This window comes from Panthera leo, chromosome B1, assembly GCF_018350215.1.
Source record: "Panthera leo isolate Ple1 chromosome B1, P.leo_Ple1_pat1.1, whole genome shotgun sequence".
NCBI classification, from domain to species: Eukaryota; Metazoa; Chordata; class Mammalia; order Carnivora; family Felidae; genus Panthera; species Panthera leo.
In genome coordinates, this window is record NC_056682.1 from 204,376,684 (window position 1) to 204,620,476 (window position 243,793).

The 243,793-nt window shown below is 58.9% G+C and overlaps 8 protein-coding genes across 25 annotated transcripts; 5 read left to right on the forward strand and 3 right to left on the reverse strand.

Moving 5' to 3' along the window:
* The first annotated feature begins 2,962 nt into the window (after nt 1-2,962).
* On the forward strand, nt 2,963-26,242 carry LOC122218700 (transmembrane emp24 domain-containing protein 11). 3 transcript variants are annotated; one of them, XM_042937144.1, is made up of 5 exons: nt 2,963-3,171; nt 16,500-16,600; nt 24,236-24,361; nt 25,084-25,230; nt 26,024-26,242. In XM_042937144.1, the coding sequence occupies exons 1-5, from the start codon at nt 2,979-2,981 to the stop codon at nt 26,171-26,173; spliced, it is 717 nt and encodes a 238-aa protein (XP_042793078.1). In that variant the 5' UTR covers nt 2,963-2,978; the 3' UTR covers nt 26,174-26,242. The 3 variants fall into 3 exon arrangements, with proteins under 3 accessions (XP_042793078.1, XP_042793080.1, XP_042793079.1); XM_042937145.1 differs by lacking the exon at nt 2,963-3,171 and adding an exon at nt 10,727-11,024; XM_042937146.1 differs by lacking the exon at nt 24,236-24,361.
* A 1,677-nt stretch (nt 26,243-27,919) lies between these two features.
* Nucleotides 27,920-65,356, forward strand: RNF212 (ring finger protein 212). Of its 4 annotated transcripts, XM_042937147.1 has the most exons (13): nt 27,920-28,112; nt 32,672-32,733; nt 40,913-40,972; nt 41,619-41,693; nt 45,213-45,269; nt 46,257-46,315; nt 48,101-48,153; nt 48,241-48,298; nt 49,271-49,316; nt 53,065-53,128; nt 64,438-64,510; nt 64,771-64,934; nt 65,114-65,356. In XM_042937147.1, the coding sequence occupies exons 1-13, from the start codon at nt 28,004-28,006 to the stop codon at nt 65,149-65,151; spliced, it is 918 nt and encodes a 305-aa protein (XP_042793081.1). In that variant the 5' UTR covers nt 27,920-28,003; the 3' UTR covers nt 65,152-65,356. The 4 variants fall into 4 exon arrangements, with proteins under 4 accessions (XP_042793081.1, XP_042793082.1, XP_042793083.1 ...); XM_042937148.1 differs by lacking the exon at nt 40,913-40,972; XM_042937149.1 differs by lacking the exons at nt 48,101-48,153; nt 48,241-48,298.
* An 18,002-nt stretch (nt 65,357-83,358) lies between these two features.
* On the reverse strand, nt 83,359-99,157 carry FGFRL1 (fibroblast growth factor receptor like 1). The gene is made up of 7 exons (XM_042937151.1): nt 99,101-99,157; nt 98,427-98,521; nt 86,843-87,115; nt 85,616-85,696; nt 85,238-85,519; nt 84,810-85,163; nt 83,359-84,695 (listed from the first exon to the last, which is right to left on the reverse strand). Exons 2-7 carry the CDS (start codon nt 98,503-98,505, stop codon nt 84,253-84,255), a joined length of 1,512 nt encoding a protein of 503 aa, XP_042793085.1. The 5' UTR covers nt 98,506-98,521; nt 99,101-99,157; the 3' UTR covers nt 83,359-84,252.
* Nucleotides 99,158-116,147: 16,990 nt separating this feature from the next.
* On the reverse strand, nt 116,148-131,122 carry IDUA (alpha-L-iduronidase). 4 transcript variants are annotated; one of them, XM_042937153.1, is made up of 14 exons: nt 130,968-131,122; nt 130,056-130,196; nt 119,718-119,803; nt 119,444-119,551; nt 119,076-119,171; nt 118,777-118,979; nt 118,493-118,672; nt 118,175-118,391; nt 117,620-117,832; nt 117,418-117,539; nt 117,216-117,341; nt 117,054-117,130; nt 116,546-116,646; nt 116,148-116,397 (listed from the first exon to the last, which is right to left on the reverse strand). In XM_042937153.1, exons 1-14 carry the CDS (start codon nt 131,120-131,122, stop codon nt 116,291-116,293), a joined length of 1,932 nt encoding a protein of 643 aa, XP_042793087.1. In that variant the 3' UTR covers nt 116,148-116,290. The 4 variants fall into 4 exon arrangements, with proteins under 4 accessions (XP_042793087.1, XP_042793088.1, XP_042793089.1 ...); XM_042937154.1 differs by having other exon boundaries at nt 118,493-118,639; nt 130,968-131,049; XM_042937155.1 differs by having other exon boundaries at nt 118,175-118,277; nt 130,968-131,049.
* SLC26A1 (solute carrier family 26 member 1) lies at nt 126,263-129,234 on the forward strand. Its single transcript, XM_042937152.1, has 2 exons — nt 126,263-127,039; nt 127,659-129,234. The coding sequence occupies exons 1-2, from the start codon at nt 126,422-126,424 to the stop codon at nt 129,189-129,191; spliced, it is 2,151 nt and encodes a 716-aa protein (XP_042793086.1). The 5' UTR covers nt 126,263-126,421; the 3' UTR covers nt 129,192-129,234.
* A 9,706-nt stretch (nt 131,123-140,828) lies between the features above and the next one.
* On the forward strand, nt 140,829-153,587 carry DGKQ (diacylglycerol kinase theta). Its single transcript, XM_042937158.1, has 22 exons — nt 140,829-141,102; nt 143,593-143,672; nt 144,384-144,483; nt 144,885-144,970; nt 145,062-145,187; nt 145,397-145,622; nt 145,769-145,869; nt 145,980-146,218; nt 146,312-146,402; nt 146,527-146,581; nt 146,701-146,762; nt 147,166-147,316; nt 147,777-147,815; nt 148,440-148,555; nt 150,135-150,286; nt 150,530-150,678; nt 150,777-150,955; nt 151,327-151,427; nt 151,610-151,756; nt 151,848-151,959; nt 152,037-152,189; nt 152,423-153,587. Exons 1-22 carry the CDS (start codon nt 140,829-140,831, stop codon nt 152,522-152,524), a joined length of 2,841 nt encoding a protein of 946 aa, XP_042793092.1. The 3' UTR covers nt 152,525-153,587.
* Nucleotides 153,207-181,240, reverse strand: TMEM175 (transmembrane protein 175). Of its 4 annotated transcripts, none has more exons than XM_042937159.1 (11): nt 181,131-181,240; nt 167,394-167,554; nt 167,075-167,113; nt 165,173-165,267; nt 163,111-163,162; nt 162,708-162,743; nt 161,951-162,034; nt 161,329-161,493; nt 156,597-156,675; nt 156,312-156,447; nt 153,207-154,819 (listed from the first exon to the last, which is right to left on the reverse strand). In XM_042937159.1, exons 2-11 carry the CDS (start codon nt 167,544-167,546, stop codon nt 154,165-154,167), a joined length of 1,494 nt encoding a protein of 497 aa, XP_042793093.1. In that variant the 5' UTR covers nt 167,547-167,554; nt 181,131-181,240; the 3' UTR covers nt 153,207-154,164. The 4 variants fall into 4 exon arrangements, with proteins under 4 accessions (XP_042793093.1, XP_042793096.1, XP_042793095.1 ...); XM_042937162.1 differs by lacking the exon at nt 181,131-181,240 and adding an exon at nt 181,041-181,093; XM_042937161.1 differs by lacking the exon at nt 181,131-181,240 and adding an exon at nt 180,838-180,985.
* A 98-nt stretch (nt 181,241-181,338) lies between these two features.
* GAK (cyclin G associated kinase) lies at nt 181,339-234,984 on the forward strand. Of its 7 annotated transcripts, none has more exons than XM_042937168.1 (29): nt 181,517-181,599; nt 182,365-182,441; nt 190,072-190,133; nt 190,776-190,835; nt 191,740-191,854; nt 195,585-195,727; nt 199,779-199,904; nt 203,150-203,239; nt 204,710-204,845; nt 205,161-205,273; nt 207,147-207,237; nt 209,163-209,286; nt 216,394-216,443; nt 217,016-217,164; nt 217,734-217,856; nt 218,918-219,051; nt 221,254-221,448; nt 221,727-221,844; nt 222,203-222,282; nt 224,831-225,024; nt 225,665-225,811; nt 225,988-226,458; nt 226,898-227,068; nt 227,586-227,696; nt 228,560-228,676; nt 232,430-232,657; nt 233,222-233,370; nt 234,190-234,366; nt 234,463-234,984. In XM_042937168.1, the coding sequence occupies exons 4-29, from the start codon at nt 190,833-190,835 to the stop codon at nt 234,562-234,564; spliced, it is 3,657 nt and encodes a 1,218-aa protein (XP_042793102.1). In that variant the 5' UTR covers nt 181,517-181,599; nt 182,365-182,441; nt 190,072-190,133; nt 190,776-190,832; the 3' UTR covers nt 234,565-234,984. The 7 variants fall into 7 exon arrangements, with proteins under 7 accessions (XP_042793099.1, XP_042793097.1, XP_042793102.1 ...); XM_042937164.1 differs by lacking the exon at nt 181,517-181,599 and adding an exon at nt 181,729-181,798; XM_042937165.1 differs by lacking the exon at nt 182,365-182,441 and having other exon boundaries at nt 181,339-181,599; nt 232,490-232,657.
* The last annotated feature ends 8,809 nt before the right edge of the window (nt 234,985-243,793 follow it).

Here is a 243,793-nt window from a genome sequence, read left to right on the forward strand (position 1 = left end):
ATGCAAAATCCTCAACAAAATACAAGCAAACAGAATTCAGCAATATATTGAAAGGACTTCACACCATGACCAAGTGGGATTTATTCCTGGGATGGAAGGAGGGTCAACATGTGAAAATTGATCAGTGTAATACGTTACCTCCACAGAGTGGACGGGGTAACCACGTGATCATCTCAGCTGATGTAGACAAAGCATTTGACAAAAGTTCATGATAAAAACACTCAGAAAACTAGGAATAGAAGTAAACTGTCCCACATAATTGGAGCCATGTATCAAAACCCACAGGAAGCATCCTACTCATGGTGAGAGTTAAAGCTTTTCCTCTAAGATCAGGAATAAGGTAGGGATGCCTGCTTTCACCGCTTCTGTTCAACACGGTCCTGGGAGCTCTGGTCAGAGCAGTTAGGCAAGAAAAAAGCCGTCATCCACACTGGGAAGGCAGAAGTGAAGTCATCTCTCATATAATTTTATATGTGTGAGTCCCAAAGATTACACACACGCACGACGTTCAGGACTAAGTATGACTGCAGCAAACGGGCGGGACGCAGAGTCGACACGCAAAAATCAGCTGCATTTCTGCACATGAACAATGGACGATCAGAAAGGAAATCACAGAAGCATCAAAGAGAAGAACGTGCCTGGGAATTACCTCAGCCCCGGCAGTGAAGCACTCACACGGTGAAGGCTACGAAGGGTGCGGCGAGAGGATTCAAGAAGACAAGTGAGGGGGCGCCTGGGTGGCTCCGTCGGTTAAGCGTCCGACTTCGGCTCAGGTCATGATCTCACGGTCCGTGAGTTCGAGCCCGGCGTTGGGCTCTGTGCTGACAGCTCGGAGCCTGGAGGCTGCTTCGGATTCTGTGTCTCCCTCTCTCTGCCCCTTCCCTGCTCATGCTCTGTCTCTCAAAGATGAATAAACATTTAAAAAAAAAAAAAAGCCTCACCATGCAGACGAGGCCCCACAGCGGCAGTGTGGGGCCCAGAATCCAGAACCCAGAGGCGCCCGTCCCAGCGGCCCTGGGAGATTCATGTGCGTGTGGGGTGTGTGCTGTGCCGAGTCAGTCCTACACCTGGCATGTAGGTCGCTCTGAGCCATGCAACCTTGTTTCTAGTGAATTATTGGGAGAAAAATGGCTGGCTGAGAGGAAGGGGGACCCAAGAGAACAAAAGATTTAAGAGACATGATCAAGTACGATGTGTGGATCCTGTTTAGACACTGGTTCAAACAAATCAACGGCAAAGAGACCCTCCCAATCAGGGGAACGGACTATGATCTGGGTGTTGGATGGCAGGAAGGACTCGTATTAATTTTGTTAGGTCATCACAACTGTGCTCACAACAGCGTGGCGCTTTATGGCTTGTTTTTCAGTCTTTACAGGTCAGAGGTGCATCGAAGTCCTGATGGGTAAAAATGACGTCTGGTCAGGAATGTGCTTTAAAATAGCCAGGAAATGGGGCGCCCAGGTGGCTCAGTCGGTTAAGCATCCAACTCTCGACTTTGGCTCAGGTCCTGATCTCACAGTTCGTGGGCTTGAGCCCCGCATCGGGCTCTGCGCCCCTGCAATGCCATGTGGAGCCTGCCTGGGAGTCTCCCTTTCTCTCTGTTCCTCCCCCACTTGTGCTGTCTCTCTGTCAAAATAAATAGATAAGCTTAAAAAGAAAAAGTTCAGGGACGACTGGGTGGCTCAGTCGGTTACGTGTCTGACTTCGGCTCAGGTCACGATCTCGCAGTTTGTGAGTTCAGGCCCCGCGTCGGGCTCTGTGCTGACAGCTCGGAGCCTGGAGCCTGTTTCGGGTTCTGTGTCTCCCTCTCTCTGCCCCTCCCCCGCACACACTTGTTATTGTTATTTTTTTAACTTCTTTTCTTTAAAAAATTTTTTTAAATGTTTATTTTTGAAAGAGAGAGAGAGACAGAGTGTGAGCAGGGCAGGGGCAGAGAGAGAGGGAGGCACAGAAATGGAAGCAGCCTCCAGCATCTGAACTGTCTGCACAGACCCCAACGCGGGTCTTGAACTCATGAACCGTGAGATCACGACCTAAGCCGAAGCCGGCTGCTTAACCAACTGAGCCACCCAGGCACCCAACTTTTTTTCTTTTAATATTTACTTATTTTTAAGAGAGAGAGACAGAGTGCGAGCAGGGGAGGGGCAGAGAGAGAGGGAGACACAGAATCCGAAGCAGGCTCCAGGCTCCGAGCTGTCGGCACAGAGCCCGACGTGGGGCTCGAACCCACGAACCGCGAGGTCGTGACCTGAGCCGAAGTCAGACGTCTAACCGACCGAGCCACCCAGGTACCCCTGCTTTTTTTTCAAAGAGGGTGTACAAAACCCGTGAAACCCCCGTCAGCTCTGTGGGCCAGTCACCTGTCCCCCCACGGTGTCAAATTGCCGGTGTCCATAGCGGCTCCGAGCTCCCTGAGCTCCACAGAGTGTCACCACTGGGGGGAGCTGGGTGACGGGGACAGATTTTATTTCAAAATAAAAGGTTTAAGAAGAAATCATTGTTTACCAGAGCTGGAAGGACCTGAGGGGCCACACTGGGTGATCGCAGCTCAGACTCACAGCCAGGCCTCAGTTAAACCGGGCTCTCGCCTCCTCCTCGTCCACACCCACCGCCCCTCCCCTGCACCCCTGCCCTCGGTTCTCACCCCCTGGCACAAAGCTCACATCCCCCTCCCCCCCTCCTGCCAAACCTCGGGACCACCAGGGACCGGGGACAGGACCTCGAGGGCGGGGCTGTTGCTGGTGGTGCTTCAGGGTTTCGACCGTGCTGGTCCCTTGGCCCTGCGTTGTCTTTTGTCCCCTCGTCACATTTCAAAGTCCTTAAAAAGAGATCAGAAGGAGTTGTGAGGCCACCGTGCCTGGAGAGGCCCCAGGTTCAGACATCATTTTATCTTGTTCCCTGGGAATTGCTGCCGTCACCCGCCCAAGGGCGGCCGCCACATGTTACTTCTCACAGAAATCAATCGACAGAACTGTCCAATGGAAGACGAGCGCCCACTGAGCAGCGCACTTGTGATCGAGCCGTTTCAAGGAGAGCGCTACCCAGAGATGCCGACGTTAACATTTATTTTCGGTTTGTACTTTTCACTCTCGGCGGCTTTTTATTTCCACGCGGGGGAACGAGAGGAGAAGTGCATAATAGAAGACATTCCCAGTGACACCCTGCTGACAGGTGGGTAGCTCCACTCGGCGTGTCGCCTTACGGGACCGTGCTGGTTTCTTGCTGCGTGAGCTGTCTGGCGGGGAGCGGCACGCTGTGTGGTTTCCTCTTGAGAGAGTGTATCGAGGTTTGCGAACCTGACCCGAAAGTAGCCTTGGGAGTGAACCGCATAATCCATAGACCGGGAAACAAAGACACAGCACCACAGAGTCCAAGCCTGATTGGTCTTTCCGGTCGTCGGGTTTCGTGAAGGAAAAGAATTTCTGGTCCCATTAATCATGCTAACCGTGGCCGAATTCTCAAAGGTAAGTGATGTCTCCGGCTTGGTGCAGCGAAATAGCATGAATCAGCACACGTTAAGGTGTCTCTGAGCCTCAGCCCCCGGAGGCTCACGGTGTCCCGTGGGGAGTGGTGCTGGAGGGGGGGGCAGGGGGACGCAGATCTGAGACGCTTTCCAAGCAAAGCGTCCATAAAGCCGGCCATGGGCACGGAGATTTCTGCACGTTCCCCACACCGCCTCCAAGCTCGTCTCCGTTCAGCTGAGCTGCCCTGGCCTGCTGAGAAAGAAACAGGTGCCCAGGGCCGCAGAATCGCATGGTAAATACAGTACCTCCAACGTTCAGGTAAAATTGGCAACAGGTTCCCTGATTTTCATGCCAAAAGGGAGAACACAGCAGAATCCGTAAGTGCAGATCATGATTCCCATCTCACGCTGAATAGTGTCAAATGCTCCTCTCCACTCACCCTGACGTGGGAGCCCCCGCTGCTGTGGCAACTCCGAGTGGTGTTTGGGACCGTGTGGCGTGAGCAGGGCCGCCCAGATCCAAGGCCGTGTGCCCTTGGCCAAGCTACGGAAGCTGTCTGCTTCCTTTGTCAAAGGGGATAAAAATAATAATGACACCTGTTTCTTCCTGTGATGGCGACTGAATTAATATTTGTACAGCTCTTAGAATGCAGCCAGGCACACAGAACACACCCCCGACCCCGGCTCGCCTCCCAGGGGACACGTGACTCGGGTGACGAGCTCCGTGGCCGGCGGCCATTTTCCTAGTAATCTGTGAATTTCAACCTGCATTTGAAGGGGGCAGAGGAGGAGTAAGAGGGACGGGAGCAGCCCGCCCACCCTGCCTGCTACCTTGCGGCCCACCAGCTGGATGGACGTGTCCCGGGCACACCCGGGAGCCTGAGAATCCCGGGAGCCTGAGAATCACCTGACCGGCCGGAGGGGTCGGAGGCGGGAAGGCGAATGCAGCCAGAGGGTGGTGTATACGTGGAGGTCTCGTGCCGGCCCCCCGGAGGCCTGAGTCAGGAGCCTCTTTGGCTCCCCGTCCAAACTGTCCTGCTCTGGTTCTTTCCAATTCTGACTGCCCCTCGCCCTGCCTCCTCAAGCCTCCATCTGTGTTCTGCCTCCTCTGTGGTCTTCTTAGCCGTCGCCCCCGTGCAGTTATTTAGGGCCAGAGCTCAGCCACCTACAGTCTGCTTTAACTACAGGGAAATTGTGGAAACGCGTCAGGACACATGTTTTTAAATATTTTTAAAAAGAGGATATGGCCTTGAGGAGCCTGGCTGGCTCAGTTGGTAGAGTGTGCGAATCTTGATCTTGGGGTCGTGAGTTCATGCCCCATGTGGGGGGTGTAGATTACTTAAATAAATTAAAAAATTAAAAAAATTTTAAATGCCACCAATTATAAAACACCATTATTAAAAAAGAGAGAGGGGCGCCTGGGTGGCTCATCAGTTAAGCGTCAGACTTCGGCTCAGGTCACGATCTCACAGTTTGTGGGTTCGAGCCCTGTGTTGGGCTCTGTGCTGACAGCTCAGAACCTGGATCCTGCTTTGGATTCTGTGTCTCCCTCTCTCTCTCTCTCTCTCTCTGCCCCTCCCCCACTCACACTCTGTGTCTCGCTCTCAAAAAATAAATAAAACATAAAAAAAAAGAGAGACAGAGAGAGAGAGAGAGAGAGAGAGAATGTAGTCCTCAAGTCCCATAATATGCTAATGGACAAAAAAAATACTTGATTAATCCCCCACCTCAAAAAAGGCAAGAAAGAAAGGATGAGGAACAAGGAACAAACAGGATAAATGGAAAACAATTAGCAATATAGTAGACGTAAACCCAACTACATTTTACATTACATTAAGTGCAAACGGACAAAACTCTCCACCTAAAAGACAAAGGTCATCAGGCTGGATTTAAAAACAAAACAAAACAACTATATACTGTTCCCAAATGAAACACTTTAATTTTTTTCTTTTTTCTTTTTTTTTAAGTGTATGTATTTATTTTGAGAGAGAGGGAGAGAGAGAGAGAGAGCCAGCATGAAAAGGGCAGAGAGAGAGGGAGAGAGAGAGAATCCCAAGCAGGCTCCACACTGTCAGGGCAAGCCCGATACGGGGCTCTAACTCACAAACCGTGAGATCGTGACCTAAGCTGAAATCAAGAGTCAGACACTCAACCGACTGAGCCACGCAGGCTCCCCCAAAATGAAATACTTTAAGTATAAGGAGAGCTTGAAAGTAAAAGAATGGAAAAAGACATACATGTAAGTATGAACCAAAAGAAAGTGCAAAGTAGACTTTAAGAAACCAAGTATTACTGGAGTCAAAGAGACATACAAATCAACAATATTGGGTTTGATAACAGAAAGATATTTTGCAGGTTTCCTACTTGACTGTTCTGAGTTTCTTCTAAAAGAATTTTGAGCATGATGAGCCATCAGTTACGTCTCTATTCTTGTCATTGTTTTTCCTTTATTTTAAAAAAATTTTCCTTTAACTATGATTGTATCTGTAATCATCAGCCCATTACTTTGATGTGCCAAATAATGTAATAGCATATCCCAAAATACAATTCCTAAACATTTCATTAAAAATTCCTTTTTATGGGGAGCGCCTGGGTGACTCAGTCGGTTGAGCATCTGACTTCTGCCCAGGTCACGATCCTGTGCTTCATGGGTTCGAGCCCCGCATTGGGCTCTACGCTGACAGCTCAGAGCCTGGAGCCTGCTTCGGATTCTGTGTCTCCCTCTCTCTCTGCTCCTCCCCCACTCTGCCTCTCTGTCTCCCCAAAATAAATAAACATTAAAAAACATTTTTAATTCCTTTTTATGGGGCACCTGGGTGGCTCCGTCAGTTAAGCATATGACTCTTGATTTTGGCTCAGGTCAGGATCTCGGTTTGTGAGATCGAGCCCTGCATTGGGCCCATGCTGTCAGTGCAGAGCCTGCTTGGGTCTCTCCCTCTCTCTCTGCCCCTCTTCCCTGCTCATGCGTGCACTCTCTCTCTCTCAAAATAAAGAAATAAACTTCCAAAAATCCCTTTTATGAGGACATTTCATTGCACCCTCTGTGCTTTCTTGTTCATTGTGTGTTGCAGCCCCTGTATCTACAGCCAGGACCTTGGCTCAGGTCACCTGCTTACAGCGTGAATCCCTTCCTGACCGCTGTGGGCCGGGTTCTCTGAGCTCTGGGTGCCTGTGCTGCCTGAGCCAGAAAACGACTCTGTTTCCACTGCCTGCCTCACTGAACTGCTACCAAGTCTCCAGTGTCCACGAAGTGAGTCCCTGACGCTCCCTCAGGGCGCCCATGGTTGTGAGTGCACGTGCCAAACGCTGCTTGGTTAAGAGGTGCCAACCCAGAATGTGCTCATATTTAATTTTTAGGCGACCATTAAAATGAAAACAAACATGTTAAGGTTTTCCAGGGTCTGTGGGGCTCTGAGGCCACGTCTGAGATCCCCGGTCCAGGAGAGCACACAGTGACGTCTCCTTCTGCCTTCACCTCTGAGGTACGATGGGATCCAACGAAACACACCCATCTAGAAAGTCTGAGAGAGATGACCTCGGGGCCGGTCATCCAAATCCACCGGAAGGAGTGTTTTTGCTTGTCGGGACTACAAATAAATAGCCTGCAGTGGGTCTGAGGAATCGACCTTCCCCGGGTGGAGGCAGCTCGGGGCGCCTCGTCAGGCAGAGCCCGGCCTCTGGTGTCAAAGAGGTATGCTTTGCAACGACCTTCGTTGCCCAATAGCTTGGTGACTTGGGGCTCTGTGTCCTTATCTGTAAACCAGAGCTCACACCTGCCCTGGAGCAGCGAAGCACCCGGCGTGGCCCGTGACCAGACGCAGGTGTTCAGCAGTGTTAGCCCCCACCCTTCCGGGCTCTGGCTCTGGCCTTATCAACTTGGCCTCCCAGGCTCTGTCCTAAACTGCCAGAACAGGTGCGGCCCGGCCCCCGCCCCCGAAAGGAAGGACACTGCCTGAGAAGCAGAGGAGAGGGAGGGAGCTCTGGCAGAGGCAGGGGCTGAGGGGGGCGGGGGGGAAGCTGTGTGTTACCACTGCTGACCTGATGAGTTTTACTTGCTGGTCCTTGGAGACATTTTTCAAACAAGGCTGTTAGTCCCTCGTGAAAAGCAGGCACTGAGAGAGAGAGACATGCACCTTGGAGCACAGTGATCATAGTGTGGGAGGCCGTTCTTTTTTCTTTTCTTTTTTTTAAGAGAGACAGGGATGGGCTGAGAGAGGGAGAGAGAAAATCTGAAGCAGGCTCCAGGCTCCACACCGTCAGCACAGAGCGTGGCATGGGGCTCGAGTTCACAAACCGTGAGATCATGACCTGGGCTGAAATTAAGAGTCAGACACTCAACCGACAGAGCCAGCCAGGCGCCCCAGAGACTGTTCCCTAAAAAGAAAACAATTAGAATTCAGAACCAATAGAAATTTTGCTCCTGGTCGCTCCCGTTCAAAAGGTCCCTAGAGCTTGGGGCGCCTGGGTGGCGCAGTCGGTTAAGCGTCCGACTTCAGCCAGGTCACGATCTCACGGTCCGTGAGTTCGAGCCCCGCGTCAGGCTCTGGGCTGATGGCTCGGAGCCTGGAGCCTGTTTCCGATTCTGTGTCTCCCTCTCTCTCTGTCCCTCCCCCGTTCATGCTGTCTCTCTCTGTCCCAAAAATAAATAAACGTTGAAAAAAAAAATTAAAAAAAAAAAAAACAAAAAAAAACAAAAGGTCCCTAGATGGGGCATCTGGCTGGCTGAGGTCCTGGTCTCATAGTTTGTGAGACGGAGCCCCCCTGCGGGCTTGCACTGACCGTGCAGGGCCTGCTTGCGATTCTCCTCTCTCTCTGCCCCTCCCCTGCTTGGGCACACTCGTATTCTCTCTCTAAAAAAAAGGTCCCTGGATAGGATTCACTTTGCCCAAATACCCAGGGTTTTTGCATTTTCTTCGGGGCGTTAGAGATGGGACGCAGGACAAGTGGCCAAGTTCCGCGAGTGCTTTTGTTCGCCCTCCCCTGGGGCAGCTGCGTTCGCGTCTTCGTGGAGGCCGCGCCCACGGCAGGGCTGGGTCAGGTCAGGTCCCCCCTGAAGCTGGCCCGAGCCGGGAGAGGGGGGTGAGGGGGCCGGAGCGGCCCCAACGGGTGGTCCACGTGCGCCTGCGAGTCATGGCAGCTGTCCCCCCTCCCCCCCACCGGCGAGGACCCGCGCTTCTGGCCCCAGATGTCACTAATGCCACCTGACACCGTGCCGCAAGCCCTTTGCGAACCCGCCGCCGGTTTGGGAGAAACGTCTGTGCTTCCAGTCACTTCTCCGTAGTGAAAACACGCCGATTCCCGAGGATAAACGTGGAGGAGGAGGTGTCCACCACCTGGCAAACCGCCGTGGACGACAGGCTCACGTTAGCGGGACAGAGAAACGGGCGAGAGCCCAGCAGACACTTCGTGACAGGGGAGACCCAAAGAGCCGGCAAGTGGCGGACAGGCGCTCGCCCTGCTCGTCGGTGGGAAACACAGAGCCCAGCGAGATGCCACCACCCCCAGCAAGCGGCCGAGCGTTCACGTGTACGGCAGGCGCAGAGCCTCACACACGGGGCACGAGCTTCGCCACCGCCGAGGCCACGGGACGCTCCCCACAGAGCCGCACATCCGTGTCCACGTGCCGCCAAACTTATGCGGCACCGCTCGTAAGGGCCCCAAGCCGGACCCTGCTCACGTGGCCGCCGACAGACAGGTGCCACGTAGCCGCTTCGCGGGGCAGCAACGCCGGACGGTCCGTCCTGCCCGTGACGGCGCAGACGGACCCGCTGACGCGTGTGGACACCAGAGCGCGTCCACAGCCCGTGCGTCTGTACAAGTCAGAATGGCGGTCGCCCTTAGGAGTTAGGTAGTGAGCGGGGGCGTTTGGGAAGCGGACGGTTTCCGTCCAGGGTGATGCAGGTGTGAGCTACACGCTGACGGTGTGCGTGTCACGAGGACCTCCGTCGGCCGCACCCACCTCACCGTGCTCCCCCTACACGGAGTCTGCATGCGGCTGACCGGTGTGTAGGAAGACAGAGAGTCCTCGGGGAACCCGGAACGTTCTGGAAGACATCGCTCCATGTTCAAAGCTACTCCTGAGGGCGCTGGCTCTCTGTGCCAGGTCGCACCAGGGGTCGACCAGACGACCGGGCCGTCGACCACCACGCTGCAGGGCCTCCCGTGCCTCCATTCTTCCGCTCATGCTCAGCACTGACAAACAACACTGGGCCTTTCTTCAGCTCTCTGTGTAGACTTCACTTTAGGTAACAGCAGAATAGTTAGGTCTACCGGAAGACGGTCACATAACTGGGTGGGAAAATCAGGTCACAGGTAGTATCTACAGGTTGCCTTCACTTCTTACAAAATATGCAACACACATTTACAGGAGAGAGACCAGAAGGGCAATACTGATCACCAAAACCTTCTCGAGGGGACTTTTGCTTTTTAAACTTCCTACGGTGAATGCACCTGACCAGTCTAGTACCAATCCAATGGCCCCCGGTCGCAGCAGGGGAAGACTCACAGTCTGGGGTGGAAGGCACAGCCACATCAGGGGTCACAGGGCGGGGCCGAGTGCCTGGACAGGGTGTGCACGGGGTCCCCGGGGGACTGGAGAGCTGCGTGTACACGGCCCGGGAAGGGACTCTGCCTGCCGGGCACCCAGCGGCTCCCAACCAGGGCTCCCTGGAGGGAACACCCTGGAAGGGCGCCTAGGAAGCGAGGTCGGCCGGGAGCTCTGTGTGAACCACACCTGAGCTTTAACACGCACGCACGTGCACACGCACACGCACGCACACACGCCACACTTGCCACGCACACACGTGCACACACACCACACGCACGCACACAGAGACCGAGGCCGCGGAGTGAGTGGTGTGGTTTGAAGCGAGGGGGCCAAGGCCCTCGATTTGGAACTCAAGCTGAGTTTTAATCCTGGCTTGGCCTGTTATCATCTGGATGGTTTCAGATGAGCCATTCGCCTCTTCAGCCTCAGGCTCCACACCTGTGCAAGTGGGTGTCATTACCAACACTGCAGGGTCGGAGGGTTCAGCGGGAGGCAGGAGAAGTCAGTGCCCACGAAGCCCAATAACAACGGCAGAAATAAGTCATCAAGTGCTTACACAGCGCTCACGCGGGCTAAATTCTGCACCGAGCAACTTGCAAATGCCAACTCACTTAACTCGTCACCCCCTTCGGGATACACCCGTTATTATGCGGTTTTACTCAAGGGGAGACTGAGGCATAGAGCAGGGCAGTGCCCTGCCCGTGTCCCAGCTCCTAGCCAGGACTCCCCGCCGCTCAATCGATGTGCGGTGAGAAGCGTGACGGGGCAGCCTGTCCCCGCCTTTGTGCCATGTTCCATCCCGCGGTGGTGACCTCCCTCCACCTCCGCCGGCCCCTGAACAATGCTTCTCCACTGCCATCTGGTGGCCTCCCAGGGGCATGACACCCCCCCGCCTGCCCTCCTCCCACCTTGGGGGCCGCAGATCGAGGCGAAGCCAACGGAAACCACTCCCACTCATTCGGACAACTCAGGCGGCCGCCAGGATCACTGGCGTCGTGACGCTGAGCCCCACTGGTACTCATTCGTTCAAAATCTTCATTGAACGTGTCACAGAACCTCATGGAGCCTCTACCATAGAGCCGAACACTGCTCTCGGCTAATGGCCGGGCCCAAGAGGCCCACGCAAGACGAACACAGCATGTTCCCCGATCTAGCACCTTACAGAACGTACGCCTGACCGCTAGACCAGTTGGCAGGCTGACCGGAATGGCCCAGTATGGGCAAGGGTGGGAATGGCGACAGGAGCAAACTCCCAGAGAAAGTGGGGGGGGGGGGGGGGCTTGACTAAGCGGGGACACCCTAACCGCTCGGAGACACAGGCAGCAAGGGTGAGTTCCGGAGGGGTTAAGACACTTGGTGGTGGCCAGACGGAGACGCTGACTATTCCCATCCGAGAGGCGGGGGCGGGCGTGCCGGAAGTGGGCCGGGAGGAAGACGGGGCTCATCTCACAGAATGGGAAGCTCGTGAAACAGATTTCCAGGTGGTCACACTTTGGAAAGTGGTCCGTCTGCCTGGCCGTGTGCTCCCCCCACCCCCCAACCCCAACACTCAGCTGCTTCCGCAGAGGTGCCTGCCTGATCGGGCTCTGGGCTTTCTTGCTCCAGTTGGTGAAAGTTCCGTAAGTACTCGAAGAGAAGGGCCTACTGTGCTCTTGCCGGGGGGCGTGCACTGGGTGTCCGGCGGGTCCTGGCGGCTGGCGGTCCTTCCCGCTTCCACCTCCTTGCAGGTTTCTCTCCATTACTGACCAGCGTGGTCCGACTCCAGCAGTGCCTGTGTGGTCTCCTTTCCGTTGTTTTACTTCGTGGGCGCTCACACTCCGCTTATGCCTTAAGGGTGACGTCTTCTGAGTGACTTGACCCCTTCTCATTATGTAATGTCCCTCTTTGCCCGTGGTAATTTTCATTGCTCTGAAGTCCACTTTACTGGATACTTACAGAGCCACCCAAGCTTTTTTATTAACATCGGAATGATTTACCCTTTTTATCCGTTTACCTTTAACCTACATACAGCGTTATATCAAAGTGATTTCCTCATACGCTGCATAGTAGTTGGGTCATTAAAGAAAACCCATTCTGACAATCTTGGTCTAATCTGTTTAGACCATCTACCTCTAACGTAATTATTATATGCAATGTATACTGTCTGGATTCCGGTCTGCTATTTTATTGCTTTCTGTTTGCTCCCTTTGCTTTTTGTTCCTGTTTTCCATTTCCTACCTTTCTGTGGGTCACTTCAGTGTTTATAATAACCCGTTTTTGCTTTATCTATAGTATTTTTCACTATACCTCTTTGTATAGTTTTAGTAGTGTTTGCTCTAGGGATTGCAATGCACATACTTATCACAGTCCATGAGGATCGATATTTTGCATTTTTTCAAGAGGAACGTACAAACCTTATGACCATGGAAGTGCCTTTGCCCTCCCCACCCTTTATAATATAGTTGTCTTAAATGTAACCTCTACATACTTTGAGAATCACATCAGACAATATTATGTATACTGTTTGCTTTCAACTGTCAAACAATTTTAAAAATAGAGAATGCTCTGTCATCATTTCCCTAGTTACTCTGTCATTCTCTCTTCCCTCCTGGTGTTCCAAATTTCCTTATTATTCTCCTTCTGTTTGAAGAACTTCCTTTAGCGAGTTTTTTTTTTTTTTTTTAACTTTTTAATGTCTATTTATTTTGAGAGAGAGAAAGAGACAGAGAGCAAACAGAGGAAAGGCAGAGAGAGAGGGAGACCCAGAATCTGAAGCAGGCTCCAGGCTCTGAGCTGTCAGCACAGAGCCCGATGCGGGGCTCAAACCCACGAACTGTGAGATCATGACCTGAGCCGAAGTTGGACGCTTAACCAACTGAACCACCCAGGCGCCCCTAGAAATTATTTTAAGGCAGGTTTTCTGGTGAAAAAGTTCTCTTAGTTTTCCTTGACCTAAAAATGTTTCGCCTTCATTCTGAAGGGTATTTCCGCTGGATATAGAGTGTGGTTTGACAATTGTTTTCTTTCAACGCTTGAAAATGTGCTACTTCCTTCCGGCCTCCATGTTTCTGATGTGAAGTATACTGTCATTCAAACTGTTGTTCCGTTATCAGTCATGCATGGTTTCTATTTTCCATATATATATTTGTCTTGTGAAAATGAGTAAAAGGAAGCCTCATTTACAATGGAGTCGGGTGGCCCCAGGGGAGCTCTCAGCCCTACCACTCCTGGTCAATTGCAGACCCAACAGGAACGGACGCACCTTGCGGGTAGATTCCACTGTAGCTACTACTTGCCCAGCCCACCGGAAGGAAGGAAGGTTTCCTCCTCCCCCAGCAACAGTTCCGGCCAATGAGAGACTCCACAGCCCAACCAATGAGAGACAATTACAGCCCAGCCAATGAGAGACTGCCAGGGGTCAGCCAATGAAAAGCACTACACTTCCAGCTCCCATTTTCCTCCAATGGACTTTCTGTTTACAACAGCCCTCCTACCCCCTTTCCTCTATAGGAGAGCGTCCTCTGCTTTGTTCTCCCACTGCGCCTTTTGCCGCGTTAATTCTGTTATGTGCCCCGCGGAACCTCATAGGCAGATGAAAAGATCCGTCTGTGCATCTCACGCCTCCCTGCAGCCCTCAGACAGGGTGGGCATCTCCCCAGGACCCCACCCCAGCCCTCGCGTGAAGCATCCAGTGGGGAGGGGTGCAGCTTCCTTCATGGTACTCATCTGGGGCAGGGCAGGTGTACCCAAAGGGGCTCCATCCTGCAGGCCCTTCCAGATCCTCTGGCTAAAGAAACCAGGTTTTTCTTGAGCAAGCTTTCTCTTTCCCCTCTCTCTCTTTCCCTCCCTTTGAGTTTGGTCTGCAGTTGCAGATTGCTGTAGCACCCAGGCCAGGGCAGGTCAGCTGGAGGACACTCACTGCCGAGTTGCGCTTTGAGTCTTGAGGCTCTCAACCAATCACCTTTTTCCTACCTTTCAGAGTCTTCTGATTGTTGTTTTACACATTTTGCCCAACGTTTTTCGTTGTCATTAGCAGAAGGAATAGGGTGGAATGGGCTTACTCCATCTTTTCTAGAATCATCAGTGATCCTTAAAAACTTTTTTTTAATGTTTATTTATTTTTGAGAGAGAGAGAAAGAGACACAGCATGATCAGGGAGGGGCAGAGAGAGAGGCAGACAGATTCCGAAGCAGGCTCCAGGCTCTGAGCTGTCCGCACAGAGCCTGATGCAGGGCTCCAACCCATGGACCATGAGATCATGACCTGAGCTGAAGTCAGCTGCTTAACTGACTGAGCCACCCAGGCGTCCCCATCAATGATACTTTTAAAAAGATCTCCTGGAGATGGACCCTTGAAACAGCATACAATGTGCATTTGATACAGTTTTTTAAATGTCTGGAGGGACAAAGGACCAGGACAGTTAAAAGGTGCCTAGGACCAAGTGCAGGCAGGGCTTGAGATTTTGCTGTGGATCTTCCCATGCCAGGAGGTGGTCTCTTCCGGTGTTCCCCCCAGAGTGCCCCACTTTGCAGGGGCTGCTCCCTACAGTCGACGTTCCCGTCAGGCGACGTTCCTGTCAGGGACCTGTCTCCTCACCATCCAGGGAGGCCATGTGGCCCTGCGCCTGTAGTTCTGGGCTTTGGAATCGCACTACCTTGACTCGAATTCTGCCTCTACAACTCACTAGCTATACGACCTTCTCTCTTGGAGATTCAGTTTCCAACTTGTAGACTAGGGAACAGTATGCAGAATCCACCACTCACACCTGGTCCAAGTCACCCCGATTCCCTGCTTCCACTCTGGACCCTTCAGTCTTTTCTCCACATGACAAATATTTTAAGTTTTTTTAATGTTTATTTTTGAGAGAGACAGAGAGAGACTGAGTGTGAGCAGGGGAGGGGCAGAGAGAGAGGCAGGCACAGAGTCTGAAGCAGGCTCCAGGCTCCGAGCTGTCAGCACACAGCCCGACGCGGGACTCGAACCCACGAATCGGGAGATCATGACCTGAGCCGAAGTCGGATGCTTAACTGACTGAGCCACCCAGGCGCCCCCACGCGAAAAATAGTTTAAAGTGAAAGCCACTTGATTTCACTCCTCCAAATAACTACTTCCCCGATCCCAACAACGGATGTGCAGGCTCTCTGTGATCCTGCCCCTGCCATACTCTCAACCTCATCTCCTAGCGTTCTCTGCCCGCTGTCCTCACCCCAGCAGCCCTGCTGTTCCTTGGTACCCCAGGCATGCTCCCACCCCAGGACCTCTGCATACACTCCTGCAAGGAACAGTCTTTCCCCCAGATGGAGGCAGCATCGTGTGGCAGTAGGGGAGAGACACTGCATGGCCTGGGTTTCAGTCCTGACTCTGCCACTTGCTAGGTGTGTGGCCTTAGGCAAATTACTTTTTCTGTTTTGGTTTCATCATATGTAAACTTGTCATAAAAATAGTATCGCCTGTTGTCATGAAAATTCAGACGACATGTGTAAATTCTCTAGAATGCTTGGCAAATACTTAGAACTGAATGTGATGTAGAGACAGAAACATGTCTATAAGGATACTCAGTACGAAATTATATACATCGTTTACTCCCCTAGTCCTTTGGTTCTTCACTCAAACTTCAGGGGGCACCCCGACTGCCCTGTCGAATTCTCCAAGTCCCCTATCCCTGTCACCTGCTTTTTCTTACAGCGTCCTTGAATATTGTATACTTATTTCCCTGTTGTCTGTTTCTCTCTGTACGAGAGCTCCGTGGAAACAAAGATAGTGTCTATTTTGTTCACGTCTGTCCTCACTCCCGGAACGGTGCTGTCACTGGGGAAGGGGCTCCTTGTATACTTATCAGTTGACTTGGTGAAGGAATAGAAATGCCTCCTCGAAGCACATTTCAAGAATCGATGGGGCGGCACATTAAGTGCTCAGCACAGTGCCTGGCACACACAAGGACTGTTAGCTATTTTTCAATGTCTTTCAATAAACGTGAACTCCTTTCATTGACATTGTACCTGGCAAGGGCTGAAGGGGAAAGGTAAGCCACACGACGCTTTTGTGCCCCAAAGGAGAAAGTGGGAGGCTCTCTCAGGGACGCAGACCCGAGCAGGAGCCTTGACAGCAGGGGAAGGAAGGACTCGACAGGACACGCCTAGGCCTCAGCAAAGGAATTGTGCTGGGTGACAGACACAGCTAGTGGGACTCGAGGCAGAAATTTGTCACGGCTCTTTATTTTTTCAACAGCCCTCGCAGCTCTGAGACTTAGGAGGGACTTAGCTTATCCCCTTTTTCCGAGGGAGCTGAGTGCAGAGCGGTGAAGTCACGTGTGAACACGAGCCCACGCCTTCCTCTCTCCTCCGGGGCCGTCCCGCTCGGCCACGGGACCTAATCACCAGGACCTAAGCTCTGTACGCTAACGGTGTTTTCTATTCAGATCAACTGAAAAGAAAATTCATTCATCAGTTAACGTTACGTAAATATTTCTTACCCCTATCTTGTAATAAACATCTCGCGTTTGTGCAACAGGGACTTTCAGGATCCAGCAATGGGACACACGCAGACACGACTTCCTCGAGTCGGCTCCGGGTCTGGGAATGTTTGTGACTGTTACAACCTACAATGATGAGGTAAAGCATTCTTTTATGTTTCGTCACTAAAAGTTTTCATTTGCTAAAAACTCTTATGCCATGTATCCCCACAAACTTTAAACGCGTCCGCATGGGCACTCATCAACCAGAGTTTGCAGTTTTTCCTGTGTACAGCCCCGAATAGAGGCGCTGCACAAAGACGTGGCAAGTGCCCGCCTCCGGGGAGCCTGTAGTCTGGCTGAAGAGCGGAGACCTTAACGCGGAACATTTTAAAATAATAGAAATGCTAGGCCTCGTACGCATCATCTTGAAGTCTGCTGGTCGTGCTGGGAAGATGGGACCCCCGGGGCCGAGGCATCCCTGTGGTTTTGTCAGGACCACAGCCTCACCCGCGCAGGAGGGCCACAGGGGCGCCTCCGCCCTCCTCCCTGGCAGGCACTTTCTTTAGTCACGTGGCAGCCTCTGGTCTGTTTGGTCCCCTTGGGGTTAACAGGAGTAGAAAAGGCAGCATGGTCGAGTGGGAAGAAGGCGAATTTTGGAGTCAGAGCCAAGTTCAAGTATAGACCGTCAAGCTGAATCTTCAGCAGGTTGACTGCTCCAATCCTGTCTTGTCATCTGTACATTGGATGTAACGGAGACCTCCAGTCCCCACCACACCGGCTCAAGACACTGACTTGCTCAGTCCACGAATTCAAACGCAGTTGCAAGAACTACTTCCCTTTGGACGTGGAGCTGCCCTGGGGATGTGCTCGTGGTGGAGCAAAGCCTCTCAGAGCAGAACAGGCATTTCCTCTGGGGAGGAGGGGACAGAAAGTTCCTGTTCTCATTACACTGGATGGTTGCCTGGTCCCAGCGTAGGAGATATTTTGACATCCCTGCTCCTGTGGAGACCCCACTCCAGCTGGACTGTTGGCACACTTGAACCTGGCCTGGTACAGCACCTTCCCCTGGTGCGCCTGGCACCGGCCTGATGGTGGTTCTGCCGGGGTCACTTTCCTGACTCCTGTCTGCATAGCTACCTCCCCTCCCTACCCTTATGCTGAGACCCAATTCTTCTTTGTCCTTTTATGAACTATCTGGAAATGTCTCTATGGCTTATTAAGTGTGGAACTGAAATTTTAGTTGAGCTAAAAATTGTCACAGAAATCCCAATTACTGTTTCTAAGACAGAGAAGATTCATTCCTCAAAAACATAGTTGCCTGAAACAATACCCCCTTCTAAATTTTTTAAATTTTATTTATTTTGAGAGAGACAGTGTGAGTGGGGAGGGGCAGATAGAGGGAGAGAGAGAATCCCAAGCAGGCTCCACACTGTCAGCACAGAGCCCAACTTGGGGCTTGAACCCACGAACCACAAGGTCATGACCTGAGCAGAAACTAAGAGTCAGTGACTTAACTGACTGAGCCACCCAGGCACCCCCTGAAACAATACATCCTTCTAGAAGGGATGAAAAATATTTTGATTCATTCTGCATTCGACAAATATTTATCATGGTCCTAATACATACCCCGCCCTCTTCTTGGCCTAAAAGAGACCAAGTTCTCACCCCATAGGCCTGATTTTCAAGAAAACTCTATTTGAAGGAAGAAGAAACAGCCCTAGTTTCAACATTTCTTACAAGATCCCCTTTTAAGGTCCTTATCAGCACCTTCACAGAGCTTCTGGCCATTGTTACCTGATCAGTGTGTCTAGGACACAGGGCACTCTAAGTTGCCCCGCTTGGTCATCTCCCCGTTCCTACGGCATGTGATTGACAGCCCAAGGGAATAACACGGCTGGTAGGGCAGGCAGTAACAACATCTGTGTCCCATACAAACACATGCATTTTGTATCCCATTGTCCATTATTTCCCAACAGTCGGTGATGTTGAGCATCTTTTCATGCGCTTTTTGGACTTTTTTTCTTTTAGCACTTTGAGTTTATCAATCCACTGCCTTCTGGTCTCCAAAGTTTCTGATGAGAAGTCTGCCGATAATCTTATTGAAGATCCCTTCAATGACCATTATGCAGATCCCTGATCTTGGGAGGACAAGGTCATTCGGCCACCCTGGCTTCCTTCCACACGCTACGAGCACGCTGTTCTAGCAACACCTGCGCCGCTGCCTGCCATGTGGCTGGGCTACAGATGCGGATGAGGGCGCGCACGGGGATGGGATGGGTAGCTACTACTGTGCTAAGAGCTGACACTGACCAAAATTAACCACAGTCTACCACCCAAGGCTTCCCCTGGAAGCTGCAAGCTTTCCATAGACTCCATAGTTCCAAAATAGTTACATCAGGCAGATTCTAACAGTGTAATTGTTGTCTAGATGGCAAGACAGACTCCTGGTGCTGCCTACTCCACCATCTTCCCACAATCCTCTTCTGGTTCAAAATATTTTGAAATTTCTTTTAGGATTTCTTCCTTGCCCCATTTGTTAATTTAAAATGTACTTAATCTCTAAATGTGTGTTTAATTTCTGAATATTTTGGCATCTTCCAACTATCTTTGTTACTGATTTCTACTTTAACTCCATTGTGTTTTGAGGGTAGACTTTGTATGGTTTCTATTACCATTATTATGTATTGAAATGTAGTTGATGATCTCTATTTTAAATGGATTCAGGTGTGCTTTGTGGCCCAGAATGTGGGCTGTCTTGGTGAGTGTGGCCTTGAGAATTTGCATATTCTGCAGTTGGTGGATGAAGTCGGCTACAGACATCCGTTAGGTGCCGTTGACTGATGGTGCTGTTGAGTCCAGCGATGTCCTTCCTGACCTGCTGCTGGAGCTGTCCGCTCCTGACAGAGGGGTGGGTGTCAGAGCCTCCCGACTACGGGCGGGGTCTCCCCTTCCTCCTGCAGTCCTGTCGGTTTTTGTCTCGCGTAGCCGGGCGCTGTGTTGTTAGGTGCTCACCCGTTAAGGATTGTTTTGTCTTCTTGGATAATTGACCTCTTTGTCATTATGTAAAGCTCTGTTATGTAATTATCCCCGATAACCTTCCTTGATCTGAAGTCTGCTGTATCCAAATAGGAGTACTCCAGCTTTTTTGTAAGGTTAGCTTAGTTAGCATATACATCTTTCTCCATCCCTTAACCTTTTTTAAACGTTATTTATTTTGAGAGAGAGAGACAGAGAGAACAAGTGGGGAAGGGGCGGAGAGAGATGAAGAGAGAATCCCAAGCAGGCTCCACACCATCGCCACACAGCCGGATATGGGACTCAAACTCACAAACCATGAGATCATGACCTGAGCTGAAACCAAGAGTCGGACACTTAACTGACTGAGCCACCCAGGTGCCCCCTCCATCCTGTAACTTTTAATCTACATGTGTCTTTATATTTAAAGGTTTCTTATACACAACATACAGTTTTGGTTTTGATCCACTCTGACAATCCCTGTCTTTGAATTGGTACATGTAGACCACTGACATTCAAAGTGATTACTGGTATCACTGGATGAACGTTCACCATGTTTGTTCCCATTTCCTATTCACTGCCCTGTTCTTTGTTCCTATTTTTGTCTCCCACTTTTTCTATCTTTTGTGGGTTTTATTTGAGAGAAAGAGAGAGAGAACACAGGGCAGAGGGACAGAGGGGGAGAGAGAGAATCTCAAGCAGGCTCCTCGCTCAGCATAGAGACCTCCATGGGGCTCTATCCCAGGACCCTGGGATCATGACCTGAGCTGAAATCGAGAGTCAGATGCTCAAGTGACTGAACTACCCAGGAGCTCCAATCTTTCACGACTTTGAGTATTTTAGGTGACTCCATTTTGTCTCTTTTCTTAGCATATCAGTTATACTTTTTGAACTTTTTTTTTAAATGGTTGCCCTAGAATTTGCAATATATATTTGCAACCAACACAAGTCCACTTTCAAGTACCGCCATACTTCTTCATGGGGGGTGCACATGCCTTAGAGTAATCAAGCATTCCGGATTCCTCCCTCCTGTCCCTTTCCGTGAACTATAACCAAATGCATTGTTGTCATTATTTGAACAAACTAGTATCTACTAGATCAGTTAAGGAAAATAAGTTTTTACTTTACCTTAACTTAGCCCTTCTCTGATCTCTTCCTTTATGGAGATCTGAGTTTCTGAACCATATCATTTTCCTTCTTCTTTGGGAACTTACCAGTTCTTGCAAGGTAGGTCTAGCAATGACAAACTCCCTCAGATTTTCTTTGAGGAAATCTTTATTTCTACTTCACTGTTGAAAGGGAATTGTGCAGGATACAGAATTCTAGGCTGGTGGGTTTCTTCGCTCAATGCGTTAAACATTTCATTCCATGCTGTTCTTGCTTGTGTGGTTTCTGGAGACGTCGGATGTAACTCTTACCATTGCTCCTTTACAGTGAAGGTGTTTTTCTCCTCTGGCTTCAAGATGTTTTTATCATTGATATCGGCAGTTTTACCATATGCCTGGGTGTAGGGTCTTTCTCTGGTTTGGTTTGTTTGGCATTGGTCCTGTTTGGTGTTCTCCGAGTTTTCTGGCTCTGTGGTTTGGTGTCCAACACTAACCAGGGGGAAATTCTGTCATTATTGTTTTAGGGATTTCTTCCATTTCCTCCTCTTTCTTCTCCTTCCAGTATGGCCATTATGTGAATGTTACACCTTTAACAATCGTCCCACAGTTCTGGGATATTATGTTCCGGTTTTTTTTCAGTCTTTTTTTCTCTTTGCTTTTTCAGTTTTAGAAATTCCCATGGACATATCCTTATGCTGGGAGGTTCTTTCCTCAGCCGTGTCCAGTCTAATAAGGCCATCAAAAGCATCCTTACTTTCTGTTACAGCATCTAAAAAGTTTCTTAGAACTTCCACCTCTCTGCTTACATTGCCCTTTTGTTCTTGGCATACTGCCTGCTCCCTCCGTGAGAGCCCTTTGCATATTAACCACAGTTTTTCCAAATGCCTGGTGTCTACTCATTCCAGTATCCCTGAAATGTCTGAGTCTGGTTCAGATGCCTGCTCTGTCTCTTCAAACTATGTTTTTGGCCATCTAGTAGTAGTCCTTGAAATTTGTGGTTGATGAAAACTGGACATCATGTACCAGGTAAAAGGAACCCAGTACTGGTGCCCACAGTTTCTGCTCTGGTAAGTTGTGATTCTTTGTATTTACTGGTCTCTCCAGTGTTGGGGGCAGTGGTTTACCCCGTGACCTCAATTCTCTGACAGATCTAAAAAGAACTGCTTTTCTTTTTGTTCATCTTTTTACTTGTTAGGACAGAGTGGCAACTTCCAAACTCCTTGATGACAGACTAGAAGTCCTACACCTGTTCTTATAAAATGGCAAACAATATAGAAATTAGCTAAACAGTAAATCAAATTTGCCCAACAAAAATAACCAACTAACAGGTTGGTGTGTATTCTTCTAAGAATACAGTCTTCTTCTAAGCTTCTGGAAACATACATACATGCGTTTTGCAAATGCTCTTTTTAAAAAATATATTGTCAAGTTGGCTTACATACAACACCCAGTGCTCATCCCAACAAGTGCCCTCCTCCGTGCCCATCACCCACTTTCCCCCTTCCCCTTCCCTCACCCACCATCAACCCTCAGTTTGTTCTCTGTAGTTAAGAGTCTCTTATGGTTTGCTTCCCTCCCTCTCTGTTTGTAACTATTTTTTCCCCTTCCCTTCCCCCATGGTCTTCTGTTAAGTTTCTCAGGATCCACATATGAGTGAAAACATATGGTATCTGTCTTTCTCTGACTTATTTCACTGAGCATAATATCCTCCAGTTCCATCCATGTTGCCGCAAATGGCAGGATTCCATTCTTTCTCATTGCCAAGTAGTATTCCATTGTATATATAAACCACATCTTCTTTATCCATTTGTCAGTTTATGTACATTTATGCTCCTTCCATAATTTGGCTATTGTTGAAAGTGCTGCTATAAACATTGGGGTACAAGTGCCCCTATGCATCAGCACTCCTATATCCTTGGGTAAATTCCTAGCAGTACTATTGCTGGATCATAGGGTAGTCCTATTTTTAATTTTTTGAGGAACCTCCACACTGTTTTCCAGAGTGGCTGCACCAGTTTGCATTCCTACCAACAGTACAAGAAGGTTCCCATTTCTCCATGTCCTTGCCCGCATCTATAGTCTCCTGATTCGTTCATTTTAGTCACTCTGACCAGTGTGAGGTGGTATCTCAGTGTGGCTTTGACTTGTATTTCCCTGATGATGAGTGACGTTGAGCATTGTTTCATGTGTCTGTTGGCCATCTGGATGTCTTCTCTGGAAAGGTGTCTATTCATGTCTTCTGCCCATTTCTTCACTGGATTATTTGTTTTTCGGGTGTGGAGTTTGGTGAGTTCTTTATGGATTTTGGATACTAGTCCGATATGTCATTTGCAAATATCTTTTCCCATTCCATCGGTTGCCTTTTAGTTTTGTTGATTGTTTCCTTTGCAGTGCAGAAGCTTTTTATCTTCATGAGGTCCCAATAGTTCACTTTTGCTTTTAATTTCCTTGCCTTTGGAGATGTGTCGAATAAGAAATTGCTGTGGCTGAGGTCAGAGAGGTTGTTGCCTATTTTCTTCTCTGGGGTTTTGATGGTTTTTCTGTCTCACATTCAGGTCTTTCATCCATTTTGAGTTTATTTCTGTGTACGGTGTAAGAAAGTGGTCAAGTTTCATTCTCCTACATGTTGCTGTCCAGTTCTCCCAGTACCATTTGCTAAAGAGACTTTTCTCCATTGGATACTCTTGCCTGTTTTGTCAAAGATTAGTTGGCCATACATTTGTGGGTCCATTGCTGGGTTCTCATATTCTATTCCATTGGTCTGTGTGTCTTTGTGCCAATACCATACTGTCTTGATGATTACAGCTTACAAATGCTTTTTAAATTAATTTACTGATTTTGACAGAGAAAGAGTGAGATAGAGTGCGAGTCGGGGAGGGGCAGAGACAGAGGGAGACAGGGAATCTCAGGCAGGCTCCGTGCTGTCAGCACAGAGCCTGATGCAGGACTTTAACCAACGAACCGTGAGATCATAACCTGAGCCAAAATCAAGAGTTGGACACTTAACTGACTGAGCCACCCAGGGGCCCCTACAAATGATTTTTTAAACAAAAAATAGGATCCTATACAGACTGCTCTACCACAGGATATCATGGACACCTTTAGTACAGGTATGGGTATAGTACTCTCTTTTTTGGCCACGTAATATGCCTTTATTTGGCTTTGTCTGAATTTAATCAATCCCCTACTAAAAAGTATTAAAGTAATTTTAAGAAAGCAAGGTTACCATTGCAAATAACACCACACGGAATATCCTTTTACATATAATTTTTTCCACTTGTTCATTTCCATAGAATAAGTTTCCATAGGTAAAACCACTGAGTTGATGGTTATATACATTTTAAGTTTTAATACATATTGCTGACCTGCTCTACAAAATGGCTGTTCAACTTACATTCCCAAATCAGTGTTTAGAGACAGTATTTCTCAATACTATCCCTGGATACTTTTATTTAAATCTTTGACAATCGGATAGCGAATAAGGGATATCTTACTGTGTGTTTGTGTGTGTTGTTTTTACCAACAAGGCTAAATAATTTTCACATTCATCAACCACTTCATTTCTTCTTTAGGAATAGCACAATTCTTACTACATGACATAGGGGAGATTTATTTTTAAGAAGGGAAAGTAGAGAATAATAAACTTAAACTATGGATATCCTCAATCCTAGGTGTTATTGTCCAAGTTATATGGCCCACAGGGAACATTCTATTTTACTTCACATTCACCTGGCGAACACATCATTTGCTTGGAATCTAACTCTACAAGGCTTGTGTCATTTGGAGGGAGTAAGCTGGTGAGTACATGCCTCCCGTGTCCGTGCTGATGAACAGGCGTCAGTGCTACTCAGGCGTGACGCTGGTATGCAGAACCATCACTCCCGACTGGCTAGAGCCTTATGAAAGTCCTGGGACCGCATCTCAGTGCAGCAACCACAGAAGGGGCTGCACAGCTTGGAAGGGGTTCAAAGGAGAGCCACGGTGTTGATTAAAGGGCTGGAAAAACAAGAACTGTGAGGGACCGTTAAAAGAACTGTGATCATTCAGGCCTGAAAACAAGCGAAGGCTGGACGGTAAATTAACAACGCAATTGCAATAAATACAACTCTTACATGGCAGATGGTGACTGGTTATTTTCTAAAGGTGCTGAGTGCAGATGAAGAGAATCTGTATGTTAGCATCAGAAATTAAGCTTCACGTAAAGAAAAATTTCCTGAAAGTCATCAAATTCCCTCGGCACCAAAGGCATTTGCCTAATGGTAAATCTGACGTTCAGGAGGGTGTGAGTACTCTCTCTGGGTCGTGGGTCACCATCTAATGCGTTAATATCACCAAGAAAGACTACTGAGTACGGCAGGGGATTGAGAGCCAGTGAGAGACTAGAAAGAAGCGGGGCCTGCTCTAGAAGGGGCAGGGGGGTGGGGGGTGGAGAGAGCTAGGAGAGGAGTCGGGGAGACACAAGGCAGACGTGGAGGGGAGCTGTTTTAAGCATGTTTCTTCCTTGTCACTGTTTGTACAGCGGATTCACTTAGAGATCCGAGTTGGACAACACGACCTTGATGCAGCCGCTGCTCAAGCGAAGGACAAAGTTAATGAAGTTAGCTTCAAGCTGGAACGTCTAATTGAGCAAATTGAGCAAATAGTCAAAGAACAAAACTATCAAAGGGTCAGTCTGCCCATTCGACTTACTCTCTCTCTTCCTGCCAGGAACGCAGCTCTGGAGACAAAGCCCCCAAACTGCAGAGAGAATAGACTGCCTGCTCCCCGTCTCTCTCTCCGAGCTAGCACGGTGGGGACACTCAGGGTGAAGGGCAAGAGTGAGCTGTCACTACCTTGTCACTGTCTGCTGGACTGTGAGCTCCTCTCGGAAGGGGGACTGCGGCCCATCCGCTCTCGGGGTGTGAGCCGACAGAGCGAATAAATAAATGCTCCCCAACATCCCCCACGTACATGGAGAGGCTCGGTGTGCCTGCTCTGCAAATGACAGTTCTGTTCTTGTGACACTGTGTGTTTCCGGGTCACTGTGCTCAGCGGACTCTGCTCACACATGGGGCCAGATCTGCCCCTGTGCTCACCTCGTGTCGTCTCCAGACACCAGTTTCCTTGCCTGGAAAATAAGAGGAGGACAGGTGTGCTTGACAGAGTGCCCAGCCTAACGTGAAGCAAGGACGCGGATGATGAAAATCTGTCACTTTGCTCAATGCTGGGAAATAAATGTAAAAGATAATGGATCAAATAGCAGACATTCTACATCAAAATACAAAAACATGCTTTATAAGGTTGATTCTTAGTCCTGGTGTTAAGCTAACAACATGCCCCAGCTTAATCAGATACTGCACTCTGGTATGAGATACTAACTGGGAAATATTAAACATCTTCAAAGCATATACCACCTTCCCCTCAAATTCATACATTAAATACTTTAAGAAACTAAACCTGCCTATTTCTCTTCTACATAGGACCGTGAAGAAAATTTTCGAATGACCAGCGAAGATACAAACAGCAATGTGTTATGGTGGGCTTTTGCACAAACATTAATCTTCATCGCAATTGGAATTTTCCAAATGAAACACCTTAAAGACTTCTTTATAGCTAAGAAACTTGTTTAAGATGTTAACAAAGAAAACTACTTGCTAATTTGCATAATGTTTGGTTAATAAATCAATATGTATTCATAACCAAGTATTGCCTTTATGATTTCAAAGATTATCAGACTGAAATTCATGTTACGGCATTGTAGCAATGATAAAATATTACTTTGACAATGTAGCTTCTGAGTTTGATAGAATAAGCACACCACCCAGTTCTTATTTTAACTTGGTACACATCAGCACTGTCCAATAGAAAGAAAATGTGAGCTACATATGTAAATTTGAAGTCTTCTGGTTCCCACATTAAAAAAAAATGGGGTTTTTTTGAAAGGTAACATTAACCCGTGATATATATTTAACCCAAAACATCAAAAATGTTACCATTTTAATAGGTAAACAGTACAAAATTATTGAGGTAGTTCACGTTTCTTTTTTTTAATGTATTTTTAAATTTATTTTAATTTTTTTAACATTTATTTAAGGGAGACAGAGACAGAGCGTGAGCAGGGGAGGGACAGAGAGAGGAGACACAGAATCTGAAGCAGGTTCCAGGCTCTGAGCTGTCAGCACAGAACCCGATTGGGGGGGGGGGGGGTTTGAACTCACCGACAACGAGATCACGACCTGAGATGAAGCTGGACGCTCAACCACGGGCGCCCCATGTTCCTTTTTTGAAATGAACTCTTGGCGACCCAAGGGTATTTTACACTCAAAGCACGTCTCAATCTGGACCACTCACTTTCAGGGGCTCAAGGGTCACATGACATTCATAGCTACAGTGCTGGACAAGGGAGTCCATCCTTCCCCGATTACTGCATTCCACTCCGAAAGTCACCCTGAACCTCTGCTTTTTTCTAGTTCCCTGAAAGATGGCAACTTCCCTCCACACAAGTAAATGGCCCAGAGTTCTCTGAACCGAGTTCTCGTCCCTGGTCCCCAGACGGTCCACCTCCACACGTGGATGGAAGCTCTGCTCTTCCGAGCCGTGGAGGAGATGCGGCATCATCCGGGGAGTTCAGCCGTGATACAGAACTATTTTCTTTAGCTTTTAACTCTGAAATAATCATAAGCTCACCGGAAGCTGCAAAAATAGTACAAGGAGCCCCTTCCCCCAGCTCCACCATCTATGCTCTTTCAAAAGGAATAACCTGCCCCAGGAGGGCAGCAGCGGCCGCGACGCCAACCCCACCAAATGGTCCCAACCTGGGCCCCGGCCGCAGTCACACCCCGTCCTGGTCCACTCGGTCTGCCTGTGGCCCCGCACCTCCGTCTGCCCAGGACCCCTGGTCCCTCTGGTCAGCCCGGTGTCCCTAACCCGCCCACCCTCCGCCTCCGGCCCCCTCCCCGCACCAGGCAGGGTGCCGCGTGGGCACACGGTCTCCCAGCCATCACTGCGGTTCCCGCTCCCCCCACCGCCTTGGCCTCCCCTGCCCGCGCTCTGCGCCTGCGCCTTCCCGGCACGCCCATGTGGGCGCCAACCGGGGACACCAGCACCGTCTCCGGGCCTGGACTAGGACACGCGGCTCCACAGAAGACTTGGCAAGGAGTGCAGTGACGGAATGAGGGAGGCCAGGCCCCGGTGTGCACGTTCCTCCTCTCCACGTCCAGCCAAGACAGCCTGCGAGGAGAAGAATCTATCTAACCCCACCTCCCTCCCTTCCCCGGGTTGGTATGTTCCAGCACGGGTTTTGGCGGGAGCGACACCGCTCTCTGGTGCGCAGGCGCCGGGTTACAAGTTCGCGTTTGCGCAGGTGCAGAGTCGCCACCCTCTGCCTGCGGCGGGAGGCGGCGTGTGGGCCTCTTGGGCCTGGGCTTCTGCGCGGCGGCGGCGCGGACGCCGGGTTCGACATGGCCAGCTGGGTGTTCTGTAATCGCTGCTTCCAGCCGCCGAACCGGACGTCGTGCTTCAGCCTGACCAACTGCGGCCACGTGTACTGCGACGTCTGCCTGGACAAAGGTGAGGCGGGCGGGCCCTGGGGTCGGGCAGTACCCGGGCGGCGGGGCGGGGCCGAGGGCGCCGGGTTCCTTCCCGAACCTCGGGTGCAGAGGCAGCAGGACGTCCTGCTGGGTGGGCGGCCGGAGGGATGGCGGAAAACGTGCTGGCCGAGATTGCAGGTGTCAGCCCCAGGAGTATGGCTCTCCCTGCCCTTTCGGAAGGCGGGTTAAACTAGGCCCTGTGTCCAGGATGCCTTTAAACACCAGCGCAGGGCCCCAGAAGGCGCGTCCTCACCTGGCATCAAGCGAGGGTGGAGCCAGAGCCTGCGGGGCAGGGGGCGGGAAGGTGAGAGTCAGCCCGGACGCTTGGGAGCTCCCAGGCAGAGGGGACGCCGAGTGCAGAGATCCTAGGGTAGAAGGAAGTGTGGACGGGCTGGAGGAGCTGAGGGTGCTGGTGAAGTCGGCTGAAGCATGCTGCAGGGGATCCCCCCTGTTCTCCGGGCAGTAGGAAACCACTGGTTTTAAGCAGGGTGGTGACGTGATCAGAGGTATCTTTCTTTTTATGAGATTTTTTTAAGTTTATGTATTTTGAGATAGAAAGCAAGCGGGTCAGGGACAGAGGGGACAGGGAGAGAGGGAGAGAGAGAATCCCAAGCAGGCTCCGTGCTGTCTGCACAGAGCCAAGAGATCATGACCTGAGCCGACTTCAAGGGTCCGACGCTCAACCGACTGAACCACCCGGGTGTCTCTTTCTATGAAAATTTTAAGTTGAAGACAAAGAGTGGCGCCTGGGTGGTTCAGTCGGTTAAGCGTCCGACTTTGGCTCAGGTCATGATCTCGCAGTCTGTGGGTTCAAGCCCCGCATCAGGCTCTGTGCTGACAGCTCGGAGCCTGGAGCCCGCTTCGGATTCAGTGTCTCCCTCGTTCTCTGCCCCTCCCCCACTCGGTCTGTCTCTCTCAAAAATAAAAATTTTTTTAAGTTAAAAAATAAACATTAAAATAAAGAGAAGAAATCAAAAGGAAAAGATAGATTTGACCTAAAAGAAAAAAAAATATGAAACCTCTGTATGCCCTACATGCCAAAGTTAAAGGGCAAATTGCACACTCATGAAAATAACTATCTTATTAATGACCAAGTTAATTGTCTCCCTATGTAAAGAGCTCAATATAAATGATTAAGAAAAATATCGTCCCAATAAAAAAGTTAGCCAGGAATATAAACTGATAATTCACAGGAGAGAAAGACAAACAGGGGCGCCTGGGTGGCTCAGTCGGTTGACCGTCCGACTTCGGCTCAGGTCATGATCTTGCGGTTTGTGGGTTCGAGCCCCGCGTCAGGCTCTGTGCTGACAGCTCAGAGCCTGGAGCCCGCTTCCGATTCTGTGTCTCCCTTGTTCTCTGTTCCTCCTCCACTCGCGCACTTTGTCTCTCAAAAATAAATAAACATTAAAAATATTTAAATTGAAGTACAAAGAAAAAGTCATGAATGCAAAGCACAAGAATTTTTACAGGGTGAATTTGCCTGTGAAACCAGCTCCCAGATTGAGAGAACATCACCACCCTCTCAGAAGCCACATCAGAGAGAACCACTAACCCGATGTCTATCTTGTGGACCGCCTTGGGTATATATCTGCACTGGGGTTGCTGAGTCTCACGTGTGTGTTTGAAAGTCTCTGGCAGCTGGGTGACAAGTAATTTGGTGGGAGACAGGAACTGGGCAAGAGGCTGTGCGGTTGAGCACGGGAGCGATGATGGGGCCGTGGGCCTAGAGAGGTGCAGTACACTGGAGTCTGGGGAGTGGCCTGGCCTCTGACTGGAGGATTGGGGGTTGGGTTAGCAGCACCAAGCACAGAGAGGAAACAGCAGCTCCCGGGGTGAGGTTCAGGGGCTCACGTTGGTCGCTGAGATTCCGGTGAGAGCCACCCGAGGGGGGGAGACTGGGAGGGATTGAGTATTTGGGGCTCGGGGTCAGGACAGCCAGGAACACGTCGGGGAATTAGCATGTATATAGTCATCGGAGATACTGGAGTGAGGAGAGTGTGGAGGGCGGAGGGAACCAGGGCACGGTGTCGCCTGGGAGGAGCATTTCTTGAAGAAGACGGGTGAAGGTAGGAGGAGGCTGTGGAAGAAAAGAAAGCAGAGTATTTGGGACCTGGCGTCCCAGGGCAGAGTGGAACCTCCCCCTGGATTTAGTGGCGTGGGTGAACTTGGGTGAAAACAGTGGAGACCAGTGCATGCTCTCAGCCCTGGGGGACTGGTTCAGGCAGGGCGATTCCCAGCGGACCTCTGGCTCTTGAAGCCTAAGGCCAGAGCACATTCCAGTAGCCCTAGGTCATTCCTCCAAAAAGCCACAGGTGCTGGGCCATAGAACAAAACAAAAAAGACAGCAGAAAGGCTTGAGGGCTCTGGGTGGAGCACCGACCATAGCTTCCCAGCTGTTTGGTTACTCAGAGATGAGCCCTCCTTAAGCTTGGGCATATATCCTTCCAGACTCTTTCCTATGGATACAGGTTTTTAACACAAAAACGGGAGGTGCCTGAGTGGTTCGGTGGGTTAAGCGTCAGACTTCGGCCTGGAGCCCGCTGCGGATTCTCTTCTCTGTCCCCCCACCTCTCAAAAATAAGCATTAAAAAAATGTTAATGGTATTGTGTGTATACCGTTTAGTTACCTGCATTTATGAACAGCACGTGGATATTTTTTCACGTTCGACTAAGTCTGTATCATCCTTGTTAAGGTGGCATAGTATATCTTTTAGTTGCCATACCGAGACCTATTTAACCGATTCCCTGGTAAAAGACGTGTGTTTTTCTGATGTTTTGCTGGTAAGCAGCACTCGTTCGCTTGTGTGGTTTTCTCCTTTGCGTGTGTGTAAGCGTGGAAGTGCTTCACTGGGCCGTGCCCGTCCCAGCCGACACCTAGGGCCAAGCCGCCCAGAAGGCGTGGCTGCGCCACGTCCCCAGCACCGATGGCCTGGATTTTCCTTTCATACATTACTGGTGGTCTGTGCTTTGGCCAGCGGCCCTCGCACCTTTTACTGGAGTGCTTAATGGGTCAGTGAGCTCTGTTTGCATATTAAGTACGAATGTCGGTTTTCCTGTCCATTGGCTGCAGACAAGTTCCTCTCTGTGTCCGGTCTCTTACTGCCCCCGCCCTCAACACAACTCGCAGAGCTTTCGGAGTCGGCTCCGTTCATCTTTGACTCCACGGCTTCAGGCTGCAGCGATGCTCAAGGGGAAGTTCTGTGCTCCAGAATCTGCAGTAGAGACCTGGGGGGGGGGGGCGGGAACGTACCGCCAGGCCTGGATGTTTTCAGGAGAGGGCGACTTGAATGTGTTTGTAGGGATAGAGGAAGGGGGTAGCTCTGGAGGCCGCTGGAAGGGAGCCGGCTCTTTCTGTACCAGGACCGTCGTCCCACGTGCCGGGGGTGGGACGGGACAGACGAAGAAGGCAGAGTGAGCTGGGTTGTTCTGTGGTGGGTAACTGGAGAGGAGGCAGGGGATTGAGGGAGGTCAGCACGCAGTCTGGGGCTGGTCTGAACACCCCCCCGCAGGGAGTTGGGGGGACACTCAAGAAAAACGGATGGGGGCCGCCAGTGTTGCGGGTTCATCCACGTCGGAATCCACGTCTCTGAATCCGCTTCCCAGTTTAGTGATTTTTTTGCCCGGTTCTTAGCTACACTGGACCAGAAGCGGGGGAGAAAGAGAGCCCGGGTTTGGGCTGGGTGTGCTGCTTGGAAGGGCGAGGAGCGCAGTACCGACTGGCCGGCTCCGGGCTCCAGGCCGCTCTGGGGGAAAGTGAGACTCTGACGTGTGGGGTTGGGGCCGAGCCCGGGACGAGGGGCCCCGCTGCCGCCAGTGACGCGGGTACAGGCGTAGGAAGGGGTCTGAGTTTGCCCACGACAGCGGCCGCTCGGGGGGCCCAGGGCGGGGTCACGGGAGAAGGGGCCCCTGCGGGGGCAGGCCAGGAAGCGCGGGACTTAGCGCGGGCTTCCCGGTGAGGGCGAGTGTGGCGGAAACCAGCATGCTGCGGCAGGTGCGGGTCGCTGGGGGCCCCCCCCCCCCCCCACCCCGGGCAGGAGCAGGTGAGTCAGCCGACGCCAGCAGGTGGGAAGTACGGGGCCTCCGTCCAGGCGCCGCCGTGCAGGTGGCAGGAGCCCAGCAAACGCAGAGTCCTCTCCCGGTGAGCGGTCCCTGGTGTCGCAGAGGTGAGGTTGCGGGAGCAGAGCAAAGCTCTGACTTCATGTGTTGCGTGGGGTGCAGGGAGCTGCTTTCATTTTGAGTACTGACCATGGTTAATTAAGACATCGCTACAAAACCTGACTGTGAGAGAGTTGTGAGGCACATTTGGTTTCAGTATTGTTGATCTTCACAGTCACCAATTTGGGGCAGCTCCACGAGGCAGGAAGAGGTGGATCGTTCGCTGCAAAAACGGTGTCCCAAGTCTGGCCACGTGCAGTGTCATGATGGAGCGTGGAAGTGTGGATGCCACGTTGTGAAGAAAACTGTGATTTGAATCTGCGTCTGCACACGTTCAGAAGCAATACTCACTGTGATATAGTAAAGTTTGCTTTTCTTTTACAGGTAGAAAGGGCGAGTGCTTGATTTGTAAAGTGCCTTGTCGCACACTTTTACTTTCAGAACACGTAAGTTCAAATATGTATTACCTGAATGTTGATCAGTATTTTTTTTTAGAGTATTATGCTATTATTTTTTTTTTTAACGTTTATTTACTTTTGAGACAGAGACAGAGCATGAACGGGGGAGGGTCAGAGAGAGGGAGACACAGAATCCGAAACAGGCTCCAGGCTCTGAGCCGTCAGCACAGAGCCCGACGCGGGGCTCGAACTCACGGACTGCGAGATCATGACCTGAGCCGAAGTCGGCCGCTTAACCGACTGAGCCACCCAGGCGCCCCGATCAGTATTTTTTTTTTAATATTGAGATTCAATATTTAGTCATTTGGGGTGTCTGAAAAATTTTTTCATTTTGCTAGGTTAAGTAGAAGATCTTCCAGGATTTCTGAGTAAAGTACAATCAGGGTTTGGTTTTGAATGCCTCAGATACCTTCTTTTGTAGACTGGCCCTGTTTGTAGTTTGCGGTGCCGTGTTCCGGGAGGAGAAGATGAGGTGAATAGGGTCTCCGGTACAGTACAGACCCCTGAAGAAGGTGACAGAGTCTGGCTTTCCCTGGGGCTCATAGCTAATGAAGAGGGTTGGAGGAACGTCAGTTCAGAGTTGATGACTGTCACAGTAGGCTTGAAACAATGACTTTTGTTTTCTCTTGAAAATACATCAGTTTAACTTGTTTGGTTTAAACTTAGTTGTAAATAATTATTTTCTTTATACTTAGGTTCTAAGATATGTGTGTGATCGGATGTTTTAATCTATAACAAAATTGTTTTTTTTCTGGTTATAAATACCATACGATGTCACAAAAAACTGAAATGATACAGTAGATCATAATGGAGAAGTACAAGTCCCCCAAATCCCATTTCCCACAGATGTCAACAAGTGGGAACATAGTTCCTGCTGTGTGTTACTGGGATTTATCTTCTTACATAACGGTGTCTGCTCAGTTGACTTTACACTTCTGGCACACCCACCCTCTCCAAAAACACTGCATACTGTTTCAGTATTTTCCTATTGGCAAAACTATTTCAGCAGTTTCCTAGTGGGGGGTTTTAGTTTTTCGCTGTTGCAGTCTTACAGCCAACATTTTTTACCATGTCTCTGCATATCTGTAGGAATATTTCTGTAGCATAAATTCCTAGAAGTGGAAAAATAAGGTCAAAGATTTAAGTGTTTGGTAGAAAGTGCCTTATTTCCTTTAAGAAATGTTACCTCAACGTGGTTTTGATACGTGTTTCCCTGATGCCAAGTGATGTTGAACATCTTTTCATGTGTCTGTTGGCCATCTGGATGTCTTCTTTGGAGAAGTGTCTGTTCATGTCTTTGGCCCGTTTCTTCAGTGGATTATTTGTTTTTCGGGTGTTGAGCTTGATAAGTTCTTTATAGATTTTGGACCCTAACCCTTTATCTGATATGTTGTTTGCAAATATCTTCTCCCATTCTGTCAGTTGCCTTTTAGTTTTGCTGATTGTTTCCTTCGCTGTGCAGAAGCTTTTTATCTTGATGAGGTCCCAGTAGTTCATTTTTGCTTCTGTTTCCCTTGCCTCCGGAGATGTGTTGAGTGAGAAGTTGCTGCAGCTGAGGTCGAAGAGGTTGCCTGCTTTCTCCTCGAGGATTGTGATGGCCTCCTGTCTTACATTTAGGTCTCTCATCCGTTTCGAGTTTCTTTTTGTGTCTGGTGTAAGAAAGTGGTCCAGGTTCATTGTTCTGCATGTCGCTGTCCAGTTCTACCAGTAACATTTGCTGAAGACGCTGTCTTTTTTCCATTGGGTAATTTTTTCTGCTCTGTCAAAGATAAGTTGGCCACACATTTGTGGGTCCAGTTCTGGGTTTTTTAACATCGGTCAGAGTGGCTAAAATTAACAACTCAGGCAACAACAGATGTTGGTGAGGATGTGGAGAAAGAGGGTCTCTTTTGTGCTGCTGGTGGGAATGCAAACCGGTGCAGCCGCTCTGGAAAACAGTATGGAGGTTCCTCAAAAATTTAAAAATAGAACTACCCTACGACCCAGCAATTGCACTACTAGGAATTTATCCAGAGGATGCAAGAGTGCTGGTTCATAGGGGCACATGTACCCCAATGTTTATAGCAGCCCTTTCAACAATAGCCAAATTTTGGAAAGAGCCCAAATGTCCCTCGGATGAATAGATAAAGAAGATGTGCCTGAAATCATTGTTGCACCATTTGCTAACTAACTTGGATGTAAAATAAAAAAATAAAGAAAAAAAAATAATTACATATATATATAATATATTTTTATTATATGTTTATTATATTAACATATTAGTATATATATTATATAACATATATATTATATATAAATAGCTACAGACAGAGAGGGATGCAAACTGTAACAGACTCTTAAATACAGAGAACAAACTGAGGGTTGATGAGGGGCGGAGGAGAGGGGAAAATGATGATGGGCACTGAGGAGGGCACCTGTTGGGATGAGCACTGGGTGTTGTATGGAAGCGATGAATCACGGGAATCCACTCCTGAAGCCAAGAGCACTCTGTATACGCTGTATGTTAGCTAACGTGACAATAAGTTGTATCTTTTAAAAAAAGGGAAAAAAAAGACAGAAGAGGCTTTCAAGGAACTTTGAAAAGGAGATAAGCATATAAACAAATGATTATTAAAATGAACAATTGAAAGTAAGAACACGAAGGGGCGCCTGGTGGCTCAGTCAGTTAAATATCTGACTTCGGCTTGGGTCACCATCTGGCGGTCCTTCGGTTCGAGCCCCGCGTCGGGTTCTGTGCCGACAGCTCGACGCCTGGAGCCTGCTTCGGATTCTGTGTCTCCCTCTCTCTGCCCCTCCCCCGCTCATTCTCTCTCTCTCTCTCTCTCTCTCAAAAATAAACAAACATTTAAAAAATGTTTTTGAAGTAAGAACATGGGGGGAGGGGGAAAGACATGTACGGCTTTAGGCCCTCAGCTGTGCTGCCAGGCTCTGCTGACTTGTGCAGCTGGTCGGGCCTGCGGCCGAGGGAGGGACGCCCCCGCCTTTCTCTGCCTTCTTGGTTTGCACTTTCAGTTTATGTGTGCTCTGTCTTGTTTTCTAATAAATGTATTTCAGACTGTCCATTTCCTTCTGTTGACTGCTGTTCTGCATCACTTTGAGCATTGGTTTTATCATTTCTAAATAGTCTTCTATTTCTCTTAACTTCTTTTCCAACTCAAGAATTACTTGGGAGAATATTCCTTAATTTCTGAGAGATTAGATCTTATTTCCTCTATCGTTTTTGTAGAAAACTTTTAATTTTATGCCTTTGTGATCAGAGAATATGGCCATGTGGTTTCTTTTTTTAATTGTCAAGATTTTCACTGTGTCTTCGTACATGGTAATTGTTAATGTTCTACAGATGCTCGAAGATGTATGTATTTGTTCATTCTCTGTGCACGTGCGTGAGTGAAGTTGTTCGCGGCACCGGTGCTGCTCCTGGCCGCTCTCTCCCGCACGCCCGCGTTGCATTCTGGGGCCGCTTCCAGCAGTCTCTCGGGCCCTCCTTTCTCCTCTGCCACCATGACGCCTAAGAGCCATTCTTCCTGCCCTCCCTCCTGCTTCCTGGAATCTTTTCTCCCCCCACAGCCAGAGGGGTCTGCGCACATGGGTCGTGTGTCCCGGCTTTCTCGGAGTGAAACGCAAGTCCCCTCGTGCCCGTGGCTCTGGGACCTGACCTCTGGTGGACACCTGGTCCCCTGGCCGGTGACTCCAACCTGCCACTGTTCCTGGGGCCAGGCTGCTTCCACCTCCTCCTTCCCCCACTGCCTTTAGGTCTCTGCCTGTGGTTCTGTGTGACTGTGGTTTCTTTGACCTGTGGCAGGAAGGACACTTACAATCATGGCACAGTGTATGTGCATTTGGGTGCACATGAATCCATGTGTGTGCACATACGTGAACGACGTTTCACAGGACGACACGAACCCTTGTGAACGCAGTGCCCCTAGTGGTTTCTGCTCCGACTGGCTTTCATTTGTCAGAGCCAGACACAGTGCATGGACCAGGCCAAGCTGATCTTCCGCGACCTGCTGTGTGCAAGCTGCCCGCGCCTCTTACTCTGCCCGCACCTGCTCCTTTGGCTTCACACACAGGACACCACCTGCTTTGTATTTGTTGACTTGTTTGTCACCGGAAAGGGCCTTATCTGTCAGGGGGTGGGGAGACTGAAGCTGGGGAGCCCACGGGGATCTGGGAGAGGCAGCCGGGCCCGCAGGACAGAGCCTGTGACGAACGCACAGCAGAAGGATATATGGACCGGAAGGGGTTGCACTTGGGCTGGAATTGGCTGGTTCTCCAGTGGAGATGGAAAGGAGCCCCTGTAGTGGGGAGGCCCCGAGCCCTGGAGAAGCCAGCGGCGTCTGGACTCCCAAGTGTGAGGACGTGGGACCTGGGGCCATGAGTGTGCGGGGCACTCTTCCACATGCCCACTTAAGGCGCTGGGGAGAAGTGGGCAGAGTCGGGGGCTGGAGGTGGCTAGACCGGAGGCTCCCCTAGACAGCAGAGGCCTGGCTAAGGAAGATGCATGTGTGGCCCCAGGGCAGGAACCCCAGGACACCCACCCACAGGGTCTCCGTGATGGCTGTGCCCTCTTGCCTTCCCCTGACCTCTGAGGGGTGGATTCAGCCGTCCTGCCCCGGGCCCCAGGTTGGAGGCTGCTCGTGGTGAGGATGAGCCTGGTTCCTGGGCCGCAGCCCAGATCGGGACTTGGAGGACATGACCACGTGCCAGCAAGGACCTGGGTTTAGGGCATTTGGGGGGTGTCCCACAGGGTTTCGGGGGATGACCTTTCCGTATGGCGGAAGAGAGAAGTGGACAGCAGCCACTGGAGCAGCACACTGGCCTGGCTGGGGGCTGTCTCTGGCCCTGCTCTCCTTGCTGGGCCCCCAGCTAGACTCAGTCTCCCCGCCTGCCTCCCGTGAACAATGCCTCCCCAGGCCTGGCCCCCAAAGCAGTCTCTTGGACAGCACCCCCCCCCCCCCCCCCACACACACACTCTGCTAAGTGGATGCTGGTGACCCAGCAGAGGAGGGCTGCTGGTTTCCGAGCGGAAGGCCATCCACTGAGCACAGGCCTCCACTAATGCGCAGGCAAGAGTTAGGTGTCCCTCTTAAGTTAGCGCCTTCATGTAATTTTGGAATCAGCTTGTTAATTTCCACACAAAGCCCTGTTGGGTTTGCACTTCACTGATGACACAGGTAAACTGACATCCCTACAGTGGGGCCTCTAGGCCACAAGTGTGTGGCACACCTCCATTTGTTTAGATGCGCTCCGGCTTCAGTGGCGGTTTTCTGTACAGAGGCTGGTGCCGCCGTTAGCGTCACCCAGGTATTGGTGATTTGGGATAATTTCATCTCCTAAGTGCTTCTTGTTGGTGTGTAAAAATGGGTTGGTTTTGTTTATTAACCTTTATCTGGTGACCGTGCTAAATTCACTTGATAATCCTGTTGGCCGATGTGAAGATCCGTCTAGACTGTCTCTGTGCACGGTCGTGTCATCTCCAAATGTTTAATTTCTGTGTCATTCCCCCCTTTCTTTCCTTGTACCTTCTTCTCACTGTGTAAGCAACAAGGGGACACAGGGGTGATGGCAGGCGTCCTTTGTCTCTTTCTGATTTCAGGGTCAAGCTTCCAGTGGGTCACCATGGAGTATTCATGTGAGCTCTGGGTTTCTTACTAAGGGGTTATCATTTTATTTTTCTTCTTTATTTTGTGGATGTGGTGAATTGCATTTATTTTTAGAATTTTAAACTCACAGTAGAATTTCAAATACTGCAACTTGGTTGTGATGCAGTATAGCTTGTATGTGTAGGTGAATTTGGGTTTTGTGCACCTGCGTTCATGTGAGAACTGACCTGTGATTTTCCTTTCTTACATGCCCTTTTCAAGTTTGGGTGAATCAGGGTTTTGCTGGCTTCATAAAAGGAGTTGGATATTCTTTCATTTCCTCTTTTCTGGAAGATTTTTTTTTTCAAGATTGGGGTTATTCAGAGAATGGTAAAATTCATGTGTGACACTCTCTGATTCGAGAAGGCTGAGGAGGTTTTTAACTAGGGTTTAATTTTTTTATTTAATGCTTGTTTATTTGTTAGAGACAGAGCACGTGCGGGGAAGGGGTAGAGAGAGACAGAGGGAGACAGAGAATCCAAAGCAGGCTTCTCGCTGACAGCAGTAAGCCCGACGTGGGGCTCAAACTCATGAACCATGAGATCATGACCTGAGCCAAAGTTGGACACTCAGCTAACTGAGCTACCCAGGTGCCCCACTAGGGTTTAATTTTTTAATTAGACATGGAACTTTTCAGAGTTCCTAATTCTTGGGTCAGCTTAAGTAAGTCTTTTTCTAGGAATTTGTGCACTTCCTCTGAATTTTGAAATTTCTCATCATCCGCATGTCTGTAGCCATCTGTGTTTTCAGTGTCTGTGAGATCTGTAGTGATGTCCTTTTTTGTTGCCTTGTCTCTTTTTTTTCTTCCAACAGTCTTACCTGGTTTTATTGTTAGTAAGTTAGTGTTCTCAGGTGTTTTGGCTCTGTTTGTCGTCACTTTGCATTTCTCAACTTTTGTTTTCTGTAACATTTCCTTTTTCTTTTTTCTTTGGATTAAATTTGTTCTTTAAGATAATTGCTTACAGGAACCTCTAGCCTCCCCCTTCTGATATCTACATTGCAGGGTTGTGGCACCCTTCTGTTCATCCTTGCCTGTGTTTCTGCAATTGGCTGTGTTACATTTTTGTTATCTTTCACTTCACAATACTTTGAAATTTTTTCTGATTACTCCTGTGACCTGTGTGTTTTCTGAAACTGTATTGATTAATTTAGAAATATTTGGGGATTTTTAGTTGTTATTTTTACTTTTATTCAAGTTTAATACAGAAGAATGCACAAGTATGGGTACATGGCTGTGGGAATTGTTTGTGACCTGTACGTCAGACCAAGACAGCATTTGTTTCCATGACCCCGGAGACTACAGTATGCCCTTGAGCTTCTGCAGTCTAACGTGAAGTAGTCTTCCTGCCAATGCAAGGGTCTCAGACACTTCTGTCACCTTTGTGCCACCTTCCCCTCATGCTGTCGGTGTGTGGTTCAGTTCTGTCTGCACAGAGCCCCATGGGATGATGAGTGTGCGGTCACCATTCTGATCTTGGGTCACCCCACAGTCCCCTTCCCTCGTGCTCCTCACTTGTTCCCACCGAGGGACCCTTTCCTACCTGAAGGCCGTGGCTTCTGTTGGTGGCAAATTCTCTGTTTTTTGTTTGTCTGAAAAGGACCTCTGTTTTTGTCTCCAGTTTGAAGCATATTTTCACTGGGCTTAGAATTCTTTAACGGAAATCAATGTTTTTTGGCGCTTTGACCGTACTCCTCCATTTTTGTCTTTTTCCGCACCCGGCTCTCCTGCGTGTGATGCGGTTGTCTGCGTAGTTGTCCTGCTTGTCTTCGCAGAGTTTCCACAGCCTGTGCAGTGAGGTCATTCCTTAGCCTGGAGAGCCCTCGGCTGCTCTGTCTCCACACCCTCCCCTGCCCCTCGGGGCCTCTGTCACGTGTAGAATGATTGACTCCCGTCACAGAAGGTAGTAGACCCTGACAGATGACTGACAGCCTTTCCAGGTGCTTTCACTTCTGGCCCACGGAGCCGTTCGTCGTGTTCTGGGTCGTCTGTGTATGTGTCTTTACATAACAGGCGTGCTCCCCACTTGCCGAGCACCAGGCCCGGCCACGCCCTGTTGGGGGCACCTCTCCCCTTTTGTTTGCCCGCGCTCGCTCCACGTGACCTTCGGGAGGGCACCATTTCTGCTCACCTCGCTCGGGAGACGGAAGCTCGGACATGCTGGGCCGTGTGCCAGGGCGGCGGGTCCAGCTGGTGCAGAGCAGGATTCGCACGTACCTGAAGGCCCCGGCCCCTCCCCGTGGGCCGCGCTGCCCCGCCTTGCGGTGGTCCGTCCAGGCAGCACTGTGCGGGGGCCCCCCCGCTGTCGCCCTGACTGACGCCCAGGAGTGGATCCCAGGGCTGCTTCACCACACCGGCCCCCTGACCTTCCAAAGCCAGACCTGCTCCCACCCCGCCGCTGGCTCCCCCAGAAGGCCCTGGCCCTTTGGGGAGCATTTCCCCGTTTCTGCTGCTCATCTGAGTTCAGCTTCACTGTCGTCTCGCTGGGGCTCGGGGGCACATCCTGAAGCTTGTGACTCGCCCACAGCCCAGACCAAAGACCAGACGGGGAGGACGCACGAGGCCTCTCCTGCACCTCTTCGCTCTGGTGCGTGTGTGTCCTTATCCGGGTGCTCCTGCACGCTTCGTGCTGTCCTGTCCGTTTAGCGGCGGCCGCTCTCTGAGTCCTGTCGCAGGACGGCCGATGCTGATGGGGGGGGGGGGGGGGGGACAGGGCACGTCTGCACTAGCGTCGTAAGTCGGCAGAGACGGTTTCTTCAGCCCCCGCTCTCCTGAGTCTCTCGAGCTTGCTTTCTCGGTAACTCGGCACGTACTCGTGCCCACTCGGCCGTGATCGTCGGCTTTCCCCTTCTTCCGAGCTCCACGCGTTTCCTCCGCTTGGCTTTCACCCCTGCCTCCTTCAACCTTTGGGGGAACCCGTCCAAGTAGGGGTGTCTCCCGCCTCACAGAGGAGGACGTGCGGCCCGGGGGCTCAGCCGGCCGCTGGCCACTCTGCCCCCCGGTGGGTGCCCGGAGCCCCTTGGCGCTGGAGGCGTGGCGCTGCCCCTCGTCTGCCACGGCCACCAGCAGCTGGGACGTGGGTGTCCCTCCCGGGGCCCCTGGAGACGGCCTGTGAGGTGTCGATCGATTGTGTCACGTGGGCTGACTCCAGACCCGGAGGTGCGGTTTTCTCACCGGTGCCGCGCGCCCGTGTCAGAGGCGGTAACAGGGACCCTGCTTTCCTTGTCTTTCAGACGGACGCGGATATCCGGGCGCTGTTCATGGGTATAGACGACCTGTGCAGGAAGTACTCAAAGGAGACCTTCCAGGTGAGTCCCGCACGGGGTACCTCTTGCTCAGCATAAGCCCGTCAGGCTGCGGCTGCCTCGTGAGGCTGTCCTTTCTGAGGGTCACGGCGCACTCGGCCACACTGTGCTGTCCTCCTCCCGCCCCCCCACCACCACGTGGGCCTCATACCTCCCTCCAGGGTCGTGAACCCCTGCTCACCCCACGTCCCACCCCAGAGGTCTGACTTCCCAGACATCACTGGACCATGTGTGGGCCACCGTCCTGTCCGGGAAGCTGCCTGAGAAGGGAGCCCCCCAGCCCCCAGCCATCCCGCTTCTCCCCCTTCTGTCAGTGTGTAGCCCCTGCGGTGGGCCACCTCCCACCCACCCTCTGGGGAAAGGGGCCAAGTGGGACAGCAGCCGGGAGCCGCCTCTAGCCAAGACCTTTCCCGTGGGGCAGCGGGCCAAGGGAGAGCGGTCCCACCCTGACCTTCTGGGCCCGTTGCACGTCTGGAGGCTGTGGTCCAGCAGCCCCACCGAGACCTCCTCTTCTCTGCAAGGCCCTTTCTAGCTATGACACGGCCTGAAGCCACCACGGTATCATGGCCGTCCCATCTACATTTAGCGCTGAAGGCCTGGGTGGCGCCCCAGGACACAACAGCGGCACAAGGCGGGGGCCAAGCGGGGGCCCGGATGTCTCCATCGCCACGTCCACAGTGGGAGCTTTCGTGGGCCAGGTCCCCCGAGGCCCGGAAACTGTCCACGTTCTCAAGCTTGGCGACCCTTCCACCCATGACGTTCAGAACCACTGGCAGTCCCGTGCCCTGACGTGGTGTTCCCAGACAGCTCTGCAGAGACGTACGCTGTCCCAGACCGTGCGCCCGCACAGGGGTGGGGCCACAGGCTGTGGAGACAGCTGCCAAGTGACATCCTTTTCGCCTCTGGGTCTTCTCTCCCACGGTCACGAGCCCATCTGTCATGGCGCAGAGTGGAGTTTCCAGAGGCCACACGACGGGATGTCGCGTTGTTACCCATGTTAACAAACTGGGTTTATTCTGAAATGAATTGCTATGTGTCGTACGTTTCTCTCAGTATCAGTTTCTAGTAGGGTCAGCACTGACAGATAAAACCCACGTAGACAGAACCCTCAGGGTCTCCAGTAAGTTGAAGAATGTAAAGCCAGCCCTCGGGCCCTGGCACGTGTGAGACTGTCAGAATCACGGCAGGTCCTTCCACTGAAGCCATCGGGAGGTCACCCTTCCTGATCCAGTTGGGAAGACATAGAAAGATCTTTCTTTTCCTGTCCCCTCCCCGGGACCCCTTCTCATCTCCCCTCCTGTCCCCTGAGCCAGGGCTGGTCCGTGCTGGCCGGAGTGTGGACATCCGGCTGCTCCTCTGGGAGGGGGACAGAAATGAGCCAGCAGACCTGATCCCCCCGCACAGAGGCTGGGGCTCTACCCGAGGGGACCGCCCCCCAAATGGGCCATCCCACACCTCCCGCCAGTCAAGGAACAGCAAAGGAGAGGCGTGCGTGGTCAGCTCCCAGCCTGGCCTTCCTCAGCCTGGGCGCGTCACAAACTGAAGAGGCCGTGCCCTCTCCGTCCAGGAGGGCGTTCTCTACTGGATGAGGGCTCACGGCCCTTTTAGATCTTGCCTCGTTGGTGTCGCCTACCCCCATCAAGTCCACAGCGGCTCAGCCTGAGGGGCCCAGCACGCGGTCACTCGGGCCGACGCCCTGGGGACCTGGAGGCTGGCCCCTGCCTGGTACAGGTGGGTGGCACACAGACGGGGGTCTGTGTGGCCGTGGACTCGCACCAGGCCCCTCGGGGCTCAGCGTTCTGTCCACAAGCCCGTCTCCCAGGCTCAGCCCTGCCCGTGGCCCCGTCCTTGGCGTGTGCTGCCACAGAGGCCTGTGTGCGTGTGCCCTCCCCCTTCTGGTTTGAGAACAGCCTGCCGGAGTGAAGATAGCGTGGGCCCGCCCACAGGCCCTGCCGAGCCCGGTACCTCCGGGGAGAAGGCCCCGCGTGCCAGCGTCCCCGCAGTCCTGCTCCCGGACACGCCACGTGGCCGTCCTGTGGTCGTGCTCAGGCGCTCCTGCTCTCTGTTTCTCGGGGTCTACACCAAGACACGAGGTCTAGGGGTCAGGGTGTGACGTTCTCTTCCTGCCACACGCGTAGAACCCGTTGAGGAATGAGACCAAGCAAACAGACGGGGAGTCTTGTCTTGCTGAAGACGACTGGAGGGTGGCTTCAGATCCGCCAAAACCGCTCCCCGCTGTGCACGGGCCCTCACCTCACATCTAGCCCCGGGCCGGCCCTGCTTCGCCGCCCATGCTGCCTTGCCCGGAAGTGAGGCCCGCCTCCTGGAAGCCAGACCTGAGGAGCCATGAGGCCTGAGAGCTGTCATCAAGGAGGTTTCTGGGACGGGCCCCTGGTGGCGCCCCCACCGCAGACGAGTGCTTCCGGCAGAGCCCGTGTCTGTCAGCCCTCGTCCTGCGGAGCGACGGCCCCGGCAGTGCGTTCTCTGGACCCCGAGGGCGCGGAACCCTTCGGAAGATGCGGGGGCTTGGCAGAAGAATAGGAGGGTGTCTGTCACTCCTGACTGTGGTCCCGTCTTCTGGAGGTGGCCTGGCCCGCAGACGAGGTCTTTGGACCAGCTGTGGGCTGGCCGTCCCTTCCTGTCCGTGCACTTGGCAGAGTCCCGGGAAGGACCTAGGGGATGCTGACCTCGCGTCCCACCTGGCCCTGCGCCCGGCCCTGCACGAGCCACGCGGAGGCCTTGCCCCGGGGCAGCAGAATTGGGTTTTAGCAGTCACGGCATAGTGTTTCAAGAGGGAAGGCATCACGTCTGGAGACCTCTCTCGTGGGCTGGCTCTTTTCTCCCCTGAGTAAATCACAGGTCACGGTTTCTGATTTACGCTGGTGCCCTCGGGAGCCCGCTACAGACGTGGACGTCGGGGCTCCCACAAATGGAAGACCAGAGATGGTGCCGGACCAGGTGCGGTGGGCCCTGGGGGACCGGACAGGGTCCGTGGGCTCTCACGCTCTCTCCGCTCCGCTGGGCACCGTTGCCTGCATTGGCTCCTCCCTCCCAGGCTGGCCGCGGCCACCTAGCGCTTCCAGGGTCACCCCAACCCCGTTGGTGCTGTTGGGTCAGGAGGCCATCCTGTGACCCGGCTGCTGCTCCCGAAGGGGCGGAACGCTGTGATTGGCCCGCTGGTCGTGTCCCATCCCGCGGCCAGGCCCTCAACGCCGTTGAAGCCGCTAGCGAGGGAGGCAGCGCGAGCTTCCCGCGGAGCACGTGGCCTCGGCTCGCGTTTGCGCTGGGCACACGCCACTGCTCACGCGTCCTGCGCGGCAGCCCTGAGCTCTGCTTTGGGCGCAGGGTGGCAGCCAGCGGAGCCCACGCCTGGGCCAGCGGGCAGGCGGGGGGACGGGGCGCAGGGGGACGGGCACGCCGGTGCTCGCGCTGACGCTTCCTCCCAACCTCTGGCCGCCGGGACAGCGTGCGCGGTGGTGGCCCTGTGCCAGCGCCAGCAGCTGACACGTACTGTCTTCTCAGGTTTCAGAATTTCAAGAAAAGCACAGAAGGAGACTGTTGGCCTTCTATAGAGAAAAGGTAAGCCCGGTGACGTGCCGCCTCGTTCCGAGGCTGCGTCTCAAGGCGGCGGGCCGCTGGGCTGGCACCTGTCCTGCCCACCCTCAACCTGGTGTGGGGATCCCGCCTGTGGACAGCATGTGGCTGCCTGGGGGCCCCAGCCTGGTGACCAGGACAGTTTCAACTTGGAATGCCAACACTGACCCGCTGACATCCCCCAACTCGGGAGGCACCTCTCTGTCGACAGCAACCGTGAAGTTGCACTGGCCAGTCCTTGTAAAGGACATTCGAGGGGCTTGTTTGTTTGGCCTGCAAGCAACTCCTCTAGCCCTGTGAGCACTCCCGTCTATCCCTGTGAGCACTCCCCTCTAGCCCTGTGAGCACTCCCCTCTAGCCCTGTGAGCACTCCCCTCTGGCCCTGTGAGCACTCCCGTCTGGCCCCGTGAGCACTCCCCTCTGGCCCCGTGAGCACTCCCGTCTAGCTCTGTGAGCACTCCTGTCTGGCCCTGTGAACACTCCCCTCTAGCCCCGTGAGCGCTCGCGTCTAGCCCTGTGAGCACTCCCGTCTAGCTCTGTGAGCACTCCTGTCTGGCCCTGTGAACACTCCCCTCTAGCCCCGTGAACACTCCCCTCTAGCCCCGTGAGCACTCCCCTCTAGCCCTGTGAACACTCTTCTCTAGCCTTGTAAGTACTCGTCTTTAATGAAAGGAAAGCAAAGCTTTAGTGAAAGCAGCATTAATCGAGCTTCTGACTCAGAGCAGTGCCTTCTCGAGTGTAGACAGAGGGTCCGGGAGCACCTGGGTGAGGCTGCCTCGTGCTGGCGTCCCAGTGCTGGTCCCCGGGGCCCCTGGTGGCCTGCTCTCAGTGCACATTCACTCAAGCAGCAAGAGGACAGCTCCCATGCCCCCCACCTTCTGATTTGTGGTTTAAGACGTTCAGAGAGTCAGCACGTGCTCTCAACGCTGTCGGCCTACACTGCCTGGTGACCAGAACTCTGGTTGTGTTTAGATCTCAAAGCTGGAAGAATCCCTTCGGAAGTCAGTGCTGCGGTTGGAACAGCTGCAGGGGTGAGTTCTCTCCGGAGTGCGAACAGGGCAGCCGACCGTGCCGTGCCCTCGGCCGTCTGTCCGAGACCTTGTTGTAACGAAGGGGGCCGGAGAAAGAGCGCTTGCCTTTACTACAAGCTTCTGTCAGAGCAGCAGTTCAGTAGGAGGTGAAGGGAGGCCAAGGGAGACAGAAGGGAAAATGTGAAAACCCCCCAGGGGCTCCCCGAGGTCCCTGAGGCAGAGGCGCCCCACAGCCGGGCCCTGTCAGGGCCCCGTGCGCATCTGCCAGGAACCGTGGCGTCCGTGACAGGTGAACACGGGCAGCGTGTGTGCCCCACGTGCGGAGGCCGTGGCATGCCCTGGGGCAGCGGCCACGGGGGGCTCCCGCTGTCCACAGTGCCTTCTGTTCTGAGACGGGGCGAGGTCTCGCGAGTTGTGCTAATGTGGTGGCTCTTCCCAGCTTGGTAGGCCGAACGTCAGGGTAAAGGTTGCAGAGCCAGCGGCCCTGGGGACTGGCGTCCATCCGGCTGGTCACGTGTGCGGGCATGACCCACGCGCTGCAAGCGGGCACTTGCTGCCCTGTCGCGTCGGGCCTCTGGAAGTCGCTCCGCCACCTTGGGGCCCCGTCTGGGGTGAAGGGGCCCCCAAGCCGACACCAGTGTGAGGGTGTGCTCAGGGGGCCTGCCCCATTCCCAAGAGATCACAGCAGGAGACTCCGAGAGCCTGAGGGACGTGGGAGTGCGCGGCCCTGCTCAGTTCGGGGAGGTGAGGGGAGGGGAGGGGAGCTGCACGGCGGAGAGTGCCAGGCGCCTGCGCGGGGTCTCCGATCCATCCCTCTGGGTGAATAGTTTGCTTTCTTTCTGGGGAATCGCGTCTTCCGTGAGTTCTGGCCGCTCACAGCCGCTAGCTTTCCCCATCCTGCTCTTTTCCCGTGTCCTCGTGCCCTGTCGTTCTGAGCCTGGCAGGCCTGTGCACAGAGCTGCTCCCAGGTAGCTTCTGTCCCTGCAGCCTCCCTGTGCTTTCCTCGGCCCCCAGTCCCGATGCTCTGCTCAGCTGCCTGCGGCACACCTTTTCCATCTCGGGTCCATTTTGGCTGTTCAGCTTTCCATTTCTAGAACGTTCCTGGTCATCTTTACCGCCGTAGTGTTAGCTTATCTTTGTCGCCACCTTCTGTTTAGGCGCGTCCCAGGCGGTGTTTCTCCCGCACCTGACTCCTCCAAGTCCAGATCTGCCTGTTCCGCTCGGCCTGGGCCAGGGGGGTTCGTCCCGTCCCGCGGGCTGGCTCCGCACACGTTCCCCGGGGAGGGCGCCCCTCCCAGACGGCATCTGCCAGTCCCCCCCCACCCCGCCCCCCACCAGAGCACGAGGAGCACATTCACCCGCGGGGGGGGGGGGGCACTGGTGGCTCTGTTACCGTCATGTCCTGGGGGGGCGGGGGCGCGGCACAGAGCACACTGGTTTCACGGAGGCCGCGGGCAGGAGCGAGGGCCTCAGAGGTTCGAGGTCCCCACACCGCAGAGGCAGATGGCTGCCTGCCCCCCGACCCGTAGCCGAGCACCTGCTTGTTCGCAGCACCGGGCGCAGCCAATAGAGCAAGCCACAGGCCACTTGCCTGTCCTCGGGGGGTCTCCTCAGGGCTGTGTGTGTGTGTGTGTGTGTGTGTGTGTGTGGGAAGCTGGCGAGGGTTGGGGGCCGGGGCACCTGTGGGGCATCTGGCTGTGTTTGTCGGCTTACGATTGTAACCGGGATGGGTTACGTGGAAGTAAACGTTTGCGGCTGATTAGCACCCCCTCTCTATCTGTGTAGTATGAGATTGTCACAGCAGACAGCTTTCAGCACAATAAAAACTCCGGTTTCGAGTAAGTGACACGGGGCCTGAGCTGGGAGGGATGTGAAGAGGCAGCCGGGCCGGCGAACGCGGCCTGACGCTCAGACCCCTGCTGCAGCTCCTTCGGCACGGCCAGGCGGACACCTCCGGCCCCCTGACTCGTCAGCCTCCAACAGGTGCGTGTGCGGCGGGGCGGCCCCAGTGTCCCTGACCGTCACTGGCCGGCCCCGGCGGGTCGCGCAGCCCGTCCTCTGACGCGCCTCCGGTCCTCCCCTCCTCCCTCCACCCTGCACGTCTCCTCACCGCCACCCCAACCCCGCCAGTCAGCAGTGGACAGGCAGGGTCCCTGAGCTGAGTGCAGGACATGGCACCTCGCCCCTCCCTCCGGCTCCTGCCTGCCCCGCGGGACGCAGCCTCACAATCAGGTGTGTGGTCCTGGCTGGCCGGTCACAACTCTGTCCCCACAGTCCTAGCGATTGGTCGGGGGGCATCCTGCGACCACACCGCGCCAACGGGTGTCAACCCTGGGACTGACCTGTGACCGGGATGGCCAGGCCAGGGGAGGCGGCTCGGAGACTAATCCAGCACAGACAAAACTAGGACGAGAGACCGCAGCTGGGCGGGTGGCTGCCCCCGGAACCCCGACCCACCCTGGCTGAGGGGAGCTGCGCCCCTCACCTTGGCTTTGTCCGGCAGGCCCGCCCTGCAGGAGCTCAGTAGCTCACTTTCCCGTCCTTTCATGTCCTCTCTCTTCTGCTCTTTCTCCTACGAGGCTGCCTGAGTGGTGCTTCCCTGTCAGACTCGGGCTCAGTCAGAACGAACACTTGTTGAGTGTTCATTGCGTGAAGCGTGTGGGTCGGGCAGTAAGCGCTAAGGAAAGGAAAAAGGATGTTTACTCCTGTCGCCGCCTTGCAGGAGCTCAGGCCCGATTAGAGGAGCGAGGACGAGGGCCGGGAGGGGGCTATGGAGTGGGCGGGCCGGGGCCCAGGCGACAAGGCTTCCTTGGGCGCTGGCCAGCGAGGCAGGCGGGCCGACAGCGCGGGGGCCTGGAGGTGAGCGTAGGTCCCGTGGCACGAGTCTCGGTTGGTGGTGTTGCATCGCTGACGAGCCCCTGGCCCCTGAACACGTGTCCCCTTGTCATTTAACAGGGTGGAGTCCATGCAGGTCGACCTCACTCCTTCCCCAGCGAGAAAAGTAAGTACACCCACTCCCTGGGTCCCACCTCGTCCCGCATACGGTGTCTGTGGTTTTCGCAGCACCAGGAAGCACAAGCGTTCAAGGCCCCAGGGACGGATCACAGCAGGGTCTCTTCATCCTGTGCTGGGCGGAGATGTGGTTCGCGAAGCAGGTCCTGGGTGACGATTTTGAGCACACTCCCTTCTGTGAGCGGCAGGTGGGGAAGAAGGAAGGGAGGCTGAGTGAAGTCAGGATAAACCCGGTCCGGCCAAGAAAGAGGCTTGGAGACCCCGAGGCCCCTGAATAGAGGCAGGGCTCCCACTTGGAGAGAGGGGCGAGGCCAGAGGAGACACGGCCGGAAGTTCGGGCCATCGGTGCCTGGCCCGGATGGAGCGCGGCCTGGGACTCCCCCACCCCCCACCCAAGGCCAGACGCCGGAGGCTCAGGATAGAGGATGGGGAAGCGGGTCCCCAGAGGGAGCGACCTGGTGCACACGGACTCGGTGTTGGTGACTCATACACTGCCTGGTGCTGCTTGTCCGCGAACACCCGGTACGTGGGAGCTCGGTCTCCCGGTCGCCCCGTGACGTGCACGCGGGTGTTCAGGCTGGTTAGTGAGGAGTAGTGCTCATTTCCACGGGGGCCGTCCTGCAGGCAGATTAAGGAGGAATCTGGATTCCAGGATAAGCAGGTAGGAACGCGAAGCCGTTCAGAGCTGGGGTGGAGGGGACGCCCTAGTCCCTGGTGGCTGTGCCGGTGTGCGCCTCCCCTCTGTGCCCGGTTCTCTGCCCCACCCCCCTGTCTCACTGTCCCCCGTCACATCTGGGAGGGAGCCTGTGGGTGCACCTCCTCCCTGCCCTGTGGATCCCAGCCCCCACGCACCACCTGCTGGCCTTGGCGCCCCGGAGGCTGGACTCAGCCTCGCCCACGTGTGGCCTTGTTTTGGAGATTAGAGACTGACATCCTGAGTTGATCCCCCATGTCCCGGCTGTTACAGTTGAGGGACCAGAACACAGCCCACAGTCTCGAAACTGCAGTGAGGTGCTGGACCGGGGGTAGCGCCTGCTGCCATCCAGGGCAGGTTGAGAGTAGTTGAGGCTCTGCCCCAAGGCCTCTGGGAGGTGAGGCTTCCAGGATGGAGGCGAACGGGCACGGCTGCCTGGCAGTAAGACTTTATCAACAGAATCGGGCTCCGGGCCATGGTTTGCCCGCCTTGGACCAGAGCAGGACACAAGTTTGCCCCCGGAAACTTGTCCACCCCCTTGCCCGGCCCCCGGACGCCATCAGCCCTGGAGTGGGGGCAGGGTGACGGCTGTGTCCTGGGAACCCCACCCCGGGCCCAGAGACCCTGGGTGGCACAGCCGGCCCGGGGCAGGGCGCGGAGGGGAGCACAGGACTCCGGCCCCGGTGTGGGGCTGCCCTGAGGGGTGTTGTCTGGTGGTTTAGGAGAGGTCCCCGCCCCTGCGGGCTCATCCAGGGTGAGTGGCCACGGCTGCAGGGGAAGCAGGGTGAGGGCACTGCGGCCGCCTGGTCGAGAAGGTGCCACGCCCACCACAGGACACCTGGCACAAGCAGCCTGGGGTCAGCTGCCTGGGGTGTAGAGGGCCTTGTCCCCCTCCCACCTGCTGCCCTGGCCAACCCCGGGGTCCTGGGAGAGCAGGTGAGAGAGACACAGCCTGCAGGTGCGCAGGGTGCCGATGGCGTGTCAGACGTGGACACCGGCCAGCAGCTTCCTACCCGGGACGGTCGGCCGGTGTGAACAGGGAAATGACAACTCACAGGGATCCAGTGAAGGCCTGCTCTACGGCACGCGTTAACGAGGGGGCCGGTAAAGCGCGAGAACCGACTTGAGGGAGAGCCCAAAGAGAAACACGTCAGCCATCGGGAAGGCAGAAACACCGTGCTGACAGACGCAGGACCGGCAGCCTCCACGCGGCATCCCGGGATGCGCCGAAACCAGCAGGACGCGGGGCTGCTCTACGGGGGCCGCCTCAGGACACGGACCGCAGACACCCTGGAGGGAGGTTTGGACTCAGAGTTTTCCATACTCTCCTGACACCCGGGAAGTGCTAGATCTGTCTAGAGTATTTGCTCTCTGGCAGGAAGAACTCTCCGTGAGCAAGTTGTGAATAGAGGGAGAGCCTTGAAGCTGCACGTACGGGAACCCCCGTGGGAGCCCCCGTGGGAGCGCTCATGGAAGTGCCCGTGGGAGCCCCCGTGGGAGCGCCTGCAGCACGTGGAGCACACCCCTCCTCGCAGACATCTGCCACTTGGGGTCTCTGTGGTCCACACCGCAAAGTGCAGCCTGGCGTGGTCCGCCTCCATGGGGCGTCTCCGCTTCCTTGTGCCGCCTGGGGTGGGTCTGCCCTGCTCTGCTCAGCGGGACCCTCGCGAGCATCCGTCCTAGGCCGAGGCTCCCGGTCGTGCTCCGGAGCACGGGTCCTCACCGGGACCCGGGGCGCCAGCCGCAGCCCGTGCTCAGCCCTGTGCCTGCACAGCCCGGCCGGCCGGCCGTGTGTCCGGGTCCTTTTTCTTCACCTGTTACTGGATCCTCCCTGACCCAGGAGCCTCGAGAGCTGACCCAGCAAATAGAAACCCTTGCTGGTAGAAGCCAAGGTGAGAAGAGACCAGTTACCGATTCTAACTCAGCGGAGTGACTCTCGCCGTCGCGCTGTGACGAGTTCTCCTGTTGGAGTTGCGAACGCTCTGCCCGCTGTTGAGAGCTGGCGTGCAGGGGGCACATGTGGCAACGATGTGCAGAGCAGGCCGGACGGAGGTGCGGGTCGGGACCGTGAGAGGAGCAGGTGCAGAGGGCCGGCGGCAGGGGTGCACGGGACATCTGCGCACCCCCGACTCGACCCGTGGCTGTGGAGGGGGCGCCCCGGGGTGGGGGAGGGGGGGACGGGCCGATGGGAAGGACCAAGTGTGGTGGGACCAGAGCTCTAGCCCCTGGGAGGACAGCTGCCGAGCCCACCACTGTCACGCGTGGCCAGGAGGGACGCTTCACCCAGAAGCTGTCGGGGGCGTGAGCAGGCAGTTGATGGACACGCCCTCCAGGCGGGGCAGCGTCTCCACCTAAGCGCGCTGGTCCTTCCGTGGTTGAGGCTTGCTGGTGGGCGTGAGCCAGGGGCTGGGGTCGCAGAGGGGACCCTGCAGGGGGCCGCAGGGGTGGGTGTGCCGGGGTGGGAACTGGGAAGATGGGCACAGGGGATGGTGGCCGGGTCTGGAGACAGACCGGCGGGAGCCGGGCTTGTCGGGGGCCACGGGAGTGAGACCCGGACGGCCATGGCAGCGAAGGGAGCGCTTGGCCTGCACGCCTGGCATCGCCTCTGTGGTCGGAGGAGGCCCCCCATCACTAGTGACAGTGCCAGCGTGCCATCCTCAGGGGATCGGGAGGGGGGCCGCCCCTGGGGAACACAACCGGGGCGGCCAGAGCTGGCTCCCTGCGAGCGAGAACACCCCGTCCACACCGGAGCGCAGCGTGACGAGATCATGAGCCCAAAATGAGGATCTGTGTGGGATTTCAACATTTCTGACCTCAGCCAAGGACTTGACGTTTCTTCTCTTCTGAGATTCTTGGAAGCACTTGGTGCAGCAACCCCCCCCCCCCGCCCCCGCTGCTGCGAGCCCCTTGGGGCCGGGGAGCGGAGGGCGGGGGCGCCCTGCCCTTGTGGGCCTGGAGCCGGTGGTTCGCGGTAAATGGGGTGGGTCTGGCCCTCGGAACGGGCAGCTCCAGGAACTGACTTGTTTTCTTTCTACACGCTTAGTCTGAGGTCACGGCTGGCCCGGCAAGAATCTCTCTGATCAGCCCGCCTCATGATGGACGCATGGGTAAGCGGGGGTCCCTGTCCCCTGCCCCAAATGGATGGGGGTCCCTGTCCCCTGCCCCAAACGGACATGCCACGGAACTGTCTGCCACAGAAGGGAACCCAGTGGAACCCACCCAGGGCAGCGCTGTCCTGCCACGAAGTCAGCGTGGGCAGTGACCTGTTCCCCAAAACGGTGTGGCTGCTGGGCCCGTTGGGGACCCTTCACGAGTACTCTTGTCCCAGCAAGATGTCTCCGTCTCGGCGAGATGGTCCCTTCCTGGTGGGTGTGGAAGTCACGAGTGGGTTTCCGGAGCAAGTGCCCGTGCCCACCGCAGGCTCAGGCCCCTTCCCAGCGGGAGCAGCGGGAGCCCCCCCCCCCCCCCCCCGCCCCGGCCCCTCTGCCGTCGCCTTCATGCCCTCAGCAAGCCCCTGAGCTTAGGCCCGTGAGGGAGACCCTCACATCCGTGATGTGTGACCCCGTTTGCTTCTCTGCTCTCCGCCTCACCTTTGCTTCTTGCTGGAGGGGATATTCTAGCAACTGCCTCGGAGGAGGGCCCACAGGCAGGCTTCGTGGTCGCATCTGGCTGCCTCCCACGCAGCCGAGTGGCCTTGGGGCCCCAGCACCCGCTCCGGGGGCCTCTCCGCGGCACTTTCGCGCCTGAGCGGCACCCCATCCTGGGGGTCCAGCCTGCTCACAGCCTCTTGTCCCCCTTCCCTGCCCTTAGCCCCCACACTGCCCCCCTCAGGCCTGTTGTGCCAGCTTCTAGAGAATCCAGCTCGCGGTGCGGCTCCCCTCCCCCTCCCCCCTCCCCCCTCCCCCCTCCCCCCCTCCCCCCACCGCCATGGATGGAGTTTCCCAGTTGAGCCAGTTGAGCTCGCGGTGCGGCTCCCCTCCCCCTCCCCCTCCCCCCTCCCCCCTCCCCCCCTCCCCCCACCGCCATGGATGGAGTTTCCCAGTTGAGCCAGTTGAGCTCGCGGTGCGGCTCCCCTACCCCTACCCCTACCCCTCCCCCCTCCCCCCTCCCCCCTCCCCCCTCCCCCCACCGCCATGGATGGAGTTTCCCAGTTGAGCTCGCGGTGCGGCTCCCCTCCCCCTCCCCCCTCCCCCCTCCCCCTCCCCCCCACCGCCATGGATGGAGTTTCCCAGTTGAGCCAGTTCCCCTGGATGGAGCTCCTTGTCACACCCCAGTGAGAACTCGTGACACACGTCGATGCCGTGTTTCCGTGGTGTCCGAGGTCGCGGTCCCCGTAGGTGCCGGCTCTTGCCTCGCCACTCACCTTTGTGGGGAGCAGGGCAGGGCCTGGAGGCCCTGGCATGTGCGCTGTTCCCACGTGGTTGTGGGGGTCACATCTGCCTTCGCAGGACTCAGGCGTGGAGGCCGCACGAATGGGAGCTCCCTGCCCTGCTTCCCTTCCGTACAGAAGCCTGGGGTCTGCCCGCCCAGCCTGGCCGCGCCCTTCCCTCCTCTTGCCCCTCACTGTCCGGGCGGGGGCTTGTGGGACCCCGGACCTCACTGGGTCCTCTCCCTGGCGCATGCTTCCAGAAGGGAACACAGTGAACATCCTAAATGCGTCCAGATGTATCGGTCAGAATCGAGGAGTGACACGGGGGAGGGGGGCCTGCCTCGTGCGTGTCCTGCCCCGTGCGCCTGGAAGGGACAGGTCCTCATGCTGTGACTGATCCCGAGTGTCCTCATTTTAGTCATTTCTTGTTTTTGACTGTGAATTCTTTTTCCCTTTTGTCCTTCACGTGTATGAAACCCTCCAGATGAAGGATATCCATCTTCTATCCAATTTGCTGTTTAATTTTATATTTGATTTTTTTTAATTTTAGATGGTTAACATTTTTTAATTATTTTTTAAAATTTACATCCAAGTTAGTTAGCATACAGTGCAATAATGAATTCAGTAGATTCCGCTGATTCATCCCCTACATATGACACCCAGTGCTCATCCCAGCAGGTGTCCTCTTAATGCCCTTGCCCAGTTAGCCCATCTCCCCTCCCACAACCCCTCCAGCAACTCTGTTCTCTAAGTCTCTTATGTTTTGTCCCCATCCCTGTTTTTATATTATTTTTGCTTCCCTTCCCTTATGTTCATCTGTTCTGTATCTTAAATTCCTCACGAGTGAAGTCCTAGGATATTTGTCTTTCTCTGACTAATTTCACTTAGCATAATACCCTCCAGTTCCATCCACGTAGTTGCAAATGGCAAGATTTTTGATTGCCAAGTAATACTCCATTGTGTGTGTGTGTGTGTGTGTGTGTGTGTGTGTGTGTGTGTGTGTGTGTGTATACCACATCTTCTTTATTCATTCATCCATCGACGGACATTTGGGCTCTTTCCATACTTTGGCTGTTGTCGATAGTGCTGCTATAAAAATGGGGGTGCATGTGTCCCTTCAAAACACACACCTGTATCCCTTGGATAAGTGCCTAGTAGTGCAATTTCTGGGTCGTAGGGTAGTTGTATTTCTAATTTTCTAAGGAACCTCCGTGCCGTTTTCCAGAGTGGCTGCACCAGTTTGCATTCCCACCAACAGTGCAAAAGAGATCCTCTCTCTCCGCATCCTCACAACATGTGTTGTTGCCTGAGTTGTTAATGTGAGCCATTCTGACGGGTGTGAGGTGGTATCTCATTGTGGTTTCGATTTGTATTTCCCTGATGATGAGTGATGTTGAGCATCTTTTCATGTGTCTGTTGGCCATCTGGATGTCTTCTTTGGAGAAGTGTCTGTTCATGTCTTTGGCCCATTTCTTCACTGGGTTATTTGGTTTTGGGGTGTTGAGTTTGATAAGTTCTTTGTAGATTTTGGATCCTAACCATTTATCTGATATGTTGTTTGCAAATATCTTTTCCCATTCTGTCAGTTGCCTTTTAGTTTTGCTGATTGTTTCCTTCGCTGTGCAGAAGCTTTTTATTTTGATGAGGTCCCAGTAGTTCATTTTTGCTTTTGTTTCCCTTGCCTCTGGAGACGTGTTGAGTAAGAAGTTGATGCAGCCAAGATCAAAGAGGCTTTTGCCTGCTTTCTCCTCAAGGATTTTGATGGCTTCCTGTCCTACTTTGAGGTCTTTCATCCATTTTGAGTTTCTTTTTGTGTCTGGTGTAAGAAAGTGGTCCAGGTTCATTCTTCTGCATGTTGCTGTCCAGTTTTCCCAGCACCACTTGCTGAAGACACTGTCTTTATTCCATTGGATAGTCTTTCCTGCTTCGTCCAAGATTAGCTTGCCATACGTTTGTGGGTCCATTTCTGGGTTCTCTGTTCTGTTCCATTGATCTGTCTGTTTTTGTGCCATAAATGCTTAACATTTTTATGTTCTCAAATCTGTTAATTTTTGTTTGTTTCCAGATTTCTGTTTGGACAGATTTTTTCCAAACCTATATCATTTTATTCTAGTTCTTAATATTTATCTTTCTCCAAAATCCTTACAGTGTATTTTGAGATATATTGTAATATGAGTGTCCCAACCTGGTATTTTTATAATTTGTCTTGAAAATATTTCTGAAATAACACACAGAAAAATGGTAAGAAAAGTATGAGAAACTCCCTGTTCCCCTTACCCAGATTCCCCGACTGTTAAGATTTTGCCACATTTGCTGCCTACCCTTTATAGTCCGTGTTTCTTTGAACCACTGAGAGCATGTTGCAGGCATGGCGCCCCAGCCCCCCCACAAAGGACAGGGGTGCTCACAGCACCAGCACAGCCTGCAGGCAGCTCAGCGTCAGGATGGTTCTGCCCCTTGACCGTTGAGAAGCCTTGTTTGCTCTCGGGCTCAGAGTCCCCTGTGAGGATACCCCGCATCTCATACGGCCGCTGTGTCTCAGTCACTTTCCTTGTCTTTGCTGTCTTCAGCAGTTTTAAGAGTTCTAGACCTTCAATTCTAACAGAGGCTGAGAGACCCCCCAGGCCTGGGTCAGCCAAGAATTCTGTATCTAATAGAATTCTCCTTTAAAAGTTTAGACAAAACAGAGGTGCCTGGTGGCCCAGTTGGTGAAGCTTCTGACTGTTGATTTTGGCTCAGGTCATGATCTCACGGTTCCTGAGATTGAGGCCCACATCGGGCTCTGCACTGACAGCTTGAAGCCTGCTTGGGATTCTCTCTCTCTCTCTGTGCCCCTCCCCCACGCTCACTCTCTCTCAAATAAACATTAAAAATATCGAGTTGAGACAAAATAAACACATTACAGAGTAACTCAAACAAGGGTCACTAGCAGGCCTGCCCTACAGGAAATCCAGTGGGAGGCACCGAGCGGAGGATACACACTGACGGGACTGGAGGGAACAGGGTCTCATTCTCTGGTACTTTGCAGACCTGAGATGGTGGAAGTGGCAAGTGTAACACAGCAAACCAGCACCTGGGGCGGTACGCACAGAGCGGGGGACGGGGCCGCGTCGGAGCAGAGGTGACACAGCCCAGCAGAATGAAGTCAGCCTCACCTGGAAGTCGACTTGTTTCAAGTAAACACAGACAAACATAACTTCAAAGATACAGTTAAGTCGAGAGGAATTCAAATATCGCATTAAAAGGCATTTGTTTGCCACAAAAGAAGGCAAGGCAGACTAGAAGGGAAAAGACACATGAGACCGTAGACGATAAATAGCAGAATAGGTACAAACCAGATCCTATCAATGCTTCCCTTCATCACGAACACTAAAGACTGATGAAAAGGCAGAGCTTGTCAGACCGGGTGGAGAAGCTGTAGCCACGCGCTGTCCGCCGGAGGCCTGTAATCCAGCAGCACAAGGAAGCAGAGGACAGGGTGGAAACCGCACCGTGTGGACAGTAAGCAGATGAGCTGGAGCTGTGGTGTGAATAAGGAACAAAGTGGTTTTGGACAAAGGACGTTTCTGGAGACGAGCAACGTCTCAGCGGTACGCACGCAACAACAGAGGCGATTAACGAAGCAAAAGCAGACGAGAGGGAAAGGAATAGACTCGGTCTTCGAGATCTCAGTGCTCTCTTCTCAGAGGTTGATGGGGCAGCTAGAGCAGGAAGGTAAAAGGAAACAAATAGCATCGTGGCCACACACAGGTCTGATCCATCGGGGCCGACATTAAATGTGAACGCACTAAACACCCCAGTGGAAGAGCAGAGATTGTCAGACGGCACGAGAGCTACCCTGACAGAAGGCACACTTGTAGATTCAAGGAGACAGAAAAATTATGGGAAAAGGTATAGCAAGTGCAGAGCTAGGGAGGCTATTTTCACATCAGACAAAGCAGGTTTTTTAAGATAAATATTACCAGAGACCAGGAAGGGCATTTCATGATGATTAAAGGGTCAACACACCAGGAAGACGTAATAATTCTTAGTGTAGACACACCAAAATGGAAAGTACATAAGGTGAAAGCTGACAAAAGCGGAGATGGTTAATTCAACAATTGAGATTGGGGTATTTCAGTTCCCCGTTCCAGTAACGTGAACGGCACTGTCCCCCACCTGACGACAGCACGGCGTGCGTTCCTTGCCAGGGCAGAGGGGGGACTCTGCAGGGTAGGCCACGTACCAGGATACAAAACAAGTCCCAACACCTTTAAAGGGATCATGATCACGTGAAGTGTATTTTCAGACTACAGTGGAATTAAATTGGAAGTCAGCAGAAGGAAAATCTGATAATAAAACAAGTATTAACACAATTATAGCTTTAATGGATCAGGGAGAAAAAAATCGCTAGTAACACCAGAAAATGAATGAAAGAAAATACAACATATCAAAATATACAAGATGCAGGTGAAGCAGTGCTTAGAGGGAAATGTATAGCTTTAAATGCTTGTGTGAGAGGGACGCCTGGGTGGCTCAGTCAGTTGAGCGTCTGACTTCGGCTTGGGTCATGATCTCACGGTTCGTGAGTTCAAGTCCCATGTCAGGCTCTGTGCTGACAGCTCAGAGCCTGGAGTCTGTTTCAGATTGTGTGTCTCCCTCTCTCTCTCTGCCCCTCTCCCACTTGCTCTGTCTGTCTCAAAAATAAGTTTAAAAAAAAAAAAAACATTAAAAAAAATAAATGCATGAGAAAGGAAGGAGGCCTAAAACCAGTGAGCTTCCACCTTAGGGAGCTAACTACAACGAAATAAATTTGAAATGTATAAAATGGAAAACTCTCAGAGAAAAGTCAGTGGAGCTTAAAGCTTGTCCTTTGAAAAGATGATGAAAATTGGTAAACTTTTTACCTACAGTGACCAAGAAAGCACAAATTACCAGTGTCAGGAGTACCACTATACACCCTACAGATATTAAAAGAGTTATAAGAATATTGTGAATACTTCTATACTACCAAAGTAGGTGACTTATGTGAAATGAATAGATTCCTATCAAGACATTATCAAAACTACCTCAAGAAGAAATAGTAAATCTGGATAGACCTCCATCAAGAAGTTGAATTAGTAATTTTAATATCTTTCCATAAAGAAAAGCCCTTTTCCCAATAGCTTTATGGGTGAATTTTATGTGACATTTAATGGGCTAATGTCCTATATGAGTTCTTTTAGAAAATAGGAGGGGACTGAACACTGTCCAGTTTTCATAAGGTCAGCAATATCTTAAAGTCAATGACAGCACAAGAAAAATAATTGAGCAGTATTCCTTATGAATATGGATACAAAATTCTTCAAAAACATATGAGACAATCAAATCTAGCAAGCTAGGAAAAGGATTGTATGCCATCACCAAGTGGGATTTATCCTATGAATTCAAGGTTATTTGACATCTGAAGATCGACTAATTAGTATACTAGTAGAAATAAAGGACCTAAAAAACATTAGAGCTTTTCAACAGATAATTTGACAAAATTCTACAACCATTCACTCTCAAGAAACGTAATAAAAGGCAACCTCTTTGCCAGGTAAAGGGCATCTGCAGAAAGCCCAGAGCTGACCAGGTACTGTTGAGAGGGATCATGCTGTACTCTGAGACCGGGGACATGGTGAGATGCCCCCAGTCCACAGCCCCTCTCCTGTCTGACATCCACTGAGGGCTCCAGCCAGTGCAGGGAAGCCAGAGAAGGAAGTGAAAGGCACATCGATTGGGTGAGAATGAGTAGAGTGTCTTTATTGTAGACGGTGTGCCCTTGTGTGCAGAAAATCATGAGGGATCTTTAAGAATACTAGGAATCATAAACAAGGTTGGTAAGATTGTAGGATACAAGATCCATACATAAAAGTCAGTTGTAATTCTGCATATAAAAAGTCCAAAATTGAAGTTAATTGGTTGGTCCTGTCAAAGTCTTCTGCACTTTGTATTCTCTTCCACTAAGAGATGTTCCTCTGTTCCTGGAGATGCCTGGTTGGCTTAGTTGGTGGAGCATGTGACTCATGATCTCACGGTCATGAGTTTGACCCCACGTTGGGTATAGGGTATAGAGATTACTTAAATAAAAATTTCAAAAATACCATCTTTTTTAAAAGTTTTTTTTAATGTTTATTTTTGAGAGCGTGAACGGAGGAGGGGCAGAGAGAGGGAGACACAGGATCTGAAACAGGCTCCAGTCTCCCAGCTGTCAGCACAGAGCCCGACGCGGGGCTCAAACTCATGGACCACAAGATCATGACCCGAGCCAAAGTCGGATGCTCAACTGACTCAGCCACCCAGGCGCCCCCAAAATACCATCTTCTTACTCTTGCTTTACCGTAAATTTTGAAATCAGTGGGAGCCGTCTGACTTTGTTCTTAATTTACCCAAATAATCTTGGCTGTTCTAGGTCCTTTGCGTTTTTACATTAATCGTAAGATCCATTTGTCAAATTCTACCAAAAAATCCTGCTAAGATTTTGATAGCAATTACATTGCATCTGCAAATCAGTTTGGGGGAGAACTGATATCTTAAGAGTTTTGAGTCTCGGGATCCATTGGTGACGTCTCCTCGCTTCTTGGATCTCTGATTTACCCAAGGGATCTTTTGTGGTTTTCAGTGTACAGGTCTCATTTCTACTGATACGTTCCTGCCTCAGTAATTATGTTTGATGGTGGGATTTTCTTCATTTAATTTTTAGGTTGGTGACGGTTTGCATAGTGTATCTTTTCCGATTTTAAAACATTCAGCCTATTTGTGTCTGAATGCAAAGTGTGCCTGTTGCAGACAGTATGAGATGTTTTCCTTCTTGCCTGGTTTCATTCTTAAAATCCCTGCCTCTTGACTGCTTGGTCCACTGATAGCTAACACAGTTGTTAGTATGTTTGGATATATGTCTGCCATTTTGCTATTATTTTATGTATGTCTTGGGACTTGTTGTCTGTATCTCCTTAACTGCCTTTTTCGCATTAAATATTTTTAGTGTATGATTTTGCTATGGGCTGGATCGTTTCCCCTCAAAACTCACGTTAAAGCCCTAACCCCCTGCCACATGACTGTATTTGGAGACTGAGCCTCTAAGAGGTAAATGAGGTCCTTGGGTGGGACCCCAGTCTGATATAGTTGGTGTCTTTATAAGAAGAGACACCAGAAGAAGGGGGAAAAAGCACGTTGTATTTATGTCAACAAAACTGTAAAACCGCAACAAAGAAAGGAGACACCGGGGAGCTCACTGGCTCCGCGCCCCAGAGGTCGGTGAGGGCACACAGAGAAGGTGCCAGCGGGGAACCGGGGACAGGCCCTCCTGGATGCCAGCCAGCCTCCAGGACCGTGTCCGCTGGTAAAGCCCGGCCCTGGCCTGGGGTGCTGTGTCAGGGTGGCCGAGCCCACTGAATCGACACACGTTCGATTCTGCGGCTGATATTCCGGCAACGTGTTGTTATTTTCTGTGATTGCCTAGGAATTAGGCCGCGCACCCATCGTAACGTACTTGACGTGAAAGCTGACTTAACTGTGGTGAGATTCAGCAACACTGTCCCCCGACACCCCTCCCCCACTGCGTGCCGTCTCGTTGACGTATAACCACGTGTGCTGTGTGGACGCATACGGCATCCACAGGTGTTACCCAGGAACGCGGCATGCGAATGATTTTAAACTCCCATATCTTGAAGGTCTTGAGACAAAGGCACACATACACACCCTTTACTTGACCACCTCCGGGGCTTCGTTACTGGCTGCTCTCCTTTCCCTTCGGCCTGAAGCGCGCTGTCGTCGTAGGGCAGGGCAGCTGGCGGTGGGTTCTCCTGGTCTCTGTCCACATCTGAGTGGCTTCACTTCGTGTGCATCTCGAAGGCTCGCTTCCCTGGACGTGGCTCCGTGGGCCACCGCTTCCAGCCCGTGGAGGTTCCTGCTGCCGCCTGGCGAGAAGTCGGCCGTGAGTCATGCTGCCCTGGGCCGCCCTGGTTTCCTCCTCGAGTGGGGAGCCCTCCGGCCTTGTCTCCTTAAGACGATCTTGTCTCTCGTGCGGGAGCCGCCTCGGCACCGCCCGCCCTCGGCTGTCCCTACCTCGCTGTGCCACCACCCGGTCCACGTGTGGGTGCCGGCTGCCCCCGTGGGCTGGCCGTGCCGGGGTTCACGTCTGTGTCCAGCTGGTCCCGGCTCCTGCGCGGCCTGGGCCCCTTTCCCACGAGCACGCCTGATGGAGTGGGGAGCTCCCCCCTACCCCGGGCACAGCCGCCCTGCTCCCTGCCGCCCGGGACCCCTCCCCCTCAGCGACCGCCCGCCAACACCTGCCTCGGTGGCACGTTGGTGCCTCGTTCAGGAAACAGCGCGGGCTCGTCCGTCTGCCGCCACAGGCCGATGAGGTTTTCCGTATTCTGGATAAGGGAACTTGTCCTCTCTAAACAGCAAATTTCTCGTTTGCCAACGGAAATCTTTCTAACCTCATTGAACGGCATGGCTTTCTGGAACAGGAGCTACGGGCCTTGACTTGCTGCCCGTCTTGTCGGTCGGGGAGCCTCGGTCTGAGCGCCCGGTCCCAGCGGGGCTGAAGCAGGGGATACGCCCCAGCGCCCGAGTGCTCGGTCGTGCCCTGCTCTGGAGTTCCCGCGTGGCCGGGGTTCCCGCTCAGACCCCGTGTGTCACGAGGTTCCCACCTGCCGCGTGCGGGGTGTCAACCCCAAACCCCTGTGAGTTCACCTCCGGGGGCCTCGGTTCCCTCATCTCTGTTGATAACCGTCATCGCCACCGAGTCCCGCAAAGAGTAACTAAGACTCCGTCTCCGTGGGCTGTAGCGCGTTGAGCACGTAACCTGCCATTACCGTTTGTGTTGCGCCGGGGTTAAAATGTCCCGGGACTTGTCTGATGAGATGTGTGGCCAGCCCACCAGGAGACAAGGTTTTCCTCACAGCCCCGGCAGCAGGAGGCGGGCACGCCCCACAGGGGCCCACGGGCAGAGGGAGCAGGGAGGCTGCTCTTCACGGGAAGGAGTGGTGGGCAGTGAGGACGGCTTGGGATTGGCTCCTTGGGATCATTTCAGCAGTTTTGGGGGTGGGGGGTAGGGCAGAGCGGGGAGGTGATGGGGAGCACCTCTGGGCACTCAGATTTCATGTCAAAGGCCAGCTCACAGACGAATCGTTACTCTTTGGGAGTCAGCTAGCCCTGGGAGGGGTGGTCTTCCCAGAATAAGCAAGGCCCCGTGGTGCCAAACCATCATAAAATACAGGAGATAAGTAACGAGTCATTTTGCATCTCTGGTCTCAGCCATTGTGCTGCGGCACGGCCGGTGGGCAGAGACACAAGGTCCCTGTTGGCCGCTGGGTGCCTTGCGGCCCTGGGAAAGCCGCTGCCCCTCTCTGATCCAGGTTCTTCAGTGTGAAAGGGAACACGGGGAGCCTAAATGCTGTCTTCCCTGCTCTCCCTGCCATTCTTCTGTTAAAATTCTCCAAGATTTGGATGCAAAGGAATTCGGGTATTAAACAATAGTAGTCTTCAGATTTGCTCTCTGCTGTGACTAATGCGTGCCAGGGGCTGTTTGCGTCTTTCAAAGAAGCTTCTTATTAGCACGGAGGATGTCAGCAGAAATTCGGGAGCCTGGCGGTGTGGGCGGAGACCAGAGCCGGTCCTGGGGCTAAGGGACTCAGAGCCAGAAGCTGGTGAAAGTGCCTTTCCCTGCCAGTGGTTCTGAGTGACAGGAGCAGGGACAGAGTAGGGCAGAGAGCAGGTCTCCGCACATTTCTTGAGCCATCTGCATCCCAGGTGCCCTCCCCAGCCCAGCCTGCGGCCCAGAGCTCGGTGTCGGGCTGAGGCCCTGCGGGCCTGGCGGTCCGGTCCGGGTGTGCCCTGGGCAGCTGCCGGGCACGAGGGCCACAGCACTGGATCCCAGGAGTTCCGTTCCAGTCCTGTGGGTGCGTCCGCCCGGTCGGGAAGGGTGTGGGTGCGGGATGGCGGGGACGTGGCAGGGGACAGCCGAGGGCAGAGGGACGTGCCTCTGTGTTTGTCTTCCCTGAGCCGTGCGTGTTCACCTTTTGCTCCTGTCCACCGCAGGCAGCGTCGCCCGCCGCGGCCCTCAGCCCTTCGGCCCGACGCCAAGTCACAGGGACCTGCCCCAGGCCCTCAGGTAGTGTCCCCGCCCCAGGCGTCCACCACCTGACTCACTGCAGTTCATGCCGCTAACCTTGGTGTACTGCTTCTTAAACCCCTCTGCGTGTGTTCTGAGCAGGGTTATGTCGTGTAGACCGCTTCATGCTTTGCTTTTTAAAACCGAAGAACTGGAAAGCTCCGAGGGGGCGTGGCCGATGCGGTGGGGGAGGGGGGTCGGGGGGGGGGGCCGGGGGGCCCTGTCGCTGAGGATTCTGTGTCTGTTGGGTTTACTCCTAGGGTCCCACCGCTGCCTGTCCCCGGCAAGGGGCTGTCCCAGGCGCCCGCGCCCCAGGCCCCAGGCCGAGCAGGAAGAGGGGGCTCGCCCAGCCTGGGGGCCCCCCGGGCAGCGGCCCCCAGGCAGCCCATCAGCATCTCCGCGCTGCTGCAGAGACAGCACGCAGGCAAGTGTGCCCTGCTCTGAGAGCAGCTGCTTCTCCCGCACGCGTGCATGTGGCAGAAGCAGACGCGACGCGTTGCGCGTCCCTGACGGTCGTGCCGCGTCGCTTTGGTGAGTGGCTGAGACGTGAGTGGCGGTCCCGGGCGTGTCCACCTTGGGTCACGGCTGTCCATGCTCCCGCAGGGTCTGCTGGCCTCGAGGGAGTCCCGCACGGAAGGTGAACGAGCTCCCGTCCCCGGCCTGGCCCTCCGGGCCCCCTCGGCGCTGGCGTGTGTGCGTTAGGCAGCAAACGTGCTCGTGCGTGCGTCTGCGTGGAATGAAGTAATGCCGTTGAATAAAGCATTTTTCTGATGACCTGGGATGGCATCGTGTGATGTGTTTAGAACTTCCGGGGCACATCGGTGGCTCGATCGGTTGAGCGTCCGCCTCGGCTCGGGTCGTGATCTCACGGTCCGGGTTCGAGCCCCGCGTCGGGCTCTGGGCTGACAGCTCAGAGCCTGGAGCCTGCTTCGCATTCTGTGTGTCCCTCTCTCTCTGCCCCTCCCCTGCTCACGCTCTGTCTCTCTCTCTCTCAAAAATAAATAAACCTTAATAATAAAAAAAATTGTTCAATAATTTTCACTGGAAAGGCAAAACTAAATGAGATATCTGAATAATAGTGCCATCCGTGCCGCGAACCAAGACGGCAGCCGTGCCCCGCACACACGGCCTGGGGAGCAGCGCCGGGCGCCTCCAGTGTGCGACCATCTGCCCCACGGGGCTCTGTCATGCGGGACGGCAGTGCGGAGCGGCCCCCTCACGGCCACCGGAGGCCTGGTCACCTGTCTGAGGAGACACCACCCAGGATGTGCTGTGGGGAGGGGGCGAGGGGGGGCTGGCACTCGGCCCCCAGGGAAGGTCCTTGAGCACCAGTGGTAGTAAGGTGCCCAGAAACCCGCGTATTTGCAAGTGCAGACCGGAACTCAGGCCCATCTCTGGAGTGAGCTCTTACCTCTACAGGTGGGACAAACCTCTTCAATGCACTTCAGGGCTTCCGTGCAGGGGTGGGTGTGAAACCGTGAGAGCAGGCCTCTCAGGTGGCAGCACCGGCCCCGCTTTTACAATATATTCTGTTCAAATGTGCCTGTGAAGGCTATTTGCGTGTTATTCCCAACCCCCTCGACCCGGCGCGCCCAGTAGGGTCGCGTGTTATTCCCAACCTCCTCGACTGGCGCGCCCAGTAGGGTCGCGTGTTATTCCCAACCCCCTCGACCCGGTGCGCCCAGTAGGGTTGCCAACCCCCTCGACCCGGCGCGCCCAGTAGGGTCGCGTGTTATTCCCGACCCCCTCGACCGGCGCGCCCAGTAGGGTTGCCAACCCCCTCGACCCGGCGCGCCCAGTAGGGTCGCGTGTTATTCCCAACCCCCTCGACCCGGCGCGTCCAGTAGGGTCGCGTGTTATTCCCAACCCCCTCGACCGGCGCGCCCAGTAGGGTCGCGTGTTATTCCCAACCCCCTCGACCGGCGCGCCCGATACGTGCGGAGTAGATATTTGACAGCTTATCTACCATGTGTTTAGTTTGCTCCTCGTCTTGTCTTAATTGCAAGATGACACTTACGCCTGGAAATAGCCTGGCTTTGGGGCAGAGTCCCCCGTCCACCCTGGCCCCAATCCCCTTCCCTCTCCGTCCCCCAGTCCCACCCCCAATCCCTGCCCCCCTCCCGCACCCTCCTCCCCACCCCCCCCAGCCCCCAATCCCCCTCCCTCCTTGCCTGCCCCCTCCCCAAGGGCTCAGTCTGCCATTTGGCCAGAAAGTATCTTCCAGACTGTCAGCTTTCGGAGGACGCCGGGCTTGTGGGACCGTTTGTTCCGGTTTTAGCCAAACTGGACCCCGGAGCAGCTTCTGTAACAGGCACGTTGAGGGGAGTGCACTCACCCCACCCTGCTCGCCCTCCCCCTCCCACGTAGGCCTGGAAGCCTTGCTCCTCTCGGGTGCTGGGAAAGGACAGGAGGGAGGCCTGGTGGGGAGGGACAGCAGGTCGTGAGTCACGGGCACCCCAAAGCCCCCAGAGCCCCTGGCCCGGGAAAGCCTGGTGAAGGGCTAGGGTGCCTGTTGGAGCTTGGAGGGGAGGGGAGGGGAGGGGAGGGCAGGTGGCAGGGGTGGGAATCCCCGGCTGGGTGTTGCAGAAGCTCCCTCACCTGCGCCTTGAGGCCAGCCCTGGAGCCCCTGGGCTGCGTGGGGACACAGGTGACCGGGACCATCCGGGGATCCCCGCCTGCAGCTGGTGCAGTGTCTCCAAACCCCTCATTTTTAGGGATTGTTTTCCATCGAATCCTCTATCATGGCAGCACACGTTTGCCTGGTTCTAAAGTCCAACATACCCAAAAGGAGGGCCTTTAAAGAAGACCACCTGGCCCCGGGCTCCCCGCTCCCCTGGACAGCCCTAGTCCTGTGGTTCCTTTTTGCATGTAAGCAAGGACAAATTCTGGTCCCTTTTCCCTGGATAAGAAGGTTTCCCCAGCTTGCGTTCTCACGTCCTGCGTCTGGGACCAGTGCTCACAAGCTCACAGACACGGTGGCCCCATGCACCCGGCACGACCTCGCCCTTGCGGACAGGTCACTGAGCGCTCACCGTCCTCCCCCGCCCCCCACCCCCTTCGGAGGCCAGCAGCCTGCAGAAGGCCGCGCCCCCGTCCTCTTCCAGGCTCCGACCTCTAGGACCGAGCTGACGCCGTCTGTCAGAAACTTTGGTTTTAGCTGTAAAATGTCCACGGATGAAGTGTCAAATTGGGTATTAGTTTACAAAGTGAAAGAAAGGGTGTCCGACCGGCACTATTTCCCAACTACAGCCACCGGGAGCAGCGGGGGCCGGGCCGCCGTGGACCCCCGCCCGGGGCCGGCAGTGAGTTTTCTGGGGACAGGGATGCAGAACTGGGACTGCCAGGAAGACAGGACGACCTGAGCCCGGGAAGGGCGAGCGTGGAGGGAGCGGGTCTGGGCTCTGCCGCCACCAGGCCCCCGGCCCAGCCCGGACGCCCTGGTGCTCTGGACCTTAAACTGTGCAGCCAGAGGCTCAAAGCGCACCCCCAGGGGCACAGAGGCCTTCCACGCCCCCGCAGGAGTGACATGGAGGGAGTTTTCTTCGCAGACGGGAGGAAATTCCTAAAATTCTTCGGTGGTAAATCCAAGTCTGCACCGATTTTGCCTTGTGCTTAAGGGACCCGTGGAGCCGGGACTCACACGGCAGGAGGAGGGGCGGGCGTCCCTGACTCCCTGTTTGCGCCCCATCTCGGACCCTCGATCCTCCCGCTGTCAGGGCAGGGAGAGGCCCCGGGAGGGACGGCCACACAGCCTTGAACTCTGTGTCACGGGAGGCACCCCGCTGCCTGGTGAGAAGGATGATGTTGCCACACCCCGGGGCAGGTGCTCGGTGCTCCGATGTCAGGCCACGTCCCCCCCGGGGGGCCTCCTCGGGCTCCCCTTGCCGAGCTGAGCCCTTCGCCTCAACTTTCACACACACAGAAAAGTCACACAGCCGCGCTTCCTTGATGGTGCCACGTAGGCTGGCACACGCACACGCGGCGTGCTCACACCGACACGTGCCTCCCTGAGCCACGACCGTGGGCACGTTCTAAGCACACGGGCCAATCCCGCAAGCGGAAGGATCCTCATCCGGCTTCAGCCGACGTTTCCTCGTGGCCAAAGCAGGCGTTGCAGACGAAAACCTCCATTCGGGCGGCCGTCCGGGCACTGCCGTGTACATACTTGCTTCAGAAAGTCCGAGTGACCAACTCGCATCCGGGCCCGGCGAAGGGCGGAGGGAGCCCGTGTGGTTGAGGCGCCCAAGGGCCTGTTGTCCTGCCGGCTGCGGAGACACCGGGGCCGCCGTGAGCCCCGGCCAAGGACGCCCTGGGATCTCTGTGGCAGAGGACTTTCACTCTCAAATTTCCAACCTGTCACGGAGCGATTAGAAGTCCGGGCGAAGCTGCCTGTGTCCTTGGAGGCGATCTGGGGAGGGGGCCGCAGGGCCTGGGTCTCTGGCGGTCACTGCGCTGCCTGCTGGGCTCGCGGACGCGTGCCGGCTGCGCCCACAGCCCAGGAAGCGGATGTTGACGGGCTCAGACGCACACAGCCGCCTCCTGGAGCCTGGCGGGAGGGTGGCTGCAGGTCCAGCGTGCTCAGGGTGTGCACAGAGTGGGCAGAAGCTTCTGGACAGGACTGGCGGATCCCAGGTGCGGTAGGAGATTCCTGCAAGAGCGGGAGGGGGCCGGGGTGGGGGCTTCCACATCTCTCCAGCAAGTAATTGTGTGTCACAGTCAGCACCCACGTTACTTGGAAAATTGCCTCTAGAAGAGCCAGCCTGACCCCAGGGACACCGAACACACTCAGTGACACTGTGGTCTGTGCGGCGGGTGTGCCCGGCGGCCACACCAGGGCTCACGGCGCAGGACGGTGGCCACATCCTGAGCGGAGGACCTGGGACCCATCGGCTGGTGGTCTCAGATGCCCCTCCTCAGGCTTCATGGCCTCACGTGCGGCTGGAAAGCAGGGCCTCCTGCCTCCCGGGACTGCGGGGAGAGCTCTGCACCTGACCCCGGGCCCCTCACTTGTCACTGTGGCCACTGCGGCCGGGCTGTGTCCTCTGGCGGCAGGTGTGGGGCCTCACGTGCACAGCTGGGGGGTGGGGGGGGGGGGACGGGGAGGAGGAGCGTTTTCCCCGAGGAAGGGAAATCGCCAGCTGCAGAAGCGCGGGAGGGAGGAAAGAATTCGGAAACTAGAGTTACAGACCTTCAGGAACCTCATAAATTCATCTTCAGGAAATGTTAGTTCACCGTTGTAGAGACACTGAGATGCAGCCTGGACCCCGCAGACAGCAAGCCCCTTGCCCTTCGGGCTGGGGCCACGTGTAGGGGCGGTGGCGGGGGGTGGGGGGCTCAGAACACAGGGCGGGAGCCAGGGGACAGCACGAAGCCAGGCTGGGAGGGAGTGGACACAGGGTCCCCGTCCAGCGACCCCCTGCTCTCCCCGGCAGGCACCGGGCAGGGGGCGGCCCAAGCAGGTATTGCGTCATGGGGGTGACCGGAGCCCCTGCTGGGGGGTAGGGGCTGACCCAGGGGTGAGGAGTGATATGACGTCGTGGACGCCAGTGTCCTTGAAGGGTCCGGACACGACCAAGGGCATCGGAGTCCGCAGAGTGCGGGGATTGTGAGTGCAATCTCGTGGCTGCAGAACTGGGGAAACTGAGGCACAAAGCCGCTCCGAGCCTCACCACGTGTTCAGTGAGGGCAGAGCCCCTGCCCCCTGCCTGGCCTGCCCTCCCGGGTGAGGCTGTCCATTGCCGTCGTGTGCGGACGTGGCACGGGCCTCCAGGACGCGGGCCGGCCACACCACACGTACGGCTGGCACCCTCAGGACCCTCTCGGCAAACCCCTTCCCGCTCTTGGACACGGGACACCGCCCTGGGGCCGGGCCCGGAGGGCCATGGCCTTCGTGGGCTGCTGGCTGTGTCCCCGGCCCTGGGTGACTGGCCCTAATGTGGAGCCTCGGCCCTGGTGGGCGTGAGCAGGATGTGCCGGGCAAGGCCCTCCTGACCCCACTTTGTGTCCCCCAGGCAGGCGGCCAGCTCCCGCGCCCCTTCCAGACCTTTCTCCTCTGAGGAAAGCCTCCTTTCTTTCTGTTTTCCCGTTTACTGCTTCTGGCTTCTGCCTTTCTACATCTCACACTGAAATTTGGCAGAAAAACGATTTGCCTCAGGACTTTTCAGAGCCAGGACCCAGGGCGGGCGGTTTGGGAGCACGGTCGGAGCGCGGAGGTGGCGGGGAGGAGGGGCGGGCGGTTGGGAGCACAGACAGGGCGTGGAGGGGGGGGGGGCTCCTAGCCGCTGAGACTTGTTTTCTTCCTGCCGTGTGCGCTTCCTGGGCATAAACCAACAAGGGGTGTGTCCCCCATGAGGAAAAGCACGGAAGTCTCTGGGCACACCACCCCAGGGCCAGGGTCACCACAAGGCCCTGCTGGTGGCCCCCACCCTTGGGGAGGAACTGGGGTCACCAGCGCTTCTAGAACCCTCCGAGGGATCCCCACCTTCAGAGGAGACATTTGACGGAACCTAGGTTTAAAAGGAAAAAACATCAGCTCCCCTCAGGACTAATGAGCGGGGCCGCTGTCCTATCTGTGAGATGGGTCAGCACCTTCCTGAACCGTGTCCAGCCCCGGCCGCCTCCCCCAGGAGCTGAGGTGTCTTGTGTGGGCAGTGCAGGCAGCAGGGACAGGGCCCGGGCTCCAAGCTGCCTGCACCCCCCCTTCCTACTCTGGGCTGCCCGACTCCCACCCGCAAAGAGCTCGAATCTGGTCCTCGGAAGAGTCTCCACGTGTTTCTGGCATCAGAAAGAGACTTCTCTGAAGCTGGGGACGCAGCTGGGGTGGGGGTCCGGGTTCACCGGGTGGGCACTGTTGCCCTCTGGTGTCTCAGCCACACTGCACAGGAGAATGTTCCCCGCCTTCCAAGGAAAACAGGCCATCCAGAGGGAGGCATGGGGCTTTCACTCCTGACCTGGGGTGCCTGGTGCGGGGACACACAGGGACCAAGCCAGCAGACTTCTGCCCCCCACGGTCCACTCCCCAGGGGTGCCAAGGTCAACAAAGGGCCTGCCCCCCCGGGGCCCACCGTGGCCCGCCTGCCCCCAGGGCCGGGACCTCCCTGGGGACCTGGTCTCCCCGATGTCCTAGGGGTGCTGGGGGCCTGAGCCCTGCCCTGATCCCTGAGCGTGAGGGAGGCGCGGGACACCCATACACACACACACGCACACCGCACACTCACGTGTGCACACCAAGCCCCCTCCACACACGCAACTGCAGGTGACAGCTAGGGAGGGCCCCGGAGTCAGCCGCCACCTCGTGGCCCCGACACCCCAGAAGCCTGGGTTTGCTCTGTCTCCAGCCGCACGTGAGTGTGTGGCACGCACAGGGCTCAGTAGCACGTGGCAGTCGGTGGCCACACACCTTGGCCCCAGGGTGCGGCCTGACACAGCCCTGCATGGTGGGGAGGTGGCCACTCCCTGAACCTCGGCCTGTGCCCTGTGTCCCTCTGGGTGCCAGGGGCCCGGTAGCCCTGGGCCAGGCCAGCCGAGGCGCCCCCCGGGAGCTGCGGGCCGGCCCCGCCCACCTGGCCCCAGCCTGTGGCTGCGACTGGGCCAGGCGCCCCCCCTCGGTGGGCCCAGCAGAAACAGCCAAGTTCACTTGGTGAGCGCTCGTCTGGAAACTGGATATATTCGCAATTTTTTAAAAGCTCGGAGCCAATGTTCAGAATGGGGCTGTTTTCCAGTGGAAACTGTAACGTGAGCCCAGAACCGCTCCCGCCCGCTCGCCGCACACAGACGCCCCGACGCCCCTGCACGCGAGACTGGCGCCCGGCTCTGCCACCGTGCCCGGCCGGTTCCCGCACCCCGCCAAGGGTGGCCCCCGCTGCGGCACCCGCCCGGCCCTGCACACGCCCAGAGCCCCCTCCTGCCCATGGACGCGCCAGGCCAGCCGGGGGATGGAGGGTGAGGGCTGGGAAGACTCCGAAGACGCCCCGGCAGAGTCTGTGCTCCCTGCCCGAGTGAGCCCCCCTCATGCGCCCCCAGCCCTCTGCCAGGCCAGGCTGGTCCCTCAGCGCCCTGGCCGGCCGGCGGGGGACGCGAGAAGAGGAACCCAGCCACAGGGGCTCTGGCTTCAGGCAGCTCCTGACAGATGCCTGTTCCTCCGAGGACACCCTCGAGGCCGTGACCCCAGACCACCGGGTAGTGGGCGTCTGAGCCGTGAGCCTGGGGCGGGGGGGGGTGGTCAGGCTCCCCAGGGGCCGAGGGCCCTGAGGCTGCCAGGCTGGGCTCACCTGCAGCCTCGTCCTCCCTGCAGAAGCTGCAGGTGACCGACAACAGACAACAGACAGACAACAGTTACCGGCTTTGCGGCCCGGAGACCTTCCGGGAGGCAGGGGCCCGCGGTGTTTTGTCCATGTCGGTGGATCAAGCAGATAAGTGGTGGCCCTTTGGAACCTCAGTTGCAGCACTGCAGCCTCTGGAAGAGGAAGCTTCCCCGGCACTCGCCAGCAGGGTCTGCCTTGCTCCCACCCTTCCTGATCCCCGGCAGGGCTGTCCTCACCAACGTTCCCTTTGGGAACCTCGGTCCCAAGGGAGGACTGAGAGCCCCGGCCCGCTGCCCTGACACCCCGCTGGGGGGCGTCTGTTCCCACCCACCTGGACGCGGAGCCCCAGGCCCCGGTGCAAACGTGTCTAGAAGACAGAACCCCCCCCCCCCACCAGCTGTGGACGGAGCACCCCTGAGCATGCGTGCAGGCCACTGGGGCCCCTGGTGCTGCGGCTGCAGGGGTGCAGAGGTGGGTCCCTGCCTCACGGACCGCATCCCCAGGCTGCTGCCCCGCCCACCTCCCAGAAGGACACGAACAAACCACCGTTGGTTGGCCTCTGGAGGTGAGCACTGGGGGAGGCGTGTGACCTTTGGACACCCCACCTGCGCTGAGGACTCCTTGCCAGACCCAGCGGCGGCCCCCCTCCGGGCCCAGAGGGTCCTGGGGCTACACGCCAGCACACCTGACTCCAGGTGACCCCGGGGACAGCATCTCTGCAGAGGCAGCCTGTCACCTGCTCACCATCACGGCTTCCTTGGTACACGTCTTCTTGGCAATATTTTTTTACGGATTTTATTATTTTTTTTAAGTAACCTCTACGCTCAACGTGGGGTTCGACCCCAAGATCAAAAGTCGCTTGCTTCACCAACGCCAAGGCCACCCCTTGGCAAAATTGTTCACCTGTCACATGAAAGTGTAGTCCTGTACACAGTGCGGCCCCACCAGAGGGACATGTGCCACTCCCCTGCCTCACCGAGTCCGTGGGGAGAGAACAGAGCCAGACCTGCTGTGGGACGATCGGCAGCGGGGGGGGGAGGGTCACCCGAATTGGAGGACGTGCTCCTGGGTCCTGAGTCTGCAGTCCGCCTGACCTTCCAGGCCCAGCAGCGGAAGGGGACATTGCCAGGGGAGACCTCATCGGGTTAGGGGGTCGGGCTGGCATTCGACTCAGCTCTGACAGACTCCTGGACAAGCACTGGGCACCAGGGGCTCGACGGGGCCTGAAGGCCACAGTAGGTCAGCCTCGCCTCGGGAGCACTTGGTGCCATAGCTCTAGCTGCCATGTCGCAGCTCGGGCTGCCCCCCCCCCCCGCCCCCCGGCCTCAAGATGGAAGCGTCTGCCGTGGGCCAGGACCCCAGCCCTGGGACCCCCCCTCCATCTGGGCGAGCTCCCCGTGACCAGCAGGAGGCTGGGGGAAAGTCTGGGGGACCCAGCAGTTGGGAGAGCCAGGGTGAGGCCAGACTGACCCGGCCACCCTGAAACCAGAGGCAGGGCCCCTTCTCAGGCGTGGGGAAGGCAGGACACGTTGTTTGAGGCCCCAGCCTTCCAAGCAGCGGTCGCCACCTCAGCCCAAGGCCACGGGGCTGTTTGGGTGGGTGTGCTCAGACCCTGGTGCGTGGCAGTTGGCAGGGTCCTGACACACACGCGTGTCCACGCACGTCGACAGGTGGCCACAGGAGTGGGCTCGGGTCTGCTATTGGGTGAGAACTGCAGGCCGGTTGCCACCCGCCCTCCCCGAGGTGGGCGTCCAGGCACCCCTGACGGCGGTGCCACCCAGTTAGGGAGCCAGCTCGTCCGGGACCCCCTGGCTGAGCCTGGACCTTGGGGATACGGCGATCGCCCCTGCTCTGCCCTGGGACGGGCCCTCTTGCCCCCCGGAGCCTTGCCACTTCTGGGCGGGCTTCAGACCCCAGGCCTCCCGGAGGGCCCGCACCCAGACCCTGAGGGTGGGCACGGTGGCCGTGGGGTTTGCCCCCAGGACCCGCTCCCCGGTGACCCGAACGCTGCCGTGCCCCCGGTGAGGGGCCCCAGGCCAGGGCTCGGGTTCCCGGTGGCACCTGATAAGGCCCCCTCGGGGCCAGCTTGCTGGGCTGCCCAGCCCTGATGGGGACTGCGACCCATGAAGATCAAAGCTGGGCCCGGCTGGGCAGAGTCAGCTCTTCCCAGGGGAGAGAAGGATCATGCTGCCACAAAGGGGCGTGGGGGTCACTTTCAGCCTCTACACAGGTTCAGGCAAAGGCTGCCACGCACCCCGAGACAGATCAGGCGGCCTCGGGCCTCCTCACGGCTCCACTGAGACCCCAAGGGAGACCCCACCAGCAGCCTCCTGAACGAGGCCCCAGCAGGGGTGCATGCAGTTTGAGGAGGGGAAGGGATGCAAGGGGTCTCGAGCCCCACACACCCGCCCCCCACACTAGTACACAGGCCCACGTGTGCACACACACACACACACACACACACAGCCACGCATCACACGTGTGCACACGCTCCCATCCGAGGCCTCGTACTGTCCCTCGGTGGGACGGGGCAGGGCGCTGGCCCTCCCGGGTGCCCCCTCCCCAGGGGCAAGGCAGCAAGCCCAGCCTGCCACAGGACGGACGGCGGACCCCTTCGCTCGCGTCCGAGGGCACGCTGCCTCCGCCACCCTCAGCCAGCCCGGCCGCCAGTGCCTGGGAGCGGAGGGGGCGGCCAGGGGAGAGGGCTGGGGTGCACAGAGCCGGCTGCCCAGTCGGGGCACAGGAGGCCGCGGCCCGGGACTCCCAGGCCCCTCGCAGACGCCCCTCTGTGCTGGGCCGGAGGGTGGCGAGGCGGGCAGCCGGCCCCTCCCTGGAGCAGCCCCTCCAACCCTCCGCTGGGCCCTGCCCTGGCGTCCGCCAGCCTCTGGCCGCCGGGCCTGCCGGGCGGGTGAGGGCTGCTGGCTGGCTCTCCCTCATTTCCTCTTGGCCCGCAGGCTCCAGCAGCCACAGGAACAAAGGGTGGATTGTGCCTCGTTCTGGGCCCGCTCCCTGGCCGGGCCACTGCCCTTGCCGGGCCCCGTAGGCAGTGCTCATGTCTGTAGCTACGGCTCCTCCAGCCTGCGAGGGCCCAGTGAGCAGAGGGCCGTGGGCACCAGCTACAGGCCCGGGAGCCTGGGAGTCTGTCCCGGGCCATCCTCTCCAGTGGCCACCGCACGGCCACCGCACATCCAGGGACATCAGCAGGGATGTTCTCGGCCGTGCCCTCCCCACGCCTTTCCCTATGCAGACCCTTCCGGTCGCCAGGCCGTGGCTCATGGCTGTCCAGCCTCGCCCCCCGCCCCCAGCCTGGGTTCCCCGTGGCCTGTGACGGCTGCTGGGCCAGGAGGAAAGCCCCTGTTGTCTGTCTACGGCCAGGTCTCCTGGGTCACTGGAGGAGAGGAGGGAGGCAGACACACTCTGGTGCCACACACCACGACATCCTGGGCCCGATCGCTGCTTCTCCCACCAGCATTTAATGAGTGCCACTGTGTGCAGTTGTGGGCACCAGAACCACAGCCTTCCTGAGCCCGAGGTTGGGGGACATCTGGCAGGGGACAGACAACCTAAGGCAGCCAGCACCCCTTCTCCCAGGCGGTTCCAGGGTCCTGGGGCTGCGCGCTGCCTCGACAGGCAGTCCGGCCCTGCTGGCCAGACACCCGCGCTCGGGACACCGGCGGGGCCGGGGACGCGCTCCAAGGCCTCCCCCAGAACACCCGGGGCCAGCGCTGACCGTGTCTGAGCCCCAACCAGAGGAGCCGGAGGGGAGGGGAGGCGGGGAGCCTGGCCACAGCCAGCTCGTCCGGCAGAGCCCGGGGCCCCGGGCACAGCACCACCCCGCCGGGCCGCACAGCCTCCGCGAGGCCTCGGGCGCCCTGCCACCAGCCCCCGCCCCACTGTTGGTTTAGCGCCACCACACCACCACCGTCAAAGGAGCTCTGTGGCTGCCCCGCGGAGCCGGGTGCCGATGGTCTTGGAGGGGCTCCAGGAACGAACAGTGGAGAACGGCTTTTAGAAGAGAGTGGAAACAAAATAGAGGAAAAAGCTGTGAAGGAATAAGGAATTCGCCTCTGCGGAGCCCTGCCCATCCCGCCCCCCTCCGTGCCCAAGGCTGAGTCAGAGCCCTGGGGTAGCGGCCAGGCCGGGGTGGTGGGCGGTGCTTCCCCGGGGGCCAGGCGGGGGTGGGGTTGGGACCCGGGACTCCCACCTTCCTGCCCACTCGTCAGAGGGTCAGAGCCAGACACCGGCTCACAGAGAGGCTCCGAGAGGGCAGGGGCTCACGACCCCCAGAGCCCGTTGCCCCTTGCCTCCGGGGGCCTGCCCAAAGCTAGGTGGTCCCCAAGTTCTGGGGTGACCCCCCCCCCAAACCAGGGCCCCGGGGCATGGCCCAGAGGAGGGTCCGGGCCAGGCAGTCGCAGCAGCCCTGGTGCCGCCCCAGTTGGGGGTCTTCTGGGAGGCTGCTGGGTTGATGCTGGGAAGGGTCTGGGGGGACAGGGACAGTCATCCCAGGGAAGAGTCACACGGGTCTCCAGGAACCCGCAGAGGCTCATGGTTTTCCAGGAAGGTCGAGAATCTGGGTAGGACCCGCTGCCCCCACCCCCTTATCTCAAGCTTGGGGAGTTGGGCGCCCAGAGCCAGAGTCGGGCTTCCTCTCTCGCCAGGGCCTCCCCCTCCCCCCAGTAGCTCACCTGCTCTGTCCCCCTCCGGGGGCGGGGGGTGGGTGGGGGGGCACTGACTTCCAGCAAAGACATCTGCCCACTGCCCAGCCTCCTCCATTCCCTCACCTCCCCTGCTCTGCCACCCTTGCCCCTCCCTTCAGGAAGCCCCCAGACCCTGTGCCCCCGCAAGAGGCAGATGGAACCTCCTGGAGTCCTCAGCCCATGCGCACGGGCCGAGACACCCCTTCCGGCTCCCCTTCCGGAGCCCAGGGCCCGGCGAGGCGGGAGCACAGCAGCTCGGCCTTCTCTAGGACCGCGCAACCCCCTTCCACGGCAACACGGCCCGGCTCCCTGACGGCCCAGCAAAACCCACCACCCACCCCACCCCCACCCTGCGATTCAGGAAAAGGCCGGCACCCGCCCCTCCGGCCAGCTGTTGGCAGCTGTCACCACCTGCCGGCCGAGGGCCAGATGCCCCCCGCTCCCGGCTGTCGCAGGCAGCGGGAGTGGGCACACAGCTGTCTGGGGGTGTGGGAGCCTCAGGCCCCACCACTCCCTTACCTGGGGTTAGTGCAGACCCTTCGGGGGTCCCCGAGCCCCGCCTGGGATTGTGTGTTTCAGCTCAGCCACTGTGGGGGATAGACATCTGGCCCGGTCCGGTCCCCTCCCTGCAGTCACTCCCCACCCCCCACCCCCCACCCCCGCCCAGATCCCTCCACAGCACACTGCTCCCCCTTTGAGAGGCCCGCCAGGCCAGTGCACTCCTCCCCGGGGCTTGGCTCTCCCCTCGGCCTTCCCGGAACCCCAAAGGTACGCTGCGGGCAGGGGTCACTGCAGCCTCTGGGGGTGAGCCCTCCCCGGCCAGAGGAGGGAGCAAGTCTCCAGCCAGCAGGCACGGCCAGCTGGACCCAGCCCGAGTGGGAGAGAGAGGTGATGCGTGTGCCCGGCGCAGAACCTCGGCTTCGGGGTTCCAGCTCCCAGGAAGCCTCGGGCCCCTGTGCGGGCCACAGGGCCCGACCCAAACATGCTGCCTTGTCCTCCCAGACGAACGGCAGACTCAAGACCCCCCCGAGAGGAAGCAGGCGGCACCCTGAGAGGCAGACGTGTGCGGAGGGGCCCCTGACCCCAGAGCCTTGCCCTGTCCCAAGCTGATGCTGAATTTGTGCTCGGTCCCCACCCACCCACACCCTGAGCTGACCGAGATTCCCAGGGTGGGGGCACAGGAAGCCTGGCTGGCAGGGGCCACATGGTACACGGGCGGGGGCTAGCGCACGTCCTGGCTCATCGGCTCCCGCCCGCAAAGCAGCGGGGCTAGGACACGAGCAGCCGGCCAGGCCTCCGTGGCCACAGCATCTGGGCCAGGCTGCTGCCCTGCAGAGGCAGTTTTGGGGGTGAGCTCCTGAGCCCACCGGGCGGGACCCCAGGCCGACCCCGGCCCCGGGAAGTGCAGAGGACTGGGTCTCTGAGGCCGGAACAAGCCATCAGGAGTGGCTCCATGGGGGCTGCCCCTGGGTGGTCTCCACAGGAGGAGCCCAGGTGGGAGGCAGGTTCAGTACTCTAGACCCCCTTGGGCCCAGGGGTGGGCACCAGCTGCTCCCCAGGGTCCCAAAGCACATGGGCCTGTGCAGGGTGGGGGTGCCGAGTCTCATGTGCAGGCAGCCGTGTTCGGGGGTCAGAGAGGTGGGGCTGTGCGGCCGCAGTGGATCTGGAGAGCTCAGCAGGGCAGACATGGGGCGGGGGGCGGGGTGTGCCCTGGGTGGGGCCTCAGGAAGGACAGCACAGACCTTCACAAGGTCCAACAGGCAGAGCTGGGCCATCAGTGCGGGAGGCTGGGGCTGCCCATGGGTCAGGCCCAGGCTGGCGAGCGGACACCTGAGGGACTGCACCAGGGGCCACGGTGAGGGGCTGGCCGAGAAGCCCCCACCGGGCCTCGTGAGCGTCGTCCGTGTCATGGTGACCACGCCTACCTGCGAGGGAGCCAGACAGCACGAGGGTTCGGTGCGGAGCCTGTGGCCCGGAGGCCTTGCACATGCACGGCAGTCCTGCTAGGCCCCCAGACGCCCAGGGGGACGGGCCTGTCCCCCGGGGGGGGGGGGGGCCTGCCTCCACCAGGTGGGGGGGGGGGTGCGGCCGCCAGCCTGCAGACGAGGTCTGTCCCTCCTTCACTTCTGTGGCAAACCGGCCCTGCTCCACCCCAGGGAGCACTCGGACCCGCCCCCTGTTCCAGAGGCCACGCCCACCGGGAGCCCAGGGTGGGGGTTGGAGGTCCGGCAGCGAGCGAGGTCCTCCCTGGATCCTTCCTGCCCACCAGGGCTGGCCACGGGCGACAGTGGGGATAGGGCCCCCCATCAGCACCCCAGACACCACCCTGGGCAGGACCAGTACCCCTGAAGCAAATATTTCCTCAGAGACACCTCATGAGGCTTAAAAATAAACCTTGGACCCGAGGACCCTACATCACCCAGGTCCCCCCAGGAGAGTTTCTAGGCCCCGGGTTCCCCCAGGCCTGGGTGGCCGTGTCCAGCTGGGCACATGCTGAGGTCAGCACAGGGCACAGAGGGCGCCCCTGCCCAACAGGTCCCACCCCCGTCCCACCCCCAGGGCCAGCTCCCCCACATGATGAGCAGCCTGCTCCCCCCCCCCCCCCCGCCCCCGCCCTGGTCTCCTAGGACTCCCAGGAGGTTCTCACGCCCTGTGCTGGTGCCGGGTGTGGGGCAGGGTCTGCTCCCCTCCCCCCAGCCCAGCTGGGGGACCCAGCTCCCTGAACAGCCTTGGCCCTGTCTGTACCTCACCTCACCTCACAGCCACCCCTGCCCCACAGGCTGGCCTGTCCCTGGGTGGCCTGGCCTTGTGCCCTGGGCCTGGGCCTACATGCAGCCCCTGGTGAGGCCGGCCCCTGCAGCGGGTCTGTGACCTCAGAAGCCCTACACAGCTCAGCCTCAGAGGCCGGCAGCCTGGCCGTCACCTGTGGGCCCCTAACCCTGAGCCCTGAGTCCCAGGCCAAGGCTGATCTGTCCCCATCCCGTGTCCTGACTGTATATCCCCATGTTCCCGACGCCTCTCCTGTGTCCCGGATCCTGCATTCCTGTCCCCGGTCCCCTGGCCTGACCCCAGGACAGGGCTCTGATCTCCTGCCAGGCCCTCCCGACCCATCCTTGTCAGCCTGAGGCCCCCACTCTGGACAGCTGTGGGATGAGACTCCCCTTTGAAGCCAGGATGGCGGGAAGCATGCGGGGGGGGGGGGGGGTCACACCCAAAGTGTTAGAGCGTGAGCTGCCCTTTCAAGGTCTCTGGCTTCACGGGAACCGGCTTATCGCCACACAGGAACGGATCAGAGGGAAGGGTGCTGGCCCGGCTCAGTACTCAGGTCCCGCCTACCCAGTACACCAGCTCCCCCACCCAGGATGCCGGGAGCATCCTCCCAAAATGGCCCGTCAGAAGTCCTCATCCAGCCTGGTTCGGCCGGGGGTCACTCTGAGGGTGCACCTGCCTGCAGACGGGGCCCCGGAGAGCCCCACAGAGCTGGGGGCACCAGGCGTTGTGTTCTTGTAGTGGTCCCATGGCTTTGGCAGTCGCCCACTGCCTTTCTGGCCATGCAGGGTGGGCAGAAGGGGCAGGGGAAGCCCGCTTCCGCACCCACCCCTTCTCTCTGTTCCCAGGGCCCTATCCTGGGTGGGGGACCCCATCCTTAGCACCAACCGAGTCTCCTCCGTCTGCATCAGGCTTGGGAGTCCCCAAAGGGACGTAGGACACCTGCAGAGACACAGGTGTGGGCTCGGCTGTAAGGGGACGGGGGCGGAACGGCCAGGCTCCCAGAGAAGCCCACTGCTGGCCAGTCAGCAAACGTCTGCTTGATGAGGCCCGGCCCTGCGACCCCCGGGCTCGTGAGGCTGCGCCCCGTCTTTCACATGCTCTGCAAGCCACAGCCCCCGCACCCGGGACCAGTGCCTACTATCCCCGGCCCCCCCCACCCACCCTAGACCTACCAGTCTATCCCCACTGCTGTCCCATTGGCTGTCCCTGCATGGGAGAGGACGCCAAATGGAGGGGACAGTAGCCGGGGTCAAGGGGCATCCAAGTGGGCACTGATGTCCTCCCGGGAGTGGTGCAACGTAGAGCTGGAGGCAGCCCCGGGGCAGGGGAGGGGCGCCCACGGCGGGGGCTGGGGGTGGGCGAGGTGGCCCCCGAGAAAGGCACGGAGGGGGGGTCTGGAGCCACACGGTTGCCTCAAGGGCAGGCAGCTGAAAGGCTCCAGGTCATGGCGCACAGATGTGGACATGGGCTTTGGGTTGACAGGGCGGGATCCCCTGCTCAGCCCAGCTTCCCCACGTGTCACAGAGCGAGCGGCCCATCAGTGCCTGCCTGGCCTCGGAAGCCCCGAAAGGGCCCTTGGGGTTGGGGAGCCCAGGGCTGCTGGTCCCCGTGAGAGGGGACAGCAGGGTCAGGCAGGTAGTTAGCCCCCAGAACTCCCTGGAGCAGATGACAAGGGCAGTTCCTTTGGGAGCCCCAGGCTGGGAATCGCATGGACACTTTTGGCGGTCCTGGGGGTTGCAGGGGTTGCACCCTCACTGGTGCCGGGGTGGGACTACTCACCCCCAGGGCCTGTGTGTGTCCCGTAGCCTGAGTTCTCCCCACCGCCCAGGGTCCACTCTTTGCATGCCTCCCCTGCCCCCCCCCGAAACCCACCCAGGTGACGGCCCCCCACTGCCCCCCCATCAGGGGAACATCTGTTGTCACCAGCTGTGGTTGTCTGAAGCCCCCACGGTTCCCCCCTGGTTGTTACAGCTGGGCTCCCACGGCTGGCTTCCCTCGGTCACCCAGAGGCCACTAGTCCTGCCCCAGGCTCCATCACTGCCTGGGAATCAGGATCAGCCCAGTGGGCCTTCCTTCAGGCTAGGCCCCCTTGGGGACAGAAGGAGTGGGGTCCATCCTCGGGAGGCCAAGGGACTGGGTGACATCGAGGGCAGGAGGCCCCATCCTGCACTGTTGGGGTCCCAGTGGAGAAGGGCCAGAGGATGGGGCCTAGCCCTGGGATGCTAGAGAAGAAGGGCCCCAGAACCGCCTTTGGCTGGGGAAGGGGGAGGGGAGATGGGGCAGGCTTGGCCCTGACTTCGGGGGGCCCAGCCGCAGGGAGCCGGCGGTACCTGGGCGGGGAGGCAGGTGCCCGGCCCGCAGGGCAGGGCAGAGTTTGCTCTTTGCTCTCTGTAGCACCTTGGACACCGGCGAGGCCTCGTTCCTCCTGCCACACCTTCCAAGGAGAACAAAGCACCTGACACGGGTGCCTTTTCCTAAGAAGGTACAGAAGCCCTGGGCCAGAGGCAGCAAATCCCAGCCTCAGTTTCCCCATCTGGAGAACGAGACCATTGTTCACAACCTGGCGGTGGCTGGCGGACTCGGGACCGTGCCCGATAGGCAGCGGGCACCCAGACGGAGGTGACGAGGCCCCAGCCCCCCAAGGCCACCAGCTGAACCCCCAGAGCGTAAGCCAGAGGGCCACAGGGGCCACACTGGCAGAGGGGATACTCCCCGGGCCAGGAATGCAGGACTCCAGCTCCCCAAGGAGGCACCTGCAGGCGTGAGGCAGTCAACGCTGCAGACACAGCAGCCAGAGTTCCGGTCGGGGGAGCTGGTGAGAGGCCCCAGGGACCCCACAGTGTCGGCCCCAGAGCCTCAGGCCAACTCGGGGACTCCCGAGAACCTTCTTTGCTCCTGCTTCTGGGGCCCAAGCCTGGTGCACAGACACACGTGCGTGAACACGGACACACGTGCACAGAGACGCAGACCTACACACGCCTGCACACAGGCACACACGCACTCGGACACACACCTGCACACGTGCTCAGGCCCACAGACGTGCAGACACACAAATGCCAAAGACAGAAACACCAGCTTAGGGGAAAGGATGCACCTTTTCTTGTTTAACAAAATAAATTAAATATACGAAGCTTCAGCTCAAAATCTATATAAAATTACAGAGGTCTGGGGCTGCCACCGGCAGTGGGACATGGGTGTGTGGCCCCCCGAGGTCGGGCCATTCGGTTGGCCATCAGGCCAGGTGCATCCCGGCCCAGGGACAGGCCGGGTCTGTGGCGCCACCTTCCTTCCAGCATTAATATTATTATCTTAATTTCTTAAATATAAATATCGAGGGCCCTTATCTCTGGCAGTGTGAGGCCGGGCGGAGCAGGGTCACCCCGGGGCCGGGCTCCGGCCTCTCGGGACGCGGCGGGGACCGCTGTGCCTGACCCCCTGGCCCAGGGTCCCCGGGGCGGGGGGGTGGGGAGGGGGACTCCCGGACACCCAGACGCGTGGTGGCAAACACAGCCGCCCCCCCTGCGGAGGCCTGGGCAGGGACGCAGGCGGCAGGCACAGGGCAGGGGGCGGGAAGTCTCGGTTCGCGAAGCCAGGGTGCCTCTCAGATCTCCTGCCAGGCGCGGGGAGGGGTGGCTTGACCGTGGTCCCTGTGAAATCCTCACAGGAGCCAAGGGATTCCTTCATCGACTAGCACGCTGCTACATGCACACTGCAAAGTTACAAACACAGGCCTTCCCCAAAGCGTCTTAGTCTGAGGGTGTGTGTGTGTGTGTGTGTGTGTGTCCAGAGCCAGGTCATACGTGTGTGTGTGTCGTACACACCGGGCACCCGGGGTGCTGGCCGCGCCTCCTGCCCGTGGTCCGTCTCCCTCGGTGGCCCTCCCCCCCCAGCCTGCCCCCCTTGACCTCCACGTGCCCACCCCCACGGCACCTAGAGCTGCAGCGGGCCGGTGCCCCAGAGGCGTCGCCGTCTAGCACTGGTAGTGGATGTGCTGGTGCTGGTGAACCTTGCCCTCCACGTGAGAGTGCGTGTGCGTGTGCGTGTGCGTGTGCACGTCCGCGTAGAGCTTGGGGTAGAGTCTGGGACCGGCAGACGGGCCGGGGCCCAGCAGGTGTTGGGGCCCTGCCGGAGGCCCCAGCTCCTCACACAGCCCCACGCCGGGGGCGGTGCCGAGGGCGGAGGGCACAGGAAGGTCCTTGTCCCCACCACGGTCGCGGGCAGTCACGGGCAGACGGTGCGCAGGCAGAGGAGGGGCAGGCCCGGGCGCACACGGCTTCTTCTTGGCCTGGCAGAGCCACAGCAGCACGGTGCCCAGGATGAAGACGGCACCGGCTGGGATGCCGATAACCACGGGCCACGGCAGGCTAGCGGTCGAGGACGAGGGGGCCACGGGCGGCCCTGGCGGCTTGGGGTCTGCAAGGGAGACCAAGGAGGGGGGCGGGGAGGGGAGCGTCGCCGTGGGTCCCGGCGACAAGAGGCCGGCCCGCGGCACGGAGGGGCCCCGGGGCCGGGAGCGGGCGCACGCACCTGGCAGCACGGTGAGGAAGGCGCTGCGGAAGCTGTAGCCCATGGTGTTGGCGCCCAGGCAGATGTACATGCCCGCGTCGTCCTGGCGGGCGCGGGTGATGAGCAGCTTGTTGAGGTAGGAGCCATCGGGCCGCGACCACACGTCGCCCGTGGGCAGCACCACGAACTTCTGGCCGCCCACATCGATGGTGGAGTTGTAGCGGCCCTCGGTGCCGTACTCCACGCGCTTCAGCCACTGGATCACCGGCTTCACGTCACTGCGCACTTTGCACTGGAAGGACGTGGTGCCCCCGAAGTCCACCGTCGTGTTCACGGGGTGCGTGCCCGTGAGGACAGGCTTGGAGCGCGTCCGCTCTGCGCGAGGACACAGCGCGTCGGCACACGCCCCGGGCACCGCCAGCTCCCCGCCCCCCAGGCCCGGCACTCACGGATCACGTCCACCTTGTAGGTTGCATTGATGGCGCCCGCCCGGTTCGACACACGACACGTGTACTTGCCGCTGTCCTCGGGACGCAGGTTTTTCAGGCTCAGCGTCCACTTCTTCCTGTGCTCGCCGGCCTCCAAGCCCGTCAAGGCCTGGTCATCCTTCATCCACATGATGTCGGGCCGTGGGTGCCCGCTGGCCACGCACTTGAGCCGCACGGAGCTGCCCACCGGCCGCGCGATCACCCGGCGCCTCATCTTGGAGGGCTGTGTGAAGCGGGGCCGTGCTGCGGGACGGGGCGGCACCGAGGTCAGCAAGGCACCGGGCAGGCCAGCCCCCCCACCTGCGCCCGAGGGGAAGGGAGACGCCGGCCCCATCTCACCCCACTGCTTGCCGGCTGGGTCCTCCTGGCCCCCAGAAGGGCCGTCGTGCCCCAGACGCTCCCTTCCCGGGCCAGTGTCATCTGCAGAGACGAGGGCACGTGAGAAGGGCCCCAGCGGTCCCCACCCAGACCCCAGCCTTGGGCCCAGCTGGGAAAGCTCTAGAAACACAACTGGGAGCCCTTGGGAGCACACCCACATCTCAGAATCCCAGAGACAGCTGGGAAGAGCGGCCCGCCCAGCCTACTCCCTGGGTGCAGGTGACCCCAACAGAGCTGGCCGCCCGCCCCCCCTCCGGCTCCGGGGGGTCTGCAAGGCCCGTGGGAGGAGGGGGCCAGCCCCGCCGGCAGCTGCAGTAACCCTAGCCCACATCAAGGCGCCGAGGCCTTGGTGAGCTGACATGGCTCACATACCACCTAGTCGTCCTCCCCTTTCAGAGGACAGTGGGGGGGACACGCACAGGGTTCCCATTCCACAGTCCGGAGCAGGGGCCCCGCGGGGGTGGGGCAGGCTGAGGAATGCCCCTCCCGTGACAGCCGCCTCCACCCAGCCGGGGACCCAGTGAGGGGGTGGCACAGGTCAGGCTCCCCCTTTGTGAGACGGCCGCCACGGCTCGGAGGGAGCCTGCCCCGGGGAGCCCCAGCCCCGGGGAGCCCCAGCCCCGGGGAGCCCCAGCCCCGGGGCCCGTGGGGGGAGGGCCAGCCATGCGCCTGGTACATGTGTACCAGAGGGTGTGTCGCCGGGGACCCCGCCAGTCCCCAAGCCCGGGCCCCAGAGGCAAAAGAGAACAGAAGGCCCTCGGCGGCCCCTCTGAACTCTGAAATCTGAGCCTCAAAGTGAGAGCCGACACCCAGGGCCGTCAGCCCGCCCAGCCCGCCCTTCAGTGGGACCACCACCCTGGGGGCTCCCCCACGCCCACTCCTGCCGCCCCCTAGCCAGCCTCAGTCTCCCGGTCAGCAGAACCTTTGGGAGGAGGGGCCCCCCGAGATACAGGCCTGAGAAGGAGCAGGGGCCCCGGGGCCGGGGGTGACGACAGAGATCAAGCCCCTGTCCTGGGCCCGGAGGAGGCAGGCAGGGACGGGTCTCATCCTGGGAGGCAGGGGGGTGAGCTCAGGCAGGGATGGGGCGGGGGGGTGGGGGGGGGGGCCGGGGTGGTGCTGACTCAGGGCTCACACGGCGCAGCCCCGCCCCGCCCCGCCCCCACGCGCCCTGGCACGGCCACCACTGACCCATCACGATGAGGGTATAGTTGACGCTGAGGCTGCCGAAGCCGTTGGTGGCCTTGCACACGTAGGCGCCAGCGTCGTCTCGCTCTACCTCCTTCACCTTCAGGCCCTGGGGCAGCACGCGGAAGCGACTCCAGCCGCCGTGGATTGTGCGGCCATCCTTGGTCCACATGGTGAGCGGTGGCGGGTCCCCCTCCACGGGGCACTGCAGCCTCACGGTGCGGCCCAGACGGGCCACCTGCCTCGAAACCACCTTGTCCGCCATCCTCGGGGGGCCTGCGGGCGGGCCAGAGGGCTCAGTCAGAGAGGAGGGGGCTGGCAGTAGTCAGGGGTCCAGGCGGGCAGGGCTGCTGGGAGCCAGGGGGCCGTCCCTGTCGGGTCCCCACCCATGACTCACACAGATACACCTGCCGGGCACAGACAGGGGCGGGGGGGGGGGGGGGGGTGGCCTGAAGCCCGGGGCCCTGCTCCCAGGCCACAGCAGCTGCCGTTCACCCTGGACCCACCGCACACCAAGCCCACGCCCACGGAGCCCCCACGGCGAGCCAGGCTCTGGCTCACGCCCCCCCCCCGCCCCCCAGCACCCGTCACGTACGTTGTAGTCAAGATACAGGTTGGCTGGAGCGGGTCACCCAGGGTGCATGCCCACAGGCGAGCCAGAGCGGCCCCTCACTGCCTCCCATATACAGCGAGCGTCCACGCGTGCGGCCTGCCTGTGAGCGAGTCCGTGCGGCACGAACAGGCGTGGCCGGTGGCCCACGTTTGCGCCCGTGTGTGCGTGGGCCCCATCTGCCCGGGTCTGTCTGCAGGGCCGAAGGCTCTGCTGGTTCCCAGCCACACCACACCGGGTGGCTCATCCCTGGGCGGGGGCGGGGGCGGGGGGAGGGGAGCAGGACCCCAAGGCCCTGGGGTCAGAGGGCGAGGGGCAAGGTGCCAGGCCCAAGTGCAAGGTTCCCGTCTGGTGGCAGCCACTGCCCACTGCGCCCCAACGGGAGAAGCCTGAGCTGTGGGCTGAGGCCATGGGGCCCCTGAGCAACGAGAAGGCCACCCTCACCCGTGAGTCTCGGGCCGGCTTCAGCACCTCTGTGCCCGAGTGCAGGGATGGTGGGGGTGACCAGGACGCGGGGAAGGACGCTGCAGGTGTCCGAAAGAGGCAGGGCCGTCTCCTGGCCAACCCTCAGGTCCCCTGTCCCATGCCTGTGCCTCGAGCCTGGGCCAGTCTGCAGCCACAGGGGTGCCGGGCTCCGACAGTCACCCCACCCACTGTACCCGCCCCCCCCCCCCCCCCCAGACCAGGAGAGGCAGCCACAGGCACCCAGCTGCCCTTCCCAGCTCCGGAGACCCCACCCTCCAGCTGTGGGCAAGGGGCATTCACCCCACACTGTGGCCACTCGGGCCGGCATCCCATCCCGGCCTCACGGAGGTGCCAGGAGGCGGCCGCTGCTCCGAGAGGCTATCGCCACGGGGCCTGAGGGCAGCATGTGTTTTTAATAAGCAGCTGGTATTCCTTCAACATGCAATTACCAGCTGGCTACCTTAGCGGCCTTTGCGTCCAGGACCCAAAGTGCTTCCGCGGGCTCTTTGGAGGCTCAAGCGGCGGCTTCCTGTCTGTCACCTCCCACCCCCAGGGGACCCTTGCAGAGCACAGCCCCTCACCGCTGGTCTGCAGGTGCTGGGGGGCGGTAGGGGCTGGTCCCATGTGGATAGACCGGGGTCCGGGCAGGGAGGGGTCCTGAGCTCCGACTCCAGCTTTGCTGGGGGGACGGGAAAGTGGGGGACACAGCAACACTGGGCCATTCCCTCTACGACTCCAGACAGAAAGGGGGCTAGAGGTTGTGGGCACCGGCCTACCCAGCCCCCACCCACAATCTCGCCCACGCCTGCTGCCACACCCCACCCACCAAGCCCACACCCAGGCTTGCAGCAACGCTTCTTCCCTGCACCCATATTCTGCCTCCACTGGGGTTCCCCTGCTCCTGCCGTGGGGCCCCTAACCGTGCACCGTGGGCCCCAGGCCATCTCAGCACTCCCAGCCAGCCCCCTCCTCACCAGAACCCCAGTATGCCTGGAAAGGGCAGGAAGAACAGGGAGGGCCGCTGAGACCTGCCGCCCCCTAATTTCTCAACTGTCTGTGGGGCCCCCCAACCGCCCAGGGTCCCGGCCTCGTTCCCAGGCAGGCCCTGTCCGACACCTGTCACTATTCAAAGGGGCCTCCCAGGCCGCAGGACAAAGAGGGCACCCCCCCCCCCCCCCCCAAGCCCGCCCTGTGCCCTGGGCCTCCCAAGCTGACACCTGGGCACACAGACGTGTGCACACACAGACGCACGAACTGCCTGGAAAATGCAGGGGAACAGAACACTGCCTGGCCTGAGGGGCAGTGTCCCTCTCCACCTCTGCCTGTCCAAACCCATCCTGGGGGCACGACATGGGGCTGGCCCGACACCTCCCGCCCTGGGAGGAACCTGCCTCAGTGACAGAGAAAGGACCCATCTGACAGTGGTTGAGGGGGTTGGGGGGGGGGGGGGGTCCACCTCCAGCCCAGCCCCCTCTGCACCAGGCAGGAGTTTGACGAGTTGAGGGACCAGGCATCTACTGGGCCTCAGAGGCCATGGGCCCCCTTGGAAACTGTGGAGAGGAGGAGGACAGAGCCAACTGCCAGACGGACCGGAAGTGTGGCCCCGAGGGCCGGCCCGCAAGCAGGACAGGGGACAGGCAGGCCGGCAGCCAGAGGCCCCAGCTGGAGCCAGCCTTATCCTAAAGCAAACAGCCCCCTTCCCCTCCCCCGGGCCAGCCCTGCCCCACCCCCACCTGAGCTCCACTGGACCCCAGGCCAGGCCTGCCCTGCCCCCTCCAAGCCCTGCCTTTGCAGAGACCCCAGCAGGCTCACAGGAGGGAGGCCCGCCCCCCCCCCCCCCCCCCAGATTCCTGGGAATTTTGGCCGCCAGCACCACGGCCACAGCTCTATATTTAGCCTGGGAAACACAAGCCCCCATTGTTCCACCTGGTCAGGGTGTCCAACCCACTCAGCCAGGGGGAAACTGAGGCAAGAGCTGAGAGAGATGGGCGCCTGGAGGGCATGTGGGTGGGGGAGGCAGCCGGTTTCCCGTCCCCTCCCAGGAGGAAAGCCTGACAGCTCCAGGGCAGCCTGGGGGCCCTGGCACCGAGGCCCTGGTCTCCTCTGGGGTCCTTCCAGCCAGCGTCAGCCCCTCCTCCCATGAGCACCACCGCCAGAAGGCCCATCCCTGCACACGGCCCAAGCCACAGCCCTGGGAAGTTTGGAGCATGGGGGGGATGTAGACGGTCACACGGGGCGGGCAGACACGGGGGTAAGAAGAGGCTGGGGCTGGGTCTCACCCCTCAAGGGGGCTGAACATCAAGGTGGTGGACAGGGTCACCACATCCCTCTTCCTCCCTCTATCCTCCCTGCCCTCCTCCCCGACAGCCGTGAAAACATGGCCAGGAACAGGGGTGCCCGGAGAGGCCAGGGTGCAGCAACCTGGAAGGCCCCACACATCCAGGCTTCCTGGCTGCCGTCCAGAACTCAGGTGTCAGGGGCACACCCCATCACACCATCTCCCCGACACGCCATCCCTCAAGACGCACAGGCTGTCCCCAGACGCACAGGCTGTCCCCCGGACACTGTCCCCCAGACACACAGGCTGTCCCCAGATGCACAGGCTGTCCCCAGACGCACAGACTGTCTCCAGATGCACAGGCTGTCCCCAGACGCACAGGCTGTCCCCAGACGCACAGGCTATCCCTAGACGCACAGGCTGTCCCCCAGACGCACAGGCTGTCCCCCAGACGCACAGGCTGTCCCCAGATGCACAGGCTGTCCCCAGATGTATAGGCTGTCCCCAGATGTATAGGCTGTCCCCCAGACACTGTCCCCCAGACGCACAGGCTGTCCCCCAGACGCACAGGCTGTCCCCCAGACGCACAGGCTGTCCCCAGATGCACAGGCTGTCCCCAGATGTATAGGCTGTCCCCAGATGTATAGGCTGTCCCCCAGACACTGTCCCCCAGACGCACAGGCTGTCCCCCAGACGCACAGGCTGTCCCCCAGACGCACAGGCTGTCCCCAGATGCACAGGCTGTCCCCAGATGTATAGGCTGTCCCCAGATGTATAGGCTGTCCCCCAGACACTGTCCCCCAGACACACAGGCTGTCCCCCAGATGCACAGGCTGTCCCCCAGACACACAGGCTGTCCCCAGATGCACAGGCTGTCCCCCAGACGCACAGGCTGTCCCCCAGATGCACAGGCTGTCCCCCAGACGCACAGGCTGTCCCCCAGACGCACAGGCTGTCCCCCAGATGCACAGGCTGTCCCCCAGACGCACAGGCTGTCCCTAGACGCACAGGCTGTCCCCCAGACACACAGGCTGTCCCCAGATGCACAGGCTGTCCCCCAGACACTGTCCCCCAGACACACAGGCTGTCCCCCAGACGCACAGGCTGTCCCCCAGACGCACAGGCTGTCCCCAGATGCACAGGCTGTCCCCAGATGTATAGGCTGTCCCCAGATGTATAGGCTGTCCCCCAGACACTGTCCCCCAGACACACAGGCTGTCCCCCAGACGCACAGGCTGTCCCCCAGATGCACAGGCTGTCCCCCAGACGCACGGGCTGTCCCCAGATGCACAGGCTGTCCCCAGATGTATAGGCTGTCCCCAGATGTATAGGCTGTCCCCCAGACACTGTCCCCCAGACGCACAGGCTGTCCCCCAGATGCACAGGCTGTCCCCCAGACGCACAGGCTGTCCCCAGGTGCACAGGCTGTCCCCCAGACGCACAGGCTGTCCCCCAGATGCACAGGCTGTCCCCAAGACACACAGCCTGTCTCCAGATGCACAGACTGTCCCCCAGACGCTGTCCCCCAGACGCACAGGCTGTCCCTCCAGATGCTATCTCCCAGACGCAAAAGCTGTCCCCAGATGCACAGGCTGCCCCCAAATGCTGTCCCCCAGACACACAGGCTGTCCCCCAGACGCACAGGCTGTCCCCCAGACACTGTCCCCCAGATGCACAGGCTGTCCCCCAGACGCACAGGCTGTCCCCCAGATGCACAGGCTGTCCCCCAGACGCACAGGCTGTCCCCCAGACACACAGGCTGTCCCCCAGACACTGTCCCCAAGACACACAGGCTGTCCCCCAGACGCACAGGCTGTCCCCCAGACACTGTCCCCCAGATACACAGGCTGTCCCCCAGATGCACAGGCTGTCCCCCAGACGCACAGGCTGTCCCCCAGACACTGTACCCCAGATACACAGGCTGTCCCTCCAGATGCTATCTCCCAGACGCAAAAGCTGTCCCCAGATGCACAGGCTGCCCCCAAATGCTGTCCCCCAGACACACAGGCTGTCCCCCAGACATTGTCCCCCAGACGCACAGGCTGTCAATGTCTCCCAGACACACAGGCTGTCCCCCAGACGCCGTCCCCCCACACATGCCGTCCCCCAGAAGCAACATCCCTCAGGTGCTGCCCCCTAAGATGCACACTCTCCCCGCAGACAGTCCCCCAAGTACACACACACACAACCAGACACACTCCTACAGTGGACACAGACCCCTCACCCCGGGATGCAGCACACCTTGGAGCACTGCACACACACCCCGAAGCCCACACCCCCTTGCCCCATCCGGCTAGGAGCACCGCTCCCCCAGCTATAGCACAAGAAGGTCCCGCTATCACCCCAGACGATGCCTCTCCCATCCCGTGGGTCCCAGCAGGGCCAAAGGGGTAGGGGCGCTGGGAGGAACCGAGAGACAGGGACAGACCCCGACCGTTTTCACAGGCCCTCGGGGGCCACTTGAAACTCAGCACGCACACCCCACTAACCCCCACGGCCTGTGTGCTGCCTGCCCTCCTGTTACACCTTCCCAATCGAGCCCCAGAATGTCAAATACCGTCGTAGGGCAGTTAGTGTTCTGAAAAAGCACACGCGTGCAGAAGATTCTACGAGCCGATACACCTTCCCAACATCCCCCCTCCCTGCCTTCCCGCGGGGCCTGCCACGCCCCTTGCGGGGTGGCCCGCCCTGGCCACTCCACCTGCACCACCCCCAAGCCCCCTGCTCTGTTCACGTCCGTCTAGGGCCTCTAGAGCCTCTGCCTCTCCCCGCTGCCCACGGCGCTTGTGATCTGCTGACCCCGAGCCCCCTCCGTGAGGAGCCGGGCCAGACGCCGCCCCTCCCAGGGCCCACATGCCAGGGAGCCTCACATCATCGCAGCCCCCAACCCTGTGGCCACGGACGCAGTGGCAGTGAGGGTGTGCCAGAACCACTTGGCCGGCACGCCACGGCCAGCTCCACTCCTGGTAGCCCCTGAGAAGCCCCAGGAATTTCCAGCCGGCAGGTAATTCTCTGGCTGGGGGGTAGGTGGTCGTCAGGCTGACCACACTGGCACTGGCTGCGAAGTGACTTCGGCCCCCGGAGGCCTCCCTCCTGGAGAGGTCAAGCAGCCCCAGAGGGAGGGCAGGGAAGGGAGGCAGGTCCTGCCCAGCCTGTCTGGACACCCGACACCAGGCAGGCCAGGTGGGCACTCTCTGCGAGACAGGGGCACCTGTGCCGTTCTCCCATGGGGAGCAAGCACCGGCAGGGGGGTGGCTGGGAGGGCCCGGACACGGTGGCCCTGGGGCCAGTGCCCTCCCCAAGGAGGATACCAACAGGAGGGGCCACAGGTGAGGACCACCACACAGAGGACATGAGAGGCAGGGGCCAGCCTCTGCCCTGGCTCCGAGCCACTCGGGCACACACACACACACACACACACACACACACACACGTGCACACGCACACACAGGCCCCAGGGCGGCCCCTGGGGGCTGGACCCACAGGGTCTGTGCTGGAACCGGTAGGACCCGAAGGACAGGTGGTTGCCCCAGAAACCAGGCCATTCTGGGTGCGGCAAAGGGACAGACTGACCCACCGAGCAAGGAAGATGGCGGGGGTGCCCAGTCCATCCCACCAGGAGCACGAACTAAGGTGACAGGCTGGATGGGGCCCACCGGGTCCGTTCCCTTCCCTGGAATCCCCCCGGGGGGGCCTCCGGCAGACCCCCGGTTCCAGGGCTCATCCTCTTTGCCACTCCCGGGGCACACACGGGGGCCACAGAGCATCACCCTGACAGTCCTGCTGCCCCGGGGGAACCCCGCGTAAACCTCCAACAGCTGGCGGCGACCGATCCGTGCCCAGACCCGCTGCCACAGAGCCCACCGCGGGGGCCCAGCCGGACACCCCGGTGGCCGTGTCCAGATCTCACCAAGCCCGCCCAGACTCCAAGCCGACCCCTGCCCGCACCCGCCACCCATCCCCTCTCACAAAAACATCACTCGCCGAGAACCCGTACGGCATCACCACCTCCCCAGAGGGGCCTGGCCCCACCCCCAGCTGCCAAGGAACCAAGAAGGACCTTGTCCGCTGTGCCTCCCTCACATGCTGGCACTGGACCCACAGGACAGGGTGACAGGACCAGAGGCCCAGACCACCCAAGGGGCCCTGCCCTGTGGGCTCCGACCTGCACGGCCTCGGAAGAGTGACAGGATGTCTCCCGTGGGCCAGAGGTTGGCCTTTGGGCAGAAGCAACGCTCCACCTACTGTGAGGGCTCAGGCATTAGAGAGCCCCACCCACCCGACAGCAAGCCCCAGCCAGAGAGCCCCACGCTGCCCTCCACACCCGCACTGCCCCCTCCCCCTGCCCACAGCCCGCAGCCCTCTTCTTGAGGACAGGCCAGAGGGCATGAAGCTTGGGCACGGTGGGACCCCTAGAGTCCCTGCAGGCCGCAGGGTGGGCCACCCACCTCTCAAGGAGCACACAGCACCCGGCGCCGGGTCCCAGAGCAAACCCCAAAGTCCCTGTGGGAGCGGGCGGGCCACTGCAGCAGCACAGAGGGGGGCCCAAAGTCCCTGGCCGGTGGCCCCCCTCTCCTGGGGCTCAGCCCTGTGGGGGCCAGAGGGCATCACTGCCCCGTGGGGTCCCAGGCCACAGTGCAGCACAGCTCTGTCCCCACTGCCTGCTGCCCCAGGCACCATTATTTTTTCACAGTGTGGGGCTTGTGTGAATCTCTAACAAACTGGGGCAGGAAGAGAGCGATTGTTTCCTGCCGAGATGGCAAGCCCTGGGTGTCAGAGGCCTGAGGATGAGGCGCCCTCCTCGTCACAGCTGCCTCTGACATTGCAGGGACAGCTCCCAGAAGCCCCTACCCCATGCGGGTTCTCCCCAAGGGGGCCGGTCCTTGTGGGGCAAAGGCCTGCCAGCCCCCAGGCCTGCCCCCCAGCCACTCAGTGGAGACACAGAGTGTGGAGACCCCAGGACTCCCCACTGGGAGCAGGAAGGCCAGCGCCCTGCCCAGGTGGGAGAGCCCCCAGGCCACCCCCAGCTGCTCCCCCGGTCCTGGCCTATCCCGACAGATGCCCCCAACCCAGCTGCGCCAACGCACCCGCGGCCCCAAGACGTCCACCCCAGCCCACGTGACCTGCCCACCTCTGCCCACACCACACCCCTGCAGGCCTTCCCCCTCCTCACCCGGCCAGTGCCCACCTCTCTTTCCAGGCCGTGGTGCCTGTGCTTCACCCCATCCCCCTCCCCCAACCTCCTCCTGCCTTTCCTGGACTGTGGACTCCCGGCTGCCCAGGACAGTGGCCCCTGCTCTCTTGGGCCCCAGGAGGAGCCCTGCTGGACACCTGTGGGGCTTGTGCAGGAGCACCCAGTGACCACCACGAGGAAAAGCAGAGGGCAGGCAGGGTGGGCCGGCAGCACCGGATGGGGCATCTCTGGGGTCTGGGCACACCCTGCTCTCCACGTGCTGGCCCTGCCAGGGCTGTAGTCACTGGGAAGGCATAGAAGGCCAGCAGGTCAGCAGCAAGGGTCCGGGCCTGCAGGGCCACTGCCTGCCTCCCCCTCGCACCGTAAGCAGTGCCGGAACCCCAAGCCAGAGGCTGAGGCCACTGCCGGGAAAAACCAACATTTCCCCATGGCACTGGGCGGGGGCTGAAGGCCCATTGATTCCCGCACAATGAAGAAGGAGCCCGCGGTAGGAGTTTCCAGGCCCAGCTAAAGGCGACTTTGTTCGCAGCTCCCTCCTCCCCCCAGAGGGGACAGTGATTTATTTTCTCTTCCAGGAGTGGGGCCCGAGACATAAATGGGGCGGCTGGCCGACATCCCCCCTCACAGAGCCTGGGCCCCGCTCCCGTACATCTACCTCAGCTGGGGCTGCACACTGGCCAGCCGCTGCCTGGAGGGGCGGGGGGGGGGGGGGGTGAGGCCCCCTGCGGCCTGGCCGGAGGCCAAGGTCAGCCGGTGCACACGCACGCCACCACAGCCATCCCGAGGCCCGCACGCCATCCCGCTGAACCACACACTGGCGGACCCTTCCCCAAACAGCCCTGAGGGTAAGAGGGCACTGTCCTCGTGGAGAGCAGCACCGGCCGGCAGGCACCCAGGCCCTGGGGTCAGCACTCAGCTCACCCAGGGCACAGCAGCAAGGTCCAGAGGATGGGGAGTGACCTCAAGGGCTGGCTGCCTCATCCTTGGAAAAGCTCAAACGTGGCCACCCTTGAACGGTTTCTTCCAGCGCTGTTTGTGAAAAGGCACTTGGTTCTGAGCCTCTCAAGGTCCCGCTGTGAGAAACCCAAATCCTATCTTTCCTTGCATTTGGAAAAAGCTGTTTGAGACAGACCCACCAGGATTGTGAAACTCTCAGAAAAGGAAACTTTAAAAACACGAGCTGAGTCTAGAGACACAGTGACTCCAGAAAGCGTGACGCACGGGGAGAACGGCTTTCAGGAGCGGCCGGGCTCCCTCTGTGCTGGTCGGCCGGCCTGAAGGTCCGCCGCGTGGCCTGCTTAACCGCAAAGGAGGAAGCGCCCGGGGTGACCTTGCCCCTCAAGTCCAGGTCTGGAGGAGAGGCCAGCACAGTTCGGGGAAAGGGGCTCTCCCCAGCACCCTGCCCCCGATGCCACAGAGGACCCTGCCCTTGGAGAGTGGCTCTCAGCCCCTGCTGCTGCCTGGGCCCCCGCCGCTCCCAGACAGGGCTAGGGCCAGAGCTGGATCCCAGGCGCAGCCCCAAGGCCAAGGCTCAGGGGAACAGAGCCGGGTGTGGCCCCTCCAAGGGCCCCTTGGCACTGAGGCAGGCCCCGCTGCCCACTGCTGCCCACCATCCACCACTCCGCCTCGGGCTCCGGCCAATGGCCAGCCCAGGCCAGCGGGCTCCAGGGCTCCCCGGCTCTGTAGCCAGGGGACAGGCAGGTGTGGGAACGAGGGGAGGCCACGTAGATAAAAGAGGAATCACAGTCCAGGCCGCCGGCCACCGTGGGGGGTGGGGGGGCCTTGCCGGGCATGACCCGAGTGCCCGCGGTGGCCAGGACACTGGCAGGCCCAGCCACGCCTGAGCAGCCCCCACCCTCAAGCCAGCCGGCCAGTCCCCGGCCGGGCAGGCGGGGGGGTGCTGTGGCATTAGGCCCACCTGGGCTGCCGCCTGCCACCCAACACCCAAACGTGCCCATATAAGGCCGGGTTGGGCTCGGTGTACCCGCTGGGTGGCGGGGGGAGGGGTGCGAAGCCTCAGAGGACTGGTGGACAGGGCAGGGACAATCCTGAGTGGTCAACACACCCAAAGGGCTGGCCTGGCCCAAGGTCCCGCCTAGCTGAGGGGAGGCCGGTGCGGAACATGGCGGGCAGGAGTCCGTGAACACGTATCTCCCATCATCCAACAGCCAAGGATGTCCCTTGCTGAGAGGTTGGGTGCGGGGGCAAAGGTCCCTCGGGAGACATTCCAGGCCTGCCTTCTTGGACGTCAGGTGTGTGAGTGCGCATCTAAGTCCTGGCACAGCACACGCCGAAAGACACTGTGCGGCCTGAAGCAGCGGGTCCTCCGGGCCTGCCTTGAGACAAGCCCCCACCCCCCACACCATGTCGCACCTCCAAGCTCCAGAGACTCAGCGCCCCCCGGCCGGCCCCACACCCCGCACATTCCTGGGGTGGGCAAGCTCAGGGCACAGGGCTGGGTCACAAGTCCCAGACACCAACAAGGTCGCCTCTGCCCCCAAACTGCACCCTGGCCACTACGGGGGTCTCTGCAGATTCCGCTGTGGCCAAAGAGCCTGCTCCACAAAAGTCCCCAGAGTAACCAGCTGCCCTCAACTTCAGGGACACAGATGGGTGTGTGTGTGTGCCCTGAGGGGGACTGAGGCCAGAGCCTACTCAGCCAATCGGTGTGGGGCCCCACAGGTGAGCTGGGGGTGCCCCCACAGGTGAGCTGGGGGTGCCGTGTGGGTTAGCATGCAGCCCCAAGGGTGAGCAGGGGCGGGATCTGAGGGGGAACTGGGGGATCCTACAGATGAGATGCGGGGGGGGGGGGGGGGGGCGGCATGGTGAGCCGGGGATGCCCTGTGGGTGAGCTGGGGGCCCCCCATGGGCAGTGTTGGGTGGGGGACCCTGTGGGTCAGGAGACCCGCCAAGCTCTGGGCCAGTAGGGGCGGGGCGCAGGCACGCGCGCCAGCCGGGCACTGTGGCAGGGTTCAGGGCCGGGAGGGAAAGGGGCGGCGCTGGCGCAGGCCGGGGCGCCGGGCTGGGCGCCAGGACTCACCTCGGGCGGCGGCGGCCGGCGGGAGGGCCCCCAGCAGCAGCGGCGGCAGCAGGAGCAACAACGTGGGGCTGGGCGTCATCTTGGCCTGTGCGGACCTGGGGGTGTTGGGGGTCAGTCACTGGCAGGCGGGGTAGGGGTCGCCCCCCTCTAGACTAGGGCCCCGGGGCCGCCGGCACCCCGGTCCTGGGCCGCGGGTTCGGGGTGCGGGCCGCCCCGCCCTCCCTGCCAGCGCCCCGGGCGGAGGAAGCAGCGGCGGGGAGCTCCGTGGGTATCAAAGGCAGACAAAGGGTTTACACTAATTACCGGCCTCCCCCGCCGCCCCCCGTCTCCAAACACCGTCTGGATTCCTGGCGCTTGTAACTCGGGCCCTGCCCGCGGGACACACAACACCGGCGGCCGCGCAGATAATCGCCTGCGCCATTAGCGGACAAATTTGCGCTGGGGGTGGGGGGGGCCCACGTGGGGTGCAGGGGCGGGGGCGGGGCGCGGACAGGACCACTGGCCCCGCAGGGGCGGCGGCGGCGCGTGCCGGTGCCCCGCGGCCTCGCACCCGGGCGTCCGGCACTCCCCCACCCCCCAGCCCCGGGCCGGATCGGGGACCCCGGACCCCAGTGCTCCCCAGTCGGCCCTCCCAGTCGGCCCCCCGGGGGTCACGGGCGCGCGCAGAGGCTCACCTCGGCGGGGGCGGGCGGGCAGCGGGGCTCAGGGCCGGGCCCGCGGGACGCGCTGCGCGGTCATCGCCGCCCCGGGCGCCGCACCCCCGGCGCCCCGCGCCCCCCGGGCCCGGCCTCGGGACGGGGCGGCGCTACCTGGGCGCGGGGCGGCTCGGGCCGGGGCCGGGGCCGGGGGCCGGGGGCCGGGGACCGGGGACAGCGCGGGCGCGGGGGTGGGGTCCAGGGGCCGGAGGCCGGGGCCGGGGTCCCGGGGCGGCGGGGCGAGGGGCCCGGGGCGCCGCGCCGCGAGGCGTCCTTCCCTGCGGGGCTTTGTCAACTCTCCCGGAGCGAGCGCCGAGCCCGCCGCGCGCCCCGCCCCGACACAACTTCCGTCCAATCGGCGCGCCCCGGCTCGCCCCGCGCCCGCCCCGCTCCCGCCCCGCGCCCAAACTTTCCCCCAATCCGCGCGCGCGCGCCCCGCCCGCCGGGCTCGCGACCTTAACCCTCGCGGTGCGGGAGGCCTGCGGGCGGGGCGGGCTCCCCGGGGCGCGGCCCCGCCCCCAGCCCGAGCCCTCCGCCCGCCCCCTGCCGGCCCGACTCCGCCCAGCCCCCCCCACCCCGCCATCGTCCCGCCCCCGGCCCAGCCACGCCACGCCCCCCCACGCCCCGCGCGTCTCCGCCGCCCGGGCCTGGCCCCTGCCACCCCGCCCCGCCCCGGCCGGCAGCTCCCCGCCCTGTCCCGCCGCGGCGCCCACCCCTTACCTGCACCCAACCGTGCCTGCGTCAGACGCCCACTGCCGGTGCCCTGGTGGGGCCCACGGCCAACCCTGACCCCAGGAGGCACGAACCGGACGGCCGCGGGGCTCTCTGAGAGATCCGAGACCCGGCTCTGACCCCACGCGGCTCTGGGAGGGGGGCACAGGTCTGGGGGATGTGGAGCTTCGAGGTTCAGCTTACCCAGCGGCCGTGAGCGAAGGCAGGTATGTTCCTGCCACCCACCTGGGGGCTTCAGGCCTGTCACCCACTGTGATGGCAACAAGGACATTAACAATAATGATAGAGAACAACACACAACCCCCAGACCAGGCAGGGGTCTGCTGTCACCTGCAGTAGAGGAAGAGACGCCCGCACAGAGAAGGCAGGTAATTTATCCGAGATTTCCCAACCAGCAGTTGGCGCGTCCAGGACCGGAACCATGTGCTGTGGAGTCCAGCTTCCCTGGGGTTCTTTCCGCACACTTTCCCCCGCCCCTGCCTGGCCCTACGCTGCACCCTGGGCGCTCTGACCGCCACGCCTCCCCTGCCTGCACCCAGCACGTCTCTCTGACCCTTCCGCACACCGTCCCTGGCCTGTGACTGAGCCTCTGCCCCACTGTCACTTCGCTTGAATGGAGAAATCACCATTTTTCTATAAATTTTTTAAAATTTATTCGTTTATTTCTGAGTGAGAGAGAGAGAGAGCACGAGCGAGTGAGGGGTACAGAGACAGGGAGAGAGAATGCCGAGCCTGGAGTGGACTCGAGCTCACCCAACACAGGGCTCGAACTCATGAGCAGTGAGATCACAGCCTGAGCCGAAGGCAGATGCTCAGCCAACTGAGCCACCCAGGCGCCCTGAAAAATCACGGTCACGGTGGTGCTCCACAGCAGCCTCTTGGTCTCCTCTGGACTTCCGTCCATGCTGTTGCATCAGGAACCCTGACTAAAGCAACCTCTATACTCGAAGGAGTCCCCTCTTCCAGGAAGCCTTCCAGAAAAGATTGCAACTGCAGAGGGCTTGGAAACCAACATCCCAAGGCAGAGGAGAGCCGGGTGAGGGAGTGCCAGCAGCCAGGGTTTGGAGCTATCAAGGCCCACACTGCCCAGCCTTCCCAAGCAAGTGAGAAGGCAGGTTCCCCAATCCTGTCTCCAGACCAGGTAGGCACTTCGTGGGTGGGTGGAGGTGAGCCCAGCCCAACCCTGTCCCGCGTGCGCCCTGAGGGAAGGCCTCAAGGGCAGACCTGAGTAGGCTTCCGGCACTTGGACTCAGGCCCCGCAGGTGGGGAGGGAGCACGGAGAGCTGGTTCCAGCCCGCCTGAGAAGGAGGGATTGGGCGGGGGGCTGGCACTGGGGTACAGACAGGCGTTCCGGACAAGATGGGCAGGCGGGCGGAGGGGTTCTCGGCTACTGCAAAGGCTGCCCTGGACTTCAGGAACGGGTCTGTGAGGAGACACAACCAGAGCATGAAAGCTCCGACAGGCGTGGAGGCCACCGAAGGCAGGTGTGTGGAAAGTTGGCCGTGAAGTCGGGGGAGGTCACAAACAAGGAAGTAGGCTGAATGCGCCGCAGTCAGTGCGGGTGTGAGGGCCAAGGTGGATGCTGGGAGGGGTTACAGGTCGATGAGCAGCCCCGGGTGGGGCGGCAGTCCAGGCAGGTGGGCGAGGAGGTGTGGCCCCCCAGTGGGTACTGGTAGGGCCCCAGAGAGCTGCTCTGGGGCTCGTCCCACGGCCCTGTGCAGGGACACGCTGCCCCCTGGCGGAGGCGCGGAACATGGTGGCCCCCACTAAAGAGTACCCAGCTCTCCTTCCCAGCCTCGCCACTTCCGCACCCCCAGGCCCACCTTTCGGGGCTCCCCAGGCAGGAGCCAGGGCTGCCTGAATGCCCAGCCCAGGCCGCTTCCTCCAGGAAGCCCTCCCACCGCCAAGCTCCCACTGCCCCTTCCTGGCAGCTGCCCTGAAACACCAAACCCGTTTAAATCGTCCCCTTTAAAACTGAGACTTAGGGCGATGGGCTAATCTCTCTGTGTCAGTCCCCCCATCTACCATCTGGTCACACAGAGTTGCGGGGTTTCTGTCTCTCACCTGCCTGGCGCAGGTGAACCCCCCAAAATATGTTGTTCTTCGTATTATCGTTCAAGCATGCCACAACGAGCCCTGGCCCTGTGCCAGGTTCTGTCAGGGGGCTAGAGATGTGGGGTTTTGCCAGGAGGATGAGGCCTCAGCCCTCACACACATGGCATCGTAACAGCAGGTGTAAGGACTGAGAAATGCGTCAGATGGTGGAAAGCGCTTGGCAGGGAATTGAAACCAGCTGATGTGCAGGCTTCTGCTTCTGCTCCAGATGAAGTAACAGGGACCAGATTCACATGCTCTTGCCCAAAACAGCAAAAAAAAAAAAAAAAAAAAAAAAAAAAAAAGACAGAAATAAATATATGTGAAAAATAGCACCCAAAACAGAGAGCATCACACAGCAAAGGATAATGATCCTTGAGAGATGGGAAACAAGTGAGAAAGACTACAACCATCCCTGCTCCCCTGCTTGAAGAGGGTTTCCAGGGTTCAGTGTAGGCAGTGGGGACCCAGGCAGAGCCCCGAGGTCTCCCTCAGTTGAGGGGATGGAGTGGGGAGTCCCGGGAGGACAAGACGACCAGAGTTCACAGGGCAGAGTCCTGGAGAGGAAATAGCTGTGCAGAGAGGGAGAGATCCCCCAGAGATGCACAGAGGGTCAGCCTCCTGGCTTCAGCTGGCTGCAGGCTGGTACAAGGATTAGAAGGAAAAAACCCACCCAACTTAGAGGAAGAATCATCCAGAAGGAGGCAAGCCCATAGATGGTGGGAATAGTGTCTGTGTCTGACAGCCAGAGTTGGGAACCTCCTAATTTAAGGGGCATCAGTTAAAGTAGAAAGAAGGGTTTTGCTTCAGTAGCAGAGAAAAATCAACCTTAGACTACATATAGTTCTGGTCCTGCCCAACAAAGCTTAAAGACAAAACCCAAAAGGGTCACACAAGTTCCAAGTAACTTAACTGCATCCCAGAAACAAATACAAGGACATTTACAGAAATATAAAACTATCCAGCACCCGAAAAGGTAGAATACACACTGTTTGACATGCAACCAAAAATAATTAGGCATGAAAAGAGGCAAGAAATTATAACCCATAACGAGGGAGAAAATCAACCAAAACTAACTCAGATGTGACGAAGATGATAGAATTGGTAAGGCGAGAACATCCTTTACACTCACCGTGACCATATTCCACGTGTTCAAGATGCTGGAGGGAAGCCTGAATATGTTAAGTACAGATATGGACGATTTTTTTAAAGCCTCAAATTGAACTTCTGGAAATGAAAATTACAGTGTCTGAGATAAAGAATACGTTGAATGGGATTAATAGAATATTGCACAAGAAAAAAATTGTGAGCTTGAAGTCATAGCAATAAAGACCATCCACATGAAACACCAAGAGAAAAGTGACTGAAAAGGAAAATGAACTAATTGTCAGGGAGCCACTGGGCAACTCCACAAAGGTGAGCTACCGGTGGAGTTGGAGTCTCAGAAGACAGGAGGTGGAAACAGGAAAGAAAAGGCATTTTAAGAAAATGGCCAGGTTTGTTTTTGTTTGTTTGTTTTTTTTTACAAATGTAATGAAAAACATAAGCCCACAGTTCCCAAAGCTCAACAAAACTTAAACACAAGAAAGATGAAGAAAACTACATTAAAGCTGGTACATCATTCTCAAAATGCTAAAGAACAGTTAAAAAGAGACTAGCGTAAAAGTATCCAGGGGAGCCAAAACAATCTTGGAAAAGAAAACCAAAGCTGGAGGCATCACAATCCCAGACTTCAAGCTATACCACAAAGCTGTCATCATCAAGACAGCATGGTACTGGCACAAAAAAAGATTAATGGAACAGAAGAGAGAGCCCAGAAATGGACCCACAAACGTATGGCCAAGTAATCTTTGACAAAGCAGGAAAGAAGAGCCAACGGAATCAAGACAGTCTCTTCGGCAAGTGGGTGCTGGGAAAACTGGACAGCGACATGCAGAAGAATGAACCTGGACCACTTTCTTACACCAGACACAAAAATAAACTCAAAATGGATGAAAGACCTAAATGTAAGACAGGAGGCCATCACAATCCTCGAGGAGAAAGCAGGCAACAACCTCTTCGACCTCAGCTGCAGCAACTTCTCACTCAACACATCTCCGGAGGCAAGGGAAACAGAAGCAAAAATGAACTATTGGGACCTCCTCCAAATAAAAAGCTTCTGCACAGCGAAGGAAACAATCAGCAAAACTAAAATGCAACTGACAGAATGGGAGAAGATATTTGCAAATGGCATATCAGATAAATGGTTAGGATCCAAAATCTACAAAGAACTTATCAAACCCAACACCCAAAAAACAAATAACCCAGTGAAGAAATGGGCAGAAGACACGAACACACTTCTCCAGAAGACATCCAGATGGCCAACAGACACATGAAAAGATGCTCAACATCACTCATCATCAGGGAAATACAAATTGAAACCACAATGAGATACCACCTCACACCTGTCAGAATGGCTCACATTCACAACTCAGGCAACAACAGATGTTGGGGAGGATGCGGAGAGAGAGGATCTCTTTTGCATTGTTGGTGGAAATGCAAGCTGGTGCAGCCACTCTGGAAAACAGTATGGAGGGTCCTCAAAAAACTAAAAATAGAACTACCCTACGACCCAGCAATTGCACTACTAGGCATTTACCCAAGGGATACAGGTGTGCCGTTTCGAAGGGACACAGGCACCCCCATGTTTATAGCAGCACTATCGACAATAGCCAAAGTATGGAAAGAGCCCAAATGTCCATCGATGGATGAATGGATAAAGAAGATGTGGTGTGTATATATATATATATATATATATATATATATATATATATATGTATGTATGTATGTATACACAACGGAGTATTACTCAGCAATCAAAAAGAATGAAATCTTGCCGTTTGCAACTATGTGGATGGAACTGGAGGGTATTATGCTAGTGAAATTAGTCAGAGAAAGACAAAAATCATATGACTTCACTCACATGAGGACTTTAAGAGACAAAACAGATGAACATAAGGGAAGGGGAACAAAAATAAAAACAGGGAGGGGGACAAAACAGAAGAGACTCCTAAATATGGAGAACAAACTGAGGGTTACTGGAGGTGTTGTGGGTGGGGGATGGGCCAAACGGGTAAGGGGCATTAAGGAGGGCACTTGTTGGGATGAGCACTGGGTGTTATACATAGGGCATGAATTTCTGGAATCTACTCTTGAAAGCATTGTTGCACTACATGCTAACTTGGATGTAAATAAATAAATAAATAAATAAATCTTATTTAAAGAAAGGTATCCAGGGGAAATTTTTTATATACAGGAGCAAAGAAAAGGGTGTTTTGTTGATGTCCTGTTGGGTGAACACAGTGCATGCAGGAAGACAGTGGCGCAAGATCTTTACAATACTGAAAAAAAAACCTGCCAACCTTCATTCTTTACTGTCGATAATGTCATTTGGGAACAAAGATGAAATGAGGACTTTTTCAGACATAAGGAGCTGGAAGAATTACTTACCAGCAAATCTATACTAGAAGAACCGTTAAAGGACATCCTCTGAGCAGCAGGAAGGTGGCACCGGATGGAAACCTGAACACACACACGCACACATGCACGCACATGCACACAGACACACACGCGTGTGCACACACACACACTATTAATAATAATAAAGAGCACCAGAGATGATAGCTTCATGAGTAATAATAAGAAATGTTCTTCTTCTTATTTAAGTCTCTTTAAAAGACAATTAGCTATTTATTTTTTTTGTAGGCTCCACATCCAATGTGGGGCTTGAACTCAAGACCCTGATACGAACAGTCACGTGCTCTACTGACTGAGCCAACCAGACACCGTGAGAATCAGCTGTTTAAAGCAAAAACAACAGCAGTGTATTGTGGGGCTTGTATCATATGACAAAGTAAAATATACGACCACAAAAGCACAAAGTCTGGGAGGAAAAAGTGAAAATACAGTGTAACAGGGCTCTTTTACTACGTAGAGATGGTACCATATCTTGCCAGGAGACATTGCCAAGTCAAAAACATGCGGTATAAATCCCAAAGCGGTCACTAAAATAGTTGCACCTAATAAAGCAACAAAGGAGGGGCGCCTGGGTGGCTCAGTTGGTTAAGCGTGCGACTTCCGCTTGGGTCATGATCTTGCGGTTCGTGGGTTTGGGCCTCGCAGCGGGCTCTGTGCTGACAGCTCAGAGCCTGGAGCCTGCTTTGGATTCTGTGTCTCCCTCTCTCTGCCCCTTCGCCGCTCATGCTCTGTCTCTGTCTTTCTCTCAAAAATAAACAAACATTAAAAAAAAATTTAAAGCAACAAAGGAGACAGATTGAATCAGGGTTTTTTTGTTTGTTTGTTTGTTTACTTTTGAGAGAGAGGTTGTGACCTGAGCTGAAGTCAAACATTTAACCGACTGAGCTACCCAGGCTCCCCGGAATGAGTTTTTTGTTTGTTTTTTTTTTTAAAGGCAGAAAGTAGGAAAAGTGGGGGAAACAATAGACAAGGCAAATAAAAGATAAATAGCATGATGATAGATTAAACCCAACCACATCAATAATCACACTAAATGTAAATGGCCTAAACATCCCAATTAAAAAGCAGAGGTTGCCAGATTGGGTAAAATAGCAAGATTCAACTCTGTGCTACCTATGTAAACACACTTCACAGACACAAATAGGGGAAAGTAGAAGGATGGGGAAAGTTATCCTATGCTGATGCTCATCAAAAGAAAGAAAACCCACAGTGAGAGTATCACCAGGAATAAATAAGTTCATTTTGTGATAACAAACTGATAACATCATCAAAAGGACATAACAACCCTAAATGTGCATGAACCTAATGACAGATGATAAAAGTCCATGAAGCAAAAACTGATGGGGGAAGTGGGCAAATCCACAATTATACACAGAGTTCCACTCTCTTCTCCCAATATTAGATTCCACAAGTGGGCACAAAATAATTAGGGACATAGAAGACTTGAAAAACACTGCCACCTAACTTGGCCTAATTAATATTTATAGGAGAGTCTTTCATTTTCTGGGCCCAGGTCTCAACATATACAAAATAATTCAAGTCATTAAAAGAATGCTCTCTGACCACACTACAATTATATTAGAAATCGCTAACAGAAAGCTATCTGGAAAATTCTCAAATATTTGCAAACCAAATAATCTGCTTCTTAATTTCCCATGTATTGAAGAAAAAACAAAATGAAAATTAAAAATTATTTTAAACTATGGGGCACCTGGGTGGCTCAGTCAGTTGGGCAACCGACTCTTGATTTTGGCTCAGGTCATGATCCCAGGGTCATGGGATCAAGCCCCACATTGGGCTCCATGCTGAGCATGGATCCTGCATGGAATTCTCTTTTCCTCTGACCCTTCACCCAGCTTGTGCTCGCTCTCTTTCTCTCAAAATAAGTAAGTAAACTTAAAAAGTTATTTTGAACAAAATGGAAATGAAAAGACAACATGTAAAAAAAAAACCTGTGGAATGCAGTTAAGGCAGTACTTAGAGAAATGTATACCACTACACATGTATTTTAGAGAAGACATGATTCATTGACCTTAGCTTCCATCATGAGAACAGATGAAACCCAAAGTAGACAGAAAAAGAAATAATAAAGGTCACATTAGAAATCAATAAAATAGAAAAATAGAGAAAAATAGTGAAACCAAAAGCTGTTTCTTTAAGAAAATCAGTAAAATCAATAACTCTCTTACAGATGGATCTGGAGTTAAAGAGAAATGAAACAGGAATTGATATCAGGAATGAGAGAGGCTACACCACTATGGGTCTAACACATGTTAATATAAAAACAGGAAATATTATTAATAACTTCACACCAACAAATTTGACACATTAGATGAAATGGAAAAATTCACTGAATATTAAAAACTGCTAGAGCTCATTCTACAAGAGATAGGGAGCCTGAATATATCTATTAAATAATTTGAACTTATAGTTAAAAACCTTCCCACAAAGAAAACACCACACTCAGAGGACTTCACTGAGAAATTCTAGAAAACATTTAGGGAGGGGGGAGCCTTGCTGGCTCAGTCAGTGGAGCATGTGACTCCTGATCTCAGGGTGGTGAGTTCGAGCCCCACATTGGGTGTAGAGATTCCTAAAAACAAACAAACAAACAAACAAACAAAAAGAAAAACAAACAAACATTTGGGGAGGAAACAAAACCCATTTTACAAAAATGCTACCAGAAAAGGGAAGAGAAGGAAACACTTCCCAACTCATTCCATGAAACCAGCAAGTATGAAAAGGGATAACATATAGTGATCAGGTGGGGTTGAGCCCAGGGATGCAAATTAACATTGGAAAATCCGTTAGTGTAATTTACCATATTAACTGAAAGAAAAGCCATAAGATTATCCTGATAGATACAGAAAAAGCAATGGACAGAATCTAATACCTGTTCCCGATGGAAAAAAACTCTCAGCAAACTAACCCTGGAAAAGGCTTCTCCGGTCTGAAGAAACATTACTGTTGACATCACACTTAATTATTAAAGACTAACGCTAAAGCTCACTCTAAAATCGGAACAAGGCGGTGGGTTTGCTCTTTCCACTCTGCTATTCTACGTTGTACCTGGAGGTTCAAGCCGGTACGGATTGGAAAGAAATAAGTAAAATGGCCTTGATTTGTAAATGACATGATCAGCTATGTAGAAAATTCTACGTAATCTGCAAGAAAAAGGCCCCTAGAACTAATATTAGCGCACTTTCCGAGACGCAAGATCGACGTAGGCGCGCGCTGAACAGAGCTCCCCACACGGGTGACACGACCACTGTGGAAAAGAGTTTAGCAAGCGTTTTCAGAGGTAAGCACACATCACGTCTAGTCTTATGATCTGGTCATTCCACTCCCAGGTGTTCACCCGACAGAGAAGAAGGCGCGTGTCCGTACAAAGACCGGTGCACGGATGTGATAGCCCCAAACCGGAAACCACACAGATGTCCCACAAGTGAGTGGGCACCCGGACTGCCCCACACCCATAGGACGGGACCTAGTCAACAGTAGAACGAAGCAGGTGTCTCAAGGGAAAGAAACGCTAAAAGTAAAGAAAGAGTGCACATTGCATGATGGCATGTGTGTAACATTCTAGAACAGCCAGTGGCTCTGCAGGGACAGGGCAGGACCCGGGGACGGGGGAGGCGTGGGGACGTCTGGGGGTGATTGATGATGCTGTCTGGACTGTGGTCTTGGATGTAAATGTGCCGAAACGTATCCAATTGTACACTTTCAACAGTGCACATTATTGCTTCCGTTATGCTTCAGCAAAGGCGTTGTTTCAAAAGACAACCCAGGTTGACGTGCTGGAAGGACAGAGGAGAGCCCTCCACGGAGCGGTCGGGTCAGGACACGGCTGAGGGGACAGGCCTGCGGCACACGGACGCCGCATCAGTGTTTGTTGAGTGAGTACATGAATGCCCGACTCGGGGATGTAAATCGTGTTAGACGTCTTAACACACGCACAACCTCTTTGGTTACGCTTTCCCTCCTGTCACTGCTCTCTCAACTTGAGAACCTCACTGGAGCTTTCCCTCAACAGAGCACGGGGCTGGCCTCCTTCCTGCATCTGTTCTGGAACCACTGTTTGGCCAGACCGGGACCCACTCACTCCTTCCTCTTCGAGGGACACCGGGGGTGCTACCTGCGACTCTCAGCCACAGACAGCGTACGGGGGGCGGCCCCACGCACATCCCTCTGAGAGGTGAGCTCAGAGGAGCAGCCCCTGGTCTAAGCCTTGACCTGGGAGCCCCTTCCCGGGGTTGGCTGTCCCCACAGAAGGGTCACCGGGTGTGGGTGTGTGACACCAGTCCTGCTTCACGGCGGGCTCTCCCAGGACAGGGCGAGAACTCCTGGGGCTGACCAACACTCCTGCCGAGAACCAGCCTCAGGCCCCTGCATGTGTGCACCCCTGGTCCCTGAGGGGATCCCCCGCCCCTGCCCCCGGCCTGGGCGGGCCAGGCCATCCTGAGCAGGGCCGACCGGTGGACAAGCCTCCCTGGTGGCGAAGCCCAGCTCACACTGTCATTGGCCCGGGGTGTTCCTTACCAGGCTTCTCTGTAGTTCTCCCCAAGGGTCGTGGTCTGGAGTGGGAGGCAGGAGCTGGGGACGGTGCTGGCATTCACGGCCCCCTCCCGCCTACCACACACGACGTCCCCCGGAGGGACGGCCATCGTGCCAGCCCGCCCGGGGCCCCTGTGTGGCCGGTGGGCGACGGGGCTCTGGCCACCTCTGGCTGCTGAGTGGAGGTATCCACAGCCCAACTTGGCTCGGGCGGGGAGGGGCCGCTTGCAGAGGCCTTCTCCTCTGCCAACCCAGGTGGAGACCCTCGACCAGAAGGGTGTCGGGGAGACTTCTGGCCTGGTGTCAGGGTGCCTGGGCTGCGCTCCAGTGGGCATGGCAGATGGTAACGTCTCAGTGCTGGGCCGGACAGTGGCACGCATGAACCCCGGCAGCCACACCCCGCACTCACCCAGCCTGGGAGGGGTGTGCATCCGTGCCGTCCCATCAGGCCAGGGGCCAGGTTCCATCCACACCCTCCCACTGCCCAAGCTGCCCCAGCGCCCTCTTTGGGCTGTGGGCGAGGGCACCAGGCTCAGGGTGGCCCTCCTCTGCAGCCGCGCCACCCCTCCTGCGGCCCTCAACGGGGCCCCCCTCCCCTCCCCTCCCCTCCCCTCCCCCAGCAGGCCCACTGCCGGCCCCTCCCTGTGCTGGACTCCAAGTCATGCCTGGTTTGGTCTATGCACAAGCTGGGAGGAGTCCAAGGGCAAGGTTAGAGGCCTCGGGCCTGTGGGGCACCCCTCTCTTCCTCCCTCGCACCTGGAAGGGTAACACCCCTGCCTGGGGCTCCCTTGGGCTTTCTGCTTCCCGACCCGCCTCTGCAGCCGGTCCCTGCGTCGAAGCCGGAGTGCGCACGTCCTCCCTGCCGGGGCCCTGACCCACGGGGCCATCAGCACTGGCAGTGGCCCCAGGACACGGACCTTCTACACGGGCTCCTGGCACGAGGCGGCTCAGCTCTGAGGAGTTGGGGGTTGACCTTGTGGCTGGGAAGTGGCGTCACGGGCACTCAGGCTCCCCGGGCACAGCGCAGGTGGAAGCAGAAAGGGAAGAAGGGAAACTGAGCGGGGCCACGTGGGGCCGGGTCTCTGTGGCCACTGGGTGGCGCAAGGCTGGACTCGCGGAGGTCCCCGTTTGCTGAGGAGTAGCGTTTACAACTTGTAAACTGCTTGCAAACTGTCCCTCAGGAGGGACACCCGAGACTTGAGAAGGACACGGGGCCAAGGCCGCTCGGTCCTCTAGCCCAGGGCCATCAAGCCCTTGCCCGTCACATCCGTGCCCGGTCATCCCTCCACCTCCAGAACCACGGGAGGTGCGACCCTAACACGGCCCCCCACCCCCCCGGGGCGAGGAAGCCCGGGTCTCCGCAGCTGCCCTGACAGGAGCCCGAGAAGCCTCATGGCAGCGAATCTCGATCGGCACACAGGTGCGTGACGGTGCGGCCACGGGGACCGGGTGTGCGGAGCCGGCCCGAGCGCCTGGAGTGGAGGAGGCTGGCTGCGCACCGGCAACTACAGCGCCACCCGCCTCGGGACCTGCCGCTCGGGACCTGGGGTCCTGGCCGTGCCCGAGACAGGCCGGTGAGTCGGATCAAGTCCTGAAGGGCCCCGGGCGGCCCATACGAGGGGGTCTCTGAAGTGGCGGAGGCGCAGGCGTCTTCTGCAAACAAGAAGCGACCGGTTACGTGCAGGGCGCCAAGAGACGAAGCAGACGGCAGCTTCCAAAGCACCTGCTCGGGGCATCTGCAGGCAGATGGTGTCTGGGTGGCCGTTCTCAGACACGACCAGTCACAGTGACGCTCCAGAGCCCTTGATGGAGGGGCAGGTTGGGTCCCCTAAAGGAAGAGCTCATAACGCAGTTGCTGGCACGTGTCCCCACGTGCATACGGGGCACTGTGACTGCTCTCAGACCTCTGGGGGTTACTGGATAACGGCCCTGAGATGATGCCAATACCATCACCTGAAAGCCATTACAGTGGTGGTGGGGGGGGGGGGACAGTAGAGGTGGCACTGGCCGAGTCCGTGAGCCCGAGGGCTCTGCAGCCTCCGCCTTGAGGGCCTTCTGTAGTCCCTGGAAGTAGGGAGGGGGCGTTTCTATGTAACCAGTGGCCCGGCCATTGCGGAAGCCCCCAGGCCGGCCCCTCCCTGCCCAGCCCAGCCCAGCCCAGTTGTGCGGCACCCACAGAGATCGGTTCCAGCGTCAGACCCTTGGGAGCTGCCGGGGGGCGGATCCCTTCTGTGTTCACACAGCTTGCCGGATGCTGCCGGGACAGGTGACCACCACGTATCCTGTGGCGAGGCCGATCGTAGCTGAGAGTACGGAGAAAACCACATGCGGTTCCGTCACCTGGTCCACGGCTAACCTGCATATGCTTTTTCTATCCTCAGCGAAGAAGAAAATCGGAACAGCCAGTTTTTGCACAACGCAGAGGCCAGCACGCTCCCACGGTGAACCTTGATGGCACCACCCCCGTCTTAGTCTGGCCCTTCAGGGATCTTGGTTTTCTCGAGGACACTGCCCGGCCGGCCGGCCGGCTGAACTTGGGCAAGTACCCTGCATGCCCTGTTAAGACCCGTGGTGACCACAGGGTGGGAAAGGCCAGGAGCTTCTAGGAAAACCTTCGGGATCCGATGGTCTAGGAGATGCCGGCACGTCCTGTCTGAAGTAAGGTAATTCACTGCACCCGACAGCACCTGCTTCTGCGAGGCCCAGTGCTCGGTGACACTCTAGACTTGGGGCGCGGCGTGCACCAGCACACGCACTCTTCTCTAGCCGCTTTCCTGGGCATCGGGCAGTGTCGGCAAGAGAAGTCCCTGCAGCTCATCCAGGCAGGACACAGGCCACTCGCCACTTGGGTGGATGGCCCGTCGGGCCCACATTGCCGGTGGCAGGTGCCCACAGGAGAAAGCCCTCCAGCCCAGACTCCTAGCGCCCTAGGGCAAGGCCACTTCCTCCTGATCAAAATCAGTTATGCACTCGAGGGGGCGCCTGGGGGGCTCAGCCGGTGGAGCGTCCGCCTTCGGCTCAGGTCATGATCTCGTGGTTTGTGAGTTCCAGCCCCGCGTCGGGCTCTGTGCTGACCGCTCGGGGCCTGGAGCCTGCCTCGGAGTCTGTGTCTCCCTCTCTCTCGGCCCCTCCCCAACTCACTCTGTCTCTCAAAAATAAACATTGAAAAAAATTAATTATCCACTTGAAAAGCGGCCCTGAGCTGGGGCCGAAGTCTGACCCCATCTCCCCGGTGGCCGTGTAACCCAAGTGCCCCCTGAGGACCAAGTGCATGCAGTGTTCCGTCCCGAAGGGAAAGTAGTAGGGACGGGCCCAGGAACAGCTGGAAGTCAGTGGTACAGACAGGAAGTGCCGGCCCCCCCTTGCTCTCAGCCCACCGGGGGCTTTACCGGGGAGGGGGGCGGGGGGGAGGTTCCTGCTGGCTGCTGGGATACGAGAACGTGCAGACACGGTTGTGGGCAAAGGCATACACGTACGGTGCCTCAGTGGGCCGAACCCAGCCCACGCACCTGGCCCGGCCCGGCTTCGCACAAGGTATCGTCCAGGGGGGCGGGCGGCCGGCCAGACTCCTGAAGCCCAAGACGGGAAACTTGAGGACGAGGTCCGGGGAGAAGCACGGAGGGAGGGTGTTGTGTCCCACGGACACACCTGCCTGGATCTGGGGGTGTCCCCGCACCTGGGACTCAGGCCTCCCTGCCACCCCAGTGCTATCCCCCCCGAGCCCAGGCAGAGAGACTGCGTGTGGGCCAGTCACGAGGACGCCCCACCTCTCGGGAAGCCCAAGCACAAATCCGCAAGGACCAAAGCTACCCGTCAGCGGGTCAGAGAACGGGGATGCGTCAGCAACCTGGTGGCAGCCTGACAACACGGAAGTTGCAGTCACGGTGGGGACACCACGACCGGCAGAGGGTACGGTGGTGCGGTCCTGACTGCCCCGGAGCCACAGCCACCTCCGAAGGAAGGACTCCTCGGACCTCCGGCTTGAGCCAGGAGCTCAGGGCTGAGTGCAAACTCTGTCCGTGTGCTGCCGTTCCACCAAAAGCCAGAACCCAGGGCTGGGGGGCGGGGGCAGCCTCACTGCCCAGGGAATCTCAGCTCTCCAGCTTGAAGGTCCTGGCAGCCAAGGAAGGGCCCGGCCCACCGGGCGACTCAGTCCCCCTCCTGTAGGCCGGGAGCCCAGGGGCTCCGTCGGGTCCTCAGACCACTGAACCAGCAGGCAGAGAAGACACTGTTTTACTAGTGGGGGATGGGTGCCAACCACCAGGGGAAAATGGGGTAGGTGCTCATTGGGAGTTGAACCGTATGCCCCCCCCCAACTTTTTTCCCCTTTACTTTTTATTTTTTTTTAATTTTTTTTCAACTTTTTTTTTTTTTTTTTTTTTTTTTTTTGGGACAGAGAGAGACAGAGCATGAACGGGGGAGGGGCAGAGAGAGAGGGAGACACAGAATCGGAAACAGGCTCCAGGCTCCGAGCCGTCGGCCCAGAGCCCGATGCGGGGCTCGAACTCACGGACCGCGAGATCATGACCTGTCTGAAGTCGGACGCTTAACCGACTGCGCCACCCAGGCGCCCCTACTTTTTATTTTTGAGAGAGAGAGAGAGAGAGGGAGGGAGAGAACACACGCAAGCACGGGTGGAGGAGGGGCAGAGAGGGAGACACAGCCTCCAAAGCAGGCTCCAGGTCCCGAGCTGTCAGCACAGAGCCCGACGCGGGGCTTGAACCCACGAACTGCGAGATCATGACCTGAGTCGAAGTCGGACGCTCCACCGACTGAGCCACCCAGGCCCCACTATCCCCCACAAATTCTTATGTTGAAGTTCTAACCCCAGGGTCTCAGAACAGAATTCTATCTGCAGGTGGGGCCTTTACAGAGGAGACAGAGATGAGGTCAATGCATGTGACTTATATCCTTCCAGGCAGGGAACACAAGGACACAGACACGTGCAGGAAGGAGGCAGCTGTGCACGAGCCCAGGAAAGAGGCCTCAAAGGAAGCAACCCTGCCCACACCTCGATGTCAGACTGGCCTCTGGGGCTGGGAGAGAACTCGTTTCTGCAGTGGGAGCCATGCGGGACTTTGTCACGCTCTGTCGTGACTACTGAGCTGGCTGAGACAGGTTTCGTGAAAGGACGGGAAAACCATGCCTAGAACCCGGGGACTGCGCCTTTGGGTGACAATAGCAGTCAGTGGGTAACGGTGCCCCACAGAGACACACGGACCGGGCCCCCCAGGCACTGAGGCACCCACGTGGGGCAAGAGGAACAGGTAAGGACTTTGGGGTTCAGAGGGATGGACAGTCTGGTCTTCCTCTGCCCTTCAGACCTCCCCCCGTCCTGAGCCCAACGTAGCCCCGGAGGGCAGCAGAGGAAGAGAGATCAGAGCCACCACACCCGCACTCCTGCTCACAGGGCCCCCTCCCCGGCTGGCTGAGACCCCGGGCTGAAGGTCTCTGCTCCTCGCCGGGTGGCCTCTCCACACCTTTCTGTCTCTGGACCGGTAAGGGTGCCCCCACCCGCTCCATCTGCCTGGGGCGGAGTATGGGTGTGGAAAGGGGTCCCGGGGTCCTGTACAACCTGTGCAGCTTCCCTGCCCACGCCGCACCCCTGCAAACGGTCCCGGGTCATCCTGGTCTCAGCGTGCTGTTTCCTTCTGGGCTCAGGTATAGAACTGGGATGATCATGCCGGCACGCGCAGCCTACAGGTGGCGCTGCAGACCCTTTTGGCCGCTGGCCCCGGTTTGGGCCAGAAAGCTTGGAAGCCCCACCCGACCTCCCACCTGGGGGTACCGGGGACAGCCTGTCCGGGCTCAGGAAGGGGGTCCCCTCCTGGGCTCCAACCTGACCCAGGCAGGACCCCTCCAAGCACAGCCTCAGCCCCTGTTCTGCAGAACGGGCCGGGGACAGCAATGGGGCCACCACACCCAGCAGTGATGCCAGAGACCCCAGGCAGGCAGGGCAGCTGTCCTAATGGCAGCCGGACCTCGGTCCCCCTGTGCTCCGCGTGCTCCCCGTCCTGGCTCCCGCGGTGGGGGAAAGCATTCTGGAAGGGGGGGGGGAGGCGGGGAAGGCCTTGCTGGAGCCAGGCCCCGACTTGGCTGCACGCCCATCCACAAAGGCCAACCCCAAGACTGATGAGTGGAGAGGCACTTTAAGGAGGCGAGCAAGTCACAGGACAAGGTGAACAGAGCCAAGTGACGGCCGGCGGTGGCCCAGCTCCTGGCCGCCCGGGGTCACCGGTCAGCTCCAGCTCAGTCACTGGGCAGCGGCAGCCCTCACGGGGCAGGGACCTCCACGTACTGCACAGGGTTCGAGAAGGGGCCTGGTCGGGCCCAGTAGTCCACCGCTCGAACCCGGTAGGAGCCAGATGTGACAGCTGTGTCTGAGGCAAACAAACACGCGTGTTGTCGAGTGGGCGGCTCCTTGAACCCGCCCCAGGTTCCTGGAGCCCCCTAACCCTGCCCTTCACGAAGCCCTGGACCCCACCCCAGGGAACACCGTGCCGAGGCCAGGGCGACGGGTGAACATACCCGGGCTGAACACAAAGAGGTTAAAGGTCGACGGCTTCCTGCTGACGGGAGCGTACCCCTCACCACCTGCAGAGAACTGGACCTCATACGTCCACAGGCACCTGGGAAGGTCAGTCAGGACCGGGGCTGGTGTCCAGGTGGGGCGAGTGTAGACACCGTAGAGTTACAGCCCTGTTGCCTACAGCCCCTTTTCTGACTCCTCCCGGGTCCCCGTACTCTTCCTGCGATGATGACGGGCCAGCTCGATGAAGAGAGGGGACAGGAGCCCGACTGCCACCTGTAAATGTCCCCTGTGGGCACCCTGCTCCCCCATCAACAGGTGTGGCGTCTTGAGCCATTTGTGTGGTTGTGCAAACAGCGGTGGCCAGGGTGTGAGGGGCAGAGGGCTTGGAGGACCACAGCTGAGTGACCATGTGGGCACTGCAGCCTCTGGGGACCAGAGTGGAGGGCAGGGGGAGGATGAACAGAACGGGGATTAGGGGTACCGGGAATGAACCCACTCACGCACTTGGAGACCACATGCTCATCTGACCAGACCAAGAGCACCTGCCCACTGGTCAGGGGCAGAGCCCGGAGCTGGGTCACCTGCAGGGAGAGAGGTGTCGTGACTGGGGGGTGGGGGGGGGGTGCTGGAGGGACCCGGGCAGTGGGGGAAGGGGCCGCCACTTGCCTGGCCTGGCGGCTTCCCTGGGCGTGCGCACACGTGCACCAGCAGGAGTGAGGGCAGTGGGAGCTCCGGGCGAAGCGTCAGGCGGCCGCTGGCAGGGAAGGGGCGAGGCGCCGCGGCCACCGGGTCCTAGGGGCAGGGACTGGTACTCGGGGCCTTGGGACCTTGGGAGCCTCCCCGCCCCGTTCCCACCCTGCCCTCGGACCTCGGCTGCGCGCATGTGCCGGAACTCCTCTGCCGAGGGGAAGACCGGCCGGCCGAGGCGCTGCCACTCGCCGTGAGGGCTGCAGAACCGGTTGTCCAGGTAGAGTGTGACGTAGACGAGGCCTGCGGAGCCAGACGCTGGGGCCACGCCTCGCCGGGCCCGCCCCCTCCAGAGCCACCCCTTCCCCCGGACCCCAGCTCACCAGGCCCCGGGGGCACCCCGTGCAGGCGCAGGGTCAAGGCGACGCTGCGGTTGGGGTGGGTGCGCGTGTCGTCGCTCGCGTAGACCAGCACCGTGGCGCGCCAGGCGTCAGCGGGGCCGGCCGGGCGGTGCGCGCTGGCCAGGACGCCCACCGTGTGGTTGCTGTCCAGCAGCGTCCCGCCCTGCCACACCTCGGCCCAGAGCTGCTCGCCGTCTAGGAGGCGGGGAGCGGGGCTGTCGCTAGGCGGCCGTCGCAGCCCCTCTGCCCTCCCGGGGCCTCGCTTCCTGCCACTCAGCCCCGCCCCCCACGCCACTAGGGGTCCCCCACCGGGAGGCGCCCCGCCCCGCCCGTCACAGCCGCTGCGGCCCAGCGTGCTGGGGCGGGGGGGGGGGGGGGGGGGGGGGGGAGCTGGACCGCTTGGGGCAAGAGCCGCCCCCACCCCCGGTAGGACACGGTCACCACTAGGGGCCTGGAACGACCCCCTGCCTAACCGAGCCCCGGCCCGGGTGCACCGGCAGCCCCGTGGGCGCGGGGAAGGCGGGGCGGGGGGGGTACCCAGCAGGGCCAGCAGCGCCATGGCGGTGAGCACCGGCTTGCGCAGCAGCTGCACGTGCGGCGGGCGGGTGTTGTTGACCTGGAAGCGCGCCGTGAGCGTGCGCTGCGTGAAGGGGTGCGGGTGGTAACTCAGGAAGGCGTTGTCGTTGCTCAGGAGCGCGTAGCGCACGGGGGAGCTGGTGTTGGCCACCAGCAGGTTCTGGTGCTGCGCAATGACCTGAGGGGGTCCAGGGGGTCGGGATGTCCCAGGCCGCCCCCCTGGAACCCGCCCTCCCAGTAAGGAACGCCGCCCCGGGGGAGGTCCTCGGACGGGCCTACCTTCACCACCAGGGCCGCGTAGGTCACGTCGGCCCTCCAAGGCTGCGGCACGGACCAGCCCACTAGCGGGTCAGCTTCGTCGTTGTAAATGGGGGTGTCTGCGAACTTGGGGAAGAGCCGCTGGATCTGTTGCACGGCCGCCTGCTCCTGCTCCAGGATGTAGATGGAACTGCCCGCGCCCTGGGGAGGCGGGCTTCAGGACCTCTGGGGCCAGCTCACGTGACTGCCGCTTAAGCGCGGGTAGGGCTGCGGCTGGGGGGGGGGGGGGTGCCCGGCGCTTGTACCTTCTTGTGGAGGGAGATGTAGTCCAGCCGCACGCCCAACTCTCCCGTGAAGAAGTTGGTGCCGTTGTGACAGTGGCCCAGGAGGCCCCAGCACAGCGGGGAGCGCGGCCAGGGGTGGAAGGAGTCCCCAGGGCCGCCCAGGCGCAGAGCGGGGCTGACGGCTCGCAGGCCTTCGGAGCAGGCGTCGTAGTAGTTCAGGAAGCCTGGGTGGGGGAGGGACCTCGGAATCCACACGCCAGCGCCTGAGGTGATGCCCCCGCCCCTTCTCAGCCCACAGGACCCCGGGAGGTGCCCCCCACCTTGCAAGGTCATGGACACGTTGTCAAAGTCGTGGTGGTCCGGCTCGTTCCACGTCTCGAAGTTCCACTTGGAAACGTGGGAGAGTCCGTACCTGTCTGCAGAGTGTCCCCACTGGCACACGTGCCCCCCAGGGGCAAGGCCAAGCCTATCCCAACTCCCAGGGAGACGGGCCCCCGGTTGGAGGCTCGGAGGTGCTGACGACATCTCATTCCACGTGGGCCCACTGCACCCTGCCCGGCCTGCCGTCCCCATCCGGAGGCCCTGGCCCAGGGTTCGTGACAGAGGCCAACAAGGTGGCCGGGGGGATGCGGGAGGAGCCTCCCCAGGAGCACCCCCCCTTTCCCGCTCAGGCCTGTGCCCTGCCCACCAACGTATCTCCTGGCCAGGAGGGAGACCAGCTCCTTCCACTCAAACACCTGCTGCTTGTCCTCAAAGTCGGTGAAGCGTTTGGAGGGGCTGCCCATCAGCTCAAAGCCTGCGACACAAGAAGGTGGCTGTCCTGCCGCCCGCCTGCCACACGGCCCCCGTGCTCCACCCAGCCGGGGCCAGACTCCCTGGTGCCTCACCAGTGCGGACGCAGAGGAGCCGGGTGGTGGGGAGGGGGCAGGACTGGCAGACAGAGGGTGGGGCTGGCTGCTCACCTGGGAGGAGCTGGTTCTCTCGGAGAAGATCCAGGAACCCATCCAGATGGGTGAAGTTGTAGCTCAGGCCTTGCTCCGCTGACCCCCTATACAAGGACACTCGATGTCAGCGCGGAGAGAAGTGGGCCCCAGGCTGGAACTGAAGCGACGTGCATGCAGGCAGGGAGCCTGCAAGGTGCCACACAGGGTTCAGATCCAGACTCCTCAAGGGTCCCTGTCTTTGGAAAACGCCAATGACGGAAGCCTACCGGTCATTCACGGCCTAGTATGAACTGGTGTGCCTGTGCCTGAATCCCATGCCCGAGCCTTTGGGCTCAGGCATGGCACGAGGCAGGCAGGTCTTTTGGAAAAGATACAACGGGACGGAGTAGGGGAGGACAAAGCACACTGAAGACCGCTGGCCGTGGACTGGGGAGCCATGGGAGAAGAGCCTGGTAGGACCTGGTGGGTGCCATGCCTGTGTCTTGCATCACCTGGAGGTCAGGGCTCCAGAGTTGTCTCAACAGTACTCCTCTCCCCTCCCCACACTCCGAGAGGCAACATGGGCAGTCAGAAAACCCCTTTTCTGAAGGGCAGCCTCCCCCACCCCCCCCACACCCACCCCAGACCGGGGCCCAATTTCCTCCGGGTTCACATTCTGACAGGGGACAGAAATCATCAGGCAACTATTTGAATCTTTAAGGACACATCAGATGTACCACGAGGGAGAAGTGACAGGGAGCCAAGGGTCAGGCAGGGAGGGCCTCTCTGAAGTAACAACCAAGTAATGAGGCGGGCCAGCAAGAATGCCTCGGGGAACAGATAGGCAGCACGTGCAAAGGTCTTGGCGTAGGAATAAAGTTGTGGTTGTCAAGCAGCAGAAAGCATCAAGTGTGCCTGGGGCAGAACAGGGTGCGGGCTGTGACAGGTCACTGGAGGCCTTGTGCCCATGGTGAGGACGGGACCGACTCACAAGGAAATGGGGCCCCTTTCAGAGGTCCAAGTGGAGCACTGCCACGACTTTAAGACTTTTTTTTTTAAGAGCAGTTTTTAATAAAATTTTTTTTAATGTTTATTCAGTTTTGAGAGAGACACAGTTTGAGCAGGGGAGGGGCAGACACAGAATCCAAAGCAGGCTCCAGGCTCTGAACTGTCAGCACAGAGCGCGACGCGGGGCTCGAATTCGGGAATCACGAGATCATGACCTGAGCGAAGTCGGACGCTTAACCTACTGAGCCACCCAGGCGCCCCTTAAGAGATCTAGGCTCACAGCAAAACTGAGGGAGGCACGGGGATGTCCCACGCCCCCTGCCCCCCCCCCCCAGCCTCCCCCGCGATCCACATCCCCACCGGGTGGTGCGCCTGCCGGAGCCGAGGCGTCGCCATCACCCCGAGTCCACAGCAGGGTCACCCTCGGTGGTGCACGTCCCGTGGGTCTGGACGAGCGCGTGATGGCAGGCGCCCACCACCCTGGCGCCACACGGAGCTGCTTCGCTGCCCTAAAGCTGCCCCGGGCTCCGGCTGTTCACCCTCCCCGCCTCCCCCTGACAATCGATGACCCTTTTACTGTCCCCGTAGCTCTACCTTGGTTTTGAAAGGGCCCCAGGCAGAGGTGTAGGGCCAGGACTGGGTGGTGGCCACAAAGGCAGCGGGAAGGACCTACAGCAGAGGGACGTCTGCTGATGAACAGGGGACATCTTACACAACGCTTCGGACTTCGCTTGAGCAGCTAGGTGGGCAGGGGTGCAGGTGGCAGAGGCAGGCAGGGGTGAGCCCACATGGAGGCGGACATCCAGGGGTAGAGCTGGCACTGGGGGCTGGCGGTGGAAGCCGGCGGCCTTTCGATCAGGCGCAGTGGGGGTGGGGCAGCGCAGGAGCAAGCGCTGAGCCCGGGGTGGGCCCGGGCAGGGGAGGGGTGTGGCCTAGTGAGGAGCACAGGCAGGTGGGTGGCAGGGGCTCAGGTGTGAGAACACACCTGCTCTGTGGCTCCATCTGCGGGAGGGAGGTGCCAAATGTCAGGAGGGCCTGCACTGCGCCCTCTTGTGGCGGCCGGGCTTCTCCTGAGCTGTCGGCAGTCCGGCCAGGTGGGGGGGTCACGACGCGATCCGGCCCTCGACAGCTTTTCATCTGTCAACCTCCCATCCCACGCCCCAGCCTGGCCGGCCCAGCGTCGTCTTCCCGGACACAGCGAGGACATGGACGAGTCAACGCCCCCCCCCCCACGTCCTTCCCTCCCCCACCCCTCACTTCCTACGAGGTCAAGGCCGACCCCGGGTCTGGCTTCCGAAGCCCACCTGAGGGACCAAGTCCAGCCAACCACGCGCCAGTGCCCCCTGCCCGTCCTGGGCCCCGCACCCTGCCTCCCCTTGCCGGCTGGCCCCTCTGTGTAGGGGTGCGTCTTCCCACCAGGGGCTCAGCAGGATGAGCTTGTGGGCAGCGGGGATCACCTCCCTCACCCGTTTCTCCCGCATCCAAAGGTCACAGCCGGTAGCAAAGAAAACTAACAAGCAGTTGGGTAAAAATTAAATGCACACAGCAGACCGTTCCAAAGTCCCACTACTGTGGGGGAGGGGGCGTGGGCCACGGGTGGTGGGGTGACCCGGTGGAAAGTGAAGGCATATGCAGGGGCTCCGGGCTTTCTCTGCACACCCTAGCAGCGGTAATCCCGGCCTGCTGAGCTTACACTGGGTAGGGGGCACCGCGGGGCTCAGATCAATGCTCCTGCACTTGCTGTCCTGGGCTGGGGGGTGGTATCCCGGGGGGAGCCCCAGCGGCAGAGGCATCGCCAGCCTGTCACCCTGAGTAGATATGAGTGTCCCCTTCTCCAGCCAGCCTCGGCAGCCAAGGATAATCTGGGGGCTAATACACCTGCCCCAGGGGCCAGAAGACCCGACCTCAGAGGCGACCCCTGGCCAACGAACCCCGGGGAACGGTCCTTAGGCCCCGCCGTCCGCACCTTGGTCTCCCTCTTCCCGGCCCCGTTCAGAGAGAGGTTTGAGAAACCTAATTTAGGGAGGGGGCTGAGCAGCGAGGTGAAGCGTGCAGCCCACCCCAGCACTCCGCCCGCAGCGAGGCGCGGCTCTCGGAGGGCCCGGCCCCCACTCCGCGGCCCCCCGCAAGGGTCCGAACGTGGGCACGAGGGCCGGGGCTGCGGCGGCGGCACAAAGGCCTCATTCACGCACGCGGCGGCGGGCGGCGGCTCCGGGGGCCCCCGCGGCAGGGCCTGAGCGCGTGCGCCGGAGGCAGAGCTGCGCCGGGGCCGGTGAGTGCGCGGGGGGGAGGGGAGGGGGGGCGCGGGGGGGGGGCACGAGCGCGTGAGCGCGGGGCCGCGGCCGCGCGTGCTCGGCGGCGGGGGCGCGCGCTCCCGGCGCACACGGACAGGAGGGGAGGGGAGCGAAGCGCACGGCCGGCCCGGGCGGCTCGGAGGGGGAGATGCAGCGCGGATCCCCCGGCGCACCTGCAGCCTCGGTCCGGGGACGGGGGTAGGGGGGTGTCAGGCTCCAGGCCAGCGCGGCAGAGGCCGCTCACTCTCCACCTTGCCACCTAGAACCTCGGGGCTCGCGGTAGGCGTGTCTTTAGGGAGAAGCTCGCGTCCGGTCTCCAGGGCCCCGGAGGTGGTCGGCCCCGCCTCTTCGCACTTAGGGTCAGGATGCAATGTTTCCTTTCCAAAGGAGTGTGTTTGATCTCTTGAAACGGTGATTTACGGGCAAATATTAAGGGAACAACCATGTGGCACAGAGCTGGGCAGCGGTCCCCCGAGGGAGGTTCCTGCCGATCTGTACTAGACCCCACGGCGCCCGTCCCAGTGAGGTCTGCAGCTCCCTCCCGGCGCCCACCTTAGCGCCAGTGTGGGCGTCAGCAGCCCCTCTGGCAGGCAGGGGCCCAGAACCACAGGTCCCTCTGTGCCCCACCAGACCCCAGGTGAAGGTCGCCGGCCTCAATGCACAAAGAAACAGGCAGAGGGACGCGGTGGGGGCAGGGTTGGGGGTGGTGTCCTGAAATTCTCTCAAAGGTCACATGTGACCTCACTGTTACCTCCTCGCCTGATTTAGGCAGGCAGCCTGGGCAGGGGCTGCAGGGTTATGAGGTCCGATCCCTGCCACCAAGGCCAGCCCAAGGCCAGCCTCCATGCTGCATCTGACTGGACAGGGGCTCTGATGGGCCAAAAGAGCCCCTCCCTGAAATATCTCCACCTGCCACGAATCTCACCCCAGAACCTCCAGAGACCCCTGCCCCCCCTTCCTAAGACAGAGGAACGGCTCCTCCCTACATTAGGTCCCCACCCCAGGTACCCCCTTTCTTCCACCAGCACCCAGGCCCCATCCCCCACCCCAGCATGCACACACGCGTATCTGCCCTGGCCTCCGCTGCTCTGTGCCCGAGTCCTCTGTGTCACACAGCCTGTGCTCTGTACCCCATCTAGGGAGACCCCCAAGGGCGATGAGGCTCCCGCCTGGCAGGCCACCCAAGGAATTCTCTCTCTGCCCCCTTGCCAGTAGCTGGGACAGGAGATAAAGTTTATATGACCCCCTCAATAGCTACCCTCCTCTCTGCACCCTGAGGTGAACGTCATCTGCCCCAGGGAGGGGTCCGAAGCCCGGAACTGCTCTAGCTTGTCCCCCCAGCCCAAAACACGGTTTCTGGTCTGGGCAAACAGCTCCCCACCAGGGGCCAAGCGGGTCCTGGGCTGGACTCTGGGGGGGTAGGTGGAGGGAAGACCCTCAGCTCTGTCCCGGGTAGACGGGAAAGCCCCCTGGGATGGGCCCTTCCCACGTAGCCCTTCAACATGGCGGGAGAGGGGCTCCCCTTCACTGGGTGTAAAGGTGGGGGACCTGAGACTCAGAATCGTGTTAAAAACAGCCGTCCACCCTTCGTGGGGCATGAGAGTAATCATTTAAAGGGATCGCCTTCACTCCGGCTCTCCCAGGCAGACCCCACCTGCCTCAGAGAGACCGGAGACGCGGCAAGGCCGGGCACTTGCCAGTCACCGGGGGTTGGACCCGCACCCCACGGCAAGAAGGGCAAACCCGGCTGGCAGTGTGTCCCGATGCCTGGCGGCCCCCCCGCCCCGCCCACAGCAGTCCACGTGCATGTGCACACACATGCTCAGCAACGGCCCCGCGCCTGCTTTCCACAAGAGGCCACAGAACAGAGGCTGGGACACGGCTGCCCGGTGCCCGGCTGGCTCAGGTACACTTGGCCCGTGCTCCAGAGCAGACCAGAACCGTCTCATGGCAGAAGAGGGAGGATGTCATGGGATGAGGCGACCAGCCCCGACCCGGGTACCCCTCTCATCCTTGCCCACCCTTGGTCAGTCGTGCGACCACGGCAACGGGCCCCAGAGCTGCAGGCTCACATCCCAGGGCTGGCTGGGCTCGCGCGCCTCCCGCCCCCCAGAGGACCCCAGGACCCACGCGCCCTGCGCCAGCTCTTTGCTGCCCTCACCCACGCTGTCCCGCACCTGGAGCCCCATGGGGGGATGGGAGCTTACCAGAGGTGCACACACTCGCACTTACTTGTGAGCTGGGATTACAGCACAACTCCCTGGGTTAGCCACTCAGGTAACGCTCATCTGGGGGAAACCCATGACTCAGCAATCTTTGGGGTAAATAATTGAACCGCAAACCCAGTTTGGCTAAGCAGTCACATGGTAACCACAGAGCGCTGCCCGCGGCGGGCGCCAGACCTGCCGCGGCCCGGCTCCTGGCTCCGGCTCTGCCTCAGAACCCGCCGTCCACACGTCCCCACCGGCTAACAAGCCAGAGAGCTCTGGACGTGCAGGCGGCCGGCAGAGTCGGGCCTTGGAGCGCTGACAAGCCAAGGGCCTCGCTACCCTCCCGCGCACCCGGCCTGTGAGGGGCTCCCCAGGTAAGAATCATCCCGGGGCCCCGCCGCAGGGCCGTGGGGCCCTCAAAGCCACAGCAGAGGCCAGCTCCCTGGGTGAAGGGGAGGGGCAGGACGATTCTCGGGTTTTCTTTCTGGCCCCTCAGGCACCAGGCAGATGCCATTTCGACAGTCCTCATGCCACACACCCAGACCCTGGGGGGCTTGGGGGGACCCTTGCGTGGTGAGGTCTCCACAGGAAGGAAACACAACTCATGACGTCCCCCTAGTGCTCACGGGGGGCTGTGCCTGCCAGGCCGTCCTCCACACCCCAGCGAAACCGCAGGCCGCGTGTCCTGGGCCAGCGAGTGAGAAGTCAAGGACGGGGCCGGGCCCCAGCAGGTGAGGTGCCCTTGGGACACAAGGGACAGTCCCAGACTTGCGCTCCATGGTGCACCTGTGTGGTCTGAGACCCAACCCAGGAGTGTGTCCCGCGGTCCCAGGTGACGGGGCAGGTGACAGACACCAGCCACCCCCACTTCCCTCCCGGCTGGCCTCGTCTAAGATCAGCCTCCCAAAGCGCGTCCCGGGAATTCTGCCCCGAGGACCGGGGGGTATAGCGAGTGCTGCTGTGTGAGCAGCCCCTCCGCGAGCAAAGATCTGGGGTCTCCCTATCTTCAAGGTTCAACAGGGGGCACCAGGAGGCGCTCTTCCTCTAAGCCCCAGGGCCCATGGTGCAGCGGTGATGGGAGGGCCGCCGGAGGGACCCCGCCGGCTTGGGTGACGGCGAGGGGGGGCCTCTGGCGTGGACGTGGGCACGGGGAGGTGGGCCGGGAGCAGCGGAGCTGGGTCTGGCCACATGCGAGTCTGGGTCTCTGTGCCGCCCGCTGACCCCAGCAGGGATGCCCACCTCTGTTTCAGGTCTTCCCAGGATGGACGTGTCCCCCGATTGCACGCAGCAGGGCGGGGGGCTGGTGCTGGTCCGCCGGCGGCCCCCAGTGCCCCCGGGCCTGCGCGAGATGCTTAAAGCCAGGCTGTGGCGGGGCTGCGCCTGCAGCACGCGCGGGGCCTGGGCGCTGGCGCAGGACCTGCTCCCCGCCACACGCTGGCTGCGCCACTACCGCCCGCGGGAGGCCCTGGCGGGCGACGTCATGTCCGGGCTGGTCATCGGCATCATCCTGGTGCCGCAGGCCATCGCCTACTCGCTCCTGGCAGGGCTGCAGCCCATCTACAGTCTGTACACGTCCTTCTTCGCGAACCTCATCTACTTTCTCATGGGCACCTCGCGCCACGTGTCCATGGGAATCTTCAGCCTGCTCTGCCTCATGGTGGGCCAGGTGGTGGAACGCGAGCTCCTGCTGGCTGGCTTTGACCCTGCCCGGGACGGCCCGGGGTCCGGGGACAACGGCACCACCCTCAACGCCTCGGCCACGCTGGTGCTCAGGCCACGGGACTGCGGGCAGGACTGCTACGCCATCCGGGTCGCCACCGCCCTCACGCTGGTGGCTGGGATTTACCAGGTGAGGGGCTGACCGCACTGGGCTTCTGCAGAGCCCGGGCGCAGGTCCGGACCGCCCGCTCAGCCACTCAGAGCAGGCCCCTCACTCGCTCGCCACCCCCAGAAGGGCCAAGGCCAGGGCGGTGCGGGGTCAAGGCCTCAGAGGGCAGCGGGTTTAGCCAGCAAGGGCGGGGCAGGCATAGGCGCAGGAGGGCACGGGGTGGCGGCCCGGACGGGGCACCCGAGGGTCTGAGGGTGCCCAGGAACAGGGACCCTGTCCAGGGACGGCTGGCCGGGTACGGCCTGGCCGGTCCGCCCTGATTTCACACCCTCCCAAGGGCCGCAGGTCTCTGGGGAGAGGGGACAGTGCCACCCGCAGGACAGGAGAAGGGAGCGGCTTTCCAGCGCCTGGAGCCCGCACGTGTGAGAGAAGCAGAAGCGAGCGTGTAAGGGCACACGTGCACCTCCGTGTCTGCCGTGCCTGTGTGTGCACGCGCGTGGGCAAGGGACTCCAGACAGAGTCCGTTCGGGAAAGCAGCAGCGGCGGCGGCAGCGGCGGCAGCCGCGAGGAGGGGTGTGGGGCTCTGGGCCGCGGCCGCCCCGTCGGCGGCACCGCTGCCCTGACCGCGCTCTGTCCGCAGGTCCTCATGGGCGTCCTCCGGCTGGGCTTCGTGTCCACCTACCTCTCACAGCCCCTGCTCGACGGCTTTGCCATGGGGGCCTCGGTGACCATCCTGACCTCCCAGCTGAAGCACCTGCTGGGCGTGAGGGTCCCACGGCACCAAGGGCCGGGCATGGTGGTCAGCACGTGGCTGAGCCTGCTGCGCGGCGCCGGCCAGGCCAACCTGTGCGACGTGCTCACCAGTGCCACGTGCCTGGCCGTGCTGCTGGCCGCTAAGGAGCTGTCGGACCGCTGCCGCCACCGCCTGAAGGTGCCGCTGCCCACGGAGCTGCTGGTCATCGTGGCGGCCACGCTGGCGTCCCACTTCGGGCGGCTCCACGAGCGCTTTGGCTCCAGCGTGGCCGGCGACATCCCCACCGGGTTCGTGGCCCCCCGGCTGCCCGACCCTGGGCTGATGCGGCGCGTGGTGCTGGACGCCGTGCCCCTGGCGCTGGTGAGCTCCGCCTTCTCCGTGTCCCTGGCGGAGATGTTCGCCCGGAGCCACGGCTACTCCGTGCGAGCCAACCAGGAGCTGCTGGCCGTGGGCTGCTGTAACGTGCTGCCTGCCTTCTTCCACTGCTTCGCCACCAGCGCCGCCCTGTCCAAGAGTCTGGTGAAGACGGCCACCGGCTGCCGCACGCAGCTGTCCAGCGTGGTCAGCGCCGCCGTGGTGCTGCTGGTGCTGCTGGTGCTGGCGCCGCTGTTCCGGGACCTGCAGCGGAGCGTGCTGGCCTGCGTCATCATCGTCAGCCTGCGCGGGGCCCTGCGCAAAGCGAGGGACGTCCCGCAGCTGTGGCGGCTCAGCCCGGCCGATGCGCTGGTCTGGGTGGCCACCGCGGCCACCTGCGTGCTGGTCAGCGTCGAGGCGGGGCTGCTGGCGGGCGTCCTCCTGTCCCTGCTCAGCCTGGCTGGCCGCACGCAACGCCCACGGGCCACCCTGCTCGCTCAGATTGGGGACTCGGGCTTCTACGAGGACGCCGCGGAGTTTGAGGGCCTGGTCCCTGAGCCGGGCGTGCACGTGTTCCGCTTCGCGGGGCCGCTCTACTACGCCAACAAGGACTTCTTCCTGCGGTCACTCTACAGACTCACGGGGCTGGATGCGGGGACAGCGGCCACCGCGAGGAAGGAGCGGGGCCCAGAGGCCAGGGTCAGCGAGGGAGACCCCGTCGAGGGCACGGACCCGGGCCCAGCCAGCAGCACGGCCACACGGCTGGTGCCCCCGGCGGCCGGCTTCCACGCGGTGGTCATCGACTGCGCTCCGCTGCTGTTCCTGGACGCGGCCGGCGTGGCCGCGCTGCAGGACCTGCGCCGAGATTACAGGGCCCTGGGCATCGCGCTGCTCCTGGCCTGCTGCAGTCCCCCGGTGAGGGACACCCTGAGGAGAGGCGGGTTCCTCGGGGACGACACGGGGGACGCGGCCGAGGAGGGGCAGCTGTTCCACAGTGTGCACAGCGCCGTGCAGGTGGCCCGAGCCCGCCACGGGGAGCAGACGGCCACCGACTCCACCCTCTAGCGCGGCCGGTGCCCGACGCCAGCCTGACCGCCCTTCCGGGAGCCCTGGGCAGACAGTCTCACGCCGTCGGTCTCTGACATCAATGAGCACAGTCGCCACTGCCCCCCCGCCCCCGCCCCCGCCCCGAGACCGACGCTGTGCCCTGGAAGAACCAGGGAACACACAAAGGACTCGGACACTTGAACATCCAGGAACTACGCCTTTGAAACAAGCCACCACAGCCACCCCGGGCCCTGGTGCTGTGTGTACTCGTGCCGCAGGATCAGTCCGACGCTGGCTGTCACCGGCTCGTTTGAACAAGGGCCCGAGGCAATCGCGAGGCCTCCCTTGGCCCGCCCGGCCCCAGTCCCACTGGCCACAGCCGGGAGGGTCTGTGTCTCTGGGAGCCCTTCAAACACACACCCAAGTGCTCCTTACATCTCACGCCTCGGCCAGGCTGAGCTTTGCAAGGCCAAAGGTGGGCGTGATCGACCCAAGTCCCGCTCAGCCCTTGGGCGGCGCTCCTGCAAAGCCTGACCCGAGGACACGGGGCACCAGGTGCGTGGGCGCACACGCTCCGGGGCTGGCTCCAGCCACAAAGCTGGCGCAGTGGGACACCCACCCGACCCCGAGCCTCCAAGTCCTGTCCGGTGGGAAGCCAGCTGTGCCCAAACTCGGGGCTGCCCCGGGAGCCCCCACGGCCCCGCGCGGCCTCCTCCACCGAGGACGTTTTGCCAGGAGGTGTCAGGGCAACAGGACACCCCCTCCGCTCTGCCCCCATCACAGCCCACACGGCACCACACTGTCCTCCCGGACGCTGCCTCCTCTCGGCCTTGGTCTTCGTCTCCAGTAAGGGGGCTCCGCCCAGCTGCCCCCATCACTCACCTGGCTGTGATGAGCTCCAGCAGCCAGTGGGTCCGGACCTGCTCGATGCCGCCGTGGGGGACAGCGCCCACGTAGGCCATGTTGAGCTGCTGGTCCCAGCTGAGGTCATACTGGTCAGCCCGGCTGTGAGGCAGCGGGGGACTGGGGACAGAACAAGGGGGAATGGGCCATCAGTCCCCAGGGGCGGGGCGCCAGAACAGCCCCTGCAGCTACAAATCCAGGGCCCCAGATTGCCCCGGGACAGCAGTCCCCAGCAGCTGGACCCTGGAGTGCCCGCCGATGAATTTTACTGTCCCTGATGTAATAAAATGGCCCCTAACGCCAGGAATGCCACGGAGGCTCATGTTTATGGAAATGGGGGGCTCCCTGAGGAGAGAGGACCACATCCCAATACCCTGTTCCTTGTCCCACCAGCCAGGTGATCTTGGTTATAAGAATGACAGGGAGCGCGTGGGAGACACGGCGGGGAGAGGGAAGATAGGCAGACACGGAGAGGGGGTGGGGGTTGATAGGCCCCCTACCGGCGTGTCCGACTCCACTGGGGCTGCCCCCTTGGGAGGGGCCTGCGCCGCAGCCCCGCCTGCAGCCTGGCCTGCCCCCCAGCGGCCACCGGGCAAAATCAGCGAGCGTCCGCAGGCCTCCACCACACGGGGTACCCGCTCGGAAAAGCCCGGGGCGCACGCAAACACCGCGTGGCTCAGGCCGACAGAGGAAACCCCAGTCTGACTGCAGGACGGCTCCACGAGGAAGGAGGAGCCGGCCGTGGGCGCGGGAGCCCGAGCCCCTCCGATGCAACAAGGGGTCCAGGGAGATCGCGGGCGGGGAGCGCGTCCCGGGCCTGGGAGAGGCGCGCGGCGGGATGCAGGCGACAGCGGCCTCTCGGGCCTCAGTTTCCCCGCGCGGAGCGCTCACCAAAAGCCGGTGCTCCTCCAGAAGGGCCGCAGGGGCCGCAGCGCTCGGGCCGCGTCCACGAGCACCAGGTGCGGGGCCTCGGCCAGGGCCGGGGGCGCGGCCAGCAGCGCGACCAGGAGCGCGAGCGGCGCGGCGCGGGAACGCGGGGGCCGCATGGCCGAGCGCGGCGGGGCCGGGGGGGAGAGGCGCGCACGGTCCCTTAGGCCCGGCAGGTCCCCCGCGCTCCGGGAGCCGAGGTCGGCGCAGCGCAGGCCGGTTCCGCCTCCGGGTCGCACGCCACGTGACCGCCACCTTGGGGGCGGGGGCCGGGGCGCCGGGCCGGGTCCGGGTGGGTCCTCGGAATCTGGGCGCCGGTGGGGGGGGGGGGGGGGGGGGGAGAGGCGGGGCCGACGAGCGGGCGGGAATTAGGGGGCCGGGCCGCCGCGGTGGGGGTCCCCGCCCGGCTCCAGCCCCGGGCATCCCCGCACGCCGCCCCTTCCGGGCTGGGTCCGTCCCTGGTGCCGGTGCGGGTTCCCGCTCGTCGGCTGTGCGCGGGCGCCTCCTGCAAACGCGCCCCGCCGTCCGGGGGCTCCGGGGTAAGCCGTTGTCTTGGTCGTGCTTCGGGGGATCGCCCCGGAGGCCGGGAAGTAGCCTAATGCGCGGGTCAGGCGGCCGCTTGACGGCTCAGACTTACGATGGCCGGACAGTGGGCACGGGTGGTCAGACGTGGGGCACATTTGGAAGGTGAGCGCTAGGACCTCGGATGGATTGGATGCAGGGGCGGGAGGAAGGAGCAGAGTGGAAGGTGACTCCCTGGGGCTTCGGCTTGGCACAGCGGGGCGCCCGGGTGGCTCAGGTCATGATCTCACAGCCTCTGAGGTGAGGTGAGGTCGAGTTCGCCACGGGCTCTGTGCTCACAGCCGGGGAGCCCGGAGCCTGCTTCGGATTCTGTGTCTCCCTCTCTCCCTGCCCCTCCCCCACTCTCTCTGGTTTTCTCTCTCTCAAAAATAAATAGACATTAAAAGAATTAAAAAAAAAGAAAAGAAAAGAAAGAGGAGCAGGTGTGGTCAGGGGATAAGCTGCCTGCGAGGAGCCAAGTGAACATTTCGAACAGACAGCTGGGTGATCGGGCCTGGGTGTGGGGCAGGTGGCCTTGAGGCGTTAATGTTTACGCTTTAAGCTGTACACGTGCCCTGGGCAAGTCAGACAGCACTGCGTCTCCAAACACCAGAAGTCTCACCACACGGTGAAGACCCCTGTGCTGACACCACCCTCCCTCCATCCACAGAGCCCAAGGTACCAGTTCCTTTCGGTTGGTGGCACAAAGTACATCTGAAGAGAAAAGAGCTGGCGATCTTTTTTTTTTTTTTTTAATATTTATTCATTTTTGAGAGACAGAGAGAGAGAGCATGTGCGCAGGTGGGGGGCAGGCAGAGAGAGACGGGGGACAGAGGATCCGAAGGGAGGTCCGCGCTGTCAGCACAGAGCCCGACGCGGGGCTCGAACCCATGAACTATGAGATCATGACCTGAGCGGAAGTCGGACGCTCAACCGACTGAGCCACCCAGGCGCCCCAAGAGCTGGTGATCTTCTAAAAGCGAGGGAGGATAGCCAGCTAACAAATCTAGAGGTGCCGCGAAGCCCGAGAGGAAAGGCACGAAGGAAGCAGAACCCGAACACGTGGTGACGGAGTGCTGAAGCCAGGGACGGACGACGTGCCCTCAGAGCACACGGACTTTTCAACAGGAGCCACCGAAGCCAGCGGACAAGGAGTCCTGGAAAGAAACAACTGGCAAGCTGGAGTCTGGATCCGGCAAGAAGTGCACTGCAAAAGAGGTCAAATAAAGACGTTTTGGAGAAACGAGCTCCGCGGACGCTGGCCGCCACTGGCCCTCACTTAAGGAAACAGTACCTGGCGTCCGTCCTTCAAGCGGGAGAACGACCCAGCCCGGCCCGGAGGCAGAGGACGGGTGTGCGGGATACAGATCTCACGGGGAGCGGTTTGCAAAACGGTAACGTGACATCTGGGGCCTCGACACGGCAGAGAATCGAAGTGCCCGACGATAGCGCGGAAGTCGTGAGCGGAACAGACGCACTGTGAGGGCTGGCCCGCCGCGGTGTCCACGGGCCTAACCCCCAGGACCTCTGAGGGCGACCTTACGCGGTGAAGGCACTCGCAGGTGTGATTAAGCTAAGGCTCTTGAGGTGGGGAGATGATCCGGGATGATCCGAACGGGCCCTGCACGTCACCACGGCGTCCTCGCGAGGGGGCCGAGGGGGATCTGACAGGGAGGAGGCCGCGCAAAGACCTCAGGAGGGAGAGGCGGTCAGATTGTTCTCAAGCGTGTGCTCGGGTGTGTTGTCGCTGCTGTGCTAAGACGGGGAAATGATGGCCGTGACGGAAGAAGTTCACACTCCCATCCCGAGAAGCAGGAGGCCAGACGCGTGGCCCGGCGCCACACAGAGACACGAGGGTGGGGAGAGACCCGTGAGGGGCCTCACGCGATGCGTCTCCATTGCACAGAAGCTGGACGCTTCCCTCGGGTGCAGGGAAGGGCGGCGGGGAAGCTTTGAAAGTCGGTGTGCGTTGGGCAAAGGGCCCTTAACGAAGGGAGCTTGAGGCCTGGGGCGAGACCGTGACTGACTGGGGTCCATCTATCGGACCGGGATACGAAAGAGCGAGGAGCCCACTACGCGTGTCGGTGAAAGCGGCTCTGTGGAAGGTCTCAGGGATGTGACAAGTGACCTGTGTCTCTGTTACCGTGTTAGTGACGCCTGTAACTCCAAAGGGAATGAGTATGTCTTGGCAGGACTCGTATCGTGGCCTCAGCATACCTGGAGACGTGTGGGATTTTTGGTTGTGTTTTCGGCATCCGTGAGGCGCGAGACGCCAGCCTTCTTCACTCCGAAGGTGACGGTTCTCAGGCAGCGGCCTGACGGTGCGGAGTCAGTGTGGACACGGGCCGTTGTTGGCCAGAGCGTCCGCCGCTGAGACAACCGCGTGGAGTCTGGCCAAAGGACCGGCCCTTGGGTCCTGTCCCTGCTCAGGGACGCCCTGGCAGCCGCGCTCCACCGGGCGCCACGGCACACGGTGGCCCGTGGCCCGCCGGCTCCCGGGGGGCTCCCGGGGGGCTCCCGGGCCGCCGGGGGTCTGGGGAGGAACGTGTTGCCGGCGAACCGTGAACAGGACCGAGAGCTGCTGGCCCCTGCGTCCTAGGGACTCTGTCCCAGGAGTCCCCCCGGAGGTGAGCGCAGGCTGGGTCAGGGCCTGCGGGCCCCGGGCAGCCTGGAGGGGGCGCGGGGTCCTTCCGGGTGTGGAAGCGGCTGCGGCCGATGGGCCGCTGAGACAGGCACAGATCCGACGTCTCGGGAAACAGCAGGGCGTTGACCCTGACGGTCGGGCTGCGGCACCGGCTTGTGCAAATCTACTGTCAGCCGCCCTCAGGTTTTCCAGGTGAAACAACAGGCAAATTTGGGCCTGTATTTTCTCCCCTTATGTGGTTTTTTTCTTTCTTCCCCCCCCCCCCCCCCGTTTTAGGCTTTTCATTCCTGCGTCAGGGGGAAGCGGCGGAAGGGCCTGTGGGGGCCTCCCCTGGGCGGGCCTCAACTGTAGCGGCTCCCCTCCCCCCTGCTTCTCCTCTTCAGAACCTTATTTTTCCTCTTTTTTACAAATATTTCTTATTCAAAACATGCTTTTTTATTTTTTTAAAATTTTTTTTTAACGTTTATTTTTTATTTTTTAAAAAAAAATTTTTTTTTTCAACGTTTTTTATTTATTTTTGGGACAGAGAGAGACAGAGCATGAACGGGGAGGGGCAGAGAGAGAGGGAGACACAGAGTCGGAAACAGGCTCCAGGCTCCGAGCCATCAGCCCAGAGCCTGACGCGGGGCTCGAACTCACGGACCGCGAGATCGTGACCTGGCTGAAGTCGGACGCTTAACCGACTGCGCCACCCAGGCGCCCCAAGTTTTATTTATTTTTGAGAGAGAGAGAGACAGAGCATGAACGGGGGAGGGGCAGAGAGAGAGGGAGACACAGAATCTGAAGCGGGCTCCAGGCTCGGAGCCATCAGCCCAGAGCCCGACGCGGGGCTCGAACTCACAGACCGTGAGATCATGACCTGAGCCAAAGTCAGCCGCTTAACCGACTGAGCCACCCAGGCGCCCCGATTCAAAACATGTTTTTAACATTTATTTATCCTTGAGAAAGAGACAGAGACAGAGGGCAAGCAGGGGAGGGGACAGGGACAGAGAGAGAAGGAGACACAGAATCCGAAGCAGGCTCCGGGCTCCGAGCCGTCAGCACAGAGCCCGACGCGGGGCTCGAACCCACGAACCGTGAGATCGTGACCTGAGGCGAAGTCGGACGCTTAACCGACGGAGCCCCCCCAGGTGCCCCTTTTCTCTTAAACAAAATCTGGCTTGTATCTCTGGGCAGGTAAAAACTTTTTGCCCCTGACTGTTTTTGCTTACTTTCTCCATTCTCGATGCTCTGGCATTTGGGCCTTGGGCCTGGAGAGGGTGCCCCTCCTGGGGCTAGTCAGTTCCTGGAGAGGGCCTTTGCTGCAGACGGACCAAGCCAAGCCCGCACCCCCCCACAGCCTTCATCTCTCTCACGCGCCAGACCAACAACCCCTCCCCCAAAGTCACCCCATGGCCAGATGCCGGACACCCAGGGACCACCGCTGTAGCCTAGGCCCGACGAAATGATTCAAACTACCCAATCCTAAACTTACTCCCTGAGCCTGCTGCCCACCCGTCTCTTCCCGCAAGAACCCCAGTGAAGGGCAGTTGTTTCCATTTCTGTCCCCTTATCATATCTGATTAAAACGAATCCTAGGAACAAATTTCAGAGCAAAGATGACATACTTTGATGATGGAGGAAGGGGTCATGAGCACAGAAACGCAAGGAACGCAGCTCTAGAAGGTGGAGAAGGCCGGCCGTCGTCCTCTGTGGGGGGCATGGTCCCGCCCACCCCTTGAGCACACGCAGCGGGCTTCTGCTATCAGATCCGGACTGTGGAGCCGCCATGGGAGGCAGCGTGGCACGGGCCAAAGACGGACAGGCACCACAGGGGCACAGCAGGTCCACACAACGGCATGGATTCACACAGGGCCTTGGTCATATGGTCGTATGATTTTGTAAAGCTTGCTAAAGGGAGATATTATGAGCACAGCAGTTCCCACACTGCCTCAAGCTCCCCGGTCACTTCCCCTGTCACCGGGGTGGTTCGGGGTGGGGGGGTGGGGGGGGGGCTTTCCAGGATCCGGTCAAGGGGAAGCTGAGCTGTGAAAACATGAGTCGGGGTTTAGCGGAGTATATATATGTCCTTCCTAGTCACTTCCTTGCACAGCAAAGTGAATGCCAGATACCCTGGCACAGAAAACACTTCCAGGAACACCCTGGCAATCAACCAAAAGGAGTGAATCACACGGGCTTTTGGAGCGGGATTACACGTTCTGCTGATTTAACAGGAAATGCTGACATCAAGATAACGTAGAACCCTAACAGCCAGTGGGACAAGGACATGATGTAAGGTGGTTCATCAGATCCGTAAGGGCTTTTGAGATTAGTCACGACACAAGAAAGTGCACTATCCCGAGACTTTCCAGCTTGTAAATGAAACTTGTCAAAGTTCTCTCCAAATTTGACTGTGGTCGTAACAATGGATATGAGCTGCGAGTAATGAGTTGTCAAGCGAGGACTTTTGTAAAATAGAAGTCACCATTTTGTTTTCAATCTGCTGCGTTGGAGACACTAAGTTCTCCTTCTCTTTTGTCCTTGGAAAGTAATATCTCAAAACCGTTATGAGACAATAGAAGCACCTGGGGGGCTCCGTCAGTCGAGCATCTGACTTCGGCTCAGGTCACCATCCCACAGTTGTGAGTTCGAGCCTCTCATCAGGCTTACCGCTGTCAGTACGGAGCCCGCTTCAGATCCTCTGCCCGACCCCTCTGCCCCTCCCCTGCTCGTGCTCTCTCTCTCAGAAATAAAAAATAAACATTAAAAAAAGGAAGAGACAATAAAAAATGTAGATGATAAATGTATCATAGTGGAGTGGCATGCAGTTATGAATAAAAATTGTATTTTCTGGATTTGGGGATGTTTGTGCTATTGTCAATTTGTTAAAAGAGTATTATTTTTTCTCTCATTCTGAATAAATACGTATCTACTTGTATCGTAATTTGCATTCTTTCCTAAAGGGAGAGGCTGTCCCAGACCCGGACAGGCTCAGCACCATGCTCCCCAGGGGGCGGTCAGGGGACCCTGCCTCGCCCACACTGCCTGGGCAGGGGCTGGCCTGCCGCCTTGGGAGAGGCAAACGCTTTCAGAGCCAGGAGCAACTCCGTGGCCTGAGGGCAGGCGGGTGCTTGAACAGAACACAAAGGCCCTCGCCAGAAAGAAAAGGCTCGTCAGTGGGACGAGGCGAAAACTTAAGAAGGCCTACTCACCCATAGCCACCAGTGAAGGAGTGACAAGCCCATCCTGGCGTGGGGGAGGCGGAGCTGGCGCAGTCAAGCTTCGATGTTCGCGGATGCTCTAGTCATGATTCACCTGCCGGCGGACGCTCATTGGTGACCGCACGACTAACCCTGCCGGCGCTTTCCCGGTCATCCGGGGACCGCACACAGCAGCGAGGAATCAGTGTCGGGACAGGCACGTCCGGCCGGAGGCGGCAGGAGGCCACGCCCCGTCTCCTCGCTTGGGCTCACGCTGTAAACACGGGTCCCTTTTTGCTGTCCGTCTAGCGCGACGTCTCCCGCAGTTTTGTGCTTTTTGTTGGTGACTCCACGGCTTGACACGGCCCCCCCGTCTCACGGCCGAGCAGTGTCATTCCCATGGGCGTGTGTACCCGTGGCACTCAAACACGTGGATCGGAGCTCCTGCAGGGATTTCACACAAGAGCCGAGGTCTGGCACCAGTGCGCAAGCCCGTTAGCAGCAGAGACAAGGCACCGTGACAGCTGCAGTAGGACAGCCGTTTCTGTGCGAGTGTGCACCAGCAACAAGGAGGCCCACGAGCGGACCTCAAAATAAAACACGTATAGAAGGCAGTCACCAAATAACGTGCAGCTGGCCCATTTCTGTGCCTAGTTTGACAGGGTTCCTGTAACAGCCCCACAAGCTGGGTGGCTTCAACAACAGACGGTTGTTCTCCAGGGAGAGAATTCGTGTGTCAAAACTCTAACCCCCATGGGTTGGTATTTGGAGGCAGGGCCTCTGAGGGTGAATCACGTGGGATGGGGTTAAGTGCCCTTATAGACACCGGGCAGCGTGCTTGCACTCTCTCTCCTGCCACGTAGGGAGTCACAGTGGGAAGGCCACAGTCTGCATGTCAGGAAGAGAGCCTTCACCAGGACCTGACCGTGCGGCCCCCGGTCTTGGACCTCCAGCCTCCAGAACCGTGAAAAGTCAAGTGTGCTGTTGGAGCCCCCGAGCCCGTGGGGTTGTGCTACGGCGCCTGAGCCAACCAAGCCAGCGGGGGGGGGGAAGGGGAGAGAGACAGCCTGTGGACCCGAAGCTATCCCCAGGAGCATGGATGTGGAGAGGGCCGCCCAGATCCTCGAGGGGCACCCTGTTCCAGGAAGAGACTGTTTCAGCGTCGGCCAGAAGCTGGCGACTATTTTGCAAGGCGTTCCAAGAGGTTGGGGGCAAGGTTGGTGGAAGCGTATGTTTGCCACGTTCACAGACACGCTGTGTCAGAGAGCACAGTTGTGGCTCTGCAGACACGGACACACGCGATTTCCTTTTTCACGGTGTTGCCCCCGCCCTCCACTTTATCACCAACGGAAAGAGATATATCCTTCAGTCCTGTTTCCTGAGAAGTCAGCGGTAGTCTGGATCCCGTGGAGCGGTCTTCCATAGAAATCTCCGCCTTCTCACAGGCACGTGGGTCATAGTCCCCTCGGGGCCAAGAGGCAGGTCGGTTCTGGGGCCTGGCTCTCTGGCCTGGCCCTCACCTATGACCTGCCACCTGGCTGAGGGCCGGTTTGGGGAGCTGGGTGGGCTGAAGCCAGAACGGGGGGGTCGAGGAGACCAGGAGAGGACCAGGGCCTGTGAGCCCTTTGTTTCCTCTGCTTGGGCGCCTTCCTGCCGCCCCAGGCCTGCCCCTCCCGGGCACTCAGTCCCGGCTCCCTCCGACCACTTGGCACCAAACACAAACTGGCATTTCCAGGCTATTTTTCAGTTTGTTGTCGGTCCCCCCCAGAACTCAGCTCCAGGAGGGCAGACATGCCAGCCCAGTGCTTGGGATGTGCAGCGGGTGCTCTGTGAAGTTTCTGGACAAATGAAGCCCCCTCCTGGGATTGAGGGCCGGCATCCTCTGCCTTCTCAGGACCCGGACTCTGGCACTGCCCTCCCTCTCCCTCTGCTGTCTGCACCTGGACCCCCTCAGCCAACCAGGGCAGTGGAACCCTCTCTGTCCCTCCCTCCACAAGCCCTGCACACATCCAGCCGTTTCCTTCGTAGCATTTGTGGTCACTACGCCCTCTCCTGGGACATTATTCTCCCCGGCTGTGTCCCCCACCCTGTTTTTCTGCTCCTCTGGGACCCTGGGGCTCTACTCTTCCCTACACCCCTGGCCAGTCCCTCCCTGAAGCTCATTCTTACCCTGCCCGGGTGGGTGCCTGGCTGGAGAACCGCCCAGGAAGGCACGGTGCGGACCAGGTGGGCCCCCCAAGAAGCCCCTTGGCCCACAGCTGCCAGCTTGGCCGTGGGCATTGCAGTCTGCGGTCAGGCCCACAGAAGAAGGACCCCGGAGTGCTGGCAGGAAATGGGGTCAGGGCGACCTTCATGGACACGTCGCCTACACGTCCCCAGCGCCACCTGGACAAAACAAAGCTGTGTGTGCTGGGGTCGCCCCTTTGTAGCCAGCCTTCCGGGCAGGGCTGGCGGGTGGAACTCACTCCTTTCCCTGGGAGTGTGGTACGGGCGGGTCTTTCCTACCAGGAAGGAGTCCAGGAGGCCTCTGAGCCGTCACGAAAGCCCCCCCCCCCACGGGAGCAAGAGGCCAGGGCCCAGAGGGAGGGATGCTGGGCCCTCAGGCTTCCCACTGGGGAGCTGATGGGAGGGGGCGCCATCTGCGAACAGCCAGGGCAGCAACGTCAGCGTGGGGAGGGGGTCATGCAGGCAGTGGCTATTGCTGGCCCGGACCCTCATGAGGTCCCGATCTGAGCTGAGGGCAGGGGCCGGGGCCTGTGGGTACTCCGGGTGAGGAAGGGCCCACGCGTGCGAAGACACAGCAAACGGGGTCGTCCACGCACAGCTGGCGGAGACACCCAGGGGAGGAAGGCCTTGGTTCCCAACCCCACCCTCGGGCCCCTGAGCACTGCCGCGCGCTCGCCCGGCCGCCCCGGGCAACTGCGAACCACTGGCGGGATCCGGGTGTCGCGTGGGAGGTGTCCGCCTGCGCAGGCGCGGGTCCGGGCGCCGCAGGTGCAAAAGCCTCGCGTCGGCGTCGTGGGGAGGCTGCGTGCGTGGATCCCGGTCCCGGCTCGGGCGCAGGCCGGAGCCCAGCCCCAGCCCCTTGCCCTCCGGGCCTCCCCACGCGGTCCCCGCTCCACCCGGGCTCGGACCCTGCCCCGGAGGCCGTCCAGCTCCCCTCTCCCGTCCCCGCCCCACCCGGCCCCGCGGGCCCCACCTCCCGGCTCCGCCTCTCCAAGCCCCGCCCCAGCAGGCCCACCGCCCCACCCAGCCCCAGCCCCGGTCCCCGCCCCCGCCGACTTGGCCCCGCCTCCCGGGCTCGCGCCTGCGCGGTGGCTGCGGGCGCAGTCGGAAGACCGGCTCGGACGGCGAGGTCGGCGGGGAGGTGGCGGCCCCTCTCGCCCGCAGCTCGGACCCGGCTCTCGCCCGCCGCCGGGGGTCGGGCCGCCCTGGGCGAGGATGGCGGCGGCGGCCGAGCCCCGGGCTCGCGCCTGGCTCGGCGGCAGCTCGCCGCGCCCGGGCAGCCCGTCCTCCAGCCCGGAGCTAGGCGGCAGAGGCCGCGCGCGGCCGGGGCCGGGACCCGGGTCGGGGTCGGGCCCGGAGCGGGCGGGCGCCAGGCCCCCAGGCCCCGCCGCGACTGGCCACAGCTTCCGGAAGGTGACGCTAACCAAGCCCACCTTCTGCCACCTCTGCTCCGACTTCATCTGGGGGTTGGCCGGCTTCCTGTGCGACGGTGAGCGCCCGCGACCCCATCACAGACCCCGGTCCCCCCCCCCCCCCCCGCTCCCCCACCCCCCCCCCCGCTCCCCCACCTCCGGGCCCAGAATGGGCTCCTCACCTCTGACCTGTGTATTCCCAGCGATAGCCTTTTCTGGACAGAGCCGCCTACCCTACGGGGCAGGATCGTGCTGGCCCCAGAACCTCTCCATGGAGGTGATAAGGACTGGCAGTTCCAGGGGCTTGGGAGTGTCAGGTGGTCGCGGCCCCTTCCCCAGGGCTGTGGGTCTCAGGAAAATTGTGCTCCCTGGGCTTCCTCACTTGGGTTGGGATTCAATGGGAGAAGAGCACTGTGGGCTACGTGGGGCAGGTGCAGTGACTGGGGGATGAGGCCAGTTCACCCCGAGCAGGTGGGGCTGCTCTGGGCTCCTCACTGCCATCAGCTGGGGCAGCAAGGGCAGCAGTGTGGACGGGCAGGGCTGATCCGGGCCACTGGCTCCCGTGCCTCAGTGCTGGGCCTTTCTTGCCCTGCATACACACTGCTGCCCACAGGGGCCAAGTGCAGCATGCCCCAACAGGACTCCCACCTAGCTGCCAAGCTGGCTGGCTGGGCGAGGAGGCCCTCCCTCCTCTGACTCTCGGGCAGCAAGGGTGCAAGCTTCCAGGGTCTGTTCTCTTGGGGTCCTGCTCCCCGCAGCAGGGCAGGTGGGCGGGCCCTGAGGACCACAGCTGCCCAGGGGTGTGGAGAGTGGCAGGGGAGAGCCTTTGCTCCGCTCAGGAAGACAGGCTTCTGGGGCTTCTGGCTCTGGGGACAGGGGGACCACTTAAGGTTTACAGAGAAGGCTCGACCAGGTGGAGGCGGGTGGGCCTTCTGCCAAAGAAAATGGCATGTTTGTCCTGATCCCCCAGTGCTGCACCAGGTGGCCTGGCCAGCTGGCATGGGGGGAGTCACCGCTGGTTTCTCTCATATCAGAGACATTTAGCGCCCTACCTTCTCCCACGCCAGAGACTCGCTGAGGTGGGAGACCTGCATGTGCAGCTGAGTCAGCTCCAGGTCTGAGGCTAGACCCAGGGTCCCCCTCATGGCTGTGGCCTCTCATAAGTGGGGCCCTGGGAACAAGGGGTGAAGCAGCTCGGGGAAGGAAGCGGGGCTTGGGGACGATGTGAAGCCTTCACTGGGCAGCCGCGTGGACGTTCTCCCCGCCTCTGTGGAGAACGGGCTGGTAATTTGGGTAAGCAGAGGGACCAGATGAGGGTGTGGGAGGAAGAGCCTCCTCCCCTGCCAGGGAGCACCCAGGATGTGGGATGTGGGGTGATCAGGTGCTATCTCTGCCGGCCAGAGGAGGGGGCTGGGTGCCACTTGCCCAGCCCAGGACAGAGCTGGTCTGCGCGCCCCGGAGGGGAAGCCAGCTGGAGTGCTCACCCCGCCTCTGCCTCCCCACTCCTCTCTGACCCCAGCCTGCTGTGGCTTTTCTGAAGCCAGGACTGAGGGCTGCCCTTGCTGGCCCGTGGGGGGCCTTGTCTGCGTCCTTCTGGGGATTGGGGGGGACGGGTTGTCTCATGGCCCCTGTGGTCACACTTTTCACTAAAGGTGGTGTTGGGGAGTCCCTCTGCCACCTGCTCACTTCCCAGCCCCCAACAACCTTGTCCATCCTGTCCTAGCCCAGGGGGCCCAGCCCCGCCCCACCCCCTCACCGCTGCATGTGTGCCAGAGGCCCCTTTCTCTTGCACTGCCCCCTCACCCTGTCCATCTCCGGGCCTTAGTCTGGCTGGGCTCTCTGGGCCTCCTGTCTCAGTGGCCTCCGCGGCCTCCCCAGGATGGGTGGCCCTCGGGGGCACAGCACAGGTCTGAGCACTCACTGCCTTTGGAGCCTCTGGGCAGGGGCAAGGGCAGCTGTGGCTCGGCTGGTCGCCCGCCTGCCTCGGGCTCCTGGCCCGTCACAGGGCTAGCTCTGGTCTCAGCAGACACATGACGGGTGGGAGGGGGAGTTAGGGATATTTAGAGTTGGGGGTGGGGGAAGGATGTCCTTGGTGAAGCTGGTCTGGGGGGATGTGCAGAGACGCCTGCTCGCCTGCCTGCCCCTCAGGACCCACACATTGGAAGGAGAGCTGGCCTGGTGCAAGGGGCAGGGGCCACTCTCAGGATTCTAAGACACGCCATCATCCCGGCTCTGGGCTCTCTGGGGTGAGAGGTGGGGTGGGGCAGAGGGTCAGGGTGTCCATGGCGCTTCTGGGGGTGAGGCTGTTGTCATGCCCCCGAGACAGTGGAGATGGTGGGACCTGCTTGCGCCATCGTTCAGGGCTGGGCTAGAGCTGGGGCGTGGGCTGCGGTGACAGCCCGTACCGACCCCCCTTCGGCTCCGGCAGAGTGGGCCCGTTGCGGTCGGTGCACTGCCCTGGCCCTCGGTGGTTCTGCTTGCCAAGGCCTCCCTTTTGCATGCCAGGCCCTGGGGTCTCTCGATTCCCGGTGGGTCGGGGGCCGACTCACGCAGCTCTCATCCCACAGTCTGCAACTTTATGTCCCACGAGAAGTGCCTGAAGCATGTGAAGACGCCCTGTTCGAGCGTGGCGCCCAGCCTGGTCCGAGTGCGTACGAGTGTGGGCTAGCAGACTTGCGGGGAGCGTGGGTGGAGGCCTGGGGAGGCCGCGGGTGGCGGGTCCTGGGCCGGGAAGCAGTCTGGCTGGTTGGATGGGGTGGGACTGTTCCTTTGCGCTGGTTTGGGCCCCGAGGATGCTGGCCGCATCCCTGTTGCGAGTCCCTCCCGGGGCACCAGCCGGGCCTCGCTTCCCGCCGGCTGTGACCCTCCGCCCTGCCCCCCACCTGAGGTCCCTGGCACCCGGCCCTGCTCCTCCTGCCTGTTGGTGGGCCTCTGTCCGCATGCGCTTCATCCCAGTTGCCCCAAATATGTCATGGGGGCGGGGGAACAGGCCTGGAGGAAGCAGCCAGGGCCCAGGCTTCCTGCGCGGTACAGCTGAATCAGGCCTGGGCCGGACCAGCAGGGCTGCTCTCTGCAGACGGGGCTGCCTGACCTCGGGGCTGCTGGGAGCAGCCCACGCTTGGTCCTGCAAGGACCATAGGGGGAGCGGAGAGGTGGGCATGCTGGGCAATTCCAACAGGACCCCTGGGGGGCACCGAGGGGCTGGGGCGGATCTGGGGGGACTGCAGGGGTCAGGCAGGTGGTGTGGGTGGCCATGGGGGCTCTCTGGGACGCAGAGGTCTAGGCCTGGGGGCCTGGATTGGAGGTGAGGGTGCTGGCGGGCAGGCCCCAGGCTGAGGTGGAGCTCTGCTCCCTCTAGGTCCCTGTGGCCCACTGCTTCGGCCTGCGGGGCCTCTACAAGCGCAAGTTCTGCGCCGTGTGCCGTAAGGGCCTGGAGGCACCCGCCCTCCGCTGCGAAGGTACGGCGGAGCCTGCCTGGCTGCCCTCTGGTCTGAGCCGGTCACCAGGCTCCTGGTCTCCCCTGGGCCAGGTGGCTGGTGGAGGTGGTGGGCAGGAGGTGGGGCGGGGTCCTGGGCACTGATGGCGCTGGGGGGGAGGGGGCGGTGTTCGTGGATCCTAGAGCTGCCTGCACAGGAAGGCAGGTGCAGGGCGCCAGGCAGGGACATATGAGGAGACGCTGGTTCCAGCCGTCCGTGCGGGGGGCGGGGCGGGTACGGCCCCCGCCCAGCACATGAGGAAGCTTAAAGGAAGTGGATCCAGAGCATGTGGTCTGGATCCAGCCTTGTCAGAGATGCCCGCCAGAAGGGGGCAGGGCCCGTTGGGGAGCGGCGAGAGGCCCTTACCCCTGCCCACCCCCCAGTGTGTGAGCTGCACGTTCACCCCGACTGTGTGCCCTTCGCCTGCAGCGACTGCCGCCAGTGCCACCGGGACGGGCACCGGGACCACGTGAGTGTGCAGGGCCCGATCTCCCGAACCTGGGGGCAGGCGAGGGGCGCGAGCTGGGGGCCGGCCGAGCCACTGACGGTCCCCTCCGCAGGACACGCACCACCACCACTGGCGGGAGGGGAACCTGCCGTCGGGTGCGCGCTGCGAGGTGTGCAGGAAGACGTGCGGCTCCTCCGACGTGCTGGCGGGCGTGCGCTGCGAGTGGTGCGGTGTGCAGGTGGGGTGCGGCGGGGGTCCCGAGGGGTGCGGTGGGCGGGGCCTGTGGGGCCGGGGGATGTGGGGGTGTCTCCTTTCCATCCTCGGCCGTCTGCCTCGCACTCGGTTGGGGCGGGGGGACCCGTCTGGTCCGAGGGTGGCGCTGCCCGCCCGAGTGTCCAGCGCGGCCCCCGCAGAATGGCTGAGGGCCGTCCGCGCCCCGCCCCCCAGGCCCACTCCGTCTGCTCCACCGCGCTCGCCCCCGAGTGCACGTTTGGGCGCTTGCACACCATGGTGCTGCCCCCCGCGTGCGTGCGCCTGCTGTCCCGCAACTTCAGTAAGATGCACTGCTTCCGCATCTCTGAGAGCCCGGCCCCCGAGCCGGGTGAGGGGGACGATGGCGCGGACGGAAGCTCCCCCGCCAGCCTGGGCCGAGAGGTGCTGCCACCGGAGTCCAGTAAGTACCTCTTAGCTGCTGCCTGCACCCCCCCCCCCCCCCCCCCCCACCTCATGCCATCACCTGTCCTGTGCCCAGCCCCGTCCTGCCCCATTGCCATCCCGTCCTGCACTCCGGGGACTCATAAGCACTTCTCTCTGGCGCAGGCAAGCAGACCCTGAAGGTCTTTGATGGGAACGATGCCCTGCAGCGAAACCACTTTCGAGTAATCACTGTCCCCCGCCTGGCCAGGAGCGAGGAGGTGCTGGTAAGAGCCCCCCCCAGCGGCCGCAGCAGGGCCCCTTCCCGGGAGTGCTTCAGGGCACACACCATGGCCCTGGCTCGTGTCCACATCTGGCCCCCACCCCCACCCCGCAGGAGGCAGCGCTGCGGGCTTACTACGTCACCGAGGACCCTCGGGACTTTGAGCTGCAGGCGCTCCCCCAGCCTGTGCACGCCGCTGACACCGGGGCGCGGGGAAGACCCTGGAGCGGTGGGGTTGCAGAGGAAGAGGGCGGCCGGGGCCCGGGGGCCCGAGAGGCCGTGCCCGAGGCCTGCATCATCCGTGCTCTGCCCCGCACCCAGGAGGTCCTGAAGATCTACCCTGCCTGGCTCAAGTGAGACCCAGGCCCGAGGCCCAGGGTCCGCCAGCGGGGAGCTGGGAGGGGTGGGGGCCGTGGGACCCAGGCTCCTGAGCTTGTTCCCTGCAGGGTGGGTGTGGCCTACGTGTCCATCCGCGTGACCGCACAGAGCACCGCCCGGACTGTGGTGCTGGAGGTCCTTCCGCTGCTCGGGCGCCAGGTGCGTGCGCGCCGGTGCTCCCGGCCAGCCTGCCGGGCCGGCTGCCCCGTGTGAGTGTCCTGGGGGAATGGGCGGTCCAGGCCTGAGGCCCCCAAACTCTGCCCCCCGCCCCTCCCCCCAACAGGCCGAGGGTCCTGAGAGCTTTCAGCTGGTGGAGGTGCTCATGGGTAGCAGGCAAGGTGAGTGAGCGGCCTGCCGTCGCTGTCTCCACCGACCGGCCGTTCGGGCTCCCCAAGGCCTGTTCGCAGAGGTGGGCCTGGTGCCTGGTGCTCACAGGCCCCGCCTCTCACCCTTGCAGTCCAGCGGACGGTGCTGGCGGATGAAGAGCCCCTGCTCCACCGGCTTCGTGACATCCGGCAGGTCATTGGGGGTGAATGCTGGTCCCCAAGGAGCTGCCAGGCTTTGGCGGTGGCCTCTACCTCATAGTGAGGGTCTGCCCCCAGGACACCATGTCCCTCCTGGCTGGCAGTGCCACCCCCCTGGGCCTGGTGGGTCTGTCCGCATCCTAATGTCACCTGTTCTGGAAGGTGGGGCTTAGAGCCACAGACCCTGCCCCCTCCCCCCCCCCCCCCCCCCCCCCCCCCCCCCCCCGGGAGTTGAGTGGCTTGTCCCAAGGGAGGAAGCCTGTGTGTTCTTCCTTTCCTTTTCTGTTTATCCTGCGGGATCTTTTCAAGGGCCCCTTTCCCGGATGAGGGGGTGGAGGGGCTGGGTGCTGGTGCTGTCCTCTTGTGCTCCGGCTCAGCGTCCCGCCCCCTTCCTGCAGACGTCCCTACGGCAGATGAACCAGATGCGGTTCTACGTGGCTGAGAGCAGAGCTGTGGCCCCGCACGTCTGCCTGTTTGTCGGTGGCCTGCCTCCTGGCCTGTCTGCCCAGGAGTATGGCAGCCTACTGGACGAGGCTGTGGCCACCAAAGGTGTGACTGCCCGGCCTGACCTGGGGCTACTGGCTGCTGGCAACCAGGGGTTCAGAGAGCAGGCCGTGGGGGCTGCTATGCCCCCCCCCTCCCCTGCCACTTGCTGTCTGAGCGTTTGCAGAGCTGATTCCCATTCTGTGGGCCTCGGGTCTCACCTCGAGGGCCCAGACTGCTTACCTCTGCCAAGGGGTTTCTGAGACTCCTGAGCTCCAGCCTCTGCCTTTTCTGCCCTTGGGTCTGACTGGGGGAGGGACTCACTGGGAACCTGCCTGCAAGCGAAGTGGCAGCAGCATTGGCCTGAGGGGCAGGGTGGGACTGCCTGGGGTGGCCGTGCTGAGGTGGCCGTGCCCGGGGGGGGGGGGGGGGGGGGGGGGGGGGGGGTGGCGGATGCACCCCGATGGGGGGGCCGGATGCACCCCGGGGGGCAGGGCGCTCCCCTGATGACAGCCTGTCTTTGCAGCTGGACTGGTGTCTGTGAGCCACGTCTACTCCTCCCAAGGTGAGCCGCCTCCGTGAGCCGTGGCCAGACTTGGCCAAAGGTCATTCCCTAGAGTTAGATGGAAAGGCCTGTCCTCGTTTTTGTGTTTCACTTTGTTTAGAACCTGACCTTTTTCTTGGGGAACCACGGGCAAGGGAAACGTGTTTTTTTTTTTTTTCTCTGCCTCAGGGCTGTAACACTTTAGCTAAAACGTGACTGAGGTGCAGTGGACGTATTCTCCAAAACCTGTTCTGCCCTTCGGTTTGCACCTTCTTTTATGGAAACTTCAAATCTACCCAAAAGTGGGAGGATTCATTACCACGAGCCCCATGTCCCTTCTGTGTGTCCTCAGTAGTATCATTGTTCTCCATTCTTGCGGGTGCCCCTCCCCCCCGCCCCAAACCACGGGTCTCAGCAAGCTCAGTGGGCCAGGGATCAGAGTGTCCCCAGCCACTCCATCCCACCTCCTGGTGGCCTTACCTGCACCCACCTACTCCGTCCTGTCTCTGAGCCTCGTCGTCTTTAAAGGCTCCACAGAAAGGTGGTCCTGGTCACGTGGATGCCATCAGGTGGCACAGCCAGGGTCCCTTCCGGCTGCGGGATAAGGTGAGGCTCTGGCCTGAGCTTACAGTGCACCTGCTACAGGTGCAGTGGTGCTGGACGTGACCTGCTTTGCAGAGGCGGAGCGACTGTACATGTTGGTCAGGGACACGGCTGTGCATGGCCGGCCGCTCACTGCCCTGGTGCTTCCAGATGTGTTGGTGAGTGGGTGCTCTGGGGGGACACCTGGGGAGGCGTGGCTCCCACCACCGGTTTGTCCATCGTGCAGGGTGGTGGCCAAAGTCACACCAAGGGAGGAGCCTGAGGTCCAAGGGTGAGAGGCCTGCGTGAGGACCACAGGATGCAGCACCTGCCCCGTGGCGGCTGCCTCCCAAAGGCTGTGTGTGTGCAGACACCCTGCCAGACCCTTGCCTTCTGTGGGGTCACTGGGCCCTGGCCCCATACCCCCAGCTTGGGAGGCCCGGGGACCCCTGCCATCACCCTGGGCCACCTCCGGCCAGTAGGTGGGGCTCCCTGACTTTGGAGGCTGTGTCCAGAAGAGCGAGCTAGGGGTGAGTGCAGGGTCGGGGTGGGCATCACGCAGGGCAGGGCAGGGTGAGGGGCCGGAGCCCCAGGTCCCGCCCTACGCTCTGTGCCTTTGCAATACCCTCTGGTCCACAGCCCTGCTGGTCCCCAGGATCCCACCAGAGGTTTGTGGCTGCTCTGTCCCTGAGCCCTAACTCCTGACCCCTGACCCGGTGAAGCAGAATTAGGGCAGAGTGACTTCAGTGTCTGTGACCGGGTGGGTGACTGGTCCTGGCTGCCCTCTCCTACCCTGAGCTGGGTCGGGACCCGGTGCTGTCCCACTGTCCTGACGAGGGTGCAGCGTGTGCAGGTCAGGGTCTCTGACAGCTGTCAGCCAGGCAGGAAGTGCCGACACACCTTCTGTCTCCCGGCAGCTGCCTGCTTTGGGGTGAGCGGGTGAGGGGTGACCGAGCAGCTCTGCCCTGTGGGTCACTCCAAGTGTGTCCTGGCCTTCAGCCATGGCCAATCCTGTGCCTGTTACCCAGGACCTCCCACGGTGGGGACCCCAGACCCACTGCAGGGACCCCAGTGCCCTCACCATCCTCGCCACTGTCGGGACCCTAGCCCTTCATCCTCCCCGTCGTGGGGACCCTAGCCCCCCATATTCCCCATTGTGGGGGCCTCAGCCCCCCGTCCTCCCCATCACGGGGACCTCAGCTCCCCACCACTGTCTCCGGACACTGTATTTTGAGGGTGGTGTGTTGAGATGTGGACTCCCCACACTGGGAGGCACGGGGCCACTCTGTGAACCCGGCTGCTGCTCTTGGCTGCCGTGTGGGTCGGTGGGGGCCCTGGGAGCCGCATTCCTCCTGGGGTGTGCGCCTCATGGCTCCAGGAGGGGCAGATGGAGTCCCACGTGGGGGTCCAGCCTGGGCTTCTGGGCTACGTGGATCAGGCAGCGGGTGTGGTCTGGGGACAAGTGTCACAGTTGGTGTGGCGCCGCCTTTGTGCTCAGAGCTGCAGGCTGGCGGGCCTCATCTCTGTTCTGCTGGCCAGCGACCATGGGTGCCTCTGCCGCACGGGGTGCCCTGAGCAGTCAGCGGCAAGGTGGGAGTGGCCGTGTGGCCCCCTGGACCCCTGTGCGCCTTCCTTGGGAGGGGGCTGGCCCCAGATTGGAGGACTGTCACTGCCCGGACAGTGCCATGGGGGCCACCAGGCACTGCCTTCGTGGGGTGGCCTTGGGAACCTGCCCTAACCCAGCGCCCCATCTGTCAGCACACGAACCTGCCCCCAGACTGCTGCCCCCTCCTCGTGTTTGTGAACCCCAAGAGTGGAGGCCTCAAGGGCCGCGACCTGCTCTGCAGTTTCCGGAAGCTGCTGAACCCTCACCAGGTCTTTGAGCTGACCAATGGGGGGCCTCTTCCTGGGTGAGTCTAGTGGTCCCCCGCTGCGCTGCTCAGTCTGGCAAGCTCCGGGAGGGGTGCCTGCACACACCCGTTGAGAGGCCAAAGGGAACAGGTTGGGGTTCCGTGTCAGAACCCTCAAGGCCATCGTGTGTGGGGGATGAACTGCAGCCCCCTTCTGCCCCAGGGTCACCACTTCCTGCTCCCACCAGCTGTGCACCTGCGTAGGCATGGCTGCAAGAGCACTTCTTGTTTCCCTGTTGCCAGGTTCCACGTGTTCTCCCAGGTGCCCTGCTTCCGGGTGCTGGTATGCGGTGGGGATGGCACTGTGGGTTGGGTGCTCGCTGCCCTGGAGGAGACGCGGCGCCACCTGGCCTGCCCAGAGCCTTCTGTGGCCATCCTGCCGCTGGGCACAGGTGGGCTCAGCCAGCACATCCCATGCTTCAGTCAAGGCCCGGGGGTGGTGGTGGGTAGGTGGGTGTGGAGAGTCAGTCTTCTCTTGCCTGTGTCCCAGGGAATGACCTTGGCCGGGTCCTCCGCTGGGGAGCGGGCTACAGTGGGGAGGACCCGTTCTCCGTGTTGGTGTCGGTGGACGAAGCTGACGCCGTGCTTATGGACCGCTGGACCATCCTGCTGGATGCTCAGGAGGCTGGAGGTGCAGAGGACAGCACGGCAGATGTGGAGCCTCCCAAGGTATCCGTGTGCTCTGGTGAGAGTGTGGCATCCGCCGGGCCCCCTGCAGGCTGGGGGGTTCACGCCCGTCCCTGCCACCACCTGGGGTAGGTGCGAGTGCCATCCCGGTTACCGGGAAAGCTGAGGCCCTGTCAGAGCGGTGACTTGTTGGGGACATCCCAGGCCAGCCGTGATCCTCGTGGGCACCACGTGCCACGCCTACCTCCCCCTAGGTGCTGGTGGTCACCGGGCAGGGCAGTCACTGGACAGAGGCAGCCCTAGCAACAGGGACAGAGTTGGGTTGGCGACGAGGAGGCTGGACCCAGCTGGGGGAAGGCGGAGAGCAGCCAGTGGGGGCTGACCAGGGCCACGCGAGACCGTCTTGTCCCCAGATTGTGCAGATGAGTAACTACTGCGGCATTGGCATCGACGCAGAGCTAAGCCTGGACTTCCACCACGCGCGGGAGGAGGAGCCTGGCAAGTTCACCAGCAGGTGCTGGAGGGGCCAGGAGGGGGGCTGGGACTGCTCTGGGCCGCCCCCCCCCCCCCCCCCCCGCCCCGGCGACGGCACCCTTCCTGGGGTTGGCCGGCGGGAACTGGCGGGTAGGGGCGGGAACCTGGGGGCCGTTTTGGGCAGGGCGAGGGCGCGGCCTTGACAGGGGCGCACCCCCGCAGGCTCCACAACAAGGGCGTGTACGTGCGGGTCGGGCTGCAGAAGATCAGCCACTCACGCGGCCTGCACAGGGAGATCCGGCTCCAGGTGGAGCAGCGGGAGGTGGAGCTGCCCAGCATCGAGGGTCTCATCTTCATCAACATCCCCAGGTGCCAGCGGCTGGGGCTCTGGCCGCAGGTGGGGCTCCAGGCCCGCGTGCGGCCTCGCCCCTCTTACCCGTGCGCCCTTCCCTCGGTGCAGCTGGGGCTCGGGGGCCGATCTGTGGGGCTCGGAGAGCGACTCGAGGTTCGAGAAGCCGCGCATGGATGACGGGCTGCTGGAGGTGGTGGGGGTGACGGGCGTCATGCACATGGTGAGTGCGGGCAGGCCGGGTGGGCCCCGGTGTGGCCCCTCGGGCCGCTGAGCCCAGCCGGCCCTCTACCCTCCCAGGGCCAGGTCCAGGGCGGGCTGCGCTCGGGCATCCGCATCGCCCAGGGCTCCTACTTCCGCGTGACTCTCCTGAAGGCCACGCCCGTGCAGGTAGACGGCGAGCCCTGGATCCAGGCTCCCGGGCACATGATCATCTCAGCTGCGGGGCCGAAGGTAGGGACCGGGGTGGGCCGGGCGGGGCCTGAGCAGGCGGGGCGGCGGGTGTGGTGCTGGAAGGCCGTGGCCAGCCGAGTGCCCGCTGCAGCAGCCAGTTGTCCCGGAACGCCACACCGGGAGGCCTGCACGCTGAGGCCCCCTGGGCTCAACAGACCGAAGCTGCCGGGAGGCGGGCCGAGATAGCGCCTGCAGGATCACCCAGCCCTTTGTCCTGACTGGTCCTGGGACAGGTCCACATGCTCAGGAAGACCAAGCAGAAACCCAGGAAGGCTGGGACCCCCAAGGATGCCCGAGCAGATGGGGTGCCTGTCCCCGAAGGGGACCCCAAGTAGCAGAGAGCCCTGGAACGGTCTGTGTATCCAGCAGCAGCAGCAGCAGCCAGCCAGCCAGCCACGGATGGACTTGCCCATAGCTCTGACCGTGGGGTGTCTCCCCCTCATCCCTGTGACTCGTGGAAGCTGCTGGGTGGGTGGCAGGTGTTTCCTCCCCTGGCCTCTGGTCCAGTGACAGGGCGGGTGCGGGGCTTTGGCTGGCCAACGCTCTCGCCTCTTGGGGTCCAGGCCACCATCACCATCCTGGGCAGCACAGGCACTTCTCCCTCTGCATTCACTGCCGCCCCCCCGCCCCGAGCCTGTTGAGGTGGGCAGCACTGAATCTCAAGCCATCTCCCTGGATGCTCCTATAGGACAGCCAGCTCTGTGGGCCCTGGGTGCACCTGGTACAGACCTGGGATGCCCTGGCCATTGAGGGCTGGGCAGGGGCACCTGCTAGGTCTTGGGGAAGGTGCCTTGTCTCCTGGCCCCATCACTGTATGACTGCTTGGGCTGCACCTCCAGAGAGGGCCCTGACCCAGATGGGCTTGGCCAACAGCCTGAAGATGGTGTGGTGCCCAGGAAGCAGCAGAGCAGGGGAGCTGGGCCCTCACAGGGGTGGGGCAGAACGTGCCTGCAAGGGACCGGAAACACATCCAGGCGGGCCGGGGCCGGGAGACCCAGAGGAAGTTTACAAAGCATGAAGTGGGAAGAGCCAGCTTTAATCACCTGTTTGTCAACAATCAGTCCCAGTATCTGTTCAGCTGACTGGGCTCGTGGGTCCCCTTGCTGCTGCTCGTGGCGGCAGAGACGTGGCAGGAGGGGCGTGGGGCAGGCCTGCCGGGCAGACCACTGTGGCGTTCTTCCACCAAGCAGAGTTCAGACGGCCCGTGGAGTCCAGCCTCTGGCCCCAGGAGGAGTGTCTCCTGAGTCCTCCAGGAAGGCCCATGAACCCCCTGTCCCTCTTGTCCTGGCTCGGCCCTGCCAGCCACGTCCCCCAAGCTTCTGCCAAAACTGCACAAATGCACTGTAGTGGCCGTTTGTAGCAGAACACTCGTGTCATGTGCCTCTAGCACACAGCCGTGTGTTGTGTCCCTGTTGGTGTAATTATTTTGCTTTGCGGGCCTTGGTGTTGGTTTTGGTCTGTGGCTGTATGTGGTGGTCAGGGTGAGTCTGTCCTTCTGTATTTAAGTGCGTCTGTGTGCCCAAATGGGGCAGTGTGGGCCTGGCACCAAGGGCCTGTGTGTACCTGTCACTACCTGAATGTAATCATAATTTATACCCAGGATAAATACAGTCTGGGCGTTGCCGACCTGCTCCTGTGTTCTCTGTGCCTAGTGACCAGGGTGGGTTGCCCAGCAGCTGCCAGGGAGCTCTGCCTGCAGGAGGGTGGCCAAGGTGGGGACCCACGCCCCCTCCAGGGCTGAGGCTGTGGTCCCCCAGCTGCCCCTGGAGCCACCCGACTACCGGCGTCCGTGTGGGTCGGCTCGACGGAGAACGCGGGCCTAGGACCGAAATGGGCACGGGCGCGCACAATACAGAGCGAACTTGCTGCCAGACTCTGCAAAGTGGAAAACCTCCCGAGGGCGCCAGAAGAGAACAATGAAAATAAAGCCCCGGTGGGCCGGATGCAGGCTGGGGCAGGGAGGACGTGGAACTTACTAGGGAGACGGGAGGAGCGGGGACCGCACGTCGTCCTGGCCCCCTGGTGCCGGCAGGGGGAGGCCCCGCAGGGCCCGCAGCAGGGCCAGGGCCAGGCGCACGAGGAGACGCAGCAGCAGGAAGCCGAAAGGCACGGCGATCTGTGTGAGGTGGAAGATGGCTGTGCTGAACCTGCTGAGGAAGCAGGTGGAGGCGAAGGCCAGCAGGCTGGCACAGGGGTACAGCGCGAGCTTGGCGAACATGAACGCGTGCTCCCGGCCCCCGAACCGTGCCGAGGGCTGCAGCGTCTCCTCCTCGTGCAGCAAGGCCGTGGTCCAGATGGCAAACTGGAAGATGCTGGCGAAGAAGACGATGGCGCAGCTGACGCGCACGCTCTCGAGCTCGTCGTGGGGCTGCTGGGCGAAGGCCGAGGTCTGCTGGTAGGCCAGCGGGAGGCCGCCCACAAAGGCCAGCGACAGTGTGTTGAGCAGCCCCATGGACTGCGTGGCTTTGCGGATGTGCAGGAAGAGCGAGTGGTGGGCGAACCAGAGCAGGCCCACCGTGGCGAAGGAGCCAAAATACGCCAGGAAGTGTGGCCCGTACACGCTCAGTGCCGCCACCAGGCTGCCGTGGAACTTCTCCTTCACGTCCTTGGAGTCCGGGATGTTGTCCTCGCTGAGGATGGTCAACACACAGCATTTATAACAGCCTCGACGCAGGGCGTCAGGTCCGGCCACAGCCCCCACCCCATCCCGAGCCCCGTCGGGCGGGCTACACCTAGCTCCCAGGCACACTTGAATTTCACATAAAGGGCACAGACAGCTTTTGTTGTCTCCTACATGCACACTTAGTATACTAAGCGATTACACGTTCATCTGAAGTTCAAATTTAACTCCAGCCTGCACTTTGCTGACAGCCCCGGGCTGGTGAGCAGCCCTGGTCCCAAGCCTACAGCCCCCCTGGCCTCCACAGGTGGGTGCTCGTGAGGTCTGTCCATTCTCCTGTGGCTGTCCAATCAACTCGGGCAGCAGTCCCGCAGATCTGAGGGGGGGGGGGGGGGACAGTTAGCCTCTCTGGCTCTCAGATCTGGGCTGCACTTTATTGTAAGGAATAACTGCAAGGCATCTCTCAGGATTCTCCCTTCCACGGATGTCCCCAGTTGCACAGCCCAGAGAACCTGCCGCCCTCACAGTGGGAAGCTACAAGTGTGTTTGGGGGTTTGGAGGGAGCTGCAAGGATCTGCAGGTAGGGGCAAGAGACAGAGCCAGGGGTACTGCCCCAGGTCCTTGGGACGGTGGCTTTGAGTGGAGGAAGGAACACAGCCCCCTGGGCCCCCAGCCTCAGCCGGCCCGTGCCGCCACTCAGCAAGGGAACTGGGGCTAGCATGGCCCTGGCCACAGGGCAGGAGCAAAGCCACATCATTCTGGAACCTGAGGTCTAGGCCTCGGAGACTGATTACCAGTGAACACTTGCTCCCGATTTCTAAAAAATTCACAAGTTACAGTAGGAAAAAGCTATCAAGAGAGGATGAGGAAAGTGAAGAGTTTACCAGATACAAAATGTAAAATCACAGTGTTGTAACACGTCCAACAAAAGAAGGATGTATTGAAATAAGGCCAAAGAAACAAAAGGGTCTAAAAAAGAATGAAAAATTTCCGGGGGGGGGGGGAGCAGACAAAACCCAAAAATGCAGGAACGAAAATTCGAACTTTGACAGAATGAAGAGGCAGATCAGGTGGAGCACAGTGAAGGGAAAAATGAGAACAGAGGGTGCGGGAGGAGGAGCCCCGGGGGTGGGGACAAGGGACAGGGGTGGGGGGGAGGACTGGCATGGGGGATGGGGGATGGCAGGGGAAGGGGCGGTTGGCCTGGGGGTGAAGCCTAAAGGGGGAGGAGAGAATGGAGGTGGGGGAAGCCCGCCTGCCCCCAATCTGCCCAGCTTGGGGAAGGGAGAAGTGACCCTGCGTGTGGCCCTGGTGCCCCCTGCCTCCACCTGTGCTCTCCCATGGAGACCCTGAATTCTGGAGGGGGCTCCGGCCAGGGTAGGACTCGTTCCACAGGGAGGGTGGCAGCGGGAGGCCGCAGCACCCGCCTGCGTAGGGCTGGATGAAGAGAGACCCTCTAGACAGGCATGCCACAGACCCCTTCCTCAGGCCTGGGTCCTTACCAGATGTCCAGGATGAGGAGTGTGGCCACGATGGCATAGACCCCGTCGCTGAAGGCCTCCACCCGCTCCTTGCTGAGAGGCTCGTGCAGGTCAAATGTGAAGAACTCCACACTGTGAGCTGGGGGCTCTTGGGGGCCTGTGGATGTGCCAGGAGGGAGGAGCTGGCCAGGGGAGGGGACTCTGCAGGGACGCCTGGCCGTCACGGGCGCCTGGGCCCTTCCCATGCTCCACAGGCCTTGGGGAGCAGTGCCGAGGCCCCACACACCAGCCTGCCCGCACACCTACCCACAAGCCTGCCCTTGCACCAGCTGCAGGCCTTGCTGACGTAGGGGAGGAAGATGACCGTCGCCATCAGCAGGTACGACTGTATGAGACACAGACATGTCAGGAGGTGACGCTGCACCAGAAATCCCACCCAGGAGCCACCCGCTCCAAAGGGATGGCAGCACCCGCAACCTAAGAAACAGGTTAATTATACCTCATCAGGCTGAAAGCCGTGCGTGCATCCAAGAGCACTTCTCACACAACGGGAGAGCACACGGCAGCCCGCGTGGCAGAGGAGGACCTGGCACCCAGCACAGGTGGAAACTCCTCGCCTCCACGGCACAGAGACGAGCACCCAAGGAAAAGGGCTGGAGCAGACATTTCTCCAAAGAAGACGCCGTGGCCGACCCGTGAACGGAAAGGTGCTCGGCGTCACCGAGCCTCAGGGAAAGGCAGAGCGGAACCAGGAGACCCCACGCCACACCCCGGGGGAAGACGGCCCTCAGAAAAGCGGGTCCACGGGCCTTGGCGAGGGTGTGGGGAAACCGGGAGCCCGCGCTCTGTCAGTGGGACGTAAACTGGTGCCGCCGCTGCAGAAACAATGTGGCGGGTCCCCCAAAAATCAAACAGGGAGCCCCTGTGATCCGGTAAGCCCACGCCCGCCTCCCCCTGCGACCCAGTAAGCCCACGCCCGCCTCCCCTGCGACCCAGTAAGCCCACGCCCGCCTCCCGCTGCGACCCAGTAAGCCCACGCCTGCCTCCCCCTGCCATCCAGTAAGCCCACGCCCACCTCCCCCTGCGACCCAGTAAGCCCACGCCCGCTTCCCCCTGCCATCCAGCAAGCCCACGCCTTCCTCCCCCTGCCATCCAGCAAGCCCACTCCCGCCTCCCCCTGACATCCAGCAAGCCCACGCCCGCCTCCCCCTGCCATCCAGTAAGCCCACGTCTGGCCCGGGTGTGCACCCAGAAGAACTGAGAGCAGGGTCTCCAAGAGGTGCGTGCACCCCACGTTCACAGCAGCACTGTTCACATCAGCTAAGACGAGCAAGAACCCAGAGTCCGTCGACAGACGCGCAGGTGAGAAAACGTGGTCCACCCGACGAGAGGAAGTCCTGACACTTGGGGCGACGTGAACCAACCTTGAAAACGTTATGTTGAACGAAAGAAGCCAGACATAAAAGCCTCGTGTTTTATGATTCCATTTACGTGAATTACCCAGCACAGGCAGATCCATAGAGAGAGACGGAAAGTCGACTGGTGGCTTCCAGGCAGCAGGGGGGGGGGGTGAGAGAAACATTCCAGAAGGAGGTGGAGGTGGCGGCTGCACGCGATGTGCACTCCATCATTGCCGCTGGATGGTGTTTAAAGGACACAGTGGCGTGGGCTTCACTGCACACACACCCAGTAATTTGAACAAGAAAGGCTGTAGGGCCAGGCGGCGTGTTCCGGGCTCTGGCAGCGCGAGCCCTCAAGGCTGGGGCAGACTGGCAGGTCCCACGAGGGCTCTGCTCACCCTGCGGCTGTGGTACCCACACAGCCGACACCCCCGCAGTGAGGCGCCTCCTCCTGCCACCGCTGCCCCATTCCAGGCCTGTGCTCAAGGGGGGGCTCCCGCCCCTTCTGTCCTGCAAGCCAAGTACTTCAGGGTCACCTGACGCGGGGAGTACCATCAGGGAGACAGTGGCACACTGCAGACAGATGACGAAGGCCAGCATCACAGATCTGTTTATAGCCCCGACCACATCACTCAGCAGACACACTGAGGGACGGGCCTCCTGGGTGTGAAGCAGGTGGGAGGAGGCCGATCGGTGGGCAGGCCCTGCAGGATCGGTGGGAGGGAGCCACAGGGGAGGAGGAATCCCAATCTGGGGGGGGGGAGGGGACAGAGAAATGACACAAGTGGCTTCTACGAGATGCTGGCATGAGAGGCCCAATGCAGAGGCCCCAGAACGTCACCGCTGCAGGAAGGCAGCCACACCGGGATGGCCCGGGCCAGGGTGGTCAGAAGGGCTGGATCTAGAAGGTGAACCCAGCACAGCATCTGGCTGAGGGAGGGGGTGGCAAGGATGTCTAGGAGGATGGAGACCACGGGCTTCCTGGGGGGCAGGAAGCTTGCATGTGTTGTGTCACAGGTGGTGGCGGGCAATGGGGCTCCAGGTGAGGAGGTGAGAGGGCAAAGGATCAGAGCCACACGGCAGGGGAAGAGGGAAGAAGGCAACAAGAGGAAGGCTGATGGGCAGGTGGGTGGGGGCGGACTGACAGCAGACTGTTCCATCACAGAGCGCCACGGCCTGAGCCTACCCTCGGAGGCCACTGGACCCGCTGGTCACTTGGGCCCCCCCAGCCCTCCATTTCCTGTTTGGTGGCTGAGGTGCCCCTCCCCCACTGTCATCATGGCATCAGGGCAAGGTCACTGTCTAGGCTCCTCATGGACCCAATGGACACTGCCCACTCAGCCCAGGCTCCTGGTCCAGGCCCTGGCAGTGGGCATGGCCTGCCCTGGTCCTCAGCTCTGCTCGTCCCGACTGCCCATACCACACCCCAGCTGTCCCTCCACGCTCCATGCAACGACCTCCACCATCCTCAGCCCCTGACTTTGTCCAACCAACACCTGCTGTCGGCCACCATGAATGCGCAGCCGGGAGAGGCTGCCCCCCAGGATGTGTACGCGGCCTCGGGCCAGCTGCCCCTTACTCCTGTCCAGTGCGTCCCCCTTGCTGGCCCTGCCCTGCCCACCGGGAGCCACCCCACTGCAGGCCACAGCCAAGAACGCCCTGCCTGACTCCACGCACCCCTCCCACCAGCACCCCCTTCAATTTAAACACGCTCAAGACTAAGGAGACCAAGCAGAAGCCTGAGGCCTGCCCTCACCCCCCACACCTGCCTGCCTGCCTGCTTGCACACTGGTGTACCCCTCCCCCACCCTGCCTGCCTGGACCTGACCTCAGGGCGCCTGGGACGCTTAGCCCCCAGCCCCCAGCACACAGACAATGCTCTGCAGTGGCCCTTGCCCGCCTATTTGTTTCAAACTTGGAATTCTCTTGAAATGTGCACTAGACATCTAGAACATCAACCATTTCTTCATATTTACGACGCTCTGGTTCTGAAACCTCGCCGTTCTTCACGAGCGCTCGGGTAAAGGCGGGAACCGTGCACAAGCTTCCACCATCAACTCTGAAACAGCTGCTTGTCAGTATTTCCCTCAATTTCTGGAAGACGAAGCATTGCTAGAACAATATTCCTATTAAGTTGGCTGATGGCTACGGGCATCGGGGGCTCAGGTGGTTGAGTGGCCGACTCTTGACCTTGCAGTTCGTGGGACGGAGCCCGCGTCGGGCTCTGCACTGACAGCACGGAGCCTGCTTGGGACTCTCTCTCTCTCAAAATAAACATTAAAGAAAAAATTAGCCGAGAGGCACCTGGGTGGCTCAGTCGGTTGAGCATCTGACTTCTGCTCAGGTCATGATCTCACGATGCGTGGGTTTGAGCCCCACGTCGGGCTCTGTGCTGACAGCTCAACGCCTGGAGCCTGCTTCGGATTCTGTGTCTCCCTCTCTCTGGCCCTCCCCTGCTCACACTCCGTCTCTCTCTCTCAAAATAAATAAACATTAAAAAAAATTAGCTGGGGCGCCTGGGTGGCTCAGTCGGTTAGGCATCCGGCTTCGGCTCAGGTCATGATCTCACGGTCCATGAGTTCAAGCCCCGCGTTGGGCTCTGTGCTGACAGCTCAGAGCCTGGAGCCTGTTTCAGATTCTGTGTCTCCCTCTCTCTCTGCCCCTCCCCTGTTCATGCTCTGTCTCTCTCTGTCTCAAAAATAAATAAACGTTAAAAAAAAAAAAAAAATTAGCTGACAGGTAAAAGGCACTCGCCAACCTTGATTTGTGACTTGGCCGAGACAGCTCCAAGTTCTCGCATCCCCTGAAGTGCAGGGTGCGGAGCGGAGAGCACCGAAGACTGAACCAGAGATGTCCGTGTGAAGCATCCTGACCTCTGACCACACCTGGGTTTTCCTGAGACTCGGTAGCCAGTCCCCACCTGGGACCCTGGCTCTCCTCAGCCGGGCTGCACAATGGGGCTCCTTCTGCCAACAGCTTCGCCTCTGTTTTTTTTCCACTTTTCAGTTTCCTTTAGTTCAGGAATTTTCTTTCTTTGCTTTTTCTTTGGGTGGCTCATACCCTCCACGCATGTCTTTAGGACAGGCACAGCTCTGTCCACTCTCCCACGTGCTCACTCGAGTTCATCAATGTTTTTCCTAAGGTGCTTCTTGCCTGCTGTCATGGCAACACTGCTAGGAAACACCACACCCCCCCCCCCCCGCCCCGCCCCGGCCGGGGCAGTGTTGGCTGCCCTGGCAGCTTTGTGCAGACTCTGTACTCACCAAGAGAACGAGCACAGCCCAGACTCCGGGCACCTGTGTCTCTCTCCTCTGGTCTTAAAGCTCTGCCCACTTGGGGAAAACGTGGGTGAGGCATGGCCCACCAGCTGCCCCCATCTGACCAAGCCTGGCTCTGACTGTGGTGCGCGTTCACCTGCAGAGCAGGTCCCCGCAGCAGGGGGGAGCGGGTGGAGGGCCCTTCCCTCCAGCTACGTTCCCTGACACCCTGGGCACCAGGCCACGTGCTGCCCGGTGCCCCTGGAGACTTTTGCACAGCTCTGTACCCCTCCCCGGTGGTGCCTCCCCCGCCCCACCCTCTTGTGGCCATCTGCTCAGTGAGATGTCACCCCTGCCCACCCCCCTGCTTCCCCCACTCACCAAGGGGTAGAAAAACAGGGAGAAGCCAGCAGCAGCGAAGCACAAGGCCGGGCCCCTGAGGACGATGCCCAGGATGTGCTGCCGATACAGGGTCCTGTGGGTGGAGCTCTCTATCTGGGGGTTCAGGAGGTGGGGGAAGTGGAACGCGTACACCACGATCAGCGCCTGTGGGAGCGGCAGGATGCAGGGCCCGGGCAGAGGCTTCTGGCCAGTAACCCCTCCCACCCGTGGACATGAACAGGTGCCTCAGGGGTGGGGACCCCAGAGAAGAAGGTTCGGCTGGGAGGCTCCCCACGGGGTGTCCTGGAGGGTGGGGAGAGGGGACAGGAGCCTTTGCTCTGCTCCTGGGGCCGTGTGTGGGGGGTCTCCGGGACCCTGCCCCACCAGATGAGTGCCTCAGGACACTGGGCGGCCCCCTGCCTCTCTCCCTCCGTGTCGCTACGGGAGTCCGGGCTCGAAAAGCCTCTGGATCCGTCCTGCTGCAGCCTGCGGCTGGGGGTCTCTGGCAGCCGCTCTGCACGGCTCTCACTGCGGCCGACACGCCACATCCTACACGTGTGCACAGTGTGTGCTCCAGGAAAACAAGTGTATGGGGAGGGGGAGGCGGGCTGGGGTGTCCTACCTGCACGGCCCCGATGGCGATCACACACATACAGAACAAGAAGATGCCCAGAGGCACCTCCGGGAAGGTCACCATTAAGGAAAACTGCAGCCAAAGAGACAACACAAAACCAGGCTGTGCAGGGCCCTGCTGTGCCTGAGGCGCGCCGTGCACTCAGTGACAGAGCGGTCCCGGGTGGTAGCAGACCCGGAGCAACCCACAGAATGCTTTGAGCCTTTAAAGCTGCAACGTTCTCACTTTCACGAAGGATGCTCTGACGCACGGCCCTGCATGCCCAGACCACTGTTCCGTCAGGACTGACAGGGAGTGCGGGCAGGCGCGAACAGGGGGAGGCCAGGCTGTGGAAGAGCCCCTGGGGGAGGCGATGTGGGGGCCGCAAGTTGGGGAGGAACCCGGGACGGCAGGAGGCGGTGAGGTGGGGGCCGTGCAGGGGCCGGGGGCAGGGGTGTGGAAGCGATGCCGCTCGCTGGACCCTCAGTGGCCAAGCTGGTGTCTCTGCCATCGTAGTCCCTGCTGGGGGGCCCCTGGAAGCCTCTCCCCCTTCAAACGGCCTGGAGACCCCAGGTGTGTCCCACCCCTAGAGCAGGCCCGACTGCCACTGGCTCCCCTGGAACTTTCTCTCCTCTTTGCAACTCTGTGGTCGGGCCTCGGGCCACCCGGCTGGTCTGAGAGTTTCTGAGGAGGGAGCATCCCGGGTCGAGTCCCCTCGCCCAGGGGAGGGCAGGCTGGACCCAGGGGGCAACTGCAGGGTACTTACAGTGAAAGGTAGGAAAGTGATGGTCATCATGCAGGCCTAGGAAGGAGGAGGAAGGAGAGAGCTGAGGGTTAAGGAGGGAAGGCAGGCAGGCCACCCCAGGTGTCCTGCAGGCCCTGCTGCCCAGGGGGGCCTCTGGCAGTGCCGCCGCCCCAGAGGCAGATCACTGTACGACTCCTAGACCCCAAGGAAGCTCAGCTCATGCCGTCACGGTGGAACAAAGAAGGGAGGGGGCCCTTGTGTCGGCAGTGCCCGTGGGAGGATGTGTGAGGAGTCCAGGAGTGGGGGGCGGGGGGTGCCCAGGCTCTCAACACCAGAGGCTCTAGAGGCTGAGTGCTTGCTTCCCTTCTCCGGGGAACACAGGATTACAAACATAATCGTTTCTCAAGAAATGAAAACGACTCACCAGGTTGAGCAAGGCAAGTGTGTCGTCTATCTTCCCAACAACCTGGAACAATCTAAACAACGTAAGGAAAACAGAAAGACATGCCATCAATCAGGTGGCTCTAATAGCATCACACGTTCCAGCATTTGAGGATTAGAAATATCATTAAAAAGGTCATTTTTAATCGAATTTAAGATACTACCCAGCGTACAAAGTTTGGAAGAGACTGAAAATACAAAGAAGAAAACCCAAGTTCCCTAGAAATCACACTGTTTGCATTTCCACGAACTCTTCTGAGTCGACGCGCGTGGCTTCAGAGCTGGGATCACTGTGTAGAAACCAACGAGGCACGTGGTGGCTCTGGGGACAGTGTCTTCAGAGCCTGTGGAGCAGAGGACGCACCCCCCCCAGGAGGTGTCCCAAGTGCTCTGGGGTGTCCCTTGGCTGCCTGGGAGACTGGAAACCGGCAGGGGAGTCCTTCTTCTGGTCTTGTGCCCAAAGGCCACTTTTAAAAAAGGAAATCCTTCCAAGGATGTTATACACTTAACCTACTGAAACAGCCTAATTAACAGACAGATGGTTCTTATTTCAAGGCAGGAAATCATGAGCAGAAAACTAAACACAGAGAACGTGAGCGGAGCTCACCAAGGGTCAATGCAGGAGCTAGAAACAAAAATCTTTTTCCCTGCTCTCCTTGCCCTCCATGGAGTCCCCCTCCGAGGGGTCAGAGGACAAGGCCTTCTCCTGGGCGGGGCTCAGTGGGCCTCATTCCCCCCACCTGGGAGATCTGCATCTGGCCAGGGCGGGCTCTGGGGTCCCGCACTCCCCTACAGTCAGAGAAAGGGGTCATATCCCCCATGGACAGCAGCCCCACCGGCAACCCACGGAGCCTGGGGCAGATGGGCCCAGCCACCAGGGTCCTAGGTGGATCTGTGCCCACTCTGGGAACTCTGGCAGCAGGATGTGGCCTTTGACGAGCCAGTGCACAAACAAGGTGCTGGGTGGCCCTGTCTGTGCCGCTGGAGTGACAGGGAGCTCAGCCACATCAGCCACAAGCAGGACCAGGCAGAGAGTGGCCGTGGCCCCCCTCTTCACTCTGCGTGGACAGGGGAGCCCCTAAGCCTTTACAAAGGGCCAACCGTCCCTACCAGAAACAGTCATTTTGCTAAAAGCAGGTGTGTAACGTGACATTAAAGAAAATGGTTTTCAAACGTTTATTTATTTTGAGAGAGCATGAGCAGGGGAAGGGCAGACAGAGAGGGAGAGGCACAGAGAAGCCCAAGCAGACTCCGTGCTGTCAGCGTGAGCATGACTCGGGGCTCAAACTCACGAAGCGTGACATCGTGACCTGAGCTGAAATCAAGAGCCGGACGCTCAACCGACTGAGCCGTCCAGGCGCCCCTAAAATGTCAGACGTTTTTACTGCCAGCGCCGGTGTGTGGACAGCTCCCAGGTCTCCCTGTGTACCCACCGTCCCCCAAGCAGGGGCATTTCCTCAGCAAGGGCTCGCACCATACCCCAACCCTCTCCCCGGGAGCCTGCCTGCCTGCCTGCCTGGGTTGGGGGTCAGGGGTCCCCTGCAGCTTGGGGCCCTGTTCCTGTCAGACCCTCAGGAACCTTCTCCTTCTTAAGAGAAAGCTCTGGCTTGGGAGCGTGCACCCTGTAGCCTCTTCCTCCTTGCCGGAGCCCCAGGACCGGGCAGAGGGACCTGAGCACAGTGCTGCGGCGTTGCAGGGGTGCACGGGGCAGTCAGCTTGCAGTCCTTTCCCTGCCCGGTCCTGTGTGCGTGCCCACGCAAGTGTGTTATCCTGTGTCATCATCCCAGGCCCTGTTGTCACGTGGAGAGGAGGGCGCAGAGGCCTGCAGCCAGAATCTGGGGTGAAGTGGGGCCTGCTGACCCAGGAAATGAGGGAGGGGCCACCAGACACCCTGAGAACGGGTGTCTTATCGGTGCCCTGAGCACACGCCTGCTGCCATGCTGACCCCGGACAGGTTGGGGCCTGCACCCTCTGGGCACACGCGCTGAGTGAGCCACAGACATGTGGACCTCAGCCCAGAAAAAGCCCCCAGCCTGACTCTGTACCTTGTATGTGCTGCCCAGGCCACAGTCACAATGAGAAACGTCATCAGGTAGACAGCAATCCTGGTTGCTAGAAGTCTCTGTATACTTTTGTCAAACTGGAGGAACAGAAAAGCATCACCATCAGAGACCACTTCAGTCCATGGCACCCAGCGGCCCCGTCCAAGGTGCCGAGTCCCCAGGGCCTCTGAAGGGTCTGGCGGTTCCCACCTCCCCTTCTGGTTCAGCCTCTACCCCAGCCCACCCTGAGGCTCCTCTTCTGGGTAGCCTCCCCGCCTCCCCGCTGCACAGCACCAATGCCCCGTGTCCCGTCGTGCGTATCTGGGGATGCCCCGTGTCCCGTCGTGCGTATCTGGGGATGCCCCGTGTCCCGTCGTGCGTATCGGGGGATGCCCTGCATCCCGCTGTGCGTATCTGGGGACCTGGTGTGGAGCTCCCGACGCGCCAGCTCTTGGGGCAGAGAGTCTTTGCCGGGCATTCCCGGGCCAGCACAGGGCGCCAAGCGCACTGCAGGTAACCGATTCTGAAACAGCTGTGAAGCCTGGTGAGGTCGCGGTGCGCCTCGCCCTGGTCAGAAGGGACTCACAGGTGCAGTGGGGAAACAGAACCGGGCTCAACACAAAGCTGGGACCCTTGGAATCGCAAGATGGGATGTGATGCTTTGTCAGCAAAAGCTCAAAGTGGAAAACTGACCGTGTTACCACTTTCGCTGGTTTTCTACTTGCATCAGGGGGTCTCACCCAGGCCCCCACTATCTCACCGAGGACTCACAGCTTTTGACTTGCCGGGTTTCCCGCCCTTGACTAGTCTTTCCCTCCACACGGGGAGGAGCGCCTGCTGGCTGACACCTCCTTACGGCCCTGGGCTCCCAGAAGGAGTCCCCGGACCACCGCACCACCTTCTGGCTCGGTTCGTGCACACGGAGACCTCACAACAAGGTGCCGCTCTCCAAGAAGACGGGCCCAGTGCAGACAACTGGGGACAGTTTGTCCAGACACCTCCCCGTGTCACCTCCCGGCATCTCCTGCTCGCACAGCCATACCCCTCGTGACAGTGGCAGCACTGAGGTCTCCGACCCGGCACGAGTGTCCTCCACAGGCATTCTGGAGCTGGTGCAGTCAGGCGGGTGCCCCGGCCCTCCCTCACCCCAGCTGCTGGCTGGGTGCTGGCTGCTGGTTCCAGGCTAGGCCCGCATTCCCATTTCCTTCTCCTCAAGACCCTACCAGGGGTGCCGTTGCCTTCCCACACATGACGCGGCTCTTTTGACTCCCAACAGCACCCCGGCTAAGCGGGCCAGCCCCGGAGCCCAGCGCCCTGCTGTGCTGCGGGGCCTGACAGACCCGGCACCTCACATCCTCCGTCCCCTGAGACTGAACAACACCCCCGTCAACTGAGGGGCTGAGCGAGGCACACTGGCGCACGCACGATGCCCAGGGACTCTCAGGCATCTTCCCAAATCTGAGGGAATACGCCACCACCTAACTTACAGGACAGAGATGTTCCAAGTTGGCTATAAAGGGGAAACTGCTTCAGAGAATCTGTTTCCCACTTACTTCATGAGAAAAACCCCGTGTCCCTGTGCTTCAGGGAGGCTGGGAGCATCTCCCCTTGCCTCCTGAACGTGTAGGAGGGATGCTCTGGGGGTGACAGGGTACAGGTCTCCATGCCAACCAGAAGCTTGTTGGGCTGCCAGACCTTCCGTCCTCGGCCGACCCCCAAGCTCACTTCAAGGGCACTGCCTCTGTCTGCAGGCCAAGATTGGGGCCGACCAGGGCTGCTGAGGGAAGAAGGCCTGGTCCCACCCCTCCCAGCCAGGCACATGTTGGGTGGAGCCTGGAAGCGGGCTCGTGGACCGAGTCTTCTGTAAGCTCACCCTCGATGCCTCAGAGCACCGCTCCCAAGTACCTGTTCTGGGGAGATCTCCGTGTGGGTCACAGGCAGGATCTACGAGAGCAAACACACAAAAAGAGCCATGGGACGTTGCTTGGGCTGTGCAGAGACCACCCCTCGAATGATGTGGTGTCGGGGACTCGGGCCAGTGCTGGACTGCTTCCCCCATCCGTCCAGCTGCCCAAATGGCCGACGGACCCCAGGACACTGCCGAGACAGGGCAGGGTCTATGCTGGGCTGAGCTCTACCAGAAGGCTGTCTGGAGAGGGTGTGGCCAGGGGCCCTGAAGGGAGAGGAGGCTTGGGGGGGGGGGGGGGGGGCGCGGCACACGGACCATCACAGTGGCGATGATGGACAGGAGCGCATCACTGAAGCTGAGCATGCGTTGTGAGTGCTGGATCCCGTCGGCGGTGTCCTCGCCCCCTGTGCCTGTGGGGGAGTCTCCCTGCGTGCGGCGGGCCGGCTCTGGGGTCTGCGGCCCGGACATGGTGGGGCCTGGGAAGAAGCACAGCTCTGAGCAGGCCAGAGTGCTCCTGGGGGGCCTACCCCTGCCAGCTTCAGTGGTGGCAGACACAGGGCGGACCCGTGGCCGGAAGGACCCACCCTGAGGGGCAGGAAGGGTCCCTGCCACGCTGTCCTCTCCCAGGAACCCCGGTATTTCCAGCTGGCAGGAAGAGCACCTCCTCACTGCTGAGCACTGTCATCTGGGAGCCATGCTCTGTGCCTGTCCCCCCCGCCCCCCGGAAGTGGGAGAAACGAGAAGGCACACACACATGATGGGTGTTCCATCCGCTGTGTCACCGCCTGAAACCCCTGACCCCAACACCAGACACTGTGCCGTTAGACACTTTCGTCCTAAACATGGGGTATTCTCCCATCTAAGTACCAACCAGACCCAACCCTGCTTAGCTTCTGAGACCAGGCGAGACTGGGTACGTTCGGGGTGGTATGGCCGTAGGCCAAACGCAGGATGTTCTATGGGACCAAGTCCCTGAGGCTTGCACTGAGACAAAGTGCCAGCCCTCACCATGACAAGACAGAACAAAAACACACCCCACCCCCAGAACCAGATAAAGAAGGCTCACTGGCAATTTCTGGGCAGGAGAAACAAAGTGTGAATAAACAGAAAGGATATTCAGCTTCATTATCAACAGGGGAAAGGCAAGTGAGAACAATGAGGTACCACTAAGGTCCGCAGAAGTCCACCAAGAGTGGCGAGGCCATGGGGACACAGGCTTGGGCAGGGGTGGAGACCACACCGTGACATGTACACCCACAAGGTGGCAGCTCCATTTCTAGGTGTAGCCTCTAGGAAACGGATGCACACGAGTGTGCCGATGTGTAGTTTATTTTATGTGTCACCCAGCCTATTATTGAACGCTAAATGAATTGTTAAAAAGTGCTACGAACTGAACGTTTGTGTCCCCCAAACCCCTATTTGGAAGCCCTACCCACCCCATGGGGTGGCGCCAGCAGGGGGACCTTTGGGGGGGATGAGGTTAGATGAGGTCATGAGGATGGGGCCCCGAGATGGCACGGGTGTCCTCACAGATGTGGGGGAGAGGGGACAGGTGTCTCTGTCTTCTGTGAGGACACAGCGAGAAGGCGGCCGTCTGCAGGCAGCCACCTTGACCTCAGACTTCCAGCCTCCAGAACCGTGAGAACGAAACGTCCGTCGTGTAAGGCCCCAGCCCGTGGGCTTTTGTGAGGGTGGCCCGAGTGACCGACACAGGAAGTGAAGCGAAACAAAGCTACGTGTATAAAACCCAGAAACACGATGTTGAGAGGAATAAATGATGCCGCAAGAAGATACACATGCTATTATACCACTTATGTAAACGTTTAAAACACACTGACCATCTGCTCCCCTTGTGATCACACACTCGCACAGTAAGATGATGAAAACATACGCAATAACAGCACTCACCAGCTCAGGACAGCCCTGTGATCACCTGGGCGGGGATGGGGGGGTGGGTTTGCGGGGGCTGGGCTGGGAACGGGGCTGCAGCCGCATCAAGAAGGCATCTGTTACTTTACTCGCTGCTTACAGCTTAGACACAGTAGAGGGCACCCCTTCCGGGGTGCAGTTCTACCAACCGTTGACAACTGTACACAGGTGTGTAACCAGGACCTCAATCACAAAGCAGCTCTGTCCCCAAGCAGGCCCTCTGTGGTCCAGCCTTCCTTTCCTCCACCCCAAACCCGGGCCACCACTGTGCTTCCTGCTACCGTCAGCAGTAGTGACCCAGCAATGCGACAATAATCTGCCCTTTCCAGACTGTCCCATAAACAGACTCACAATCCACGGAATCTTGGGAGTCTGGCTTCTTTCACTTAGCATGATGCACTTGGGATTCACCCGTTTTGGGGGAGCACTGACATTTTTTTTATTGCCGTGTAGTTAATGCTACTGTATGGATAGACCCCTCTGTTCATCCAATCACTAGCTAGAAACGTGGGTTATTTCCAGTTTGGGGTGGCTATGAATAAAGGCACTGTAAATATTTGCACAGAGCCATTTGCGAAACATGTTTTTATTTCTCTTGAGTAAGCACCTCAGAATGTGTCTGCTGGGTAAACCGAGAGGCTGTACCGTTTGCACCCCCTACTGGCAGCACATGAAACTGCAACTTGTCCTCATTCTCCCCAGCGCTTAGTTTGGTAGTTTTTATTTCATTATTTTTTTAACTTTTTTTTTTTTTTTTTAAGAGAGAGAAAGAGAGAGCCAGCACACGCGAGCATGGGGGAGAGAGGCAGAGGAGACAAAATCCCAAGCAGGCTACACTCAGCGCAGAGCCTGACACAGCTCGATCCCACGACCCTGGGATCATGACCTGAGCCGAAATCAAGAGTTGGACACTCAACCAAGCCACCCAAGCACCCCTAGTTTGGCAGGATTAAAAAAAAAATTAAACTCCTGGGGCGCCTGGGTGGCGCAGTCGGTTAAGCGTCCGACTTCAGCCAGGTCACGATCTCGTGGTCCGTGAGTTCGAGCCCCGCGTCAGGCTCTGGGCTGATGGCTCGGAGCCTGGAGCCTGTTTCCGATTCTGTGTTTCCCTCTCTCTCTGCCCCTCCCCCGTTCATGCTCTGTCTCTCTCTGTCCCAAAAATAAATAAAAAACGTTGAAAAAAAAAAAAATTAAAAAAAAAAAAAAAATTAAACTCTTGAGTGGCTCACTTGGTTGGGCGTCCGACTTCGGCCTAGGTCATGATCTTGTCATTCCCGAGCTCCAGCCCCGTGTCGGGCTCTATGCCTGGAGACTGCTTTGGATTCTGTGTTTCCCTTTCCCTCTCTCTACCCCTCCCCCACTCACGTGTGCGCTCCCACGCTCTCTCTCCAAAATAAACATTATAATTTTAAAAAAAATTAACCTTTTATTTTAGTTGTACTAAAAATGTGTATTATACCTTGTGTGGCATTTTCCTACTAATTGGGCATTTTCACGTGCCTTTTATCCGTGTATATTTTGTAGCAAAGTGTCTGTTAGAATCTTTTGTTCATTTTTGGGGGAAGTTATTTGTGTTAGTATTGAGTTTCGAGAGTTCTTTATACATTCTGGTTAAAAGTTCTTTGTTAGATATGTAATTTGCAAATATTTGTTCATGGCCTGTGGCTTGTCTTCCATTCCCTTACCAATTTTTAAAACAGAAGTTTTATATTTTGATAAAGTCCAATTCATCAATTGTTCTCTCATGGATCATTCTTTTGATGTCATATCTAACAATGCTTTGCTTAACTCAAGATGACAAAGATTTCCTTATTTCTTCTAGAAGTTTTAGTGTTTTAGGTTTTAATTTCAGTGTACGATAGATTTGGGGTTAATATTTTTCAAGTTTATTTATATATTTTGAGACAGAGAGAAAGCACGAGTGGGGCAGGGGCAGAGAGAGAGAGGGAGGGAGAAGATCCCAAGCAGACCTTGAACTCACAAACCATGAGATCATGACCTGGGCCGAAGTCAGATGTTTAACCGACTGTGCCCCCCAGGAGCCCCCCAGCTTCATATTAAATCTTGAAATCTGGTAGAGTGAGTCTTCCAGCTTCGGTCTTCTTTTTCAAAATTGTTCTGATATTTTAGTTCTCTTTTGTTCACATGCTTCTGCTCACTGGGCCCCTTTTCACGGTTCCTCTAGGCAAAAAGATGGCAGTTTCTCTGAGTGTTTGCTGTCTATGCAGCAGCAGCAGCAACTCTCACAGCACAGCCCAACAGCGGGTGGCTGGCCTAGGGCCAAAGCCACGGGGAAAAGAGACTGAAAAGTAGAAAACTCACACTTGTGTGGGTCACTGCGCCGAGTTTCAACTACCCTCACCAATCTATCTGCACTCCATAGTTTTTCTTTTAGCATTTTGTCCAGGTTTTTACCTGTAATCAGCAGGAGAGAAAGCCTGTAGGTGGCTTATTCTGTCATGGCCAGCACTGAACTCTTAACACCTTACTTTTCAAAAGGGAGGGGGAAGAAAGAGGAGAGGGCAGAGGAAGGGGGGTTGGCAAGGAGAAAAAAAATCTGTGCTGAAAAAATAAGAGAAAAAGTAACATGTGTTTCTTTAGACACTAATTTTGGGAAACATGTCCATTACATTGTTTTTTAGATATTTTTGTATGTTTAAATTTTTAGATATTTTTGTATGTTTAAATTTTCATAAATTTTGTATGTTTAAATTAAAAAAAAATAGTTTTTTAAAAACCAGTAAATATTGAATATAGACACAAAAATTCTCAACAAAATGTGAACAAATGGAATCCAGCAATGTATTAAAAGGATTATATACCACGACCAAGTGGGATTTATTCCAAGAATGCAAGGTTGGTTTAAAATATAAAATTAATGACTGTAATATACCACATCAAAGGAACCAAAGACAAAAACTACACAATCATCTCAATAGATGCAGAAAAAGCATTTGACAAAATCCAACACCTCTTCATGATAAAAACATTCAACAAATTAGGAACGGAAGTAAACTCTGTCAACCTAATAGATGGCATCTCCAGAAAACCCGCAGTTAACGTCACACTCAACAGCGGAAGACTGACCACGGCCTGCCCGCAATCAGGGATGAGACAACATGGTTCAACAGAAGGCTGCCAAGGTTTTAGCCATTTCTTAGGCAAGAAAATGAAATAGAAGGCATATACACTGGGAAGGAAGAAGTAAAACTATCTCTATTTGCAGAGGGTATGATTTTGCACAAAGAAAATCCTAAGGAATCCTTATAAGAAAACTATTAGATCAAATAAATGGGTTCAGCAAGGTTACAGCAAACAATATACAAATACCAACTGCATTTCTACACACTAGAAATGTATACAACCAGTCTGAGAATAAACTTAAGAAAACAATTACATTTATAATAGCATCAAAAATAGTAAAGAAATGAACAAAGGAAGCACAGAATATTGTTGAAAGAGATTAAAGAAAACTTAAATAAATAGAAATATATCCTCTGTTCATGGACTGGAAGACTTAATATTGTTAAGATGGCAATACTTCCCAAATTGATGTACAGATTAATTGCAGTCCCTATCAAAATTCCAACTACCTTCTACACGGAATTGACAAGCTGACCTTAAAATTCACATGGAAATTTGAGGAACCTTTGGCTATTTATGGAATAGCCAAAACAAGAAGAATAAAGTTGGAGGGCTCCCATTCTCAATTTCAAAACTTAGTACAAAGCTCTGGTAATCAACACGGGGCAGAACCGGCATAGAACACAGATTAATGGGCAGAGCTGAGAGTTCAGAAATAAACCACTCCATTTATGGTCAACTGGTGTTTGATAAGGCTGTCAAGACCACTCAATGGGGAAAGAACAATCTTTTCAACAAACGGTGCTGGGATAACTGGATATCCACATGTGAAAGAATGAATTTGGATCCTACCTCATACCACACACACAAATTAATTAAAAATGAATCAAAGACCTTAATATAAGAGCTAAACCCAGAGAGAAAATCTTCATGGCCTTGCACTTGGCAAAGGACTCTTAAATATGATACCAAAAGTACAAACAACAAGAAAAATAGAAATTGGAGTTCATCAAAATTTTTACTTTTCTGCCTCAAAGGACACTATTAAGAAATCGAAAAGACGAGTGGTGCCTGGGTGGCTCAGTCGGTTAAGCGTCCAACTTCCGCTCACGTTGGGCTCCCCCAAAACGGGTGAATCCCAAGTGCATCGTGCTAAGTGAAAGAAGCCAGACTCCCAAGATTCTGTGGATTGTGAACCCAACGTGAGGCTTGAACTCATGATCCTGAGATCAACTGACTGAGCCACCCAGGCGCCCCCATGAATTTTTTTTTAAGACAGAAAAGACTAAAGAATTTAAAAATCCTATGGGAATAGGAGGAGAAGCTGAAATTTCATGTCATAGGAGGTAACTGAAGGCTTACAGCCCTGTAGGGCATTATGCACTGTGCTAAGCACTGCAGGCAGAGATAAAAAGGACAATCAGCCAACAGTGCAGGAGACGAGCACATTAGGGTGCCATGGGAGCATGGAGTCTGGGAAAGCTCGCAGAATGGGACATGCTAGAGCTGAGTCTGCAAATATTGATGACAAATGACAACAATGAGAGTAAGTGACATTTATCAACTACTATGTGCCAAGACTTGTCCCACGTACTTTGTATGTAGAAGCTTTTAATCCTCAAACAATGCTGTAAGAATTATTGAAAGACAAAAAGGAACTGGGGACAGCTTGGTGTGCAGCCAAGTGCAGAGTTTGGTAAGGCTGGAGCACCAAACTCAAACTAGGAGAAGCACCTGAAGTACGTTAGGACTAAATCCCAGACTCGTGTGTGCCTGTTCAGGAGTGCAGAAATTACCGTGAAGATTATGCACAGATTATGTGCTTTCTTTATATGTCTGCTGTATATGTACGTTCTGGGTATATCCACACGTGTGCACGCACGTATGTAAGATGTAGGTAAAGTTCATGCATTCCGGATATAAGTCCATTCCGTGATTTGTAAATACTTTCTCCGTTCTGGGTGGTCTTTTCATTCTCATGACACTATCCACCCATATACGTATTTATGTACGTTTACATATATGTATTAAATTTATAGGTTACTTAAAAAACATATTTAAGTACACTCCACATGCTATGTGGGGCTTGAACTCACGACCCTAAGATCAAGAGTCACAGGCTCCACAGACTGAGCCAGCTGGGTGCTCCTCATGGGCTGTGTTTTTGAGTAGTTTTAGATTTGTGGAGAAGTTGAGCGGAGAGTAGAGTTCCCACATATGCCCTCATCACCCCCCCTCCAGTTTCCCGTTATCAGCATCTCCCATTCGCGCGGTGCAGCTGGTGCAGCTGATGAGCCAATACTGACACCCCATCAGCCTAAGTGCCTCCCTCACAATGGGGCTCACTTCGTGTCGCAGTTCTACGGGTTTTGACCACACAGGACTTGTATCCACCATTATAGCACCATTCAGAAGCTTCACTGCCCTGGAAATCCTGTCCTGCCCTAGTCATCCCTCCCTGCCCCAGAAGCCCCTGGCAACCACTCATCTTTTTTGTCCCCATAGTTTTCCCTTTTCCAGAGTGTCCTGTAGTTGGAACCATACACTGTGGGGCCTTCTCAGTCTGACTGCGTTCACCTACTTAAGAATGTCTTCAACGATATATTTTGAACTTCTCAATTTTGATGAAGTCCAGGTTAACTGTTTCTTTTGACTGTGCTTTAGTATCGTATAAAAATTCTCATACATCTTTTTAGAAATTTTATGGTTTCAGGTTTTACATTTAGATTTATGACGCTTTGAGTTAATTTTTGCATAATGCAAGATAATGGATTAACAATTTTTAACATACAATATCCAATTTTTTCAGCATCATTTTTTGAAAAGACTCCCTTTCCTTCAATTACTTTTATTCCTTTATCAAAAATCAATTGACCTTGGGGCACCTGGGGGGCTTTGTCAGTTGAGCATCCAACTTGATATTGGCTCAGGTTGTCATCTCGTAGTCATGAGATCGAGCCCCGGGTAGAGCCCTGCGTGGAGCAGGAAGCCTGCTTGAGATTTGCTCTCTGCCCCTCTCCCTTCAAAATAAATAAACATCTTAAAAAATCAATCGACCTTATATACACTTGTGGGCCAATTTCTGATTATTCTGTTGCATTGACCTACTTACGTATCTTAACACCACACTACTTTGATTACTGTGGCTTTATAAAAAGTATTGAAGTTAGGCAATGAAAGTCACATGATTTGAGGGGCGCTTGGGTGGCTCAGTCGGTTAAAGCATCTGACTCCGGCTCAGGTCATGATCTCGTGGTTCATGGGTTCAAGCCCCGCATCGGGCTCTGTGCTGCCAGCTGAGAGCCTGGAACCTGCTTCGGATTCTGTGTCTCCCTCTCTCTCTCTGCCCCTCCCCCGCTCATGCTCTGTCTGTCTCTGTCTCTCAAAAATAAAAACATTAAAAAAAAAGTCACAAGATTTGAACAAAGGTTCAAACTTGACTATTCTCCCTCCTCTGCAGTTCCAAATGAATTTTAGAAGCAGTGTGCCAATCTTTTCAAGAAGTCTGATGGGATTCCGACAGGAATTACACTGAATCTATAATCAATCTGAGAAGAATCAGTCTGAACAATACTGAATCTCCCAGTTTATGAATATGGTATACTCTCTCCATTTATTAAGGTCTTTAATTTCTCAGTCAAGTTTTTTAGTTTTCAGTGCACAAGTCTTATGTATCTTTTTTCAGATTTATCCCAAGCATTTAATACATTTTCTAAAGTTTAATATACTTTTAATATTATTTACTTAAGTAATCTCTATACCCAAAATTGGGCTCAAACCCATGACCCTGAGATGAAGAGTCACACTCTCTTCTGACTGAACCAGCCAGGAACGCCAGCGTTTAATATTTTTTTGATGCTGTTGTAAATGGCATTTCCCCCTAACTCCAACTTCCCATATTTGTTGCCAGTTATCTAGAAATAACGTGACTTATCTTTTGCATATTAATCTTGCACCCTGCAACCTTGCTAAACTCACTAGTTCTAGTAGCTTTCTGTAGATCCCACCCTCCTGAGGGTGACATTGCCCCTCAAGGAACATTTGGCAATGTCTGGAAGCATCTCTGGTTGTGACAAGTGACGTGTATTAATGGTATCTAGGGGATAGAGATAGGGTGCTGCTAAATGTCCAACAATGCACTAGACAATGGCACATCTTCACCCCAACAAGGAATCATCTGTCAATAGTACCAAGGTTGGCAAGTGAATGTGAATGATCGTGTCATCTTCCTAAATAAACTTACTCATTATTTTCAGTCTGGAAGCTTTTTCTTGCTCCAATACGCTGGCTAGAATATCTAGCACGATATGGAACAGAAGCGGTGAGACCTGACAACTTTGGCTTGTTAGGGTCCAGTCTTCCATCATTCTATACACCAGCTGTAGGTTTTTCATAACTGCTTTTATTATGTTGAGGACGTTTCATTTCATTCCTAGTATGCTAGCAGGTTGTTTTTTTTTTAAACCGAAATGGATGTTGGGTTTTATCATGTTTTTTTCTGTGGCTGTTAAGATGATCCATGTAGTCTTTTTAACTGTTAATAGTGTAAATTATATTGATCAATCTCCAAATGCTAAGCTAACTTCGCATTCCTGGGAAAAACCTCACTTAGTCACGATGCAATATTCTTTTCATAGTGTTGGGATTCAACTTGCTAAAAAATGTTTTATTAAGTTTGAGGAAGAACACCTGCTCAAGAGAGTATACACACAAGCAGGGAAGGGCAGAAAGGGAGAGAGAGAATCCCAAGCAGGTTCCACTCTGTCAGCTCAGAGTCCGATGTGGGGCTCAGTCTCACAAATGGTGAGATCACGACCCAGTGCTACAAAGTGTTTTAAGGGGCACCTGGGTGGCTCAGTCAGTTAAGCGTCTGACTCTTGGTTTTGGCTCGGGTCATGTTTGTGAGTTTGAGCCCCGCATCGGCGTCCGCACTGACAGTGCAGAGCCCGCTTGGGATTCCCTCTCCCTCTTTCTGTTACTCCCCGAAGCAGGGGCTCGAAGTCATAAACCGTGAGATCATGACCTGAGCTGAAGTCAGATGCTTAAGCAACTGAGCCACCCAGGAGCTCAGCCACCCAGGAGCTCCTCTGTCATCGTTTCTCTTATTCACGTTATTAATCATTTGTCTGTTCTTTTTCTGGTTCCATATGACCAGGGATTTCTCTATTGTGTTGATCTTCTCAAATAATCAGCTTTTGCTTTCAGTGATTTTCTCTGTTTTTGTTTTCTATTTCATTGGTTTCCACTCTGACATTTATTATTTCCCTTTTAGTACTTGCTTTGGATTTCATTTGCTTATTATTCCTGTTTTTTTTTTTTTTTTTAATGTTTATTTATTTTTGAGACAGGGAGAGACAGAGCATGAAAGGGGGAGGGTCAGAGAGAGGGAGACACAGAATTGAAACAGGCTCCGGGCTCTGAGCTGTCAGCACAGGGGCCCGATGCGGGGCTCGAACTCACGGACCGCGAGATCGTGACCTGAGCCGAAGTCAGCGCTCAACCGACTGAGCCACCCAGGCGCCCCTATTCCTGTTTTTTAAGATGAATGCTGAAATTATTGGTTTGAGACCTATCTTCTAGTCGCGTCTTGGCCACATTCCACAAATTTTAAAATGCTGCACGTTTATTTTCATTCACTTCAAAATTCTAATTTTCCTTCTGATTTCTCCTTTGACCCATGGGTAATTTAGAAATGAGTTATTAGCTTCTAAATATTCAGGTTTTCCAGATATCTATTACTGATGTCTAAATTTCATTGTGGTCATAGAGCATAATTTTTTTTTTTAAGTATTTTGGAGGAGAGTACAAGTGGGGGGCAGGGACAGAGGATCTGAAGTGGGCTCTGAGCTGACAGGCTGACAGCAGCGAGCCCGATGTGAGGCTTGAACTCACAAACTGTGAGATCATGACCTGAGCTGAAGTCAGATGCTCAACCGACTGAGCCACCCAGGTGCCCCAGAACATACTTGTTTTGTAGCCCAGAATATTACCCATTTTGGTAAATGTTCTTCACATATACACTTGAAAATGTATATTTTGCTGGTATCGTGTAAAGTGTTCTACAAATGTCCATTAGGTCAAGTTGGCTGATGGTATCATTCAACTATACCCTTGGTGATTTTCTGGTACTTGTTCTATCATTTATTAAGATAAGGGTATTGAAATCGCCAGCTACAATCTACAACTTAATTTACAGTTGGGTTTTGTTAAAAAAAAAAAAAACAACCTGGTTTTGCTTCATGTATTTTAAAGTTTTATTATTAGATGCAAAACTGTTTAGGGTTATTATGTCTTTTTGATGAATGTACCACTTCATCATTATGACACGATCCTCTTTTTTTAAAGAGTTTTTTTTCTTAATATTTAGTTAGTCTGGGACAGCGCAAGCAGGGAAGGGGCAGAGAGAGGGGGACAGAGGATCCGGAGCGGGCTCTGTGCTGACAAGCTGACAGCAGCGAGCTTGAGGAGGGGCCCGAACTCACAAACCGTGAGATCATGACCTGAACTGAAGTCGGATGCTCAACCGAGTGAGCCACCCAGGAGCCCCAAAAGAGTTCTTTTTTTAATGTTTATTTTTGAGAGACAGAGAGTGAGTGGGGGAGGGGGCCGAGAGAGAGGGAGACACAGAATCGGAAGCAGGCTCCAGGCTCTGAGCTGTCAGCACAGAGCCCGACGCGGGACTCAAACCCACAAACTGTAAGACCCTGACCTGAGCCAAAGTCGGATGCTCAACTGACTGAGACACCCAGGAGCCCCATGAAATGATCCTCTTGATTTCGGACAGTATTCTTTGTTGTGAAATCTACAGAGAAATGGGCTTGCAGATGAAGACATAAATTCAGTTTTAGACACGGGTATGAGGGGAGATGTGGAGCGACAGGTGCCTAAGAGCCCAGGAGGGAAGCGTGGCGCGGAGACAGGTTAACAGTGTTGTTACCCCAGTGCCTGTGCAGTGTCAGTGTATCGAGGTGCTCCGCAAGAATTCCCGAAATAAGCAGTCTGAGCAAACGGTGGTCTCCAGGGCAATTCCATCATCTAGAAATCTCCACCTGATCCTAGGTCACGTGAGGATCAACTCATGGCCTCCAAATTCAAAGGAACCCTCGAACTCTCAGCTTTCCAGTGACTTGTGTCCTAGGGTTACCCCAGCAGCTCTGTTGGATCTTTTCCACGCTGCTCAAACCTCGGCTCTCTCACCTCCCTTCTCCTTTTCCGTAGGCGTTTAGTCTTCCTCGTTCAGTGAGAACAGAAGCCATCAGAGAATCCCTTCACTTGCGACAAACACGTAGCGTTTATCACCTACGCCGTCACCTGTGTCCACGATGCAAAGCGTCTTCTTACGGCCCTACGTTCTGGACGTCCTTCCCCTCCTACCTTCTGGAGGGCTTTCTTCATTATTCCCCTTCCTCTGCACCAGCAAACTTCCTCCGCTGGCTCCCTCCCGCCAGCTTCCAGCAGCTCGAGGGGCTCCCATCTGAAGGCCCCCCACCCCCACTTCTGGAGTCGCCTCCACTCTCCACCCCTCTTCACCCCTCTCGTTTCTTTTTTCCTGCACCTATCGTGACCTGCAGCTTCCACCCCAACAGTCCACCGAAGCCATTCCTGACACCGTCACCAAGGTCACCTCATCGTTGCCAAACCCGGAGGAAATCTTGTGTTTTTCGATTGGACTTTTAAATGGCTTTTTGCCCCTGGAGACGTCTTTCCGTGACTCCCATGACGCAACGCTCCTGCCTGCGGTTTTCTCCCCGCGTCCCTGGCGGCTCCTTGCCCACAGGCTGCTCTGTGCTCTGAATGTTCTAACACCTTCCTGCCCGCCTACGGCTCTGCTCCCTTCGGCTCTTAAGACCGCCAACTGCCAGCGACGAGCCGAGGACGTCCCAGCACCCGTCCCTAGCGAGGCTGCTTTCCTGAGCCCGACCCTCGCGATCCGCCACCAGACAAACGCCCTGGGTGGAAAAGCCACGACGTGGGCGGAATCCTAGCGGCAACACCCCTCGGCCTTGGCCAAGTAACGATACCGTCGGGCATGTTTCCCGTGCCCAGAAACAGGCCGCAGGGCGGGGAGTGACCATGTGGTGCCTTCTTGTCTGAGGTCCCGCAGGAGCGTTAAAACAAGCCACCACAGGGGCGCCCGGGGGGCTCAGCCGGTTAAGCGGCCGACTCGGGCTCAGGTCGTGATCTCACAGTTCGTGAGTTCGAGCCCCGCGTCGGGCTCTGTGCTGACAGCTCGGAGCCTGGAGCCTGCTTCACATTCTGTGTGTGTGTGTGTGTGTCTCTCTCTCTGCCCCTTCCCTGCTCAGTCTCTGTCTCAAAAATCAGTAAACATTTAAAAAAAAAAAAAAAAAAAAAAAGCCACTACGTACAGGCCGGCACGGTGTGAACTAAGCCCCTGAGCCCCGTTCGTCGGGAAACACAATTTTAGTAACTTGAAATCGCAGAGAACTGAGACGCGGATTCCAGGCCGACGATGAACACAGCGGGGGCTGCAACCTTCAACGCCTCCACGAACCAGCCAGGTGACACAAAGAGCCAAGCGGGCCAGGCAAACGCTGGTGTCTTACCTCAGGGGGCAGCTCTGGGTGAGTGGTGACACTCGGGGTCTGGGTCCAAGGCTACCACATCGGATTTTCCTACAGACGCTGGCAAACTGTTGCGTGCGTGTCTGTGTGTGTGTGTGTGTTTAACTTAAGTTTTTCAGTCTTCTGGTAGCAACCACCTCGTTCTTTTAAAAAAAGACACTTACTGTGGACTCCCCGCCACGGCAAGCCGGGAGCGTGCCGGGGGCTCGCCCTCGTACTCACGACACGCCGCGGGAGATTTCCACCTCCAAGAGGCAGAACTGAACGTTGCTCGAACGTTCCCCGACACCCGCCCGCGGCCCGCAAGCCCCTCGCACGCGCCGCGCACCCCCGCGGGACTGCCCACCCAGGGGGCGGCCGCGCTCACTCAAGCCAGAGCGCCCTGCGAAGCAGCCCCCGCAGAAACGACCGCGTGGGAGTGGGGAACCGTCAGGGCCCGGGCCCGCAGCCGCACTACCTGCGCTCGGTCGCCGCGGCCACTGTCACGCGCGTCTGCGCTCCGGTCGGCGAGGCGCCCGAGCCGGACGGTCGCAGGCTCCTCACGAGACCCGCGGCGCCGCGCAGGCGCGCTCTGCCACCGGCGCTCCGCGCGCGCGCCGACGCCCGGCGCGGCGGAAGTGAGGCGCTGGCGTCTTTCCGGGCCGCGACGCGCCCCCCGCGGGCCTACGTCACGGCGTCGGGGCGGAAGATGGTGCGGTTCGGGGCCGGCGGTTGCTGAGCGGACCCGGACGCAGCTGCACCCCGAGCTCCCCGCTCCGGCGCCCGCCGCGGGGCCGTAGCCATGTCGCTGCTGCAGTCTGCGCTGGACTTCCTGGCGGGCCCGGGCTCTCTGGGCGGTGCTGCCGGCCGCGACCAGACCGACTTCGTGGGGCAGACGGTGGAGCTGGGCGAACTGCGGCTGCGGGTGCGGCGGGTCCTGGCCGAGGGTGAGGCCCGGGCCGGGGGGCGCGGGGCCCGGCGCCGGGGGTGAGGGGGGGTCCAGCGTGGGGGCGGACGGGCGCGGGGCCGGCCCGGAGGGGGCGGGGTCAGGCTGAGTCCGGTGCGGGTCGGCCCGGCGCGGCGGGGGATGGGGGAGGATCGCCGCGGGGGGGAGAGGGTGAGGCCGACCCGGAGCGACTGCCGAAGGTGAGTGAGGCCGGGCGTAGGGCCGGGCACTTCCTTGCGGGAGGCGTGGCAGTCAGAGCAGGTGTGGGGCTGGCCTGCGGCCGGAGTTAAGGCCGTGGCAGCGGGTGGTGAGCAGGTGAGGGGCCACAGTGGAGGCAGAAGGAAGGGAACCTACACGAGTCATGGCCCTTCCCTTCACATCTTGGGCCATTGGGCGGGGGGCGGTGGAACAGCACTGGATCTCCGGACATCGGGCCAGCTCCCCTCGATTCTCAGGGTCCTGGGCGTGGGTGCTCGTGCAGCTTGGTGAGGATGGCTGCAGTCCTGACCTCCTTGGATGTTGGCGTAGACGGTGCTGTGACCGTCTGTGACAGCCTAGCTCCCTCCTCTTGCCACCTGAGCTTCACTTTGCCCTGATCTCTGTTTGTGAGTCCGTGTAAACTAGGGCATGCCAGCAGTTGTGAGCTGTATGGAACCTTGCAGGCTGGACTCGTCAGGCACGGAGAGATTTCCGGGCCATTCTTTAGTCATCTTTGTTTCTGCCTGCTGTTTCCAGCTTCCTGATGTCCTTTCTCTTCCTCACACAGAGACTATTGCCAACGTCGATGTGATCCCATTCTCTCTTCTGGATTTTCCTTACATTTTGTCGGGGGCGCCCACAGGGGTATGTCACATTTTGCTAGCTGGGATGCTTAATGGCTAAACACAGTTGTCTTTGGGGCTGGTACGGAAACAGAACGGCATTTCCCTGAATTAACATGGGGCGAGGGAGTGGTACAGGGCGAGAGAGCCGACCTGTCCGGTAGCTCTCCGGACCTCAGGTTCAGCTTGTCACGTGGCCACCCCTACTTCCGTTTATGCTCAGTTTGAGGTAGGAAACCACACCAGCTGACCGTTCACCTTATTCCTAAAGGCCTGAGGGGATGTTCTGGCTGCAGCATCAGCACACGCTGCTTTTCCACGTGGGTAAAAAAAGCAACAGATTTTGGGTGTGATTTGGTAAAAAAAAAAAAGCAAACAAAAAAAACAGCAACCCAAGGTCTTCAGAGGTGAGGCCAGAACCTCTATTAACATTCTGAAGGGTGGTATCTGTTAGAATGAGAGTTTCCTCACATCAATTCATTTATTCTGAAAATACCAGACAATTGTCTTGTTTTTTAAGAAATCCATAGTGGACAGTAGGTGGTTTTTGCTTCCTGGAATTAGACACACCCTCTGATGACAGGACCGCACAGCCCTGGGGGATTGTTGGGACAGGACAGGCAGTGGTGAGGGGTCCAGAGGGCCAAACTGAGGTGAGAGGGGAGAGAATGTGCCCCGGGGTGGGGGTGAGGTTGGGGGAGGGGTAATCAGAGCCGGGAGGTGGGTCTTGTGGAGCAGGAAGCTGTCACCATTTAAGTTGTTTAACACCAGGACGCAGAATAAGGAAATGGGACCAGCCTATGTGGTTGTGCAAAAGAACGCACTCCCTTTGCTATCTAGACAAGTCGGAAGATAAACATAACCAGTACAATTATGAGCTGTAGATTTCCTCTTTATACATTTAACAGCTGGCGTGTAGCCTTTAAAGTTGTGAAGCCTCTTTCGGAACTGAAATGTTGAGAAACTCGTGTCAAGTCTTTCATGTAAAACATCAGCCTTGGAACACGGGAATTCTTGCTGTCCTGTGTAAACGTGGGGAGTTCCAAACTCAGTCCCTTGGGTACAGATGTTGACAACTTCAGACTTATTTAGGGCTCAGAAGATAATAGACATCCTGTATATCCTGTATATTTCTACAGGAGTTGGGAATGTATTTAATAATAATCAAATCAGATGTTTGTACTTAGGTAGGTATCCTCACTGTGGGTGATTAAGTCTTTAAATAGCCCTATATCAGTTCGTGTCAGGTGTTGGCCCAGGTGAATTTACGGTACACCACGTTTTGCTGTCAATGGTTTAGGAAGAAAGCATTGTTTTTTGCATCTGTAATATGAAATGGCTTGTGGACAGAACTTGGAGCCAGATAGCCTCCTAACCTTTCAAAAGTTGGTTTTAAGTTTTCATTTAAAAAAACAACAAAACAAGTTAGTGGGAATAACACCCACGTCAGAGATGCTGAGTCCAGGCAGATTCTAGAATACAATCCTTATGTTCTCCTGTTTTGGATTTTGCACATTCTTGCTTCCTGCGGTTAGAAGAGGTAACGGGGCACCTGGGTGTCTCAGTTGGTTGAGCGTCCAACTCTTGATTTTGACTCTAGGGGCCATGGGATCAAGCCCTGTGTTGGGCTCTGTGCTGAGCGAGGAGCCTGCTTGAGATTGTCTCCCTCCCCTCTCCCCCTCCCCCTTCTCTCCCTCCCTCCCCTCTCCCCCTCCCCCTTCTCTCCCTCCCTCTCCCCCTCCCCCCTCCCTCCCTCCCTCTCTCCCTCCCTCCCTCCCTCCCTCCCTCTCTCCCTCCCTCCCTCCCTCCCTCTCTCCCTCCCTCCCTCCCTCCCTCCCTCTCTCCCTCCCTCTCTCCCTCCCTCTCTCCCTCCCTGCCTCTCTCTCCCCCTCCCTCTCTCCCCTCTGCCCCCCTCTTCCCCCTCTCTCCCGCCCTCTGTCTCCCTCTCTCTCCCTCTCTCTCCCCTGCTCACGTACCTTCTTTTTGCTTTCTCTCTTTCTGTCTCTAAAAATAAAAATTAAAAATTGAATTTAAAAAAGAGAGGTGACAGAAGTGATGGCTACAGCCAAGACAAGGGTTTTGTCATGCAAGGTGAGTCCACCTCTCCCGTGACTGCTTCACTGTGGCTGCACTGCTAGTGAGGTACACGAGGTGGCGTGTGGGCTTCTCTTCTGAAGATGAAACCAGGCCACAGAGCCGCCCCGCCATTTATGCGTAACTAGTCACGTGTGTTTGGTTGGATGTTACGTGAATTTCAGTCAGCATCTGTTTGCTGGAACGCCGTGTGCCACGCGTGGTATCAGTGGTCTTTGATAAACCTAGCGTGGGTCCCTTGTGTTCTCTGGGGTCGGTGCTGGCTTGAGAAGCCGTGAGGGCACAGTGCACGCTCACCGTGGGCCCTCCACTCCTCTGCCTCCTTGTCTGCAGCCGGTGTGGGGACCGGCAGGGCACAGGGACGGTCATGGGGCTGTGCGACAGGACTCTTGCTTGGGGGTGTCGGGAACCACTGAGGTTGGCGTGACGGAGGGAGAGGAGCGCTTGTTGGGTCAGGACACGCTCTACAGGCGTCCACGGCAGAAGACGTTTCCCTCGATCTTAAAAGACGATCAGTGGTCACAGCACGTTCATTTATCGCTCGTCGCTCTTTTCACATAGGAAGCGTGCCTGGTCCCCGAGCCCTGCGGCTTGGTGGCCTTCTTCTAGGTCATCTTCTCCATCGCCCACCACGGCTACTCTCACCCGGGGAGGGGTGCTGAGTGGCCCTCTCTCCAGACACCTGAGAGCACAGAGGGGCCAGGTCTTTGCCGTGAGAGCTTGGGCACTGATGCTAGTATTCAGGGTGGTGTCGTCCGATTTTGTGTCTGATCAGTCGCCCTCTCCCAGCTCCCCTTACCGCACCCTCTTCACCTGCGACTTGGCGACTTGATCATCAGCCCCTCAGCCGTGGTGACGAACACCTAGTGTGGAATAATAATAACCAGCCTAACACTGTTTACGGAGCTCTATTTGGTGGACACCGTGCCTGGTGCTTCACGTGGACTGCGAGCCTGACAGTGGCTGAGCTAAGGCCGGAGTAGCTTCCCAGAGCCTCTGGCCAGTGAGTGGTGGACTTGGGCCTGGGAGCCCCCGGGAGGCTGGCCTCCTTGGCATCTGCTCGAGTGTGTCTGGTCGCCTGCATGTTGGCCCAGGTCAGCCTGTGGGGTGCGTCCTGAAGGGAGAGAGGCGTGGAGGACGTCAAGGTCAAGGAAGCGAGGGCGGTGCACCTGTCTGAGGCAGATGGAAGTGGGCGGGGCTGTGGAGCCAGGGTGGGAGCTGAGTGCCAAGGCCCTTTGCTCCATGCCTCGGGCGTGTGTAATTTCTCCAGTTTCTTTCTGTTGAGGTGCAGGTGGCTGGAGTGGGACATCACGGGGGCGGTCACCGTGGGAGGGGTTACCTTGGGGGGAAGTCACGGTGGAGGGGTCATGAGGTGGGGGGCGCTATTGTGGGAGGAGATCACCCTCCCTGAAGGTCACCGGGGGAGGGGAGGTTGCCTTGGGAAAGGCTGCCGTCTGTCTCTCCGTGGCTCGGCCTGTTCCTCTCTGTGGACTCCTGCCGTCTGCACGGTCACTTCCGCATGGTCACGTACCCCGAAGATGTGTGGTGCCGATGTGAGGATGTGACGTGGGTGACAGGATTCTGTTCCTTTTGTGAAAGTGTTTCTTAGAAACAGTGCTGACAAAACGTGGTGAATCTCCCGGATTGTTCCTCGTGCCGTCGTATCTCTTCCTGGTGCTCACGGTCTTCCCCGCCAGTTCGCCACCTTACGTGGAGGCCTGCCAGACCCCAGTGTCCCCACACCAGCCCTCATGGTGATGGGCAAACACGTGTGGGCTCGTGTGGATTTGCCTTTCTCTGATTTACGAGCCGGTGCGTTTTTCGGTGCTCATTACTTGCTCAGGTTCCCCTTCTGGAATGGTGCGTCGATGTCCTATGCCTATGTTTCTTTTAACTAACGACTTAAATTATCGGCATACAGAAAGATCTCCAGAATGGAACTGCTTTGGTGAAGGCTTACACCCGTGTAGCCAACCACCTGAAGAGATAGAGAACGGCTGAGCGACCCCAGGAAGCCTCTCGTGGCCCCCAGCCCCTTTCCCCGCTTCCAGCCAGCCACCGGCTCCAAGTCCCCTCTCTGCCAGAGTGTCATGCACATGGCGTCACAGCTCGAGTGCCCCCTCTGGGCCAGCTGTGTGGCTCTGAGGTTTGTTTGCTCGCCTGCGGTGTGTTTTCTCAGGTAAAGTGCCCAGGAGGGGGATCTTTGGGTATGGGTTGGATGTAGGATGAACTTTACGTGAACACGGCTAACGCTTTCCAGCAGGGCTGCGCCGATTTGCACTCTGGCCGGCAGGCCCCGGGCTCCCGTCTCCACACCCTCGCCCGTGTTCTTCAACGTCATTTCAGTTCTTTCTGTCTGTTCTCGATGTGCACGCTGGTGCGTGTCCTCGGGTGTGCGTGCCCGTCCTCGGGTGCGCGCGCTGGTGCCCGTCCTCAGCGCGCTGGTGCGTGTCCTCGGGTGTGCGTGCCCGTCCTCGGCTGTGCATACGCTGGTGCCCGTCCTCCGGTGTGTGCGCGCTGGTGCTTGTCCTCGGATGTGCGTGCCCGTCCTCGGCTCTGCGCGCACTGGTGTGTGTCCACAGGTGTGTGCACTGGTGTCTACTTGGCACGGGATTTACATTTACCTGATGATAGTGTGAACACTTTTCTCCTGCTTGTTAACCAGTCACATATCTGTGTGTGTGTGTGTGTGTGTGTGTGTGTGTGTGTGTGTGTGTGTGTGAAATGCCTAAGTCTTGTCCATTTCCCCTTGGGCTGGAGTTGTGGGAGCTTTTTATTCCAGATGCAAGTCGTGCATTTTATATAACAGACATGCGTGTGCGTATGTGGGGAGGAGGAGGGAAGCCACGGATGGGGTCGCTGCCGTCCCTGGCCAGCCTGCCTTCGAGGGGCGAGGGTCTGGCCCCGACAGTTGAGGTACCTGTGCCTGTCTCCCAATTCCAGAACATACTCAGAATGAATGCATACAGCAGCGTCTTAGCAATGCCTGCCCTTTCGTTTCTCGAGATGTTTTATTCAGCAGTAATATTTTTATGTAAACTTGCAATTTTGAGAAAAGTGTGGGTTTATTTATTTGTAGTTTTAGGAAATGGCACCAGCATATTTTGCCCATTTCCCTCAGTGGTAACAACTTGAAAAACTAGTCAGTGTCTCGACCAGCATCTTGACGTCAGTAGAGTCAAAAACACAGAAGTTTCCATCCCCTTAAAACCTACGTTCTTAACGCCGGGAGCCACTAATCAGGTCTCTGTCTCTACAGTTTTACCATTGTGTGTGTATCCTTTTGGAATTGGCCCTTTTCGCTATTAGTGTCTGGAAATCCACCCAGGTGGTTGTGTCCGTGATCTCATTTTCATTGGTGAAGAGTATTCGTGGTGTGGGTGGCTCCATCTCTTCAGCCGTTCACCCGCTGAAGGACGTCTGGGTTGTTTCCAGGTGTTTTTTGGCTGTTAGAAATAAAGCTGCTATAAGCACTTGTGTTCAGGTTCTCATTTTTCTGGAGTGAGTGGCTGAGAGTGCAGATGACCGACTTGTGCGGTAGCTGCAGGCCTTGTTGTCTAGACCTGCCGGCCTGTTTGCAGAGCGGCTGTGTCCTCTCACACTTCGGACCAGCGGCAGACGAGTGTGGTGGTCTGCTCAGGCCGCCATGGCGCAGTAGCACAGTTTCAAGGCATAAACGACAAGAATTTGTGTTTTCGGTTCTGGAGGCTCCTGTCCCAGATCATGGCACTGGCAGCGTCGGTTTCCCGGGCAGCCTGTCCCCTTGGCTGGCGGACGGCACCTTGTCTGTGCACGTGGGTGGAGAGGGACCCCGGTCCTGCTGGGTCAGGGCCCCACTACGATGACCTCACTTCTTTAATTGCCTCCCTGAACGCCCTGTCTGCTGATCCAGTGACACTGGGAGCTAGGGCTCAACGTGAGGAGTCTGTGGCCACAAAGAGTCACCCAGTGTCTCCGTGGCCTTGCCAATGTTTTGTGCTGTGTTCTGATTCGATCGTTCGAGCAGGTGTGTACCGATAGCTTATTGTGCCTGCAGGTGCACCTTCCTGGAGGATGACCATGCACCTGCATGGGCGGAATGTCTCTGTGTGTCTTTTGCTTATTTTATTTTATTATTTAAAAAATTAAAAATTTTTTTTTTAATTTACATCCAAGTTAGTTAGCATATAGTGCGACATTGATTTCAGGAGTAGATTCCAGTGATTCATCCCCTACATATAACACCCAGTGCTCATCCCAGCAAGTGCCCTCCTTAATGCCCATCCCCCATTTAGCCCATCCCCCCACCCACAGCCCCTCCAGCAACTCTCAGTTTGTTCTCCATATTTATGAGTCTCTTCTGTTTTGTTCCCCTCCGTGTTTTTATATGATTTTTGCTTCCCTTCCCTTATGTTCATCTGTTTTGGCTCTTAAAGTCCTCATATGAGTGAAGTCACTATTTGTGTCTTTCTCTAATTTCACTTAGCATAATACCCTCCCGTTCCATCCACGTAGTTGCAAATGGCAAGATTTCATTCTTTTTGATTGCCGAGCAATAGTCCATCGTATATATATATATATACCACATCTTCTTTATCCCTTCATCCATCGATGGACGTTTGGGCTCTTTCTATACTTTGGCTATTGTTGGTAGTGCTGCTATAAACCTTGGGGTGCATGTGTCCCTTCGGAACAGCATCCCTGTATCCCTTGGATAAATACCTTGTAGTGCAATGGCTGCATCGTAGGGTGTCTGCTCACAGCTCTTAGTGTCATGATGTAATTTTCCACCGTGGGGAGCTAGAAGAAGCTAAGCAAATGAAACCTAAAAACAAGAGAATTACAGGGATTTTCAAAGGTTTAATCAACTCTTACTTAGTCACAGTGTATTCATATATCGTTGGGTTTGATATGCTGAAATTTTACCTTATGCAGAATTAAAAATTTGTTGGGACGTCTGGGTGGCTCAGTTGGTTAAGCCTCTGACTTTAGCTCAGGTCACGATCTCCTGGTTTGTGAGTTCGAGCCCCACGTCGGGCTCTGCGCTGTCAGCACGGAGCCCACTTTGGATTCTCTGTCCCCTTGTCTGCCCCTTCCTGCTCGCTTACCCCCCCCCCCCCCCAATAAATAAACATTTAAAAAAAGGACTTTTTGTGTTCGTGTGATATTGGATGTACTTTAAAGTCGTTTCGGGGCATTAAGGCAGTGCTGGCCTTCTGTTCTGGGGGTAGTTGCTCCTGTTAATTTTTCCTTTCTTGCTCTCACTCTCTCGGTGATCAGTTTATCTAGAATTTATCAGTTTCATTTTCTTGTTTTCAGAGGATGTTGGCTTTCAGAAGCTTTGGTGTTGTTGATTTTCTCCATTCTTTCCCTCACTCATCTCTGTTCCTGTGTTGATTTCCTTCCTGTCCCCAAAGCGGGATATTTAAAAGACAGCGTCATGTAAATGAGGGTCGTTTCTGCAGCAAATTGCTGGCCACAAGCCCGGTTTGTATTTCACTTAGGGAACGTATTTTTGAAGCTTAATGTCAAGGGAAGTCAGAGCACTGAACTGACCTGTACGTCTTTCTAATTTTCAGGAGGGTTTGCGTTTGTGTATGAGGCTCAAGACCTGGGAAGTGGCAGAGAGTACGCCTTGAAGGTAACGAGGGCGGCACTTGTGTGGGGTTTGGGCCATTTTAAGTAGATCTCTAAGTTTCCGGAGAGTCATCCCTAGTATTTAGTTTGCTTTTTTTTTTTTTAAACAGTCTGTCCTGTTTTTTCCCTCTGAGGGCGAGGCCATCAGCAGTTGCAGAACACTTTAAGCTGTGGCTTCCGACTTTGTGGCGAGGAGCGACCCCAGTGCCGACTGCCAGAAGGAGGGTTCCGCAGATAGCAGGGGGTTGAAAGTCACTGCTGTGAACTCTGTGTCCACAGCTTGGGGGGCGGGGGCCTCCCGGGGCCGTGCAGGTTCTGGTGCCAGGGCTGCTGCTGAGGGGCTGCCTGACTTTGGAGGTTCGGAACAGAGGCCCGCTTCTCTGCCGGCGTCTTCTCCCATTTTCCTTGATTTTCTAACTTTGCTGTAGCCTCTTTGGAGAAAGCCTCCTATTTTTCATTTTTCTGGTGTCCTTGGGTCACAAAAGACCATTTTCAAGGGTCTTAACCTTCTGTCAAATTTTTACACGGGCCAGATGTTAAAATACAGGTAAGCAGGTTAAGCTTTTAGATGCGTTGTATTTATTCTTCTGGGTGTAGAATAGAAAGGTAAACACTCCTTAATCTTTGTGTTTATTTCCCGATACAGAGGTTATTGTCTAACGAAGAGGAAAAGAACAGAGCCATCATTCAGGAAGTTTGTTTCATGGTATCCTTTTCCCGGGACGAGAGCACGTGCGGTCACGTGGGGAGGCCTGCGTCGAGCTGCGGCCGCCCGCCGCCGCCGGGCCGCTCTCTGGCTCTTTCGGACACGCTAAAATTGGCCTTCCGCCTTCACTGGACCTGTCTGTAGAGTATTGGTAGGAGAAGGTTTCCTTCCTCCTCCTTCGCTCCCAGGGTAACAGTCAGAGGTTCAGTAGCTTTGCGGCCCGGGAGGTCTCCGTGCTCACGCAGGATTTGCTTCCTGCTCTCCGCCCTTCTGTCTTCCCCTTAGTGAGCGTGGCGTGCCCCGCTGCTCCGGCTCTTGCCAGGACCCTTGCTGGGCCCGGTTCTAGTGGGCCTCCGTGTCCCTCCTGGTCAGCAGCCCCTCTGTCCCTCACCCTGCCCCCGGCAGTCAGGCTGTCGGGTTTCTGTGCACGGCTCGTGGGTCTGTGGCGCTTCTCTGGCGGGCTCTCAGCTCTGGCACACGTTCTCCCTCAGCTGGGCTCTTGCCCTCTGCTGTCAGAATGTGTTCTCTTTTCTCTCTCGAAGCTCTGTGTACCGTGAGCCTGCGGGCTCTCGCCTTGCAGAGGTTTGGCGGGCTCATTCACACCCGTGGCGTCCCGCACCCGCATGTGCCCTCTGTCTGCTGTCCTGCCTGGCCCGTGGTCAGGTGCGTGTGGCCAGCGTGGTGGCGGTTTTCACCCCCACCTTCCCTCTCCGTTCCCTCCTCCCTGCCGCCTGCCTTACACCCCCCCCCCCCCCCCACCACTGCCCTCCGTCTTTCTGCTCCGATGTGCTGGGACTGTAAGGTAATTTCATTCCACACTTTGACTTTAGTGTCTTAATGTCACATGTATATTTGTTTTTAAACGTGCAGACTTACGCATTCTCCTTTAACAAGACACCTGCAGAAAAAACTTTCTGGCCACCCCAATATTGTCCAGTTTTGTTCTGCAGCATCCATAGGGAAGGAGGAGTCGGACACGGGGCAGGCCGAGTTCCTGCTGCTCACCGAGCTCTGCAAAGGTAACGTTTCCTTGGAGTCTGGACCACAGTATTGTCACGTGGTTGAGCGGTCAGGTGTAACGGACAGGGTGGGGTTGCGGCCGTGGCCTTTGAGGGCACGTGACCTGCTAGGTCAAGCACTCCCCGTGTTCTTAGACTCCTGAGTTCCGTCACAGGAGTAGGAGGGACCCAGGCGCCTTCCAGAGAGCTGTAGGGGCAGAGTGGCCGTGTGACTGTGTGTGGATGGTGCCAAGGGAGCGCGGGCGAGGGGCGTGCCTGATCCCCCAGGCAGGGCGCAGTCTCTCTGCCCTGGGGAGGGTCAGGGCTCACGCCCTCGTGGGGCGTCTGCTCTGTGGGTGAGGCGGCAGTGAGCCCGGCGAGTGCCTGCCCGCTGGAGCTCACGGTCTTGATGTGCGACGCCAGACGGCACAAGTTGTCCGACAAGAGTGGAGGCGGGACTCGTGGGGCCGGGTGGGTGCAGACGCCTGGCCAGGACTGTCCGGAGCCAGAGGCGGGAGCCATCGGCCGTCGTAAGCCGGGTGCGCTTTCCTGTTGGTCACCGCTAGTGTGTGCTGGGAGACGAGAGGCCTCAGCCCCGTGGCCACAGGCCAAGGGGAGCAAGCGGCCCAGCCGAGCGCCGTGCCCACGAGAGGAGTGCCGAGAGGAGCGCTCACAGAAGGGAGCGGCGGGGGCTGTGAGCGTAGGCGCGGGGAGGAGTGGTGATGCAAGAGGAGAACGCGGGCGCTGTAGGTGGTGTGAGGGCAGAGGCGGTGAGCGCGGTGTGCACGGCCAGCAGTGGCCAGGAGCCAGGGTGAGGAACCATCCAGGGGCAGGACGTCCCTGTTCAAGCGTAGGGGAGTGAGGTTTTCCTAAAAGTGGGGGTTTGCGACACGTACTTCTCTTTTCTGAGAAAAGCTTCCTGCGTCGGGCATCTTCTCGCGCCCAAACACCTACTTGTTCTCTCCTGAAGGCTCTGCGGGGCCTCCTGGGTCCATCCCGCAACGTCCCCGACCAGCACCCTCTTTGTGACGCATACCGTTTCTTGACCACAGATGTTGGCGCACGGAGCTGCTGCGAGCTTGGCGATCCTGTGGTCGGGGTTGTGGGGTAGGGGGTGCCACGTGGAACCCCCAGTCAGTACGCGTGAGGCTGCACGCAGCTTCCCTCTGCCCCGGGGGCCCCGCTGCTGATGCTGGCCGTGCCTCGTCCTGCGTTCCTCAGCTGGCACGTCTGGTTCGCTCACCGAGTCCTTGTTCATCTTCAGGGCGCTCGGTGCTTCTGGGTCACTTTCATGCTGCGTTTTAGAAGGCTGTGGGTTCACCAGCGCCAGCGTCCCTCCCATGAGAGGCAGCAGGTGTGGGGCCTGGTGGTGGCGGCAGCGTGGTTCCACGACGGGGCAGACCCACAGAGTGCAGCCCTCGGTGTGGTGCTGCGTGGGCCGCCAGCCTGGGAGCAGTGTGAGAGGCTGGGGGTGCTTGTGGGGGGGGGCGGAGGGCGGAGGGCGGAGGGGATCTCAGGGAGGGGTGTGGGCGCCAGCCCCACTGAAGGAGGGCCTGGATGCGTGCTCACCGAGCCCCCACCCATCGCCGGTCCTCGCGCCCCACGCTCGTCCTCCACTGCGTCCTCTCCAGCTGTCCTGCCACCTTGGGGATTGTTACTTTTAAAAAGTTTCCTTTAAATTCTCGCTGGACCCAGAGGCCAGTGAACTGTGAACTGACGTTGTGACAACCTCCCCCCCCCCACCCCCCACCCCGTCCCCACCGCCACAGGCTGGCTCATTCCCATAACTCCAGGCAGCTTGGTGGTCAACGTGTCACCCTTGCTTTGGACCCTCTGCGATGCCTCGTGGGGCCCGTGCCCTGCCTGCCCTGTCTGCATCACAGGGAGGGCACCCCATCCCTCCTGAGGGTGCGGGTGCAAGGCTGGGAGGCAGGTGTGGCTGGGGGAGAGGGGAATGCTGGGGTGGTCTGGTGGAGTGAGGGCCAGGTGGGCTGGTGTGCAGGTCTGGAAAGAGGGCAGATCCTTGCAGAGCCACAGCAGAGGTGGCCCTGGCGGGGCAGGGTCAGACGTGTGGGGAACCGTGGCTGGATCACCAGAGTGGAGGCTCCACGGCAGATGGGTCAGTGGGCAAGAACGTGCGGGTCCTGAGCCGTGTTTCCCTGTTCTGAAAGTTGCAAAGGTGATGCAGTTATGAAAGAAATCCAAACCCCTTGGGAGTGTACGAAGTCCACACTGTTCTCCCCAGGCGCTATGCCTGTTCAGAGCAGCTAGAATCTAGTTCATGTTGAAAATCGTGTCTGGGGGCGCCTGGGTGGCGCAGTCGGTTGAGCGTCCGACTTCAGCCAGGTCACGATCTCGCGGTCCGTGAGTTCGAGCCCCGCGTCGGGCTCTGGGCTGATGGCTCAGAGCCTGGAGCCTGTTTCCGATTCTGTGTCTCCCTCTCTCTGCCCCTCCCCCGTTCATGCTCTGTCTGTCTCTCTCTGTCCCAAAAATAAATAAAAAATGTTAAAAAAAAAAAAAAAAAAAAAAGAAAATCGTGTCTGTTGGCACTACCGTACGCAGGCACAGGGGTTCAGTGACTCAAGCAGATAAAGCAGATAGACCCTAACCAAAGTCCTCAGTGATGGTTGGGTAGTCCCGTGCGAAACTGAGGAAAGAGGCCAGGGAAAGGGTGTGATGGCGCAGACCGGGAGCTGAAGGAGGTGAGACAGGAAAAGCGTCCCAGCTGAGGGTGCAGCATGTGCGAAGGTCCTGGGGCAGGACGGAAAGGAGGCATGTGGCTGGAGGGGAGTCTGTGTGGGGATGTCACAAGAGATAAGGCCTCTGGGGTGGTAACCACCTTGCTTCTGCTTCAACAGTGTGCCGGCAAACTGAAGGGGCTGCAAGGCTGAGAGACAGCCTGGGGCCTGGAGCAGGGAGGGAGCGGTGCAGGGCCCAGGAGAGGGTGGGCTTCCGGAAGAGGCTCCAGGGAGGGGGCCGCAGGTGGGAATGGGGTTGTAGGGGTAGGGTACGAGGCGTGTGGTGTGTGGGCAGCTTGTGGAGGCAGGCGCCGGAGGCAGGAACGTGGGTGCTCCGTGCGGGGCGGGGAGGAGATGGCCTGTGCTCACAGAGAAAGCTCTCGCCCCGCGTACGACGGAGCCGGCTGGCCCCGCCCGGGAGTTTCCCGGCTTCACTGCGCGGGGTCCAAGGACTGCAGGTGTCTGGGCTACAGAGACGGGGAGGAGCGGCCCAGGGAGGGCTGCGTCCGGGACTGGGGTGCGGCCCAGTACCTCGTGCCTGCCTGTGGCCTCCCCCTCCCCCCGTCCACGCGCAGTCTGTGCGTTTACTGGGACGTGGTGCTCACAGACAGGTGACCTGTTGCCTGAGGAGGCGGGGTGGCCGCTTCGCTAGATGTGGTTGAGAGAGCTCCGCGTGCACGTTTGGGGCCGTTCCTCTTGTAGCTGCCGCCCTGCGCCCGGCTGCGTGGGGTACGCGGTCCGTGGTGAATTTGGGGGCTGCCTTGTACCGCGCGCACCGCTGGCCGTTGTTCCACGTGGCCGCGGCCGGCGGTGTTCCCACGGAGGCTCTGTAAGTTCGTCGCATCCCGGTGGCGGTCCCTGCACCTCACGTCCCTCCGCGGGGTTTCCCGGGTGTCCGGGCCCTAGCGGCGGACGCTCACCCGCGAGTGCCGCGGTGGGCTCCGGGAGGGCCGCCCGGGGCGGGTGTAGCATTTCTGGCTCCATGGTGATGTGAATTTAATTGTCTCTTTTAGGGCAGCTGGTGGAATTTTTAAAGAAAATTGAATCTAGAGGTCCGCTCTCGTGCGATACTGTTCTGAAGATATTCTATCAGACGTGCAGAGCCGTGCAGCACATGCACAGACAAAAGCCGCCCATCATCCATAGAGACCTCAAGGTACCGCCTCCGGTCCGTCTCGCGGGCCTGCCCCGCTGCCCCCGGTCAGGATGGCCAGCTTGCCAGCAGTGAAGTGTGCGATGGCTTTTCCAGAGAAGAAGGAGCTTCTTAATGCCAAACTGGGTTGCTGGAAGTTTCTCCCCTGAAGCGGCGCCGAGCCCTCTCTCTGTATCATTTGGCTTTGTGGCCTCCTGCGGCCTGGTCCTGTGGCTTCATGCCACCTGCTTGGCCATCACGCCCCCTGCCGGCCCTTCGGCCGGCCCGGGGATGCTCTCGACTGAGGCTCCCTCCCTTCCGTCCGCCCCCAGGAGCGGGGAGGAGGCCGCCGCCCCTCGGGGTCGTCCGTGCCCTCGCCCTGTGGTCATCCGTCCCGGCGTGACACCACAGGGCTCGCTGTCCCGCAGCAACCAGTGCCGCCGAGGGACCACAAGGAGTGCGCACGTGCCTTGGCAGGGCACCGTGGGGCTGCGGTACTCGCAGCCGCCCGCCTGCTGGGGACGAGGGGCACCGCGGTCCTGACTCTCCCTTTTCCTGGTGATTCGTGAAATAGACGGTTTTTGCTGTGTTTGTAGTCAGTGCCTTATTCTTCGGTTAACTTGCTTTTTGCTTTTTTTCCTGTTTTCTTGTCCATCAGGTTGTTCGTTAGCAGGAGCTCCTCCCTCTGTTCTTACGGCGGCCTTTTTCATGTTGTCTGTGCTGCGAATGCCTTCTCCTGGTTAATGGCCTAGTTTCTATTTCCCCTGTTGTGTCTTTGGGAAACTCAAGACTTTGTGAGATTTGCCTGACGTCCACGAAGCTCACACCCTGACTCCGACCGCTTCTTGGGGGAGCGGTGGCCCCCGCTGTGTCCTACTTGCTGGCACAGGTTGTTTTTGCCGGAGAACCTTACAGTCCCTTAGTGTTCTCTCTTGTCTGGTCTGTGGCCAGCTTTCAGGTATGAGGAAAGCGTGCCTCCGACCCGGCTGGTCTGGGACAGCGCCCTCTCCTCCTCAGGGCCGTGTGCCCAGGGAGGCCCTGGCGCCCTGTCTGTGCAGTGATGTCTCTGTTTAGATTTGACCTTGGGTGAGCCTGACCTTTTCCTTTCGTCCCTCAGCCCGAGTGGTCGGCACGTGCGCCCCCGTTACAGAAGGTCTGTGAGGTGGGGGCCACCGCCTTAGACCCCGCTCACAGGGCTGCAGGGGTGTGTCTGGAGGGGCCTGGGCCGCGGCTGCCCTGCACACCAGCCGGCCCTTCCCTGCTGTCTGCATGGGCCTTCCTCAGTTGACTGGGGGCTGGTGGATTGTTTCGTGGCGTCAAGACCCATGCTTTGTGTGTTAATGCGGGTGCTTGTGTGTCCGTAGTCTTTTTAAGGGAAGGGATATCTAGAAGGGTAGAATCAGTAAAGGATCAGCGCTTGTGAGCTTAGCCCGGGTTGGACGTCCCTTGTCTTCTCAGCGCCCTCTGTTCGCCCAGTGCTGGGACCCCCTGCAGGTGTCCCTGTGGCCAGTGCGTGGACCTCACCGTGTGGCGCCCTGCGGAGGGGCAGGCGGGACACGGGGGATGGCAGAGACCACGGGGACGCGTGTCCTTCTTGTTCTGCTCCTGTGCGTGGCTCCTTCCAAGCCTGCGGGCTGTGGAGTGTAGCCGGTGTCGGGCTGTTTGCTCGCGTTAGGGTTTGCGGGTCCGTCCGTCTCGTGTGGGGGCGCGTGTGCTCGTGCACTTGGTTGATGTCCGCTTCCTGGGCTATTCTGAACCCCGATGCCCTTGTCTGTGCTTTGGCCCGTGGACGCTTGCACCTCTGTTGGAAGTCCTCACTAGCAGCGCGTGGCGGCCCCTGTGCCCGCACTTTGCTACGTGACCCGGGTCATGTGGATGTGGCTTAAGTGGTCCTAGTTGGATTTTCCTTCTGCTAACAAAGTTGAGCATCTTTTCAAGCGTGTCGTGCTTTGGACGTTCTCCGTGGGGGCGCCTGTGGAAGGGTCCCTTTCACTTTGGCTCATTAGAGCCCGCGCTGGTCACGCTGCGGCTCGCACCATCACCCTCTGCACAGCGTCTCCGATGGGACGCTCTGGTTTCAGTGGAGCTTCCGTGTCTTGCCGAGGCGTCTTGCCAGGCATGCTGTTCGGGGGACCTGGCGTCCACCTTTGCCCGTAGGGGCGGGTCTTCCTTGGTGCATCATGGGTGGCCCCCTGGCTCTCCCAGCACCTTGCCTGGATGGCCGTCCTGTTCCCTCAGCGCCGCCTTGCCACGGGCGTGGCACTCACTGGGTGTCCTGTGGGGCTGTTGGTTGGTCCTGGACCCTGTGCTCCTTTGCCTTATTTAACAGAGCTTAACAGTTAAGGCCTGACTTCTTAGGGATCATGTGGCTCTTTTTGGCTCTTTGCATCTCCACATGACTTTTTGAATTAGGTTCCTCCCAGAAAACTTTCTGGAATTTGGTGAGTTGCCTTGACTGTTCCCCACCCCCACCCCACCCCACCCCACCCCCAGAGCGTGAGTTGACAGACTTCCTGTAAAAGGCCCGACTTTAAACATTTCAGCTTTGCATACCAACCTTCCTGAACAGCGCAGGCAGCCCTACGGACAGCCAGGCGCGACCACGCCCCTAAAGCTGCTTCTGGACCCCTGTTAGGAGATGTCAGTCTTTTTTGATTCTTCCGCCAACCATTTAAATATGTAAGAGCCTTTCTTAGTTTGCGGGCTGTGTCGAGGTAGGCGGGGCTGGACCACGGCTGGGGAGCCTGCTCTAGAGTGGCTGTGCACACCCGTGCCTTTCATGTCAGGAGTGTGGTCTGGTCCCTTGTCTGTTTGGATTTTAAGAGTTTGTCTAAATTTTTATAGTTTTCCAGGGGTGTCTGGGTGGCTCAGTCAGTCAAGTGTCTGACTCTCGATTTCTGCCCAGGTCGTGATCCCAGGGTTGTGGGATCGAGCCCCGCGCTGGGCTGTGGGCTGATCTTGGAGCCTGCTAAGATTCTTCTCTCTCTCCCCGCCCTTCCCCTCCCTCGGCCCCCTCCCCTGCCACTCTCCTGTATACACAGGTTCTCTCTCTAAAATAAGAAAAGAGATCTTTAAAATTAGAGTTTTCTGAATAGGAAGTGTTTTGTGTATCTTTTGTTCAATTTTTTCCTAGGTTCTTGATGTATTTGGTAATTTTGAAGTGGTATGTTAAGTTTTTTCATTTTTTAACTGACTTATTATCTTTAAAATGTTTTTTAGTGTTTATTTATTTTTGAGAGAAACAGCGTGAACAGAAGGGGCAGACAGAGAGGGAGACACAGAATCCGAAACAGGCTCCAGGCTCTGAGCTGTCGGCACAGGGCCCGACAGAGGGCTCGAACTCATGAACCACGAGATCATGACCTGAGCTGAAGTCAGAGGCTCAACTGACTGAGCCACCCAGGCGCCCAATTAACTGACTTATTTTTTAAATTTGTTTAAATTTTTTTCTTGAGAATGTGTGCAAGTGGCAGAGAGGCAGAGAGAGGTAGGGGACGGAGGATCCGAAGTGGGCTCTGTGCCGACAAGCAGAGAGCTGATGTGGGGCTCGAACTCACAGACCGTGAGATCGTGCTGAGCCGAAGTCAGATGCTTAACCAACTAAACCACCCAGGCACCTCTTTTTTTTTTTTTTTTTGTAGTTTCTTTATTTTGAGAGAGCATGCATGTGCAAGCCAGGAGGGGCAGAGAGAGAGAGAGAGAATCCAAAGCAGGCCTCGTGCCATCAGCACAGAGCCTGACTTGTCGGGGCTCGATACCATGAACCGTGAGATCAAGACCTGAGCCAAGATGAAGAGTTGGACGCTCAGCCGACTGAGCCCCCCCCAGGCGCCCCTAACTGACTTTCATAAAGGTTTTTTGTGTGTTTGTATACCTTACATGATCGATTAGAGTTGTCTTTGATTTATGGTTGGTCATAACTTTATTTTTCTGAGTTCCCCGTTTTCAAAGGCACACGTGCTGACTTCGATCAGAGAGAGGTTAAAATGCCGTTTCTTCCCCTTTGCGGGAGGAAGGCGCCCCCAGGCCTGGGTCTCGGCACCCGAGCCCCTGACCGCCCTCTGGGATTCTGCAGGTGGAGAACTTGTTGCTCAGTAACCAGGGGACCATCAAGCTGTGTGACTTTGGCAGTGCTACGACCATCTCGCATTACCCGGACTACAGCTGGAGCGCCCAGAGGCGGGCCCTGGTGGAAGAAGAGGTGAGTCGTGTGGCACGTGGTGCCCTTTGTGGTCTGCTTGGCCTGGGTCTCCGCAGTCGCCGATGCTCTGGCTGCGGCCGCGCGGCCTGCCCGTCCCACATCCCGGCGTTCGCCTCCCGGGCTCGTGTGTGGGCCGGGAGACGCCGAATTTGAGGCTTACCTCATGTCTCCGTCCCTCACTTCATCCCAGACCTTCTTACGGCCTTTGTTAATTGCGGTGTTTTTTTGTATTGTGATAAAAAACACACAACATAAAATTTACCATCTTATTTAATTTAACCATTTTTAAGTGCACGTTCCAGTGGCATTAACTACATTCGTCATCGGTCAGCCGTCCCCACTGTCCATCCACGGAACTTTCTCACCGTCCCAAATGTGGTTATTAAAAAAAAAAAAAATCACTGAAAACTCTCCCTCACGGGTCCCACAGGAGACCCCACAGGAGATTGGTAGGTTTGTCCTGAGGACGTGCGGGTAGCAGGCAGCACAGAGCAGGACAGAGCCCGTGCACGTGTGACTGTGCAGCCTGGGGGAGGGACCTGGGGGGCTCTTTGGTGTGCCCTCCGCTGGACACCCCCAGCCGTTCCCCTAGGGGCTCGTACTTAGATAAGCAGCTCACAGAAACCACACAAGCCAAACACAGGAGACAGGAAGCCACGCAGAATGACGGGGGAGGGGAGGTGCTGCATCCGTGCTCTGCCGGGGACCCCGAGGAAGCCCGCCGTGAAGGAGTCGGGGACGGGATGTGGGCCAGCGGGGCACCTCTTGTCTGGACGGAGTCTGTCCCTGGACCGGGTGTCATGGGTCAAAGCACAGGTGCTCCTGACCTGCTGGCTGTTCCTGGAACTGACTGTGCTCCATTACTGAATCGGACGCACGTCGGATCACCCCAACCCAGCGCATTCCTGCTCGTGCGTGAGAGCGTTCCTAAGGAAGTCATTCCCGGCAAAGAGAGTATGTTTAACGCTCCCCTTCAGTTGCTCGGCTGGCAGAACGGAACAGCATAGCAGCGTGGGAGGGGGCCCCTCGGTCCCGTGTGGTGGGTGGTTTTGTAACCGCCTCATGGGCTCTGAGTCCTGTCTCCATCACTGGTCTCAGCGGGTCCTTGGAGGTGTGCGAACACCCACTGTGTCTCACGCACACCTGTTTTTGGGTGATGGTTGCTTGGTTGCCTCCGTCTCCCGGGCGGGGGCATGGGGGCCAGCTGCTTGCTCTGGCTTCCTGTCCTTTGCCTCCTCCCGCCTCTGCTGTTTGCCCTGGTGACGTGTGTGCCCCACTACCCTGGCAGGAGCCCCCCCACACCTCCTGTGATGGTTCTTCATCAGAACTCGTGGGTGCCGTCTTTTTCGGGGTTTGTGGTGTGTCCTTCAAATGCCCCAGATTCGCTTCCCACTTGACCCTATGTTCTTTGTCGGGCTCCCATCCCTTGGGAGCCCTGCCCACTTGCCGGGGCAGGAGGGCGTTCTGGGCCGAGCAGGTGCCTGCCCTGCCGACCCTGCTGTGTGCGTGCCCGCCTTGGAGGAGAGCCGCCGGCTCGGGGTCGGGGGGAGGGGGAGGCACCGGAGACCACTCAGGGCGTGCGTGCCTGTGTGGGCACGCCTCCACGCATGTCCTGTGGCAAGTCACGCGTCTGTGCCAGTGCCTCCACTCTGGTGTGTCCGGTGGGCTTCTTGCCCCCCCACCCCACATCTGCGTGTCCCCGTCTCCCAGCGAGCGGCCCGGTAGCGTCACCATGTGCACCTGCGCTCCACTCCAGCGCACGTCCGAGAGTTGTGGTGTCACCAGAGAGCGTGAACGTCCCAGAAGGAAGTCAGGGTGGATTTGTGGCCCTCGGGTGTCCCCCTCCCCCGATCTACAGCCCAGACCAGGCGCGTGCTCTCAGATGCTGTGTTGACAAGTCCTTGCATCTGTGCTCTCTCCTTCCAAGGGGTTTAGTTACTCATTTGATTGCATCTTACTTTTTAATTACTTGACCTGACTTTTCGAGCGGTTGCTGGTTTCCGGGAGAATTGAGCTGCAGGCGGTGCCGTGTTTCTTCTGAAGGGCTAGGCCCGCGGACGCGCGTCTCCCAGCTCCCCGACCCTCACACTGCACACCCTCTCCTGGCTTCCGTTTGCTTTTCGTGCTTTGTGGGCTGTGCTGGGTCAGCATGGGTCCCTCTGTGGTGCACCTGGGTCTCTTTGGCCAGTGCCGCGTGCGCACGGTCAGGCCGCGTCCGGTGTCCTGTCGTCTGCACGCTTACAGGCGGCAGCATGCCGAGCGGCCCGCACGTGGGTTCTCGTGTCTCCTCAGGGTGTGAGCCTGGATCGCAGCGGCCGGTCTGTGAACAAATCCGGCGTAGAATAGGGCTCTCCACGGGAGCTCGCCAGACGGGCACAGCAGCGCAGAACCCTAAGTGTGCGGCTTGGCGACTTGTCCCGCGTGGGTGTTCCTGTCGCCCCACGTCTGGGCTGCGTGGTGCCCCCGGCTTCGCCTCCCTCGCGGCATGCCGGGTGCGTCCGCCCGAGGACTTACGCGCTCTGACCCCGGGCCTCACCTGCACCCCTCCCGTGGCCTCTTCAGAGGGTTGCCGTGGAGTAGCACCTTCAGGTGGAGAACAGCCCGTCACACTTGCCACGTGTTTGTGTTTCCTTGTCCGGCTGAGGTCGTGGCAGCGGAATCTGTAGCCCCGTGGCTGGTGTTCGTGTCTGCCGTGTGCGGCGACGCACGCCGTGGGCGTGTGGCTCTCCCCCTGGGCTGTGCTGCCAGCCTGTCCTCGGTCCCGTGTCCTGCCCTGTATACTTGGGTCTCAGGATCTTGCGTGTGAAAACCTGAACCGACCAGCTAAATTTGGTTTAGTTCTCTCTCCCGTTGGAGAAGGTTCTTTGTCCACAAGATCCCGTCAGGAGGCTTCTTTTAGAATAGCACTTCCTCTCAGAGACACGAGCGACCCAGCTCACGGCTCTGGACAGACTTCCTGTGGGTGACACCTGCTTCTCCTCACACCCACACGAGCTAGGGTGCCCGCAATGAATGCTTGGCGTGCGTGGCTGCGTCAGGAGCACCAGAGGCGCTCGGGAGACGGGCGGCAGTGGGGGTGAGGAGGGAGTTGAGCAGCCTGCCGTCTGTGTGGGACGCAACGGGGTGTAAGTGAGCGTCGTTCACAGACGTCCTGCGGGGTATTTGGGGAAGTAGCACGACATCGACGCGGGACAAGTGGTGCTCACGAGTGGCCTTCCTTTGAGACGTCTGTGTCTGTCCTTCAGATCACCAGGAACACCACACCCATGTATAGGACGCCGGAGATCGTGGACTTGTACTCGAACTTCCCCATCGGCGAAAAGCAAGACATTTGGGTGAGGCGGCACGGCTGTGTGCCCGGGCAGCCGTGCCTCTGGACGGGGGTTCTGGCCTCCCCACTCCGCTCCCCGTCCCTCTGGCCACCCTTCTTTTTCTTCTCCTTTCCTTGTCACAAGAACCACCGTGATTGCCCTTAGTGGAGCGGAACCGAGCATAAGTTGGGTGGAGGGTGGAGTGTCCGAGTGCTGCAGAGTCCCGGGGTGGCACCTTCTGCCCGGACCTGTCTGCCGCCTGCAGGCCTGGGCCTGAGCTCCCCCTGCTCAGAGCCCCTTCAGAGAAGCCGGGGCTTCGTGCAGCCTGACCAGTCCCAGCCTTGGGTCTTTTTGCCGGTCTGGCCGTGGCCAGAGTGAGGGCCGGGCCCCGACGCCTAGGCGACCCCGCTCCCTTCACCTTTCTGAAACCCTGTGGCACTTCCTGCGTGGCGTAGCGCTCCTCCTGGGGTCCGCTGACCCCTTCGTCCAGCATCAGGGTGCGGAACTTGGGGAGCGCAGCTCTGAGCGGCCCGGGGCTGCGCCCGCCGGTGCGGAGGCACCCCGCCCCTTCCCTGGCCTCTCCGAGCAGGGACAGCCCCAGACCTCCCAGGCCGCCTCCAGTGCTGACCCCGCCGTGGGTGCCGACGGGCTTCACCGTGTCTAAAACGCGTGAATCGGTAGGATTTGCACGCTGGAGCCTTTTCTTGGGATAGCGGCAGCCTGTGGTGTCAAACTCACCGCGCATCTCCTTTCCAGCCCAGTAGGTGCTCCTCAGCACGGTCGGCTGGGGGACACTCGTACGCACACACGGCGGTCGATGGGGGGACTGACGTTGGGCGCCGAGGGTGTGGCCTCCACTGGGCCCCGAGTGCCCTGCTCAGTCTGGGCCACGAGTGTGCCCGCATCGGAGGCCACAGGGCTAGCAGGCAGCGGCAGACCCCCAGGACCCGCAGGCCTGCTCCCTGCCTTCTGCCCTAGTGGTCTCTGGAGCTGCCCTGCTGGGTCCCAAGTGCCCGAATGTGGGCACTTTTCCCGTTGAAAGGACCTCTTGCTGAGAAACTAAGATTGTTGTCTGTTCTTCCTCTGGTCTCCATAGTTTGTGCCTGATGAGGGCAGAGAGTGGGCTGGGTGTGCCTGGAACTCAGACCAGGGTGTGGCTCCAGCTCCTTGACCTTTGGCTGGATGGGCCCCGCCCCCTCCCCCACCCTCTCAGCCCCCAGCCCCTCCCCCCCTCCCCCCCAACCCTGTCCCCACCTTAGCCCCCGCCTCCTCAGCCCCCTCCCCCTCCCCCCCCCACTCCCTCTCAACCCCTTCTCCCCCAACCCCTTCCTCTCCCCTCTCAGCCCCCTCCCCCTCTGGGCCCCCAGCCCACCTCCTCAGCCCCCTCCCCCACCCTCTCAACCCCTCCCTCCAACCCCCTCCCCTGCCTTCTCAGCCCCCTCCCCCACACCCCCTCCTAGCCCCCACCCCCACCACGCCCCCTGTCCCCTGCAGGCCCTGGGCTGCATCTTGTACCTGCTGTGCTTCAGGCAGCACCCATTTGAAGACGGAGCAAAGCTTAGAATAGTCAACGGGAAGTTCTCAATCCCTCCTGATGACACCCAGTACTCTGTGTTCCATGACCTCATCCGTAAGTCCCGCGTGCGGGGACCTGTGTCACATCCAGGGCCCCGGCCGTCCCCTGCCCCTCACGGCTGTGTGGCGGCCGCTCTGCTCAGGGCTTTTCCTAGCGCTCAGCCCCCTTGTGAATTCTCGGTGCTTTGAGTGGCCGGTTCTGGTAACTTTGTGCCGTTTTCGCTGTGGCTCTCTCGTCATGTTTCCCTCTCTCGCTTGTAAGCGAAATCAGTGCTGTAAGTGAAATGAGGGGTCTCGGGTCTGTGATCTCGGGGAGGGTGGGCACTGCTGACCCCAGACCGTGCCCTGAGCTCACCTGCCTCTGCCCTAGGCGCTACGCTGAAGGTCAACCCCGAGGAGCGGCTGTCCATCACAGAACTGGTCAACCAGCTCCAGGAGATTGCGGCCGCCAGGAATGTGAACCCCAAGTCGCCCATCACTGAGGTAGGGGCCTTGACGGGTGTTGTCAGGACGTTTCCGTGAGAGGCCGCACCTGCTCTAGGGCAAGAGACACGGCTCCCCGAGGGGGCTCACGAGTGCCGTGGAGCCTCCACAGGCCGGGGTGACAGGGGAAACGTCCCACCCGATCATAGGAGCCGGGGGAGTAAACCGGGCGTGGGGCCCTGGTGCTCAGTGCTTAACCTCCTGGGCTGGTTCCCTGCATCCCAGGGGCCAGGGCGGGAGGTGGAGAGGAGCACGGGTGAGGAGAAGGCCACGGAAGGTCACAGCGGGGTGAGGGGGGAGAAGGCCACGGAACGTGGCGGGGCGGGGGGGGCAGTGGGTTCGGTCCAGAGAGAGCCTCGGAGCAGTCTGGCGCTAAAGCGGGTCGGCCCAGAGTGCCACGTAGCCCCGCAGAAAACGTGCTCGTCCCCAAAGGCGAGCAGGGGCCCCGGGCGGCGTGGGGAGGTGTCTGATCGGTGGGCAGGCCTGCCTGCGTGCGCGCCCCTGGGAGTCCCCGTGGACGGACGCAGCTCCTGGTGGGTCCACTGCTGCGCGTGTCCTGATGCTAGTGCTTCTGAGACCTGTGCCCCATGCGTGCAAACCTTAAACCTCTTATGTAGGGGCCGAGTGTGCAGCGAGGCCATCCTCCCCACGGGAAGGCAGCCCGCCACACAGGGCCGCATGCAGCAGACAGGGCCCCTCGAGAGGGGGAATAGGAATCGAGTCTGAAACCCAAGAGTGGAGGCATACGAAGTGTTCGGCTGTGTGGTTCAATAGGATGCTGTGAAAAGGAACTTCAAAAGGAAAACGGGTGTCATTTACCCGTCTTTAACAACACAGTCTCTGAGATACCGAGCAGCATTCGTTAGTTTACAGGGAGTCGTGGGAGGCATCGGGTCATGGTAGGGGATGTTCTGTTTCTTCCAGAAATTGATAAGTAGAGAATTTGCGAAGAGGAGACGTGGCCTAACAGTGGTAGTTGCCGACCACTTGGTGGCATGTGTATTATTTTCAGGAACTCGTAGGATGTTAATACCGATTCCCTACTAGGTCACTAAGAAAGGCAAGATGTCGTCACGTTCAGTAGAAACGATAGCACGTGTACCTCATTTCCTGAGTTTAATGTGGTAAAACTCCACCTCGATGGTCGTATTTTGTAAAGCTTCACCAAAAACCCTAAAGCACACTACCGAGTAACTTATAAAACAAGTCACCGGCAGAAACTGCATCTTCCCTGAGACTGAGGAAGGCTGAGGAAGGCTGAGGCCGCCTCAAGGGGGCTGAGCAGGAGGCCTGCGCCGTGCACCTTGCCTCCGGGCTGCACGAATCTCTTCGAGGCTCCAGCCCCACACTGGCCTCGGGCTCAGCTCGCCAAAGAGCCTCACTGTGCACAGCCCACTGCCCCGCTCCTGTGGCAGCCAGAGGGCACGAGCCGACTGAGTCTGGGTGCACCTCCCCACACAGATGCCTCAGCCCCGAGGGTCTGCCGTCCGCACGCCCCATCTGCCCTGCGTCGCCGTGGAGCCTTGGCGTGCGGTGGGCGTGCAGGGACCACTTGCAGAGTTGGGCAGGTTCACGGCTGCCTCCTCTGTGTTAGGTGTGTGCCCGAGCACGTCGGCTCCAGAACAGCACATGGGCAGGTCAGTTGTCAGTGTGGTCTGCCTTTTGGTTCAGCTGGGCTGTTCAGAGTCCGGGAAGTTCTCTTGGATGTTTTAGTAAGTCAGGTAGAGAGAGCTAGGTTAACTTGGTGGCCAGCGTACCTGGGGCCCACAGGCACCTTGTGCCAGCATCTGAAGGTTTTCTGTTTGGGGAGGAGCCACCTGAACCCTGGCCCCGGCCTCTGGAGATTGATTATTTGCATTTGGAATCATTGCAGCTCCTAGAGCAGAATGGGGGCTATGGGAATGCTGTCCCGTCTCGAGGGCCTCCCCACCTCGGGGGCTCCAGCAGCGGTGGCTACAGTGGAGGTGAGTGCCCCCTGCCTTGTGCCCCCCCCCCCCCCACCGTTTGCCCCTGGGGTTACCATGCTCCCGCTGTGTGCGGTGCACCTGACAGCAAGAGACAGGCTACGTGTTCAGGGCCCCCAGGACCACCCTCAGGTTCAGATTCCCTGGAACCGCCAGGACTCAATGGAACTGACACACTCAGGACCACAGGGGACAGGGGAAGAGGCGTGAGCATCAGCTGTCCTCTCCCGACACCATCAGGGCGGTACCGGTCCTCTAGCATGGAGTGACAACTGGCGGTGGCCACACGGGCCACCCACCCGCGTGGCTCACTCCGCCTCGGAGGCCCACAGCCGCTCTGTAAGTCACTTCTTGGCGTGTAGAGGAGGGCGTGCCTTGAAGGGCAGAGAGTAACCAGGAGGACAAGTGCGTCAGAAGGAGGGTGTGGGGAATAGAGCGGCCATGGTAGGATCTGGGGGGCTGGAGGGCTCCGAGCGGGGACTCAGACGGGGGGTGGCAGAGGGTCGGCTCTGGCAGCAGTGGAGGTGAGGCCGGCGGCCTTCTATAGCTCAGGTCACGTGTGGTGAGCGACCTCTACTCCCCTCGGCCAGTGTGTATCAGGATGGGTTGGGTACCCAGCAGTGGCATAACTATGTCCCCACAGAAGCCCTCAGCCTGAGCTCTGTGTGGCCATGCCTTGGAAAGTTCTGGAAGGCCATGCCAGGACGTGCTTCTCTGCCACAGGCCCCCGTGCTCATCCCCCACCTCTCATTCTTTGGGGCGTGGAGTCCTGGGTCCTTCAGCTGTCCCCGCCAGCCAGCAGGGCCCATGCCCTGGGCGCTCCATATCCATGCACGGTGGGCCCTGGGTGCCTCCCTGAGTGTCCCATGTGTGGGGCTGCCTCATCTGCCATGGCGGGGGGCGGCGGGGGAGGGGGGGGCTTCTCAAGGCCCCAAGGGACGACCCTGCCGCACATGGGCTCACACCACACGAGTGGTGGTGCCTGGCCAGGGCTGGGCCAGCTACTGCCTAGTGACGAACCAACAGAAACATCTCACGTGTGGGCCATGTCGTCCAGCCTCGTCCCAGCCGCGGGCCGGCCGTCTGGCCGCTGGTGCTGCCGCTTTACGCACAGAGGCTGCCAGAGAGGCCCCCGCGGCACAGGTGCAGTCGTAGATCATGCTCGTCTCTTCACACCGACGTCTCCCACCCGAGCCCCCTTTGATGACCCCACCGTTGCGGCCCTGGGGTTTCAGGGACTGCCTTCTTTTGCTACCACCCTGTTCTCATCCAGGCAGCCGTGTCCTGCAGGTGCCCGTTTGGAGCTATGGTCAGGAGCCTGGGCTCTATGCCAGCAGCCCTGTCCCTGCAAAAGATAGAATTGTGCCCCAGGCATGCCCAAGGTCTACCATGTGGCCTGTGGCCTGGCTTGGGGTGACCAGGCCTCCCCCCTGTACGGCCCACCCCGTGTTCTCCCCCCTCGTCCTTCCCCACCCTTTCCTCCTCTAAGCGTCTGTGGTGTCTGTGTCCGCCAGGCTGCCTCCCCTTCGCTGGTCCCCTCAGCGTGAGTTAGTGCATGCTGGGAGTGGGCTGGTGGGACATCACCGAGACGGGAATGGAGGGCCACGTGTGCCCAGAGGGACCAGCTCCTCTTCACGGGGCCCAGCTTCTGCCCTGGGGACAGAGCAGCTGGCCAGGCACTTCGTGGGTGCCGGGCAGGGCGGGGCTCCCCCCCAGGCTCAGGCAGCATTTGGCTGGTTTCGTTCCTGTGCCCGGATACTGTGCCCGGATACTGTGCGCTGATGGTCGGGCTTGACAGGAAGCAGGGCTCCCTGCCCGTTCTGGTTCTCCCGTCTCCCCAGGAGCTGGCTCCCACCTACGCCTCGAGGCCCCGCCTCCAGCCCCAGGCTGTGCTGTGACTTGAGCCGACTTGTCTTTGCTTCCAGGCCTGGCGCTTGCCGAGTACGACCAGCCCTATGGCGGGCTCCTGGATATCCTGCGGGGGGGCACCGAGCGCCTCTTCACAAACATCAAGGACACCTCCTCCAAGGTCATCCAGTCCGTTGCCAAGTGAGTGAGGGCACGTGGGCACGGCGTCTAGATGACAGTGACAGCACGTGGTCTCTTTGTAGTAGGGGTTTCCCGACCTTTGGGCTCTGTCCCGCCTCCAGACCTGGCAGGACCTGCACTTGAGGCTGCTGGTGAGCGTGTGATGCCATCAGCCTCGTGGGCCCAGGCAGGGGGGTGGCGCTGCCTGATGGGGGTGCCTCGGCCACCCGTTCCCACCCCTGCCGCGGAGGGGCACATGGGAGTGCCCGAAGCCACGGGGCCCTGCCACCCTCGCCCCCGGGAGGTCTTTTCCATGGAGCACCTGAGCCGCCAGCCTCAGCGCCTCCCTTGCACCGGGACAGTGCCCCTCGCATTTGTGTGGTTTCTTCTCCGTGGCGTGGAGCAAGGGGGACAGTGGAGGGGCCCAGGACACCTCACGACCGCAGGCCCACTGAGCTAACATGTTGAGTCACTCGGGCCGCTTGGGTTTGAGCGTGTGGGTAAATCAAGTCGCTTTGTGAGCAGGTTGTTGAGGGGAGTGCGCATGTGCACAATCGGGGGCTACCCTGTCACCCTGGACACCGGCCGCAGGCCCTCGTGGCCAGCACACATGGCCTGCGTTTGCCAGGTCCTCCGGAGGCATCTCCACTATGCCTAGGGAGCTCCGTGGGAGCCTCACAGGCCCGGGTCTCCAGCACGCCCCCCCCCCCCCGCCCCCGCCCCCGCAGGCCAGCTCAGGGATGTCAGCGTCCACGTGAGGCTCTGCTTCTCTGTGCCGATGGTTTCAGGGGATGATCCGTGGGAGCTGGTTCTCAGGCCGGGGGTCGGGACCCTTGTTCTCTGTAGTTACCACGTGTGTCTGATTGCGTGGAGGCTCCTCTGCTTTCCCTGTTCTTGTGTGTGCGCACACACCAGCCGCAGACAACACAGGTAAAGTCGCACACACGTTGCGTGAGCACGCGCGCACCCGTGTGAGTGTTGCACGCGTGAGCACCGTGTTAGATAGCAGCGCGCACGCAGTCTCTGATGTGACTTTATGTAACGACGAGAAACCCGATTTCTACTGGCTGTGGGTCAGTGTCCCGGGCCACGCCTTGTCGAAGGAGCTCTCCGGGTCTGTCCCTGGGGTCGGGAGCGGTCCGGCTGCTGTGGCTCACATTCTGGTTGGGGGGCCCAGGCAGGACAGGTGGGGACGCCCGTGGCCTGCAGGCTCGCCTGCCGTCTGCGGCGCTTCTCCACTCGCGCCTCCGATGAGGGGCGACCTCGCACGGTGCCGCCATGTCGTGGGCCCCTCCACGTGGCTCACCCCACGGGCCGTCATCCTCTGCATGTCGTGCGGCCGCAGCACCGGCAGGGCGGACGGCAGGTCTCATCCCAGCAGGTGACGTTGCAGGGGTCTTGGGGCTGGCTTCTGGGACCGGAGGGCTCTGGAGCCATAGCCCCTGACGACGATGAGCGGGAGGTTCCAGAACGCGGGAGAAACTTCTCAAGTCTCTCCGAAAAAGGCGCACCAGCCGTGCGGAAGCCCTGTTTCTTGCTGGGCCTCAGGCGTGAGGCGGGTCCAGCATTTCACAGCCTCTCTGCTGAGGTGCAGGGAGAGAGCAGACGGGCCTCGGCTGCCAGCCTCTCCAGGGTGGGTGCGGGGGCTGGGTGCCCGTGGCCTTCTGTGCGACCAGGATGCCGGCGCCCCGAGAAGCCAGGGCTGGGAGGCGGTGCGGCGGGAGGGGGCGGGCTTGGTGCCACATGCTCGTGCACTCGTGCACTGCTCTTAAAAGCAGTTTTGAGAAACGAAGGAACGTAAAATCGTTGCTTGTGCGTGTGTTTTTCTTTTAACATTTTTTAATTTTGAGAGTAAGCGTGTGAGCAGGGCAGGGGCAGAGAGGGAGAGAAGCCCAGGCAGGCTCCCTGCTATCGGCCCACATGGGGCTTGAACTCACGAACCGTGCGATCACGACTTGAGCTGAAATCGAGAGTCGCACGCTCCACCGGCTGCACCCCAGGGGCCCCCGTTGCGTGTCAGGCTAGAGGTGGTGGTGGTTCGCTTCTGGATTTAGCTGTTGTTGCGACTGACTCTGGGTTTGTGCAGCTATCTTATACCTTCAAGTGGAATATTAACAAAAAGTAATAACCCTAACGGCGCACCTCCGACCGGCGGCACAAGCAGAATGCGGTCGGGGTGGCGGCCTGGGGATGTTAGCGGATGTGCCTCGGGGCGCGGGCGCACAAGTCTGGGAGGCTGCTCGGGGTCATCCCGGTGCGATGGTGAGATCGGAGCGCAGACGAGGATGAAACGGTATCGCCCGGTGTCCTCGGGATCAAAGGTTTCTAGAACAAGAGAAAAAGGATACGTGTCAGGGTCCCGGGACCATCCCCGGGGGGAAGGTTTGCCGAAGGACACCCAAGACCGGGCGCGGAGTCGTCCTCACAGCTGGGATTTTCCTCAGAGATAGGACGCGGGTCAGCGGATCAGCGCTGGGAAAAGGCTCGCGGCACAAAGTGTGGGGGAACAGGCGGGGCTTCCCGAGTCCTTGGCCGTGGCGTCACGTGGGAGGCGCTTGATTCCCCGCCCGAGCCGCTGCAGCACAGGTGAAGCGTTGTCACCCAGGGTGTGGGTTGCGGCTGCTCTCGGGCCCCCTCCGCTGAGCACACACCAGCCTCCGGACTCTAGAGGGAAAGCAGGTGTGAGCATAATCACGTCTTGGTGCAAGCAGTCTGGGCACAGGGGCCACTCCTGCCAGTTCTGGGAACAGCGAGGACCCTCCTGAACCGGCAGCCACAGCCGAGGACCAACTTGCAAGCAGGCCTCTCAGGGTGGGCGGCTCGGCCTGCGTAACTGTCTTCCGCCCGGGCTGCAGACGCCTCGGATACCGACGGACTCGGGAGCTTACGGTGAAGCAGACAAACCCGAGGCTGACCCTGACGGGCCATCTGTCTAGCCAGCACGCAGACAGCCGGAGCCTCGGAGGGGGGAATGGCAGAAGACGCTGGTGCTGGCCCTTTCCTCAGATGTGACCAGTACCGGTGACGTCTGTGCGCGTGACCACCAGGGCCCGGCAGCCATGCTCTGTCCCTCACCGGGCCCGCCAGCCGTGTCCACCAAAGGAGTTCTCCGTTTGGGTCCCCTGTGGGGTCTGTGGCCACCGCACAGCTCCATGTGCCACAGGAGGGCCCAGTTAAGAAAGGCCTCGGTGCAGGTGGCGTCGGGCATTAACTGACTCTCCGGGGCCATTGAACAGCCCAGCCCCTCTCTGGTACAGCCAGAGCCCTTTCAGAGGGCGCGTGGGCCCAGGAGTCCTGGGAGGCCTCTCCCTGGAGGAGGGCCTTCCTGTGCACACAGACCCAGCACACGCAGCCAGCGTGTGCCCACGGCCGCTCCGTGTCCCGGGGGCCGGGGCCCAGGTCCGGAGCATGTGTGGCCCGTGGGCCTGTGGATGTGCACGTCTGCTCGCACGTGTTTCTCTTTCTGTGACCTGCCTGATTGAAGTTTTTGTTTTACTGGTATTGTACGTTCTATTTTTAAGTGTTTATTTTGAGGGAGAGAGTGCACACGCACGAGTGGGGGAGGGACAAAGAGGGAGGAGGAGAGTCCCAAGCAGGCTCTGCACTGTTGGCACAGAGCTCGACGCAGGGCTCTATGCCACGAACCTCAAGATCATGATCTGAGCCGAAATCAGAAATCGGTGCTCAACTGACCGAGCCACCCAGGCGCCCCTGAGAGAGGGTTTTTTTTTTTAATGTTTTCTAATGTTTATTTTTGAGAGACAGGGCACGAGCGGGGGGAGGGGCAGAGACAGAGGGACATACAGAATCCGAAGCAGGCTGCAGGCTCTGAGCTGTCAGCATAGAGACTGATGGCAGGGCTTGAACCCATGAACTGTGAGATCATGACCTGAGCCGAAGTCGGACACTCAACTGAGCCACCCACGTGCTCCGGGAGAGCTAATTTTTAGATGGTATCGCTCAGTCTGTAAATTCATTGCACTATAAATAAAAATCCTGGTGTTTTTACAGATTTTGATCTTAAAATTTGTATGTAAGTTACCCAGAATTGCCAGCAGTATTTTTTTTTTAACGAGAATAGGGGACAAACCCATTCTGTGTCACTTTTCTTTAAACACGGGTACTGTGCTGGTGTAGGTGAAGTGAGCAGGCCACTAACTAGTACCCAGCTATGTGGGACTCATGTAAAACTAATGAGACCTAGAAGTGTGGAAGAAAGTCACGGGATACTTATCGAGTGGTGCTGAGGCCATAGGTATCTATGAAAAAAATGGATCTTTATCCAGTAACAGCTAAATACATTAATCCTGATTAATTAAAAGGTCTAATTGTCAATAGCAATTTTTTAGGGAAAATAAAAATATAGAGGGAGCGTTTTTATAACAGTGGAATAAGGTAGATTTCTTAACTCTAACAAAAATTGCATAATATGTAGCCGTGGAAAGAATGATTATAAACTTAAAATAAAAATCTAATATTCCTCGAAATCACATTTCTTTTAAATTTCCAAAAAGAGTTTCACCTGGGTGGGTCATCCGGTTAAATATCCGACTCGATTTCAGCTCAGGTCATATCACGGTTTGTGGGATCGGGCCCCGCGTTGGGCTCTGAGCACAGCGCCTGCTTCGGATTCTCTGCCTCCCTCTGTCCCTCCCTTGCTCACTTGCTTGCACGTGCTCTCTCCCTCCTTCTCAAAACATAAACATTTTTTTAAAAAGTAAAAATAGGGGCGCCTGGGTGGCTCAGTCGGCTAAGCGTCCGACTTTGGCTCAGGTCACGATCTCGCAGTTTGTGGGTTCGAGCCCCGCGTCGGGCTCTGTGCCGACAGCTCGGAGCCTGGAGCCTGTTTCCGATTCTGTGTCTCCCTCTCTCTCTGACCCACCCCGTTCATGCTCGCTCGCTCTCTCTCTCTCTCTCAAAAATAAATAAACGTTAAAAAAAAAAAAAACTAAAAAATTTCCAAAAAGCTATGGCAGTGACTGGGAGTAAATGCGTTTAAACCACGTAACTGACAAAAGAGTGGTATCTGTTACGTGCAGTGAGTTATGCAGACTAGTAGCAAAAAAAAGCACAGAGGCGACGAACAGTGGCCAAACCATGAATAAACTATTAGGAGATGCTCAGCTGCATTATTATTTTGTAGGCATCACGTACTTGAGTCTTGTCTGGTCCACTGTGACCGTCTGTGTCTTCTGACTGAATAGTCACATGGATTCTTGGTGTCCTGGGTGGGCGCCTACCATGTCTGCTCCATTTCCTGCTCATTGCCCGGCCTTCTGTGGCTTTAACTGGGCATCTCGTAGGGTCCCTTTCTCTCTCCTTTCTTACCATATCAGTTATCCTTATTTTTAAAAAAAGTAACAGCTTTTTTACTAGTTGCTCTGGAGTTTGCAGTACATGTTTACAGCTGACCCACGTCTACACAGGCAGCCCGCACCAGCCCCCCAACCCTCTGTCACCCCACGGTGGCGCTGCGCCCCATCGCTGTGCTCGTGCTAGCATTCACTTTACCCGCACAAACGCACGCGAGTATGCGCGTCGTCAATGCGGAAAGTGCACAGGTGGGCATGGCGTTGCCGTGACGAGTTCGAACAAGCAGTTTTCTCCTGACTCCATCAAGAGCAAGAAACATAAAAGTGTTCGTTTCACTGTCACTTCTTTTGTTCTTTTGTGTAGACCCCGTTTCTTTTTTTTTTTAAATTTTTTTTTTCAACGTTTTGTATTTATTTTTGGGACAGAGAGAGACAGAGCATGAACGGGGGAGGGGCAGAGAGAGAGGGAGACACAGAATCGGAAACAGGCTCCAGGCTCCGAGCCATCAGCCCAGAGCCTGACGCGGGGCTCGAACTCACGGACCGCGAGATCGTGACCTGGCTGAAGTCGGACGCTTAACCGACTGTGCCACCCAGGCGCCCCAGACCCCGTTTCTGACCGAATCATTCTCCTCCTCTTTGAAGAGCATTTCCTTCCAGGCACGTCTCCTGGCAGCACTTTCTCCCAGTGTTTGAGTCACCTCTGGAGGGTGATTCCCAGGGGACGGAGTTCTGGGCTGGTGGGTGTTTCTCTCAATACTAAATATTTCACTGTGTCCTTGCTCACGTGGCTTCTGGAGAGCAGACAGGTGCACTTCCTGTCTTTGTTTCTGTGCAGGTAAGATGTTTTATCTCTCTGTCCCCTTTCCACGTTTTTTTCCTTTGGTTTTCTGCAGTTTGAAGATGATATGCCTGAGTGTAGGTGACTCGGTATTTATCCTGCCTGGTGTTCTCTGAGCTTCCTGGATCGTGGTTTCGCGTCTGACAGGATTTGAGGGAAATTCTCGGTCCTTGTTTCAGACCTTTCTTCTGTACCTGCTCTCTTTTCTCCTTCTGGTGTTCCCGTTAAATGTACGATACACCTTTTGTGGTTCCACGTTGCCGGTGATTTTGTTCTGGGTTTTTTCAGTCTTTGTTCTCTTTGCTTTTCATTTTTTAAGGATTCTATTGATAGATCCTCTAGCTCAGAGACTTTTTCCTCGGCCATGTTCAGCCTAATCAGCCCATCAAAGCCTGTGTTATTTCTGCCACAGCGTTTTGTGTCTCCGGCATTTCTCTTTGTTTCTTTCTTAGAATTTTTATCTCTGTTCTTACTTACTGTCTACTTTATCAGTTAGAGCCCTTAGCATATTAGTCATAGTTGGTTAAGTTCCTGGTCTGACAGTTCCAGCGTCCCTGCCATGTCTGGTTCTGATGCTTTCTCTGTCTCTTGAAACTGTGTTTTTGCCATTAGGTGGGCCTTGTAACTTTTTCTTGTGAGCCAGACATGATGTGCTGGGCCAAAAAAACTCTCTTCCGTTTTTGTTACTGTCTCCTTTTACAGCCAGCCCCTGCAGTCACGCCTCTTCAGAATAGAAGCGCAGTAGGTTTCCACCGGGTCTCTGCCTCTCCGTCTCTTAGACGTTAGCTCCATGCACACGGCTGGAGCACACTCACACGTATACATACACACGTGCGCACACAACGTTTCCCGTGAGCTGCGGCCTGAACGGCGAGATCCCCCACAGCCTCTCCAGGACCTGCTCCAGTTTAAGCTCTTGTGACTTAACTGTAGAAATTTCTGGGATTAACCAAGCGCTCTTCTTTCTAATTCCAGTTACGCGAAGGGAGACTTGGACATATCTTACATCACATCCAGAATTGCTGGTATGTTTGTCACTGTTGACCATAGGACATGCTTCTCATTCCCTCTTGAGGACAACTCGTGGGACGCTGGCCTCCAGCATATCCCTTGCTTCAGTGTCAGGCAGAGCGTGCAGGATGTGGCCTGGGGCACCCGCAGTGGACGGTGCCAGTGTCGACCCAGTTTCTCCCCCTGGTCTGGAACTTCCTGGAACTCTGAGGTCATAAGGGGAATGATGCAAGGCACATTTGAAACTTGGGTCTCCCGACCAAACCCACACCCAAATCTCGACCCTTGGAGACGCTGCTCTGTGGCAGGCCCTCTGACTGAACTTCTGTCCCAGAGCCACTGTCTGGAGGTCCCAGAGGGTCTTGCTTGTAAATGGCAGGCATTGGAGGGGGTGGGGGTCTGTGCTCCCTCCATTCTTGACACGCCCTGTACTCCTCAGTCAGCAGCTGGGGGTGGGGGGGGGGGGGGCGGCGGGTGAGGAGCAGGGGCCTGGGTGGCCAGCTGTCTTGCCAGTGGCCGGTGAGGCTGCCACACAGAGGCCACGTGTCCCGCCCCGTTGTGGCTGACGTGGGCTGCTCTCTTTCAGTGATGTCATTCCCAGCAGAAGGCGTGGAGTCGGCTATCAAGAACAACATAGAAGACGTCCGGTTGTTTTTGGACTCCAAGCACCCAGGACATTATGCGGTCTACAACCTCTCCCCAAGGACGTATCGGCCCTCCAAGTTTCATAACCGGGTGGGTGGCCTGGGCGCTTGCCTTCACTGCGTGCGGTTCTCTTACTGTTGGCCCTCACACCCAGCTGTGGCCGCGGCCTGGCCTCTGACAGTCCCCAGCGGCAGCTGTGGCAGCCAGCGGAGCCCAGGGCCCTGGCGCTGGGGGGCTGGGGTACGTTGACTCGGGGCCCATGTGCAGCAGGCCGCGGGGGCAGGGCTATTCTCGAGGAAGACTCCAGAACGTGAACTGTGACGGTCACCTAAGGATGGCCAAAAATCAGTGATGCCTCACTGTTCCTTGCCAGTGAGGCACATGTGAGGCCACACATGGGACACAGGTGTGGCTTCCTGACCCGAGCATGGGAAAGGACAGGTTCTCCGTTCTTTTTTGCCAAGTCTGCAAAGCTTGGTACATATTATGGAGCACAAAACTCAGGGGCAGGAGGCCTGCAGACGTCCGTGGGCAAGGGAGGGAGGGAGGTGTGCGTGAGGCAGCGTTTGTCCAGAGTGGGCGCCCGTGGTGGGGCTCCCTGTGCTTGCACCCCCAACTGGTGCAGGGAACGCAGGCCGAGCCGAGCCCTCTGCCCATAGGTTTCCGAGTGTGGCTGGGCGGCCCGGCGGGCCCCGAACCTTCGCAGCCTGTACAGCGTTTGCAGGAACATGCACTCGTGGCTCAGGCAGGACCACAAGAACGTCTGTGTTGTGCACTGTGTGGTGAGTGGGAGGCTGCCTCCTCCCTGCCCTTGATGTTGGGGGCGCACCTGGGAAGAAAACATAAACCAGGGGGAGTAATCCCTGCTTTGGGGAAGCTCATGACCCACCAGTGGGGCGGCTGGGTGTCCTGAATGCTGGTGAAGATGAGCTGAGCTGAGCTGAGGCAGGGTGCTGTTTTCGCCTGCACAATTACAGGCCTTAACCAGTAACGGCCCAGGCCCTGGCAGGACGTGGGTCACCTGCAGTGACCACTCGCAGGGGGAAGCCTCCTTGTCCAGTGTCGAGTGTGCTACCAAACGTCAGCTGCCTGTTGGCTTCCTGAAAGCCAGGGTCTATTTGGGACATCCTGGGCTAGCACTGGGACTTGGGGCAGGTCGTGTGAGGAGCGGGTTCTGTCCTGGTGTTTGCAGCCGGTGGCCCCAGGCCCGGGTGCCCTGGCACGGTCCCTGTCGTTCCGGCGTAGACCCTGGAGGGAGCGGTGGCCGACTGTCGCGCATGGGCAGTGAGCCCACACAGGTGGTCCCCATACCCTTCTTTACAGAACATGAGGGGCCTCTCCGTGTGTCACTCTGTCATCTCCCTGTGCCCTGAGGCCACTCTGCCTCATAGGACCCCCGTCTCTGCCCCTCCTTACCGTGGCTGAGGACAGTAATTTCCAGTTTCCCACCTGCACAGTGAGGGTTAGGTTTCTGGGTGTCACAGAAAGCGGGATGCTTGCCACAATGGGCCCCAGAGGTTAGTGCTGCGATTCTGGTGTTGATAAAAGTCCTCCCAGGAGGCATGATGAAGAGAGCGAGTACAGAGGGGTGGTGGTGAGCGTGAGGCCCGCTTGGGGACCATGGTGGTGAGCAGTGTCCAGCTGGAGGGGCAGGCCATCATGTGCTTTTTGTTAAAGAGCCCTTATCTTTCTGGATTCTGAGTTCTTGCCCCAGCAGGGGTGTCTTCCTATGTCCCCAGCCAGGGGGAGGCCCTGTGGTGGTTCTGCGGGGAAGCATGGGATTAGGGAGCCTGCCTTCCTGCAGCTGCGGCCGCGCGAGCCTGGCCTGTGCCGCTTGTCCTAGGACGGGAGAGCTGCCTCTGCTGTGGCCGTCTGCTCCTTCCTGTGCTTCTGCCGGCTCTTCAGCACCGCAGAGGCCGCCGTGTACATGTTCAGCATGAAGCGCTGCCCGCCGGGCATCTGGCCATCTCACAAAAGGTACCGGTGTCCCACCTTGGCGGCGTCGTACAGGTGTCACCCTCGGGCAGGTCGTAGCCGAGGGTGTTGAGAGGTGGGGAGACTTGAGGGCCCTTGTGCAGAAGTGGGCAAGGCCACGCAACCTGGGGGAGCCTGTGCCCTCCTGAATCTTGGCTGGCTTCCGCAGGGACACAGGGTGTCCCCCTGTGGGACAGGCGGGAGTCTGAGTGGCTTCGGGACAAGGCCCGAAAGTATCTGACGGGAATTTAAAGCAAGTGTTTAATGTGTTGAGGGTACCGAGGAAGCAGATGGGTAAGACACAGGAGTACGTGGTCACTTCAGAGATGGGAACTGTAAGAAGTCGAACGCAAGTTCTGGACCTGAGAAAGGCTGTGTCCTGGCAGCTGAGGGAGGAGCCTTGGCCTCTGGAAGGCAGGACAGGTGGCGTCACGGAGGCCAGAGCCCAAAGACAGACCACGGATGAGGGGCTGAGCAGCCGGGCCTGCCAGGCCGTGTCGAGTGGCTGCGGGAGGCAGAGCAGGAAGGCAACGTGCAGAAGCAGTAGCCGAGAAGTTCCCCGAATTAATGAGTCGCCAAACGTCCAGAGGTCAGAGGGTGCAAAACCGGCAGGCGGGAAGCCGACTCAGGCTCAGCGCGCTCCGTCCGCTGGAGACCACACGCAGAGGTCTTGAGGTCACCAGAGGGAGAAGGCACAGACCACGCTGCTGTCCTCGTCGGACTCCCGGGGCAGCCAGGACAGACGGTTTCACAAACTGGAGTCAGCAGGTCAGCAGAGGGAATAAACGGATTAGAAAAAATGCTCACTCGCCTCAAGAAAAGACCAACGAAGAAGTCAACAACAGAGAACAGCCAGCAAGATGGTGACTGGAACACGGCCGCAGCAGGAGCCGAGCGTGAAGGGGCTGTGTGTGCCAGCCTCGGGGACTGTCTGACCGGATACAAGCAGGACCAGCGGTGCACTGGCTGCGGGGGCCCCGCCTCTGCCGTCAGGACAGGGAAGGGTGGCCGTACAGCTGCCGCCTGATTCCTCGCCACCGGCCCGGCGGCTTCAGCCGTCCGCACGCGCCCTCTGCCTCTGCAGGTCAGGGGGTCCCGGCCCGGCTTGCACCTCCCATGTCTGCCATCGGGGTGCGGCCATGCGGCCAGGCTGTGCTGTGGCACGAACCTCGCAGAGAACGTCTGCTGCTTCCTCCTCCAGCCCATGTCCAAGCTCGCTCAGGGTGTTGACGGGACTCACTCGTGTGGACGGAGATGTGGTGTGGGCGTCCGGGTCTCCTGTGGCGTGGGGACGAGTCCCCTGCACAGATATGCTAGCGCAATGCGGTGTGAGCCTTGCGCTCAGAAGCGGCCTCCCTTCTCTCCCTCTGCTGGGAAGCCAGTCACCACTCCTTCCCCATCTCGAGGGGACGGGGTCACACAAGGGCAGGGACACGCCTGGTGTGCGCACCTCGGGGGCACCGAGAAAACCACCCGGGAGAGTTGAAGGCGCGAGTGTCCTGAGAGCAGAAATCAAGCTTGCAGAGCCGAAAACCGCGTTGACGGAGATGGGTGTTCACCGTGGCATCGGCGTTCCCACCTCGGCGGATGGAACTAGTACACGGATGGTCGGTTTGGAACGGAACGTCGCCGGCAACCAGCTGGATGATCTCTTGAGAACCTCCTACCCAGCAACTGGAAAAGACAAGGTCTTTTGAGTGGTCATGGGCCATTCAGTGGGAAAGATGTTCTGGCCATTAAACTGCGGCAAACTCACACAAACTGTGTTTATAATAGAATTACGCTAGGTATTGGTAACAGATTGGGGCACTTGGCTTGCTCAGTCGTGAGCACACAACTCTTGCTTGGGGTCGTGAGTTTGAGCCCCGTTGGGGGTTTAGGCGTTACCGTAAGAAATTAAAGAAATCTTAAAGAGAAAAAGAGAAAAGAAAAAAGAAAGAACTTGATAACAAAGAAAACTGGAAGAATCCCTAAATGTTTTGAAATTAACCCACTGGTAAATTACCCGTGAGTCAAAAATCTCAGGGAGAGCTTAAAAATATTTTAAAACAAATGAAAATATATAAAATTTATGAGATGAAAGTTGAACATAGCATTAAATCCTCGCATCTGTTGGAAAAAAGTGTGGCGAGCAGACCAGAGCCCCGGGGGTGCAGCACGTGTGGCGAGCACGTGTGGGACAAGGTGTGCCTCCGGCCCCCGCAGGTACATTGAGTACGTGTGTGACATGGTGGCCGAGGAGCCCATCACACCCCACAGCAAGCCCATCCTGGTGAAAGCCGTGGTCATGACGCCCGTGCCTCTGTTCAGCAAGCAGAGAAACGGCTGTAGGCCCTTCTGCGAGGTGTATGTGGGGGACGAGCGAGTCACCACCACGTCTCAGGAGTACGACAAGATGCGGTGAGCGCGGGGCTCTCCCGGCCCCTCTTTCCTCTGGGAACCCCCGGGAGCGGGCGCAGGCGGCGGCCGGGGCGGGCGCGTCCGGGCCAGCGCGCTGAGGGCCAGCTCCCCGGAAGTCCGTTTCAGCGCTGCCCCCTCCCAGAAGCGCCCAGTAGCAGAAGAAGGTGTGGCTCGGAGTGTTGGTGCTTTAGGGGAGCTCGGGGCTCGCGCCCCACGCTCCCTTGGCTGGCAAGCTGTCTTTTTGGCGGAAGTGAACCTTTTCTCATCCTGTTCTTCAGGGATTTTAAAATCGAGGATGGCAAGGCAGTCATTCCCCTGGGCATAACCGTGCAGGGAGACGTGCTCATCATAATCTACCACGCGAGGTCCACGCTGGGTGGAAGACTTCAGGCCAAGGTGCGCGGGGGCTCGGGCCCCCTGGGCCGTCAGCCTGTGGGGCACGAGGCAGAGGGGCCGTGAGCTCGGAACACCCGAGTTCCCCGAGGGCCCCATTGCGGGGCGCCGTCTGCGCGGGGAGTCTGGGCTGCGGCTCTGGGGCTGCCCCGTCACAGACCCGAGGAGCCCCTTGAGAGGCTGCTGTCCCACCGTCCGTGTGGCCACAGCACCTGGAGGCGTGCACCGGATTCTCAGAGCCCAGGAACTGTGAAGTGTCCGTCTGCAACCTGAGGGTCTGGTGTCCCCTCCCCAGCTCCAGGGTCCCCTGTCTGGGTCCCCTTCCCGGCTTCAGGGTCCCCTGTCTGTGTCCCCTCTGCAGGTGGCGTCCATGAAGATGTTCCAGGTCCAGTTCCACACCGGGTTTGTGCCTCGGAACGCAGCTACCGTGAAATTTGCAAAGTACGTGGTGTCTCACGTGGGGAGGGGTCAGGACAGTCAGGTGCACGGTGCCTCCCCGCCCCGCTGTGCACCCCGCAGCAATGAACTCCACGCACTGGACACGGGCAGAGTGACGTGGTTCGTGCGTGGCTGGGTCGCTGCACTGAGCTCCAGTCTCGGGTCTTGCCCCCACTCTGAGCGTGGCCCGACGTCCGATGTGTGGCCCCTCATTTGGGGGCCACGGTGGCTGCCGCTGTGCGCCTCTGGCTGGGGACTAGCCCGGTGCAGTTCCTGTTAGAACGCAGCCGTTCGCGCACCGGATGTGGGACAGCCAGGTGAACAGGTGTGTGTTGCTCTTCCACACGTGGGGTCCCTGACGCTGTGCTCCGCACGGAAGGCAGAGGGCGTTGAGAGAAGGTCGTCGTCTGGGGTGAGAGACGAGAACAGAAGCGCGTGCAGTCGGGGGTGATTCTCTTGCCTCATCCAGGGCTCTATATAGTTTGTTGTGCTCTCTGACCTGCCCCCAGCGCGCGGCGGGCGTCAGGGCTTCTAATGGGGGCAGGGGCGTTCAGGCAGTTGGACGGTCTGCACAGTGGGCATCCTGGTTGCAGCTCGTGTTTTCCCCTTTGTCTCGCACGCAGACACGCAGACACGCCCACACGCACACACAGGTGCCACTCCAGGGTGAGGGGAGCGGAGGGGATCTCTGGAAACCTCAGCCTGCCGCAGCCCATGTCCTGTGCCTGTTTCCTACCCAGCGAACAGGGGAGTACTAGGACCCGCCCCCCCTCTGGGGAGGAGTCGGCCCTGACACTCTGGGTGCCGCTCTGGGTGCCGGGGGACCAGGGAGTGGCTCCCTCTGAGGGTGGAGAGGCGTAGGGACCTCCTTGGAGACTGGACAGTCCTGGTATTCGGACACAGAGCTTCACTGAGCTGCACTCGGATCTGTGCCTCGCTATGTGTGTTGTGCTTCCAAAAATAATTAAATAAGGAGAGCATTCTCAAGTCGTCTGGTTGGTGCAGGAAGGTGTGTGTCTTCTGTGGGCAGCATTCATTTTGCAGAGAGGCTGTCTGAAGCAGGACCGTTTGGGGAAAGAATTTGGAATGGTGTTAGTGGACCCACTGTCAGATAACGCCTGACTGGGTCTGGGTCTGTCCTCGAGGGTGCCCCTGTGACTGACGGAGGGTCCCCGGTGTGCTTGAGGGGGCAGGACACGAGTCAGCGAGCATGTCGGGCCCCGGGGCTGACCCGTGCCTCCTGAAGAGCAGGGCCCCTGGGGGTCATGGTCCTGCTCACAGACCCTCATTGTTCCCTCACTGGCCTGCTGTGTGGGCAGGGCAGGCCCCAGCCCTGAGGTCGTCTCCGGGGGCCAGCCAGGGTGGGGAGGTGGAGAGATGGGGTGGCCACCAGTGTGGCACCCAGAGCTGCCCGCAGGGCCCTGTTACCCCAGGAGCTGAGCCTGCAGAAGTCGTGTTCTTCTTTGTGGGGCCCCCACCTCACTCCTTCTTCCCTTCCTCGTGGCTGGGGGTCTAGGTCTCCCCTGGTCCTTGCTGGCATCACTGCCTCGGGCTCACCACTGCGGTCTCCACACTAGCTGCTCCTGCCTGGCTGCACGGTGGCCCACGTCTCCTTGTCGTGGCCCGACTTAGAGAGGAAGGAAGCGTGCGTGTGGGGGGGCCGGACCGGGACAAGCGGACGAGTGGACAGAGGGCGCTGCGGCCCGTCTCCTGCGCCCACGTGGCTCCCGCAGGAGGAGTGGTGTCTTCGGGGCAGGGCTGTCCCCGCCACCACTGCCACGCCGCTGTGCTGCCTCCCCTCACGCCAAGGTGGGAAGGGTCAGCGTCCCACCTGCTTGCTTAGTTTGTTCCATGGGAGTAAGACTTAAAGTCTGCCACGGGTTTTGCACCCAAACCGACCACATTGCCCTCGTGTCCACGGTCCTTCTGCCCGGTGGCTGTGTTTCGTTTGGGGCCGTAGGTGTCAACGGATGCCGCGGAGGACCACGGGGCCCCTCCCTCCGCCCTCTCCCGTGTTCCGTGGGGTGTTGTCATCGTGTTGTTTTGATAAAGTTGGACCGTCGGCCGTGCACGCGGGTGCCTGGTGATGTCAGACGGAGCTGGGAGCCTGCTGCCCAGCTGGAGACCAGGGCTTCCCCACGCGCTCGATGGAAACGCGGTCAGTCAGTCTCTCGGAGTACGGAGAGAGAGGCCGGAGTTCCCTAGAGAGACACAGAGCCCACAGGAGTTCAGTGACCTGGCAGCCACAGAGCCCACGGGAGCACCCCTCCCACTGGCCGTGAGCCCCGCGTGCCTTTCCCTCGCCACCCTCCCCACTCTGCAGGCGCTCCCGAGGGCTTGTTTACTGGCACCTGTTAACTGTTGGGGGATTTTGCCAGGGTGGACAGCCTTGTGTCACGGAAACACGCGTTTAAGATCCCTACAGTGCGCGAGCTGGACCCCGGGACCTGAGGGGTGAGCACACGGGCCTTTCTGTGCTCACTTTCTGGTGAATGTGGAGCGACTGACCCATGAAGGTCTTCTTAAACTGGCATCTGGCCTTCAACTGCAGGTATGACCTGGACGCCTGTGACATTCAGGAGAAGTACCCAGATTTATTCCAAGTGAACCTAGAGGTGGAGGTGGAGCCCAGAGACAGGCCCAGCCGGGAGGCCCCCCCCTGGGAGAGCGCCAGCATGAGGGGGCTAAACCCCAAAATCCTGTTTTCCAGCCGAGAGGAGCAGCAAGATATTCTGTCTAAATTTGGTGAGATCCTTGTTTTCCAAACACACGGTCAGTGATGCCGTTTGGACACCTGCAGCCTCGGGAAATCCTGAGGGGCCGGGCCTGCCCCATCCCCGTGTCAGGCTGCAGGCACGGCGTGGGGAGGCCCAGAGCCCCCACCTGAGACCCTCCCCGACGGCAGCCTGAACGTCCGACATGGGGGGGACTCACGCAGCCACGGCTGCTCCCAGACCCCCCGGGGCCCTCGGCAGCCCTGCCCGAGGAGTCATCACGGCCCCGCTGGGAGGGGCAGGTTTGAGTCGCTTGCTCGTTGAGGGAGGGTTAGTTTTCTGGACGTGCATCGTTTTAAATGTACCTGGGAGAAGTCCAGGCTGTGCTCAGCACCCGCGGGCGGTACGGGTACCGGCGGTCCTTCAGCGGCCGGGCCCGTGGTCTCGGCTGCTGGCTCCGGCACGGTGGTCTTTGAGTCCTCGGTCCGCGTGCTTTCCGTCCTCCTGACGAGGACAGCTGTGTCCCTGAGAGGCGGGGGTGTCTGCACGTGTGGTGTGCGCGTCTGAGCCGACCGGGCCCTCTGTGGTTCGCCGGTGCAGGGCTCCCGGGGGTTTGGAATGGGGCGGCCGGCCCTGTGGGCGGGGTTCCTGACGCACCTCCGCCCTGGCAGGGAAGCCAGAGCTCCCCAGGCAGCCCGGCTCCACCGCTCAGTATGACGCCGAGGCGGGGTCTCCCGATGCCGAGCCCACGGAGTCTGATTCACCACAGAGCAGCGGCACAGACACCAGCCACTTCCTCCACACGCTGGACTGGCACGGTGGGTGCGGGGCACCCAGAGGCATCTGGCAGGGTGCACGCGGCTATTTCCAGACCCCGCCCCCCCCCCCCCCCCCCCGCGGTCCCCGCCCCGCTCCTGGGCTTCTGACGTGGCCTCACCCTGCCGTCCCGTGTGCCCTGCCTTCCGGCCACGGCAGCCTGTGGTTTTCTTTTCAGAGGAGAAAGACTCAGAGACGGGCCCAGAAAGCAATGTCGCCAAGGAGAGTGTGCCAGCCCCGGCCGCGGATGCGGGCGGGAGTGAGCTGTCCGACGAGGAGGTGGCCACGCTGTCAGCCGAGAGCAGGGACGCAGCTGAGGAGGACACACCGGGCCCAGCGGGGAGGGCGCAAGAGCAAGAGTCGATTTTTGACGCGGCCACACCGGCCACGCCACGCGAGCCTGCGTCGCAGGAGGACAGCGTCGACCTCCTGGGACTGCACTCTGGGACGGGGCCGGCACCCCCAGTGCAGGCCTGCGGGGCGGTCCCCAGTAACGCCGACCTGCTCAGCCGCCTCCTGGGGGCGCCTGACACTGCCCCGGAAGTCCCCCCAGGCGACCTGCTGGGCGGCGATGCCCCCCTGCTCTTCACAAGCCCGGCTCCGCCCCTGAGTGCGCAGAGCCCACCCCGAGAAGGGCCGGCCGTGGCCGGTATGTGGATCCGTCCCGTGGGGAGTAGAGGATACTAAGGCTTTAGTTGTCTGGCCTCGCCATCAAAATTACCTGGGAGGAGCTCAGTGCCCTGCCCCTCGGCCACCCACTCGGGGGTGGGGGGGGGGGGGGGGGCGGGGCAGCCCAGGGCGTGATGGCCCGAGGCGGCTGCTCTGAGGGTCAGATTCCCGAGGCCCCTCTGACACTCCCGTCCATCCCAGGAACTGCCAGCCCTTCCCCCACGGGCTGCCTCTCCAAGAAAAGTCTAAGGCGAGGGCATCAGGCTGTTCGGTGCCTTCTTACAGAGGATGCTGTGGCCTCAGCCTGGGTCTGAGGGGCCATTGCGCTGGCTGGGACTTAGCCTCGTGCCTGATGTTTTGGGCCAAAGGCACTCACGCACAGCCTCACCTCCGCCTGCTTTTTGGGTGTCCTTCTGCAGCCGACCCATTTGATCCTCTCCTCCTGCCATCTGGTCCAGACACCCAGCCCTGCTCCAAGCCCGACCTCTTTGGCGAATTTCTTAATCCAGAACCTCCTGCTGCTCCCACCTCTTTCCCCTCCACCCACAGCGCCCCGCCCCCAGCCTGCAGCACCGACTTCCTGCACCTGGGTAAGTGCCAAGGTCGAGGCCTGGAGGGTGGGCAGCGACATCCCTTGCTGTGGACCCTGGGTTGCCACAGCTCCCCTCTCCCCTGGGAAGGTGACAGCCTGCGGGTGTCCAGCCCGTGCACGGGGCGGGGCCTCAGGGGACTGGTGAAGGCAGATTCTGGGGGCATCAGCACACATCTGGGAGGACATGTGGCCACAGGGTGGGGAGGCCTTTGAAGACCTATTGTCGTTGCTTTGTGAGCTGCTGACCCCATTGTCCAGTTGGCAAGTTCAGTGACCACATGATGTGTCCTCGAGACCCCGAGGAAGCAAGAAGCCGGTCGGTGTGGACCGAGCCCAGTGCAGCTCCCTGGGGACCCTGGGGGTCGGCTAGGAGTGCCTCGGGGGCTGCTCTGTTCCCAGCCTGCTGCTCACACGTGAGGGGGGACAGAGGGTGCCCTCCCAGCCTCCCAGAGAGGGGGCTTGTGACTGCCTGCCCCGACCAGGGGACGCCCCAGACAGTGTTGCTATCTTTCCAGGGGATATACCAGCAGAGCCCAGCAAGATGACCGCCTCGGCCAGCCACCCGGATCTGCTGGGAGGGTGGGAGGCCTGGGCCGAGGCTCCGGCCCCTGCTCCTGCTAGTGAAGGTACGAGCCCAGCCCTGTGGAGACCAGTTCTCAGGCGGGCCCCCGCCAGACTCTGGTATCTCTGTGTGTCTGGTACGAGATGGGACTGGGACCCCACTCCTCCAGGCCTGTGGGCCGGGGCGGGGGGTGGGGCTTGCGGGAGGCTCTGCCTGCTCACAGCTACTGCTGCGAGGGGTCCCTGTAGCGCTTCCTGGTGGCGTCCTGTCTGCGTGGCTCCTTTGCCTCCTGAAGGCGCGTGGCCAGCGCAGGGGCGGTGCCCCACCCTTTGCAGGCATCTTTCTTTTTGTATGTCTGGGATCCTGTCTTGTTGGGAATGTTCCAGTAGTGAGTTGCTGTCGAGAGCCTGTGACCCGTGTCCCCTTTCGGGGGCCATCTGTTCACCTGGGAGCAGTCCCAAGCCTGAGGTTCTCACCAGGGTTGCTAATTTGATACGTAGTTCTCTTGATCTGCATTTTTTCATTTTGAAGGAAATTGTTATTTTGCATGTTTTTAGTTGTGGTTTTTTTTTTTTTAAATTGTACGAACTCTTTGTATACGAACAGCCATCGTTTGTAATGACCATGTGACATTCCCTCGTGGGGTTTATGGTGGTAACTGGTTCAGATACCGCAGCGTCTCAGGTAGAACATCTTCCGCTCTGACTGTTGTGAGGGTTGTTGTCCAGCACGGTCACACTTTACGTGCGTTCTGGGAAGTGGGGTTACAGGGTCAGAGTGGTAGGAATCTCCTTAGCTGCTTAAGGAGCAGCTATGGCTGTGTGCAGGGCTGTGTCTTGAGCTGGCGTGGGTGCTGCCACTAGCTGGACGTGGCCTCAGGAGCACCCCCTGGGTGCACCTTCTCATGCTCTCTCTGCCCTTCTCCAGGTTCTTTCTTCTCTGCTGGAGGACAGCCCGCCCCTCCTGGCCCCTCGGCCAGCTGGACCAAGTCTCAGAGCCTGGACCCATTTGCAGACCTCGGTGACCTCAGTTCTGGCCTCCAAGGTGACGTGCCCGCCCCATTGGGTGTGAGGGGGCTGGAGCGCTAGAGGAGCACCTCTCCCAGGAGGGTGCAGGCTGTCTGTCCCTGGCCGTGCTCTCGTCGCAGGTGCTTGTGAACCAAGCTAACGCCGAGAAGTGTCAGGCACGCATGGGCCATCTAGGGAGCAGGGACTTGGCTGAGAGCAGTGGATGTGTGGACAAGACACCCCCCCCCCCCAGCATCTGTGCTGGGGACGCGTGTCCTTGGGGTCCCTCTGGCTCCTCCAGATGTGTGGGGGGCATTGGGACCATGAGTGAGCGGTCCCTTATCCCTTGCCGGTTGGCTGGCGCTGGAGATAATGTCTGCTTGGCGGTGGGGCCTCAGGACCGTGCCCTCCTCCTCCTGGAGCATAGTGGGTGTTCCCTGCAGCCCGCATGGCGCCTGGCACAGCATCGGTGTGGTTTGGGGCCTGATGTTCCTCGGTGCTGGGCAAACCGCTGTGCCTCTGATGCGCTTGTACTTCCTTGCTCCCTTCTTGTGACGCCCATTGGGTCTACAGGACACCCCCCACTCCCGCCGCCCGCGTCTCTGCCGTATTGGGGCTCATTCTGCGTCTGTCTTGTTGGGTCCCTGTGGCTCTTCTTCTTTGAGTAGTTTTGTTCTCGTACGTTCCTGGTGTTCCAGGTTGCGTTGTCTCTCTGAGGGCATTCCTGGGAGTTTGAGTTTGCCCTTGGCCGTCTCCCCCTGTGTGGCCTGTGTCCCGGGCCACTCACGCGAGGGGTGGGCTGCCCGGAGCCTCCTGTGTGGCGCCAGGCTGTTGGCCCCAAGTCCTGTTGGGGTGCTGGGGGGAAGGACCCCTTGGTCTTGGGTCCCGAGAACCCATTCTTGGGATGGAGGCTGGCGTTCAGGTCTGCACTGTGACCCCAGATCCTTCATCACACACGCTCAGGAAGCAGGGAGTCCCGGGGAGAGCTGACAGATGGAAAGGAGAAACCGGCGAAGTCAGACTCTAGTTGCAGGCATCAAATCCCTCTCGACAAACGACAGAGCCACAGGACGTGAGGTCAGCACAGCTGGAGGCGTCCCTGGCCGGGAGGGCCCCGTGACGCTCCCAGGGCTCGGCTCCAGCAGCACAGAGCACACACCCTCCCCGGGCGCGTCTGGGCCTTGGTAGGCAAAGCTCGGCACGTTTGAAGGGGCGACATCACCAAGACCGTGGTGGTTCCCTGACCACATGGACTGGAAACCGGCAACGGCAAGGGGAGCGTTCGGTCTTCAGACGCTTACACGCCGGGCACACACAGGCCGTTAGGAGACGGGGCAGCCTGCGGGGCAGCAGGAAGCGGCGTGGGATCCCGAAGTGAGGGGCCGTGGCCCTGGCGGGGCTGAGCGGGCACAGGGCAGCACGTGGGCTCTGGGCACCAGGGACCCTCTGAGCCGTGTCGTGGCCCGCCCCACGGGCGTTTGAAAAGACAGCAAGATAAACCCCGAGCAAAAAGAAGGGAGATGGTAAAAGCGCCTAGATCCGTGAAACAGAAACAAAACCTCATTCTTTGAAAGGATGAAGAGAAGTCAGAAACCCGTGAAATAGACAAAAAGACAAAGCTCTATTAAGACCAGTTGGGAAGGACGACATCGGGAGTGAGGTGGGGGGGGGGGGGGGTCCCTGCAGACCTAGAGGCTCTGGAGGGTGACGAGGGACACCCGGACTCCCGGGCGCTGGCCACCAGCAGAACCCAGCCGGCACAGAGTCCATCCCTGGGGCAGCCCCGTGACCGTGACGGGAACGAGTTCAGAGTTGACAGGACCCCACAAGGGGTATTTTACCAAATGTTTAAAGAATTCGTACCAATCCACATGGCGTCTTCCAGGAAATGGGAAGAGGACAGATGCCTTCCAGGTGGTCTTGGGGAGCCGGTGTTACCCTGACCCCCAGATCGAGGGTCCATACGAGAAAAGACGCCCGTGGGGCCAGTGTCCCTCATGAATGCAGATGCAGATGTCCGCACCACAGCTGAGGCAAAGAGAATTTGTCGTCTCTCAGAACGAGCTGTGCCCCACGACCATGGAGGGTTTGTTCCAGGAACGCGAGGCTGTTCACCATTCCACGGCTAGTTAACAGAGTCCACCCTGTCCCGGGCCAGGCGGGAGCTGTCCTCGACCCCGTCAACGGTGTAGGAGAGGCTGTTGGGGGTAAACAGCGTGGGCGTGTGTTCCGGGGCTGGTGGACGCAGGCCCGGTGAGGATGGCGGGGGCACGTGGAGAGGCAGACTGCGCTCACGGGTCTGTGGCTTGAGCACAAGCTTTCCTACCAGGAAGCCCAGTGAGGGTTTCTGGAGCCACGGGCGAGCTCGTAGTAACACTTGTGTGGAGAGTCGGAGGCCCTGAGTGACGGGAGTATTTCTGTAATGGAAGAATAGTGTGGGAGGCGTCCCTCCCCCCGGCTTCAGGCTTAGTCTGTAGCTGCTGAAGTCGGCACCGCCTGGTGTCAGCCGAACACAGCGGGACCCACACGTGGACCCACACGTGCGGGCCCAGCCAGTTTTCGACAGAGGTGCCCGGCCACCCGCAGACGGTGCTGGGGCGATGCGGCCTCCGCAGGCAGAAACACACCCTAAACCTCACGTCCCCGTGCCGGGGGGCTCAGAACCGGTCATAGATTGAAGCGTGAATGTGAGAGATGACAGAGCCCGTAGGAGAAAACGTAGGGGAATATCTCTGGGGCCTACGGCTCAGTTTACCTGTCCCCTAGACCACAAACCGCGGCACAAAAAATAACCTTGGACTTGATCAGAACGAAGCCTTCTTTGCTGAAAGATAGAAAGATGAACTGCAGACGTAGGAGGAGCATTCTTGGGCCGCGTGTCTGACGTAGAACTCACAGCGAGGGTACACGAGAACGGTGAAAACAAAAACCCACTTAGAAAAATGGGTGGGTCGTGACGCGGTAGCCACTGGAAGGGCTGCGGGGGTGTCCCGAGCACGTGGCCACGGTGAAATCACTAGCAGCACGAGGCGCTGATGGGGATCGGGGGGAACAGTCTCACCCGTGTGGCTGGCGGGAACGTGAAACAACACGGCCGCTCCAGAAAAGAGTCCGTCGGTTTCTCAAGAAAGTAGATGTGCGGCTGCCATTCATCCCAGAGAAAGGACAGGATTTTGTGCACAGTGTTCGAAGCAGCCTCGTTCGGAACTGCCGAAAACCAGAGCCAGCCGTGAGGCCCTCCCAAGGGCCAGTGATCGAACAGACCTCCCGCCGTGTGTCACTACTATGGGACGCTCCTCAGCAATGAGCAGGAACAGGTCCTGAGCACAGGGCACCGACTGTAGAGCTCACCTGCTCTCTGATTCCATTTCTAGAACATTCTTGAACGGACAGTCCCGGAGATGGAGAGCAGAGGAGCGTCCTGATGCGTGCACGTGCTAACCACGCGCACACGCCGGTGTGCACTCCAGCTGGCAGGTGCTGGGCGGCTGGTCTGGCACAGCCCGCGTTGCGTGAGCCGGGCCCTGGGGGCCCTGGAGCCCGTCGCGCGGCCTCCCGGCAGTCTGGTTCCATCTGGTTCCAAGTCAAAAGTTAAAGAAGCAGCGCTTGTCCCCACTGTCCCCTAGCCCTTGGGGACCGTCCAGCTGCGGGGCCACCTTGACGGCTGCCCCGTCCTGGCCTCTGAGCTGAGTGTCCGTTTCCAGCATGTGTGCGGGCTTGAGTGCTGGGAACTTCGGGGACTGAGCAGCCGTCGCGTCTGACACTCGCCCACTGTGAACTGTCTCCCCAGGCTCGCCTGCTGGATTTGCTCCTGGAAGTTTCGGCCCTAAAACCGCCCCCCCTCCCTCAGGCGGCAGCTCCTGGCAGCAGACAAGTCGGCCCCCGGCCCAGAGCGCCCCATGGCCCCCGCAGGCCAAGCCACCCCCCAAAGCCTGTGCACAGCCAAGGCCTAACTACACCGCCAACCTAAGTGTGATCGGCGGCCGAGAGGAGAGGGGTTTCCGCACCCCTAGCTTCGGTGAGTTTGCGCTCCCCCTCCCATGTGAGGCCTTGCCTGGTTTGCTGGGAAGTAGTTACGGCAAAATCCTGCTTTGTTTTCTCCAACTAACAGCTCGTCCCGGGAAAGAGTGTTCGGGGGAGGGGGGTGGGGGGGCGGCTGCTGTAGGGGGACCGTGTCCACGGTGTGTTCCTCTCGTTCCCGGGCCGGCATGGACCAGGCAGCCTTCAGGGAGGCCATGGTCACAGGGCCAGGACGCGGCGGCCAGGCCCACGCTGTCCGGGAGCCTTCTAGCCTGGGCCTGGCTGCCACGTCTGTCGTGGAGACGGCACGTCCACGTTGACTCCAGGAGGTGACGGAGGTGGCTGTCCTCGGAGCCCTCAGGGTCGTTGAGCCAGAAATGGTGGTCCAAGCTGCGGGCTCTGTATGTGGGGCCCGTTCCTGAGGGACAGAACCGTCCTCGCTGCGCTTCTCCCGAAGCGTGGGGGCAGCACCGCGCCCTCCACGGAGGGTCTCCCCCGGTGTGCACGCACGGCCAGGGCCCGCGGCGCTGCATCCGTCTGCCAAGCCTCTGTTCTCCCCTAGGTCAGAAGCCGAGAGTGTCCGAGAGCGACTTTGAGGACCTGCTGTCCGATCAGGGGTTCTCCTCCAAGTCTGACAGGAAGGGGCCCAGGACCATGGCAGAGATGCGGAGGCAGGAGCAGGCCAGAGACACAGACCCACTCAAGCTGAAGGTGAGGGCGGCCTGGGCACCCCGGGGCTGCGGACGTGATTGGCCTTCACCCTGAGCCTCTCGGACGCGAAAGGTCTTTGGTCCAAGGTGCTCGCAGGGCTGGCAGCTGCTGTTTCGGCCTGGTTGACTTGCCAGCAGCGTTTTGGGGTGATGATTTTGTGCCTCACTCCTCTGGAGACCTGACCAGTGGGACCCACTCAAGGCAGAGCGCCCCCGGTGCCATCAGGCCAGTGAGCCGGCCCAGCGCCAAGCCTGGCCCAGGGGAGAGCCGCTCAGGGCACCTGGGGTGACAAGGGCCATCTGCCGGGCATGGCTGGCTGTGAGATGTGGTGCTGCTGAGCGGACGGGGGGGGGGGGGGAGGTGGGGGGGGGGGGAGGTGGGGGGGGGGGGAGGTGGGGGGGGGGCGGGTCAGGGCGTGTTCTCTGTGCAGGACAGTTCACCGTGCAGCTCTGAAAGCCCCCCAGGGCTGATGTGGCCTTGGGGGTCATCTGAAACCCCTCCCCCCAGGAGCCAGGCCTCTTGTCCTCACTGGACGCTGGGATCCTGGGGCAGGCAGGGCCATGGTGGGAGGGTGTCTCTGAATGTCCCGCTGACAGCCAGGCCCCTGGCCTCTGTGTGATGTGTAGTCAGGCCCCTGGAGTACTGTTGATCGTCCTGGGGCATCGGGTCAGCGTCTGGTCCTAGCAACTCACGGTAGAGCCTTGCCCCATGCGGTGGACCGTGCATGGAGCCCTGGGGATGATGGCCAGTGGCTTGGCGAGCAGAGAGGGCAGAGGCCCCGACTCGTGCTCGGCAGCACCTGAGCGTCCCGCCCCGCAGCTCCTGGAATGGACGGAAGGCAAGGAGAGGAACATCCGTGCACTGCTGTCCACCCTCCACACCGTGCTGTGGGACGGGGAGAGCCGCTGGACCCCTGTGGGCATGGCCGACCTGGTGACCCCCGGGCAGGTGAAAAAACAGTACCGCCGTGCTGTGCTGGCGGTCCACCCGGACAAGGTGAGCGCCGGGCGGGGGGCACGTGAGCAGGTCGGCGGTGGGGGGGCAGCTGGGAGCAGGTTCAAGTCCCCCTCACCCCCTGGTCCGGTCCCTCAGGCCGCAGGCCAGCCATACGAGCAGCTCGCCAGGATGATCTTCATGGAGCTGAGTGACGCTTGGGCCGAGTTCGAGAGCCAGGGCTCCCGGCCCCTCTTCTAAGCCCACGGCGGTTGAGGCTCCGCGTGTGGCTCATGGAGCCAGAAACTGCTGAGCTCCACCTGAAGGGTCCTGTCTGTGGCCGTCGTGGCGTGGGCTCACGTGGCCGCACCCGCACCGTTGTGGGCACCACCCCCGGAGGGTGCGTAGCAGACGCCGCTCCCCACTCCGCGGCACGAGGAGAGAAAGCATTCCAGAGCCTCTGATTCTCCTTTTCGTTTTCTGATCCTGAAGGAAACGTGTTGATGACATTCCCCCCACGGTTGTCACGGTTTGTGATTTGTTTCATTTTGTCCAGTGGCCATTGCCTCGAGAGCGCGCGGCTCAGCTGGCCCGCCCCGAATCCCACTCGTGGACGCTGACTCCTCCTGTGCGTGACCAGCCCGGCAGCCGCTTGTACATAATTAAACTATTTTCTGATGACGCTTGTCTTGGCGCCTCGTGACCCCTCTGCAGCTGTGCCGCATCTGGCCGGTCTCAGCTCTGACCCCAGAGATGGAGTGCGGGAACCCCGCCCGGTGGGCCTCGCCCTGGGCACGGCACGGGGCCAAGACAGAAGGCTGTGGCGCGGATGCGTCAGCCCTGGCGTGTGACCCCACCCCCATCCGCCATGTCCTGCTGGCTCCCTTCTCGCAGTGGGACGGGCATGGGGCCTTTGGATGCCGTCGCTTAGGGAATTCAGAACCATCGCTCTGTTTTCACGAAAAACTTGTTGGAGAAGAGCCAGGTGCCCAGTGTCACGTGGCAGAGACGTGGCTGCCACGACTGCACAGGCCGGGTCGCCGTGGCGTGCGGTCTTAGGGGGTGGCGCACATCAGCACGAAGCTTTGGTCAGAAGAGACTTTCTGGGCCCCCGGGGTCATCCTGCTCCTGCCGCGGCGCCCCTCCATCCAGGTCAGCACCGCGGGCCTCAGAGTTTGTGTGCACCCCCTTCTTTACCTGACGTGAGTTCCGGAGTCCAGTGTGATGCTGGGTAGAATTGAGGACCGTTGCAGGACCTGTCATGGGAGGGGTGTGGACCGGAGAGGGGGCAGCCCCTGTCCCACACCCGTCTCTTGGATGGGACGTGCGAGTTGGTGTGGACTTGGCTCCCTGGTCACAAAGGCCTCCGTGTGAGCCTGTAAACACCACTGGAGGGGCCCACGTTGGGGCTGCTGGGAGCCCAGCCCCAATGTCCTCAGATAGTTGGACACTCTGACCTGAAGCTCAGAGCCCACCTTCGACTGCCCGTGACCATGTTGTCCTAAACTGGCCACCACTGTTGTCACTGCGGCTGGGAGCCCCTGTGGGCATGGGCGGAGCGTGGGGCCCAGGGGGCTGGGAGGGCCGGGGCTCTGAGAGTGCAGGGGGGGGGGGGAGGCTCTGGCCTTTGACCCTGCAGCCAGCAGGACCTCACCAGGAGCTGTGACCCACCCTGCCCTCTGACCCCCGGGCTCGGCCGCCGTCCGTCTGTGGAGGTGACCGTCTCCCACGGAGCATGGAGCCCTCAGTGCTGATTGACTGCTGCAGGCCTGTGCAGACAGCGTCCCAGTGTTTGGAGAATAAGGAGTCCGCGTTTGTTATGCGTTTGCTGCTATTTTCAGCTTCCGACTCCCTTAAAAAATAACGAGCGCCCTAAATAGCTTTAGAGATTTCACATCAGAGTTGCTTTGGATCCAGAGCCCCCCACCCCCCTAGCCTCTGGGCTGACGCCCCCTCTGCCTTTGGCACCGGCCCTAATTTACTGCCTTGGGGTGACATTCCAGAGGTTCCCACATGGCCTGGCCACAAAGCTCTGACCCTACAGGCCGTGGGCCCAGTGTGGGGGCTGCTTCAGTGACCTGGCGTGTCTGCTGACTGTGGGGCCACAGTGATGAGTATAGTCGGGAGCCAGACCTCCGTGGGCCCCAGGGGTGGGGCGGGGGAGCCATTCTGGCCGGTGCCACAGGGTTCCCAGGCTGCCCGCATCTGCAAACCCAGGACCCCATCGCACTCTCCAGGGTCTACAGAGGATGCCTCCACACCCAGCATGCCTATGATGGCCTCAGTGACCAGCGTCCTCGGGGGTCATGGAGGGACATGACTGCTGGGTATGTGACCCACACAGTACATCCCCACGCTGGCCCCCGCCGCCTCGCCCCTCCCTGCCTGCTCCCTGACACCAGGCATTGCCTGTCTCTGGGGTCCTGGCCAGTGTGGCAGGTGCAGCGTCTTGAGAAAGTAGTTTCGTTTCTGTGCCTAGTGACACGTCCTTGTTCCTGCCAGCACCTGCTGTATCTTTTTTGCGGTTGGTGTCTCTGCGGTTCCCAGCAGTACAGGTGGCCACGGGGCCCTTTCCAAGGCTGGGCACACCCTCCGGCAGCGTGGCCTATGTTCTTGGCTCCCAACAGCCTTAAATCCTGCCCCAGCCTGATTCCTGGCAAATGCCTATTTGTGGGAAATAAATACTCATTTGTTCAGTGAATACTTACTGAGCCCACCGCTGGGTGGCCGAGTTGGGGGCTTTAACAAGGGGGGCGTCTAGCTCAGCCGCGTGCCGCCTCCAGCTTTCCCACCTGCCCTGGCCTCTCTGCCTGGGGCCCCTGAAACAGAGGCCCACTCCAAGCCTTGTGGGGGTCGTAGGGTAGATCCCACGGGGCTTATAGGGCCCTCGAGTGACAAGGGGTCCCTGCTTTGCTGTGGATCCCCAAGGCTCAGCCTCACCTTCCTGGCCCGGCTGCCACGAGGCCAAGTCCACTCATTCTAGGGTCTCCCTCAAAGACCTTCTGAGATGCCACCCTGTCCCTGCAGCCCACAGGGTGACCGTCGGAGCCTCAGGTCTGTGTCCCTGGGTCTGTGGATGCACCCCCACCCAGGACCGTGGGCTTGAGAACCCCTTCTGTCCTGTCACTACTGCCAGCTTGGACCCCAGCAGGGTTGCTCTGCAGCCCCCTAGCCCCAGGCACCGCCCAGACCGTGCTGCTGGTCTTGGTGACAGTGGCTGGCTAAGCTGTGACCAGTGGTCAAGTTGTCTTCCCCGCACAAGGCAGCTTCCGGGGCAGGCAGGCTGGAAGGGGAGTACCTTGGCCACCAGGCGGGCAGAGCAAAGACGTGCACACACAAGGACTCTTTCTTGTACACGCGTGTCTGGGGTTGGCTCTGTTACCACGTGGTGTCCAGCCAAGCTCTGTGGCCCGCGCACTCAGGCCAGGAGCATCTCCTGGGTGGTGAGTAAGGCCTGGACAGGATCCCATCCTGCTGCCTGGCACCCGCCCTGTCCACCCCTGCTGGATGGGGCCCCTTGGGGAGGAAGACTCCCCCACCCCCCAAGCGGTGGGAGGCCTCTTTCAGCGTGGCTGGCTCAGGTGGCATGGGGACCCCAGGAGGTGGCCTGAGGTGTGGCCACAGCCCAGCTCGACCCAGCTGTGCGGAAACGCTGAGCGCCTCTGACAGCTTGTAGTTGGCGCATCGGGCCTTCTCAGCTCTCACAAGTAACTCCTTTGTTTATTGCGCGAGTCAGGGTGCAACACGGGTCTCTCCAGGTCGGACGTGGTCTTGGAGGTGGACAGACTGGGCTGTCTCCGGGAGGAACCAGGTCCAGTTGTCCGGACCGAGCTCACTGGTGACCCCCAGGGCAGGGGTGCACAGCACCACCCCTCAGTGCAGGAGAAGGGGTCTTCTGGTCAGGAGGACGTCAGGCTGATCCACGTTGTAGGAGTATCAGGACTTGGCTCCTTTTTAGGGCTGATGATACCGTTGTTTGGACAAACACCTTTATTCATCATCAAGGGGAGTCGGGCTGCTTGGCTCTGTGGCTGTTGTGATGCCGTTGCCCCGGATGTGGGCACACGTTCACGTTTGGACACGTTTTTCAGTCTTTGGATGTGTCCCTGGGAGCAGGGTTCTGGGCCCCCTGGAGTCACCCCCCGAGGAGTCGCCAGCCTCTCTGTGGCCCGTGTACCCTGTTGGTTTGAACACGGGCTCCTTGCCAGGGTGCAGGTGGGCTCACACATGGGTTCACGTGCCATCCGCCCACCCAACACGTTCTGCTGGGCACCAGCACGAGAGCAGGACAGAGGCCTTTCCTTGGGGATTGGGGCTCCTGAGGGCGCGCTCAGAGCATCTGGGTCCAGAAGTTGTCAGGGCCCTGGGTCGTGTCCTTGCAGGGTGGTGTGAACCCAGTCCCCTGGCGTAGCCCGGCTGGTGAGCGTCCACTGCTGGAAAAGGCCTGGGAAGGACAGGAAGGCCCGTGCTGTGTCATGCCCGTGCTGGTGCCACTGCTCCTTGGACGGCAGGAGGGCTCTGGTGCTGAGTCCCCAGGCTCTGCTGTGCCCTTCACACATGCAGACCTTCGGAGGCACCATCGGAGCAGAGAGCTGGTCCACACGCGGACCCTCCTCCTGCTCAGGCTTGGCCCAGACACCAGCCTCGGAAACAGAGGGACTGCCCCTGCCTGCCATGGTCCCAAGGACTTTCTTCAGAAGCCCCCCCTTCCCCCCCACCCTGCCACCCAGCTCTGGGCAAGCTGTCCTGGGCCCCAGGCTGGTGGGGAGGGGGTGTGCAGCCATGGCCAGCACAGCACTTCTGGCGGCCCCACCAGCCTCTCTTGGCCTCTTTCCCTCTGGGTGACCCGTCCACACCTTCGGCTTCAGCTGGGCTGCCTCCCTGGGGCCTCTGTCTGCTTCCCAGGCTCCACAAGCAGGGTCGCTTGGCTCTGTTGTCCCCCAGCCCTGAGCTGCACCGTAGCCCTGGTTCTGCCTGGCCCATAGCCAGGGCACGGCATCCACACCCACGTCCAGGTGGGGCTGACCCTAGTGGACACTGGTCCAGCCACGGCCCCTGTGCCACCTGCCCTGGGGAATTGGTGAGGGCTGGCAAGGGGCCTCTAGGGTGTCGAGGGCACAGGGTCAGGGCAGGGGGCCAAGTGGATGGCTGCCCATCAGCTGCCCACAAGGGCAGAGATCAGCGTCAGAGTCTGGCCCTCCATTCAGTCCTCTGCCCCGACTGCACTACGGGCTCCCTGCCCACCATACCCTGTGTGAGCCACACGCCTCCACTCCGGGCTCCCCTGCAGGGGGTTCGGGGCCAGTGCCGGCCAGGGGCCGACAGTCAGTGCAAAGTAGACGCCTGTCCTGAAGGGCAGTGGCTCTGCTGTACGAGGTTGTCACCGGCTGGAGGCTGAGCCAGGTGCAGCCCAGCGGCCCCTGCCACCGCTCACACATTTGGCCACTTTGGTCTCAGGCCGGAAATCCAAACGGATGTCTGTGTGAAGTCTCCGTCGGCTGTTCCCTGAAGAGCAAACTCCCAACTGACAGTCCCCAAGCCAGCAGGCACCTGGCCGCACCAAGGAGATGGGGTGGGGGTTAGCCCCTTCCACAACAAGCTCACCAACACTGGCAGCTAGGTGAGGCCACACATGTCCCCACCCACACCCGCCTCCTGGCCAGTGCTGGCCAGGCCTCTCTGTGCAAGCAGGCAGATCACACGTGCCTCTTGGGCACCGCTCACCCCTTCCCAGCAGCTGGAGAAGGCCTAGGGTCTGCCAGGGTGGGGAGAAGGGAGATGGGGGCAAAGACACGAGGAAGGAGCTGTTTGGGGACACAGACATGTCCGCTGTTTGACCTGCTCCGGCCGACAGAGACCCAAGGGTTCCGTTAGCGGATGTCTAAGCCAGACCTCGGGGGGTATGTGGGCTTCAGGCTGAACTGATCCAGTGTCATCCTGACAAGTGCTGGGTGGGGGGCTGCATTCTCAGCAGAATGGAAATACTCCCGGGTCCAGTGTGGGGGAGGGCTGGGCACACCAGCACATGTCCCCGTGGCCCCACACCACCCATCAGGTGCCCGGTGAGCATCTGGAAGCTGTGACTCCCTCCCTGTGCTCCAGGTGAGCATGGTGGGGCCCAGAGAGGGAGACCCCCACACACAACCTCACAGCCCTGGCCCTAAACCTAGGGCTTCTAAGCAGATGGGCCCCGGGCAGGTCAGGATTGTGCACACAGGTCTGCCCATAGGCGGGAGACCTAGGGACCCGGACACCCCCTCTCCAGAAGGAGGAGGAGACTGGCAAAGCCATGATTTCAGACCTGGGGAGGGAAGCAGTTCCAGAAATCACATCATAATTGCAGCATTGTATGCAGGAAAGAAAATGGCAATAAAATCTGAAGGCGTCTTGAACCAAGGGGAGCAGGCTCTGCCTCCAGAGAGGAACCTGAATCAAGTAAACCATCACCCTCAGCTGCCCAGGGGCTGGTGCCTTCCCAGACCAGGGGCAGGCCACACGTGGGGGGGGGGGGGCGCTGTATCCACTGGGACCCCGTGGAAGAGCCAACCAAGGGGTCTGCCCTGGTCCAGGTGGCACCTGGTCCGGGTGGACAGTGCCTTGCCCTAGGTGATGGGATGGCCTGGAAACCTTGGTGCCGTCCCTGCTGCTGGTGGGTGGGGGGGGGGGGGGGGCCCTCAGAACCACCGCCCTGGGCCTGGCTGAGGATCTGGAACCATCTACTCCTCCTACCATCCAGGAAGATGAGCCTACACAGGCCCTGCCCCAACCCCAAGTGACCAGCAGACACGAGCGTAGGTCAGGGCCTGGGGCCAGGGCAGGTGGCCCCCATTAACAGGACTCTCGTCCAGTGGCCCCTTAGCTGCCCAGTGTGCCCCACCCTGTCCAAACTCTGGCTCCCCACCAGGTCATAGCCTCCCCCAGGTGAGGCTCCTACAGGCCCCCAGCCTGAGTCCTCCCCAAATCTCCTGACCTCAGCACACGGGCCCGCCCCACACTCACCCACTAGTAACGTGGCCACTGTGTGTGTCATGCTGCCCGACAGGTGCACTGGTGCGCCCGGCCCTCCCCCACGCTGGACTCGGGAGTATTTCCATTCTGCTGGGAATGCAGCCCCCCACCCAGCTTTCCCAGCACTTGTCAGGATGACACTGGGTCAATTCAGCCCGAAGCCCACATACCCCCGGAGGCCTGGCTTAGACATCCGCTAACGGAACCCTTGGGTCTCTGTCACTTGTCTGTGTGCTGGTCTCCGCACAGCACTTGCTGCCATCTGCTGTCTCCTGGGCATCGGCTCCCTCCTGGAGCAGAAGCTGGGTGAGCACGCAGCCTTGCCTCCTTCCTCTCAGCACCTGTCGTGACGCCCAGAACCGAGGCCGGAAACAACTTCAGCTAGCGCGTGGGTGCGCAGGCAGGGCTGGCCTGCCTGGGGCTGGTCCCGTGGCTGGACGGAGGGGCAGAGGGTGGCTTGGCCTCTGCCGTCGAGGGGCGGTCCTCGTCCTCATCCCCTCGCTGGCGGGTCCAAGGTTCCTGCAGGCCGTGGATATGACCCAGGCTGTCCTCTGCAAGAGCCTCTGTGTTCACTCCCAGCCCAAGCGGGAGCCCTTGGAAGCAGCGGTGAGCTGACAGGGGAGAAAAACAGCAAAGGAAAGAAAGCCTGGTTTTGGCGCTCGCTGTGGTGGATGTGCTCCCAACTCAGGCTGGTTGCCAGCCACCGATGTGAAGTTACGGAATGCCGAACCCCCGTCTTCAGCGGGGTGCACTCGCTGTGCACAGGCCTGGCTGCAGAGACCTCTGGGTGCCCTGGGGCAGGCCTCCAACCCTGGCTAAGAAGGAGCTGCCCCTGCACCCCACCCCCCAGGGCCTTGGGCCACACCCTAGAGCGGGGCCCACAGGGGCCCTGCGGGGACTGAATTAGCCACCTGACCTTCCCACCTCCTGGACCAAAGCACAGCCAGAAGGTCAAGGCCCAGGAGGCAAGGAGGATCCAGGTAAGACCTGTACCTCTCCCCAAGTGAGCCAGTAAGTGTGTCCTCGGCACGAAGCATCCCAGCAGTACCCACACAGGCCTCACCTTACTCTGGGTGTCACTGGGAAGAGGGAGACCCACTCCTGGGTGGTGACCACAGCATCTGGGTCCCTCAGTCCCTGGGCAGCCCCGCCAGTGACACAGAGCTTCCCTCTGGCACCTGAATCTCCACCCTGAAGCCTGCCTCCAAGGGTCAGCAATGTTGTTGGCGGAGTCCTGGCTGGATCAGGGTCACTGTCTGAAGGAATCCAGGCCTCTCGAGCTGCCCCACCAAGACTCCAGGGGGCCCTGGGAACACCCCCGGGCCCTCTCAGCACCCCCGTGTTGTGGCTCACTCCTGTGCCTGCACAGCCTGGTGTCCTGTGTCCAGGTGCTGAATCTGGCCTCAGGGCAGGGCTGGGAATGCAGTGCAGCAGAAGGTTCTGTTAAAGGGACCCGCTGGGGGGGCGCCTCGGTGGCTCAGTCAGCTAAGTACCCAACTCTTGACTTCGGCTCAGGTCATGATGTCACAATTCGTGACACAGTCCGGCTCTGCACTGACAGCGTGGAGTCTGCTTGGGATTCTCTCCTTCCCTCTCTCTCTCTGCTCCTCCCCAACTCTCTCTGTCAAAAATAACTATTAAAACAAGGGGGGACCCAGTGAGCTTGGTCCCCAAGGCAAGTGCAGTGGCTTCTTGGAAGGTGGAGGAGGCCACGGGGTGGAACAGAGTGACTGAGGTGGGGAGGGGGTGGGCAGGAGCACCTGGCGGGGGGGGGGGGGGGGACATTCCCAGAGCAAGGATGTCTGGTCTGCAGCTCAGGATCACATGACAGGCTCTGGGGAGTGACCATGCGTCAGAGAGAAAGTCTGGCTCCGAACGCGGGGTGGGCACTCGCGTGGACGTTACACGACACTGCAGTGGATGTGGCCAGATGTCCCCCAAGACTTGGAGATGCCCCAGGGCATTCGCCCAGCCTGGACATTCCTTTTGTTTCAGGGTCCGTCTTGCTCATGACTGTGGAAGAGACCCCGGTGTGACAGGCACAGACATGCTTAACCCAGGGCCACCCAAGAGTGCCTGGGCCCAGCCCACAGGGGCCCTGCTGGAGGCCTGGGTGTCCAGAGGATAGAGCTCTCAGGGAGTCTGTGCTTCAGAAGCACAGCCTCCCTGAGAGCAAACTCACCCCTGCCTCATCTTCCCCCATGCCTCCCGTCCCTCACGCCTGCCTGCACCCCCTCGGGGCTGTCCCAGCACCTCCGTGCAGCCGCTGCGCCACAGCAGCCAGTGAGAGGCTGAAACCCCATCTCCAAGCCCGCGTAATTTTACATTGGAGCACAGAGGGGCTGTTCAAGGCAAGGAGCGGGGTGGGGGGTGCCTCACAGCCGCTGCCGACCTCTCCTTGCTTTCCCTCCACCCCTGCACTGCCCACTTCTCTGAGCATCTCTGAAAGGCATGCCTTCCCCTCTCTGACACGATACCCTGC

Bases quoted from the DNA above. Each gene is read 5' to 3' on its own strand.
- LOC122218700 (XM_042937144.1), top strand. From the start codon at position 2,979: ATGGAAGACGAGCGCCCACTGAGCAGCGCACTTGTGATCGAGCCGTTT. The intron at 3,172-16,499 runs GTGGGTAGCTCC...TTTGTGCAACAG, and splicing joins CAGTGACACCCTGCTGACAG to GGACTTTCAGGATCCAGCAA. The intron at 25,231-26,023 runs GTCAGTCTGCCC...TCTTCTACATAG, and splicing joins AAGAACAAAACTATCAAAGG to GACCGTGAAGAAAATTTTCG.
- RNF212 (XM_042937147.1), top strand. From the start codon at position 28,004: ATGGCCAGCTGGGTGTTCTGTAATCGCTGCTTCCAGCCGCCGAACCGG. The intron at 48,299-49,270 runs GTGCGTGTGCGG...GTCATTTAACAG, and splicing joins GACTCGTCAGCCTCCAACAG to GGTGGAGTCCATGCAGGTCG. The intron at 64,935-65,113 runs GCAAGTGTGCCC...ATGCTCCCGCAG, and splicing joins GCTGCAGAGACAGCACGCAG to GGTCTGCTGGCCTCGAGGGA.
- FGFRL1 (XM_042937151.1), bottom strand. From the start codon at position 98,505: ATGACGCCCAGCCCCACGTTGTTGCTCCTGCTGCCGCCGCTGCTGCTG. The intron at 85,520-85,615 runs GTGAGATGGGGC...CCCGTCCCGCAG, and splicing joins CCCAGCCGGCAAGCAGTGGG to CACGGCCCCGCTTCACACAG. The intron at 85,164-85,237 runs GTGAGTGCCGGG...GTCCTCGCGCAG, and splicing joins CTACAAGGTGGACGTGATCC to AGCGGACGCGCTCCAAGCCT.
- SLC26A1 (XM_042937152.1), top strand. From the start codon at position 126,422: ATGCCCACCTCTGTTTCAGGTCTTCCCAGGATGGACGTGTCCCCCGAT. The intron at 127,040-127,658 runs GTGAGGGGCTGA...CTCTGTCCGCAG, and splicing joins TGGTGGCTGGGATTTACCAG to GTCCTCATGGGCGTCCTCCG.
- IDUA (XM_042937153.1), bottom strand. From the start codon at position 131,122: ATGCGGCCCCCGCGTTCCCGCGCCGCGCCGCTCGCGCTCCTGGTCGCG. The intron at 119,552-119,717 runs GTGAGCAGCCAG...CTTGTGTCGCAG, and splicing joins AGAGAACCAGCTCCTCCCAG to GCTTTGAGCTGATGGGCAGC. The intron at 117,540-117,619 runs GTGAGCTGGGGT...CTGGCTCCGCAG, and splicing joins CGGGGTGCCCCCGGGGCCTG to GCCTCGTCTACGTCACACTC.
- DGKQ (XM_042937158.1), top strand. From the start codon at position 140,829: ATGGCGGCGGCGGCCGAGCCCCGGGCTCGCGCCTGGCTCGGCGGCAGC. The intron at 146,219-146,311 runs GTGAGACCCAGG...TGTTCCCTGCAG, and splicing joins ATCTACCCTGCCTGGCTCAA to GGTGGGTGTGGCCTACGTGT. The intron at 147,317-147,776 runs GTGTGACTGCCC...CTGTCTTTGCAG, and splicing joins CGAGGCTGTGGCCACCAAAG to CTGGACTGGTGTCTGTGAGC.
- TMEM175 (XM_042937159.1), bottom strand. From the start codon at position 167,546: ATGTCCGGGCCGCAGACCCCAGAGCCGGCCCGCCGCACGCAGGGAGAC. The intron at 167,114-167,393 runs GTCCGTGTGCCG...TTGCTCTCGTAG, and splicing joins CCATCATCGCCACTGTGATG to ATCCTGCCTGTGACCCACAC. The intron at 154,820-156,311 runs GTAAGGACCCAG...GACCATCCTCAG, and splicing joins CTCCTCATCCTGGACATCTG to CGAGGACAACATCCCGGACT.
- GAK (XM_042937163.1), top strand. From the start codon at position 181,455: ATGTCGCTGCTGCAGTCTGCGCTGGACTTCCTGGCGGGCCCGGGCTCT. The intron at 199,905-203,149 runs GTGAGTCGTGTG...TCTGTCCTTCAG, and splicing joins GGGCCCTGGTGGAAGAAGAG to ATCACCAGGAACACCACACC. The intron at 207,238-209,162 runs GTGAGTGCCCCC...CTTTGCTTCCAG, and splicing joins CAGCGGTGGCTACAGTGGAG to GCCTGGCGCTTGCCGAGTAC.